Source organism: Pleurodeles waltl, chromosome 1_1, assembly GCF_031143425.1.
Source record: "Pleurodeles waltl isolate 20211129_DDA chromosome 1_1, aPleWal1.hap1.20221129, whole genome shotgun sequence".
In the NCBI taxonomy this organism is placed as follows: domain Eukaryota; kingdom Metazoa; phylum Chordata; class Amphibia; order Caudata; family Salamandridae; genus Pleurodeles; species Pleurodeles waltl.
The window spans coordinates 6,029,467-6,246,280 of record NC_090436.1 but is presented as its reverse complement, the minus strand read 5'-3'; the positions used below and the strand labels follow the sequence as shown (position 1 = coordinate 6,246,280).

The 216,814-nt window shown below is 49.1% G+C and overlaps 2 protein-coding genes across 8 annotated transcripts; one reads left to right on the top strand and one right to left on the bottom strand.

The window, feature by feature from the left end:
- Nucleotides 1-683: 683 nt before the first annotated feature.
- Nucleotides 684-87,018, bottom strand: WDR54 (WD repeat domain 54). 5 transcript variants are annotated; one of them, XM_069204701.1, is made up of 11 exons: nt 86,928-87,018; nt 84,232-84,326; nt 81,503-81,739; nt 62,503-62,565; nt 56,048-56,114; nt 55,016-55,072; nt 45,541-45,668; nt 43,415-43,515; nt 36,527-36,689; nt 7,333-7,407; nt 684-5,767 (listed from the first exon to the last, which is right to left on the bottom strand). In XM_069204701.1, the coding sequence occupies exons 2-11, from the start codon at nt 84,319-84,321 to the stop codon at nt 5,636-5,638; spliced, it is 1,113 nt and encodes a 370-aa protein (XP_069060802.1). In that variant the 5' UTR covers nt 84,322-84,326; nt 86,928-87,018; the 3' UTR covers nt 684-5,635. The 5 variants fall into 5 exon arrangements, with proteins under 5 accessions (XP_069060802.1, XP_069060625.1, XP_069060716.1 ...); XM_069204524.1 differs by having other exon boundaries at nt 84,232-84,500; nt 86,928-87,001; XM_069204615.1 differs by lacking the exon at nt 55,016-55,072 and having other exon boundaries at nt 84,232-84,500; nt 86,928-87,001.
- A 539-nt stretch (nt 87,019-87,557) lies between these two features.
- On the top strand, nt 87,558-189,557 carry C1_1H2orf81 (chromosome 1_1 C2orf81 homolog). 3 transcript variants are annotated; one of them, XM_069204301.1, is made up of 5 exons: nt 87,558-87,637; nt 113,284-113,410; nt 147,707-147,937; nt 174,215-174,433; nt 187,791-189,557. In XM_069204301.1, exons 2-5 carry the CDS (start codon nt 113,390-113,392, stop codon nt 188,898-188,900), a joined length of 1,581 nt encoding a protein of 526 aa, XP_069060402.1. In that variant the 5' UTR covers nt 87,558-87,637; nt 113,284-113,389; the 3' UTR covers nt 188,901-189,557. The 3 variants fall into 3 exon arrangements, with proteins under 3 accessions (XP_069060402.1, XP_069060325.1, XP_069060496.1); XM_069204224.1 differs by having other exon boundaries at nt 187,788-189,557; XM_069204395.1 differs by lacking the exons at nt 87,558-87,637; nt 113,284-113,410 and adding an exon at nt 104,624-104,759 and having other exon boundaries at nt 187,788-189,557.
- Nucleotides 189,558-216,814: the final 27,257 nt, after the last annotated feature.

The window sequence follows — 216,814 nt, the reverse complement described above, 5'->3', positions numbered from 1 at the left end:
CCTGGCAGTCACCTCTTCAATATACTGACAAGCATCACTGCCAGGTGGCTCAGGCACCACTGCTTGGAGCTCATCTGTAGGGTGTGGAATCTGCAGGAAGAGGTATCCATCAGAAGGTAAAATTACTTGCACAAATTCAGCAACTATATTTCTGGTGGATATGTCCGTCTTCCTCACCACCCTCCCTCCTGCACTTTGGAGATGGTGGCGTTCATGATAAGGTTCCTAAGTATTCAATTTACTACCTTGTCCAGTAGCATGGGCTGTCTTTAAGCTCTTTCAGCCTCCTCTCTGCCCGCCTCGGTTGGTAGTGGAATGCCATCAGTATGCTGGTATCATCACTTCCTGAATGGGCAGAGCTACAAGTGGAATCACTCGGCACCAAATGGCAGCGCAGGAGAGATACTGCTGGAGGAAAGAGCATGTGGACTTAGTCTATTCCCAAAAGTAAGCTTTTCTTGTATTAAAAAGTGTTTTCATTGTGTATGCTGAGAACCAATTAATTGAGTTTGTTTCCTGAACTTTTGCATAATAGGAGAAGTACTCGATAGCCTATAGTGGCGCGTTTCACCAGCTTTTAATGCCCTGGCGAATACATCAGATGTTGATAGCAACGCTGAATGCAGAAACATGAAAACCTCACTTTTTAACGTTTTCGACAGGGTGTAAATAAAATGCTGTAGAACCCACTCATAATTTTAATGGAAGTCTGATGGTTCACATACAATATGTTTTGCAATTCGCAACACACTAGGCCACAGGATGTACTAGAAAATATACTGCAACATTAGCACTTAGGTTGGGACCAATAAGAATAGTCAGCAAATAACTTAACCTAGATATTCCCAGACTGGAGACAAAACACTGCCAGAAGGTAAAGGCCAGAAGACAAGGCTTCTCTGTTCATTCTCCCAGGATCCAGCACAGCCTCCCCACCGACATCAGCACCAGCTCTCCTACACTTCAGAAAAAAAAGCTGCAGACACTCATCTGACCCGGCATGTACCCTTAACTTTCCCCCAAGGTCCCCCTAATCCTAGAACTATTGGGACTGCATTCCTAACTGTAGCTTTTCTGGAGATGGTGTGGGTTAAAGCTCTGGTCAAAACTCCCTCGACAAGGCTTCTAACCAATGGGCCACTACACCCTCTCGTAGGTTCGCCCGAGTGCCATCAGAAACTTTTGACAGCAATTGTAGAGATACAGCCCCCACCTCCACTTCTGACCATATACTAAGGCACCTCTGGAGTGAACTAGTGCACTAGGTTGCCGCTGTCCCCAACCCAGAGCCCAGTGTACTGTGAATTACAGTGCACTGACTGTGCCCCACACTGGCCATTAGTAACCAGATACTAAGCCATCTCCTGGACACCAAACAAACTTTTCTGAAGAAAGCTATCAGGAATAGCAACCCCTGCCTCTGTCTGAGTCTTGTACCCTCTCGATGACGCCTTTGGAGAGCAACAGGCTTATCTCCTGTAGCAGAATTCTCTTCTGAGTTTCTTTCTACCAACTCATCCTCTTCCTGAAGGACAAAGCTACCGCCGCCAGGACCTACTGCATGACCATGGAAGCAGATTGGATATGAATCAACTGCCTGCAGCTCAGCTCTGATAAGACGGAAGTACTGGTCTTCGGCAACAAGACCTCTCCATGGACTCCACCTGCTGGCCGTCGGAGCTAGGACCCCCATCCACACACAGACCATGCAGAAAATCCAGGGATCATCCAAGATGACAAACTTAGCATGACGGTTCAAGTTAACGCGGTGTGTGCCTCCTGCTTCCACATCCTACACATGCTGCGAAAAATCTTTCAAAGGTTGCTTCAGAGCAACATACAGACAGTCACCCAAGAACTCATCACCAGCGGGCTGGACTACGGCAACACTCTCCACACCGGAATCTCCAAACAACTCCCACACAGACTCCAGACCATCCAGAACACCGCCGCAAGACTCATACTCGACATCCCATGCTGCACCCACATCAATCAACACCCATTGAGAAGCACAGCCAAATCAAACTTCTCACACACACATACAAAGCCCTGCACAACACAGGACCTGAATACCTGAACAGCCACATACACATTCACCAACCTACCAGACACCTACACTCTGCCTCACTCTCACTCGCACACATTTCCTACATCCCAAAATCAAAACTGGAGGTCGCTCATTCTCTTACATCGCACCCAAGAGGTGGAAGGACCACCCTCTGCACGTCAGAGCCCCCGCCTCACTTCTTGAGATCCGCAAGAAGCTGAAGACTGGGCTTCGTACAAGCACCTTGGGGACCACAAAACTACACACCAGCCCAAGCACCTGGACACCTTCTCTGGTGATTAGTGTGCTATACAAAGCAATATAACATAATATAATCAATAAATGAATCGAGGATTTATAAAACACAGCAAATCATCCGTGAGGGTTTCAAGGGCTGGAGTTGCTTCTTGCTTCGTGGCGGTCTGTTCACTCGAACAGCCAGATCTTGAGTCCTTATCTGAACTACTCGAGTGATGGTGTGCTCCTGAGGTGCAAGAGAAGGTCGTTCCATGCTTTGGCTGCCAGGTGCAAAAAACAGAGCGTCCTCCATTGTTGCTTCAGCGGATCCGGGGGGTATCTGCGAGGAAGAGGGAATCCTATTGTAGGTGTCTGGTTGTTTGGCGGAATGTCAAGCGCTTGTTGATGTAAGCTGATCCTGTGCTGTGTAGGGCACTGTACGCGTGGGTCAACATCGTGAAGTGGCATCTCTTTTGCATTGGGAGCCAGTGTAGCTTCTTGAGGTGGGGTGCAGTGTGAGTTCATCTAGGGAGGTCGAGGATGATGGTCTGGCCTCTGGATTCAAGCCAGCCTGGCTGATGAGGGGTGATACTCTGAAACCGGTCCCAGGATGCTTGTTTCCGGTCCGGGGAGGACCTGGCCTAGCAGTTCAGGCTGGACTGTTCCCATGAGGAACAGGGTCAAGACTGATTTGCATATGTCTGGGTCCAAACTGGGGTGGCATGGTGAGCAAAAGAACGATGAATTAAACCCAGATCTGTGACTGGGGGTGAGTGTTTGCATTGTCAGCACTCCGTCCATCATCCTTTTGTGTTGCTAAAGTTGCTCCAAGTGGGAGGGGTATGCCTAGACATGGGTCCCTTGCTCACTGTGCCACTGGAATCAAGCTAGCCTGGCTGAAGAAGGGTGATACCCTGAAACCGGTCCCAGGATGCTTGTTTCCGGTCCGGGGAGGACCTCGCCTAGCAGTTCAGGCTGGACTGTTCCCATGGGAAGCAGGGTCAAGACTGATTTGCATATGGCTGGGTCCAAACTGGGGTGGCGTGGTGAGCAACATCCTTTTGTGTTACACTGATCAGGCATAGCCCGGAGTGTCGAGTCCAGGTCAGAAGAATTGTGTTAAGTTGTAATCATTACATTAATAGCGTGCCCAATTTAGGTGCTTACACTTGTGAGTGTTTTGTAGGACACATCTTGAATATTGTGTCCAGTTTTGGACACTGCATCTGAAGTACTGATGTGAATTATGGACATTATCACTGAGCATTTTAAGGAGTTCTGGAGGTCACACCTGGACTCTTATGGCCACGTGTAGAACTCGCACCTGAAGTTTAAGACCCAGTTCTAACAATGGCATCTGAAATATCATGTTGTTATTGTGTGTGGGTATCGTGGGCGTTCTGGATGCCACATCTGGAATATTGCGCACAGTCCTGAGGATTACAAAAAGACCAGGATCAAATGGGGCTCTTCTATGATGTAGACCCTCCGTACACACATGTAGAAAGACAAATTCATGCAGACCAGATACATCTTAAAGCTTGTGCGGTGAGAGAAAACATCCTGTCAGAGGTACCTCGGGCCATCAGTCGTTCGCGGATCAGTAAGACGAGAAGCCACAGGCAAGTGATGCTCTTATGGAAGGTGAAATGAGTCCCATGGGTTGTTTACAAGCATTGTCGCCGGCAAGGGAGTTTTAGATCAGCTGAAGGCATGCAATGTCTCCAGAGTGGGTCACTATTTGCTGTCATGCCTTTCACTGAGGGGAAGATAGCCCACAATTACAATCAGCTCTATTCCAGGCACCTAAAGAGACAGGATCCTGCAACTGCATTGCTTCAGAGGGCACCGTGTAGCCTGGCTTTAGTTGAGTAAGATCAGTGGCCTTGTGGACCTCAAAATACTTCCAGTACGCTCACCCAAGCTTTCCCATAGTACAACCACCTGGTGTGGGGTTTGAGACACTGCTAAAGGGAGAAAGGATTATAACAACAAGTACTAAACACCTTGAAGTCCACTGCCTGACACAACAGTGTGGTCTGCACCACATCAAGGAAGTAACCATGAGTTGGGTTTTTAGACATCACTTTGAATGGAAGCTCTTCCCCATCAGCACAGTCAGTAGCAGATGGTGCTACTACTCATTGCTACCTCATTTGATCAACGTCAGTAGGATGCGTGCATGCACCAGGACTGCAACCTGCAGATTACACGCTGCTCCATTGCTGATGCAGTGGAATCTGCGAAGGACAAGTTCTAAGTTAGGCTTGGCACCATGGCAAGTTCCTGATCTCTGCTGCCACAATCCTTTCTAATGGGAGCAAAGACGTACAGCTCGGAGGCAAGAGAGGGAGAAGTGAAGAAGTCGTCTGAGGGGTTCACCAATGTGGAAGTACGAGTGGAGATAGACTTGAGCTACTTCGGCTCCACCAACAAATTCCATATGTTTTGCTAGACCAATGGATCACTGCGAGATGTACATCGCTACTGAAGCCCAGTGAGTACAGATGCAAGTAGACTCACTGTCTGAGGCAATGCCATGACAAGCTGGCATTAGAGTGGCATTGGGGGCTGCTGGCAGAGAGGGAGCTGTCCCCGTTACCTATTCCCATTTCAAGAATACGACTGCTTGTATGACAAAGCAAAGTTTTCACAGATTCTAAACCACAATCAAAAGTCACCAACTGGATAAAAAATTCTAAAATAAAGTTATGCAGAATCGGTGTGTAAGAGTGAGTTACCTAGAAACAAATACATCAGCTCACAACAGACAATGAGGAAGAGAAACCGTATGTGGTGTGGTGTATATGATAAATATCACTCGAGCAAAGCAACAGATAAACAGAGACAGAAGAACATGGCAAACACTACACAAGCCACACCAACATGGCTCTGAAGTGCAGAATCACAATCTGAGCATTCAACAGCCGGGCAGCAACTGATGCCCATCCTGGCTCCAAGCTGCTCAGGGTACTCAAGTGGCTGCAAGGAACGATGGATTTGGCAACCTCACTGAGCATCGGGGGGGAACAAGTGGACCATGCAGTTGGTGTGGGAGCGTCCAGCCTTCACGAGTTACTGCACTTTGCTGCGGCCCATGTTTTGAGGGCGAGGACGTGTTTTCACCTGGCCTTGCAGGCTTCATCACTCAGCGTACACATTCCTTAGTGTTCTAAGATGCTTCAGACCCTGTTGTGTGCTACAGACTTGCTCCCTTGTTGAAGTCGACCAGCAGCATTGACCTCAGTCCAATGGAGATGCACATTCTCACAGCCCCTTTTACCTCCTGAAGATGAACTCAGTTGGGCATGAAAGTCAGTTGTACTTTGGAGAAAGTCTTCTGGAAGGCACCTAAACCTGGATATATCGAATGATTTCACTGAGGTCATATCCGGTCACAGCAAAGGCATTTCCTTCCGGGTCACAGAAGCGGGAGCCGCTGATCTGAGCATCGGTTACGCACTCCGAATGGCAGTGTTCAATCTACAAAAAGAGAGAGGTCTTACATGCAGGAATGCCTTTGGTATGAGCATTTATGTGAAGCTACAGAATCAACAAAGTGCCCAAAGAATGCGTCTTCTACAAACACTTCACCTTGGAACTTAAGAGCTAATCCCAGCGATAAAAGAGCAAGTCCCCATCTCTATATGCATTACACAGATTCAGCAGTTGGGGTCTTAAAAACATATCCGACAATAACGAATATATACTGATCTGCACCTAGGATGTCTTAGCTGACAGCAACATTCCCTGCACTGGGACACTGACTGCACCAGAGACCTGCTTCCGCACAATTACTGATGCCAGTACGTCTCAACGTGATTGTCTGCACGGACCCACTCAACAAAACAGCCCCATTACACGTTTTCCACTGGGCTGACCGGCGGAAACCAAGGTTTCCGCCTGTCAGCCTAGTAGAAAAGGTTTCCGCCAGTCAGCCCAGTAGAAAACGTGCGCCGTTATTGGACTTGGCTCCACATAGAGCTGAGTCCAATGCCGTTGAACAGGGAGCCTCCCTAGGACCCTAAGCATGCATACTGTCTGCACAGCAGAGAGTGCACATTCCGATGGTGATGGGCAGTACAGGGGTCCCCCTGTGGCCCCCTGTACTTGTTCTCCACCAGCCTTTTCATGGCGGTTGAACCGCCGTGGAAAGGCTGGCGGACAACATGGTTGTAATCAGCACAGCAGCGCTGATTACAACCACGACCGCTGTGGTCCTGCCGGGATCAAAGATCCGGGCAGAAACGGCGGTCTTTTGGCGGTCTGACCGCCAGGGACGTAATGTGGTGGCCGGTCCGCCACAGCTTCGGCGGTCTGACCTCCACTGCGAGTCTGGCGGTCTTGTGACCACCAGACTTACAATAAAGCCCTAAGTTTAACACGTTTCCCCTTTGCACGTGTGCTGTACAGTGCAGCACACGTGCAACCTCAAAAAAGGAAGAAGAAAGAAAAGGATTTCTCCTTGACAGTGCCTATTTGAAATGGATGTGATTTTTTTACACAAACCCCTGTCTGCTTTTTTGTTGTTGTTAGTAAATAGGGTTTTGCATCAAAACCCTTGGGAGGTTGCATGGGAACGGCCAGGCACCGCGCACGGAACGCTCGCTCTGCCGGGCATTATTTTCAAGTCATTTTCCAGCTCAAAACAAGTTTTGCGCTGAAAGGTGAACTGGCAAAAAAAAGACACTGCATCAACCTGTGTCACTTTTGTGATGCAAACGGCACAAAACCTTAGTAAATATACCACACAGTACTCATCCTGACCAGAAAGCTACCCAAGGGCCCAATTAATAAAGTTCCTTTCTACGCTGTTTAGATGGTACTTTCAGAAAGGTCAAGTAAACAGGGAAGGTTTTCATTTAGGTGGAGAAAATGCCTAATGAACCGATGGAGAATGTTCACGGATCGAATGATATCAGGCAGTTGAGAAGTTCTGCGGATCTCCTACGTCCCGCCCGGGTGAAGAACTGGAGAATGAGCAACAAGTGACATTTTGATCAGCTCCTTCTCTGCCCCGCCTATACCCAGGTGAAGACTGAAAGTACCTCAATGGTGTTCGACTCTGGGGTCCGGCTGAGCTTCCAGATCTGGACGAATGAGTCCTCGGCGCCAGACAGCAACTGCACCAAGAAAAAAAACATAAAATGTCACATCTTGAGTGGCGAGAGAGAAAAGATGCAACGTTAGATTTGCCATCTCAGACTGTTTCGCGCTCTCAAGATACAATCCGCAATGTTAGTACCATCCTCGAAGGTGCCGGTCTCATGACTGATTCCGTGCTGTTACTGACAATCCCTGAAGCTGTCACTCTCTCACAGCACACTCCACACTCTAATTTGTTTGTCTCTTTCGTGGCTGACTCCACACTGTTATTACAACTAGGGGTGGGCAGAACTTGCGGAGTTTCACTCTGCGGAATTCCATGGAGTTACATGAAAACTTTGCAAAATTCCGTGGAGTTTTACGAACGACATGAAATCGGCACATTGACCTGCTCAAACTGATATTTACCACCAGGAGCTTATTCCGCATTTAAAATTCAGCACAAACGGCACCATCGGGTGTGCCAGAGGGGGCGGCTGCTCAAGATGATTTTCTTGCCGCTCCAGTAGATTTTCTACTTGAACTGCAGCTTTTTCACCACAATGGTTACAACCGCCCGTGACAGTTCGTGATGAGAAAATCTAGCCCAGTGCCCCCCAAAGCACAAGTCGCACTAAGGAATGCCAATTCTCGCTCACCAACAGCATGCAAGAAAAAACTGCGCCACCTGGCAATTGGTGGAATTTGGCAGAACTCTGCATTAAACGTGGCCAAAATTCCGTAACTCTGCTGGTGGATCGGAATTTATTGCCCACTCTTAATTATAACCTCTAAATACGCCTGTTTCTTGCCGAACTCCCTACAGGCGCTGCCATGTCTGGAATGATAGGCTCCATGCTGTTCCTTCCATCTGCGAAGGTGTTTATCGTTACCGACGGACCCCATAATGTTACTGCCCTCTGTGAAGGTATCTCTCTCTCTACTGACAGACCCCATAATGTTACTGCACTCTGTGAAGGTATCTCTATCTCTACTGATGGACCCCATAATGTTACTGCCCTCTGTGAAGGTAGCTCTATCTCTACTGATGGACCCCATAATGTTACTGCCCTCTGTGAAGGTATCTCTCTCTCTACTGACAGACCCCATAATGTTACTGCACTCTGTGAAGGTATCTCTATCTCTACTGATGGACCCCAAAATGTTACTGCCCTCTGTGAAGGTATCTCAACCGACGGATCCCATAATGATACTGTCCTCTGTGAAGGTATCTCTATCTCTACTGATGGACCCCATAATGTTACTGCCCTCTGTGAAGGTATCTCTATCTCTACTGACGGACCCCATAATGTTACTGTCCCCTGTGAAGGTATCTCTACTGATGGACCCCATAATGTTACTGCCCTCTGTGAAAGTATCTCTACTGACGGACCCCATAATGTTACTGCCCTCTGTGAAAGTATCTCTACTGACGGACCCCATAATGATACTGTCCTCTGTGAAGGTATCTCAACCGACAGATCCCATAATGATACTGTCCTCTGTGAAGGTATCTCTATCTCTACTGATGGACCCCATAATGTTACTGCCCTCTGTGAAGGTATCTCTATCTCTACTGACGGACCCCATAATGTTACTGTCCTCTGTGAAGGTATCTCTACTGATGGACCCCATAATGTTACTGCCCTCTGTGAAAGTATCTCTACTGACGGACCCCATAATGTTACTGCCCTCTGTGAAGGTATCTCTACTGACGGACCCCATAATGATACTGTCCTCTGTGAAGGTATCTCTACTGATGGACCCCATAATGTTACTGCCCTCTGTGAAGGTATCTCTACTGATGGACCCCATAATGTTACTGCCCTCTGTGAAGGTATCTCTACTGACAGACCCCATAATGTTACTGCCCTCTGTGAAGGTATCTCTACTGACAGACCCCAAAATGTTACTGCCCTCTGTGAAGGTATCTCTACTGACAGACCCCATAATGTTACTGCCCTCTGTGAAGGTATCTCTACTGATGGACCCCATAATGTTACTGTCCTCTGTGAAGGTATCTCTACTGATGGACCCCATAATGTTACTGCCCTCTGTTAAGGTATCTCTACTGACAGACCCCATAATGTTACTGCCCTCTGTGAAGGTATCTCTATCTCTACTGACGGACCCCATAATGTTACTGCACTCTGTGAAGGTATCTCTACTGATGGACCCCATAATGTTACTGTCCTCTGTGAAGGTATCTCTACTGACGGACCCCATAATGTTACTGCCCTCTGTGAAAGTATCTCTACTGACGGACCCCATAATGTTACTGTCCTCTGTGAAGGTATCTCTACTGACGGACCCCATAATGTTACTGCCCTCTGTGAAGGCATCTCTCTCTCTACTGACGGACCCCATAATGTTACTGCCCTCTGTGAAGGTATCTCTCTCTCTACTGACAGACCCCATAATGTTACTGCACTCTGTGAAGGTATCTCTATCTCTACTGATGGACCCCATAATGTTACTGCCCTCTGTGAAGGTATCTCTATCTCTACTGACGGACCCCATAATGTTACTGTCCTCTGTGAAGGTATCTCTACTGATGGACCCCATAATGTTACTGCCCTCTGTGAAAGTATCTCTACTGACAGACCCCATAATGTTACTGCCCTCTGTGAAAGTATCTCTACTGACGGACCCCATAATGTTACTGCCCTCTGTGAAGGTGTTTATCGTTACTGACGGACCCCATAATGTTACTGTCCTCTGTGAAGGTATCTCTATCTCTACTGATGGACCCCATAATGATACTGTCCTCTGTGAAGGTATCTCTACTGACGGACCCCATAATGTTACTGCCCTCTGTGAAGGTATCTCTATCTCTACTGACGGACCTCATAATGTTACTGCCCTCTGTGAAGGTATCTCTATCTCTACTGACGGACCTCATAATGTTACTGCCCTCTGTGAAGGTATCTCTATCTCTACTGATGGACCCCATAATGTTACTGCCCTCTGTGAAGGTATCTCTATCTCTACTGATGGACCCCATAATGTTACTGCCCTCTGTGAAGGTATCTCTACTGATGGACCCCATAATGTTACTGTCCTCTGTGAAGGTATCTCTACTGATGGACCCCATAATGTTACTGCCCTCTGTGAAGGTATCTCTACTGATGGACCCCATAATGTTACTGCCCTCTGTGAAGGTATCTCTATCTCTACTCACGGACCCCATAATCTTACTGCCCTCTGTGAAGGTATCTCTATCTCTACTGATGGACCCCATAATGTTACTGCCCTCTGTGAAGGTATCTCTATCTCTACTGATGGACCCCATAATGATACTGTCCTCTGTGAAGGTATCTCTACTGATGGACCCCATAATGTTACTGCCCTCTGTGAAGGTATCTCTATCTCTACTGACGGACCCCATAATGTTACTGCCCTCTGTGAAGGTATCTCTATCTCTACTGACGGACCCCATAATGTTACTGTCCTCTGTGAAGGTATCTCTACTGATGGACCCCATAATGTTACTGCCCTCTGTGAAAGTATCTCTACTGACGGACCCCATAATGTTACTGCCCTCTGTGAAGGTATCTCTACTGACGGACCCCATAATGATACTGTCCTCTGTGAAGGTATCTCTACTGATGGACCCCATAATGTTACTGCCCTCTGTGAAGGTATCTCTACTGATGGACCCCATAATGTTACTGCCCTCTGTGAAGGTATCTCTACTGACAGACCCCATAATGTTACTGCCCTCTGTGAAGGTATCTCTACTGACAGACCCCATAATGTTACTGCCCTCTGTGAAGGTATCTCTACTGACGGACCCCATAATGTTACTGCCCTCTGTGAAGGTATCTCTACTGATGGACCCCATAATGTTACTGTCCTCTGTGAAGGTATCTCTACTGATGGACCCCATAATGTTACTGCCCTCTGTGAAGGTATCTCTATCTCTACTGACGGACCCCATAATGTTACTGCCCTCTGTGAAGGTATCTCTACTGATGGACCCCATAATGTTACTGTCCTCTGTGAAGGTATCTCTACTGACGGACCCCATAATGTTACTGCCCTCTGTGAAAGTATCTCTACTGACGGACCCCATAATGTTACTGTCCTCTGTGAAGGTATCTCTACTGACGGACCCCATAATGTTACTGCCCTCTGTGAAGGTATCTCTATCTCTACTGACGGACCTCATAATGTTACTGCCCTCTGTGAAGGTATCTCTATCTCTACTGATGGACCCCATAATGTTACTGTCCTCTGTGAAGGTATCTCTACTCACGGACCCCATAATGTTACTGCCCTCTGTGAAGGTATCTCTACTGATGGACCCCATAATGTTACTGTCCTCTGTGAAGGTATCTCTACTCACGGACCCCATAATCTTACTGTCCTCTGTGAAGGTATCTCTACTGATGGACCCCATAATGTTACTGTCCTCTGTGAAGGTATCTCTACTGATGGACCCCATAATGATACTGTCCTCTGTGAAGGTATCTCTACTGATGGACCCCATAATGTTACTGCCCTCTGTGAAGGTATCTCTACTGATGGACCCCATAATCTTACTGTCCTCTGTGAAGGTATCTCTACTGATGGACCCCATAATGATACTGTCCTCTGTGAAGGTATCTCTACTGATGGACCCCATAATGTTACTGCCCTCTGTGAAGGTATCTCTACTGATGGACCCCATAATGATACTGTCCTCTGTGAAGGTATCTCTACTGATGGACCCCATAATGTTACTGTCCTCTGTGAAGGTATCTCTACTCACGGACCCCATAATCTTACTGTCCTCTGTGAAGGTATCTCTATTGACAGACCCCATAATGTTACTGCCCTCTGTGAAGGTATCTCTACTGATGGACCCCATAATGATACTGTCCTCTGTGAAGGTATCTCTACTGATGGACCCCATAATGTTACTGTCCTCTGTGAAGGTATCTCTACTCACGGACCCCATAATCTTACTGCCCTCTGTAAAGGTATCTCTACTGACAGACCCCATAATGTTACTGCCCTCTGTGAAGGTATGTCTACTGACAGACCCCATAATGTTACTGCCCTCTGTGAAGGTATCTCTATCTCTACTGACGGACCTCATAATGTTACTGCCCTCTGTGAAGGTATCTCTATCTCTACTGATGGACCCCATAATGTTACTACCCTCTGTGAAGGTATCTCTCTCTCTACTGACAGACCCCATAATGTTACTGCCCTCTGTGAAGGTATCTCTATCTCTACTGACAGACCCCATAATGTTACTGCCCTCTGTGAAGGTATCTCTACTGATGGACCCCATAATGTTACTGCCCTCTGTGAAAGTATCTCTACTGACGGACCCCATAATGTTACTGCCCTCTGTGAAGGTATCTCTATCTCTACTGATGGACCCCATAATGTTACTGCCCTCTGTGAAGGTATCTCTCTCTCTACTGACAGACCCCATAATGTTACTGCCCTCTGTGAAGGTATCTCTATCTCTACTGACAGACCCCATAATGTTACTGCCCTCTGTGAAGGTATCTCTACTGATGGACCCCATAATGTTACTGTCCTCTGTGAAGGTATCTCTACTGATGGACCCCATAATGTTACTGCCCTCTGTGAAGGTATCTCTACTGACAGACCCCATAATGTTACTGCCCTCTGTGAAGGTATCTCTACTGACAGACCCCATAATGTTACTGCCCTCTGTGAAGGTATCTCTACTGATGGACCCCATAATGTTACTGCCCTCTGTGAAGGTATCTCTACTGACGGACCCCATAATGTTACTGCCCTCTGTGAAGGTATCTCTATCTCTACTGATGGACCCCATAATGTTACTGCCCTCTGTGAAGGTATCTCTCTCTCTACTGACAGACCCCATAATGTTACTGCACTCTGTGAAGGTATCTCTATCTCTACTGATGGACCCCATAATGTTACTGCTCTCTGTGAAGGTATCTCTATCTCTACTGACGGACCCCATAATGTTACTGTCCTCTGTGAAGGTATCTCTACTGATGGACCCCATAATGTTACTGCCCTCTGTGAAAGTATCTTTACTGACGGACCCCATAATGTTACTGCCCTCTGTGAAAGTATCTCTACTGACGGACCCCATAATGTTACTGTCCTCTGTGAAGGTATCTCTACTGACGGACCCCATAATGTTACTGTCCTCTGTGAAGGTATCTCTACTGACGGACCCCATAATGTTACTGTCCTCTGTGAAGGTATCTCTACTGATGTACCCCATAATGTTACTGCCCTCTGTGAAAGTATCTCTACTGACGGACCCCATAATGTTACTGCCCTCTGTGAAGGTATCTCTATCTCTACTGACGGACCCCATAATGTTACTGTCCTCTGTGAAGGTATCTCTCTCTCTACTGACAGACCCCATAATGTTACTGTCCTCTGTGGAGGTATCTCTACTGACGGACCCCATAAAGTTACTGTCCTCTGTGAAGGTATCTCAATCTCTACTGACGGACCTCATAATGTTACTGCCCCTGCTCCTGTCCCATCCCATGGCCCCTGCACCTGTCCCATCCCACCCATCACACCAGGTCACTGTAAGTCACCCCTATGGTAGGCCGTCCTAGCCCCAGAGGGCAGGGTGCAGGTACCTGTGTGTAAGGGCACCCCTGCATGAGCAGATGTACCCCCACAAACTCCAGCTCCATTTTCATGGGCTTCGTGAGTGCACGATCGCTTTGTCCAGCTACATAATTGTAACTCCAAACCTAGGCATATTTGATATCAAATATGTCAGAATCAGACCCCAATACTGTTGCCAATAGTGGAAATATGATTCCATGCACTCTAGGGGCTCCTTAGAGGACCCCTATTATTGCCATTCCAGCCTTCTGAGGTTTTCCAGGCATCCCAAGCTGCTACCACTCCTCAGAAAGGTTTATGCCCTCCTGCTGCTTGAACAGCTCAAGCCCAGGAAGGCAGAACACATGATTTCCTTTGGAGAGGGGTGTTACACCCTCCCCCTTTGGAAATAGGTGTTACATGGCTTGGGAGGGGTAGCCCCCCAAGCCACTGGTATGCTTTGAAAGACATATTTGGTGCCCTCCTTGCATAAACCAGTCCCTGCTCTGGCGCGAAATTGGACAAAGTAAACGAGAGTGACAACTTCCCTGTTCATCACCACCCCAGGGAGGTGCCCAGAGCTACTCCAGAGGGTCCCTTGATTCTGCCATCTTGAAACCAAGGTGGGCAGAGGCCTCTGGGAGCATCCAAGTGGCCAGGTCAGGCAGGTGACGTCGGAGCCCCCTCCTGATAGGTGGTCACCTGGCTAGGTGACCAATCCCCCTTCCAGGGCTATTTAGGGTCTCCCTCTTGGTGGGTCCTCAGATTCGACAGGCAAGACTCCAGCAGGACTCCTCTGCACCGTTTACCTTCTGGCCACTGGAACTGCAAATGGACTCCACAGGAACCTACAATCTGCAGCAACAGCAACGGCTTCGCCCTGCGACATTGCTTCTCTGGCTCCTTGCAGCAACTGCAATATTTTCCCGGCTGTGCATCCTCTGAGGGCAGGAAGACTTCAGCCTGCACAAGAAGCAAGAAGGAATCTCCCTTGGAGTGAAGAAGTCACTCCCCTGCATCCTCAGACACCAACTGCAACGACGACTGGCTGCCTGGATCTCCTTTCATCCCTAACTGCGTGGATCCTGCATCACAGGTGGTGGTCCGGAGTAGTCCTCTTGGCCCTCTCTGCCCTCAGTCCACTTTGGGATATGGTGGCTCCCCTTGCAGGACAGTACCCCGCTGTCCAACTGTGGCGGAGGTAAGCCCTTGCCTTCCCACGCAGGACAGTAACCCCGTGCACTGCGTTTCTTGCAGCTACCAAGGCTTGTTGGCATCTCCTCCAAGGGATCTTCAGGCTCTGTGTAGCCCTAGCCCCCTGCACTCTTCCCTGCAACGCACAGCCCTCTGTGTGCTTCTCCTGCGATTTGGGACCCCTTCTCAGGTGTGCTGCGTGGGCCTCTCAGCGACTCCTGGGCTCCTTTCCTGCATGTCTTCTGTGGGGGCTGCCAGTCCTTCTTTGGACTCTCTGCAATGCTGAGGGTTTGCCTGGGACTCCCCCCGTGGGTTGAGTCCCCCTTGGACCTTGCTGGTCCCCGGCAGCTCCACTTTTCCTCCAACACGTGACATTTGCCTTTGCCAAGGCTTGTTGGTGGTTTTTCCACACCACTGACTGACTGCAATCCTTCATCAAGCGTGGGACGTCGACTGCATCACCCAGGAACTCTTCATCTGCTCCAGTGCTGCATTGCTGACCGTCTTTGTCTCCCCGTCGACCAACTCCTGCATCCACAGACTGGTGGGTAGTGGCTCCTGCCACGACCGGGAACTCCAAAGTTAACTGGACATGGCCCCCTTCTTTTCCAGGTCTTCCTCTTCCAGGATCCACCTTTGGTTTCTTGCAGTCCTGTCTGGGTCTTGCAATATCCTTCTTTGAAGTCCTGTGGGTTGGTGTGGGTAGAACCAGTAACTTGCCTCTTTCCTCCTGGTCGCTGGGGGGCACTCCAGTACTTCCCTTTGGGGTTTCCTTTGGGACCCAACCTTCACATTCCACTTTCTTAGTATATTGTTTGGTCTCCCCCGGGGCCTTCAGTATTGTGTACTGCTTTTCACTGTTTTCTATTGATTTTGATGGCAATGTCCTGACTGTTACTGTACATATATAGTGTGTTTACTTACCTCCTATTGGAGAATTGTTTATCTAGTATTTTAGTATTTGTGCCACTTAAACAAAGTATCTTTATTTTCATAACACTGAGTGTAAGGAAATGGCTCCCTGTTGCAGTTACCCCCCACTTTTTGCTTGATACTGATGCTGACTTGACTGAGAAGGGTGCTGGGACCCTGCTAACCAGGCCCCAGCACAAGTGTTCTTTCACCTAAAATGTACCATTGTTTCCCCAATTGGCACACAGATAAGTCCCTTGTAAAAGGTACCAGTGGTACCAAGGGCCCTGTGACCAGGGAAGGTCCCTAAGGGCTGCAGCATATGTTGTGCCACCCTAAGGCACCCCTCCCCTAACACATGCACACTGCCATTGCAAATTGTGTGTGCTGGTGGGGAGAAAAAGGCAAAGTCGACATGGCATCCCCCTCAGGATGCCATGCACACAAAATGCTGCCTGTGGCATAGGTAAGTCACCCCTCTAGCAGGCCTTACAGCCCTAAGGCAGGGTGCACTATACCACAGGTGAGGGCATAGCTGCATGAGCAATATGCCCCTACAGTGTCTAAGTCTATTATTAGACATTGTAAGTAGTGTGGCCATATTAAGTATATGATCTGGGAGTTTGTCAAAAACGAACTCCACAGCTCCATAATGGCTACACTGAATACTGGGAAGTTTGGTATCAAACTTCTCAGAATAATAAACCCACACTGATGCCAGTGTTGGATTTATTTAAAAATGCACACAGAGGGCATCTTAGAGATGCCCCCTGTATTTTACCCAATCCTTCAGTGCAGGACTGACTGGTCTGTGCCAGCCTGCTGCTGAGAGACGAGTTTCTGCCCCCCTGGGGTGAGAGCCTTTGTGCTCTCTGAGGACAGAAACAAAGCCTGCTCTGGGTGGAGCTGCTTAACACCTCCCCCCTGCAGGAACTGTAACACCTATGAGTGAGCCTCAAAGGCTCAGGCTTCGTGTTACAATGCCCCAGGGCACTCCAGCTAGTGGAGATGCCCGCCCCCTAAACACAGCCCCCACTTTTGGCGGCAAGTCCAGGGGAGATAATGAGAAAAACAAGGAGGAGTCACCCACCAGTCAGGACAGCCCCTAAGGTGCCCTGAGCTGAGGTGACCCCTGCCTTTAGAAATCCTCCATCTTGGTTTTGGAGGATTCCCCCAATAGGAATAGGGATGTGCCCCCCTGCCCTCAGGGAGGAGGCACAAAGAGGGTGTAGCCACCCTCAAGGACAGTAGCCATTGGCTACTGCCCTCCCAGACCTAAATACACCCCTAAATTCAGTATTTAGGGGCTCCCCAGATCCCAGGAAATCAGATTCCTGCAACCTTAGCAAGAAGAAGGACTGCTGACCTGAAGCCCTGCAGAGAAGACGGAGACAACAACTGCTTTGGCCCCAGCCCCACCGGCCTGTCTCCCTACTTCGAAGAAAACTGCAACAGCGCTGCATCCAACAGGGACCTCTGAAGCCTCAGAGGACTGCCCTGCACCCAAGGACCAAGAAACTCCCGTGAACAGCGGCTCTGTTAAAAAACCTGCAACTTCTTTGCAACAAAGAAGCAACTTTAAAGACTTCACGTTTCCCGCCGGAAGCGTGAGACTTTCCACTCTGCACCCGATGCCCCTGGCTCGACCTGCAGAAAACCAACACCTCAGGGAGGACTCCCCGGCAACTGCGAGCCCGTGAGTAACCAGAGACGACCCCCCTGAGCCCCCACAGCAACGCCTGCAGAGAGAATCCAGAGGCTCCCTCTGACCGCGACTGCCTGTAACAAGGGACCCGACGGCTGGAACCAACACTGCACCGCAGCCCCGAGGACCTGAAGGAACCGAACTCCAGTGCAGGAGCGACCCCCAGGCGACCCTCTGCCTAGCCCAGGTGGTGGCTACCCCGAGGAGCCTCCCCCTTTGCCTGCCTGCCTGCATCGTTGAAGTGACCCCCGTGTCCCTCCATTACTTTCTATCTAAAACCCGACGCCTGTTTGCACACTGCACCTGGCCGCCCCTGTGCCGCTGAGGGTGTTCTTTCTGTGCCTTCTTGTGTCCCCCCGGTGCCCTACAAAACCCCCCTGGTCTGCCCCCCGAGGACGCGGGTACCTACCTGCTGGCAGACTGGAACCGGGGCACCCCTGTTCTCCATTGAAGCCTATGTGTTTTGGGCACCTCTTTTACCTCTGCACCAGACCGGCCCTGAGCTGCTGGTGTGGTAACTTTGGGGTTGCCTTGAACCCCCAACAGTGGGCTACCTTGGCCCCAACTTTGAGACTTGTAAGTGTTTTACTTACCTGCAAACCTAACCTTTACTTACCTCCCCCAGGAACTGTTGATTTTTGCACTGTGTCCACTTTGAAAATAGCTTATTGCCATTTTTACAAAGACTGTATATGATATTGTTGTGGTCCTCTGAACCCTTTCTGGATTGGGAGTATGGTGGCATCTCCTTGGCTTGTGGTCCTCTGAACCCTTTCTGGATTGGGAGTATGGTGGTGTCTCCTCAGCTTGTGGTCCTCTGAACCCTTTCTGGATTGGGAGTATGGTTGTGTCTTCAAGTCCTGTTTCTATCTCACTGCAGAATAGTTTCTGGACCTGAGAGAGGGAAGCCTCTCCTAAGTCTGGCTCATTGATGCGGCTGAACCTCCCTCCCTGGGGAGGGAATGTGAGGTGCCAGTCACATTACTCTGCTGTACCCCCTCTGGATCATACAAAGGGGGGGGGGGTTCTAGGCCTGCTCCTATCTTCCTCCACTGACATGTTGTGATCTTGGGGAGCTCGTCACCTCCTAAGGTGCAGCACCCAGGGAGCGTGGCGTCTCCTCAGCTTGTGGTCCTCTGAACCCTTTCTGGATTGGGAGTATGGTGGCGTCTCCTCGGCTTGTGGTCCTCCGTACCCTTTCTGGATTGGGAGTATGGTGGTGTCTCCTCTGCTTGTGGTCCTCTGCACCCTTTCTGGATTGGGAGTATGGTGGTGTCTCCTCGGCTTGCGGTCCTCTGAACCCTTTCTGGATTAGGAGTATGGTGGCATCTCCTCTGCTTGCGGTCCTCTGAACCCTTTCTGGATTGGGAGTATGGTGGTTTCTCCTCGCCTTGCGGTCCTCTGAACCCTTTCTGAATTGGGAGTATGGTGCTGTCTCCTCGGCTTGTGGTCCTCTGAACCCTTTCTGGATTGGGAGTATGGTGGCGTCTCCTCGGCTTGTGGTCCTCTGAACCCTTTCTGGATTGGGAGTATGGTGGTGTCTCCTCGGCTTGTGGTCCTCTGAGCCCTTTCTGGATTGGGAGTATGGTGGTGTCTCCTCGGCTTGCGGTCCCCTGCACCCTTTCTGGATTGGGAGTATGGTGGCATTTCCTCGGCTTGTGTCCTCCGCACCCTTTATGGATTGGGAGCATGGTGGTGTCTCCTCGGCTTGGGGTCCTCTGCACCCTTTCTGGATTGGAAGTATGGTGGCTTCTCCTTGGCTTGCGGTTCTCTGAACCCTTTCTGGATTGGGAGTATGGTGGCTTCTCCTCGGCTTGTGGTCCCCTGAACCCTTTCTGGATTGGGAGTATGGTGGCGTCTCCTCGGCTTGTGGTCCTCTGCACCCTTTCTGGATTGGGAGTATGGTGGGGTCTCCTCGGTTTGTGGTCCTCTGAACCCTTTCTGGATTGGGAGTATGGTGGTGTCTCCTCGGCTTGTGGTCCTCTGAGCCCTTTCTGGATTGGGAGTATGGTGGTGTCTCGTCGGCTTGCGGTCCCCTGCACCCTTTCTGGATTGGGAGTATGGTGGCGTCTCCTCGGCTTGTGTCCTCCGCACCCTTTCTGGATTGGGAGTATGGTGGTGTCTCCTCGGTTTGTGGTCCTCTGAACCCTTTCTGGATTGGGAGTATGGTGGTGTCTTCAAGTCCTGTTTCTATCTCACTGCAGAATTGTCAACATCAGGACAGTGCGCGCTCTACAGGCGACAAAAAATGCAAAAACCCAGTCTTTATGCAAGAGCATAATTCATGCATTGTGTTTACATGTAGTATGTTAACCTTTTGCATTGCAGAGTTTAACCTTGAAAAATACTATTAATGATGTTTGCAATAACTGTTCATTTGCAATGTATTGCTGCAGGCTTACTGAGTGTGTCAGGGTGTGGTCCCTTTCTAGGACCTTCTAGAAGCTTTCCCTGCAGCATGACTGGGTGTGGTTTGTGGGCTGGGCCAGACTCTATATAAGGGAGCCAGCCCAGCTCCACGTGCTCACTATTCAGAGGTCCCGATGCCGAGCAGCAGCAACTTCCTGAGCTCCTGTTCCGGAGGCCTACCTTGATATTCCAGGCCTGCCCCACATTATCTTGGTGATCCTTGAGCAGGGCGGTAAGGCGGAGGTCGGGCTGGCCCCTGACCCCCGTTCTCAAAGACATTTGAGTTTTGGGCCCAGTTGTGAAACTCTCTGTGTGCGTGAGTGTGATTTCATGGCATTTGCATATTCTTGTTCAAATCGGCAGAGTGTGCGATTCATTTCTAACATGTAAACCTTGGCATTCAGATCAGCAACAGTGTGTGCGATCACTTCATGGCATTTGCATATTCTCGTTCAAATCGGCAGAGTGCGCGATTCATTTCTAACATGTAAACCTTGGCATTCAGGTCGGCAACAGTGTGTGCGATCATTTCATGGCATTTGCATATTCTTGTTCGAATCGGCAGAATGTGCGATTCATTTCTAACACGTAAACCTTGGCATTCAGATCGGCAACAGTGTGCGCGATCATTTCATGGTATTTGCATATTCTTGTTCGAATTGGCAGAGTGCGCAATTCATTTCTAACATGTAAAACTTGGCATTCAGATCAGCAACAGTGTGTGTGCGATCATTTCATAGCATTTGCATATTCTTGTTCAAATCGGCAGAGTGCGCGATTCAATCCTGGCATAAAATGCTTGGCTTTTAGATCGGTTATAGTCATTTCTTAGGTTATCCATGATTACAGTATAAAAACTCTTAGAACCATAGTCTATTGAAAGTCAATGTGATTATATCTTGACATTGTGTTGTTAAACCTCTTGCTTCCTACAGGTCTCCTTCCCAGCTGTTTGTTCCCTACCTAATCCCCTTTTCCCCCACTTGGACTCTCTCAGGCTCTGTGGTATATCTATCAGAGCTTTGGAGCTGTCTAGTGGTGGACAGGTTGGGAACATGCACAGGCCCCTAGGATCTGGTCTCCCTGACAGAATAGTGAGCCCACAAATTTAATATCCTCCTGGTTGCGTGTTTTCTCAGCATGGCCACATTGGACGAGTTAGTCAAAGTTATCACGCATCTCCAAGCAGAGGTAGTGTAATCTAGGGATATAGCAGCCAGCTTAGCTGAGAGAGTGAGTCCGTTGCAGGAAAGGGTAGAAAAGAAGGAACAAAGTCCTTTGGGTGTGTCTTGGCCTGGTCCTCCTTCTCAAGCTTCAGGACGTAATCCTCCTACGAACATTTCCCTCAATGTTCCCTCAGCTATCCCCCTGGCTCCTCCAGAATGGTTTTCAGGTGATCCCCTGAAAGCGCAATCTTTCTTGTTTCAAGTGGAATTACATTTTACCTGCCGAGCAAACACTTTCCCTGATGCCCAATCCAGGGTGGCCTTCTTGTTATCTTACCTGACTGGGGACGCAGCCACCTGGGCAATCCCTCTTGTGCGTAAAGACAGTCCCCTGCTTTACAATTGGTGAAATTTTGTCCATGAGTTTGAACGAGTGTTTGATTGAAGAACAGTGTGTAGGAAGGTAGCCTCTTTCTAGCCTTGTTACCCCCACTTTTGGCCTGTTTGTGAGTATATGTCAGGGTGTTTTCACTGTCTCACTGGGATCCTGCTAGCCAGGGCCCAGTGCTCATAGTGAAGACCCTATGTTGTCAGTGTGTTTGTTATGTGTCACTGGGATCCTGCTAGCCAGGACCCCAGTGCTCATATGTTTGTGGCCTGTATGTGTTTCCTCTGTGGTGACTAACTGTCTCACTGAGGCTCTGCTAACCAGAACTTAAGTGGTTATGCTCTCTCTGCTTTCCAAATTTGTCCCTAACAGGCTAGTGACTAAACTTACCAATTCACATTGGCATATTGGTACACCCATAAAATTACCTTGTATATGGTACTGAGGTACCCAGGGTATTGGGGTTCCAGGAGATCCCTATGGGCTGCAGCATTTCTTTTGCCACCCATAGGGAGCTCTGACAATTCTTACACAGGCCTGCCACTGCATCCTGAGTGAAATAACGTCCACGTTATTTCACAGCCATTTACCACTGCACATAAGTAACTTATAAGCCACCTATATGGCTAACCTTCACCTGGTGAAGATTGGGTGCAAAGTTACTTAGTGTGTGGGCACCCTGGCACTAGCCAAGGTGCCCCCACATCGTTCAGGGCAGATCCCCCGGACTTTGTGAGTGCGGGACACCATTACACGCGTGCACTATACATAGGTCACTACCTATGTATAGCGTCACAATGGTAACTCCGAACATGGCCATGTAACATGTCTAAGATCATGGAATTGTCACTCCAATACCATTCTGGTATTGGGGGGACAATTCCATGATCCCCCGGGTCTCTAGCACAGAACCCGGGTACTGCCAAACTGCCTTTCTGGGGTCTCCACTGCACGTGCTGCTGCTGCCAACCCCTCAGACAGGTTTCTGCCCTCCTGGGGTCCAGGCAGCCCTGGCACAGGAAGGCAGAACAAAGGATTTCCTCTGAGAGAGGGTGTTACACCCTCTCCCTTTGGAAATAGGTGTGAAGGGCTGGGGAGGAGTAGCCTCCCCCAGCCTCTGGAAATGCTTTGATGGGCACAGATGGTGCCCATCTCTGCATAAGCCAGTCTACACCGGTTCAGGGATCCCCCAGCCCTGCTCTGGCGCGAAACTGGACAAAGGAAAGGGGAGTGACCACTCCCCTGACCTGTACCTTCCCTGGGAGGTGCCCAGAGCTCCTCCAGTGTGTCCCAGACCTCTGCCATCTTGGAAACAGAGGTGCTGCTGGCACACTGGACTGCTCTGAGTGGCCAGTGCCAGCAGGTGACGTCAGAGGCTCCTTCTGATAGGTTCTTACCTCTCTTGGTAGCCAATCATCATCATCACTTTATTCAGTACAGAAAGACCATAAAAGACATCCAATAAATAAAACATACAGGTTTCTTAGTCATAAAATTACTAAAAACGTTATTAATACATATTTCGAATTCCATAAGCAGCATATATAAAATTTAACACGGCCTGAATTATATCCGCATTTCCCAGGTTATGTAAGTATAAATAAGCAAGCTGGCTAGTTCTAATACTTTTAGATAAAAATAACGGATGTAAAAACCTTTTTCTCGGAACGCCATAAAAGGTGCAAAAGAGCATAATGTGCAATGTACTCTGGGGTGTCTTTCCATCACAGCAACAAGGAGGAAGATTCTTAAACCAAGTTCCATGTACTGGAAATGCTACCAAATAATGTAATGTATTTAAACGTAGCCTCGTGAGTAAGAACCTTTGTCACTCGAGGCTAGTGATAGTCAAATATAGCTGTGGTTGCAGTTGTTGTATCTCGTTCCTCACCAGTGTTCTATTTGTGCCCGGGGTTGGCTCCATGTCCTGGCTTTTCTGCCAATACATATCTTTCACCTTTTTAACATCCTGTTTTGTTAAAGTATCCGGTTTAAGGAAAAATTCTGATAATCCTAAAGATAGTAGGGACAAGTGTACATATCTAAGCCAAGGTATATCCAGAGATCGTGATAAAAGGAGGCAGTCCTGTATCACCTTTCTGCATAGGGACGCTTCTGGCTTAGTCCAAATTTTTAACCATAATAATACATGTTGAAGCTTTATATAACTAGATATGTATCTCAAACCTACTTCTTCATGACAGAACATTACTGATGTAGATTGGGGGACTGCTAGTAGCCTTCTTAAAAACGTATTTTCTACAATCTGGAGGCCTGAACATTCTGCATATCCCCAAACCGCGGCTCCAAATGTCGCGATAGAAAGACATTTGGTGGAAAAAACAGTCATCATTTCTTTAACAGGTTTATGTCGCAGTCTTTTCGCGAACCTGAAAACTGCTTCTATGGCTTTTTGAAATTGTATTGAGGGTACATTTACTCAAAATTTCCAATTAAAATCTACATCAATGGGGACTCCAAGATACGTAAAATGTGGGACCTTGAGTATCTCATGCCCATCTAAAGCAATTTTTTTTGTTTTTGCTAGTTTGGGCCCGGTCTTCATCACAAATGACTTAGTTCTATTAATTTTGAGTCCAAGGTTCCCCATAAAAGTGTTAAAAGCATTCAATAAAATCTGGAGGCCATTAGCTGTCCTTGAAATGAGTACAGCGTTGTCCGCATACAATAATACAGGAATTGGGGAATTGTTAATGACTGGAGAATCCTTCCCCGATTCACAGAGGAATTTCTCTAACCCATTTATATATAAAAGAAAAAGAAAAGGGGCCAGCACGCAGCCCTGTCTGACCCCCTTTAATGAGGGAAACTTCTCTGTTAGACCACCCTCCCGGGAGTAGCGGACACGAACCTCTGTACAGGCGTGGAGTTTACTGAGTAAAGTGATTATGTCTTTGTCCACACCCATATTCAACATGACCATCCACAGTTTCTCTCTGTTAACTGTGTCAAAAGCGCAGGACAGATCCATAAATGGTAAGTGTATGCACCCCCTTTTAACTTTGGTATATTTTTGTACTATAAGGGTCAAATTAAGAGTTTGTTCTACTGTGCCCACACCGGGCCGAAAGCCAAATTGAACTTCTGAAAGGGAATGAGATTCAGTCGCCCAGTTTTCCAACTAATTTAGGATCACTCGGCCTAAGATTTTAACCGAGCTATCCAATAAAGAGATTGGACGATAGCATAAAGGATAGCATAAAGGATCTGCCCTGTCCCCCTTCTTAAAAATCGGAACAATGATTGCCTCTTTCCAAGTATCTACTAAAGGGCCTGTCACAGCAGATCTCAAGACATTGGTGAGCAGTGGCCCCCAGAAATCTGGAAGCGCTTTATATAAATCAGCAGGAATTTTGTCTGGGCCAGGAGCTTTCTCAGAGAGGCAATCTTGAATAGCTTGTTTTACATCATCTACGCTTATGGTATTACTGAAAGCCACACTTGACTGATCATTTCCTCTTAACTTCAAACAATTTGTCTTTTCTGATTGAACATTAGTCTCTATTGCAAAAGTTTTTGTAAAATAGTCCACCCAAGTTTGGGCTGGAATAACAGTATCCATGGACATCTCATGTTTGTCATTCAACAATGGAGAGTTAACCACACGCCAGAACGCAGTTGTATTTGGTTTGGTTTTGCTTGCTTCCATCAATTCCTCTCAGGCAGACTCACTTAATTCGGTTTTCCTCTTGGCAAGTGCTTCCTTATAATTTTTCCTAGCAACTTTAACTGCTTGTCGGTCTTGGGGAGATGCGCTGGTTATTTTCTTTAAGTTACTTAAGGATATGGTACATGCGTGGTTAAACCATCTCGGGCCATGTGCTTTCTTAGTGCCAGAGGGCTGTAATTTCTCAGCCATATACTTTGTCAAAGAGGAAAATGCACACACAATTTCATGGGGGGCCCTGTCTTCACCCAAGGATATCATAACATCTGACCGTTTATTCAACATTAAATCTTTAAAGAAGCTATTGCTATCTATTTTTCCCCATTTGATTGTAAGTCCTTTTTGGGCTGAAAACTTCATGTCGGGGTGTCGCTTCTCTCTTCTCGAGTCACTCTTCAAGTCCAAATTTATTTTCACTCTTCAAGTCCAAATTTATTTCGATGGATAAAGGGTTGTGGTCGCTAATACAGGTCGGAGTCACCCTAAACTGCCCGACAAGAGAGGATAGTTCTCTAGAGTAGATAGTATAGTCGATAGTAGTATGAGTATCTCCTCTTATAAACGTTAGTACCCCTCTAATAACTGTTATGGGGAAAAGTAGAGAATTAGCTGTTATCAGAGAATTGAGAGCATTCCCATATAGAGAGTGTTTGAAATGCTGAATGGGGTTATCATTTTCATCCAAAAGTCCACAACAATCCTAATACTCTGGCTCACACAAATGAGCATTAAAGTCGCCAACCCAAATTATTCTTAGGTCCTTTTTACTAATGTTTGTTGCCTTATATATTGACATCTCCAAGCTACCAACCACACTGGTGTCTGAGTTATCAAAGGTGTTATTATAATAGTTAATTAGTAGTATATCAAATGGCTCTGCTAATTTAAAAAATAAAGCCAAAAAGAAAGGGGATGTGCCCACAACATGTGCATCCATCCCCCCAGCCTTTACTGATAGAAAAGTAACCAGACCACCCTTAGCCCTACCTGCAGAGGTCTTAATTGCAGGGATGCTATGTGTGGCGTAGCCATTAATATGCAGGGGTTCTACAAGCCAAGTCTCCTGGCAGCAAATAAAAACATTTTCCGTCACTAATTCTAACCAGTCGGGGTTTTCAATTTTTGATTTTAAGCCTGCCACGTTGGTAGCCAATCCTCCTTCCTTGGTAGCCAAACCTCCTTTTCTGGCTATTTAGGGTCTCTGCTTTGGGGAATTCTTCAGATAACGAATGCAAGAGCTCACCAGAGTTCCTCTGCATCTCCCTCTTCACCTTCTACCAAAGGATCGACCGCTGACTGCTCCAGGACGCCTGCAAAACCGCAACAAAATAACAAGATGACTACTAGCAACATTGTAGCGCCTAATCCTGCCGGCTTTCTCGACTGTTTCCAGGTGGTGCATGCTCTGTGGGTAGCCTGCCTTCACCCTGCACCAGAAGCTCCGAAGAAATCTCCCGTGGGTCGACTGAATCTTCCCCCTGCTAACGCAGGCACCAAAAGACTGCAACACTGGCCCTCTGGGTCCCCTCTCATCCTGACGAGCGTGGTCCCTGGAACACAGCAACTCTGTCCAAGTGACTCCCACAGTCCAGTGACTCTTCAGTTCAAGTTTAGTGGAGGTAAGTCCTTGCCTCCCCACGCTAGACTGCAAAGCTGTGTACCGCGTGATTTGCAGCTGCTCCGGCTCCTGTGCACTCTTCCAGGATTTCCTTTGTGCACAGCCTAGCCTGGGTCCCCAGCACTCCGTCCTGCAGTGCACAACCTTCTGAGTTGTCCTCCGGCGTCGCGGGACCCCCCTTTTGTAACTTTGCGTGGACTCCGGTTCACTTTTCTTCCAAGTGCCTGTTGGGGAACTTCTGTGGGTGCTGCCTGCTTCTGTGAGGGCTCTCTGAGTTGCTGAGCGCCCCCTCTGTCTCCCCCTCCAAAAGGCGACATCCTGGTCCTTCCTGGTCCTCAGCAGCACCCAAAAACCTCTACCGCGACCCTTGCAGCTAGCAAGGCTTGTTTGCGGTCTTTCTGCGTGGGAACACCTCTGCAAGCTTCATCGCGACGTGGGACATCCGTCTTCCAAAGGAAGAGTTCCTAGTCCTCTTCTTTCTTGCAGAACTCCAAGCTTCTTCCAACCGGTGGCAGCTTCCTTGCACCTTCAGCTGGGGTTTCCTGGGCTCCTGCCCCCCCTGGACACTGTCGCGACTATTGGACTTGGTCCCCTTGTCTTACAGATACTCAGGTCCGGAAATCTGTTGTCAGTGCACTGCTGGTGTTTGTTCTTCCTGCAGAATCCCCCTATCACGACTTCTGTGCTCTTTGGGGGTAGTAGGTGCACTTTACACCTACCTTTCAGGGTCTTGGGGTGGGGTATTTTTCTAACCCTCACTGTTTTCTTACAGTCCCAGCGACCCTCTACAAGCTCACATAGGTCTGGGGTCCAATCGTGATTTGCATTCCACTTTTGGAGTATATGGTTTGTGTTGTCCCTATACCTATGCCTGCCTATTGCAACCTATTGTAATTCTACACTGTTTGCATTACTTTTCTTGCTCTTACTTACCTAATTTTGGTTTGTGTACATATAACTTGTGTATAGTACTTACCTTCTTACTGAGGGTACTCACTGAGATACTTTTGACATATTGTCATAAAAACAAAGCACCTTTATTTTTAGTAACTCTGTGTATTGTGTTTTCTTATGATATTGTGCATATGACACCAGTGGTATAGTAGGAGCTTTGCATGTCTCCTAGTTCAGCCTAAGCTGCTTTGCCATAGCTACCTTCTATCAGTCTAAGCTGCTAGAAACACCTCTTCTACACTAATAAAGGATAACTGGACCTGGCACAAGGTGTAAGTACCTCTGGTACCCACTACAAGCCAGGCCAGCCTCCTACACAGTGACACTGTCGGCAGATAATGAACTATTAGACTTGCAACAAGGTAACCAAGATCTAGATTCCTACTCAGCTAGTTTTAATCGGCTGGTAGCAGAGACATCCTGGCCTGAAGAAAAGCAAGCAGCTCTGTTTTACAAAGGACTCAAGGACGAGCTAAAAGACATTCATGCCCAGATAGATCCTCAGCCTACAGATTGTCAAGATCTAATAAACCTTGTTTTGAGATTAGATCGTCTTGCAGAACGATGGGGAACACGCAAAAAGACTAAGAAATATTCCTGGCGTGTTCACGATCATAGAGAATCAAGAACTCAGAAAGAGAGAACCCCGGAACCCATGGAAATCGGAACTATCAGGAGACCTTTGACTAAAGACGAAAAGGACCTACGTAGAAAGATGGGACAATGTCTTTATTGCGGGCGCAAGGGTCACTTCGCCAAAGATTATCCAATCAAACCAAAGAGCAAACGAGGTCCTGTCCAGAAAATTGCAGCCAATGTACAAGTCGAGCTGGAAAAACTAGATCACCCAATATGTAAAGAAGGGTTGCTCTTGGGTGTCACCGTGGACCCTTCACAGTCTAGGCATCTCAAGCTGGGCATTAAAGTTAAAGTAAAGAAAAAAAACTATTTCAAGAACGCCCTCGTAGATTCTGGGGCTACTGGGAACTTTGTTGATGCCCAATTGGTTCGCGCATGGGGGATCCCATGCACCAAGAAGAAGACTCCAGAGATAATACAAGCAGTAGACGGAAAACTCTTGACTGGAGGCCCAGTAACTCTTCAGACTGTCCCCTTGTCGGTGAACTGTGATGAGGGAGATCAAAGAACCAAACATGAAGAGAAGCTCATCCTTAATCACAATCCTGAGATTAACTGGGCAGGACGGAAAGTCGTGTTCTCTTCCACCTTATGTAATGAGAAATGTCTCCAGACGTCTCAAGTCGCCAAACATTGCAACTCTCACATAGCCACTGAGGCGGAGAAAGAAGTAAAGTCGCCCTGGCAGTATTCATCCTATGAAGATATGTTCGATGAAAGAGAAGCAAAAACCTTGCCTCCTCATAGACCTTATGACTGTCAAATTGATCTAACTCCTGGCGCGATACTCCCTAGTTGTCATGTGTACTCCTTGTTAGAACATGAAAATCAACACTTACGAAAGTACCTAGATACATTTTTAGAGAATGGCTTCATCCGCCCTTCTAAGTCTCCTGCAGCCTCTCCTTTGTTTTTTGTCCCCAAGGCTAATGGGGATCTTCGAACATGTATTGACTATAGGGGTTTGAACAAGATCACAGTCAAGAACAAATACCCCTTGCCTCTGATTCCTGTCTTGTTGGATCAAGTGGAAAAAAGCAAAAATCTACACTAAGCTCGATTTACGAGGTGCTTACCATTTAGTCAGAATGAGAGAAGGTGACGAATGGAAAACTGCGTTCAAGACAAGATATGGTCTCTCTGAATACACCGTCATGTCCTTTGGACTGTGCAATGCTCCAGCAGCATTTCAATTTTTCCTGAATGAAATCCTTACAGAGTATCTAGACATATTTAAAATAGTCTATACTGATGATATTTTAATCTACTCTGACAATGAAGCCGAACATGTACAACATGTCAAGAAGATTCTCACAGCTCTTCGAAAGCATCATCTATATTACAAACTAACCAAGTGTGAATTTCATGTTAACACAGTTGAGTTTTTAGGGGTTATCCTTACCCCTCAAGGTATGGTCATAGGAGAAAAGAAAGTACAAGCAGTATCCGATTGGCCCACTCCAAAGACTGTTCGAGATGTATAGTGCTTCCTGGGTTTTGCAAACTTTTATCGCAGGTTTATAAACCATTTCTCTCAGACAGTGGCGCCAATCACCAAGTTTTTGAGAAAGAAAGAAAAATTTGTGTTGTCTCCAGAAGCTGACAGAGCCTTTTCAACTTTGAAAGAAGCTTTTTCCACTGCCCCAGACTCGACTCACCCTGATGTGGATCGTCCATTCATAGTTGAAGCAGATGCCTCAGATGTGGCAATTGGTGCAGTCTTGTCACAATGAAGTAAAGACACTTGTCAACTTCATCCTGTAGCTTACATGTCTCGAAAACCGAAAGAAGCCGAACGGAACTATGGCATTGCTGAGAAAGAGCTTCTGGCAATCCGTGATGCCTTTAAAGAGTGGAGTCATCATTTGTTAGGTGCAAAGTACACTATCACAGTATATACCGATCATCGCAATCTCCAGTTCATGAGTTCAGCTAGACTTTTGACTCCTCGGCAATTAAGCTGGGTGCTGTTTTTTGCCGAGTTCGATTCTGTGGTAACTTTTCATCCTGTTAAAGATAATTGCAAAGCAGACGCCTTGTCCCGCCAAGAGTCTACCACGTTACCCACAATCCAGCCTGCCAGAGCTATCATTGCTCCAGATAAGGTCCTCTGCATCATCAGGTCCGAAGTCTTCTTTGAAGACATTCATAATTCCTTCACCATTGAAAAATGGCAGGCATGGGCTCAAGCAGATCCCAAAACATCAATCAAGCAAGGACTACCTTTCCATGACGCACGTTTGTTCGTGCCCACTACCAAGCTTCGCAAGTTAGTATTTCATTGGTTGCATGTTATACCTACAGCAGGTCACCCAGGCACTCCTAAAACTCTTGAATTAATCCAACGCTACTTTTGGTGGCCTACTCTGACAAAAGACGTCAAAACAATGGTCACTAACTGCGAAGTCTGTGCTCGCATCAAGACAAGTCATTCAAAACTGAAAGGTTTGTTGCATCCGCTCCCAACTCCACTTCGACCTTGGGAACACATCTCGTTAGACTTCATTACAGATCTACCAGTTGTTCAACAGCACTCAGTAATCCTTGTGGTGGTATATAGTCTCACGAAATATGGACATTTCATTGCCTGCAAGAAATTGCCCACCTCCAGTGAACTGGCAACCATCCTTCTGAATAGAGTGGTCTGTTATCACGGGCTGACGAGAGTGATTCTCTCCAATCGAGGATCGCAATTTGCCTTCAACTTCTGGAAAACGTGGTGCAAAACGCTTCAAGTTACATCCACACTATCTACTAGCCATCATCCTCAAACAGATGGCCACACTGAGAGACTGAATCAAACATTGAAACAATACCTGCGTGCTTACGCTGAGAAAGCAGTTCATTCCTGGACATCAATGCTCTGGTTAGCTGAAGTAGCCTACAATAACTCGTTTCACACCTCCACTGGTGTCACCCCCTTTTTTGGCTTGTTTGGCTACCATCCTGATAGCCACGATCCTGATAGGCTAATCACGATTCCTCAAGAAAGTTCTCTTACACCAGCTGTGTCGGAAACTATTCAACAACTCCATCAAACCCAGAAACTGATTCAACATCTAGAAAAAGCTAAACAAAAATACAAAAAGCACTACGACAAGAAACATTGTGAAGGACCTCAGTATCAAACAGGTGATAAAGTGTGGCTTTCTATAAGACATATTGACTTCAAGAAAAAGCACATGTTTAATCCCAAATTCATAGGTCCTTACACTGTCCTCCAGGAAATTAATCCAGTGACCTATAAACTGCATTTGCCCCGGTCACTACGTATTCATCCGGTGTTCCATACTTCCCTCCTGAAAAAAAGCAGTCCAGAAGGTACGCTCCCAACCAGCTCCAGTTCTAGTACAGGGGGAATTGGAACAGGTGTTGGATTCTAAACTTAGAGGTTGTAACCTGCGGTATCTGATCTCTTGGAAAGGTTACGGTCCTGAAAGCAACTCATGGGTCTCCGCATCTGACATTCATGCTCCACGACTAGTGAGACGTTTTCATTAACCCAGGCAAACCAGGTCCTAGAGCGTGTTTGGGAGAGGGGAGTACTGTCAACATCAGGACAGTGTGCGCTCTACGGGTGACAAAAATGCAAAAACCCAGTCTTTATGCAAGAGCATAATTCATGCATTGTGTTTATATGCAGTATGTTAACCTTTTGCATTGCAGAGTTTAACCTTGAAAAGCACTATTAATGATGTTTGCAATAACTGTTCATTTGCTAGGTATTACTGCAGGCTTACTGAGTGTGTTAGGGTGTGGTCCCTTTCTAGGACCTTCTAGAAGCTTTCCCTGCAGCATGACTGGGTGTGGTTTGTGGACTGGGCTTGACTCTATATAAGGGAGCCAGTCCAGCTCCACGTGCTCACTATTCAGAGGTCCCGGGGCAGAGCAGCAGCAATTTCCTGAGCTCATGTTCCGGAGGCCTACCTTGATATTCAAGGCCTGCCCTCATTATATTGGTGATCCTTGAGCAGGGTGGTAAGGCGGAGGTCAGGCTGGGCCCCCGACCCCCGTTCTCAAAGACATTCAAGTTCTGGGCCTAGTTGTGAAACTCTCTGTGTGCGCGAGTGTGATTTCATGGCATTTGTATATTCTTATTCGAATCGGCAGAGTGCACGATTCATTTCTAACATGTAAACCTTGGCGTTCAGATCAGCAACAGTGTGCGCGATCACTTCATGGCATTTGCATATTCTTGTTTGAATCGGCAGAGTGCACGATTCATTTCTAACATGTAAACCTTGGCGTTCAGATCGGCAACAGTGTGCGCGATCATTTCATGGCATTTGCATATTCTTGTTCGAATCGGCAGAGTGCGCGATTCATTTCTAACATGTAAACCTTGGCATTCAGATCGGCAACAGTGTGCGCAATCATATCATTGCATTTGCATATTCTTGTTCGAATCGGCAGAGTGCGCGATTCATTTCTAACATGTAAACCTTGGCATTCAGATCAGCAACAGTGTGCGCGATCATTTCATGGCATTTGCATATTCTTGTTCGAATCAGCAGAGCGCGCCATTCATTTCTAACATGTAAAACTTGGCATTCAGATCAGCAACAGTATGCGCGATCATTTCTTGGCATTTGCATATTCTTGTTCGAATCGTCAGAGTGCGCGATTCAACCCTGGCATAAAACTCTTGGCTTTTAGATCGGCAGTGTGCGCGATCATTTCATGATATTGAAAACTTTGGTGTGCTGTGTTTGTTGAGGTGCACACATTTATCCGGAGCTTTTGGATTTCTTTGTAACGCTTAATTCAAAGTGCAACATTCTTTGTGCATATTAAGTTCCTAATACAGTTCCTGTTATTTCCAGGGAATGTTCAGATAGCCTTTGTCCTCATGTAAAAATGCAATGTTTATTCTGAAACATTATTGATGAAGGTTCTTGTATTCTAGACAGTATGTGATATTTCCTAAAAAGCTCATATGAAACATTGTATTAACCCATTCTTGATTTTTCCAGGTACCTAGATTTCTTGAGGTCTAGTTATAGTCATTTCTTAGGTTATCCATGATTACAGTATAAGAACTCTTAGAACCATAGTCTATGGAAAGTCAATGTGATTATATCTTGACATTGTGTTGTTTAACCTCTTGCTTCCTACAGGTCTCCTTCCCAGCTGTTCCTAATCCCCTTTTCCCCAACTTGGACTCTCTCAGGCTCTGTGGTATATCTATCGGAGCTTTGGAGCTGTCTAGTCGTGGACATGTTGGGAACGTGCGCAGGCCCCGAGGATCTGGTCTCCTTGACAAGAATAGTTTCTGGATTGGGAGTATGGTTGTGTCTTCAAGTCCTATCTGCAGAATAGTTTCGGGACCTGAGAGAGGGAAGCCTCTCCCAAGTCGGTCTCATTCATGCGGCTGAACCTCCCTCCCTGGGGAGGGAATGTGAGGTGCCGGTCACATTACTCTGCTGTACCCCCTCTGGATCATGGTGTCTTTTGCCTTGTTGTGTCTCTGCTTTCATGCTTCTGTGATTCCCTTTGCTTCCTGGCAGGTGGGGGGTTATCTTTCAAGTGTGCCTACAGTTTCCATCTAGCGCGCAGCTCAGTGCGTGGTAAATGAATGAGTGCGTTGCTTAGGAGTGTGGTGCCTGTGGTGGGCATACAAGGCACTGAAGGGATCACCGCCTCATCACAACCTCATAAACAAGAACTGGCAAAGCCAGGTCTCATCTTCTTGCAGAGATTCAACAGTATCAGCGAAAGGAAAAAAAGAATCCGCATCTAGAAAAATATCATAACAAAACCTGACGCATGATGATTCTTGGTCACGCATGCACAGTTACGTGTCATGATGCTATGGCGGTACCAATGATGATTTCTGCAGATGCATGTGTCAGCATGTGTCGTGACTTTGAGGCCATTTTTTTGTCTTTTAATTTACCATTCCAACATGGCGGCGGCAGCACTTGTTAGAGTAATAAAGTAGAAAATGTAATCAATAAAAGGTGTGTGAAAGTGCATGAAGCAAACTGAAGCTGTCAGACCCTCCTAAAAAGTATATGCAACATTTTTAAATAAAAACTAGAATCAGGAGGCAGAGGGGCTGGGGAGATTGGGGTAGGGAGTGAACACCAATGGTGGTGAGCAGAGGGCGGTGGGCGGGGTGGGAAGGAGCGTCCGACACCTTAGAACATTCTGAACTGCTTAGTGTGAACATGGTTTGTTTGGAATCTGCAATGTATTGATCCAAGCACAACTGGAAGTGAACTCTACAGGGCCAACTCTCTGAAATTCACTTAGGTTTTGAATATTGCGCTTTGAGGGGCCTTGTAAGGAAATTGTGCACTGGTGCAAAACCAGGAGTACATCCGGCTCCCTCCTGCATAACAGCGCATAGAAGCTACAATTGTAATTCAGTCCACGTTATGGAAAGATTCCTGCAGCAGGCAAAAGAGCCGAAACGGACTGTAAAATCATGGAAGAAAAAAACAATGTTGTTCCTGCTGATGAAGCATTTTACGTGGTATAGAGTTTTAAGAAGTGAATCCTGACGCGTGAATAGTCGACGTTTAACAACAGAGCCATCGCTCTAGGCGCTATGACACAGTAAGATATCGACGCTGTTTCCATCACACTGGTAAGTCACCTTTGATAGAAGAGGTATCTTTCCCATGTCTTGTCCTGTAACACTGCCAAGGTAATGCCAGTAGTGTCGGTTCACTTCTTTGCCCGGACACAAGACTTTGGATAAAATCATGCTTCATTCATTACTACTGTACAAAAAGTAGCAGAATTCGCAAAGTATATTTGCTCCACCTTCTGCAGCAGTTGAAAATGGCAGATTATACTGCAGGGCTGTGCACTCACACCCCTGAGAGGATGACTTCACTGTAATAGAACATTACAAGTCAGGTGGGAGACCTGTGCAGCATAAACTCTGCTCAGCCTTGGTTTGTATGAAGCAAACACACATGGTACCATCACTGCACAGCTGCACAGAGGGTCTCCCCTGCCGCAGGCACACACACATTACATTGTGAGACTCCTGCTCTAAGCTTTCAGGTGATGCATGGAATCATGTAAAGTGAACAGCCATGTTCTTCATTTATGGTGACAGAATGACAAGAAAGGAAACCCAGAATCTTCGCACATTTAAGGATATCGGGGCAACTTAGAAATTCCGTGGACCCCCCCCCATGTACCTGTGTCACAGCTGGTGCAAACCGGCATCACTATGACACACTGCCCTGGCTTTAAAGAACAGACACACAAATCGCATTGTGTGTGTTCCCTCTCACAAGACTGCTAGTGCTGCCTGGGGCCAAGGACACAGCCATGAACTCTCTGTATAGCCACCTGTGGGCTGGCCCTGGCAGTCAATCCAGGGGCAGGTTCCAGGGACCCTTCACAGGCCCCCAAGAGTTGCACAATTTAAGAGCAGGTGGAGTTGGGGATAGCAGGGTTGCAGGTCCCTGGCTTGCTGGTCTGTGTGTATCTTATAAGAGGGCAGGATACAATACTTGGTAACTCCTGCAAAAACAGGTTTGGGCAGAATCAAAGGAGGGCTGAAAGAGCAACAGAGAGAGAGAAGAGTTAGGGGCAATGAAAGCAGCAGCACACAGTAGGATGGGGGAATTAAAAAAACACACGCAGTCCTCAGCAGTGCTAAAGCAAAGAAAAACGGAGCACCTGACCATAAGCAGCGGACAGACACAATTGTACAATCAACAGGATGGTAAAGAAGCCGTGCTCCAGAGGAGGGACAATCACAAGATGGGGAATGAAAGACATCAAATAAGAAGCAAACTAATGAGATTGACAAGAAGGCCAACCAATAATAGGCGGTGGGCTGCCCAAAGCCCACTGTATTATAAACATCAGGTCTTCGACATCAAACAGCTAAAAGCCGTCTGTAGGCAGACCTTGAAAGAAACCGCAGCAGAGGAGATCATCACGTCATACCTTTCCAGAATCTGGTGCGATATCCAAAGCATAAATCCACCGTGCGTGGGCATTGACTTCTGCGTGCACCGTGCCCGTGGCAGCATCGTACACGCGGATCTGTCCACTGCCATAGGCCGCAGCGATAACCCCGTTCCACATCTTCACTGATGCGCAGGTGCCCCTAAAACAGAAAAAAACATGAGTGTGGTGGCCTCCAATACCTCTGTAAAGGATCTACTCCCAGGAAACATGCCAAACCCTCTGACCTCCAGATCACCTTGGCGAAGACATGCCCACCTCCTTCTATGGCCTTCACAAAGCTGAAAGGCGCCCAATCAGCAGCTGGACAACAATCAAAATATCCAACAGGGATAAATATATGACCAAATATCTAAGTGAAAATCTCAATTTTTCACTGAAACGTAATTTCTTTATTACAGTTAAATCAATTCAGTCATAGTGCCAACAAATTACCTATTCACCTAAAAAACTAATACACAAATTATATAACAAAAAAATTAATCTAATAAAAGGAAGTCACTGCTCGCCCGGGCAACTCCTTGACCTGCCCTTTTCTTTTACACTAACCGTCAGCATCCAAGAAATCCCTTCTACGCATGGCTCTTACCTTGGGATGAGCAGTTCTTGGCAGACAAGCAACATCAATGAGCTCTTTTGTAGAAGAAGAGTAAAGCATCCCCTTTGAACTGTGGGATGCTGTTCTTCTGGGTACCACGTGGTATCCTGCTTGTTCTGATCTCGCTGCTCAACTGATGGATGCTCACAGTGGCTGTAGTCTACAGTGAGCCATGCCTAGTCCTTCTGCCCCTGGTGTGCTGAGGTTCTGTGAAGCAGTTGGGACTGGTACCAATGGGCCATATCTGGCCCAGTGCCATACTGGTAGCAGTTACAGCCTGGCATCACCCATGGATTCTTACATCAGCAAGCCAGGATTGGCCAATTCCACACTGGTAGGGACACTTATGTCTCCATGCACTATCAGGGGTGTCATCTTGTAACCAGCTGCATGAACGTCCCACTTCAGCACATCAGAAGCAGCCATCTTGGCACTTTCTGTAGACAAATGCTAACTGACCTGTCCATGTACACCGCTGCACGGGGACATCTTAGACTGGTCACAGCATCTGACGGAGCCATTACACAAGAAATAGCTACGAATGGACACGTGCAGTAGTCACCACTTACATACCTAACTTGTAAGTGCCTCCTGAGGTATGTTCAGCCCTGCATGTCATTTTATCAAGTACTGTCAAGACTGAACTCACTCATCCACTGCTCCTGTCAGTACTTGATAGGAGATGACGTACAGGGCACAGAGTGATTCACTGTTCGACATTGAAGGCACTTCATGCACCCCCCTTCATTTATCTTACAAATTTATATGTTACATTGTTAAAAGAATGGAGCCTAGAAAGGGGTACAGCAGCCCTTAGCACCTGCAGCATGCTAGCACACGGGTACGTCATTTCACTTTATTGTGGGATGAGTCGGCCAGTATGTGGAATCTGACGCATCCCAGACAGTCCTTATCTGCACCCACAACCGCACTTCTGGACTCAGATTGCTGGGTAAGGGTTCCAGGCGTTCCCAGATACCACTAGCAGGAAACGTAACATTCAAAAGATAATTCACTCTCTACTAATATAACTTAGGCCCAGAAAAAGTAACATGCTAAGACATCTACCAAGTGAGGATGTTAGATGAGTTGTCTCTGCCCCCATATCACCCAAAAAAGAACGCAATATTCAAAAGACTCAACATTACTTTTCAGAGAGAAGAGTCGCAAGGACAGCCCAGGGACACTGATGTGGCAGCTGTAAGATCATTAGCTTTGGCTTACGACTGCCACAAATCCAAGATCAAAATGACCAGAGACTAATTAAACGAAAACACTCAAGCTCTGTTGTCCAAAGCAGACCATATGTTACAGTGCGTAGTTAGGACAACTTGTGGCATTGAGCATGCGATCCTCAATATGAGGGAAAATGCCAGCATCAATAAAAGAAGTGGGATTGGGCAAGTGAGAGGTTTGGTGAGATGTGTAAGGGGGAGATGCATAGTTGATAAGTCATGCCGGGGGGGAAACCTCAGAGAATTGAAGAGGATACTGTCCCACCGGGAGTCACGTTTTCCATAAGTGCAACAAAAAGGACTCTTTGTAAAGGCAATGATGGTAGAAAGAGCAGTGGGCTGAGGTTATAAGGAAGGGTGTTGTGTGGGTGGAGAAGGTCCGGGGGTAGAAAAAGACCAAATTAATAGAAGAGGGAAATAGTAACAATGCACCTCAGTGTTGAGTGAATGAGGCGTGAGTTCAGGTGAGGCCGGCTCAGGTTCTACATAAATAAATTTACTGCTGAGGATGAGTTAATAAAGTTTGCTGGTTTAACACTTACAAAGAGTTCAACGAGGAAAGCGTAAGGTGAAGATGTTCATATTGGCCTTGTACGGGAATAAGTAGATTGAGGTGGTGGGGAGTTTAGTGCCGAGCTTGAGTACGATAGCAACAAGTGTATACAATACGATACACAATACAGAGGCATTTGTAGAGTACGCGGTTCCTCTCAAGGGAGCACCCAGGCACCAACAGCAGAATAAGCATTAAACGGCGTATTCCAAAGCTTAGCCGTCAAGAAGGTGAAAGACCTCCCACCGAGTCTGGCCCTAGGGACCCTCAGAATATGGAGGAGCCTTGGGGAGTCAGACCTGAGGGATCTACTCTGTTGGTTAGACTTAAGTCTGTTTCTCAGGTACAGACGTCCCTTGTTCTCCAAGGCTCTTTTAGAGAAAATTTGTGCCTTGCATGCGATGCGACTGCTCAGAGAGCCAGTGAAATGGACGAGGGTGTGCGGACACCAATTGCCGAATTGGGATCTTGAGGATAAGGCGAGCTGTGGCATTCTGTATAATCTGCAGCCGACGCAGAAGGTAAGCCCAGGTAAAGACTGTTGGCGTACTCCAATTTAGTGGTGAGAAGTGCATGGACAACAGTCTTAAGAGAAGTCAGGGGCACCAAGTGCAGCATCCTTCTCAGAGATTTCACAGTAGCAAAAAATCTGTCAAAACATCTTTGATCGCCGGTTCCAACGATAGGGCTGACTCGAATTTTACGCCCAAATTACTAACGCAGAATGTTTGGAGTGAGGGTGAGGGATTGTAGCTGTGCTGAGTCGGGGGGTGGACTGTTTATTGGAGCGTGGAGAAAAAACTCAGAATCTTATCAGATCTTAACCGCTGTGACCACATTTTAAGAACTAAGGAAGTGAGGAAGGCGAGTGAGATAGAAAGAGAGATTTCCAGAGGGTTTCAATGAGGGTTTATGGAAATTAAAAGGTTTTGTCACCAAATCATCTTAAAGAAAGATGTACATCATGGAGTAATCAGGGACTGTTGTGTATCTCTGGGGTTCGGACAAAGCCAAGGCATCTCCGTGGTAGGAAGTCGGAGCACATGGACTCATCTGTAACCCCCCGAGAGTACCTTGAATACTTCCAGCACAAGATATGTTTAGAGAATTGGAAAAATGATGAAAAGTAATACCCAACAACTTTAAAGTTATGAAAAATTTAAAAAGCTCAAACATTTCTAGCGGTGCACCCAGTTTCTTGAAGTGTAAAAATTCATGCAGAAACATGGTTCTGTCTCAAAGAGCATTACTGCTCTTCGAGACTGGAACTTATCCAAGGATGATGGTGGAAGAAACGATACATGCTCACGACGGATGCTTGAGCCTTGTTATAGATTTGATGCAGGAGAGAGATGAAAAAGAGGACATCTTTGTCCTTGCGTCCAAGACTGAGAGAGGCTGAGGTCACTTATTCAGCTTTCCGGTGAGCTGACCATTATTTTAGATCTTTTAAGTGGGGCAGCGAGATCACCCGGGGAACGGACCACGGGTCACTGACAGATCTGTTCAACACTCAGGGCAGAAGATGTGCTACTCTGAGGAGAAACACATGGCATTGCAGATTGCAAGATTTGGATTAGAAGATGGAATGTGTTCCGGGCATGAGAAATGTACCCGCTGGCTTTTCATCTGCCTCGGCAGAAGAACGTGAGCCAGGCAGAAGATGCTGATGGGCATTCCCGAAGGGACTGTTAGCAGACAGGAGTTGTTAGCAGTGCACTGTGATTAGGGATTGTGTGTAATGGATTACCCCGTAGTGGTCACAAGGGAATGAGGGAAATTGAAAGGCAAATATGAGATGATTTCTAGTGGCCTGGAAGGCAAGAGAGACTAGTGCGCTAAAGTGTAGATTGCGTAGATAGTGACAAGTCACAACTACCAGTTCAGAGCTCAGTTAAACCTACAGAGATTCCTTATTGGTCATGGAGTAAGCTGGCTCTGGACGTGGCATGTCTTTTTGGGGTATTGGGCGCAGCCCCAAGTATATCGTTGTCCTGGTGGGCTACCATTTAATAAAGCCCGACGATCTGTGGAAAGTGTAAGTATCAGAGAAGTTACAGAAATGTTATGGGAGTTGGAATCCCTAAAGAGCTTGTAACAGATGATGGGAGTCAGATGGTGTCTGAAGAAAAAAACAATTTTTAAAATGGATCGGTGTGAAGAATAGTGAAAAACCGCTTTACTCCCTGGACGCAGTGGATTGTTTGAATCTTTCAATTCGGTATTGAAAGATAATATGTGGTGAGCCTTAGTATACGGTATGTGCTAGAAGGAAACTGAGAGACAAGCTATAGGTGGCGCAGCACACATCAGCACTGGTTCGACCCCATTTATACTCTGGAGAGACGGAGTGCTATGCGGGACAAGCAGCGGATGGATCCTGAAAAGAAAAGCTGGGGAAACGTGCGTAGTAGAATGGGACAGGAAATAGTGGAGGCAAAGGAGGGAGGCGTCATGGTGGAAAGATACAGGGCGGTCTTTAAAAAGCATAGAGTAGGGTCTGTGCACCTGGAAAGCTTGATGAGGTGGAGAATATCAAGGCTGTATTCAGTTGATGGAACAGAATCAGTCACTGTGGTGCTAAGGCAAATTCGCTAAGATGTTTGAGCAAGGATACGATGAGCGAAGGAGAAGTAAATAAATTGATGCGGGTTTCTCGTCCCGTGACGGATGGCTCTAAGTCGCTGTCCCCGGAGGGTTTGGTTTCCGAGTATCAGTATCCTTTGGCTCTTGCATCAGTTGTTGAGTGTCTCTGGTGCTGGAGAGCGGCTTCTCTCACTGCTCATGGCTCCTCTGGAATCATGGGCTGCACAGAATGTTACCGGAGGAGGTTCTGATGCTGGCAGTTGCTGCCTGGCTGAGGAAGCCTCTTGACCTGCTCCTGACTCTGCCATTACATTGTTTATACCCAAGAAGGTGGCTGTGCGCATCTTCTCACTGCTCGGTGCAGACGACGAGGCGGCGGAGCCCAGGACTACCTCTTCGCTAACCTCCCAGGTAACAATCACTTGAATCGCTTGTGCTGTGGAGTGGGTGTGCAGGTTTTGCTACAGCTGGTTTTATTGTCACTTTGGGGCTGCAGTGCTCCTAAAACCTTCTTTTTCAGACACATCACTGTAGTAAACAGCCAGGAAACTGGAAGGAATCTTCCTAATGTGACTGAGGTACATCAGAGAGGCCTTGGATGGCTCAGCAACAAGACTAGGCTGCTTTGCTACCAAGGAGGTTTCCTCTGTGCCTCACCTGTCCTCAGCAGGTGCACGGCGCCTTCCTGGCTGGGGTGGAACCAGGCCACGGGGTGAAGGAGAGTCACCCGCCCTTTATTCGCAAACACTAGCGGGTAAGGAGGCGGCTCAGGGTCATTACTGTTACTCTGAGCAAAACTGGAGGTTGGAATGTACTCACCTCCTTGTTTGTATATATTGTCCTGCAGAATTTAAATACTGAATCCTCGGTCCCCAGCTCCTCACTCCCACACTACACAGGTGTGGACCTTCAGTCTCTCTTGTGAAGATGATTTGTGCAAACTTACAGCAGAGATCTCAAATTACTGATCCTTTCGGACATGGGACCCCTGACTTGTGCTTTGTACTTTATCCAGACTGAAGGTCAGATTCTCACTTTGTTAATTTAACTACATGGCTCGTTCAGTCCTGCTGGGGGTCTTGGTTCTTCCTGGACTGTATTTCCATTAAATTAATTCTTATGGTCTCAGCTACCCCACGTTCCGCAAGAAACCAGTGAATGTACAATTCACAAGTAAAGCAGTGATCAGCTTACAGTAATTACTGGAGTATATTGCTTTCTTGCTGCACATAGGAGTAACAAGTGTGTGCGCGAGAGAGAGAAACAGAGAAGAAGAGACACAGAGAGAGGGAGAAAGAGAGACAGAGACACAGGGAAAGAGCGAGAGAGGGCGAGAGGGACTGAGAGAGAAGACCAGTACTACCCTCCCCCTGTCTACAAGGGGCTTTACCAATTCACAGACCACCTACAGTCTGGAGAGAGACAGATCAGGGCTCCTTCGCTTGCCCACAATCGCTCTTGTCATCACTAACTGTTCTTTCAACTTATAAAAGCCTCAATATTGTGTCACTACTGTGTCATTCTTCCATGTCATCTCATACTCCAGGGTGTTGTTAAGATTCTGTAATTGCCCAAGGTACAACCAAGCTTTTGAGTCTCCCAAAGAACGGCAACTCACGGATGCTTTAGCTCGAGAAACTCAAGTAAAAGACCTTTGACAGACTGATGCAGAGATGCCCCAGTGTACCTGTTACATCTGCAGAGAGCCCTGCCCTGCTCTCCCAGCAGAAGACACAGCTGCAAAGAGCCATTCACCAGCACAGAGATGAGTAAAAAAGAAATGACAAAAACTGTGCAAGCTTGGGGCTGAGCTTTGCTTGATGAGAAACACAAAACACAGACTAGAAGGAGAGGCACTGAGGAAAGGACACAGGCATGTGTACAATGAGCCTCACCCGTACGCAGATATCTTGTTCAACAGCTTGAAATCTTCTCCCGACTTCCAGACACAGAGGACCCCCGAGTCGTCAGCAGTGACCAGGTCAGCATCGCAATCCTGGAAGAATGAGCGCAATGGGTTAGTTCCAGATGCCAGGGGAATACATCCTCAGCGCTGTGTTGTAGCAACTCAAAACAAACAATGACGTTTGGGGCTTCTTGGATGTCAGCTACCTAGAATCCAACACAAAGCATCTTCCAATCTTCTATCTATGAAGAGCTCCACCACCGTACATTCTGTAAAAAGAAAGCTACTGAGCAGAGAACAGCAAACCACCAAGGAGGCTTCTTGGCACTGGACGGAAGCCAGGCAAACACGTTGGTATTCTGAAGAACCACTATCTCAGGGAGAAGGAAAGATGTCTCTTAAGGCACAACTACAAGATGTATACTTACTTAAGGCCCCAATATACAGACAATGAATTTCAGACAATATGCAGCCATGAAGAAGACATGTGCACCAGAAAAACTCTTTCACTTAAATTATTTCACCCTGCCAGCCTTGAAGGAGTGTAAGCCAGAATCTTCTTAGACAGAAAACATGGGTGTTGCTGGGGAGGGTCACCTTCTCCCACAAATAGTCAGATTTAAAGTCTATCAGTGTTACGCCCCCTCATATTCTGAAGTCTTGAAATGTGTTCAGCTAACCAATTTAGAGATACCAATCCTATATTGCATTCAAATAAATACGAAACATTTTCAAAAAGTATATTTATTTAAGCTAATGATACATTGATTCAATCTGTGCTGTGTAATTGGTGGGTCAGAGGGGCAGGTTCCTTCTATTTAACAATGGGTCATGAATAGGGACTGGTGCACACAAGAATCGACATACACAGCGATGGGGTGCCTGCAGAGTTTCACTAAAAAGTGGGGTCCATGGAGGGACTTTCGGGGTGATATGTGAATGGTCCAATCTGTGACAAGGAGAAGGATTCACATACCTTGCGAGCTCTATCCAGGTACTAAGGGATGTGAGATGAGAAAAACAAGTGGGAAAAGCCAATGAATGTAATATTAAACAGAGTTCAATGAACATGTGTTTAAAGTTCTCCATAAGGTTACAAGCGCCAATGTTCGCATGTGTTTCATGGTTTACCTGAGGCGCTGCCTATTCGAGGTGAGAAGTGCATCATTACAATACACGTCATTTATGGACCCTATATCCATCTGTGCACGGGGTCGGGTATTTTCACAGTAAATGTAAGAGTCACCATCGAAGCCCCTAGATATCGGCGTCCGGCCATTTTCCAAGACCCCACACAAATTGAGAATAACCAATAATCCCCAATATTGAGTTCAACAAGCTCATACATAGTTATGTGGCATGAGAATCCAATCCCTTGCTAACAGGGTTAATTACATTGGAAGTACTTTTGGAGTGGCTTTCCTGAAGAAGGCATAGATTGGCCGAAATGCGCAAAGAAATCATATTTGAAGCCACAATTTATAAAAAGATGATTATAAGCCACAGTTTTGAGTAATTGGGATTGAAGATACAGTTTTGAAAAACACGATATAAGCTACAACATCAAGAGAAGTAACGTAACAACATAAATAGAAAATGGTAGTATGAACTAAAGAACTGATATAAAGTACTTCAATTCTCATATGTAAATGTATGAAATATGTTTAGATAGCATTGTGAATATAGATTTTTGATGTTTTATTATATATGACTACGGTTGAGTTTGAGTGACTGAGGTATGTATGATTTGGAGGGAATGAGTGTGAATGAATGTGATGGGGGATATATTTGTTTTATTGACTCAATGTGCACATAGTCATTTTCTACATGGAAAGAAAATACAAGAATGACTGATGTAATGATATAATGAACTATAGAGAATAAAGGATGTTATGAATGATTGTCTGAGCCATGGTTAATAAGAGCATTGTGCAGGACATAATAAGTTAGGTTGCCCATTTTTTTTTTTCCTTTAAATTGTTCTTTAATTTGTACCTGGGAACTGTTGCCTTTTGTTTGAAAATGGAAAAAATATTGCAAAAAGTGGTCTGGAATGTAGGGTTCTAGGAATTGTTTGGTCCCTCCCCAAATCAATAAAGAGATGCTTTGACCTACCTTCACCTCGCAGACCTCCGAGGCAATGTCTGTGATGGGGTCACGGTGCTCCGCCAGCACCTCAGCCAGAGTGATGTTGGTCCCCTTGTTTGGGATGTCGAACACCAGCACCAGGCCCGAAGAGGTCCCTGCAAACCAGTGAAATGTAGATATTCAGCACCAGCTTCAACATCCATCGAAAGGCTTTACGAGTAATAATCTTCACGGGTCCAGGATGCAGATATCCATGTTCTTGCGGCCTTTTGTCTCTGGTAGATGGCAGGGCCTCCCTTAGAGTCACTACTGTGTAGATCCACAGTCTAATTTCTACATTAACTCATTTGTAATCCTAATTCCTTTCTAATTGAACATTTTTAGAAGGTACAACATTGGCTCAATGGATTTCTCAAAGATTCCAAAACCTGTTGTTATTTTCAATATGTATGAAGGGAACCCAGATTAATTAGTAACTCTTTGAATATTTAATAATCACCTAATGTCAATAGTTAGTGGTCATGAAAGATAATTCTGAAAATCATCGGACAATATTAATTGGTGTTAAATAGAATACAGGGTCCGGTGGGTAAGCCTCCGCCCCACATATTACTAGAGACTGTGAGCGTAAGATGCCTCATCCTGGCCCATATTGAGCTAAATCCTTATATCATGGAGTCCCTCTTGGACATGCTTCTAGTAAGAACAGTGTTACGGAAACTCTTCAGAGGAAAAACTGAAAGCTGGAAGCTTGATGGCCACAATAGCAGAGGAAAGTTCTGTATATTCAAACAACCTGAAGAGACCAAACTGAAGTCTCAACCCTGCAGGCTTTCTTGGAAACACAAATATCAAAACTTCTTGGAGTTTGCCTCAAAATCAGATTTTGAGATTGAATATTCTCAAAAATTTTAAAATCCAAAAATTCCAGGAGCAACAATCTTCAGATGCAAGATGTACCAACATACTGATCAAATGCTAGCACGTATAAGGCAATTCAAGAACGTCACACGGAACTGTTCCCAGTTCAGCATTATTCAGGAATACACCCAAAAAAACAAGTCACAGTCATTCACCGCAAGGTGCTGCTTGGACTCTGCAGCAAAATAAAAGACAGAACTATCACTTCCACCTATGTGAGCCCCACAAGTGCTAAGGGATCCATCTAGGGTAAGCCCCACATATTCCATGAATCAACTGATCTTGGAACAATAATTTCAATATGTCAGAGACTCGATGGACATGTGACTCCGCGGACCCACCTAGGTAAGGAGACATGTCTCCATGATAATACTCATGCTGTCCAGTGTTCCCTGGAGCCGACATATATAAACAAAACAACTCTTTCACACACTACTATAGTTCTATGCAAATAATTCAATATTTTTATGTTAACCGCTCTCTTCCTGGATCACGTTCTCCTGGAGAGCTTATAATCCAAGCACTAGATTCATTAGTTGGATAAGCACATGAGCGTAAAGATGGAACATTCAATAGAAAAGTCTGGTTACCAGGTACAGAGTTATACACACAGAGTTTACGTAAAAACAAAAGTACATCTGCAACACCCAATGGCTTCTGAGGTGGCGCATGTGAATTACCGCGCTACATACTAAGACCAGGTGCTTACAGGGTAAGTAACATATTCCGTTCGTAGCATGTGTGGCTGTAGATACACATGCTCTGCAGACTGTAAAACAATGTTTGCTTAAGCTGTGGTTAGCCAGAGGATGTCAGCGAAGACTGGAACAGAGTTCTTAGTACAGCTTGGCCAACTCTTGCGTGTTGATGTGCAAAGACAGCCACACAGTAGTGCTGGGTAAATGTATGGAGTGGACCATGTAGCAGCTTTACAAATGTCAGTTATGGGTATGTTTCCAAGGAGCCTTTTTTGCGGGTGGAAGAAGGCCTGGGAGGGGCAGGCAAATCTCTTTTAGGTTCAATGAAGCAGGTTTGGATACATTTGGCAATCCATCTGGCTATTCCTGCATTTGATAGAGAATCCCTTGTCCGACCCGAAACCCGGCCCCAGCCCCACTTACCCGGTCCTTCTTCTCCCTGCTCCTGATCCGTGCCCACCCATCCGCACAGCTAGACCGCTGCCTCAACCACGCACATGCATGGTCCAGGCAAGTGTTGTTCCGCTTGCGGACAAAAGGCACACGTGGCTGAGCCCACGTAGTTTAGGCTGTGTCCCGTAGCAGTTAAGTATAGTGTATGGAGTGTAGGCAAGACCCGATTTCCGCAAGTGAGGAAGGTAGCAGACAATATCCTGAATTGGAGGTTGAAGAGGAGTCCATGTGCTCAGGAATGCAGCAAACCTTTCCCACTTTACAGTGCAGCAGGCACGAGTAGTAAGCCTGTGGACCTCTCTGAGGAGAGACATACACTCTAGAGCAGAGGTCTTCAAACTGGGGGGGCCTAGGGGGGCCTGAGGGGATCCCAAGGGGGCACCAGACTCTGGCCAAAGTAAATATTATACAGATAACAGGCCTTTGTTTTAAGCAGAGGCATGTTATTGCAGTTTTAAAAAGGTAACAGTACTTAACTGCAATGTTTAAATAGGTTTAGACATATTTAAACATTGCCATGTTTCTAAAATAATTGTGAAAAATTCTGAGGGGGGCCCAATGATTTTTATTTTTCAACTGGGGGGGCGCGGCATTAAAAAGTTTGGAGACCTCTGCTCTAGAGGGAGGTTAAGATAGCCGAGCTCTAGGAACTCAGGAGCCAGGGCACTAGATTGAGTTGCCTGCGGTTGGTTTGCTTGATCGTGCCCTGACTCTGCATGAGAAGGTTTAGCCTGTTGGGGAGTTTCTCGTTGAGAATCACTGCATCTCTAGAAGGGTCCAGAACCATGGTTTTCTGGCCCATGTGGGAGCCACTAGGACAAGGGGGAATCCGGTTTGCCAAAGCTACCTGACCAAGTACGGAAGGAGTGGGAAAAGAGGAAAAGCATAGGCAAAGATCCTTTACCAAGTCATCGATACAGCATTGCCTGTGAACTGCGAGTGAGGGAACCTGACGGTGAAGCTTTGGCTCTCTGGGCAGTAGAGATGGGCCTTGGGAACCCCCCAGAGTAGGATTTGTGGGTGGAGTTCCCACTCGTGGACTTGTTGCCACATCCTGCTGAGCAGGTCTGCAAAATCGTTGTCTACTCCTGGAAGGTACTCTACCAGAAGGCAAATCAGATGCTGAAGAACCAAATGCTACGCCCTAGAGCTGACAGCTGCAGAGTGTGCTGTCTTGCTTTTGGAGAGAATACATGCTGTCCGTCTTTATCAAAACTACTTTGTGCTGAACCTGGCGAAAGAAAGCCTTGAGCACTAACTGACTGTCCAGAAGCTGGAGGTAAACGATGTGAAGGGCCCCTTGCTGTGGCGACCGTATGCCCCGAATGGTCAGTTGCTGAAGATGTCCCCCAAGTTGGAGAGAAAGGCGTCCCTGGGAACGGTCACCTGCGGAACAGGGCCGGCCCTGCAACAGATTGTTGTTGTTTCACCACTGCAGAGGGTGATACGTACCAGCCCATTTCAACACTAGACCCTCCCACCGACCCCCCGCATGACCACTGTGCTGCGAGGCACTGCTGCAGCAGACGCTGGGGAAGTCCGGCCTGGGGGAGCTATGGCTGTGCAAGAGGCCATCAGTCCGAGGCAGCACATACCTGTTCGGACCATTAACTTAAAGAGGCAGAATCTGATGAAATGTTTGCAGTGTGCCTTACTGGGGTAAACCTTGCCGGTGAGCGTACTGAGTGCAGCCCCAGAAATGACTGAATCTGAAGGAGCTGATTCTGAGACTTGATGTCACGTATAGTGAAGCACAAATTGTGGAGGAGGGGTATACTGGCATGGGTGTACGCGAGACACTGCTGCCTGCTTGCACTCTTGATCAGCCAATCATCCAAGGAGAATACATGAATGCTGCACCTTCGGAAGTGGGCAGCTACTATGGCGAGGCATTTTGTAATTACTCTGGGGGCAGCAGTGACCCCGAATGGCAGTACTTTGAACTAAGTGTTGACCACTGACCACAAAGCGTAGGTAGCGGAGATGAGCAGAGTGGAGAGGTATGTAGGAGTAGGCGTCCTTCAGATCGAGTGCGGACATGAAGGCGCCTTGCTGCAGGAGTAGATTACATCCTGTGGAGGGACCATGTGGAAGTGTTGTGAGAGGATGTATTTGTTGAGGGGCCTGAGGTCGAGAATAGGCCTTGGAGAACCCCCCTTTTTGGGGATCAGAAAGTACAGGGAGTACACCCTCCTTGCGCAGTGCTGCAGTAGGACTGGTTCTATTGCCCCTTTGAGAATGGGCTCCTTGATCTCTTCCTGAAGAAGGTGCTGGTGTTTGTTCAGATGAGAGGGTCTGTCCGTGGGATGGAATATTTGGTGGGGCTGCAGTAAGATCCAGGCAGTAGCATGTTTTATGATTGAAAGGAGGTGACATCCTCTCATCACATGACAAACGCCTGTAGTCTTCCCCGGCAGTGTAGTGGGATTTTGGAGGTGGGCGGAACGGTCACTCCTTTGAGGAGGAGGCTTCTTTGGCTCAGCCTCCTTTGTCCCTCCCCCGTAACTCCCTCTTGAATACCCCAGTGTTGACTGTTTGTGTTGTGGTTGTTGCTGCCACTTGTAGGAGACAGGAAAGCTTGGAAAAGTGGGTTTACTGCCCCTTCGTTCTGTGACCTGCGAAAGGACCCTAGAGGAGTGGAAGTCTGAAGGGCGTACATTGCCTTGGCTGTATCCTGGTCTTTCTTGAGCTTTTCAATCATTTGCTTTACTTGTGGCCAGTCGAACGTCAGGTTCAGCAGATGCTGTTGTACTTATGGCTTAAAGCAAGAGAGACGGGGCCTGGCATGACCACGGACCAGGAGGTCGGCCTTAACTCCCCTGGCCACAATGTCGGCTGCATAGAGAGAACAGCGGATGACGCCATTTGAGATGGTCTTCCTCTCTGTAACCAGCTCTGGCCCACGCTGCCTAAACTCCTCGGGGACGTGTTTGCGCAGTCCCTTCATCTCGTCCCAATGTGCATCGAGAGAATAGGCCAACTGAGATGGGTTTGCACTGTTTGTTCGCCCTAGTCCTGATGATCTGAGACTTGGCTCATTGAATGGCTTATGTACGATCTCAAGCACCACTTTCAGCATCAGGAGGAACTAGAGGGCGACATGGGGCTTTGAAAGTGTTTCGACCAGGAATTCATTGTCTTCCTGGATGATGTGCATATCTACTTTATGAAAAGCCACTGCCCTGTATATAACCTTGTGGTAGGAGGTAGTCTCCTTATCGGGGGACGGAGGTTGCATGGGGGGGGGGGGGGATTTTGTCAGGTACAAATCAGGGTCTTTATCACCTGTGACTCTACATCATAGTCGTCCCATAGGTCGTCTCTGGATTCAGGATCATAGGGACACTGAATGGCATAAATGGATACATCGGGCACCCCTCTCAGTAGAAAGTGTGTGGTGACCCCTCCTATGAAGCAGAAGTGCCATGTATGAGGGCAGTGACGGAGGTGGTGGGAAGGGAGGAGCCCCAGCTGGGGGGGGCCTAGTGCCCCGTCCCTATGTCTGATATGCTTTGGAGGAGGTGGGTCGTCCAGGGCAATTTGTTCCTCAAAGGATAACTTTCTCTTTCTTGGCAGAGTCTCCTGAGGCTTTGATGGTAGCTTAGAGGAGATTTTCACAGTTTGTGGGAGGATGAAAAGCTGCTTTTGATAAGTGTCCCATTTCTCCTGCAAGTCCTAGAAAATATGCTGCTCCGGAGTTGCCAGAGACAGTCATCGATGCCATTTTTGGCTTTGATGCTGACTTCGACGTTGAGTCCTTCTGTGCCAATGTGGACTTTGATGCTGATGTGGGCTTTGATGCCGGTTCAGAGGTCGGTTTCTGGGCTGGAGTCAGTTTCGCCATCCCTTTGATGCCAGAGTCCACAGGCCTGTGAGTTCCACAGAAGGCCGTGGCTTATGTGGGGCCGTTGTGGCTGGAGAAGGGAGTGGTGCTGGCTTCGTAGTCTTTTGTCAGTCACACCCATGGCTTGAAGGTGGTGGTGGACTACCAAACTGTTGATAAGCCACTGGGCCCGATGTCCGACCTCCAATGGGTTGGGGCGGTGCTCTGCCTGTCCATGGGGTCACACGCTTGGGTTGTGGCTGGACCGCGACCATACACACGATGGAAGTCTTCAGGAGATGTTGAACCTCAGAGCCCCAAAGCTGCTCTCCTTCAGATTCGAAGGAGGAGCTTGCCTTCCAAATGGACAACACCAGCTGGGCCTCGGAAGGGCTACACCCTTCCTCTGCCTCAACCTCTTGCTCCCCAAAGAAGTCAAGGTGTCATCTATATGTCGTCTCCATTCCCCGATGGACACAGCTCCACTTATTGGAAGGTCTTCTTTGACCGAAAGGTGAGACAGACTTGGCACCTGGTGTTGTCGTGCTTGATGAGAGGCAGAGATTGCAAACTTGATGGTGGTGAGTCCAGGGGAACTCGGCGTGGCACTGGGGGAAATATTGGAAGGGCTTTCCTCCATCACGGACTTGCTAATCTTATTGAGGGGGCACTAGAGACAAAGGGAGAGAGGCCCCTGGGGGGGGGCCTAGAGGAAGACATTGATGTTAGTGCAGTTGTCGAAGTTCCTTGAACTACGATGAAACAGGATAAGTGAAGATTGTTCCGTAACAATAGGAGTCAAAAAGACCCAGTTGTAGGTGCTTTTGGTCGCCAAATAAGAAACCAATAAATACACGTCCGAACCCAATAGCAGAAAAACACAGTCTTGGAGCCAATGCCTATGCACGTTACCAACCAGAGTCACAGGCGTCACCTGTGACTCGGAAGACTGCTTAGAAGAAAAACAAGCGTCAAACGTCCAAGCCCAGCACTAGATGGCAGAAGCATGCAGAGCACAGGTATCTACAGACACACAGGCTAAGAACAGTCACTTTCTTTGCTGGTACAGAAATAGTTAGAAAGTGCTTTTCTTTTAATATTACTGGATCATAAGACTCCCAAATTCAAACCTATACAGCTAAGGGGAGAGGAAAGGGCAGGAGTTATTCTTCTGGGCCATCACCGACCTCTCAGTTCCTCTGGAGAAAGTCTGTGGCCGGTGGGATTCAGGAGTTTCTGGTTTGTTTATGTACTTGCCTTAGGGTTAGTTACCCTTACTGTCTTCATTCAGACGTATAGCACTCACCAGACCTCTTACATACCACTGTAGCACAACCCAGTCCTTGGGCTTGCAAAGACTCTTACTGAGAGTCCGGCAGAGCAGTAGCCCCACTTGGGATACTGCTGTGTCGGAACTAGACATGCATGGTATCAACCCACCTGGTCTGTCAGGTGCTGGAACAATGGACACAGTTTTACAGACCGGTAATTCTATCTGGTAAAATCAGCAAGAGACCTTCGCTGTATTGCAGTCAAACCTCTGTTCCAGACCCTGCCCCAGCATCTTTGGGCAAGGTGAGAGCATGTATTGTTCCCCCACGACCGGGACACCTTTTTTCCCTTCCCTCCCCTAATCCACCACCCAGCACCTGCCCCCAAACCACATTTACCAACTCCCCTGAGTAGGTGTTCATTCTTCAGAACAGCGTAAAACGTGGCCACAAGGCACTCCTGCGGGGCCAACCGTCCAGATATCACTATAAATGTAATCCCTTCATGACCATGTGAGCAGCATCTCTCAAAAACAGCTGAACAGATTTAAACCAAATAATGAAAAACACGTTTTCTAAGTAAAGTTCTACCTTTCTGCCAAAGTTGGTGTAATTCAATTCAGACATTATTTTTCTATCACTTCCCAAAAATGTCTTTCGGAATTAACTTGAAAAAACTAAATTTTGGGACCCCTCTTTGTATGGTCCCCAGTTTGATGGATCACCCAGAAACTTTCCTGGAAGGCACTGAGATGGATCAACTTTTGTTTCCGAAAGTTTCATGAAACAAAATGTAAAAAAAACTTTTCCTATGGAAACTCTGCCTGAACCCAAACTACAGTGGCAGCCACCACTGTGGCATATATATCTATTCCCCAGCAGCAGCCACGGCACTGAATGCAGAAAAGGCATTAGATAAAGTCTCATCTTTTTCTTTTTGCTCAACAATACAAAAGTGTGATCTTGGCCAATATTATATACAAGTGGTAATGGGCTTTAACAAACAACCCATAGCCAGGATCAGAGCACATTGAATTCTATCTGACAGTTTCTCAATCAGCAAAGGCAGAGGACAAGGCTGTCCCCTCTCCCTCGAACTACTCTGCAAAGCCAATACATTTCAAAACATCACAGGCATATCCTTCCACTCTGGTGCACCTACAACAACAGAATTGCAGACAATGTTCTGGTTTTTACCAGTGAAGGTCAAAATGCCATTCTAGCTCTAGTGCAGGTCATTAACCAGTACTCTGCAACCTCTGGTTACACGCTACACTCTCAATAAGGATAAAGCAGAGGTCTTACCTCTAAATAGACTGTACCACTCGGACAAGATTTCAGGGACGGGTCACCATTAGCAAGCCTCATAACTAAAATACCTTGGTAACTGGTTCATATCCAGCTTAAAAAGACAGAATATTCTAATAAAAAGGTTACTCTATGGAATATACCCAACCGGATAGATGCCGGGTCCTTGAATGTTATATCATGCTAGGGAAAAGGTGAAGCAGTAAACATGAGGATGACCTCTATGGTGAATCCACTATCAAGCATGTTTTTAAAATCATTTCAAAATTCCTTTGGCTTGGCAAAAAATACAGAGTGTCGCTGAAAAACATCACTGGAGAAACACCGGGGAGGTTTTCACTACCAAAGATGCCTTTTCATCTGCCAAGGATCTCACTGGTTCCCTGACATACACCCCAAACCTCCAAACTAGGTAATGATTGAAACAGATTACATTTCCCCACGCTGTACCCTCTTGATACTCACTATGCATCGCTCCTAAGACGAACACTCTAGGCAATTACAGAGAACAAAGTCAAGCTCTCTTGTCACTAGATTAAAACAAATTGAGAGCACACTGATTAAAAGAGGGGTGTGGAATTTATTAAATTACCTACTTGTCCATGGGACAGGTTTCCTCTTAAATCTACTTGTCCTGTAAAAAAAATCTACTTGTCCCTTTGGTGCCAGGTAGTGCGGTGACAAATTATGGGAGCCATCTCATTATGTAAGAGCTCTGATAATAGCCTCTCTGAGAATGAACCTCATGTCTCTTTGGCACCATGAAAACTGAACTTTGGGTGTAAGCCATTCCTCTAGAAGGCCTGGGCTTTAAAAACATATCCAAAATACAGAACGACAACCTTCTATGAGTTTCACTGAAGTGCACGCACAATAAAAGCTCCTGAACTTTGATTTCTATGATTCCTAGAACAACAAAAAAACAATTTCCATACCCAGTTGAAATATATAAATCATCTCAATGGAGACCAAACACATGCTACTCCCTTCCTTACAATGCACAAAAGAAACAAATGTCGAGGACTCACCAACAGAGATGTAGCGTCCCATTGCGGCAGCAATGCCTCGTGCAAACACTGCCTGAGCTGAAAGAGAAGAGACGTGTGGCTGGAGGAACAGTGATGTGCAGAGAGCACCACGAGCCTCTTACAGACCTTACACAGCCACATAGCCAGGTATGGGCTCACAGAGTCTGGCATGGTATACATCACATCACACTAACCAAGAACATTCTCTGTCGTACAACACCAAACAAAATCCTACCCACCAGACACCACCTGCCATCTACAGAGCAGATAAGTACCTTTGCACAGCACGCACCCCCAGCAGACACCACCCAAAAGACCACCTAACCCACCATCCCCCCTTCCACATTCATAGCCAACAGGACTGTGGAGTTGAGCACAGGGTGTGAACTGCTCACTGAGGTTCAGATAACTAGAAAGCTCTCTCTGCTTTCAATCCATACTTTCTGTGGTCACTGAATTTGGGGCAATCTGCTCCAACTACAATGTATTTAAATAAACTCACACTGGGGTGGTAACAAGGAGATAAGGCGCTCACCTGCTGAAATTAATTAATATATATAATCACTAACATCTCCAATGTGCAGACGGTGCACATATAAGGTACCCTCCCTATTGTACCTTAAATAAAACAATCAGGCGGGACTTAATTGTGGACATTTTGATGAGGACTTTTCATATTCTATAGGAGGTTGCAAAACTCCTATAATGCAAGGTGTTGATGGCAATTATTAGAGACTGGAAGGGTGTTGAGGCTTGAGTGAAGGTTTTTCACAAGAGTCGGGGCCTCTCTGATAGAGGATCGTATATTTCTTATGTAGTCCTCAGGCCCCTGCGTGCACGGTCATCTTTAAGTGCCTTGTCCGGGCTTCACCCTCTCTCAGACTGGTCTCAGGAGCACAAACTCACCACATTCAACACCAATGGATACAGGACGCCTCATACCTCACTCATAAATCCACCATCCAATACTTTAGTTTCTTTCCAGGAAGTTACCCCTTTCTGTTAGCAAGAATGTAGTCAATTTACGCCTACCTGGCGGTGCCTCCAGTGCGTCCAGTGCGTGCCAGTAGACCATGATGGAACCGTCGGACTCGTACATCTAAAGGAAGAAAAACGTAAATGCTTTTCAGGTGAGAACCGTCCTAAGAAGCAGTGGAACCTGCAGGATGGAAGAAATGAAAAGGAAGAGCAGGCAGTCGCATTCTGCAGAGCTCATAGAAGCCATGCACGCAAACATTATTTCATTCAGTAACAGGCGTACCTCCCTGCTACTTAAACACAATACCGGGCAGCGTACTCCGTCCACAGCCTCAAGATACATATCCAGGGAAAATCAAGTGTGTGGATATGAGTCGACTTGAAAGCAAACTGAGGGCACAGGCCGGTCCTGAAACTCAAACACCTGGAACTTATCTAGGGGAAATCAAGCGTATGGATATGTGTTGACTGTTGAACGATTACTGAGGGCAGAGGCCGGTCCTCAAACTCAAACACCGGAACATTATCTAGGGAAAGCCAAGCGTAAGTATGTATATCAGTCGACTGTTGAAAGATCACAGAGGGCACAGGCCAGTCCTCAAACGTAAACACCTAAAACTTGTCCAGGGAAAGCTAAGCATATGTATATCAGTCAACTGTTGAAAGATCACAGAGGGCAGAGGCCAGTCCTCAAACGTAAACACCTAAAACATATCCAGGGAAAGTCAAGCGTAAGTATGTATATGAGTCAACTATTGAAACAAAACACAGGGCACAGGCCGGTCCTCAAACTCAAACAACTGAAACTTATCTAGGGAAAGACAACCGTATGGATAGGAGTCAACTGTTGAAAGATTACAGAGCGCAGAGGCCGGTCCTCAAACTCAAATGCCTGGAACTTGTACAGTGTTTTGTAAATGTTGGGAAGTGTAATCCATTAGAGGGGTACACTGCAGGAGCAAAGCGCATGGGCAATCTGTGTGGAAAGAAAGATTAGAACGCAAAACCCGGCCTATGTTTTTCCCGATCTAAGTTTATTAAAGTGGAGGTGGGCGCCAAGACATGAAGTAACATGCAAAGATGGGCAGAGGCAGGCGGGTGCCAAATACTGTAAGTGCTGCACTCATGAAGAAGAACTGTCTAGAGGCCGGGGTCCCAAAGCGAGGGGACACGAGCAGAAGTGTGACTGAGGCTGCTGCTAGTTTACATGCACTAACAGCAGGTTGAGACGCTGATGGAAATCAGAAGCTATTTTTTTTTGTGTGAGTGTCTTACAGATAAATATGTGGCCAGGGTTGTTTCAAGGGAGCTTTGGTCTTGGATGTTTATTTACGCAGGTATCTTCTGGTAGCCTGCAGACAGTGGCTAAGCATATGACCCTTAAATGTATAAGGCGAGGAGGAGAGAGAGGCAGAGTAACGGATGGATACCCAGACATGAGACGAGGTGGAGAGAGGCACAGTAACGGATGGATACCCAGACATGAGACGAGGTGGAGAGAGGCACAGTAACGGATGGATACCCAGACATGAGACGAGGTGGAGAGAGAGGCACGGTTACGGATGGATACCCAGACATGAGATGAGGTGGAGAGAGAGAGGCACAGTAATGGATGGATACCCAGACATGAGACGAGGTGGAGAGAGGCACAGTAACGGATGGATACCCAGACATGAGACGAGGTGGAGAGAGAGGCACAGTAACGGATGGATACCCAGACATGAGACGAGGTGGAGAGAGGCACAGTAACGGATGGATACCCAGACATGAGACGAGGTGGAGAGAGGCACAGTAATGGATGGATACCCAGACATGAGACGAGGTGCAGAGAGAGGCACAGTAACGGATGGATACCCAGACATGAGACGAGGTGGAGAGAGGCACAGTAACGGATGGATACCCAGACATGAGACGAGGTGGAGAGAGAGGCACAGTAACGGATGGATACCCAGACATGAGGGGAGGTGGAGAGAGAGGCACAGTAACAGATGGATACCCAGACATGAGACGAGGATGAGAGAGGGGCACAGTAATGGATGGATACCCAGACATGAGACGAGGTGCAGAGAGAGGCACAGTAACGGATGGATACTCAGACATGAGATGAGGTGGAGAGAGAGGCACAGTAACGGATGGATACCCAGACATGAGGGGAGGTGGAGAGAGAGGCACAGTAACAGATGGATACCCAGACATGAGACGAGGATGAGAGAGACACCCAGACATGAGACGAGATGGAGGGAGAGGCACAGTAACGGATGGATACCCAGACATTAGACGAGGTGGAGAGAGAGTCACAGTAATGGATGGATACCCAGACATGAGACGAGGTGGAGAGAGGCACAGTAACGGATGGATATCCAGACATGAGACGAGGTGGAGAGAGAGGCACGGTTACGGATGGATACCCAGACATGAGATGAGGTGGAGAGAGAGAGGCACAGTAATGGATGGATACCCAGACATGAGACGAGGTGCAGAGAGAGGCACAGTAACGGATGGATACCCAGACATGAGACGAGGTGGAGAGAGAGGCACGGTTACGGATGGATACCCAGACATGAGATGAGGTGGAGAGAGAGAGGCACAGTAATGGATGGATACCCAGACATGAGACGAGGTGCAGAGAGAGGCACAGTAACGGATGGATACCCAGACATGAGACGAGGTGGAGAGAGGCACAGTAACGGATGGATACCCAGACATGAGACGAGGTGGAGAGAGGCACAGTAACGGATGGATACCCAGACATGAGACGAGGTGGAGAGAGAGGCACAGTAACGGATGGATACCCAGACATGAGACGAGGTGCAGAGAAAGAGAGGCACAGTAGCGGATGGATACCCAGACATGAGACGAGGTGCAGAGAAAGAGAGGCACAGTAGCGGATGGATACCCAGACATGAGACGAGGTGCAGAGAAAGAGAGGCACAGTAGCGGATGGATACCCAGACATGAGACGAGGTGCAGAGAAAGAGAGGCACAGTAGCGGATGGATACCCAGACATGAGACGAGGTGGAGAGAGAGGCACAGTTACGGATGGATACCCAGACATGAGACGAGGTGGAGAGAGGCACAGTAACGGATGGATACCCAGACATGAGACGAGGTGCAGAGAAAGAGAGGCACAGTAATGGATGGATACCCAGACATGAGACGAGGTGGAGAGAGAGGCACAGTAACGGATGGATACCCAGACATGAGACGAGGATGAGAGAGGGGCACAGTTACGGATGGATACCCAGACATGAGACGAGGTGGAGAGAGGCACAGTAACGGATGGATACCCAGACATGAGACGAGGTGCAGAGAAAGAGAGGCACAGTAATGGATGGATACCCAGACATGAGACGAGGTGGAGAGAGAGGCACAGTAACAGATGGATACCCAGACATGAGATGAGGTGGAGACAGAGGCACAGTAACGGATGGATACCCAGACCTGAGGGGAGGAGGAGAGAGAGGCACAGTAGCGGATGGATACCCAGACATTAGACGAGATGGAGAGAGGGGCACAGTTACGGATGGATACTCACACATGAGATGAGAAGTAGAGAGAGAGGCACAGTTACGGATGGATACCCAGACATGAAACGAGGTGGAGAGAGGCACAGTAACGGATGGATACCCAGACATGAGATGAGGTGGAGACAGAGGCACAGTAACGGATGGATACCCAGACATGAGGGGAGGAGGAGAGAGAGACACAGTAGCGGATGGATACCCAGACATGAGACAAGGTGGAGAGAGAGGAACAGTAATGGATGGATACCCAGACATGAAGCGAGGTGGAGATAAAGAGGCACAGTAACAGATGGACACCCAGACATGAAGTGGGGTGGAGATAAAGAGGCACAGTAACGGATGGATACCCAGACATGAGACGAGATGGAGGGAGAGGCACAGTAACGGATGGATACCCAGACATTAGACGAGGTGGAGAGAGAGTCACAGTAATGGATGGATACCCAGACATCAGATGAGGTGGAGAGAGAGGCAGAGTAATGGATGGATACCCAGACATGAGACGAGGTGGAGAGAGAGGCACAGTAACAGATGGATACCCAGACATGAGATGAGGTGGATGCAAAGAGACACAGTAACAGATGGATACCCAGACATGAAGCGAGGTGCAGAGAGAGGTACAGCAAGAGATGGATACCCAGACATGAAGTGAGGTGGAGAGAGAGAGGCACAGTAACGGATGGATACCCAGACATGAGACGAGGTGCAGCGAGAGGCACAGTAAAGGATGGATACTCAGACATGAGATGAGATGGAGAGAGAGGCACAGTAACGGATGGATACCCAGACAAGAGTCGAGGAGGAGAGAGAGGCACAGTAACGGATGGATTCTCACATGAGATGAGGTGGAGAGAGAGGCACAGTAAATGAGGGATACCCAGATATGAGATGAGGTGGAGAGAGGCACATTAACGGATGGATACCCAGACATGAGATGAGGTGGAGAGAGAGAGGCACAGTAACAGATGGATACCAGACATGAAGCGAGGTGGAGAGAGAGAGAGGCACAGTAACTGATGGATACCCAGACATGGGATGAGGTGGAGAGAGGCACAGTAACGGATGGATACCCAGACATGAGATGAGGTGGAGAGAGAGAGGCACAGTAACGGATGGATACCCAGACAAGAGACGAGGTGGAGCGAGAGGCACAGTAACGGATGGATATCCAGACATGAAGCGAGGTGGAGAAAGAGAGGCACAGTAACGGATGGATACCCAGACATGAAGCGAGGTGGAGAAAGAGAGGCACAGTAACGGATGGATACCCAGACATGAGACGAGGTGGAGAAAGAGAGGCACAGTAACGGATGGATACCCAGACATGAGACGAGGTGGAGTAAGAGAGGCACAGTAACGGATGGATACCCAGACATGAGAAGAGGTGGCGAGAGGGGTACAGTAACAGATGGATACCCAGACATGAGATAAGGGTGAGAGAGAGGCACAGTAATGGATGAATACCCAGACATGAAGCGAGGTGGAGAAAGAGAGGCACAGTAACGGATGGATACCCAGACATGAGGCGAGGTGGAGAGAGAGGCACAGTAACAGATGGATACCCAGACATGAGATGAGGTGGAGAGAGAGGCACAGTAACGGATGGATACCCAGACATGAGATGAGGTGGAGAAAGAGAGGCACAGTAACGGATGGATACCCAGACATGAGGCGAGGTGGAGAGAGAGGCACAGTAACAGATGGATACCCAGACATGAGATGAGGTGGAGAGAGAGGCACAGTAACGGATGGATACCCAGACATGAGACGAGGTGGAGAGAGGCACAGTAACGGATGGATACCCAGACATGAGACGAGGTGGAGAGAGGCACAGTAACGGATGGATACCCAGACATGAGACGAGGTGGAGAGAGAGGCACGGTTACGGATGGATACCCAGACATGAGACGAGGTGGAGAGAGGCACAGTAACAGATGGATACCCAGACATGAGACAAGGTGGAGAGAGAGGCACAGTAGTGGATGGATACCCAGACATGAGACGAGGAGAAGAGAGAGGCAGAGTAACGGATGGATACCCAGACATGAGACGAGGTGGAGAGAGAGGCACAGTAGCGGTTGGATACCCAGACATGAGACAAGGTAGAGAGAGAAGCACAGTAACGGATGGATACCCAGACATGAGACGAGGTGGAGAGAGAGGCACAGTAAAGGATGGATACTCAGACATAAAGTGAGGTGGAGAAAGGGGCTCTGTATCTGGCTGAGGCTGAGAGACGGAGTGCAGTGGAGGAATTCCCAGTAGCTAGTGTTTGCCCTGAGAAGACGTAGAGGAGGCAGGTGCACGGTATCTGTTGGGTGCCAAGAGATGAAACAGGGCAGAGAGAAATACACAGAAACTAGTGAACACTTAGGCATGAAGTGGAGAGGTGCACAGTATCTGGTGGGTGCAAAGACATGAAATTGGCAACACTGAGAATGAATCTAAATAGCAGATTTCCATATATGCTGTAGGGCAGAGATGGACACTTCCTGGTTGGTAACCAGCATGGAGGGAGGATGGCCGGGGAAAGTGGCAAGGGCAGAAACACGCACAGTAGCAGTTGGGTGCCAAGGTATGAAATTACCGAGCTGAGAAGTGGGAAGCAAGGTTACAAAGAGGCCCAGGAGGCTGATTTCAAGGTTCTTTTTGCCATGAGATGTATAAAGAACAGAACAAAAGTCAACTTAGTGCAAGAGTAAATAGTGAATGCATTGAACACATCTACTGGGTTGAGCAGCAACTGCAAAACACTTAGAAAACATGCAACTGAGAAACATTCCACACACTCCCAAGCACCCCACCCAGTTCTTATTCCTAACTCACACTTGTCAATTGGTCTGTTATGCTAACACCAAATAGTGGCACATGAGAAGTGCAGCAAATCCAGCAGGGTTTGTCATTCATCCACTCTCATCCCAGCAAGTCTTCCTTTAACCCATTCTTCTACTGAAGAGGGGGGGTGCACACGCAGCACTTCCTACCTGAATGCCCTTCTGGGAGGTGAGGACCAGCAGGACTCGATACGGCAGGACACACCAGGATGCCTGTAAGGTAAGTGAGGTGATCAGAAACACCGGAGAGTTGACATCCATTCAGCATCACGAGACAAAGACAGACTGGGTGCAAGGCATAGAGGGGCAAACTTGAGGAGGTCTCACTCTGCCATGATATTTAATTGAGGAATAATTATTTAAATCCTCTACAGTCCATCCAGGAGTGACAGTATTAAGAATGCCCTCACCTCGCATTCAAAGAAATCATAAACAGAAATGAAATGAGGAACCAGTCTTGATTGCATGAAGATGGAACTGGCCAGCTCCATCTTCAGCCACCCTTTTCATTTTCAGACTTGTGACTTCTCTATCTCGTGACATGACCTCACTAGGGACATCTATTCATATACCCCTCGATCTCATGACATAACCTCACTAGGGACATCTATTCATATACCCCTCGATATCGATGACATGACCTCACTAGGGACATCTATTCATACACCCCTCGATCTCATGACATGACCTCACTAGGGACATCTATTTACACACCCCTCTATCTCATGACATGCCCTCACTAGGGACATCTAGTCACACACCTTCCATCTCATGACATGACCTCACTAGGGACATCTATTCATACACCCCTCGATCTCATGACATGACCTCACTAGGCACATCTATTCAGACACCCCTCGAATTCATGACATGACCTCACTAGGGACATCTATTCATGTACCCCTCGATCTCATGACATGACCTCACTAGGGATATCTATTCATGTACCACTCGATCTCATGACATGACCTCACTAGGAACATCTATTCATATACCCCTCGATCTCAGACATGATCTCACTAGGGACATCTATTCATACACCCCTCGATCTCATGACATGACCTCACTAGGGACATCTATTCATATACCCCTTGATCTCATGACATGATCTCACTAGGGACATCTATTCATATACCCCTCGATCTCATGACATGATCTCACTAGGGACATCTATTCATATACCCCTCGATCTCATGACATGACCTCACTAGGGACATCTATTCATATACCCCTCGATCTCATGACATGATCTCACTAGGGACATCTATTCATACACCCCTCGATCTCATGACATGACCTCACTAGGGACATCTATTCACACACCCCTCGATCTCATGACATGACCTCACTAGGGACATCTATTCACACACCCCTCCGTCTCATTACATGACCTCATTAGGGACATCTATTCATACACCCCTCGAATTCATGACATGACCCCACTAGGGACATCTATTCATGTACCCCTCGATCTCATGACATGACCTCACTAGGGACATCTATTCATATACCCCTCGATCTCATGACATGATCTCACTAGGGACATCTATTCATACACCCCTCGATCTCATGACATGACCTCACTAGGGACATCTATTCATACAACCCTCGATCTCATGGCATGACCTCACTAGGGACATTTATTCACACACCCCAGGATCTCATGACATGACCTCACTAGGGAAATTTTTTCATACAACCCTCGATCTCATGACATGACCTCACTAGACACATCTATTCTCACACACCCCAGGATCTCATGACATGACCTCACTAGGGACATTTTTTCATACAACCCTCGATCTCATGACATGACCTCACTAGACACATCTATTCTCACACCCCTCGATCTCATGACATGACCTCACTATGGACATCTATTCACACACCCCTCAATCTCATGACATGACCTCACTAGGGACATCTATTCACACACCCCTCCATCTAATGACATGACCTCACTATGGACATCTATTAACACACCCCTCCGTCTTATGACATGACATCACTAGAGACATCTATTCACACTCCCCTCGATCTCATGACATGACCTCACTAGGGACATCTATTCACACACCCCTTGACCACATGACATGACCTCACTAGGTACACCTATTCACACACCCCTCTGTCTCATGACATGACCTCACTAGGGACATCTATTCACACACCCCTTGATCTCATGACATGATCTCACTATGGACATCTATTCACACACCCCTCAATCTCATGACATGACCTCACTAGGGACATTTATTCACACACCCCACGATCTCATGACATGACCTCACTAGGGACATCTATTCACACACCCCTTGACCACATGACATGACCTCACTAGGGACACCTATTTACACACCCCTCTGTCTCATGACATGACCTCACTAGGGACATCTATTCATATACCCCTCGATCTCATGACATGACCTCACTAGGGACATCTATTCATACACCCCTCGATCTCATGACATGACCTCACTAGGGACATCTATTTACACACCCCTCGATCTCATGACATGACCTCACTAGGGACATCTATTCATACACCTTCCATCTCATGACATGACCTCACTAGGGACATCTATTCACACACCCCTCCGTCTCATGACATGACCTCACTAGGGACATCTATTCACACACCCCTCCGTCTCATGACATGACTCCACTAGGGACATCTATTCACATACCCCTCCATCTCATGACCTTACTAGGGACATCTATTCATATACCCCTCGATCTCATGACATGACCTCACTAGAGACATCTATTCAGATACCACTCGATCTCATGACATGACCTCACTAGGGACATCTAGTCACACACCCCTCCATCTCATGACATGACCTCCCTGAGGATAAGTATTCACACACCCCTCCATCTCATGAAATCACCTCACTAGGGACATCTATTCATACACCCCTCGTTCTCATGACATGACCTCACTAGGGACATCTATTCACACACCCCTCGATCTCATGACAAGACCTCACTAGGGATATCGATTCACGCACCCCTCGATCTCATGACATGACCTCACTAGGGACATCTATTCACACACCCCTCGATCTCATGACATGACCTCACTAGGGACATCTATTCACACACCCCTCCATCTAATGACATGACCTCACTATGGACATCTATTAACACACCCCTCCGTCTTATGACATGACATCACTAGAGACATCTATCCACACTCCCCTCGATCTCATGACATGACCTCACTAGGGACATCTATTCATACACCCCTGGATCTCATGAAATGACCTCACTAGGGACATCTATTCTCACTCGCCTCGATCTCATGACATGACCTCACTAGGGACATCTATTCACACACCCCTCCGCCTCATGGCATGACCTCACTAGGGACATCAATTCACACTCCCCTCCATCTCATGACATGACCTCACTAAGGACATCCATTCATACCGCTCGATCTCATGACATGACCTCACTATGGACATCTATTCACACACTCCTCATTCTCATGACATGACCTCACTAAGGACATCTATTCACACATCCCTCGATCTCATGACATGACCTCACTAGGGACATCTATTCACACATCCCTCGATCTCATGAGATGACCTCACTAGGGACATCTATTCATACAACCCTCGATCTCATGACATGACCTCACTAGGGACATCTATTCACACACTCCCCCATCTAATGACATGACCTCACTATGGACATCTATTAACACACCCCTCCGTCTTATGACATGACATCAGTAGAGACATCTATCCACACTCCCCTCGATCTCATGACATGACCTCACTAGGGACATCTATTCATACACCCCTGGATCTCATGACATGACCTCACTAGGGACATCTATTCTCACTCGCCTCGATCTCATGACATGACCTCACTAGGGACATCTATTCACACAACCCTCCATCTCATGCCATGACCTCACTATGGACATCTATTCACACACCCCTCCCTCCGCCTCATGGTATGACCTCACTAGGGACATCAATTCACACTCCCCTCCATCTCATGACATGACCTCACTAAGGACATCTATTCATACCGCTCGATCTCATGACATGACCTTACTAGGGACATCTATTCATACCACTCGATCTCATGACATGACCTCACTAGGGACATCTATTCGCACACCCCTCCATCTCATTACATGACCTCACTAGGGACATCTATTTGCACACCCCTCTGTCTCATGACATGACCTCACTAGGGACATCTATTCATTTACCCCTCGATCTCATGACATGACCTCACTAGGGACATCTATTCATATACCCCTCGATCTCATGACATGAACTCACTAGGGACATCTATTCACACACCCCTCGATCTCATGACATGACCTCACTAGGGACATCTATTTACACACCCCTCGATCTCATGGCATGACCTCACTAGGGACATCTAGTCACACACCTTCCATCTCATGACATGACCTCACTAGGGACATCTAGTCACACACCCCTCCATCTCATGACATGACATCACTAGGTACATCTATTCATACACCCCTCGATCTCATGACATGACCTCACTAGGCACATCTATTCATACACCCCTCGAATTCATGACATGACCTCACTAGGGACATCTATTCATGTACCCCTCGATCTCATGACATGACCTCACTAGGGACATCTATTCATATACCCCTCGATCTCATGACATGACCTCACTAGGGACATCTATTCATACACCCCTCGATCTCATAAAATAACCTCACTAGGGACATCTATTCATACACCCCTCGATCTCATGACATGACCTCACTAGGGACATCTATTCACACACCCCTCCGTCTCATTACATGACCTCACTAGGGACATCTATTTGCACACCCCTCTGTCTCATGACATGACCTCACTAGGGACATCTAGTGATATACCCCTCGATCTCATGACATGACCTCACTAGGGACATCTATTCATATACCCCTCGATCTCATGACATGAACTCACTAGGGACATCTATTCACACACCCCTCGATCTCATGACATGACCTCACTAGGGACATCTATTCACACACCCCTTGATCTCATGACATGACCTCACTAGGGACATCTATTCACACACCCCTCCGTCTCATGACATGACCTCACTAGGTACATCTATTCATACACCCCTCCATCTCATGCCATGACCTCACTATGGACATCTATTCACACACCCCTCCGCCTCATGGCATGACCTCACTAGGGACATCTATTCACACACCCCTCCATCTCATGCTAGGACCTCACTAGGCACATCTATTCATACACCCCTCGAATTCATGACATGACCTCACTAGGGACATCTATTCATGTACCCCTCGATCTCATGACATGACCTCACTAGGGACATCTATTCATGTACCCCTCGATCTCATGACATGACCTCACTAGGGACATCTATTCATATAGCCCTCGATCTCATGACATGACATCACTAGGGACATCTATTCATACACCCCTCGATCTCATAACATGACCTCACTAGGGACATCTATTCATAAACCCCTCGATCTCATGACATGACCTCACTAGGGACATCTATTTACACACCCCTCAATCTCATGACATGACCTCACTATGGACATCTATTCACACACCCCTCCACCTCATGACATGACCTCACTAGGGACATCTATTCACACACCCCTCCGTCTCATTACATGACTTCATTAGGGACATCTATTCATATACCCCTCCGTCTCATGACATGACCTCACTAGGGACATCTATTCATATACCCCTCCGTCTCATGACATGACCTCACTATGGACATCTATTCACACACCCCTCAATCTCATGACATGACCTCACTAGGGACATCTATTCACACACCCCTCCATCTAATGACATGACCTCACTATGGACATCTATTAACACACCCCTCCGTCTTATGACATGACATCACTAGAGACATCTATTCACACTCCCCTCGATCTCATGACATGACCTCACTAGGGACATCTATTCATACAACCCTCGATCTCATGACATGACTTCACTAGGGACATCTATTCATACACCCCTCGATCTCATGACATGACCTCACTAGGGGCATCTATTTACACACCCCTCAATCTCATGACATGACCTCACTTGGGACATTTATTCACACACCCCACGATCTCATGACATGACCTCACTAGGGACATCTATTCACACACCCCTTGACCACATGACATGACCTCACTAGGGACACCTATTCACACATCCCTCTGTCTCATGACATGACCTCACTAGGGACATCTATTCACACACCCCTCAATCTCATGACATGATCTCACTATGGACATCTATTCACCCCCCCCCTCAATCTCATGACATGACCTCACTAGGGACATCTATTCATACACCCCTCGATCTCATGACATGGCCTCACTAGGGACATCTATTTACACACCCCTCGATCTCATGACATGACCTCACTAGGGACACCTATTCACACACCTTCCATCTCATGACATGACCTCACTAGGGACATCTATTCACACACCCCTCCGTCTCATGACATGACCTCACTAGGGACATCTATTTACACCCCCCTCTGTCTCATTACACAACCTCACTAGGCACATCTATTCATACACCCCTCGAATTCATGACATGACCTCACTAGGGACATCTATTCATGTACCCCTCGATCTCATGACATGACCTCACTAGGGACATCTATTCATATACCCCTCGATCTCATGACATGATCTCACTAGGGACATCTATTCATACACCCCTCGATCTCATGACATGACCTCACTAGGGACATCTATTCATACAACCCTCGATCTCATGGCATGACCTCACTAGGGACATTTATTCACACACCCCAGGATCTCATGACATGACCTCACTAGGGAAATTTTTTCATACAACCCTCGATCTCATGACATGACCTCACTAGACACATCTATTCTCACACACCCCAGGATCTCATGACATGACCTCACTAGGGACATTTTTTCATACAACCCTCGATCTCATGACATGACCTCACTAGACACATCTATTCTCACACCCCTCGATCTCATGACATGACCTCACTATGGACATCTATTCACACACCCCTCAATCTCATGACATGACCTCACTAGGGACATCTATTCACACACCCCTCCATCTAATGACATGACCTCACTATGGACATCTATTAACACACCCCTCCGTCTTATGACATGACATCACTAGAGACATCTATTCACACTCCCCTCGATCTCATGACATGACCTCACTAGGGACATCTATTCACACACCCCTTGACCACATGACATGACCTCACTAGGTACACCTATTCACACACCCCTCTGTCTCATGACATGACCTCACTAGGGACATCTATTCACACACCCCTTGATCTCATGACATGATCTCACTATGGACATCTATTCACACACCCCTCAATCTCATGACATGACCTCACTAGGGACATTTATTCACACACCCCACGATCTCATGACATGACCTCACTAGGGACATCTATTCACACACCCCTTGACCACATGACATGACCTCACTAGGGACACCTATTTACACACCCCTCTGTCTCATGACATGACCTCACTAGGGACATCTATTCATATACCCCTCGATCTCATGACATGACCTCACTAGGGACATCTATTCATACACCCCTCGATCTCATGACATGACCTCACTAGGGACATCTATTTACACACCCCTCGATCTCATGACATGACCTCACTAGGGACATCTATTCATACACCTTCCATCTCATGACATGACCTCACTAGGGACATCTATTCACACACCCCTCCGTCTCATGACATGACCTCACTAGGGACATCTATTCACACACCCCTCCGTCTCATGACATGACTCCACTAGGGACATCTATTCACATACCCCTCCATCTCATGACCTTACTAGGGACATCTATTCATATACCCCTCGATCTCATGACATGACCTCACTAGAGACATCTATTCAGATACCACTCGATCTCATGACATGACCTCACTAGGGACATCTAGTCACACACCCCTCCATCTCATGACATGACCTCCCTGAGGATAAGTATTCACACACCCCTCCATCTCATGAAATCACCTCACTAGGGACATCTATTCATACACCCCTCGTTCTCATGACATGACCTCACTAGGGACATCTATTCACACACCCCTCGATCTCATGACAAGACCTCACTAGGGATATCGATTCACGCACCCCTCGATCTCATGACATGACCTCACTAGGGACATCTATTCACACACCCCTCGATCTCATGACATGACCTCACTAGGGACATCTATTCACACACCCCTCCATCTAATGACATGACCTCACTATGGACATCTATTAACACACCCCTCCGTCTTATGACATGACATCACTAGAGACATCTATCCACACTCCCCTCGATCTCATGACATGACCTCACTAGGGACATCTATTCATACACCCCTGGATCTCATGAAATGACCTCACTAGGGACATCTATTCTCACTCGCCTCGATCTCATGACATGACCTCACTAGGGACATCTATTCACACACCCCTCCGCCTCATGGCATGACCTCACTAGGGACATCAATTCACACTCCCCTCCATCTCATGACATGACCTCACTAAGGACATCCATTCATACCGCTCGATCTCATGACATGACCTCACTATGGACATCTATTCACACACTCCTCATTCTCATGACATGACCTCACTAAGGACATCTATTCACACATCCCTCGATCTCATGACATGACCTCACTAGGGACATCTATTCACACATCCCTCGATCTCATGAGATGACCTCACTAGGGACATCTATTCAAACAACCCTCGATCTCATGACATGACCTCACTAGGGACATCTATTCACACACTCCCCCATCTAATGACATGACCTCACTATGGACATCTATTAACACACCCCTCCGTCTTATGACATGACATCAGTAGAGACATCTATCCACACTCCCCTCGATCTCATGACATGACCTCACTAGGGACATCTATTCATACACCCCTGGATCTCATGACATGACCTCACTAGGGACATCTATTCTCACTCGCCTCGATCTCATGACATGACCTCACTAGGGACATCTATTCACACAACCCTCCATCTCATGCCATGACCTCACTATGGACATCTATTCACACACCCCTCCCTCCGCCTCATGGTATGACCTCACTAGGGACATCAATTCACACTCCCCTCCATCTCATGACATGACCTCACTAAGGACATCTATTCATACCGCTCGATCTCATGACATGACCTTACTAGGGACATCTATTCATACCACTCGATCTCATGACATGACCTCACTAGGGACATCTATTCGCACACCCCTCCATCTCATTACATGACCTCACTAGGGACATCTATTTGCACACCCCTCTGTCTCATGACATGACCTCACTAGGGACATCTATTCATTTACCCCTCGATCTCATGACATGACCTCACTAGGGACATCTATTCATATACCCCTCGATCTCATGACATGAACTCACTAGGGACATCTATTCACACACCCCTCGATCTCATGACATGACCTCACTAGGGACATCTATTTACACACCCCTCGATCTCATGGCATGACCTCACTAGGGACATCTAGTCACACACCTTCCATCTCATGACATGACCTCACTAGGGACATCTAGTCACACACCCCTCCATCTCATGACATGACATCACTAGGTACATCTATTCATACACCCCTCGATCTCATGACATGACCTCACTAGGCACATCTATTCATACACCCCTCGAATTCATGACATGACCTCACTAGGGACATCTATTCATGTACCCCTCGATCTCATGACATGACCTCACTAGGGACATCTATTCATATACCCCTCGATCTCATGACATGACCTCACTAGGGACATCTATTCATACATCCCTCGATCTCATAAAATAACCTCACTAGGGACATCTATTCATACACCCCTCGATCTCATGACATGACCTCACTAGGGACATCTATTCACACACCCCTCCGTCTCATTACATGACCTCACTAGGGACATCTATTTGCACACCCCTCTGTCTCATGACATGACCTCACTAGGGACATCTAGTGATATACCCCTCGATCTCATGACATGACCTCACTAGGGACATCTATTCATATACCCCTCGATCTCATGACATGAACTCACTAGGGACATCTATTCACACACCCCTCGATCTCATGACATGACCTCACTAGGGACATCTATTCACACACCCCTTGATCTCATGACATGACCTCACTAGGGACATCTATTCACACACCCCTCCGTCTCATGACATGACCTCACTAGGTACATCTATTCATACACCCCTCCATCTCATGCCATGACCTCACTATGGACATCTATTCACACACCCCTCCGCCTCATGGCATGACCTCACTAGGGACATCTATTCACACACCCCTCCATCTCATGCTAGGACCTCACTAGGCACATCTATTCATACACCCCTCGAATTCATGACATGACCTCACTAGGGACATCTATTCATGTACCCCTCGATCTCATGACATGACCTCACTAGGGACATCTATTCATGTACCCCTCGATCTCATGACATGACCTCACTAGGGACATCTATTCATATAGCCCTCGATCTCATGACATGACATCACTAGGGACATCTATTCATACACCCCTCGATCTCATAACATGACCTCACTAGGGACATCTATTCATAAACCCCTCGATCTCATGACATGACCTCACTAGGGACATCTATTTACACACCCCTCAATCTCATGACATGACCTCACTATGGACATCTATTCACACACCCCTCCACCTCATGACATGACCTCACTAGGGACATCTATTCACACACCCCTCCGTCTCATTACATGACTTCATTAGGGACATCTATTCATATACCCCTCCGTCTCATGACATGACCTCACTAGGGACATCTATTCATATACCCCTCCGTCTCATGACATGACCTCACTATGGACATCTATTCACACACCCCTCAATCTCATGACATGACCTCACTAGGGACATCTATTCACACACCCCTCCATCTAATGACATGACCTCACTATGGACATCTATTAACACACCCCTCCGTCTTATGACATGACATCACTAGAGACATCTATTCACACTCCCCTCGATCTCATGACATGACCTCACTAGGGACATCTATTCATACAACCCTCGATCTCATGACATGACTTCACTAGGGACATCTATTCATACACCCCTCGATCTCATGACATGACCTCACTAGGGGCATCTATTTACACACCCCTCAATCTCATGACATGACCTCACTTGGGACATTTATTCACACACCCCACGATCTCATGACATGACCTCACTAGGGACATCTATTCACACACCCCTTGACCACATGACATGACCTCACTAGGGACACCTATTCACACATCCCTCTGTCTCATGACATGACCTCACTAGGGACATCTATTCACACACCCCTCAATCTCATGACATGATCTCACTATGGACATCTATTCACCCCCCCCCTCAATCTCATGACATGACCTCACTAGGGACATCTATTCATACACCCCTCGATCTCATGACATGGCCTCACTAGGGACATCTATTTACACACCCCTCGATCTCATGACATGACCTCACTAGGGACACCTATTCACACACCTTCCATCTCATGACATGACCTCACTAGGGACATCTATTCACACACCCCTCCGTCTCATGACATGACCTCACTAGGGACATCTATTTACACCCCCCTCTGTCTCATTACACAACCTCACTAGGCACATCTATTCATACACCCCTCGAATTCATGACATGACCTCACTAGGGACATCTATTCATGTACCCCTCGATCTCATGACATGACCTCACAAGGGACATCTATTCATGTACCCCTCGATCTCATGACATGACCTCACTAGGGACATCTATTCATATACCCCTCGATCTCATGACATGACCTCACTAGGGACATCTATTCATACACCCCTCGATCTCATAAAATGACCTCACTAGGGACATCTATTCATACACCCCTCGATCTCATGACATGACCTCACTAGGGACATCTATTTACACACCCCTCAATCTCATGACATGACCTCACTAGGGACATCTATTCACACACCCCTCCGTCTCATTACATGACCTCACTAGGGACATCTATTTGCACACCCCTCTGTCTCATGACATGACCTCACTAGGGACATCTATTCATTTACCCCTCCATCTCATGACATTACGTCACTAGGGACATCTAGTGATATACCCCTCGATCTCATGACATGACCTCACTAGGGACATCTATTCATATACCCCTCGATCTCATGACATGAACTCACTAGGAACATCTATTCACACACCCCTCGATCTCATGACATGACCTCACTAGGGACATCTATTCACACACCCCTCGATCTCATGACATGACCTCACTAGGGACATCTATTTACACACCCCTCGATCTCATGACATGACTTCACTATGGACATCTATTCACACACCCCTCCACCTCATGACATGACCTCACTAGGGACATCTATTCACACACCCCTCCATCTCATGCTAGGACCTCACTAGGCACATCTATTCATACACCCCTCGAATTCATGACATGACCTCACTAGGGACATCTATTCATGTACCCCTCGATCTCATGACATGACCTCACTAGGGACATCTATTCATGTACCCCTCGATCTCATGACATGACCTCACTAGGGACATCTATTCATATAGCCCTCGATCTCATGACATGACATCACTAGGGACATCTATTCATACACCCCTCGATCTCATAACATGACCTCACTAGGGACATCTATTCATAAACCCCTCGATCTCATGACATGACCTCACTAGGGACATCTATTTACACACCCCTCAATCTCATGACATGACCTCACTATGGACATCTATTCACACACCCCTCCACCTCATGACATGACCTCACTAGGGACATCTATTCACACACCCCTCCGTCTCATTACATGACTTCATTAGGGACATCTATTCATATACCCCTCCGTCTCATGACATGACCTCACTAGGGACATCTATTCATATACCCCTCCGTCTCATGACATGACCTCACTATGGACATCTATTCACACACCCCTCAATCTCATGACATGACCTCACTAGGGACATCTATTCACACACCCCTCCATCTAATGACATGACCTCACTATGGACATCTATTAACACACCCCTCCGTCTTATGACATGACATCACTAGAGACATCTATTCACACTCCCCTCGATCTCATGACATGACCTCACTAGGGACATCTATTCATACAACCCTCGATCTCATGACATGACTTCACTAGGGACATCTATTCATACACCCCTCGATCTCATGACATGACCTCACTAGGGGCATCTATTTACACACCCCTCAATCTCATGACATGACCTCACTTGGGACATTTATTCACACACCCCACGATCTCATGACATGACCTCACTAGGGACATCTATTCACACACCCCTTGACCACATGACATGACCTCACTAGGGACACCTATTCACACATCCCTCTGTCTCATGACATGACCTCACTAGGGACATCTATTCACACACCCCTCAATCTCATGACATGATCTCACTATGGACATCTATTCACCCCCCCCCTCAATCTCATGACATGACCTCACTAGGGACATCTATTCATACACCCCTCGATCTCATGACATGGCCTCACTAGGGACATCTATTTACACACCCCTCGATCTCATGACATGACCTCACTAGGGACACCTATTCACACACCTTCCATCTCATGACATGACCTCACTAGGGACATCTATTCACACACCCCTCCGTCTCATGACATGACCTCACTAGGGACATCTATTTACACCCCCCTCTGTCTCATTACACAACCTCACTAGGCACATCTATTCATACACCCCTCGAATTCATGACATGACCTCACTAGGGACATCTATTCATGTACCCCTCGATCTCATGACATGACCTCACAAGGGACATCTATTCATGTACCCCTCGATCTCATGACATGACCTCACTAGGGACATCTATTCATATACCCCTCGATCTCATGACATGACCTCACTAGGGACATCTATTCATACACCCCTCGATCTCATAAAATGACCTCACTAGGGACATCTATTCATACACCCCTCGATCTCATGACATGACCTCACTAGGGACATCTATTTACACACCCCTCAATCTCATGACATGACCTCACTAGGGACATCTATTCACACACCCCTCCGTCTCATTACATGACCTCACTAGGGACATCTATTTGCACACCCCTCTGTCTCATGACATGACCTCACTAGGGACATCTATTCATTTACCCCTCCATCTCATGACATTACGTCACTAGGGACATCTAGTGATATACCCCTCGATCTCATGACATGACCTCACTAGGGACATCTATTCATATACCCCTCGATCTCATGACATGAACTCACTAGGAACATCTATTCACACACCCCTCGATCTCATGACATGACCTCACTAGGGACATCTATTCACACACCCCTCGATCTCATGACATGACCTCACTAGGGACATCTATTTACACACCCCTCGATCTCATGACATGACTTCACTATGGACATCTATTCACACACCCCTCCACCTCATGACATGACCTCACTAGGGACATCTATTCACACACCCCTCCGTCTCATTACATGACCTCATTAGGGACATCTATTCATATACCCCTCCGTCTCATGACATGACCTCACTAGGGACATCTATTCACACACCTCTCAATCTCATGACATGATCTCACTAGGGACATTTATTCACACACCCCAGGATCTCATGACATGACCTCACTAGGGACATTTATTCATACAACCCTCGATCTCATGACATGACCTCACTAGAGACATCTATTCACACACCCCTCGATCTCATGACATGACCTCACTATGGACATCTATTCACACACCCCTCAATCTCATGACATGACCTCACGAGGGACATCTATTCACACACCCCTCTATCTAATGACATGACCTCACTATGGACATCTATTAACACACCCCTCCGTCTTATGACATGACATCACTAGAGACATCTATTCACACTCCCCTCGATCTCATGACATGACCTCACTAGGGACATCTATTCATACAACCCTCGATCTCATGACATGACTTCACTAGGGACATCTATTCATACACCCCTCGATCTCATGACATGACCTCACTAGGGGCATCTATTTACACACCCCTCAATCTCATGACATGACCTCACTAGGGACATTTATTCACACACCCCACGATCTCATGACATGACCTCACTAGGGACATCTATTCACACACCCCTTCACCACATGACATGACCTCACTAGGGACACCTATTCACACACCCCTCTGTCTCATGACATGACCTCACTAGGGACATCTATTCACACACCCCTCAATCTCATGACATGATCTCACTATGGACATCTATTCACACACCCCTCAATCTCATGACATGACCTCACTAGGGACATCTATTCATACACCCCTCGATCTCATGACATGACCTCACTAGGGACATCTATTTACACACCCCTCGATCTCATGACATGACCTCACTAGGGACATCTATTCACACACCTTCCATCTCATGACATGACTTCACTAGGGACATCTATTCACACACCCCTCCGTCTCATGACATGACCTCACTAGGGACATCTATTTACACCCCCCTCTGTCTCATTACACAACCTCACTAGGGACATCTATTCATATACCCCTCGATCTCATGACATGACCTCACTAGGGACATCTATTCACACACCCCTCCGTCTCATGACATGACTTCACTAGGGACATCTATTCACATACCCCTCCATCTCATGACATGACCTTACTAGGGACATCTATTTATATACCCCTCGATCTCATGACATGACCTCACTAGGGACATCAATTCATTTACCCCTCCATCTAATGACATGACCTCACTATGGGCATCTAGTGATATACCCCTCGATCTCATGACATGACCTCACTAGGGACATCTATTCATATACCCCTCGATCTCATGACATGAACTCACTAGGGACATCTATTCACATACCCCTCCATCTCATGACATGACCTCACTAGGGACATCTATTCACACACCCGTCCATCTCATGACATGACCTCACTAGGGACATCTATTCACACACCCGTCCATCTCATGACATGACCTCACTAGGGACATCTATTCACACACCCCTCCATCTCATGACATGACCTCACTAGGGACATCTATTCACACACCCGTCGATCTCATGACATGACCTCACTAGGGACATCTATTCACACACCCGTCGATCTCATGACATGACCTCACTAGGGACATCTATTCACACACCCGTCGATCTCATGACATGACCTCACTAGGGACATCTATTCAAACACCCTTCCATCTCATGACATGACCTCACTAGGGACATCTATTCACACACCCGTCGATCTCATGACATGACCTCACTAGGGACATCTATTCACACACCCCTCCATCTCATGACATGACCTCACTAGGGACATCTATTCACACACCCGTCGATCTCATGACATGACCTCACTAGGGACATCTATTCACACACCCCTCCATCTCATGACATGACCTCACTAGGGACATCTATTCACACACCCGTCGATCTCATGACATGACCTCACTAGGGACATCTATTTACACACCCCTCAATCTCATGACATGACCTCACTAGGGACATCTATTCACACACCCCTCCGTCTCATTACATGACCTCACTAGGGACATCTATTCATACACCCCTCGATCTCATGACATGACCTCACTAGGGACATCTATTTACACACCCCTCAATCTCATGACATGACCTCACTAGGGACATCTATTCACACACCCCTCCGTCTCGTTACATGACCTCACTAGGGACATCTATTTGCACACCCCTCTGTCTCATGACATGACCTCACTAGGGACATCTATTCATTTACCCCTCCATCTCATGACATGACGTCACTAGGGACATCTAGTGATATACCCCTCGATCTCATGACATGACCTCACTAGGGACATCTATTCATATACCCCTCGATCTCATGACATGAACTCACTAGGAACATCTATTCACACACCCCTCGATCTCATGACATGACCTCACTAGGGACATCTATTCACACACCCCTCGATCTCATGACATGACCTCACTAGGGACATCTATTCACACACCCGTCGATCTCATGACATGACCTCACTAGGGACATCTATTCACACACCCCTCCATCTCATGACATGACCTCACTAGGGACATCTATTCACACACCCGTCGATCTCATGACATGACCTCACTAGGGACATCTATTCACACACCCCTCCATCTCATGACATGACCTCACTAGGGACATCTATTCACACACCCGTCGATCTCATGACATGACCTCACTAGGGACATCTATTCACACACCCGTCCATCTCATGACATGACCTCACTAGGGACATCTATTCACACACCCCTCCATCTCATGACATGACCTCACTAGGGACATCTATTCACACACCCGTCGATCTCATGACATGACCTCACTAGGGACATCTATTCACACACCCCTCCATCTCATGACATGACCTCACTAGGGACATCTATTCACACACCCGTCCATCTCATGACATGACCTCACTAGGGACATCTATTCACACACCCCTCCATCTCACGACATGACCTCACTATGGACATCTATTCACACACCCGTCCATCTCATGACATGACCTCACTAGGGACATCTATTCACACACCCCTCCATCTCATGACATGACCTCACTAGGGACATCTATTCACACACCCTGGGCATAGCTGCTGTCAGCAGCAGAGCGCTTTACAGACAGCATATTCCTTGTGGGAGCAGGAGGTGCTCTATGCAGTAGAGGCTGAAATGCAGGATCTGGTTAAGAACGTATCAAAACTGCAGGATGTGCTAGGGAGGAGGCGGGGATACGTAACCAGCAGAGTACTAAACAGTGCACAGTACAGTGGGTCTTATACATTAAATTCTCTGTATTTTCAATTTAAGGCACAGGGATGTGAAGTAATTAGATGCTGGAGCACATTTTGTTTGTTCAAGTGCTGAGGAGTGGGTTTGACCCTTTGCATCCAGGTTAGCAAATTAGGTGCTCAACCACTTGGTTGAAAGCAGGGAACCCCTGCAAGAGGGACAGAGGAGGTACCCGAAGGCCTGAGGTTGCCTGTCCTGCAGGTAATGAAGAGGCAACACCATCAACAACCGCAGACCTCTCTTCTAAGCAGCTGGATCCTCCAGGGGCCTCCAATGCTCTGACTCCATGATATTCCCAGACTATGGGGCATCGCTTGAGATTGGAGCCACCACAATGCAGCTGCCTGCTTAGATCACAGTTTTGTGCGTCTTTCACGTTTATAATGGAAACTGCATCATTTCTTATAGACAGTTGCATTCGAGGGTCTCCCCGCTTGTGTTACACCTTCAGTATTTTCACTAACCATGCTCATATTGCTCACTTAACATCTGAATTATTTCACTGGCTCTTTTCTTTAGTGGTGCTGCAAGTGGCGAACGTTGAACAGAACTTGGACCATAACCCAGAGATGCATGGGACCCAAAGCAAGCTGTTCAGTGTCTCATGCCTCGTTGGCTGCAGCACCGACTGCACCCATATCCTACAGAGTTCCATGCAAGCCAGAGTTAGCGATCCTAACCTAGTTATCTGATTATCTGCTGGGACAAGCCCGCCTTTGTGCCGCAAACTTCTACTTGTGTTGTACTGATTTGCAATGTCCTTGTCAAGTCTCAGCATCCAGTGGTATTGGTAGAACATCCTACGATTTCAGGAAGAAAACCAAATGCAATGGAGAATCTAGTTGTGGAATTCCGTCCATGGTATTTTCTGTATGATTCATGAGCCACGGGATTCTCCTCTCAATTGAGCACTTTGTGAATACTCAGAGGTCCCAGGAGCTTTTAGATAAACCTGTGCTTCACGAAACATCCATTACCACCCAACTCCAAACCAGGCCCCTAGAGTTACTCTTCTGCCCTGCCTAGTGGCTGCACCTGGGACACCCCTCTTCAGGGTTCCCTGGCCGTGCAGTATATGGTGCACCAGTGGCCTGGCTCCAATGCTGCCCTGGCTGAGCTTCCACTAACCTGAAACGCAGACGGTCCCAGCTTCCTTCCCACCTCCAATGGCCAATGCCTCACCTGGGTGATCATGGACGAGCTGACCACCACGCTACCCTCCTTGGACTGCAGCTGCCGGTGCGAGAAGTTGAGACCGTCACCAGATGCGCTCACCATATTGACCGTGTTTCCGTGGACGACGGTGAAGTAAGTGAGGTTCTTGTCCAGGATGGGCAGCACACTCAGGTTGTTGTACAGCGCTGAGGCGCTGCTCTTGATCTGAATACTCTTATCTTTACGATACATCTTGGGATCAACCTGAAAAAGAAACATAAGACATTAAGTTCTACCAAGAGCTCCAGAAACCAGGAATGAATGATTCTCTCAAACAATTTGAAGGATGCAACAACAAAATAAGTAATACGGACATTTGTGAAACAGAACTAACCTCGGGATTATGGTTCAGAATAAGTGTCTGCAGAGACAAAACTATCCCTACACAAATGTACCAGCCACACAGATCACAGCACAATGATGCGAAGAAGGCCTCATCACTTCCCTAGTGTACCAATTACATAGATCATAGTGTCCAACCCTCTGCAGCTGTGAAGGAACCATCCCAGTACAAATGTACCAGCCACACAGATCATAGCTAACAACCCCATGGTGTAGAGGAGCCCTCATCACTTGTGCCAATTACATAGTTCATGGTGCCCAACCCTCTGCAGCTGTGAAGGACGATCCCAGTACAAATGTTCCAGCCACGCAGATCATAGCTAACAACCCCATGGTGCAGAGAGGACCTCATCTCTTGTGCCTCTTACACAGATCAAGATGCCACACCCTCTGTTGCAGTGAAGGACCCACCCAAGCATTAATGTACTAACCACAAAGATCAGGGGTCTTAAAACTGGGGGGCTCTCAAGGGATCCAAGGATGGGCTCCAGGCTCTGGCCAAAAGAAGCATTATGTTGATAACAGGGCTTGGTTTAAGCTGGAAAATGAGCAGCAGTAAACAGCTTTGTAATGGGCCATCACTAAAATGCTTTGTCATTTATATCCAAGCTTGAAGTACGTGTCATAAGGGGAAGCGACTCCAAATACTATTGAAAACCCCCACCCCCAAAAATCACACTAAGGACACTTTTACACGTTAGTCTTATAGTATGACAAGGGCTAAACTCCATTGCAGATAAAGGTCTGCACCCCCCCCCCGACACTTCGACTGATTGATTGAGCACTCTTCTCTTATGTTATCTTTCAGGAAAGCATTAAAAACTTGGCTTTTCTGTAATTAGTCATTATCTGAGCCTATTTAGTAAAGTTAGCGCCAAGACACCTCCGGGTAATTGTGCTCTTTAAAAGTCACTTTAACAAAACATAATATTATTACAAGACAAAGTGCTAATGTAAGTGTTGGACTTGGCATCCTTGGCGTGGTCTCCCTAACTTTTTGCCTCTGTTTCCCAGGTTGTTTCTGTGTGCTGGACTGTTTTTGTTACTCTAGGCACTTTACCACTGCTATCCAGTGCTAAAGTGCAAGTGCTACTATGTACAATTGTATGTGTAATTGACTTTCCATGATTGGCATATTTGATTTACTGGTAAGTCCCTGGTAAAGTGCACCAGAGGTGCCCAGGGCCTGTAAATCCAATGCTACTAGTGGGCCTGCAGCACTGGTTGCGCCACCCACATGAGTTGCCCTGTAAACATAGCTCAGACCTGCCACTGCAGTGTCTGTGTGTGTAGTTTTAAACTGCCAATTTGACTTGGCAAGTGTACCCACTTGCCAGGCCTAAACCTTCCTTTTTCTTACATGTAAGGCACCCCTAAGGTAGCCCCTAGGTAGCCCCATGGGCAGGATGTCTAAAGTAGGACATATACTAATGTGTTTTATATTCACTGTGCAAGGCCTATCTCTCTCATAGGTTAACATGGGGATTGCTGTCAAATAATTTTAAAGTGCAAATTCCCTTTAGGAGCAGATAGAAATGTGGAGTTTAAGGTCTCTGAACTCACAATTTAAAAATACATATTTTAGTAAAGTTTGTTTTTAGATTGTGTGTTTGAAAATGCCACTTTTAGAAAGTAAGCATTTTCTTGCTTAAACCATTCTGTGACTCTTTCTGTTAGTGGATTCCCTGTCTAGATCAGTTTGGCAGTTGGGCTGTTTGCACCTCTACTCTAGACTGTGAGACAAAGGGAGCTGGAGTGTAGCCTGCATGTCCTGGTGAGCCATCTATGTTGAGGGGAGGAATGGCCACTTACACCTGAAAGGGCTGTGCCTGCCCTCACACAATGCAGTCTCCAGCCCCCTGGTGTGTGTTTGGGGCCTGGCCAGGCAGGATCTTACAAACAAGAAAGACATTTCTTTGAAGTTTGCCTACTTCAAAGGCAGAAAGGGGTATAAGTAGTGGACCCAAAACCCCTGAAGATGAGATCACTTCTGGAATCAAGAAGAACCTCTGCCAAGGAGAAGAGCTGAAGAGAAGTGCTGCCCTGCCTGTGACTGTGCTTTGTTGGGCTATCCTGCAGTTGCTACTTCTGCCTGTGAAAGGGGATAAAGACTGGACTTTGTTGTGCATTGCTGCCTGAGAAGAATCTCCAAGGGCTTGATCTGAGCTTGCCTACTGATGTTGAAGTCTCAGGGCCATCAAAGACTTCCCATGCCAGCACATGGACTCTCTGCTGAGACTCCTGCCCTGCCAGGTGGTGCCCTATCCATACCCTGGGCCCTTGAAAGATGAAGCTGGCAGACAAGAACTGAAAATCCACGCACAGAACACCGTGCGGGGGAATTGTCAACGCACCTTCCGCAATGCGGCTGATAAACGATGTGCCGTCGGCTTCGCGTCTGAAATCGATGTTCCATCTGCATTGTTGCTGGGAGCTCGGTGCATCGCAGCTGTAGAAACGACACGCAACACCTGCTTACAGAGGCTGATAGCACAAACCCCACACAGCGCAGTTTTCTGATACCGTGCAACCAGATTTTCCATGCATCATCGCTGGGTGCCCAAGTCAACCCAACTCTGCGCGGAACTGAGGTGCCCCATCCGGAAATCGACGAGTCGCTCTCCTGCGAGGGACAAAAACGACGCATCGCTGACTAGACCGGAGAAGGATACGACGCACGGCCTCAATTGTGAGTAAGGAATCACAGCTTCGCTACCCTTTTCCGACGCATGATCGCCGGTGTGGCTTTATTTTTTATGCTAACCAGGTACTTTGTGTAACAACAGCATTCTCACTGTTTTCTAAGGATTAAGACTCTTATTCTTTTGAAAATTCATATTTGACTTGTGCATGTTGGGGTTTTGTTGTTTTGGTCTTGTTTGATTTAGATAAATATTGGCTATTTTTCTAAACTGGTGTGGTGTCCATTTTGTAGTGTTCCACTATATTATTGTGTGTGTTGGTACAAATAATTTACACATTGCTTCTGAAGTTAAGCCTGCCTGCTCGTGCCAAGCTACCAAGGGGGTGAGCAGGGGTTAACTGAGTGTGATTCCCCTTTACCCTGATTAGAGTGAGGGTCCTTGCTTGGACACGGGGTAACCTGACTGCCAACCAAAGACCCCATTTCTAACAGTTAGTGAATGTCACCTCATTTGAATGTATATATTTTTACCTTGATAATCAGATGCAGCACATAATGATTGTGCTATCTTACAGAGTAGCCACCACCTTGATAAAAATAAGTAATGCAAGAGACTAATATTTGAATTGCTAGCCCTTTAAAATACCAGGTTCAGGTTTTCAAAGTAGAAAGGGAGTGCTTCAGTGCCAAAACATTGTTTTGCCTGTCGTACCAAACATGATTGCACCATTCCTGGGGACGCAAATTGATCTGTATAGCTCTGATTAATGGGCAACTGGGCTGTGGTCATACAGAATGTTCTTTGGAATCAGAAAACCACATTATTTTAGAAAGTAGGGGGTCGGTCGCAGCTTCTTTAATGATACTTATCAGTGTATTCAGTAATCCTAACTGTCTGGCATCATTACAGACGCATAAAGTGCGTCCTCGCCCTCTCAGCTTGTTACCACAGTCTGTAGATAGAGTTTCCACATTGAATCCATTGAGATGGAGTTATTAGAGGATAGGTACAGTTGGTGCAGGTGCCTACCATCCTATAGCGGTAGGAGTGCCACTAAAATCCCCCCCTTTCATTTTATATTTAGCATACACTTGTAAGGCTAAGTAGGTTCCTACACAAATATAGTTCAATAACTTAAAAGGCTTTTGTACATCGTTGTGGCACACAGAGGTTCGGTGTTTCAATTTCACGTGGAATAAATATCCAAATGCGACCATTAATAAGAACTCATTTGGCAGACCTCAACTTGTTTTAGGGGGAACCATAACTTTTTAAGTAGTTTTCTCCCACGCGGGGTACATTTTCTCCAGGGGGATGTCAGCCCCATGTTAAGTGGTACCTTTTACTACTTGCCCAGTGTTGTTAGAAATGGGCAACACTCTGTAAAATAACCATTAATGTACCATGTTTTGACCGATTTATAGTAGCGACACATATGTCATTTGTCACTCCATGTAAACATGCCTTTGATGATGCTCATCACGCACTTCGGCCACCCATGTCCCAACAGCACCAGGACATTTTAGAAAAATATGCAACCCCCAGACTCCCAAACTCTGACAGTGCTGTGGGTCAGCCTTGCAATGCACCTTGATATGTGTGAGTGAAGCTTGAACTTCTGGTGCCAGGTCTCTATGTGAGTGAAGCTTGCGCTTCTGGTGCCAGTCATGTGTGTGAGGGAAGCTTGCGCTTCTGGTGCCAGTCCTCTGTGAGTGAAGCTTGCACATCTCGTGCCAGTCTTCTGTGTGAGTGAAGCTTGCACTTCTGGTGCCAGTCCTTGGTGTGAGAGAGGCTTGCAATTCTGGTACAAGTCCTTTGTGCGAGTGAAACTTGAGCTTCTGGTGCCAGTCGTCTCTGTGAATTAGGCTTGCCCTTCTGGTGCCAGTCCTGTATCTGAGGGAAGCTTGCACCTCTGGTGCAAGTCCTCTGTGTGAGTGAAGCTTGCACATCTGCTGCTAGACCCCTGTGTGAGTGAAACTTGCACTTCTGGTGCCAGTCCTGTATGTGAGGGAAGCTTTCACTTCTGGTGCCGCCCCTCTGTTTGAGTGAAACTTGCACTTTTCGTGCTATTCCTCTATGTAAGGGAAGCTTGCGCTTCTCGTGGCAGTCGTCAATGTGAGGCAGGCTTGCGCTTTGGTGCTAGTCCTCTATGTGAGTGATGCTTCCGTTTCTGATGCCAGTTCTCTGTGTGAATGAAGTTCACCCCCGGCCTGTGCCTCTGTCTGCACCCCCGGGCTGTGCCTCTGTGCACCCCCGGCCTGTGCCTCCCTCTGCACCCCCGGCCTGTGCCTCCGTCTGCACCCCCGGCCTGTGCCTCCGTCTGCGCCCCCGGGAGGTGCCCCCTCCACCCCTCATGTGCCCGGTGACGGTGCGCACCCCCCCCTCCGCCCTCCGCCCTCCGGTACCGGCGCTCTGTCTCCTCCTCTCCTTCTCCTCCGTCGGTTCCGTGCTCTGCAGACTCGGAGGGGGCGGGAGGGGCGGGTGCACGTCATAGACAGAGAGGACGGACGCGGCAGAAGGGGCGGACCGCGGCGGCCATCTTGGAGTGAAGGGGCGGAGGGCGGAGGGCGGAGGGCGGAGGGCGCGGGCGGAGCTAGAACTGATAACGGCGACCGAGAGCGAGAAACTTCCATCGCTTTGTACTAAGAGAACATTTTGTGCCGCGCAGCATCTGCTGACTGACTGGATGGGTGGACATTTATAACTATGTAGAGAAAGATTAAACTCTGGAAGGTAGTTTCCAGCAAGGACTGTGATGCCCAGTATTGCTGTTTTATCGATGCATTTCCCGGTGTGTGACGTGTTTTCCCGCGCTCCCCCTACACTCGGCCTTGAGAGCTCCGCTCCAAGATGGCGGCGCCCTCGCGCGGGCCCTCGGGGGAGGCGCGGATCGTTAGTCCTCTCTCTCTGTCCGCGACGCTCCTCTGGCCGCTCCCTCGGCTACCTCCGCAGCCATAGGAACGGGTCGGGGGACGTCACCGGCGTGGCGCGGTTGCTAGGGAACCTTAGAACGCACAGGGAGGGGGCGGGGCCCGGAGGGGAGGGGCGGGACAGGGCAGAGCCGGACAGCAGCGGGAAGGGAACCGGCGGCGCCCCAGAGCCCCCCCGAACACCGGTGAGACCCCGGGAGGGGCGGGGCTGAGGGGCAGGAGAGGGGAAGAGGGGGGGAGAGGAGGCCTGGGGCAGGTGCAGGAGGCAGGAGGCCTGGGGCAGGTGCAGGAGGCCTGGGGCAGGTGCAGGGGGCAGGGGGCAGGTACAGGGGGCAGGTACAGGGGACAGGTGCAGGAGGCAGGGGACAGGTGCAGGGGGCAGGTGCAGGAGGCAGGGGGCAGGTGCAGGAGGCAGGGGGCAGGTACAGGGGGCAGGTACAGGGGACAGGTGCAGGAGGCCTGGGACAGGTGCAGGAGGCAGGGGACAGGTGCAGGGGGCAGGTACAGGGGACAGGTGCAGGAGGCCTGGGGCAGGTGCAGGAGGCAGGTGCAGGAGGCCTGGGGCAGGTGCAGGAGGCAGGTGCAGGGGGCAGGGGACAGGTGCAGGACGCCTGGGGCAGGTGCAGGGGGAAGGTGCAGGAGGCCTGGGGCAGGTGCAGGGGGCAGGTACAGGAGGCCTGGGACAGGTGCAGGAGGCAGGGGACAGGTGCAGGGGGCAGGTACAGGGGACAGGTGCAGGAGGCCTGGGGCAGGTGCAGGAGGCAGGTGCAGGAGGCCTGGGGCAGGTGCAGGAGGCAGGTGCAGGAGGCCTGTGGCAGGTGCAGGAGGCCTGGTGCAGGTGCAGGAGGCAGGGGGCAGGTACAGGAGGCCTGGGACAGGTGCAGGAGGCAGGGGACAGGTGCAGGGGGCAGGTACAGGGGACAGGTGCAGGAAGCCTGGGGCAGGTGCAGGAGGCAGGTGCAGGAGGCCTGGGGCAGGTGCAGGAGGCCTGGTGCAGGTGCAGGAGGCAGGGGACAGGTACAGGAGGCAGGGGACAGGTGCAGGGGGCAGGTACAGGGGACAGGTGCAGGAGGCAGGAAGCAGGTATATGAGGCCTGGGACAGGTACAGGAGGCCTGGGACAGGTACAGGAGACAGGGGACAGGTGCAGGAGGCAGGAAGCAGGTACGTGAGAGCAGGTCTGTGGAGAAGTGTGGCTCAATGGTTAGAGCGGCAGACCCTGAAGCAGAGATCTGGCTCAAGACCAGGGTTCAAGTCCTGCTTCGGCAGGTCTTGGGCTCAATTCCCCTTGACCAGATAATTCTCGCCTCGGTGCCTAATCTAATTCATGGGTCCCACTCTGCAACTCTGGGCAATAGCTTGCTTAATCTCCACAACGGCCCCAACAGCGCTTGGATGCCTGGCTTCACCCTGGGGGTGCTCAGGAGTGGGCGCCTCACAGGGAAAAAGCCAGGAGGGGTTCCATAGCGGTATGAGTACAGCGCCTTGAGACCCTAACGGGTGAGTAGTGCGCTATACAAGTGCTAATTTACATTTTTTTTTTTTTTTGAGACATGGGGCAGGTGCAGGAGGCAGGGGACAGGTGCAGGAGGCAGGGGACAGGTGCAGGAGGCCTGGGGCAGGTGCAGGAGGCCTGGGACAGGTACAGGAGACAGGGGGCAGGTGCAGGAGGCAGGAAGCAGGTACGTGAGACATGGGGCAGGTGCAGGAGGCAGGGGACAGGTGCAGGAGGCCTGGGGCAGGTGCAGGAGGCAGAGGGCAGGGGACAGGTGCAGGAGGCAGGGGGCAGGTGCAGGGGGCAGGTGCAGGAGGCAGGTGCAGGAGGCAGGGGGCAGGTGCAGGAGGCAGGGGGCAGGTGCAGGAGGCAGGGGGCAGGTACAGGAGGCCTGGGACAGGTACAGGAGGCAGGGGGCAGGTGCACGAGGCAGGTGCAGGAGGCAGGGGGCAGGTACAGGAGGCCTGGGACAGGTACAGGAGGCCTGGGACAGGTACAGGAGGCATGGGGCAGGTACAGGAGGCATGGGGCAGGTGCAGGAGGCAGGAAGCAGGTACGTAAGACAAGGGGCAGGTACAGGAGGCCTGGGACAAGTACAGGAGGCCTGGGACAGGTGCAGGAGGCAGGGGACAGGTGCAGGAGGCAGGGGACAGGTGCAGGGGGCAGGTACAGGAGACAGGGGACAGGTGCAGGAGGCAGGAAGCAGGTACATGAGGCCTGGGACAGGTACATGAGGCCTGGGACAAGTACAGGAGGCCTGGGACAAGTACAGGAGGCCTGGGACAGGTACAGGGGGCAGGAGGCATGGGGCAGGTGCAGGAGGCAGGGGGCAGGTGCAGGAGGCAGGGGGCAGGTGCAGGGGGCAGGTGCAGGGGGCAGGTGCAGGGGGCAAGTGCAGGAGGCAGGGGGCAGGTACAGGAGGCCTGGGACAGGTACAGGAGGCCTGGGACAGGTACAGGAGGCCTGGGACAGCTACAGGAGGCATGGGGCACGTGCAGGAGGCAGGAAGCAGGTACGTGAGACATGGGGCAGGTGCAGGAGGCAGGAAGCAGGTACGTGAGACATGGGGCAGGTGCAGGAGGCAGGAAGCAGGTACATGAGGCCTGGGACAGGTACATGAGGCTTGGGACAGGTACATGAGGCTTGGGACAGGTACATGAGGCTTGGGACAGGTACAGGAGGCCTGGGATAGGTACAGGAGACGGGGCAGGTACAGGAGGCATGGGGCAGGTGCAGGAGGCCTGGGACAGGTACAGGAGGCCTGGGGCAGGTGCAGGGGGCAGGAGGCAGGGGACAGGTGCAGGAGGCAGGGGGCAGGTGCAGGAGGCCTGGGGGCCTGGGACAGGTGCAGGAGGCCTGGGACAGGTACAGGAGACAGGGGGCAGGTACAGGAGGCATGGGGCAGGTGCAGGAGGCAGGAAGCAGGTACGTGAGACATGGGGCAGGTGCAGGAGGCCTGGGACATGAGCATAATGTGTGGGACCAGAGTAAGACCATATAACAGAGAAGTGAGGACAAGGGCAGGAAGAGATGACAAGGGGTATGGGGCAGGTGCAGGGGCATAAGGGAGGGATACTAAAGGTCTACCATGGAGGCAGAGGGTATTGGGTAGATATATCAAAGGACGGGACATGCCAAAGGTTATGGGGTGTCGGCCATGACAAAAACAGAGATGCTAAATCATTGGGTAAGAGCAGGGCGCCTGCGGCTGAGGTAGAACCAACGCAGTGACAGAGGGCGTAAGAATGTCTCTAAAACAGGGTGGCCCTATGAGCCCCAGATCAGGCGGGTAAAAATGGGGTTCTTAGACCAGAGGTCTCCAAACTGTGGCCTGTGGGCCGCATTCGGCCTGCTACAAGAGTTTATCTGGACATCTGTTGTTATCTGCAATTAAGTAATTGGTTAGTTTATCAGAGCATTTGCTAATGTTTGTATATCGTTTTCCAGTATTAGCACAGCATTGTTTCTTTCTACTTGCCACATTTCTCTTTTGTTCTGAATCATATCATGTTAATTACAAAAAGATCCAAGTAAACATTGTACATACATTTAAATTATATTCATTAATTTATCAGTCTGATATTTTCGGCCCAAGAATATTTGTAAAATATACGATGTGTCCCTCTTACTGAAAAGTTTGGAGACCCCTGGCTTAGAGCATGGATAGAAATGAGGGCTTCAAGGAGGGAAAGATCTAGTGGCCAAAGTAGCTGTAAAACAGGTAGAGCTGGGCATATAGAGGGGGCATTGGGCCGGCAGGCAGGCATACTGGGACTAAGGCCCTCAGTATGATCATGGCGGTTCGGCCTGCCATGCCGGCAGTGGCGGGCCGAACTGCCATATAATGCACATGGTGACGAGCGGCAGCTGTCACCCACCGCCAGGCTCTCGCCGTCAGGCAGGCTGGTGGCGGGTTGAAGCACCATCCGCCAGGGTAGCTGCGCTACCTTGCGGATAATGCTTCATTTCCCACCAGCCTTTTCCTGGCAGGATATCCTGCCAGGCAAAGGCTGGCGGAGGGGATGCCCCGGGGAACCCCTGGGGGCCCCTGCACTGCCCATGCACTTTGCATGGGCAGTGCAGGAGCCCCGTCGTGGGTCACTGATCTGCGCGACGGGTGCAACTGCACCTGCAGCACAGAGGCATTGACGGCGGCTCCGTCAATGTCCCGGCCGAGCCTATCTGTGGGCCGGCGGGCAGAAACAATGTTTCCGCCCGCCGGCTCTCAGAAATGTTCATTATCTGGCCGGCAGGGTTCGGGGGTCGCTGGCGATCAGTGTTTTGACCGCCAGCATGAACACGGCGGTTGTTTCCACCGTGTTCATAGTGACCACCTAAGTGACCATGGCAGAAACAGAGGGGCCAATGGGGCACAAGAACAGGCGGAGTTTGAGCAGGAGTATCGGACTTTGGGTAGGGGCCACAACCCCCATTACTAAAGGTCCGAGACAGAAACAAGAAGCTCAGGGCAGAAACAGAGAAGCTGAAGGTCACCAGGGCAGAAGGGGCCGGGGTAGAACTAGGTGACAAAGCACAGAAACAGGATTTGGGCTGGGGTAGAAACACAGAGCTATAGGAATGGCACAGAAGAGCGGTAGGCATGGACAGAAACAGGGAAAGGTTTGAGGAAGGAGAGACGAGGATGCATAGAGTGACAGGCGAGAGGGCTGAGAGGGGAACCGAAGCTCCAGAGTAGAAGCAAGGTGGGATTAAAAAGACACAGAGATGGGGCTCTGACCTAAGTGCTGTCCGAGGCTAGGACGGAGAGATGAGGGACAGGCACAGGCTGGAGTAGAGCTGTACAGAGTGGGGGAGACACAGACGCTGGGGTGGAAGGGAAGGAAGGTGGAGGTTTTATAGAGATGGAGGGGCTGGGAGAGAGGGGGGGGGGGGAGTGAAGGAGATGAGCCCGTAGTGGGGAAAGAAGGACGGTCAGGGGGGGGAGAGAGAGAGAGAGAGATAGATAGATATGAACTAGAGGCAGAGAACATGCAGAGGATTGAATATATAGTGGGAAAAAGAGAGACAGACAGACAGACAGGCAGAGACAGAGGGTGGACTATTGACACAGGACAGGCAAAGCTTGAAATATTTCTACATAGACAGGTGACAGACAGAGGCTGGGAGAGGGATGAATGTTGGGCCTGAGAGACCGCACAGGCAGAGGTTGGACTATTTCTATAGAGAGAGCGAGATGGACCGAAGCTGGGAGAGGGAAGAGGTTTGTACAGAGACAGAAGGGGTGAGTGTGTGTGAGAGAGAGAGAGAGATTGATAGATGAGGATGTACTAGAGACGGAAGGGAAGGCAAACACTGGAATTGATAGAGGGGAGAGGTTTGTACAGAGATAGAAGGGGTGAGTGAGGGAGAGAGAGAAGAGAAGGGAGAGAGGAGAGAGAGAGAGAGATTGATGAGCATGTACTAGAGACGGAAGGGAAGGCAAATACTGGAATTGAGAGAGGGGAGAGATAGGCTGAGTAAAGAGAGAGAGGATGTTGGAGGAAGAATCCCTGCAGTGTTTAGGTTTACTTTTCATTAATACGTAGTTGATGCTGTTTTTGCCTTATACTGTGGATAACCTTGCTGCATAATGTAGATGATCTTGGCTCATAGTCCTAGAAGCCCAGGGACACTGCAGAGTGGTTTCGGTGGCATTATGATCACAAACCCCATATTTCACAGGAAAAAAATGAAATCCTTTGCATAGATTATGGTTTCCTGTGAAATATGGGTTTTAGTACAACTGCATTTTTGTGGAATAAAAGCACAGAGAGGGTGAGAGAATGAGGCTGGGGGAGAGAGAACGACAGGCAAAGCTTTGAAGAGACTGAAACAGAGACTGGGAGAGAGGAAGAAAGACCGACATGTTGAAGTATTTATTTATTGTTGTGATTTTATATACCGTGGGCGTGGCCGAAGAAACGAGGGGCGGCCATGAATTGTTTGTGGCATCATTTAGCCAGGTTTCGGTGAGAAACGTGATGTCCAGGGTGAAACTCGTGATGGCTTCTGCAATGTAAAAGCAGTGTCCAGCTGGTAAGCTGCAGTTATGAAGCATACATCTGGTGCATTTAGGAATGGGGTGCAACAGGCACTTAGATGATGTTTGTGTAATTTTGGGTGGTTGTGTGAGGTGGGTCGGGGATCTGTGGTCCATGGTGATACTGGAATAGGGTTGGTAGCTTCGAGCTTGGTTGCGTGGCTGCTTGTCAATGGATTTCAGATTTTCTTAGCCTACAGTGAGAGTGCATAGGTCTTACTCATCGATGGAGGCACATGGCTGGCTTGGTCCAGGGGAGCAGTTGTCCCTGGGAATGCTGAGCCTCTGGGGGCTGTTATCAGAAAAGGTGTTGATGCTGATGTGGGCACCATTTGTGGTTTGCAGGCGAGTTGCTGAGCAGAGAGAAAGGTCGTGATAAGTTGTTGGTTCTTCGTCAGATGGGATAAAGTGGACAGGAGTTTCAAGATGGGGTTTATTTGGAACTGGAGAGAAGGTGGCGGGGGCATTTATGCTGAACTTTCAAGTCAGGTCTTAAGTTATGCTTGTGATTTAGATCTTCTGGTGGTTGAGAAAATGAGTAGAGAAAAAGGTAAGAGTCCAGCATGGGAGGGAGAGAAGGGGAGGGGGTGATATATATTGGGAATGGGTAGCTGCCAATATGTGGAGGGTAGGTGAGCTGGAGGGAGTTCTGGGGTAGGGAGGCTGGCTAGTTAATCCCGGGTAGTTGGGGGAGGGATGTCATAGTGGTGGTGAAGGGTGGCTGGATAATATCAGGATGTTAGGGAAGAGATGTGGGAATGTTGGGAAAGAAGGCTGGGGGGTTGAGCGGTGGGAGGAGATGAGACCAGCAGCGGTAAATGGGGATACCCCAGCTGGTGGGATGTGAGGTAAGAGGAAGGTAGAGGGGGTGGGAATGAGATAAGGGTGGGCAAGGCAAATGTTGAGGTGAAGATAAGACGATGATGGTATTTTGATGGGGCAGCGAGGGTTGGGGTAGATGAGCTCTGAAGGATGGGGATGTTGTTAGTGACAGTGAGGGAAGGACTCACAGGTGAAGTGATTTGCTTGCTGGACTGCCTAAGTAGAGACTGAAGGGGCTGTGAGCAGAGTATATGGTTTATTGTCCAGAGGCGGATAGTCATGAGTCAGAGGAAAGAGTTCTAGAGTAGGTAATGGAGAGAAAGAGTTGGTCGACCATAGCCAAGGTCATCTAGTTTGCTTGGTCCGTGATTTCCCCATTTTTAAAGATGAAATTGCAAGGTTACCATGTAAGTGGTGAGGTGATACACAATTAAGTTTATGTCCAAAGGGATTGTTAGTCAATCAAGGGACATGCAGATTCTTCTGTAAAGAGCTGGACCACAGGTCAGTGTTGTGTGTGAAGTGGAGGAGCTGAATTCTGAGGGATCCTTTCTGAATGCAATGGTATTGGTCTGCAAATAGGATTTCTGGAATTTTTCTCAGGACCTCATGTTTTTCATTTAGTATTTCGAAAGATTTGGAGGATAGGTGACCTTCAATGTATTGACTCCAGATTTGGAGAAGCATTTCACAAGTGATGTGAGATGGTGAAGGTCATCGTGATAGTTGAAGGGGGGAGTTTTCATACTAAGAGCCACCGAGGGGGGCAGGTAGAGGAGGGGATCAGTAGCAAATGGTGATGCCAAGAATTATTGACTGGGGATGAATGTTTGCATTGTTCAGCATTCCGTCCATCATCTGTTCTTTTTGCATTTGCTGCCCCAAGTGGGAAGGGTATGCCCAGACGTGGGTCCCTTGCTCCCCACGCCACTGGATTCAAGCTAGCCGGCTGATGATGGGTGATACCCTGAAACCGGTCCTAGGATGCTTGTTTCCGGTCCAAGGAGGACCTGACCTGGCAGTTCGGGCTGGACTGTTCCCATGGGGAGCAGGGTCAAGACTGAGGTGCATATGGCTCGGTCCAAACTGGGGTGGCGTGGTGAGCAAAAAAACAATGGATTAAACCCAGATCTTTGTGACTGGGGGTGAATCTTTGATTTGTTCTGCATTCTGTCCATCATCTGTATTTTTTGCATTTGTCGCCCGAAGCGGGAAGGGTATGCCCAGATGTGGGTTCCATGCTCACTGCGCCACTGGATTCAAGCTAGCCTGGCTGATGAAGGGTGATACCCTGAAACCGGTCCTAGGATGCTTGGTTCCGATCCAGGGAGGACCTGGCTTGGCAGTTCCGGCTGGACTGTTCCCATGAGGAACAGGGTCAAGACTGATTGGCATATGGCTCGGTACAAACTGGGGTGGCGTGGTGAGCAAAAAAACGATGGATTAAACCCAGATCTTTGTGACTGGGGGTGAATGTTTGCGTTGTTCAGCATTCCGTCCATCATCTGTTCTTTTAAGAATTATTACACTGCATCTGAATATTGTCCCAATGACATGCACAGGTCCAGATGGAGGAAAATTTCAAATAAGCCTTGTAGATATGATCATGCAGAAAAATGATCAAGGGCCTTTTATTTCTCTGCAATGTAAGCGTTCTCACCGGAAGGCAACCGTTGCTTTAGACCATAACACTGTAGATGGCACTGCCACCAATAAAGGTGACCACCACTATTTATGATTGTAGACCCCCTTCGATGCGCATGGCCGGATTCCAGGTTCTTGAGCTCCAGCAGGATTGTTTGTGTCTTGGAAAAAGGAATCGGAATCCTCCAGGATCAGCCGTCGGGTCACCCTCTGCCTCACTTGCTGCCCAGATCCTTACTTAGGGGCCCTCCTCTTAACGCCAGGCCCCTCAGTCTGTCAGTGGAAGGTTGTCTCACTTTCTTCGCATCTTCAGGGACCACCATGTAGGAAGGACCTGGGGAGGTATGAAGGCTGTGTGTCTCCAAAGTCGCACAAAAGTCAGCCTGGGCTGCTCAAGTCTGAGGAGGGTCAGTGGTACCCCTTTATTCCAAGTGTCCCGGAAACTCCACAGCACATGCTTTTACTTCCAAGTCTAGAAGGAAAATCTAGGGGCACCGGATGCAGAAAAGAGCTGATGCTCTGCAGAAGGATGGCAGGTCCCAGAAGGTGTAACAACGCCAGAGATGGATGTTTGTCCCAGTCCCGGATACCGGCAGTCTAAGGTACCAAACAACCCCAGCTGTTTGTCCTTCACACTTTTGGGTCTCCGTTGACGTAGCAACAAATTTCAGTTTGCTGATGTGTGACATTTCCACATGTGTAAGATTACAAGCCTTATGAGTAACACTTTATTGTGAGTGAAATAAGACAATTGCATCAGTGTCAAGAGATCATTTTTTAGAAATGACGCCCTTTTCTCGTATGTGACGGTCCTTCATGCGTGCACTGACCCGGAAGCATCAGCCTGTCTTTATTCAGCAGGAGTAAGTGAGATGGTTTGCCCAGATCACAGAATGTTGAGCTGAGGCCGGGATTCAAGCCCTCTTCTATGGTTCTAGAGTAGCCACTTCTCGTCCCACCTCCTCCTTCTGATCCCTGTGCAGGTCCCCAAGAAGGCCCCTCTTTCACTGCAGGGTAGACACCCAGCTTTTGGCATAGATTTAGAAGCTGTGTTTTGGGCTGGATGCCCACCTCTGTGTGATGCCATGCTTTGAGCAGGGGGTGCTTTTGGACATTAATTAGGTGGGTATGTGTTTCAGACTTCAAATCTCTGCAGTTCGCTTGGTTTGTAAATGAGTTTCTGTGCTCGTAGGATAGTTCCATGTCGTAATAAATTGCGAATCTTGTATCTCCAGTGGTTCACCAGCGCCACCCAGTACTTGGAGCGCAGCTTTACGTGTCCCAGCAAAGTGAGAAACGGAAGTACACGGTTTTATCACACTTCAGGGCATGGTTCAGTTCTTTTGCGTGAGAATCTCGGGCATTGCAGTAATGTGGGAAAATGACTGAAAATTAGTTATTTTAACGCAAGATGCGTGGCACTTGGCAGGGCTGCCTTGAAAGGGGTGCGGTGTGGGCGGGATGCAGGCTCAGTATGACGCGTTGGAAAATGAGTTCAGCAGCACTGGAGTATGGAGGCTGAGTGCGGCCCTGGAAGTGACAGACAACGAACAAAGCCAGACAGACTTCCTCCAGTTGCACGGTGGGCTTTCTTCCTCCCTGAAGAACTGGACAGTGCCCCACCTGCTGCCGCTCGGACTGACCTGAAACAGTGTACACACTCCATCACCGAGCTGGTGCACATTGCCCAGAGCCCCTTGGTTGTCCCATGGCATGGGCAGCCCTTCTCCAGATGCACAGAGGCCCTTGGTGGCTCAGTGGCACGGGCAGCCACTCTCCAGACGCACAGAGACCCTTGGTGGCCCTTTCGCACGAGCAGCCCCTCTCCAGACGCACAGAGACCCTTGGTGGCCCCATGGCATGAGCAGCCCCTCTCCAGACGCACAGAGTTCCTTGGTGGCACCATGGCACGGGCAGCCCCTCTCCAGACAAACAGAGACCCTTGGTGGCCCCATGGCACGGGCTGCCCCTCTCCAGACGCACAGAGTTCCTTGGTGGCACAATAGCATGGGAAGTCCCTCTCCAGATGCACAGAGCTCCTTGGTGGCACCATGGCACGGGCAGCCCCTCTCCAGACAAACAGAGACCCTTGGTGGCCCCATGGCACGGGCTGCCCCTCTCCAGACACACAGAGGCCCTTGGTGGCCCCTTGGCACGAGCAGACCCTCTCCAGACGCACAGAGTTCCTTGGTGGCAGGATGGCACGGGAAGCCCCTCTCCAGACGCACAGAGCTCCTTGGTGGCACCATGGCACGGGCTGCCCCTCTCCAGACGAATAGAGGCCCTTGGTGGCACCATGGCACGGGCAGCTCCTCTCCAGACGAACAGAGACCCTTGGTGGCCCCATGGCACGAGTAGCCCCTTTCCAGACGGCCAGAGTTCCTTGGTGGCACGATGGCATGGGCAGCCTCTCCAGATGCACAGAGCTCCTTGGTGGCACCATGGCATGGGCAGCCCCTCTCCAGACGAATAGAGGCCCTTGGTGGCACCATGGCATGGGCAGCCCCTCTCCAGACGAACAGAGACCCTTGGTGGCACCATGGCACGGGCAGCCCCTCTCCAGACGAACAGACACACTTGGTGGCCCCATGGCACGAGCAGCCCCTCTCCAGACGCACAGAGTTCCTTGGTGGAATGATGGCATGGGCAGCCCCTCTCCAGATGCACAGAGCTCCTTGGTGGCACCCTGGCACGGGCAGCCCGTCTCCAGACGAGCAGAGAACCTTGGTGGCCCCATGGCACGGGCTGCCCCTCTCCAGACACACAGAGGCCCTTGGTGGCCCCTTGGCACGGGCTGCCCCTCTCCAGACGAACAGAGACCTTTGGTGGCCCCATGGCACGGGCAGCCCCTCTCCAGACACACAGAGGCCCTTGGTGGCTCCATGGCACGGGCAGCCCCTCTCCAGACGCACAGAGACCCTTGGTGGCCCCATGGCATGAGCAGCCCCTCTCCAGATGCACAGAGCTCCTTGGTGGCACCATGGCACGGGCAGCCCCTCTCCAGATGAATAGAGGCCCTTGGTGGCACAGTGGCATGGGCAGCCCATCTCCAGACGAACAGAGACCCTTGGTGGCCCCATGGCACGAGCAGCCCCTCTCCAGACTCACAGAGCTCCTTGGTGGCACGATGGCATGGGCAGCCCCTCTCCAGACACACAGAGCTCCTTGGTGGCTCCATGGCATGAGCAGCCCCTCTCCAGATGCACAGAGCTCCTTGGTGGCACAATGGCATGGGCAACCCCTCTCCAGATGCAGGAAGCCCCTGAATGAAGAGAGTCGAAGGGGGAGCATTGCTTGGAGAAAGAGAGAGACCCAGGTTGTACTGGAGACAGGCACCGGCTGGTGAGCAACACACAGATCCCGTTGGTGTCACCATGACACGAGCAGCCCTTCTCCCTTCTCATCCTCAACATCCCCCGCCACAGCCACAGCACAGCCCACCTGCGAGAACTACACTGGCTTCCCGTCAGCAAAAGGATCACATTCAAACTCCTAACCCACGACCACGAAGCGCTCCACACCGCCGGACCAGCATACCTCAATGATCGTCTCACCTTCTACACCCCGAACCGTCAGCTCTGCTCCGCCGACCTCGCCCTCTCCACCACCCCACGCATCCACAGGACAACAACCAGTGGCAGATCTTTCTCCTACCTCACTGACAAGACCTGGAACACCCTCCCCATTCACCTACGGCAGACCAAGGACCTACTGACCTTCAGCAGACTCCTCAAGACCTGGCTGTTCGAGCAGTAGCAGTTCCCCCCCTCCCCCTTCCAAGCGCCTTCAGACCCTCACGGGTGAGAAGCTCTACAAATGCAATGATTGATTGATCCAGATGCAGGGAGCCCCCGAAGGAACAGACATAAAGGGGGCGACATGTTTGGTGAAATAGAGAGACCAAGCTTGTACTAGAGACAGGACAGGCACTGGTTGGAGCAACGCAGAGAGCCCCCTGGTGGCACCATGGCACAAGCAGTCCCTCTACAGATGCAGGGACCATAGTCCCTTGGTGGCACCATGGCACCAAGGGAGGCCCTAAATGAAGAGAGAGAAAGGGGGAGAGATGCTTGGAGAAAGAAAGAGTGAGAGAGAGACTCAGGCTCTACAAGACACAAGACAAGCACCAGCTGGAGCAACGTACAGACAGAGGCCCTTGGTGGCACCACAGCCCCTTGGTGGCACCATGGCACAAGCAGACCCACGCCAGATGCAGGGACCATAGCCCCTTGGTGGCACCATGGCACAAGCAGACCCACGCCAGATGCAGGGACCATAGCGCCTTGGTGGCACCATGGCACAAGCAGACCCACGCCAGATGCAGGGACCATAGCCCCTTGGTGGCACCATGGCACATGCAGCCCCTCTCCAGATGCAGGGTCCATAGCCCCTTGGTGGCACCATTACACAAGCAGTCCCTCTCCAGATACAGGGAGCATAGTCTTGTGGTGGCACCATGGCACACGCAGCCCCTCTCCAGATGCAGGGACCACAGCCGCTTGGTGGTACCATGGCACACGCAGCCCCTCTCCAGAAGCAGGGACCATAGCCCCTTGGTGGCACCATTACACAAGCAGTCCCTCTCCAGATGCAGGGCGCATGGTCTCATGGTGACACCAGGCACCAAGGAAGCCCCTCAATGAACGGAGATAAAGGGTCTGAGATGCTTGGAGAAAGAGAGACCGCCGGCCGCATGGGCAGTGCAGGGGCCCGGTGCAGAGCCCCGTCACGCAGGTAAAATTGGGCAGTGATCTGCGCGATGGGTGCAACTGTACCTGCCGCACAGAGGCATGGACGGCAGCTCCATGTGGAGCTGCCGTCAATGTCCCGGCCGGGCCTTTCTGTGAGCTGGCCCACAGAGAGGTTCGTAATGTGGCCGGTGGGGTTCCGGGTTCGCTGGCAGTCAGTGTTTTGACCGCCAGCATGAACACAGCAGTTGTTTCTGCCGTGTTCATAATGACCACCTGACTCTGGGATGGAGCCACAGGAAGGCTGAGATAGACAGGAGAGAGGGGCTGAGATAGACAGGAGAGAGGGGCTGAGATAGACAGGAGAGAGGGGCTGAGATAGACAGGAGAGAGGGGTTAGGGCCGAGAGAGAGTCAGTGACTGACAGAGGTGACTGAGAGACAGGCAGATGCTGGCTTGAGATCAGGACAGAGGCCACCTTAAGGCTGCAGAGACATTGCTCAGCTTGGAGGGAGACGCTCAGCGAGTCAGAGACTGAGGCAGAGAGATGCTGTGTTAGACCCACATGAGGGACCGAAGACTTCAAAACATGAATGATAGATTCGGACAGACTGACAGACATGTGTAGATGGGATGTACACAGTGGGAGATGCAATGGGAAGGAGATGGGAACAAGGGAGTGCAACAGGGTCCAAGGAGATAGGCTTGGGAGATGGGCAGATCTAAGGTGTGGGTGGATGGATCGATGAATGGATGGATGGACGGACAAATGGATGGATGCTTTAGTTACAAAGAGAGGTAGGGAGAGTGTGGATGCCATCAGAGCAGGCTGCAATTGAGCTAGTGGGTGGATGGATACTTTCAGACCAGGTACAGAGTGAGGTGGGGGGCGATGGATGGATGCATGGGTGGATGGTTCGGTAGGTGGATGGATGGATGGATACTTTCAGACCAGGTACAGAGTGAGTTGGGGGGGCAGTGGGTGGTTGGGTGGGTGGTTGGGTGGATGGATGCATGGATACTTTCAGACCAGGTACAGAGTGAGGTGGGGGGGCGGTGGGTGGATGGGTGACTGGTTGGGTGGGTGGATGGATGCATGGATACTTTCAGACCAGGTACAGAGTGAGGTGGGGGGCGGTGGGTGGATGGATGGATACTTTCAGACCAGGTACAAAGTGAGGTGGGGCGGTGGGTGGATTTTGGGTGGGTGGGTGAATGGATGCATGGATACTTTCAGACCAGCTACAGAGTGAGGTGGGGGGGCGGTGGGTGGTTGGGTGGGTGGATGGATGCATGGATACTTTCAGACCAGGTACAGAGTGAGGTGGGGGGGGCGGTGGGTGGATGGGTGACTGGTTGAGGTGGGGGCGGTGGGTGGATGGATGGGTGCATGGGTGGATGGTTCGGTGGGTGGATGGATGGATGGATACTTTAGACCAGGTACAGAGTGAGGTGGGGCGGTGGATGGGTGGGTGGGTGGATGGATGCATGGATACTTTCAGACCAGGTACAGAGTGAGTTGGGGGGGCGGTGGGTGGTTGGGTGGGTGGATGGATGCATGGATACTTTCAGACCAGGTACAGAGTGAGGTGGGGGATGGTGGGTAGATGGATGGATGGATGGATACTTTCAGACCAGGTACAAAGTGAGGTGGGGGTGGTGGGCGGGTGGATGGATTTTCGGTAGATGGACGGATACTTTCAGACCAAGTACAGAGTGAGGTGGGGGTGGGTGGATGAATGGATTCTTTCAGACCAGGCACAGAGTGCGGTAGAGGGTGGTGGATGAATGGATGATAGATAGGTAGATAGATGGATACCTTTCAGACTAGATACAGAGTGAGGTGGGGGGCGGTGGATGGATTGGTGGGTGGTTGGTTCGGTGGATGGATGGATGGATACCTTTCAGACCAGGTACACAGTGAGGTGGGGGGGCGGTGGGTGGATGGGTGGGTGGTTGGGTGGGTGGATGGATGCATGGATACTTTCAGACCAGCTACAGAGTGAGGTGGTGGGTGATGGGTGGGTGGGTGGATGGATGGATGGATGGATACTTTCAGACCAGGCACAGAGTGAGGTAGGGGGTGGCAGATTCCATCAGACCTTGTGGGCAGAAAGTTGGGGGTTGGGAGTATTCCATCAGAGCTGTATGCTCTGCCCTCAGGGTCAGGGGGCAGCACATGGTGATGAATTGTTTTCTTTACATCTTTCTTCGCGTACATCTCTTCTCCAGCGATGAGTAGGTCCCCAGTGTTTAGCCGAGCACCAAGGAATCATGGCCTCAAGGTGAGTTGACATCTAGTAGTAGAGAGAAGTAGAGGGCGAGGTTGTGTCCAAGAAAGGCCCTTGTGTCATGGCTGGCACCAGTTTCCATTAATGCTTCAAATTACCCCATGTTAGTGCTGCAGCCAGTCGGTGTCTGGTAATAACTGAGTAGACCAGGTGCCAGGGCACTCAGTGGGCCACATATCATAGCTGGCACCTTGCAGTGTCCAGTAACCTCTCAATGGACCACATGTCATGGCTGGCACCTTGCAGTGTCCAGTAACCTCTCAATGGACCACATGTCATGGCTGGCACCAGCCAGTGTCCAGTAACACCTTACTAGACCATGTGTCATGGCTGGCAGCAGTCAGTGCCCAGTAACACCTTACTAGACCATGTGTCATGGCTGGCAGCAGTCAGTGCCCAGTAACACCTCAGTGGATCACATGTCATGGCTGGCATCATTCAGTGTCCAGTAAACTCTCAGTGGACCATGTGTCATGGCTGGCACCTGGCAGTGCCCAGTAACCTCTCAGTGGACCATGTGTCATGGCTGGCACCAGACAGTGAACTGTAACACCTCAGCGGATCATGTGTCATGGCTGGCACCTGGCAGTGCCCAGTAACCTCTCAGTGAACCATGTGTCATGGCTGGCACCAGACAGTGAACAGTAACCTCTCAGTGAACCATGTGTCATGGCTGGCACCAGTTAGTGTCCAGTAACACCTCAGTGGACCATGTGTCATGGCTGGCACCAGTCAGTGCCCAGAAACCTCTCAGTGGACCATGTGTCCTGGCTGGCACCACAGTCAGTGTCCAGTAACACCTCACTAGACCATGTGTCATGGCTGGCACCATTCAGTGCCCAGAAACCTCTCAGTGGACCATGTGTCCTGGCTGGCACCACAGTCAGTGCCCAGTATCCTCTCAGTGGACCATCTGTCATGGCTGGCACCAGTCAGTGCCCAGTAACCTCTCAGTGGATCATGTGTCATGGCTGGCACCAGACAGTAACACCTCAGTGGCTGTACCTATGACCATCACAAGGTATCTCACTCATGCACATCTCCACCTGCCTTGTTCATCCAACTGAAGTCTCTGCTGGAAGACAGTGTGGGTTGGGGTAGTGAACGTCAGGATGCTCTCGTTTATTCTATACATTTCTTACCATTAGGAGGGGATTTTCAGTGTCACTCTTTTAGAAGAAGTCTCCTGGGCCATGGCACTTAGGAAGGTCTGTGCCAAGACAAGGCTGCCCACTGTTGCTAAGACCCGGGTAGTGTCCTGCAAATGTGGAAACCCGTGCTATTGTTTCCCACGTGACAAAGGTCTGGGAAAAATATATATGTGAATCTCTGTGAAACCTAGAATACTTCTATCAATCCAAAGGCCTGGTACACAGAGAAAACAACCATTGCCAAAACCAATTGTTCAAGATTTTTTACAATGAAAAGCTTGTTTATGTTGTGCTGTTTGGGGTTCAGTGAGAGGAGGGGTGGCAGTGGGGCAGAGATCTGGAAGCTTGGGGGACAATGTGTTCTCAGGTATGGGATGTTGGTGATTCACAGATGAGACGACCTTAAAACTGACCGCCCCCAGCCCCCGCTGGACATCGTGGTACGGTGTGCCAGAGTTTGCGCTCCGAAAACAAAAAACTGCACCCGAAAGGCCGAATGTTCCCGTCACAGAACCCCACGGCCCAGGTATAGAGGCAGCGGCATCTGCATCATGAACAAGAGGGAGCTGGAAGGGGCAGCAGTACAAGTCTCTTCCCAGTGAGTGAAGTAACCTGCCGCCGGGGCCTCCTGCAGTCTCAGTCTACAGACCCAGTTCATCATCAGTGGTTTGGAAACAGTAAGAAGATGCTCCTTGTAAATCAGATTTGGGGGGTAACTGAGATGTTTAAAGGAGTTCTGTTCTATGAGCAGAAGAAAAGGGCACTTGAGTAACGTTCTGCGCATTTGTTTTCACTTGTTTGTTGCATTTAGTGGAGCAGGGATCCGCGCCTTGAGACCCTAGCGGGTGAGTAGCGCGCTTTACAAATGATTGATTGATCGTGGGACTGTTGGGCGACAGCACTGACTGTCCTTGCAACACTCAGTGGAGGGAACATCAGTACACTGTGTGTGTTTCAGCAGCTTTCCGCAGCTTCTGGGTGTGTCTCTCCTGCAAGGCCTCTCCGAGACACCAATGACCCTTCCATTCACCCCATTGCTATTCAGCCTGCCTCTGGGAAGAGGACTGATTATATGCCCTCAGTCTTAGGAAGGAATGAGGGAAAGAACAATAACACACACCAAAGAAGGGCCACCGTAGAGCGCAAGCAGCAGGGTAGGGCGGCCTGTGTCACCGGGGAGAGGGGGGTGGGCTCAGTAGGTGGCATCAGTGGTCCTTGTGGACAAGCTGTGGTCCTCATCAGAATCTCTGCTGCCTTCAGGTAACAAGTCTCGGGGGCAGGGAAGGGCAGCCTGTGTCACCAGAGAGAGGGGGGTGGGCTCAGTAGGTGGCATCAGTGGTCCTTGTGGACAAGCTGTGGTCCTCATCAGCATCTCTGCTGCCTTAAGGTAACAAGTCTCAGAGGGGGCAGGGAAGGGCGGCCTGTGTCACTGGGGAGAGGGGGGTGGGCTCAGTAGGTGGCATCAGTGGTCCTTGTGGACAAGCTGTGGTCCTCATCAGCATCTCTGCTGCCTTAAGGTAACAAGTCTCAGAGGGGGCAGGGAAGGGCGGCCTGTGTCACTGGGGAGAGGGGGGTGGGCTCAGTAGGTGGCATCAGTGGTCCTTGTGGACAAGCTGTGGTCCTCATCAGCATCTCTGCTGCCTTTAGGTAACAAGTCTCAGAGGGGGAAGGGAAGGGCGGCCTGTGTCACCGGAGAGATGGGGGTGGGCTCGGTGGGTGGCATCAGTGGTCCTTGTGGACAAGCTGTGGTCCTCATCAGCATCTCTGCTGCCTTCAGGTTACAAGTCTCAGAGGGGGCAGGGAAGGGCGGCCTGTCTCACCGGAGGGAGGGAGGGAGGTGGGCTCAGTTGGTGCCATCAGTGGTACTTGTGGACAAGCTGTGGTCCTCAACAGCCTCTCTGCTGCCTTCAGGTAACAAGTCTCGGGGGCAGGGAAGGGCGGCCTGTGTCACCGGAGGGAGGGAGGGAGGTGGGCTCAGTGGGTGGCATCAGTGGTCCTTGTGGACAAGCTGTGGTCCTCATCAGCCTCTCTGCTGCCTTCAGGTAACAAGTCTCAGAGGGGGCAGGGAAGGGCGGCCTGTCTCACCGGAGGGAGGGAGGGAGGTGGGCTCAGTGGGTGGCATCAGTGGTCCTTGTGGACAAGCTGTGGTCCTCATCAGCATCTCTGCTGCCTTTAGGTAACAAGTCTCAGGGGGGCAGGGAAGGGCGACCTGTGTCACCGGGGAGAGGGGGGTGGGCTCAGTGGGTGGCATCAGTGGTCCTTATGGACAAGCTGTGGTCCTCAACAGCATCTCTGCTGCCTTCAGGTAACAAGTCTCGGGGGGCAGGGAAGGGCGGCCTGTCTCACCGGAGGGAGGGAAGGAGGTGGGCTCAGTGGGTGGCATCAGTGGTCCTTGTGGACAAGCTGTGGTACTCATCAGAATCTCTGCTGCCTTTAGGTAACAAGTCTCAGAGGGGGCAGGGAAGGGCGACCTGTGTCACCGGGGAGAGGGTGGTGTGCTCAGTAGGTGGCATCAGTGGTCCTTGTGGACAAGCTGTGGTCCTCATCAGAATCTCTGCTGCCTTCAGGTTACAAGTCTCAGAGGGGGCAGGGAAGGTTGGCCTGTGTCACCGGAGAGAGGGGGGTGGGCTCAGTAGGTGGCATCAGTGGTCCTTGTGGACAAGCTGTGGTCCTCATCAGCATCTCTGCTGCCCTCAGATAACAAGTCTCAGAGGGGGCAGGGAAGGGCGACCTGTCTCACCGGAGGGAGGGAGGGAGGTGGGCTCAGTGGGTGGCATCAGTGGTCCTTGTGGACAAGCTGTGGTCCTCATCAGCATCTCTGCTGCCTTTAGGTAACAAGTCTCAGGGGGGGCAGGGAAGGGCGACCTGTGTCACCGGGGAGAGGGGGGTGGGCTCAGTGGGTGGCATCAGTGGTCCTTGTGGACAAGCTGTGGTCCTCATCAGCATCTTTGCTGCCCTCAGGTAACAAGTCTCGGGGGGCAGGGATGGGCGGCCTGTCTCACCGAAGGGAGAGAGGGAGGTGGGCTCAGTAGGTGGCATCAGTGGTCCTTGTGGACAAGCTGTGGTCCTCATCAGCATCTCTGCTGCCCTCAGGTAACAAGTCTCAGGGGGGGCAGGGAAGGGCGGCCTGTCTCACCGGAGGGAGGGAGGTGGGCTCAGTGGGTGGCATCAGTGGTCCTTGTGGACAAGCTGTGGTCCTCATCAGAATCTCTGCTGCCTTCAGGTTACAAGTCCCTGGGGGGGCAGGGAAGGTTGGCCTGTGTCACCGGAGAGAGGGGGGTGGGCTCAGTAGGTGGCATCAGTGGTCCTTGTGGACAAGCTGTGGTCCTCATCAGCATCTCTGCTGCCTTTAGGTAACAAGTCTCAGAGGGGGCAGGGAAGGGCGACCTGTGTCACCGGGGGGAGGGGGGTGGGCTTGGTGGGTGGCATCAGTGGTCCTTGTGGACAAGCTGTGGTCCTCATCAGCATCTCTGCTGCCCTCAGGTAACAAGTCTCAGGGGGGGCAGGGAAGGGCGGCCTGTCTCACCGGAGGGAAGGAGGTGGGCTCAGTGGGTGGCATCAGTGGTCCTTGTGGACAAGCTGTGGTCCTCATCAGCATCTCTGCTGCCCTCAGGTAACAAGTCTCAGGGGGGGCAGGGATGGGCGGCCTGTCTCACCGAAGGGAGGGAGGGAGGTGGGCTCAGTGGGTGGCATCAGTGGTCCTTGTGGACAAGCTGTGGTCCTCATCAGAATCTCTGCTGCCTTCAGGTTACAAGTCCCAGAGGGGGCAGGGAAGGGCGGCCTGTGTCACCGGAGAGAGGGGGGTGGGCTCGGTGGGTGGCATCAGTGGTCCTTCTGGACAAGCTGTGGTCCTCAACAGCATCTCTGCTGCCTTTAGGTAACAAGTCTCAGAGGGGGCAGGGAAGGGCGACCTGTGTCACCGGGGAGAGGGGGGTGGGCTCGGTGGGTGGCATCAGTGGTCCTTGTGGACAAGCTGTGGTCCTCATCAGCATCTCTGCTGCCTTCAGGTAACAAGTCTCAGAGGGGGCAGGGAAGGGCGGCCTGTGTCACCAGGGAGAGGGGGGTGGGCTCAGTGGGTGGCATCAGTGGTCCTTATGGACAAGCTGTGGTCCTCATCAGCATCTCTGCTGCCCTCAGGTAACAAGTCTCAGGGGGGGCAGGGAAGGGCGGCCTGTGTCACCGGAGAGAGGGGGGTGGGCTCAGTAGGTGGCATCAGTGGTCCTTGTGGACAAGCTGTGGTCCTCATCAGCATCTCTGCTGCCTTTAGGTAACAAGTCTCAGGGGGGGCAGGGAAGGGCGGCCTGTCTCACCGGAGGGAGGTGGGCTCAGTGGGTGGCATCAGTGGTACTTGTGGAAAAGCTGTGGTCCTCATCAGCATCTCTGCTGCCTTTAGGTAACAAGTCTCAGGGGGGGCAGGGAAGGGCGGCCTGTGTCACCAGGGAGAGGGGGGTGGGCTCAGTGGGTGGCATCAGTGGTCCTTATGGACAAGCTGTAGTCCTCAACAGCATCTCTGCTGCCTTCAGGTAACAAGTCTCGGGGGCAGGGAAGGGCGGCCTGTCTCACCGGAGGGAGGGAGGGAGGTGGGCTCAGTGGGTGGCATCAGTGGTCCTTGTGGACAAGCTGTGGTCCTCATCAGCATCTCTGCTGCCCTCAGGTAACAAGTCTCAGGGGGGGGCAGGGATGGGCGGCCTGTCTCACCGAAGGGAGAGAGGGGGGTGGGCTCAGTAGGTGGCATCAGTGGTCCTTGTGGACAAGCTGTGGTCCTCATCAGCATCTCTGCTGCCCTCAGGTAACAAGTCTCAGGGGGGGCAGGGAAGGGCGGCCTGTCTCACCGGAGGGAGGGGAGTGGGTTTGTAGGAAAGTACCATCTTGCCTGGCATGTTACCCCCATTTTTCACTGTATATATGTTGTTTTAGTTGTATGTGTCACTGGGACCCTGCCAGCCAGGGCCCCAGTGCTCATAAGTGTGCCCTGTATGTGTTCCCTGTGTGATGCCTAACTGTCTCACCGAGGCTCTGCTAATCAGAACCTCAGTGGTTATGCTCTCTCATTTCTTTCAAATTGTCACTAACAGGCTAGTGACAAATTTTACCAATTTACATTGGCTTACTGGAACACCCTTATAATTCCCTAGTATATGGTACTGAGGTACCCAGGGTATTGGGGTTCCAGGAGATCCCTATGGGCTGCAGCATTTCTTTTGCCACCCATAGGGAGCTCTGACAATTCTTACACAGGCCTGCCACTGCAGCCTGAGTGAAATAACGTCCACGTTATTTCACAGCCATTTTACACTGCACTTAAGTAACTTATAAGTCACCTATATGTCTAACCTTTACCTGGTAAAGGTTGGGTGCTAAGTTACTTAGTGTGTGGGCACCCTGGCACTAGCCAAGGTGCCCCCACATTGTTCAGGGCCAATTCCCCGGACTTTGTGAGTGCGGGGACACCATTACAAGCGTGCACTACATATAGGTCACTACCTATGTGTAGCTTCACAATGGTAACTCCGAATATGGCCATGTAACATGTCTAAGATCATGGAATTGCCCCCTCTATGCCATCCTGGCATTGTTGGTGCAATCCCATGATCCCACGGGTCTCTAGCACAGACCCTGGCACTGCCAAACTGCCTTTCCCGGGGTTTCACTGCAGCTGCTGCTGCTGCCAACACCTCAGACAGGCTTCTGCCCTCCTGGGGTCCAGCCAGGCCTGGTCCAGGATGGCAGAACAAAGGACTTCCTCTGAGAGAGGGTGTTACACCCTCTCCCTGTGGAAAATGGTGTGAAGGCAGGGGAGGAGTAGCCTCCCCCAGCCTCTGGAAATGCTTTCATGGGCACACATGGTGCCCATTTCTGCATAAGCCGGTCTACACCGGTTCAGGGACCCCTCAGCCGTGCTCTGGCGCGAAACTGGACAAAGGGAAGGGGAGTGACTACTCCACTGACCTGCACCTCCCCTGGGAGGTGCCCAGAGCTCCTCCAGTGTGCTCCAGACCTCTGCCATCTTGGAAACAGAGGTGCTGCTGGCACACTGGACTGCTCTGAGTGGCCAGGGCCAGCAGGTGACGTCAGAGACTCCTTCTGATAGGCTCCTTCAGGTGTTGCTAGCCTATCTTCTCTCCTAAGTAGCCAAACCCTCTTTTCTGGCTATTTAAGGTCTCTGCTTTGGGGATTTCCTTAGATAACGAATGCAAGAGCTCATCCGAGTTCCTCTGCATCTCTCTCTTCACCTTCTGCCAAGGAATCGACTGCTGACCGCGCTGGAAGCCTGCAAAACTGCAACAAAGTAGCGAAGACGACTACTGCAACTCTGTAATGCTGATCCTGCCTCCTTCTCGACTGTTTTCCTGGTGGTGCATGCTGTGGGGGTAGTCTTCCTCCTCTCTGCACTAGAAGCTCCGAAGAAATCTCCTGTGGGTCGACGGAATCGTCCCCCTGCAACCGCAGGCACCAAAGAACTGCATCACCGGTACCCTGGGTCTCCTCTAAGCACGACGAGCGAGGTCCCTTGAATCCAGCAACTCTGTCCAAGTGACTCCCACAGTCCAGTGACTCTTCAGTCCAAGTTTGGTGGAGGTAAGTCCTTGCCTCCCCACGCCAGACTGCATTGCTGGGAACCGTGACTTTTGCAGCTACTCCGGCCTCCGTGCACTTCCGGCGGAAATCCTTTGTGCACAGTCCAGCCTGGGTCCACGGCACTCTAACCTGCATTGCACGACCTCCTAAGTTGTCCTCCGGCGACGTGGGACTCCTTTGTGCGACTTCGGGTGAGCACCGTTTCACTCCACTTCGTAGTGCCTGTTCCGGCACTTCTGCAGGTGCTGCCTGCTTCTGAGAGGGCTCCTTGTCTTGCTCGACGCCCCCTCTGTCCCCAGACGCAATTGGCGACATCTTGGTCCCTCCTGGGCCACAGCAGCATCCAAAAACCCTAACCGCACGACTTGCAGCTAGCAAGGCTTGTTTGCGGTCTTTCTTCAGGAAAACACTTCTGCACGACTCTCCACGGCGTGAGGGATCCGTCCTCCAAAGGGGAAGTTCCTAGCCCTTGTCGTTCCTGCAGAATCTTCAGCTTCTACTGTCCAGTAGCAGCTTCTTTGCACCCACAGCTGGCATTTCCTGGGCATCTGCCCATCTCCGACTTGCTTGTGACTTTTGGACTTGGTCCCCTTGTTCCACAGGTACCCTCGTTTGGAAATCCATTGTTGTTGCATTGCTGATTTGTGTCTTTCCTGCAGAATTCCCCTATCACGACTTCTATGTCCTTTGGGGAACTTTAGTGCACTTTGCACTCACTTTTCAGGGTCTTGGGGTGGGCTATTTTTCTAACCCTAACTGTTTTCTTACAGTCCCAGTGACCCTCTACAAGGTCACACAGGTTTGGGATCCATTCGTGGTTCGCATTCCACTTTTGGAGTATATGGTTTGTGTTGCCCCTATCCCTATGTGTCCCCATTGCATCCTATTGTAACTATACATTGTTTGCACTGTTTTCTAATACTATTACTGCATATTTTGGTATTGTGTACATATATCTTGTGTATATTTGCTATCCTCATACTGAGGGTACTCACCGAGATCCTTTTGGCATATTGTCATAAAAATAAAGTACCTTTATTTTTAGTATATCTGTGTATTGTGTTTTCTTATGATATTGTGCATATGACACTAGTGGTACTGTAGGAGCTTCACTCGTCTCCTAGTTCAGCCTAAGCTGCTCTGCTAAGCTACCATTATCTATCAGCCTAAGCTGCTAGACACCCTATACACTAATAAGGGATAACTGGGCCTGGTGCAAGGTGCAAGTACCCCTAGGTACTCACTACAAGCCAGTCCAGCCTCCTACATTGGTTGTGCAGTTGTGGGATAAGTGCTCTGTAACTACTTACCACTTTTGTCATTGCCCTTTTCATAAGGGAAAAATATACAAAACAAGTTCAGTGTATGTACACCTAACCAAAAAGTTTTGCATTTCTTTTCTCACTTCTTTTCTAAAGTGCTGAAAAGTACTTCTAAACTTTCTAAAAAGTCTTAAAAAGTTTAAAAAGTTTTTTCTGTCTTTCTAAAAGTTCGGACAAACTTTTTGTTCCTTTTTCTATCACTTTAACTCTTTCTAAAATGTCTGGCACAGGCCAAACTGTTGATCTGTCCAAACTTGCTTATGATCACCTTAGCTGGAAAGGAGCAAGGAGTCTCTGCATAGAAAGAGGTTTAAGTGTAGGTAAGAATCCCCCCAGAGAACTGTTAAAGGTTAACATGCTTATAAAACAGGATAAGGCCAGAGGTGCCCCTTCTGTTGAAAAAGAACAATCTGATCCAGGGACTCCCCTAGAAAAAGATTCAGGAAAGAAACTTCCTGGCCTGCCCATTACAAGACAGCCTAGCATAGTTGGTACTGAGGTAGAGTCACACCATACTGATAGTGTTGTCTCACATCATAGTAAGAGTATTCCTTCTCATCACAGTAGAAGTGATGTTTCTGTTAACCAAGCTGTTAGGATGCCCTCTGTAAGGGATGGTTCTCCTTCTGTACATTCTCACCATACTTCTGTTTCAAGGAATGTCCCACCCACCCACCCTGATGACAGATTGTTAGAAAGGGAGCTCAATAGATTGAGAGTGGAGCAAACCAGACTGAAGCTCAAGAAGCAACAGCTGGATTTGGATAGACAGTCCTTAGAAGTGGAAAGGGAAAGACAGAAGCTGGGTTCAGAAACCCATGGTGGCAGCAGCAGTATTCCCAATAGTCATCCTGCAAAAGAGCATGATTCTAGGAATCTGCACAAGATAGTTCCCCCTTATAAGGAGGGGGATGACATTAACAAGTGGTTTGCTGCACTTGAGAGGGCCTGTGTTGTACAGGATGTCCCTCAAAGGCAGTGTGCTGCTATCCTATGGCTATCATTTAGTGGAAAGGGTAGGGATAGGCTCCTTACTGTGAAAGAAAGTGATGTCAATAATTTCAAAGTTCTTAAGAATGCACTCCTGGATGGTTATGGCTTAACCACTGAACAGTACAGGATGAAGTTCAGAGAGACCAAAAAGGAGTCTTCACAAGACTGGGTTGATTTCATTGACCATTCAGTGAAGGCCTTGGAGGGGTGGTTACATGGCAGTAAAGTTACTGATTATGACAGCCTGTATAACTTGATCCTGAGAGAGCATATTCTTAATAATTGTGTGTCTGATTTGTTTCACCAGTACCTGGTGGACTCTGATCTGACCTCTCCCCAAGAATTGGGAAAGAAGGCAGACAAATGGGTCAGAACAATGGTGAACAGAAAAGTTCATACAGGGGGTGACAAAGATGGCAACAAGAAGAAGGATGGTAAGTCTTCTGACAAGGGTGGGGACAAATCTAAAAATGAGTCTTCATCAGGCCCACAAAAACACTCTGGTGGGGGTGGTGGGCCCAAATCCTCTTCTAATCAAAACAAAGAAAAGAAACCATGGTGCTATTTATGTAAAATAAAAGGCCATTGGACAACAGATCCCAGTTGTCCAAAGAAAAGCACCAAGCCTCCTACCACTACAACCCCTACTGCTACACCTAGTGTCCCTACTAATAGCAGTGGTGGTGGGAGCAAACCTACTAATAGCCAATCCAAGGGAGTAGCTGGGCTCACTTTTGGTAATTTAGTTGGGGTTGGTCTGATTAGGGAGACCACAGAGGCTGTGTTAGTCTCTGAGGGGGCTATTGATTTAGCCACCTTGGTTGCTTGTCCCCTTAACATGGATAAGTACAAGCAACTACCCCTAATAAATGGTGTTGAGGTTCAGGCCTACAGGGACACTGGTGCCAGTGTTACTATGGTAATAGAGAAACTGGTCCACCCTGAACAACACCTACTTGGTCACCAGTACCAAGTAACCGATGCTCACAACAACACACTTAGCCACCCCATGGCAGTTGTAAATCTCAACTGGGGGGGGGGGGGGTTACTGGTCCAAAGAAAGTTGTGGTTGCCTCAGATTTACCTGTAGACTGTCTACTAGGGAATGATTTAGAGACATCAGCTTGGTCAGATGTGGAGTTGGAGGCCCATGCAGCAATGCTGGGCATCCCAGGGCATATTTTTGCTTTAACCAGGGCTCAGGCCAAAAAGCAAAAAGGACAGGGTGACTTGGATCCTGGAACAATGGACCAAGTGCCACCTAAAGCTAGGGCTAGTAGAAGTAAAGCACTACCTACTATCCCTCCCTCTACAGTGGATTCTACTTCTGAGGAAGAAGAATTTCCACCCTGTGCAGAACCTACACCAGAGGAGCTGGAAGCAGACACTGCTGAGCTTTTGGGTGAAGGGGGGCCTGCCAGGGAGGAGCTGAGTGTGGCACAGCAAACCTGTCCCACACTAGAGGGTCTAAGACAGCAAGCTGTCAAACAAGCAAAGGGGGATGTCAGTGACTCACACAGAGTTTACTGGGAGGACAACCTCTTGTACACTGAAGCAAGGGATCCTAAACCTGGAACTGCCAGGAGGTTAGTGATTCCTCAGGAGTACAGAAAGTTCCTCCTAACTCTAGCCCACGACATTCCCTTAGCTGGACATTTGGGGCAAATGAAAACTTGGGACAGGCTTGTTCCCCTGTTTCATTGGCCTAGAATGTCAGAGGACACAAAGGAATTTTGTAAGTCCTGTGAAACCTGTCAAGCCAGTTGCAAGACAGGTGGCACTCCAAAGGCACCCCTTATTCCACTGCCTGTGGTTGGGGTTCCCTTTGAAAGGGTAGGGGTTGACATAGTTGGCCCCCTTGACCCTCCTACTACTTCAGGCAATAGGTTTATCTTGGTGGTAGTGGACCATGCCACAAGATATCCTGAAGCAATTCCTCTAAGGACCACTACAGCACCTGCAGTGGCAAAGGCCCTCCTGGGAATATTTTCCAGTGTGGGCTTCCCAAAGGAGGTAGTATCAGACAGGGGAAGCAATTTCATGTCTGCTTACTTAAAGGCCATGTGGAAGGAGTGTGGTGTGACATACAAGTTCACTACACCCTATCATCCACAAACAAATGGACTGGTAGAGAGATTTAACAAAACTCTCAAAGGCATGATTATGGGACTCCCTGAAAAACTCCGCAGGAGATGGGATATCCTTTTACCATGCCTCCTTTTTGCTTACAGGGAGGTACCCCAGAAAGGAGTGGGCTTCAGCCCCTTTGGACTCCTCTTTGGACACCCAGTAAGAGGTCCTCTAACACTTGTTAAGGAGGGTTGGGAACAACCTTTAAAAGCTCCAAAGCAAGATATAGTGGACTATGTACTTGGCCTCAGATCAAGGATGGCTGAGTACATGAAAAAGGCCAGTAAAAACCTTCAGGCCAGCCAAGAGCTCCAAAAGCAATGGCATGACCAGAAGGCTGTTTTGGTTCAGTACCAACCAGGGCAGAAAGTGTGGGTCTTGGAGCCTGTGGCCCCAAGAGCACTCCAAGATAAATGGAGTGGACCCCACACAATTGTTGAGAAAAAGGGTGAAGTCACCTACTTAGTTGACTTAGGCACTGCCAGGAGTCCCCTTAGGGTGCTCCATGTCAATCGCCTGAAACCCTACTATGACAGGGCTGATCTCACCCTGCTCATGGCAACTGATGAGGGACAGGAAGAAGAGAGTGACCCTCTCCCTGATCTCTTCTCTTCCACAGAACAAGATGCTCTAGTGGAAGGTGTAGTTTTGGCTGATTGTCTCACTGCTGAGCAGAGAGACCATTGCATAAATCTCCTGGGTCAGTTTTCTGAACTCTTCTCTACTGTGCCAGGTACCACTTCTTGGTGTGAGCACACTATAGATACTGGAGACAGCTTGCCTGTCAAAAGTAAAATCTGTAGGCAGCCTGACCATGTCAGAGACTGCATAAAGCAAGAGGTGCAGAAAATGTTAGAACTGGGAGTGGTTGAGCACTCTGAAAGTCCATGGGCTTCTCCTGTGGTACTTGTACCAAAACCTCATTCCAAGGATGGAAAGAAAGAAATGCGGTTTTGTGTAGATTACAGAGGTCTCAACCAGGTAACCAAAACTGATGCTCACCCTATACCCAGGGCAGATGAGCTCATAGATACACTGGCATCTGCCAAGTATCTAAGCACTTTTGACTTGACTGCAGGGTATTGGCAGATCAAATTATCAGAAGATGCAAAAGCAAAAACTGCATTTTCAACCATTGGAGGCCATTACCAATTTACAGTAATGCCTTTTGGATTGAAAAATGCACCTGCCACTTTTCAGAGGTTGGTGAATACAGTCCTGCAAGGGCTGGAAGCTTTTAGTGCAGCATATTTGGACGATATAGCTGTCTTTAGCTCCAGTTGGGATGATCACCTGGTTCACCTATGGAAAGTTTTGGAGGCCCTGCAAAAGGCAGGCCTCACTATCAAGGCTTCAAAGTGCCAGATAGGGCAGGGGAAGGTGGTTTATCTGGGACACCTGGTTGGTGGAGACCAGATTGCACCACTTCAGGGGAAAATCCAAACTATTATAGATTGGGTTCCCCCTACCACTCAGACCCAGGTGAGAGCCTTTTTAGGCCTCACTGGGTATTACAGGAGGTTCATTAAGAACTATGGCTCCATTGCAGCCCCTCTTAATGACCTCCCATCCAAGAAAATGCCTAAGAAGGTATTGTGGACAGCTAGCTGTCAGAAAGCTTTTGAGGAGCTGAAGCAGGCCATGTGCTCTGCACCTGTCCTGAAAAGCCCTTGTTACTCTAAAAAATTCTATGTCCAAACTGATGCATCTGAATTAGGAGTAGGGGTAGTCCTATCACAACTTAATTCTGAGGGCCAGGATCAACCTGTTGCTTTTATTAGTAGGAGGTTGACCCCTAGAGAAAAGCGTTGGTCTGCCATTGAGAGGGATGCCTTTGCTGTGGTCTGGGCACTGAAGAAGTTGAGGCCATACCTGTTTGGCACTCACTTGATTGTTCAGACAGACCACAAACCTCTACTTTGGCTAAAACAAATGAAAGGTGAAAATCCTAAATTATTGAGGTGGTCCATATCCCTACAGGGAATGGACTATACAGTGGAACATAGACCTGGGAGTACCCACTCCAATGCAGATGGACTCTCCAGATATTTCCACTTAGACAATGAAGACTCATCAGGTCATGGCTAGTCTTATTGTCCTTCGTTTGGGGGGGGGGGAGGTTGTGTAGGAAAGTACCATCTTGCCTGGCATGTTACCCCCATTTTTCACTGTATATATGTTGTTTTAGTTGTATGTGTCACTGGGACCCTGCCAGCCAGGGCCCCAGTGCTCATAAGTGTGCCTGAATGTGTTACCTGTGTTATGACTAACTGTCTCACTGAGACTCTGCTAATCAGAACCTCAGTGGTTATGCTCTCTCATTTCTTTCAAATTGTCACTAACAGGCTAGTGACCAATTTTACCAATTTACATTGGCTTACTGGAACACCCTTATAATTCCCTAGTAGATGGTACTGAGGTACCCAGGGTATTGGGGTTCCAGGAGATCCCTATGGGCTGCAGCATTTCTTTTGCCACCCATAGGGAGCTCTGACAATTCTTACACAGGCCTACCACTGCAGCCTGAGTGAAATAACATCCACGTTATTTCACAGCCATTTTACACTGCACTTAAGTAACTTATAAGTCACCTATATGTCTAACCTTTACCTGGTAAAGGTTGGGTGCTAAGTTACTTAGGGCCTGATTCTAACTTTGGAGGACGGTGTTAAACCGTCCCAAAAGTGGCGGATATACCACCTACCGTATTACGAGTTCCATAGGATATAATGGACTCGTAATACGGTAGGTGGTATATCCGCCACTTTTGGGACGGTTTAACACCGTCCTCCAAAGTTAGAATCAGGCCCTTAGTGTGTGGGCACCCTGGCACTAGCCAAGGTGCCCCCACATTGTTCAGGGCCAATTCCCCGGACTTTGTGAGTGCGGGGACACCATTACACGCGTGCACTACATATAGGTCACTACCTATGTGTAGCTTCACAATGGTAACTCCGAATATGGCCATGTAACATGTCTAAGATCATGGAATTGCCCCCTCTATGCCATCCTGGCATTGTTGGTGCAACCCCATGATCCCACGGGTCTCTAGCACAGACCCTGGCACTGCCAAACTGCCTTTCCCGGGGTTTCACTGCAGCTGCTGCTGCTGCCAACCCCTCAGACAGGCTTCTGCCCTCCTGGGGTCCAGCCAGGCCTGGCCGAGGATGGCAGAACAAAGGACTTCCTCTGAGAGAGGGTGTTACACCCTCTCCCTGTGGAAAATGGTGTGAAGGCAGGGGAGGAGTAGCCTCCCCCAGCCTCTGGAAATGCTTTCATGGGCACACATGGTGCCCATTTCTGCATAAGCCAGTCTACACCGGTTCAGGGACCCCTCAGCCCTGCTCTGGCACGAAAATGGACAAAGGGAAGGGGAGTGACCACTCCCCTGACCTGCACCTCCCCTGGGAGGTGCCCAGAGCTCCTCCAGTGTGCTCCAGACCTCTGCCATCTTGGAAACAGAGGTGCTGCTGGCACACTGGACTGCTCTGAGTGGCCAGGGCCAGCAGGTGACGTCAGAGACTCCTTCTGATAGGCTCCTTCAGGTGTTGCTAGCCTATCTTCTCTCCTAAGTAGCCAAACCCTCTTTTCTGGCTATTTAGGGTCTCTGCTTTGGGGATTTCCTTAGATAACGAATGCAAGAGCTCATCCGAGTTCCTCTGCATCTCTCTCTTCACCTTCTGCCAAGGAATCGACTGCTGACCGCGCTGGAAGCCTGCAAAACTGCAACAAAGTAGCGAAGACGACTACTGCAACTCTGTAACGCTGATCCTGCCGCCTTCTCAACTGTTTTCCTGGTGGTGCATGCTGTGGGGGTAGTCTGCCTCCTCTCTGCACTAGAAGCTCCGAAGAAATCTCCCGTGGGTCGACGGAATCGTCCCCCTGCAACCGCAGGCACCAAAGAACTGCATCACCGGTACCCTGGGTCTCCTCTCAGCACGACGAGCGAGGTTCCTTGAATCCAGCAACTCTGTCCAAGTGACTCCCACAGTCCAGTGACTCTTCAGTCCAAGTTTGGTGGAGGTAAGTCCTTGCCTCCCCACGCCAGACTGCATTGCTGGGAACCGCGACTTTTGCAGCTACTCCGGCCTCCGTGCACTTCCGGCGGAAATCCTTTGTGCACAGTCCAGCCTGGGTCCACAGCACTCTAACCTGCATTGCACGACCTCCTAAGTTGTCCTCCGGCGACGTGGGACTCCTTTGTGCGACTTCGGGTGAGCACCGTTTCACTCCACTTCGTAGTGCCTGTTCCGGCACTTCTGCGGGTGCTGCCTGCTTCTGAGAGGGCTCCTTGTCTTGCTCGACGCCCCCTCTGTCCCCAGACGCAATTGGCGACATCTTGGTCCCTCCTGGGCCACAGCAGCATCCAAAAACCCTAACCGCACGACTTGCAGCTAGCAAGGCTTGTTTGCGGTCTTTCTTCAGGAAAACACTTCTGCACGACTCTCCACGGCGTGAGGGATCCGTCCTCCAAAGGGGAAGTTCCTAGCCCTTGTCGTTCCTGCAGAATCTTCAGCTTCTACTGTCCAGTAGCAGCTTCTTTGCACCCACAGCTGGCCATCTCCGACTTGCTTGTGACTTTTGGACTTGGTCCCCTTGTTCCACAGGTACCCTCGTTTGGAAATCCATTGTTGTTGCATTGCTGATTTGTGTCTTTCCTGCAGAATTCCCCTATCACGACTTCTATGTCCTTTGGGGAACTTTAGTGCACTTTGCACTCACTTTTCAGGGTCTTGGGGTGGGCTATTTTTCTAACCCTATCTGTTTTCTTACAGTCCCAGCGACCCTCTACAAGGTCACATAGGTTTGGGGTCCATTCGTGGTTCGCATTCCACTTTTGGAGTATATGGTTTGTGTTGCCCCTATCCCTATGTGTCCCCATTGCATCCTATTGTAACTATACATTGTTTGCACTGATTTCTAATACTATTACTGCATATTTTGGTATTGTGTACATATATCTTGTGTATATTTGCTATCCTCATACTGAGGGTACTCACTGAGATACTTTTGGCATATTGTCATAAAAATAAAGTACCTTTATTTTTAGTATATCTATGTATTGTGTTTTCTTATGATATTGTGCATATGACACTAGTGGTACTGTAGGAGCTTCACTCGTCTCGTAGTTGAGCCTAAGCTGCTCTGCTAAGCTACCATTATCTATCAGCCTAAGCTGCTAGACACCCTATACACTAATAAGGGATAACTGGGCCTGGTGCAAGGTGCAAATAGCCCTAGGTACTCACTACAAGCCAGTCCAGCCTCCTACAGGGTTCAGTTGGTGGCATCAGTGGTCCTTGTGGACAAGCTGTGGTCCTCATCAGAATCTCTGCCGCCTTTAGGTAACAAGTCTCAGAGGGGGAAGGGAAGGGCGGCCTGTGTCACCGGAGAGAGGGGGGTGGGCTCAGTGGGTGGCATCAGTGGTCCTTGTGGACAAGCTGTGGTCCTCATCAGCATCTCTGCTGCCTTTAGATAACAAGTCTCAGGGGGGGCAGGGAAGGGCGGCCTGTGTCACCGGGGAGAGGGGGGTGGGCTCAGTAGGTGGCATCAGTGGTCCGTGTGGACAAGCTGTGGTCCTCAACAGCATCTCTGCTGCCTTCAGGTAACAAGTCTCGGGGGCAGGGAAGGGCAGCCTGTGTCACCGGAGAGAGGGGGGTGGGCTCAGTAGGTGGCATCAGTGGTCCTTGTGGACAAGCTGTGGTCCTCATCAGCAGCTCTGCTGCCTACAGGTAACAAGTCTCAGAGGGGGCAGGGAAGGGCGGCCTGTCTCACCGGAGGGAGGTGGGCTCAGTGGGTGGCATCAGTGGTCCTTATGGACAAGCTGTGGTCCTCAACAGCATCTCTGCTGCCTTCAGGTAACAAGTCTCAGGGGTTGGCAGTGAAGGGTACAGCGGGAGGGTGAGAGGAGGGTGTCACATGGGAGGGACAGCGAGAGGTAATGTGTGGCACAGAGGCAGATGGGCAGAGACATGTTGAAGGAGATGGCAAGGAATGAGAATAAAGGGAAGATATTCAGATAGCCAGGCAGGAGGAAGAGATGGGCAGAATGTAAGAGCAGTTGAAGAGAAGGGACGGCCAAAGGGCTGCCCAGGAGTCCCAGATTGGGGGCAGGGAGATGGGGGACAGTCAGAGATAGGGGACAGGGAGAGAAGGGGGACAGTCAGAGATGGGTGACAGGAAGATGGGGTACAGTCCGAGATGGGAGACGGGGACAGTCCGAGATGGGGGACGGGGAGATGGGGGACAGTCCGAGATGGGGGACAGGGAGATGAGGTACAGTCCGAGATGGGGTACAGTCCGAGATGGGGGACAGTCCGAGATGGGGGGGACAGGGAGATAGGGGGGCAGGGAGATGGGGGACAGTCAGAGATGGGGGGCAGTCAGAGATGGGGGGCAGTAAGAGATGGGGGGCAGGGAGATGGAAAGGCGGGGTGCAGAGGCCTACAGGTGTGAGTATCATTTGTTTTTGGCAGAGATGAACCTTAGGGGTGTGGAGGTGAGCTGGATTCCTTGTAACATTGAGTAGCTGGAAAGAGAGGGGATTCAGTGGTTCATGAAGATTGATTGGAGGGGTCAAGGGTCAGCTGATGGACCAGTCTTACGATGAGTATGGGGAGTTTGTACTGGGTATGATGTATTATGAGATAGAGTTTTCCACCCATGCTGTGCCCTGGCCGGGCTGTGCGCACCCTGCGACGCAAGCCTCAGGTGACATCCACCCTGCGGAGAGATGGATACGGGTAGGACAACCACCCTCGGAATAGGTGAAGAACACAGTAGGTCCTGCCCTACCCATCGGCGAAGCTGGAAACTGGAGTCTTGAGAGTTCTGAGGGACTCATGATACCGCAAAGTCCTGGGAGATGCGTCTCTACTTGGTGAGGTGGACTGTACAGCGAGGAGGTCTGCTGGAGACCTCAGGGAGTTTGTGACTCCTTGGACCTGGGGGTGGTAGGATGCATAGCCTTGAACTGCGCCCTCTTCTTCCTCAGCAGTGAGTACATCCTCAGGGCAGCCATTGTGTGGATGTGTCCCTGGAGGACGTTTCTGGAGGAGCCTGCCAGCTTGGTGTGGGCTCTGAAGTATGGGGAGAGGTTTGCTCATAATTCTAACATAGATAGCATTTGAGTTTTGGGAGCAGGGCTTACTTCCACAAAGAAGAGCCCTGCAGCAGACAGAGATGAGAGAATGCATCCCTGGGGAGTCTTACTAGATGAGTTAGTATGCCTTCGAAGAGGAACACCAAGTTGCAAACTCTCGCTGGGTTGACAAGTTGAAAGGCAGATGTAGGGTAGAAAGGGGCTCACAGTCAGCATTTCAGACTTTCATCCTGTAAGGCCGAGCCAGTTCTGATGCATCCATGGCTGGATGGCTCGGGCTGGCTGCCGCTTAGTGACTGTCCACAGACCCCTGGTAAAGCGCGTCTTCTGCAGACTTGTGACTGTTGATGGTGCAGAGTGATGGCCTAGGCCAGAAAATCCACGAATATGTCCTAGAGTACTTGAGGGAGAACTAAGGTTTAAGGGTGCTACACGTGTTAAAGGCGGTTTAGAGTGTAATGTACCCAATTAACCTGATGTGTGTGGTTATCCTTGAAGAGGTTTCCGGCTTATGACCATGGCGTCTATTGGAAGAGGTTTCCAGCTTATGACCGTCCCCTCTATAGGAGGAGGTTTCCAGCTTATGACCGTCCCCTCTATTCCTTTTTTCTCTACCGAGGAGCCCGACAGCCCTCCGTAGGAGGCTCTTGGGCGGAGTAGGATACGGGCTGACATGCGACCAGTGTCTCAAACAGCTAGGAGATCAGCCCTGGTGCAGTAGGTGGTGAGGCCATTGGGCTCCAGTCATTTGAACAGCTGTGAGTTCACTCAGTTTGATTCATTGACTCAGGTTCACAAGTGCACTGTTCATCCTGTGTCCTCTGGTAGCATTCAAATAGCACTTAGAAGACTTGAGTTAGAATTGGCGCTAAAGAAGGTTATAGAAGAGAGCATTGCAAAGAAAGAAACTCAAGCAAGAACTGCTACACCTTGAGAGGAAGAGATAAATCCAAGAGCAGGAGACAAGACAGGAGGAGAGGGACAGAGAGGAAAAGCTGAGGCAAAAGCAGAAAGACAGCGACTTGTAAGAGACAAGCTTCCCAAAGCCGCCAAACTTAAGAAGCGAGAGGTAGAAAGAACCAGGGCAATCTCTGTTGAAGATCCAAGCTCTGCACTTGAGAAGATTAACCCCCCTTTCCCAATCCTAGGAATCTAGCTTCCAGTTACACGCTAGCAGATGACGTAATGACATGGATGGATGGTTTTGAATTGTATGTGTCATGAACAACTTAAGGGAGGTGGTAAAAATGCAACTCTGATATTTACATTAGCACTAGCTTGTAATAAAGCTGTGATGGAATTGAATGACAGAAACAGAACCGACTATGAATGGATGAAGGATGCTCCACGTGAAATATTTGTACTAATGCCAGCTTATTGCAGTAGTTTAAGAGTGTTGGAAGGTGACAAGTGTGAACTGGGAGACGTTTATGCAATAATAAGAGCCTGAGGGTGTGTACAGGAAGGAAGGTATCAACCTTTGATGTCTTTATTTATCTGCTATTAGCTGAACAACCTCTGGGTGTTCACCCAGTGGAGCTGCGTTGGCATCTGGCTGGTTTACAGATCACTGGTTTCAAGGAACTAGCAGCTCATGCGGTCACGTGAGTAATAATCCAGATAGGCCAGAAGGAGGGGGATACTCAGGTGGCAAGTACCCCACAGCAGGTGCAACTTTCTAAGAGTAACCACAGTTGTTACCAGGTGACTCCGCAAGGGGAAAGGCTTAAATTGAATGGATGTTTTTCAGATGGCCCCATGGCTAGGAATAGTGTGTCTAGCCGAGAGGCGCATCATCACTAAATCGAGGAATGGGTGTTACAGCTGTGGGGCACTAGGAATGAACAGTAACTGTGCAAGCATGGCCCCAACACTGCATGTCTCTAGACTACGTTTGGTCTGGGTGAGAGATGAGTACCTACTCAGACGTGTGGCTGCTGCCTGTAGACCGCAGAGAGGGCATAAGGGATATCAAACCTTAAGTCCCTCCCAAGACTCAGGACTCTCTGAAACCTAGATGGGTTTATGGTACCAGGATGGCTGGCATGCAAGACACCGGTGCAAGCACAGAATACTTGCCCCAGGTTATTGTTGGCTTCTTCTTTTATCGCGTCTTGGTACCCGGTCACCAATGCAGAGCTGGCGATCGATGGCGAGGCCTGACTGCTCAGTATGGACTGACTGCTGGGGAATGGCCCAGGGGAGTCAGCAGAGCAGTCTGAGTGAAGAGAGACAGGGTTTCTGGGGGACGTCTAGTGGCATGCAACAGTCTGGGAAGGTGATCTCTTTGGAGGAGGAGAAGAAGTTGACAACAGCTGAACCTGGTGGCCTACCAGAATTCCCGGAGGTGCTTGAAGCTGGAGGCCTTGGTTAGCTGGAGTTTGACAAAGCTTAGTCAAAATGTCACCCTCTGAAGGGGCTCTACCAGAATGCCTGAGCACAAACCCAAAGACAGGAAGTCAGAAGTTGTCCTCTGTGTAGTGAGCTCTCACATCCAAAACCTGGAGCCAGGAGAAGGCTGCTAGTTCCCTTTGATGCACCAGAACATCCTTAGTAAGAGAGCCATGAGGTTCTTTTATCTGGACGAGTTGTGGTTAAAAATACTAAGCCAAGGTTTTTTTCCTCTAATTTCTGTTGGACTGGCATGAATCTTGCCATGCATGTCTTACTTGTCAGTGGAGTGGTAAGTTTGAAGGTCACACAAGCGCACTACCAGTACCATTAGCAGTGGTCGTTCCTTCTGAGACTGATTGATAAAGTCACTCCCCTAAATCCCCTTGACATCTGGAAATAAATATATCATGGTGGACATAGAAGTGCAACATTATATCTAGCAGCAGATCCGTTGCGGAGCACACCTGCCCCTGCGCCAGCCACATCTCTGATTGGCACCTTTTTAAGGTTTAGATTCCCCAAAGAGGCTTCAGACCGTGGAACAAAACTTCACTTGAACTTAACTGAAGGCTATGTGGGCTGAGGTTTGTGTAGGCCACACTTTATCCACGTTATACCACCCACAAGCCAATGAACTAATTGAAAGCTACAATGACACTCTCCAGAACATGAGGGGTCCTTTGGAGCAACCATTGTGGAGAAAGAGGGACATCCTCTTGCCTTGCTTACTTTTCACATATTTGTGCCTTTTTTTCAACTTTTGTATGGGGAACATTCTCATAACCACCTCAATTTGTGGAAGGACAGTGGAGAAGGAAACCCAAAGACCTCCATAACTGACATGCTACATTACACACTTGGCTTTTGCGCAAGATGGCACAGCGAATACACAGGGTGGAAAGGAATGTTCGGGCAAAACAGGAGCTGCTGAAGAAACTGTATGACTGGAAAAAGAAACTGATTGTGTACGAGGTACACCAGTTGGACCCTTATTTATTTTTTAGGTGGTTTAGAAAGAGCTTATTGTCATCTTATGATAGAGTTGTAGTCCTGACTTACACATCAAGGACAAAAATGTGGGTGTAGGAGATGAGATCATAAGAGCTCATTCGGGTGTGATGGGCATCATTCCAACACTCTTTGATCACATCTCCTAAGGAGACAGGGATTCTTTCTTAAAAAGTTTAATTTTTAGAAGTTGTAGGAGTTGTTTGTAGTTACGTTACATTTAGCTCTCAGTTTGAAGACCAGTGCTTGCCACCGGTTTGAACCTGTGACTTCAAACGGTTACGCCCTGGTTTTTGACAGTTAGAGGAGAATATGTGATGATACTGTTAGGTTCCCAGTGGGGGTGTGGTGATGGTCCAGCTTTTGCAAGAAGGCCTTGTCAATGATACAGAGTGTCTTCTAGCACCCGCCCTGAGACAGAAAGCACTTTTATGTGTTTGTGTATAGGCACATCTTAGCGGCTGGTTTAGAGTCTTTCAGGTCTCATGGTCGAGCACTTTCACAGGCCTGTATGAATCACATGACAACATCCTATCCATGTCAAACCAAGTCATTTTGCAAGTTCAGATTAGTGAGATGTTTGCATGAGAGAGAGGAATTTACAAAGTAAGGAAAGTTGCATATTGTCCCTCCCTTCACTAAGGTGTTGAATTAAGCAGTGAAAGACAGGTTTGAGTCAAACATGAGACAGGTTTCTTGCTCACTGAGTGGTTAGAGGTGCAGACCATAGACTAGAAAGCCACTCAGAAAAATAAGTGGTGTCTTGTCTTCTTAGGATTAGTTTTAGACTGTTTCAGCTCCGTCTAAGCTCAAAACATATACCATCCAGGCACTATGTGATGTTGTAAGGGCCCTCCAAATTGTCTGAACTGTTCCCCTGGAAGGCGTAGATCTTTGTGCCATCAGCATACTTCTGGAAGTGAATGTAGCCCAGATAAGGGCAGCATTTGAACAGAAGTGGAAAAGATGATGGAGCCCCGTGTGTCACTGCACTGACACCTACAGGTGTGGACTCTGCAGAAACATGAACACTTGCCGAGTATGACTATAAAATATTGAACCAGTTCATTGTACCTATCGCGCAGTCTGAACAGCCATAGGTTACGACAGCCTGTGGCGTAGGGTGCGGTACATCAAGGAGGCTCAATGCTACACGATGGCCTTCATCACGCGTGGCAATGAACTCCTGCCTTCTGAGGGTGGACTTGAGAGCGGAGGTCATTCCACTGCTGGGTTTGTTTGGTGTCATCTTGTCTCTATTTCCAGACTCTTGCAGGTGTCCAGTAAGTATAGTGGTATGGTTGAAGGTTGTCCTGCACCTGTGAGTCTGCAGTGACTTTCTTTAGGGGTGGAAATATTCCATGGTGGGTATAAGTGAGGAGATTATCAGAGCGTTCATGTCAGATTACGAGGTCCGACAGACATGTTTCATGCAGGACGCAGGATAAGATACCTATCACAGATTACATGCTTTGATCTTAAAGACTAATTTGGTTATTTCCTCTCCAGTGAGTGGGTTTAAAGTAAGAAAAGACAAGTGTCGTGAAATAGGCTGGAGGGCTGGGTAGAGAAGGGACTGAGGTTTGTTTAGGATGAGACCTATATATTTTTATTTTTATTCAAATAACTGTAGTGGGTCTTCACAGTGTTGTGGTGTTGAGCATGAGTTGTTTTGTAAGGCTTCTCAGTTTTCAGTTCATTGTAGATTTTGAAAATTTCCCTGGGTTGGTTGTAAGCCTCATTAATGCAGTTGGCAGGTAATTTTGTTTCTCTCCAAATGGATTTCTGATCACTTTCTACATGCCTTGTATGACAATTTGTAAGCTTTGGACTGGGGTTACATTATTGTTGACCAGGGGAGCAGATATATTTTTTTAGAACAGATTGTTCACAGTGAACCGTTTGTTGGGTCCTTATTTAGGTTTCCTAATGTTTTCAAGTGCCAGCTTCAGGACAGGGGTGATGTTGTGACACACTATCCCTATTCGTGATTTTCGATCATTGTGTTGTGATGAAAGGAGATCTGCCACTTTATAGTGTTCACTGAACTCTGCTTTTTTTAGATCTTTGAGAAATTAAGTGGTGATCAGTCCTTGTTGGATCATGTCATCATGCTGCCCACATGTCCAGAGGAGAAGCTTGCTGAACTGTTCACTGTTGTGGGAGGTGCCATGGACCTGGGTAAAGGTCATGAGTCCCACGGAGTATATCCAGTGTCCGGGCTTGAGATGGGCAAGATGGTAGCGATCTTAGTAGTGAAACGGACAAGGAGGAAAGGGAGCCCTCCCCCACTTTCTTTGTGGTTATCCCAAGCATGAATGGATTGCTCGAGTTAATCCCCTTCCAGATATGACACCTTCTCAGCAAGGTAAGCGCAGGGCTCCGCTGAGACATTTCTCAGACTTCTTGTTGGTGACCAAAGATGCAGTGCGAACACTTACCATCAACAGCTTGAGTCACATCTACTGGATGTGAGAAAAGGCGCACAGCTGCATCAAGGCTAAAATAGCCATGATGCTGGATCATATCATCATTCATAAACCTGTAGTCGATGGGCAAGTTCAGAGTTTTATTGGCACCTAAGCAAGATAGCTGGACCTGAGGTTTTGCATGGACTACCGTGGTCTCAATGAGCAAACCGAGACCCGCGTCAAAGGAGCCTATGAGCAACCCAGGTGCTGCAAGTAATTCACATTTGATTTGACCAGTGGCTACAGGAAGTTTGTGCTTTAAACTTGGAACAAAGGAAAAAAAAGAGTTTTGAAACGTCATTGGACTTTACCAGGTCTGGGTTGTGTTGTCTGGGCTGAACGGCTCCCTGCGACCTTCAAATACCTAAGAATGTCAGCCTCTCTGGGCTGAAGGATTTCGGTGTCACCTGTTTAGTGGTCATCACTAGCTGGCAGTAAACCACCTGAGCAGGGTTTGTCAGACACTACTGGGTGCAAAGCTCGTCATCAAGGGTCAGATGGGCCATATCTAGGTGGTTTATCTTGTGAAGGTGCACTGGGAGGTTGGCTGGGCCTAGACCCACAAAAGGGTCTATCAAGGACTTGTGGAGTATTACTGGAATTTTGTGTAGAATGTAGGATTGTATTTGTTCCATTGACAGTCTTGACTTCCAAGAAGTTGACCAAATACTTAATTTTGACTGTGAAATTGCAAGACACCTTTGACAGGCACCCAAGAACTGTACTTGAGGAGCCTTCAGGCCCGAGAACTGTACTTGAGGAGCCTTCAGGCCCGAGAACTGTACTTCCTGAGCCTTCAGGCCTGAGAACTGTACTTCAGGAGCCTTCAGGCCCGAGAACTGTACTTCCTGAGCCTTCGGGCCCAAGAACTGTACTTCAGGAGCCTTCAGGCCCGAGAACTGTACTTCCTGAGCCTTCGGGCCCGAGAACTGTACTTCAGGAGCCTTCAGGCCCGAGAACTGTACTTCAGGAGCCTTCGGGCCCGAGAACTGTACTTCAGGAGCCTTCGGGCCAGAGAACTGTACTTCAGGAGCCTTCAGACCCGAGAACTGTACTTCAGGAGCCTTCGGGCCTAAGAACTGTACTTCAGGAGCCTTCAGGCCCGAGAACTGTACTTCAGGAGCCTTCAGGCCCGAGAACTGTACTTCAGGAGCCTTCAGGCCCGAGAACTGTACTTCAGGAGCCTTCAGGCCCGAGAACTGTACTTTAGGAGCCTTCAGGCCCGAGAACTGTACTTCAGGAGGCTTCAGGCCCGAGAACTGTACTTCAGGAGCTTTCAGGCACCGAGAACTGTACTTCAGGAGCCTTCAGGCACAGAGAACTGTACTTCAGGAGCCTTCAGGCACCGAGAACTGTACTTCAGGAGCCTTCAGGCACCGAGAACTGTACTTCAGGAGCCTTCAGGCCCGAGAACTGTACTTCAGGAGCTTTCAGGCACCGAGAACTGTACTTCAGGAGCCTTCAGGCCCGAGAACTGGACTTCAGGAGCCTTCAGGCCCGAGAACTGTACTTCAGGAGCCTTCAGGCCCGAGAACTGTACTTCAGGAGCCTTCAGGCCCGAGAACTGTACTTCAGGAGCCTTCAGGCCCGAGAACTGTACTTCCGGAGCCTTCAGGCCCGAGAACTGTACTTCCGGAGCCTTCAGGCCCGAGAACTGTACTTCCGGAGCCTTCAGGCCCGAGAACTGTACTTCAGGAGCCTTCAGGCCCGAGAACTGTACTTCAGGAGCCTTCAGGCACCGAGAACTGTACTTCAGGAGCCTTCAGGCACCGAGAACTGTACTTCAGGAGCCTTCAGGCACCGAGAACTGTACTTCAGGAGCCTTCAGGCACCGAGAACTGTACTTCAGGAGCCTTCAGGCACCGAGAACTGTACTTCAGGAGCCTTCAGGCACAGAGAACTGTACTTCAGGAGCCTTCAGGCCCAAGAACTGTACTTCCCGAGCCTTCAGGCCCGAGATCTGTACTTCAGGAGCCTTCAGGCCCGAGAACTGTACTTCAGGAGGCTTCAGGCCCGAGAACTGTACTTCAGGAGCCTTCAGGCACCGAGAACTGTACTTCAGGAGCCTTCAGGCACCGAGAACTGTACTTCAGGAGCCTTAAGGCACCGAGAACTGTACTTCAGGAGCCTTCAGGCACCAAGAACTGTACTTCAGGAGCCTTCAGGCCCGAGAACTGTACTTCAGGAGCCTTCAGGCATGAGAACTGTACTTCAGGAGCCTTCAGGCATGAGAACTGTACTTCAGGAGCCCGGCTACTGTAGGCAGTATCAAAGCCGATGGCTGTTTATAACAAGGGTGCCATTTTAGCACAATGGAACAGCATCTTAGAGTGTCTTTCTTGAATCGGCTACTAACAGAACAGAAATGGGTGACGGCTGAGGAAGAGGATTACAACATAAACCATCCAGGGAAGAGGTTGCGTTGTGTTCCTCTGTGCTTGTGTCAACCTTCACTGTCCAAGACGACCATAAGCCCTTGTCCATGGAAAGATGCTGAAGTAACTTCAGTGGTCTATTTCCTTGTGAGGCTAGGACCTTAGAGTAGAAACACAGGGCTGGATTACCCAATGGGAATGCTTATGGACCACTTCAAAAGTTTACATCATCAGAAAACAGGAGCAGTGTCTGGAAATGCTGTAGGGTAACTAAAGGTTGACATACATTAAAAATGAATTAATAAAGTATGATTTGGGAAGGATCATGTGAATGCTCCCAAGTGCCTTGGGCCGCGCCTATGTGAGAACTGTTCTTGATTTTCCCATCCTGAGCATGACACGCTTTCTTGTGCAGAAGGGCAATCTCACGAGTCACCTGACACGTGCTGTATATGATGTTGACGCTGCTTACCCGCAGAGTTCTGAACTCACTCAAAGTGGAACAGCTTTTAACATGGTGACTCAAGTCCTCCGGACTGAGAGTGAGTGGTGTAGGAGGCTGGACTGGCTTGTAGTGAGTACCAAGGGGTACTTGCACCTTGCACCAGGCCCAGTTATCCCTTATTAGTGTATAGGGTGTCTAGCAGATAGGCTGATAGATAATGGTAGCTTAGCAGAGCAGCTTAGGCTGAACTAGGAGACGAGTGAAGCTCCTACAGTACCACTTAGTGTCATATGCACAATATCATAAGAAAACACAATACACAGTTATACTAAAAATAAAGGTACTTTATTTTTATGACAATATGCCAAAGTATCTCAGAGTGTACCCTCAGTGAGAGGATAGGAAATATACACAAGATATATATACACAATACCAAAAATATGCAGTATAGTCTTAGAAAACAGTGCAAACAATGTATAGTTACAATAGGATGCAATGGGGACACATAGGGATAGGGGCAACACAAACCATATACTCCAAAAGTGGAATGTGAACCACGAATGGACCCCAAACCTATGTGACCTTGTAGAGGGTCGCTGGGACTATTAGAAAACAGATAGGGTTCGAAAAATAGCCCACCCCAAGACCCTGAAAAGTGAGTGCAAAGTGCACTAAAGTTCCCCAAAGGACAAAGAAGTCGTGATAGGGGAATAAGGCAGGAAAGACACAAACCAACAATGCAACAACGATGGATTTCCAGTCGAGGGTACCTGTGGAACAAAGGGACCAAGTCCAAAAGTCACAAGCAAGTCGGAGATGGGCAGATGCCCAGGAAATGCCAGCTGCGGGTGCAAAGAAGCTTCTACTGGACAGAAGAAGCTGAGGTTTCTGCAGGAACGAAAAGGGCTAGAGACTTCCCCTTTGGTGGACGGATCCCTCTCGCCGTGGAGAGTCGTGCAGAAGTGTTTTCCCGCCGAAAGAACGCCAACAAGCCTTGCTAGCTGCAAATCGTGCGGTTAGCGTTTTTGGACGCTGCTGTGGCCCAGGAAGGACCAGGATGTTGCAAATTGCGCCAGGAGGTAGAGGGGACGTCAAGCAAGACAAGGAGCCCTCTCAGCAGCAGGTACCACCCAGAGAAGTGCCAGAAACAGGCACTACGAGGATGCGTGAAACGGTGCTCACCCGAAGTCGCACAAAGAAGTCCCACGTCGCCGGAGAACAACTTAGGAGGTCATGCAATGCAGGTTAGAGTGCCGTGGACCCAGGCTGGACTGTGCACAAAGGATTTCCGCCGGAAGTGCACGGAGGCCGGAGTAGCTGCAAAAGTCTCGGTTCCCAGCAATGCAGTCTGGCGTGGGGAGGCAAGGACTTACCTCCACCAAACTTGGACTGAAGAGTCACTGGACAGTGGGGGTCACTTGGACAGAGTTGCTGGATTCGAGGGACCTCGCTCGTCGTGCTGAGAGGAGACGCAAGGGACCAGTAATGCAGCTTTTTGGTGCCTGCGGTTGCAGGGGGAAGATTCCGTCGACCCACGGGAGATTTCTTCGGAGCTTCTAGTGCAGAGAGGAGGCAGACTACCCCCACAGCATGCACCACCAGGAAAACAGTCGAGAAGGTGGCAGGATCAGCGTTACAGAGTTGCAGTAGTCGTCTTTGCTACTATGTTGCAGTTTTGCAGGCTTCCAGCGCGGTCAGCAGTCGATTCCTTGGCAGAAGGTGAAGAGAGAGATGCAGAGGAACTCGGATGAGCTCTTGCATTCGTTATCTAAAGTTTCCCCAGAGACAGAGACCCTAAATAGCCAGAAAAGAGGGTTTGGCTACCTAGGAGAGAGGATAGGCTAGCAACACCTGAAGGAGCCTATCAGAAGGAGTCTCTGACGTCACCTGGTGGCACTGGCCACTCAGAGCAGTCCAGTGTGCCAGCAGCACCTCTGTTTCCAAGATGGCAGAGGTCTGGAGCACACTGAAGGAGCTCTGGACACCTCCCAGGGGAGGTGCAGGTCAGGGGAGTGGTCACTCCCCTTTCCTTTGTCCAGTTTTGCACCAGAGCAGGGCTAAGGGGTCCCTGAACCGGTGTAGACTGGCTTATGCAGAAATGGGCACCAAAAGTGCCCATGAAAGCATTTCCAGAGGCTGGGGGAGGCTACTCCTCCCCTGCCTTCACACCATTTTCCAAGGGGAGAGGGTGTAACACCCTCTCTCAGAGGAAGTCCTTTGTTCTGCCATCCTGGGACAAGCCTGGCTTGACCCCAGGGGGGCAGAAACCTGTCTGAGGGGTTGGTAGCAGCAGCAGCTGCAGTGAAACCCCAGGAAAGGCAGTTTGGCAGAACCAGGGTCTGTGCTACAGACCACTGGGATCATGGGATTGTGCCAACTATGCCAGGATGGTATAGAGGGGGCAATTCCATGATCATAGACGTGTTACATGGCCATATTCGGAGTTACCATTGTGAAGCTATATATAGGTAGTGACCTATATGTAGTGCACGCGTGTAATGGTGTCCCCGCACTCACAAAGTCAGGGAAATTGGCCCTGAACAATGTGGGGGCACCTTGGCTAGTGCCAGGGTGCCCTCACACTAAGTAACTTTGCACCTAACCTTTACCAGGTAAAGGTTAGACATATAGGTGACTTATAAGTTACTTAAGTGCAGTGTAAAATGGCTGTGAAATAACGTGGACGTTATTTCACTCAGGCTGCAGTGGCAGGCCTGTGTAAGAATTGTCAGAGCTCCCTATGGGTGGCAAAAGAAATGCTGCAGCCCATATGGATCTCCTGGAACCCCAATACCCTGGGTACCTTAGTACCATATACTAGGGATTTATAAGGGTGTTCCAGTAAGCCAATGTAAATTGGTAAAATTGGTCACTAGACTGTTAGTGACAATTTGAAAGAAATGAGAGAGCATAACCACTGAGGTTCTGGTTAGCAGAGCCTCAGTGAGACAGTTAGGCACTACACAGGGAACACACACATATAGGCCACAAACTTATGAGCACTGGGGTCCTGACTAGCAGGGTCCCAGTGACACATAACAAACATACTGAAAACATAGGGTTTTCACTATGAGCACTGGGCCCTGGCTAGCATGATCCCAGTGAGACAGTGAAAACACCCTGACATACACTCACAAACAGGCCAAAAGTGGGGGTAACAAGGCTAGAAAGATGCTACTTTCTCACACAACCCCCCCCCCCCAAACGAAGGACAATAAGGCTAACCTTGGCCAGTTGAGACTTTATTGTCTAAGTGGTGATAAGTAGAGAGTAGCTCTGCAATAGACTGGTTACTCCCTTTATCATCCACTATATGGTTACTTCCCTGTGGGGATGTAAACCACCCTGTTTGAAGTTTTTTTAGCTAAGCAACAATGTGAAGATGTATTTTCAGAGTTTATATCAGTAAGTTTTAGTTTAGAGCAGTGGGAATTGTCCACTGAACCTATTTGTAGTGATGGAAATGCCAGACAGGGATGCTGTCTCAGAAAAGCCATAGCTGGGCAAAAACTTTGTCCATATGGCTGGAAGAGAGAACAGGGATGCTGTTTCTCTTGAGTTGGAGCAGGGCAGGGATGCTGTCCTATGAGCTCCACACTAGGGCAGGGATGCTGTCCTAAGTGTTGTGAGGCAGTGCAGGGTTTCTGCACTAACGTTTCTCTGGGAGGGTTGGAGGGATGCTCCATGTTAACTAAAATGGTGCTGTTTTTCTCACCAATATTAGTTAACCCACAGAGAGGTACTTCTACCTCAGGAAGTTCAGCTTTGCCAGCTGATGATTCCCTTGGAACAGGTGCCACCCCAGGAGAGGTTTCTCCCACCACAGGAATGGTATCCTGAATGGTAGGGTGGTTAGGGGATACTGTGATACCCTTTTTTACCTGTTGATGGAGAGGGATCCTGAGTTTTCAGGCCTTCTCTCATTTGCTTTTTCATTTTAGAAGAAATGAGAGGGAACAATTCCTCAGGGATGCCCAACATGGCTGCATGGGCATAAAACTCTACATCAGCCCAACCTGAGGGCATAAAACTCTACATCAGCCCAACCTGAGGCCTCTAGGTCATTACCTAAGAGACAGTCTACAGGTAAGCTAGGTGATACCGCCACCTGCTTAGGGCCAGTAACTCCACCCCAACTAAACTGAATTATAGCTAAGGGAAGAAACTTAGTGGAGTTATGGACATCAATAATCTTGTACTGTTGTCCAATGATGTGTTGTTCAGGAGCCACTAGGTTTTCAGTCACCAGAGTGATACTGGCACCTGTGTCCCTGTAGGCCAAGGCCTCAACACCATTTATTGAAACTGTCTGCCTGTACTTATCCATGGTAAGGGGACAAGCAGCCAGTGTGGCAAGGCCAATGCCACTAGGTGTGACAGAAACTGTCTTGGGACTGACTACCCCAGTTTCTACTATGGACCCATAAGTGAACCCAACTACACCCTTAACTTGACTGTTGCCAGCAGTCCCACCACTAGTACCACTACTGCTAGGGGCACTAGAGCTTGATGTATTAGTGGTGGTAGGCTCAGGGGGTTTACCTGGACAGGACTTATCCCCTGGCCTATGGCCTCTGTTTTTACACACAAAGCACCAAGGCTTTTTAAATAGTGTAGGTTGAGAAGAAGAGGAAGAATTTGTTTTATCCCCACCCCCTGAAGAGTGTTTAAGATTTGAAGTGGGATCTTTGGTTTTACCCTTATCCCCATGCTTATCTTGAGATTTTTCACCATCTTTCTTCTTATTGTTCCCTTTGTCACCCCCTGTATGAACTTTTCTGTTCACCCTTGTTCTGACCCATTTGTCTGCCTTCTTTCCCAATTCTTGGGGAGAGGTCAGATCAGAGTCCACCAAGTACTGGTGCAACAAATCAGACACACAATTATTAAGAATATGCTCTCTCAGGATCAAGTTATACAGGCTGTCATAATCAGTAACTTTACTGCCATGTAACCACCCCTCCAAGGCCTTCACTGAATGGTCAATGAAATCAACCCAGTCTTGTGAAGACTCCTTTTTGGTCTCTCTGAACTTTATCCTGTACTGTTCAGTGGTTAAGCCATAACCATCCAGGAGTGCATTCTTAAGAACTGTAAAATTATTGGCATCACTTTCTTTCACAGTAAGGAGCCTATCCCTACCTTTTCCACTAAATGATAGCCATAGGATAGCAGGCCACTGCCTTTGAGGGACATCCTGTACAACACAGGCCCTCTCAAGTGCAGCAAACCACTTGTTAATGTCATCCCCCTCCTTACAAGGGGGAACTATCTTATGCAGATTCCTGGAATCATGCTCTTTTGCAGGATGACTATGGGGAATACTGCTGCTGCCACCATGGGTTTCTAAACCCAACTTCTGTCTTTCCTTCTCTAATTCTAAAGACTGTCTATCCAAATCCAGCTGTTGCTTTTTAAGCTTCAGTCTGGTTTGTTCCACCCTCAACTTATTGAGTTCCCTTTTTAACAATCTGTCATCAGGGTTGGTGGGAGGGACATTTCTAGATACAGAGGTATGATGGGAATGAACAGAAGGAGACTTGTCCCTTACAGAGGGCACCCTAACAGCTTGGCTGACAGTGTAATGTGAGAGCACATCATCTGTATGATGTGACTCCACCTCAGTACCAACTATGCTAGACTGTCTAGTAATGGGCAGGCTAAGAAGTTTCTTTCCTGAATCTTTTCCTGGGGGAGTCCCTGGATCAGATTGGGAACCATTAGCTACTTTTTCTACAGATGGGGCACTTTTAGCCTTATCTTGTTCTCTAAGCATGTTAAGTAACAATTCCAAGGAAGGATTCTTCCCCACACTCAAACCTCTCTCTACACAGAGACTCCTTGCTCCTTTCCAGCTAAGGTGGTCATATGCAAGTTTGGACAGATCAACATTTTGGCCTGTGCCAGACATTTTTTAGAGAGAGTTAAAGTGATAGAAAAAGAGAAAAAAGTTTTCAGAATTTTTAGAAAGACAGAAAAAAACTTTTTAAACTTTTTAGAACTTTTTAGAAAGTTTAGAAGTACTTTTCAGCACTTAGAAAAGAGTGAAAAGAGGAAATGCAAAACTTTTTGGTTATGTGTATATACACTGAACTTGTTTTGTATATTTTTCTCTTATGAAAAGTAGAATGACAAGAGTGGTAAGTAGTCTCAAAGCACTTATCCCACCGCTGCACAACCAATGTAGGAGGCTGGACTGGCTTGTAGTGAGTACCAAGGGGTACTTGCACCTTGCACCAGGCCCAGTTATCCCTTATTAGTGTATAGGGTGTCTAGCAGCATAGGCTGATAGATAATGGTAGCTTAGCAGAGCAGCTTAGGCTGAACTAGGAGACGAGTGAAGCTCCTACAGTACCACTTAGTGTCATATGCACAATATCATAAGAAAACACAATACACAGTTATACTAAAAATAAAGGTACTTTATTTTTATGACAATATGCCAAAGTATCTCAGAGTGTACCCTCAGTGAGAGGATAGGAAATATACACAAGATATATATACACAATACCAAAAATATGCAGTATAGTCTTAGAAAACAGTGCAAACAATGTATAGTTACAATAGGATGCAATGGGGACACATAGGGATAGGGGCAACACAAACCATATACTCCAAAAGTGGAATGCGAACCACGAATGGACCCCAAACCTATGTGACCTTGTAGAGGGTCGCTGGGACTATTAGAAAATAGTCAGGGTTAGAAAAATAGCCCACCCCAAGACCCTGAAAAGTGAGTGCAAAGTGCACTAAAGTTCCCCAAAGGACATAGAAGTCGTGATAGGGGAATTCTGCAGGGAAGACACAAACCAACAATGCAACAACAATGGATTTCCAGTCGTGGGTACCTGTGGAACAAGGGGGCCAAGTCCAAAAGTCACAAGCAAGTCGGAGATGGGCAGATGCCCAGGAAATGCCAGCTGTGGGTGCAAAGAAGCTGCTACTGGACAGTAGAAGCTTAGGTTTCTGCAGGAACGACAAGGGCTAGAGACATCCCCTTTGGAGGACGGATCCCTCACGCCGTGGAGAGTCGTGCAGAAGTGTTTTCCCGCCGAAAGACCGCCAACAAGCTTGCTAGCTGCAAATCGTGCGGTTAGTGTTTTTGGATGCTGCTGTGGCCCAGGAGGGACCAGGATGTCGCCAATTGCATCAGGGGACAGAGGGGGCGTCGAGCAAGACAAGGAGCCCTCTCAGCAGCAGGCAGCACCCACAGAAGTGCCAGAAACAGGCACTACGAGGATGCGTGAAACGGTGCTCACTCGAAGTCGCACAAAGGAGTCCCACGTCGCCGGAGGACAACTTAGGAGGTCGTGCAATGCAGGTTAGAGTGCCGTGGACCCAGGCTGGACTGTGCGGTTCCCAGCAATGCAGTCTGGCGTGGGGAGGCAAGGACTTACCTCCACCAAACTTGGACTGAAGAGTCACTGGACTGTGGGAGTCACTTGGACAGAGTTGCTGGATTCAAGGGACCTCGCTCGTCGTGCTGAGAGGAGACCCAAGGTACCGGTGATGCAGTTCTTTGGAGCCTGCGGTTGCAGGGGGACGATTCCGTCGACCCACGGGAGATTTCTTCGGAGCTTCTAGTGCAGAGAGGAGGCAGACTACCCCCACAGCATGCACCACCAGGAAAACAGTTGAGAAGGCGGCAGGATCAGCGTTACAGAGTTGCAGTAGTCGTCTTCGCTACTATCTTGCAGTTTTGCAGGCTTCCAGCGCGGTCAGCAGTCGATTCCTTGGCAGAAGGTGAAGAGAGAGATGCAGAGGAACTCGGATGAGCTCTTGCATTCGTTATCTAAGGAATCCCAAGAGACAGAGACCCTAAATAGCCAGAAAAGGAGGTTTGGCTACCTAGGAGAGAGGATAGGCTAGCAACACCTGAAGGAGCCTATCAGAAGGAGTCTCTGACGTCACCTGATGGCACTGGCCACTCAGAGCAGTCCAGTGTGCCAGCAGCACCTCTGTTTCCAAGATGGCAGAGGTCTGGAGCACACTGGAGGAGCTCTGGGCACCTCCCAGGGGAGGTACAGGTCAGGGGAGTGGTCACTCCCCTTCCCTTTGTCCAGTTTCGCGCCAGAGCAGGGCTAAGGGGTCCCTGAGCCGGTGTAGACTGGCTTATGCAGAAATGGGCACCATGTGTGCCCATGAAAGCATTTCCAGAGGCTGGGGGAGGCTACTCCTCCCCTGCCTTCACACCATTTTCCAAAGGGAGAGGGTGTAACACCCTCTCTCAGAGGAAGTCCTTTGTTCTGCCATCCTGGGCCAGGCCTGGCTGGACCCCAGGAGGGCAGATGCCTGTCTGAGGGGTTGGCAGCAGCAGCAGCTGCAGTGAAACCCCGGGAAAGGCAGTTTGGCAGTACCAGGGTATGTGCCACAGACCACTGGGATCATGGGATTGTGCCAACTATGCCAGGATGGTATAGAGGGGGCAATTCCATGATCATAGACATATTACATGGCCATATTCGGAGTTACCATTGTGAAGCTACATATAGGTAGTGACCTATATGCAGTGCACGCGTGTAATGGTGTCCCCGCACTCACAAAGTCCAGGGAATTGGCCCTGAACAATGTGTGGGCACCTTGGCTAGTGCCAGGGTGCCCACACACTAAGTAACTTAGCACCCAACCTTTACCAGGTAAAGGTTAGACATATAGGTGACTTATAAGTTACTTAAGTGCAGTGTAAAATGGCTGTGAAAAAACGTGGACGTTATTTCACTCAGGCTGCAGTGGCAGGCCTGTGTAAGAATTGTCAGAGCTCCCTATGGGTGGCAAAAGAAATGCTGCAGCCCATAGGGATCTCCTGGAACCCCAATACCCTGGGTACCTCAGTACCATACACTAGGGAATTATAAGGGTGTTCCAGTAAGCCAATGTAAATTGGTAAAATTGGTCACTAGCCTGTTAGTGACAATTTGAAAGTAATGAGAGAGCATAACCACTGAGGTTCTGGTTAGCAGAGCCTCTGTGAGACAGTTAGTCATAACACAGGTAACACATTCAGGCACACTTATGAGCACTGGGGCCCTGACTAGCAGGGTCCCAGTGACACATACAACTAAAACAACATATATACAGTGAAAAATGGGGGTAACATGCCAGGCAAGATGGTACTTTCCTACACCCGTACACGGTGTCTGTCCTAAGCTTCCTCTCTTGTGCTGTGTATTACCCATACACGGTGTCTGTCCTAAACTTCCGCCCTTGTACTGTGTGTTACCCGTACATGGTGTCTGTCCTAAGCTTCCACCCTTGTACTGTGTAGTACCCATACACGGTGTCTGTCCTAAGCTTCAGTGCTTGTACTGTGTATTACCCACACACGGTGTATGTCCTAAGCTTCAGCTGTTGTACTGTGTATTACCCATACACGGTGTCTGTCCTAAGCTTCAGCCCTTGCACTGTGTATTACCCGTACACGGTGTCTGTCCTAAGCTTCTGCCCATGTACTGTGTATAACCCGTACACGGTGTCTGTCCTAAGCTTCAGCGCTTGTACTGTGTATTACCCATACACAGTGTCTATCCTAAGCTTCAGCGCTTGTACTGTGTATTACCCATACACGGTGTCTGTCCTAAGCTTCAGCACTTGTACTGTGTATTACCCATACACGGTGTCTGTCCTAAGCTTCAGCGCTTGTACTGTGTATTACCCGTACACGGTGTCTGTCCTAAGCTTCCGCCCTTGTACTGTGTGTTACCCGTACATGGTGTCTGTCCTAAGCTTCCACCCTTGTACTGTGTATTACCCATACACGGTGTCTGTCCTAAGCTTCAGTGCTTGTACTGTGTATTACCCACACACGGTGTCTGTCCTAATCTTCAGCTCTTGTACTGTGTATTACCCGTACACAGTGTCTGTCCTAAGCTTCAGCCCTTGCACTGTGTATTACCTGTACACGGTGTCTGTCCTAAGCTTCTGCGCATGTACTGTGTATTACCCATACACGGTGTCTGTCCTAAGCTTCAGCGCTTGTACTGTGTATTACCCATACACGGTGTCTATCCTAAGCTCCAGCGCTTGTACTGTGTATTACCCATACACGGTGTCTGTCCTAAGCTTCAGCACTTGTACTGTGTATTACCCATACACGGTGTCTGTCCTAACCTTCAGCTCTTGTTCTGTGTATTACCCATACCCGGTGTCTGTCCTAAGCTTCAGCACTTGTACTGTGTATTACCCATACACGGTGTCTGTCCTAATCTTGAGCCCTTGTACTGTGTATTACCCATACACGGTGTCTGTCCTAAGCTTCAGTGCTTGTTCTGTGTATTACCCATACATGGTGTCTGTCTTAAGCTTCCGCCCTTATTCTGTGTATTACCTATGCATCAGGCCTGTCAGAGGCCTTGGCTCTTGTACCATCATTACCCACACACTGTGTCTGTCCAGGGCCTCTATGAGACCAGATGACCCTTTTGTTCCTCTGTGATGTCTGCAGTACAAACAAGGGCTGAGCCTCAGAGGACCAGGGATGTTAGGAGCACTGCACACCGAAGGGTATGTAAGGAGTTACTCCATGCCTGGCTATACCAAGGTCCACTGAGCGTTAACCCACTCCAGATAACATATGGAGCCTGAGAAGATAGAAGACTTGGAAAGCAGCGGGGCAGGTGAAATGGTGAGTTCTGCCAGCATCCTCCTTGTACTGCGCATCCCCATGGTGCCCTTAGAGTGATTCTGGTGTGTGGCATACCGTTCCACCTCTGTCTAACTTAACACAACTGGGAGAGAATGATGTGCGTACCAGCATCTGTCTAATCCATCACAACAAGGAGAGAATACTGTGCATACCAGCATCTGTCTAATCCAACACAACTGGGAGAGAATACTGTGTGTACCAGCATCTGTCTAACCCAACACAACTGGGAGAGAATGCTGTGCATACCAGCATCTGTCTAATCCAACGCAACTGGGAGAGCATGATGTGCATACCAGCATCTGTCAAATCCAACGCAACTGGGAGAGAATGCTGTGTGTACCAGCAGCTGTCTTTTCCAATGCAACTGGGAGAGAAGGCTGTGTGTACGAGCATCTGTCCAATCCAACACAACTGGGAGAGAATACTGTGTGTACCAGTAGCTGTCTAATTCAACACTACTGGGAGAGAATCTTGTGTGTACCAGCAGCTATCTAATCCAACAGTACTGGGAGAGAATGATGTGTGTACCAGCAGCTGTCTAATCCAATGCAACATGGAAAGAATGCTGTGTGTACCAGCATCTGTCTAATCCAACGCAACTGGGAGAGAATACTGTGCATACCAGCATCTGTCTAATCCAACACAACTGGGAGAAAATGCTGTGAGTACCAGCATCTGTCTAATTTAATGCAACACAACTGGGAGAAAATGCTGTGAGTACCAGCATCTGTCTAAGCCAACGCAACTGGTAGAGAACGATGTGTATACCAGCAGCTGTCTAATCAAACACGACCGGGAGAGAATGATGTGTTTACCAGCATCTGTCTAAGCCAACGCAACCAGGAGAGAATGATGTGTGTACCAGCATCTGTCTAATCCAACGCAACTGGGAGATAATGCTGTGTGTACCAGCATCTGTCTAATCTAACACAACTGGAAGAAAATGCTATGAGCACCAGATTCTGTCTAATCCAACACAAGTGGGAGAGAATGATGTGCGCCCCAGCATCTGTCAAATCCAACCCAACTGGGAGAGAATGCTGTAAGTACCAGCATCTGTCTAAGCCAACACAACTTGGAGAGAATGCTGTGAGTACCAGCATCTGTCCAGTCCAACACTACTGGGAGAGAATACTTTGTGTACCAGCATCTGTCTAATCCAACACAACTGGGAGAGAATGCTGTGTGTACAAGGGTGCCTTACAGGGCCCTATTGTCGCGGTGCTCCTTGTGAATTGCTTCTGTGATAATAAACTCCATAAGGTGCCGTATCCAAGAGGGGCCTCACTCACAGATCTAACCTCAGCCCTGTGGCACAGTGGTAATGGACTCCACTTGAGGGGCCTCGCTCACAGGACTCACCTCAGTGCTGCAGCACAGTCTTAATGGACTCCAGAAGAGGGAGTTGACTCACAGGACTCACCTTAGTCCTGTGCAACCGTGATAATGAGCTCCACAACATACCCAATCCAAGAGGGACCTCCCTCACAGAATTCACATCAGTCCTGCGGCACAGTCTTAATGGACTGCACAAGAGGGACCTCACTCACAGGACACACCTCAGTCCTGCGGCACAGTGGTAATGAACTCCACATGATACCTTCATCCAAGAGGGACCTCACTCATAGAACTCACCTCAGTCCTGAAGATACCCCCATCCTAGAGGGACCTTGTTCACAGGACTCACCTCACTCCTGCGGCACAGTGGTAATGGACATTACGTGATACCTTCATGTAAGAGGGACTTCACTCACAGAACTCACCTCAGTCCTGAAGATACCCCCATCCTAGGGGAACCTCATTCACAGGACTCACCTCAGTCCTGCAGCACAGTGGTAATGGACTGCACAAGAGGGGCCTCACTCACAGAGCTAACTCAGTCCTGTGGCAGAGTCTTAATAAACTGCACAAGCTACCCCCATCCATGAGGGACCTCTCACAGGACTAACCTCAGTCCTAATGGACTCCACAAGAGGGACCTCACTCAAAGGACTAACCTCAGGCACTTCGGCTCGGGCCTTTAACGCTGGAGCGGACTTTTAATGGCCGATATAGCCTGCTACGGCGGGCTACAAGGCTATACTAGAACATTCCCCCAGCTCTACTCAACTACCTTTTTTAATGTTAAGCTGAGCCAGGAAGCCACAGGAGCTGAGAAGCATCCCCCGCCCTCCCTCCAAGGCTCCAGTGACTCTGAGCTAGGGACGGGGAAGGCTCTACCGTGCCATGCACCACAGTCTCGGCCTTTCGCTTGCCCACTCCATATATTTGGAGAGGCAGGGAAAAGAGAAAGGAAGAGGCTCTGGATAGAACTGAAATGTTGAGAGCAGGGGGCCCATATCAGTTTATACAGTCTGCTGCTCTCAATTGTCTTCAGTGGAGCTCTCAACATTCGAATGTTCTCAGCTCTTATTACCCGCTGCAGCGGCCAGTGATGGCTCTCAGTTGAATCATAATGAGTGGGAAGGTGTGCAGGCTTTGTGAGGTGTTTTACTTGTCAGCAAACATTTCATCTCCTAATAAACAGTGCAGCAGTTTGAGGTGGCGAAATGCCCGTGGGCAGAGTGGGAAGGGGAGCAGAGGTACGCAGGGGCAACACCGTAAAAAAAGAAACCAAAACCAGCAATTCATCATCATCATCAAACAAACCTTTATTCGACTATTAGCCATAAAAGGATAATACAGTCAAGAAATCATAAAATATCAAATTATACAAATATTAAAATCAGTTATATAAATAACAAGTAATACTCCTAAAATCAGTAAGCAGTAATCAATTGTAATCATTTCTTATACTAGAAAAGTTAAAATTTCTAAAATTGAATCCAAACCCAACGGAATGCCACTATACTATTAGCTTCCAAATAGAAAGCCATTTGACCATTTGATAAAATCAATTACATGGTGCAGAATAATGCTGCTAAAATTTGAAATAACTGTATTCTTCCATTATATTTAAAAAGTTCTAAAATTACATCTTAAGCAAATTAACTACCCGGGATCTATTAGCTTACAGGATGGGAAGCCCACTAGCCATTTATAACACCAATAAGTTTGTCTATGGGTGTTTTATAAATCTAAATTTACTAAAACCTCAGGCCCTCCCTGTCCCTAATGTATGAGGTTGCTAGGAGAAAGCGGCGTATTCCAAAGACAATAAAAGGAATCGTGCTAGACTTTAACAGTCTGGCTGCTTCATTGTAATTTCTAATTCCTAGATTCCTACAAATAGGTCGGATCCATTTTCTCCTTGGCTTGTCATAGGCTTTACAAATTAATAGAACATGTTCCACCGTTTCAATAGTCTCCATATTACATAATCCACACTTTGAATCATGAATATTCTCGCTCTGGGGGCCCCATTTGATGGTGAACGCCTTGATCTGAAGGATTCCATATCGAAATTTCATGAATAGTGCTTTAGCTCGCCTAGGCTGAATTATATCTAGCCATTCCTCAAATCTTGGAGTTGGTTTGATATCCAAAAATTTCGAGGTCAGTCTACCCAAATTCGTACTATGGAAAAGACTAATCGAAAGATAATCCCAGTAAACTTGCTTTAACCGAGTCTTGGATTTTATGGTAAGGGTATGGGCTTCGTCCCAAAAGGATTTAAGCCCTAGGTTATGAAACCAGGACCTTATATGGTGAAGCCAAGGAAGGGAAACTGATTTATCAAGGTAGATTATCTCAATTAGTGCTTGCCTGTAATGGGTCAGTTCTGGAGCTGACCAGAGTCTACACCAGTAAAGCAATGGCCTCAAAACTGCCAAGTTTCCTATTTGCTTCAAATTTAGGTCATAAGAAAGGGGGACCAATGGAGTAGATGGTGGCAGTCCCAATACCCCCTGATGAAACTGTTTTCTTGGGATGCTAGTGAGGTTAGATTTGCAATTCCCCAGAGTTCGGCGCCATATAAAGCAGCAATTACTACAGGGCAAATACCAGCACTGAGAGTATGTCCGTGTTCGATATCTGCGGTGAAGTGTCTGCAGATCGAGTAAGAAGAATGGTAACCTGTCATGATTACCCTTAGGACCTTTGTATCAGCTGACACCCCTGTCTTCCGTGGTCTGTAATCAACCCTGCCCAGTAATATCTAAAAATGTTAACCTCCATGCCAACCCACATTGCCGTCCTGACCCCCACTCTCCTTTCCATGAATGTTCTAAGTGCCACTGGTGCACATCTTAGTGCTTCTACCGTGGCCAAACAAAAACCGACATCCCTGGTTGGTTGTTGCACGGGTGGAGCAGTCCCATATGGAAAGTTTAGAAGTTGTATGCAAGAGCACAAAGATTTGCTGTGATCCTGCTGCAGGATACATGACTTGCAGCCAGACATGCTGGAGTCACAAAAGAATCAGTTTTCATAGCTTGCTAAATTTTTATTTTATTAATTTGTAAAGTTTTATATAGCGGGAACATAACCCTTGAGGGTATCAGAGTGCTTTACAAATGTTCAGCAGACAGGTAGAATAACCAACATCATCAAGGGTGGAACAAGGTGTGACAGAATCCACAAAGAGACTATTTCAGGGTCCAAAACAAACAAAAAAATCGACAACATGAGCCTTCTTGCTGACCCAGTTGGTCTCTCGTATTGTCTATTAACTTTGAACAAATCATATATGTGATCAAATTACTTTTAGGCGAGTAGCCTTTGAGTCTGGATTTAATGAGATATACTGCGCCTCAGATGTTTGTGCCAATCAAAGACAAGTTCTTGCAGTCCTTTTTGCCCCTGGCACTGCCGCAACAGCCCTTAAATTCTTCCCCTCATAGGCCCTCGATTAGAGGTCTGCGGGTATGTGATGTGTGAATACCTGAAGGCCAGAATTCACTATTCCAGTCTGTATCCCCTTACCAAAACACAGATTCTGAGTTTCCTTCCCAGAATGGGAATAACCGCATGGTCCCTGGTCCCATATTGTGCATTTTTCCCATATGCAAGGATAAAAACACTAACATTTACCATCTGGCCTCAGCAGGTGAATCCTTAAGCAGTCAGGCTGTGGGATACTGGTGTGGAGATCAGGGGTCAGGACTTACTGCTCTGCCTTGCTGAAGGATTACCCACATTCCCCATGCTGATGGAAAGTGAGGTCACGTGTTGTGACCCATAAGTGCCAGGTGCAGACTCAATAATTCCAGCCCTCAAAGCACTCAGAGTTGCAAGGGGATGTACTTTCACCCGAAGGTATTGCTGTGGTCAAATGCCCCAACTCATAATAAGAGACTGAGGGCCTGATGGAGATCTTGGCGGAGGGGAATACTCCGTCAGAAACGTGACGCTTATCCCGCCCACCATATTACAATCTCATTTTATCCTGTTTTGGTCCCTCTTGTGGTACAAGGTATTGTTACTTCTCTTGTTGCTGCTGTGGTGACATCAGTGGTTGAAGCTGTTGTCCCTGCTGTGCTTGCAGTTGTTGTTCCCCTGTTGTCCCTGCCACAGCATTAGCTGTGGCTGCTTCTTTAATTCCTGCTGTGGTGACATCAGTGGTTGATGCTGTTGTCCCTTCTGTGCTGGCCGATGTTGCTCCTTTTGGTTGTCTGTGCCGTGGCGATGACTGTGGTTGTGTCTGTGGTCACTGCAGCTGTAGCGACAGCTGCTGCTAGTAATGCTTCTCTGCTATGGTGCCAGGTGTGACAGTTGTACATCAGTATAACAGGTACCGCCAATGCATTTCTTATGGGAAGAACTGGGGGATGATGGTAGAAAGGAACTGCTTTTTTAAGCACCAATCAACAATGCAAAAACACAATTTAAAACGATTAACTACTTCAGTCAGCACTGAAACACTCTCTGTTATTTTCTTATTTGACATCAGATGAGCCCTGGACGGTATCTTAAGCAGCCTCTTGCCAGGTCAAAAAAAGAAATGTGGGGTAGATGTGTGGTATCACCCCCTCTCATCCAATTGCATAAACACAAGAAGGAATTTGCCCAACCAGCCCCTCAGCGCCCTACAAATAATCACAAATTCACGTGGAAGAATGCCATTATAAACCCCAACAATGTTGTTTTACACAAAATATAAATATGAAACCTATTCCTTTCCCATTTATTTAAGCTGAGCAATGTGTATTTCAAAGGATGGAGATGGTAATTAATTATAAATTTAATTAAAAATAGACTCATCTGTTTTGCATGTCTTCAGGCAATGTCGCGACTTGCGCTTTCGAAGTCTCGGCTGGATAAGTCTCGGGCAGTGCCCGTTCTGATGCATGCCCCACCGGTCTCCGTGGATATTGTGCCTGGTCGCCTCACAGAGTCCGACTGGTCCTCCCTGGTCGAACGGGAGGATGGGAACGAAAATGTCGGTGACATCATCGCTGATCTGCTGAACCGAGTCATGGATGAGTGCTTCGCAGTGTATCTGGCAAGACAGGTACGTATGGAATGGGCACCTACACTCTTAGCCCAACACCACACTTATGAGGTGTGACATTCATGATAGAGAGAGGTGGTTACAGAGTGGGCCAACAAATGTTGTCCATGTGTCTTAGTGTATTGGAGGAATAGCCATATCTTCTAAATTGTTTACTGAAACAGTCAAGGTAGAAAAATTCAACAGTCTTTACTAAAGTGCTCTGTTCAAGTCAATATTGCGTTCTAGTTGAGCTCACCTGTTTAGGATCAGATATTCCTGCTATTGTAGACTCTTGTTGATGTTACATTCTCGCCAGATCTCCTTTTACATTCCCGAGTATTTCCCACAGACCTCCCATCAAAAAAAGTTAATTTCCTTTTTCAAAAACCCTCTTATGCTCATCTTGTTACTACCTAAATCTTTAAAGGCTTTGGGATAGAAAATGTTAAAATCAGTTAGATCATCCAGTCTTCTTTCGTATTGGGTGTATCCATTTCCTCAATTGACTTCAGTAAATCCTTCTGGGGTCTGAATCCCTATAAAGTGCCCCATGCACTCTCCTGCAATTTGTTCAAAATTTGCTAACATAGTAGCCATTTCTAAGATGTTTGGCACAGGAAATTTGTCGACGACCACACACTTACTATTTAGAGCTCTGAGGGAAACACATAAGCAGATGTCACAAGAGGGTTTGTACGCCATGACCACAGGAGGCAGCCATTCCTTTTCCTCAACAGGGTCAATATTCCACAGTCTTGCAGCTTCATCAGTTCATCCAACACGGCCTCTCTGATAGAAAATGGACCACTCTTCACTGTGCTTACCAATGGACTAGATCCCCTTTTAGGTTTTTTCTCATGCATTGCCTTCCGACCTCCAAATAATAAGTGCATGACTGTTGACAGGTTTCCTCTATCCTCACATACACCCCAATGTCTTACAGAAAACACCTGGAAATTCACTCATGGATTTACATGGTCGTCCACACTATTCATTTGATTTTGGAGTAATTGATTTTAAACAATTTAATTCACCTTTACTCGTGGATTGGCATTAAGGTCTATTTAAGTGTAAAACAGTTTCCAGCATTTTCAGGTGAGGCCAACTCAGCACCGAGTCCCATTTGAACAAAGCATACACCATTCCCTTGCCACTGTGTCCTCTGATTCTAATTCAGATTTGAAATGCGACTTTACCTTTGTGTGTACTGCCAGAACCCCAAGACATACATCAGGTTCTCAAGTGGCAGTGGATCTTTAAATCTATTCTGTAAACCTCATCAGAGATCCAAGTTAGCCACGACTCCACCTCCTGGTTGCCTATTTTCACCACATCTTTGGGGTTCCACATGCTACTTTTAGTATGCGCCTGTAAAAATGCTTCTTTGCAGATTTGATAAGCTCGCACATTATACCTCTTTTTATTACTAGGTTTACAAAAACCCTCAGCGTATGACAATGTTTACTATGGGCAAAATAACCTAAAGTTCCACACCTATAACAAGGGCCTCTATGGCGTTGCATCTCTTATTCTCCCAGCTCTTTTCTTCTCTTAACAGCCACCAACAGACTACTCACATTATGGTCAATATCAATCTTTAAGTTTGCTGTAGGAGTCCCAGAATATTCTATTCTCTTGGCAATAGCTGTAACCTCTCCAGCAGTCGAGGTATTATGTTATGTCGCTTTGCAGAGCCCTCTAATCACCTGTCAAGCACAGAGCAGGTATGTAGACATGTGGTCCCCACCAAATTAATTGAATATCAAGCTCTTCAGCTTCTTGCAAAACTCAAGCAGCGAGGAGGAGGTTCTGATGTGCTGTGGGAGGCCGTTCCACATTTTGGGTGCGATGTATAAGAACAAGCGACCTCCTGCTCTGCTTTTATGAATGCAAGGGGGTGAACAATTGAGACTGAGCTTAGGTGTCTGGATGGATTGTGAAAGTGCATGAGGTTGTTGAGGAATGCAGGGCCAATGTTGTGTAGGGCTTTGTAGGTGTGCGTGAAGAGTTTGAACTGGCTGCATCTGTGAATTTGAGCCAGTGAAGCTCCCTAAGGTGAGGCAAGATGTGGGTGCAGCGGGGAAGGTTGAATATGAGTCTAGTAGCGGCGTTATGAATGGTCTGAAGTCTGTTCAGGAGCTGCTTGTGATGAGTGCTTGCATGACAATTGGTGGCTGCAATGCGTGCAGTTTCTGTACTGTGGTTCTTTATGAAACCTGATTCTGTGTTAGCCAGAAAGTGGCTTGTGAGTTATTTGTTGATGGTCTTTTTGAGCACTGTTGCTGGGGAGGGCAGAAGGGAGATAGGAGGGAAGTCCGCCAACTGGCTTAGGTCAGCTGATAGTTTCTTGAGGAGGACGTTGACCGCTGCGTGCTTCCAAGCTTCCACGAAGGTGGCGGAGGTGATGGAGTTATTTAGAATGTGGGCGAGTGCTGTGCTCATTGGTGATACACTAATGTTATGGATGGTTTGGGTGCATGGGTCCGTAGGGGCCCAGAGTGGATGGTCTGCATGACTTGGCTGTTTCTTCACCGGTGAGGATCTTCCATGCAGTCAGGTGGTTGTCTTTGTTGATGATGGGCAGGTTGGCAATGGGCTTGCTGAAGTCTGGTTGGTGTGCAAATTTGCTGTAGATGTTCATGATTTTGCTATTGAAAACATTGGAAAGGACTTCACATAGTTCTTGAGAGAGGGTGATGCTGTTGATAGAGGCTGTCGGTGTGGTGAACTCTTTGATGATCAAGAAGATTTCTTTGCTGCTGTTGGAGCTCCCTTTGTGTTCAGCTTGCGCTCTCTTCTTGGAGTCTCTTAGTTGCTTGTGGTATCATCTGAGCGATATTTGAAGGTTGTTCTGTCGGAGGCTTCGTGTCTGGTTCTTCACTTTCTCTCTAGCTGTTTTTAGTGTCTCTGGGTGTCTCGAAGGTCCTCTGTGTACTAGCTGGCTTGCTTGAGCTTGATTGGTGCGAGAGAGTCTGCACAGTTCTTGATCCAGTTATTGGAGTTGTCACTATCCTCAATGATGTTGTCTGTAGGGTTGGTTTGGCCTGTGCGGAGGGCATTGAGCCAGTCTAATTCTGAGGTTTTGCTCCATCTTCGGCTGGGTAGGCTGGCGTTAGTGGGTGAGTTGGCTTACAGTGTGTTCACTTGGAAGTGGATTATGGAGTGGTTGATCCATGTGAAAGGTGAGGTTGAGTTTAACTTGATGCATCAAAGGTGTTGAAGATGGGGTCCAGTGTGTGTCCAGCGATCTGTGTAGGTTCTGTGATGAGCTGGGTCTGTCCAATGTTGTTAAGGCTTTTGAGGGGTGCTATGGAGCAGGTGGTCACTTCTGTTTTCTAGGTGGATGTTGAGGTCTCCAAAGAGTGCGAAGGCTTTGGAGCCAATGGCGTGAAGGTGATGAAGTCCGTTATGAGATTGGTGATGGCAGCTCATGGTCCTAGTGGTTGATAGTTGCAGGTTTAACTTAGGGTGACGTTTTTGGAAATTTGCAGCTTGAAGTGTGAATGGTCCATAAACGGAGCTGGGTTCTCTGTGGTCGTTGAACATTTGATGGTGTCTTTGTAGATGATTAAAAGTCCCCCTCCTTGCTTCTGAAGGCCGTCCTATTGTGCAATCCAGTAGCCGATGAAGGGTTTCCATGATGAAGAGGAGGACTGGGGATTTGCTGCTCAGCAAGTCCCAGATTTCAGTTGCTTGTTTGCTCAGTGAGTGGGTATTGAGTAGCATAAATGTGAGTGAGTTTTGTTTTTATAATTCTTTTTATTGCAAGAAAAACAACAGAAACACATTCACGTTGCAGCCTTCAAAATTATATTGGTCAAACCACAGTTAATCGTCACTGTTTCCCTTAATCCCAACCCCATGCCCCAATCTCTATTCTTTTGCCCGGGACCCATAGCTTCTCAAAATCAATCTCTCATGTCCTGTGTTAATCTTCCGGCCCTTCAGCTGCCGGCAAGGCACACAGTTCACCCCTGTGTGTGTTCCATTTCCCCCAGATTTTAATAAAACATTTTGGACACCCCCTGCTCTGATAAATCGCTTTCTCTGCCAGGATGCACCAATCTAGGTCACATTTCCATTCCTCTAACTCCAGTGCATTAGTGGCTTTCCAAGCATGGGCTATATTGCATTTTGCCACTATCAATCCCGAAGTCATCGATATCTGATCCATGTGGGTGAGTTCGGTTGCTGCCCAGATATTTAGTACACACCACTTGGGTTCAGGCTCTGCAATGTTACCACATACAGCATTTAAACAGGACACTACTGAGTTCCAATATTTCTGTATGCTTGGGCACCCCCATAGCATGTGATAGAATGACCTGATTTAGCCACAATTTCGGGGACACAAAGTTGAGGTTATTCTTCCCATTTTGGCAAGGGTGGTACAAGCATAATAACTCCAATGGAGAGTTTTTAGTTGCACTAATCGAAACCTTGCTCGCATGGCTACCTCCCTAGGGGATGCTACGGCCTCACACCACTCGTCCTCCTCTAATTCCCCTATCTCATGTGAGCAGTTTGCCCTCAGGCTCCCACATACATCTGGTAGATTATAGCTAATTTTACAATATGCGAGAGACGTTGCCGTTTTAGGCATGTGTTTGGAGAATACTCGGTCTTCAAGCGGGGATGGCTCAGGAGGGTCTTCCCCTCTAGCTAGCACTTTATAGAGTGCATGCCGGATTTGAAGGTAGCGGTACGCCTCAGTAGGGGCTCACTGAAACCCCGTCAGGAGATCCGCAAAGGGAAGAACGGCACCCTGTGCCCACAGTTCCCCGACTTTTGTGAGGCCGATGAGGTCCCATTTATTGAATCCTGGCTCTGTCGCTAGTGTGCCCAATGCCACTGTCTCCTATGGGGGGTGCTTTGTGTGATATTATTTTTCCACCCCAGCACATGTAGTGTCTCATGCCAGAGTGCCTGGGTAACCTCCGTAGGATTAGGGAAGGTCTGTGGTCTTTTCCCTCCATACAGTGCCCGCATGACCTCTCTACATTGCATGGCATCACGGTCCATTTGATAGACAGGTTCTGTTCCCGGCACGAAAGTCCAATGATAGATAGCCATTAGCTGGGCTGCTTTGTAACAGCTACACGTGCAGGGCGCCCATCCCATAAAAGAGTATGTGTCTCCTGGTCAATATCTTGGAAATACTAGACATGTATTGGATACAGGGTGTTATGAGGTATATAAAGGAAACAAGGCAATGCCATCATTTTAAACAATGCCACCCTACCCAAGAGCGACAATGGAAGGGATCTCCATCGCTCAACCTCTCTCTGAAGGCAACGCAGTGGAGGTTCCAAGCTGTGAGTATAAAAAACATTGGGGTCTCCGGTGACATAGATACCCAAGTATCAGACCCCGTCTGTAGTGATATGGGCACAGAAGCCCACAGGAAGACATGGGGCTGGGCCATATAGCAGGTAAATCAAAGATTTGTCACAGTTAATAGTGTAACCAGAGTAATGGCAGAAGAGTGTGAGGATATGCATCACTCTGTCAAGAGAGGATGTTGGTCCGAGATGTAGAGCAGGATATCATCGGCGTAAAGGGATATCCTGTCTTCTCATTCCTCTAACCATCGTAAACCTCTGATCAGGGGATCCCCACGTATCCACACCGCCAGTGGATCTAATGCCATAGCGAAGATTAAAGGGGACAGCGAGCATCCTTGACGATGTTGGAAAATGGAAGATGTACCTCTCTTAACAATCACCTGAGCCAAAGGTTCTGTATATTGGAAGAGCACCCTGGATATGAATCGTGGCCCGAACCCAAACTTCTTCAAGACCTCAAAGAGATAGCCCCACTCTGTGATATCAAAGGCCATCCGTGCATCTAACGAAAACACCAGCACGGCCTCCCTTATTCTTGCTATTCGACCCAGGACACCATGCAGGCGTCTGAGGTGCAGGACAGTACTTCATCCCGGCGTAAAGCCAGACTGATCTGGGTGTATCAAGGAGGAGATCACCCGCACCAGTCGAGAAGCCAAAAGTTTGGCTAGAATCTTTACCTCAGCGTTGAAGAGCGAGATGGGCACATCTCTCAGAAGGCTTGCCTTCCTTGGGTATGACCACTATGCTGGCGAGCTTCTGGTCCTCAGGCAGGAAGCCCCTGTCTCGACACCCCAGAAACATGGCCAGCAGGTGAGGGGCGATCGTGGACACTGTAAGTTTGTAGAGTTCCATGGGAAGCCTTTACCAAAGGGCAAGTCTTGTATTGCTTGTATGATCTCGTCTTGTGTTATCCCTTGATCTAAGAGGTCTTTGTCTTGTTGGTTGAAGCTCAGGAGGTTGATATCAGATAGTAATTCCCAGTTGTCAGTATCTGAGGCTTACGGGATCCGGGAATACAGGGCAGTGTAGTAGTCTGCAAAGGCCGTTGCTATCTGCTGTCTGTTGTACACACAAACTCCTCTATTGGTCTCTATCTCGGGCACCCATCTATTGTCTCTTTTTTTCCCCTCCAACCAGGCCAGCAACTTACCTGCCCTGTCACCCACTTCGTATAGTTGATGCTGTTTAGCAACATAGGATATTCAAGCTGCCTCTGTCACAGTGTCTCTATATCTATATCTATATTTTGTTTGAGGCCTAGCTGATGTGGTCTAGTCACCTGGTCCGAACCCACCAGTCTAGCTTCCAGTTCTTCGATCTCTCGCTCCAGGGCCTCTGCATGCCCTCTTGTAGCTTTCTTGTGGCCCGCTATCGCTGTCACCCCTTGTCCCTTTATTACCACTTTCTAGACTTCCCATAGTGTCTGTGGGGATTCGACCAGCCCACCTTTTCAGTAAAATAGTATTACATTGCTGTAGTCAGGTTAGTGCCAATCTGAGATATCTGGATATACCAGGGATTTATCACTAACCGCCGCTGTGCAAGTGAGGTCTGATTGCCATATGTCGCCAAAACAGGCGAGGGGCCTGATATCCCCCAGGCAAGGTGTTAGATTTCCTTGAAGTGATATATTTGATGTGGGAGAGTGAGGATGTAGTCAATTCACGAGAGGCTGCCACCATGAGCCCTCGAGAGAAATGTGTATTGTCGCTATAATGGATTACAGGCGCCACGCATCAACAAATCCCATTGCTATCAGAAAGTCTGCAAGTGAGTGGCGAGGTTGGACCACCTGTCTAGGTGGCTATCGGTCTTTCAGCTCGCAATGTGTCTCCTCCTATTAGGAGTTCTCTGTCTGGTAGCAAAGCTCCGAGTTCAGCATAGGCATCAGCGTGTAGTCGTGGCTGAATAGACACCAAAACTATATTTAGTGTGGTCTCATCCCATGTCCATGAGTCCGTGAGTGCTCCGTACCCTCCATATCTATTCATCCATGCGTGTTTGGTCATAAAGGGCCAGGATGTGCGTAAAAGAATACCAATTCCTCAAGGGGCTGATGTGTATCCCTCATGGGCCATCATTTTATACCCCCAGAGGTCCAGGGCACGGTACGTGTTTCCACGTAAGTGTGTCTCTTGAAGGAGAACAATATCTGGGGCATGCCTTTTTAATTTATCCCCCTGTCTGTTGACATTCCATGATAGCAATTTAATATCGAGGGGAGTACGTGCCTTTAAGCCAGGGAGAAGGGAGCAAGGACCTAAATGTCCATGTGTGTTGGCAGGGTGGAGCCACTTGTCTTTTATAGCGGTGTGACGGGGAGGTCTAGGTCGTGGTCGTAGTAGTGTAAGTATTATGCAGATCAAACATAATAACATTTCAATCAACCAACTTACAACATATTCAAACCGTTTCCCCCTCTCTGCCTCCCTGCATGGTGGATCTAAAACTACCCACCTCTCCAACACTGCAGAGCGCCTGTTGCCCCAGCCCAACATATCAAACTAGGGCGGCTGTTGCCAAGAATCATATGTCCCCTATGCTTCATCCTTATAGCAAAAGATTAAACCACATTTCTACCAGGCCATACAGTATGGCAACACTGTGATGTCTAGCGTTTACTTCCAATTGTTCATGGGGCCCAAGTTCCACCTTACCTGCCATCCTTATGCAGTGTAGAAAGCAAAGAAAGTGGTTTATAGAGTACATGGTTTATTAAAGAAAGTTGTTCAATTTTGGATTTTTAAGGAGGACTTTAGGTCACTGTCAATTCCGGTGTAGTACTCCGAGACTCTTGTGGGTCATCACCAGTCTTATCCGATGTCTTGTCAATCCGTTGGCATCATCGTCCTGCTCTTGACTTCCCCACCGCGCGCCAGCCCTCCAGCCAGTTTTAGGCATCCGTCGGCGTCTCGAAGTACCATGTTTTCCCTTCGGTGACTATTCGCAGTCTGGCTGGAAAGATCATTGAGTATTTAATTTCACATTCTTGTAGAGCTCTTTTTACTTCCAAAAAATTACGCCTCTGATGCTGCACCTGCATCGTAAAGTCCGGAAAGAAGGTTATCTTCGCGTTGTCATAGTGGACTGGTGGGGCAGCTCGTGCCATTTGCAAGATCACATCTTGAAAATTAAAACTTCTGGCTATGATTGGACGAGGAGCCACACCTCTCCGTGTGCACTCTCCACAAAGAAGAACTTGGAGAGACATCTAGGTTGTAATTCCTTGAGGATGATATCTTCAACAAACACGTCGACCCTCAGATCTCTCAGGCACCCCCACTATCCGAATATTATTCCATCTAGATCGACCAAAATAGTCCTCTAATTTGGTCTGCAGATTAGTAGTGAGCGTTTGTAGCTTGCTGAATTGGGTCTTTAAAGTGTTGGTGTCTGCCTGAAGGGAGATGTTAGACTCCTCGACTCCTTTCACTCGTGTGCCCATATTCTGATGTCACTGAGTCGACTCTATACTCCAGGGAGGCACGGACTCTGTGGATGTCCTCCATAACATCATGGAGTGAGAGAGGCCCCATCTCGGCCACAGCCCACGCCGGTGCCACCATGCCCAGGTCTCGGGGTCCCTCTGCCTCGGCAGTCACCTTTGCCTGTTGGTTTTTCCCACCATGCAGTCCCCAACTCTAGCTATGCATTGACCTGTGGGCCCCGGGCATCGGTCTGGGCGAGATAGGATCACCACCCCCCCTCAAGGTAGCTCCGTATCGCTGAGGTCCCCTACCCTCTGCACAATAGTCAATGATTCAGGAGGTGGGGGTGCGAGTCTCTGTTCCATCGTCAGCCAGGGGGTGGTAGTTATTAGATTTGTTCTCTCGGCAGCCACTGCAATTCATGGTATATCAATTTTACCTTCCGCCCGCCTGAACCAGGTCTGGCACTCCAGGAAGGCCCAGGAGCCCCGTTATCAACCATCTTTGAAGTTTTGTTGACCTCTCAGCCAAGCATGGATCATCCGGTTCCTCTTGTGTGTTGCCTACTGGGCGTCATCTCAGGCCAGAGGGGCAAGGGGGAGAGACCCAGGGCCCCAAAGGTTGTAATCTTCAGGTCTTGTCACCGGCCTCTGCGGCCCTCAGTATTTACAGCGGCCTCCACTTCTTTGGGCCTGGGACGAGCATTGCATGCCCCACTCCAGCCCTGTCCGACCAGACTGCCGACCCGCTGCGCCCTCCACGCCCCTGGCCCCCATGATAGAGGCCCTCCGAGTCTAGGGTCTTTAAGCGGGTAGGACGGGAGGGCTCAGGACAGCCGAATCGTCGATCGTGAGCCTTGTTTCTGGTTCACTCAGTCCCCAGCCATGGCAGCACCAGCAGTCACTCACTTTTCTCTGAGGCTTTAATTCTTGATTGTCGCCGGTCCTTCGCTCCCTCATGGTCAGGCCATCCCAGTGGGGCCTGCTCCCTCCCGTCCGCCGCCGGTACTGCCATTGAGGCGGGATCTCCACCCTATCCCGGGCCGCTCCCCTCAGTCAAATCTCCCCTCGCCACGAAGAGCTGCAACGACAACGGCCCTGAGGCCCCCTTGAAGTTCACTGTACCGCCACTCTGTGAATCAGCGCGCGGTCTCGGGTCTCCTCACCACCAGGCCGCATTACAGCACGTTGCTTATCGCACTCCCCCAGACTCGACAGATGGCTCAATGGGATTTCTGCTTGTTTCTGTGTGCCATCTTGTTTCATGGCGTTAATTTGTTGGATGGTTGGCCGGATGTTTAGGGATTGAACTGATTAGGGGAACAGAGCCTCACTAGCATGCAGCCATCTTAGATGGCCGTTAGCCACGCCCCCGCATGTAAGTCTTGGGGTGCTGGTTTGCTGTTGAGTGTGGTGCTGAGTGGAAGGGTTGTTGGTGTGGCTGATGTGGGGGGTGTGGGTAGGTTACTGCAGGTGAAACAGCAGTGAGTGTGGGTGAAGTCTCCTATTGTAGTGTGTGGCACAGCGCAGCAGTAGCGGGGGGAGGTGTCCTGGGTCGAGCGAACAAACAAGTGCCGCGGGGAATCACCGGGGAGCGGCTGAACTGGGGTTTGTGGCACTGGGAATGGTCCAGGCAGGGATGGGCGCAGACGGGCTTGCCTTTGGCGCTCCAGCAGCTGACCTGCCATTAAGTAGGTCACGAGAGAGAAGAAGCAGATAAGGGTGTGGGGGCATCCGAGAGTGCCCAAAAGCATTAGCGCAAAAATGGCCTGAAAAAAGAAAGACTAAAAATGGCGGAAAAAGGAGTGACAGAGCAAAACTGCTAAGAAGAAAAAGCTAACAAGCAGAGGAGAGAAAACTGCATCAGAGGAATGGGGTAGACAGAGAAAGAGAGAGAGGTGCAAATGTGTGAAAGAGAGTGAGAGGGATGAGGTGGGAGCCTTGAGGCAACGAGCCAGGTTCGAAAGGTCCTTGGACAGGTTGGAGGACCAGTCAAAGGTAAGTGCTTCCTTCAGCCACAGTTCTTCTTGAATCGTATCCAGGTTACGCTTCAACATAAACTGGGTAAAAGCAGCTACAGGTCAGCACCAAAACTACAAGGTCACAAAAATCTGAATAGTCAGACTACCTCATACAGGCGCTTCTACTCAGTTCTGCTCATTGAGAACAAGCCATTGGTTCAGGAACAGGAGGAAGCAGACGTGGGGATCAGAACTGATGCAGTGAAACTGCCTACTTCAGATATGGTCCATAGATGAGATATCTTGTACTTCAAGTCAGTAAGAGAATTGTTAGTATAGAGAAGACAGAACAATGTCACTTTGTCCAACTGAGACAATAAATCTGATCATCAAACAGGCAGCAACTGAAGACCTCACCCCAACTGAGACGAGGAACGACTGGGTTCACGAAAGGGCTGCTCACCGCCCTGTACAACTTGTTATTGGAGGGGATAGAGTGGGGTTTCTTGAAACTCAGTCTCTTTGTGAAATCATTAAACCGGATCCCTCACCGGTCACACGGACCTTTGATTGTCAATGTGAAGTGTCCGAAAGGAACTAACATCAGAAATACATTGTCAGTACAGTGAAAGTAACATGGCACCACAAAAAAGACAGAGGATGGTGTCCAACCTTAAGGGTGTTATTAACAAATTTAGTTCAGGTTTGTAGGAAGCCGGCTCTTTATATGGTATATCAAAACAAGATATATCGAGCACAGAGTCCTGGGGTTTCCTTACTATTGGACAGGGACTTGCTCTGGTAATCCCAGGGTGCTCTTTTGGGGGTAGTGTGGTCGAGCAGCCTCAGGCTTATCAGAAAGGAGTGTGAAACATCTGCAATACACACCCAGTCACTAAATGAGACACACACTCAAGAACGAGATCCACACCAATTTACAAAAATAACAAGTATTATTATTTATGTTTTGGCACCAGAATCAATACAATCAAGTATGTTTTTGTAAAGAGAATTTTTGCCAGCTTTGAAAAGTCAACACTTGCATTTGTCAGAACTGGCAATGTAATCATATGACAAGAACAACAAGTACTGCATTCTGGTATGATACAGCAACTTTCTGATGGATACAACTACCTGTGGATTCCTCACCTAATGAATTCTCCCCATGCGTAGCATTCGACGGAAACTTCTTTCTAGCTCTGCACGTCGGCGAGGACGTCACAATTGCCCGACTCCACATGGCTCCGCCTGACGTCATCGTGGCAATAAGAGGCCCTAGCCGGCGTGCTGACGTCAGTTCCCTTTTTTCCGTGCCTTCGATAACGGTTACTTTTCTGGCTGCCTGTATCATGCGCTCTTCGGAAGGGATGTTTTGTGTTTTTTCTCGATGTCGGCTCCACAGAAATCGGGTTTTAAGCCCTGCAGAGAGTGCGGAGGTCGGATGTCGGTGACTGATCTTCACAGCGACTGCCTTTGGTGCCTCAGTTCGGATCATGACGTCCAGCAATGCGGGTCATGTCAGAAGATGAATCCAAAGGCATTGAAGGAGCGTGAGGCTAAGCTATTTTTAGCCAAGTTGAAGAAGGAGAGGAAGCGGCACCATGGATCGTTTTCAGGGAAGTCGACTCATAAGAAGCGGCGTCACCGTGACTCTCGGCGTCGGTCCAGGAGTCTGTCGGAGTCGAGGTCTCCGTCGACTCGGCGTCGTAAGTCTTGGGAAGTGAGTCCGACGGTGTCCCCACAGCCAGTGAGTCCGCAGACGTCCCCGGCACCATCAGTCTTCGAGGCTGTGGAGCCTCAAAGTCATCAGGCTTCTCCGGCGCATCCAGGCGCGCAAGAGTCCAGCCCGGCGCCGGCTCCTCAGGGCTTTCCTTCGTTCCCGGCTCCGGGGACGGATCTGGCGGCATTTCTCAATGCCATGTTTACCATATTCCAAAATATGGCTCCGGGAGGTGGTGCACCGGCCTGCCCCACCGGTCCCCTGGCATTCAGTCTCAGCGTTCCGGCTCCATACAGGCTGACGCCGTTTATGCCGTTCTGTCCGGCTGGAGACTCTAACCAGGCGCCTTTGCGCCGCCGACGTCGAGGGAGAGGACTTCGACGGCGTTGTCGGAGGAGATGGAGCCTCGAGGTCAGATGCAGTGGCTTTGTCCATGGTGCCAGTGGATCATCTGCGGCGTCGGGAGGATCCGGAGATCCTGTCATGACGCCTTCTCTGCGCCATTCACCGACGTGGTTCCACTCCATGTCGACGCCGAGGCTGGAGGCCAAGTTGAGATCCAGGTGGAAGGTCCTCAGGTTGCTGGAGAAAATGGAATACTGGCAACAATTCCTAGAAGAGGGGGAGATTGCTGATCCCCAGAGTGAGTTCCCAGGACTGGATACAGCGAGTGGGCTTGATACTTCCCCAGAATGGGATCTGGCCTCCCCAGGGGAATATACGGAGGAGGCAGCCACCTTCCACTCAGTCATTAGAAAGGCTGCAACTTTTTTGGAACTTCACTTACCCACAGCTCAGATTAAAACCAACCTGTTGACGGAAGTTCTGCACCATGCTACAGCCATGGCGGATCCTCTTTTGCCATTTAATGAGGCTCTTATGGAACCAATAGAAGAGGTGTGGAAGAAGCCTGTCATCTCTTCAGCTGTCAGTAGGTCAGTGGCCAGGAGTTTTTGTCGAAACATCCTTCGTCAGAGAGTCTGGTAGTGCAGGCATCCTGTTCTTCAAGGTCTGCCAATGGTTCTTTTCCGGGAGTTCCATCGGACCGAGAATCCAAGCGCATGGAACAATCAGCCAAGAAAGAGTTTTCGTCGTGTAGCATGGTGCTAAAATCTGCCAGTGCTACCTGTATTCTTGGCAGGTACATACATGCTATAATGGACGCGGCAAAGACAATTCTACCAGACATGCCCCAGGACTTGCATGGCCTACTCTCGGATGCCCAGGCGGTGGCTACGCAAGTCATTCAGTCAGGGCTGGATACCACGGACTCTGTTCCAAGAGCCATGGAAACTTCTGTTGCCACCAGGCATAACGCCCACTTCTGGATTTTCTTCAGATGTTCAGGCCACATTGTTGGATTTGTCTTTTGATGGGGCGAAACTGTTTGGATCTAAAGTGGACTCTGCGCTAGAGCGCTTTAAGGAATGTAGGGCCACTGCTAGGTCACTGGGTCTGCAGGCTGCTTCCACCCCGTTTTGATCATTTAGGCGGCTGCAAGTTTTTGGAAGAGGAGCTTCCTTTCGTGGGAGATCACAGCAGCCAGGACAGCAATCTTCGAGCCTCCCTTATCGATCGTTTAGGGGGCAGGGTAGGGTCCGCACTAGAGGGGCCACCCAGCAGCAGCACCCTTCCCCTTCCTCTTCTTCTTCCTCCGGAGGGTTGCCACAAGGAAAGCAGCCTTAGTCCTCTTGCCATCGTCTCCCATGTCTCTCCGGTAGGGGGAGGCTTTCTCATTTTCTTCCGATGTGGGAGTCCATAACATCAGATTCCTGGGTCATCAGTGTGGTGAGAAAAGGCTATGCTCTTCCCTTTCGGGAGATTCCCCCTCCCTTCCCTCCTGTCCTTCCTTTTGTTCAGAAGATCATCTCCTGTTGCTAGAACAGGAGGTTCTCTCCCTGTTGTTGAAGGGCGCAGTGGAGTTGGTTCCGGAGCAGGAGAGGTTTCTGGGGTGCTATTCCAGGTACTTTCTGATTCCCAAAAAGGATGGTCGTCTGAGACCTATCTTGGACCTGAGGATTTTGAATTGGTTCCTCAAACAGGAGAAATTCAAAATGCTGACTCTAGCACAGGTACTTGAACAAGGAGGATTGGATGGTGTTGGTCGACTTGCAGGATGCTTATTTTCACATTCCCATTCCCAAGTCGCACAGGAAGTATCTCCGGTTTGTGGTAGGATCACAGCACTTACCAGTTTGCGGTTCTTCCTTTTGGTCTTACTTCCGCACCGCGGGTCTTCACAAAGGTGATGGCGGTTGTTGCACCAGGAAAGGGATAGCAGTATTCCCTTACCTGGATGATTGGTTAATCAAACCCGAGTCTCCGGGGCTTGTGTTGCATCATCTGCAGCTGACAACCCAGTTGTTGTTCAGTCTGAGTTTTTCAATAAATGTGCCCAAATCTCACCTAGAGCCCTCTCAACGCCTTCTGTTCATAGGGGCAGTACTGGACACGACATTGAATCGGGCCTTTCCTCCGCCTCAGCGGATCCAGGACATTCAGGCGTTGAGTCCGATATTTCAAGAAGGAGCGGTGTTTCCAGTCCTCAAGGTCCTTCGTCTGCTCGGCCTGTTCGCTTCTTGCATTCTGTTGGTCACTCATGCACGCTGGCACATGAGGGCTCTTCAGTGGTGCCTCCGCAGGCAGTGGTTTCAGCACAGAGGAGATCTCGGGGAGTCTATAAGGATCTCCAGAGACACTGCAGCGGATCTCCGATGGTGGGCTGCGGACGGCAACCTTTCTCAAGGAAAGTCGTTTTTGCTGCCTACTCCGGTGACCACGGTGATAACGGATGCCACCACTTTGGGGTGGGGAGCTCATCTGGGGGATCTAGAGATCAAGGGCCGTTGGTCTCCAGTAGAGCAGATGTTTCATATCAATCTGCTGGAACAGCTGGCCATTCGTTTGGCCCTCAAGGCCTTCCTCCCTTCCCTTTGCGGTCAATCGGTTCAGATCCTAACGGACAACACGACCGCGATGTGGTATATCAACAAGCAGGGAGGTGTAGGGTCGTACCTTCTTTGCAGAGAGGCTCTGCGACTCTGGTCCTGGGTTCGGGACCATCGGCTTTGCGTAATAGCAAACCATCTGGCCGGGGTTCAAAACGTGCAGGCGGACAGTCTCAGTCGTTTCTTCTCAGACGACCACGAGTGGCGTCTGCATCCGGATCTGGTTCTTTACATATTTTGGATGTGGGTTTTTCCCCGAATAGACCTGTTTGCCACTCGGGAGAACACGCACTGTCCATCGTTCTGCAGCCTTCAGTATCCGATGCAAGGAGCGTTGGGGGACGCGTTTCAGATGTCCTGGTGCGACTAGTTGCTTTAAGCGTTCCCCCCATACCCTTGATTCCTCGGGTTTTGCGGAAGATTCGCCAAGAGCGGGCCCAAGTCATTCTAATAGCTCCGGATTGGCCACGAAGGGTGTGGTATGCAGACCTACTCCAACTCTCGCTGTGCCCTCCGCTCCGTCTCCCTCTCAGGGCAGATCTCCTCTCGCAGTCGCAGGGGCAGGTTTTACACCCCCACCTCCAGAGCCTGCATCTTCGTGCCTGGAGATTGAACGGGGCAACCTGAGTGCTTTTTCTCTCCCACCAGAGGTGGTTGACGTTCTTTTATCGGCCAGGCGACACTCCACCAAATCGGTCTATGCTAGTAGGTGGGCTAAATTTGTTCATTGGTGTGGAGAGCAGCAAATTAATCCCTTTGTCGTTAGCACAGCGTGGTTGTGCTGTGGCCACTGTTAAAGGCTATCTTTCGGCCCTTTCGGCCTTCTTATGTCTTCCTGATCAACCCTCTCTGTTCAAATCTCCTTTGGTTTTAAGATTTTTGAAGGGGCTTTCCTCCCACTCCTTTTATCATGACACAGTGGGACTTGAATCTGGTGTTAACTTTTTTGATGGGCTCTCCCTTTGAGCCTCTTCATTCTTTTTCCTTGAGGTATTTGTTTTTAAAAACTGTGTTTCTGACAGCCATTACTTCGGCTAGACGTGTAAGAGAGCTCCAGGCCCTTTCTGTTCATCCGCCATTTACAACTTTTCATAAAGACAAGGTGGTTTTGAGGACCAGGGCGGCTTTCCTCCCCAAGGTAGTGTCTCTGTTTCACTTGGGACAATCCATCACTCTCTCGACGTTCTACCCTCCTCCACATCCATCTAAGGAGGAGGAAAGACTCCATCGTCTGGACCCCAGGAGGGCTCTCAGCTTTTATATTGACAGGACGAGAGAGTTCCGCTTGGATGACCAACTCTTTATTGGATACGTGGGGAAGGGAAAGGCCTCCCACAAGCGAACGCTCTCCAGGTGGGTCATTCTTTGTATTAAAATATGTTACTCATTGGCGAAGAAGGATCCTCCTGAGGGGATCAGAGCCCATTCCTCCAGGGCCAAGTCGACCTCATCGGCTCTGGCCAGAGGTGTTCCGGTGGCGGACATATGTAAGGCCGCGACTTGGTCTTCCCTCCACACCTTTGTAAAGCATTATTTTCTGGATTCGGAGGTGCAGAGGGATGGCCATTTTGTGCGGTCTGTGCTGCAGGAGTTCCTGGTGTGACCAGACAGACACCCTCCTCCGAGGTGGTTGTACTGCCATTTGATAAGTTTTGTTTTGACCAATGACTTTGTGTTTCACCACTGCGCATATTAGTTGCTCAATGTTCACCAGTAGCACATGGTATGTTTTGTTCAGTTGAGCCGCCTATGGGCTTTGACATTGCATTAGTCATTACATTCTGTATTCTGCCTATTGGCTTTGACATGGCATTAGCCATTACTTTCTGTATTCAGTTTAGCCGCCTATGGGCTTTGACATTGCATTAGCCATTACATTCTGTATTCTGCCTATTGGCTTTGACATGCTGTATCCAGTCTAGCCGCCTATTGGCTTTGACATTGCATGCCTATTGACTTTGACATGATATTAGACATTGCATTTTGTATTCAGCTTGGCTGCCTGTTGGCTTTGACATGATATTATACATTGCATTTTGTATTCAGCTCAGCTGCCTATGGGCTTTGACATGATATAAGACATTGCATTTTGTATTCAGCTTAGATGCTTATTGGCTTTGACATGACACTAGACATTGCATTTGATATTTAGGTTAGCTGCCCATTGCCTTTAACGTGGAGTTAGACATTGCAGTTGAGAATCCAAGCTGTATTTTTCCAAGCTGTGTTTTTGCACCAGAGAACCAAGATGTTTTTCTCACAGTAGACTAGACATGATAAGAGAGAGTACATGGGTGTTGTTTTTCTCTCCGCTGGAGCTTGGGAACAGGAGTAGTCTTGGAGACCTGGCCAGTCTCCAAAAGGCTTGCTCAGTTTCCCAGGTCTGAGGGGAGGGGGCACACCTTTGTAACGAATGTAACAGGCTGCAGAGGGTCAGATTCGAATCTGCCGGACCTCGTGCTGGAGCTTGGCGCCAGCTGCCAGCAATCCCGTGTGGGTAGATGAATCTCTCTTTCTCGCAGCTGACAGGGGTCATCAGCTTGCAGACCTTAGAAAGATGAAGCTGTAGATAGTTCCCACACGGTGAAGTATTTGTTTTGCTTTGCATTCAATATCTTATAAATATAACCTGCTGTGTATATTGCAAACTGATATATTTTGTTTGATTAACGCGGACTTGAAAGCTACTAATTCGTCATACATAAAAATTGGGGTTGGGGAAGAATTAACAACAATAAAAGTCTTCTTTGACCTCAGAAGTGCATTTCTGTTGTGTTATGTTAGTGCTTAGAAACCAGATAAGAGGAAAGCACTACAGTGGTGCTGCTTTGGGACTCCTCACGGTCTTTCCCGCCTCCCCCTTGTCAGTCTGGTCATACCGGGATCGCCTTGGGTGTGCACTTCAGTGTCTTAGTTTCTATATTTCTATATTTGTGCATATATACATAGTTGCAATTCTGGTTATTTGCAAGTTTTCAAACTGTTCATGATGGTATGCAGCTTTTACGGAGGTCTGTAAAAGTTCTATATAAAGGTTTTTTATAAAGGTTTATTGTTAGGATCATGGAGTGTTTAGATTGTCGATCTTTTTCTATCCGTCTCAAAGGCACGTCAAAAATGGCGTAAACTGACGTCAGCACGCCGGCGAGGGCCTCTTATTGCCACAATGACGTCAGGCGGAGCCACGTGGAGTCGGGCAATTATGACGTCCTCGCTGACGTGCAGAGCTAGAGAGAAGTTTCCGTCGAATGCTACGCATGGGGAGAATTCATTAGGTGAGGAATCCACAGGTAGCAAGTGTATCCACCAGAAAAAGCGTTACCGAAGGTAAGTAACTTGCTCTACGAGGCCAATCTCTTGGACTTTAGGTAAGTTATGGGCATGGGTCAGGACCACACCAACAGGTCACACCATTCGGCACTGGGACGGCCGGGCACAGGGGTGTAGTACAGCATCGGATGCCCAAGGTTACGGAACGGAGATCGGTCTGATCGGGAAGATGCTGCAGGTGAGGACTGGGAGTCCAGTCTGGAGAAACCAACAAGTGGGTTCCAATCATGAGATGTCCATGGGCTATGGGGACACCTCGGGTCCTCTTCTCCATGGGCCAAGGTCTCCTAACATCAAGATGCCAGATTTCCAAAAATTGTGTCCACCTTTGGCAGCTCACCTCAGGGGTGGGTCTGACTTAAGGGGGTGGATACACCTCCCTTAATATGGGATTTCCAGCTGGTCCAGGTGCCAGATGGGCAGTGGGGCAGGGGTTGGCATCTCTCCTGTGAGTGAAGTCAGATCTGCATACCAAGAGCGGATGGGCCTCTTTGAAGCCCCCTGCTTTGAAATGCTGATTTGTAGGTCACCCTGTTTGGTGAGTTTTGTAAAACACCTCTCCCAGAGCAGGCTTTGTGATTGACCGCCCACAAGCACAGGCCCTCACCCTAGGAGGTCAACAACGTATCTGGTTGTGGCAGACTGGGTAAAACTGGCCAGTCCCCACAGGGACAGTTGGTAGGTTTTCAGGTGGCACCTCTAAGGTGCCCTCTGGGTGCATGTATTGGAATCAATACGAGATGTTTGATACCAAACGTCCCTATCTTTAGTGAAGCCATCATGTAGCTGAGGAACTCGTATTGACCCGTGTCCAGCACTTGGACTTAAAATGGCTGCTCTGTTCACTCTCCATGTCTAAGAATTGACAAAGACATTGCAGGGGCATATCTGCTCACGTGGATATGTCTTGACGTGATATAATGCATTCTACTTCGGGCTGTGCTGCCTGCTGTAGGGGTGACGTACATATACTGCAAGCAGTGTAAGGAGACATGGTGCACATGTGGTGTGCCATATTGTGTTTGTAGGAGGCTGGCTCAGTATATGGTGTACACCTATAGGTGAGGCACCCTGTACTGAGTCCAGGCATAGTGTTGGTGGCTCCAGATAACCAGAGCTCTCATACGGGTAGCTGTGAAGAGCAGTGAAGGCTTACCCAGGAGGGTGTAAAGTGGTTGCAAATATCACACAGGTCAGTTAGTGAAGTACACACAGGAGAGAACCACACCAGTGTTAGAAAAATATGCAATATTTATTATAACATAGCCTTGTAGACTGTAACAAAAGGAGCCATTGGCGGTGGGGTCAGGGCGTGGATAAGCGTATTCTACTGAGGGGTGGAGTACACTTCTACAACATACCCTTGTAGACTGGAACAAAAGGAGCCATCGGCGGTGGGGTCAGGGCGTGGACAAGCGTATCCTACTGTGGGGTGGAGTACACTTCTACAACATACCCTTGTGACTGGAACAAAATGTGCCATAGGTGGTGGGGTCAGGACGTGGACAAGCGTATCCTACTGAGGGGTGGAGAACACTTCTACAGCATACCCTTGCAGACTGCAACAAAAGGAGCCATCAGTGGTGGGGTCAGGGCGTGGGCAAGCGTATCCTACTTTGGATACCGTAGACTGGAACTGAAGGTACTATTGGTTGCGGGTCAGGGCGTGGATACGCGTATCCTACTGAGGGGTGGAGTACACTTCTACGACATACCCTTGTAGACTGCAACAAAAGGAGCCATCGGTGGTGGGGTCAGCACGTGCACAGGCGCATCCTATGTGTGGGGTGGAGTACCCTTCTACAACATACCCTTGTAGACTGGAACAAAAGTAGCCATCGGTGGTGGGGTCAGGGCATGCAGAAGCGTCTCCGACTGCGGGGTGGACTACACTTCGACAACATACTCTTGTAGACTGCAGCAAGAGAAGCCATCGGTGGTGGGGTCAGGGCGTGGACAGGCATATCCTACTGTGGGGTGGAGTACACTTCTACAACATACCCTTGTAGACTGGAATAAAAGGATCCATCAGTGGTGGGGTCAGGGCATGCAGAAGCATCTCCGACTGCGGGGTGGACTACACTTCTACAACATACCCTTGTAGACTGCAGCAAGAGAAGCCATCGGTGGTGGGGTCAGGGTATGGACAAGCGTGTCCTACTTTGGGGTGGAGTACACTTCTACAACATACCCTTGTAGACTGGAACAAAAGGAGCCATCGGTAGCGGGTTCAGGCCACGCACAACCGTATCCTACTTTGGAGACTTGTAGACTGGAACTGAAGGTACTATTGGTTGTGGGTCAGGGCGCGTGGATAAGCGTATCCTACTGAGGGGTGGAGTACACTTCTACAACATACCCTTGTAGACTGGAATAAAAGGATCCATCGGTGGTGGGGTCAGGGCATGTAGAAGCATCTCCGACTGCGGGTGGACTACACTTCTACAACATACCCTTGTAGACTGCAGCAAGAGAAGCCATCGGTGGTGGGGTCAGGGTGTGGACATCCGTATCCTACTGTGGGGTGGAGTACACTTCTACAACATACCCTTGTGGCTGGAACAAAAGGAGCCATCGGCGGCGGCGTCAGGGCGTGGACAAGCATATCCTACTGAGGGGTGGAATACACTTCTACAACATACCCTTGTAGACGGCAACAAAAGGAGCCATTGGCTGTGGGATCAGGGCGTGGACAGGCGTATCCTACTGTGGGGTGGAGTACACTTCTACAACTTACCCTTGTAGACTGGAACAAAATGAGGCATCGGCGGCGGGGTCAGGGTGTGGACAAGCATATCCTACGGTGGGGTGGAGTACACTTCTACAACATACCCTTGTGACTGGAACACAAGGAGACGTCGGTGCAGGGGTCAGGGCGTGGACACGCGTATCCTACTGTGGGGTGGAGTACACTTCTACAACATACCCTTGCAGACTGAAACCAGAGGAGCCATCGGTGGTGGGGTCAGGGCGTGGACAAGCTTATCCTACTGTGGGGTGGACTACACTTCTACAACATACCCTTGTAGACTGGAACAAAAGGAGCCATCGGTGGTGGGGTCAGAGTATGGACAAGCGTGTCCTACTTTGGGATGGAGTACACTTCTACAACATACCCTTGTAGACTGGAACAAAAGGAGCCATCGGTAGCGGGTTCAGGCCACGCACAACCGTATCCTACTTTGGAGACTTGTAGACTGGAACTGAAGGTACTATTGGTTGTGGGTCAGGGCGCGTGGATAAGCGTATCCTACTGAGGGGTGGAGTACACTTCTACAACATACCCTTGTAGACTGGAATAAAAGGATCCATCGGTGGTGGGGTCAGGGCATGTAGAAGCATCTCCGACTGCGGGTGGACTACACTTCTACAACATACCCTTGTAGACTGCAGCAAGAGAAGCCATCGGTGGTGGGGTCAGGGTGTGGACATCCGTATCCTACTGTGGGGTGGAGTACACTTCTACAACATACCCTTGTGGCTGGAACAAAAGGAGCCATCGGCGGCGGCGTCAGGGCGTGGACAAGCATATCCTACTGAGGGGTGGAATACACTTCTACAACATACCCTTGTAGACGGCAACAAAAGGAGCCATTGGCTGTGGGATCAGGGCGTGGACAGGCGTATCCTACTGTGGGGTGGAGTACACTTCTACAACTTACCCTTGTAGACTGGAACAAAATGAGGCATCGGCGGCGGGGTCAGGGTGTGGACAAGCATATCCTACGGTGGGGTGGAGTACACTTCTACAACATACTCTTGTAGACGGCAACAAAAGGAGCCATCGGCAGTGGGGTCAGGGCGTGGACAGGCGTATCCTACTGTGGGGTGGAGTACACTTCTACAACTTACCCTTGTAGACTGGAACAAAAGGAGCCATCGGTGGTGGGGTCAGAGTATGGGCAAGCGTGTCCTACTTTGGGATGGAGTACACTTCTACAACATACCCTTGTAGACTGGAACAAAAGGAAATATTAGTGGCGAGGCCAGGGCGTGGACAAGCGTATCCTACTGTGGGGTGGAGTACACTTCTACAACATACCCTTGCAGACTGCAACAAAAGGAGCCATCAGTGGTGGGGTCAGGGCGTGGGCAAGTGTATCCTACTTTGGAGACCGTAGACTGGAACTGAAGGTACTATTGGTCGCGGGTCAGGGCGTGGATAAGGGTATCCTACTGAGGGGTGGAGTACACTTCTACGACATACCCTTGCAGACTGCAACAAAAGGAGCCATTGGTGGTGGGGTCAGGGCGTGCACAGGCGCATCCTATGTGTGGGGTGGAGTACCCTTCTACAACATACCCTTGTAGACTGGAACAAAAGTAGCCATCAGTGGTGGGGTCAGGGCATGCAGAAGCGTCTCCGACTGCGGGGTGGACTACACTTCGACAACATACCCTTGTAGACTGCAGCAAGAGAAGCCATCGGTGGTGGGGTCAGGGCGTGGACAGGCGTATCCTACTGTGGGGTGTAGTACATTTCTACAACATACCCTTGTAGACTGGAATAAAAGGATCCATCAGTGGTGGGGTCAGGGCATGCAGAAGCATCTCCGACTGCGGGGTGGACTACACTTCTACAACATACCCTTGTAGACTGCAGCAAGAGAAGCCATCGGTGGTGGGGTCAGGGTATGGACAAGCGTGTCCTACTTTGGGGTGGAGTACACTTCTACAACATACCCTTGTAGACTGGAACAAAAGGAGCCATCGGTAGCGGGTTCAGGCCACGCACAAGCGTATCCTACTTTGGAGACTTGTAGACTGGAACTGAAGGTACTATTGGTTGTAGGTCAGGGCGCGTGGATAAGCGTATCCTACTGAGGGGTGCAGTACACTTCTACAACATACCCTTGTAGACTGGAATAAAAGGATCCATAGGTGGTGGGGTCAGGGCATGCAGAAGCGTCTCCGACTGCGGGGTGGACTACACTTCGACAACATACCCTTGTAGACTGCAGCAAGAGAAGCCATCAGTGGTGGGGTCAGGGCGTGGATAGGCGTATCCTACTGTGGGGTGGAGTACACTTCTACAACATACCCTTGTGGCTGGAACAAAAGGAGCCATCGGCGGCGGCGTCAGGGCGTGGACAAGCATATCCTACTGAGGGCTGGAGTACACTTCTACAACATAGCCTTGGAGACGGCAACAAAAGGAGCCATCGGCGGTGGGGTCAGGGCGTGGACAGGCGTATCCTACTGTGGGGTGGAGTACACTTCTACAACTTACCCTTGTAGACTGGAACAAAATGAGGCATCGGCGGCGGGGTCAGGGTGTGGACAAGCGTATCCTACGGTGGGGTGGAGTACACTTCTACAACATACCCTTGTGACTGGAACACAAGGAGACGTCGGTGCAGGGGTCAGGGCGTGGACACGCTTATCCTACTGTGGGGTGGAGTACACTTCTACAACATACCCTTGCAGACTGCAACAAGAGGAGCCATCGGTGGTGGGGTCATGGCGTGGACAAGCGTATCCTACTGTGGGGTGGACTACACTTCTACAACATACCCTTGTAGACTGTAACCAAAGGTACTATTGGTGGTGGATCAGGGCGTGGATAAGTATATCCTACTGAGGGGTGGAGTACACTTCTACAACATACCCTTGTAGACTGGAACAAAAGGAGCCATCGGTGGTGGGGTCAGGGTATGGACAAGCGTGTCCTACTTTGGGATGGAGTACACTTCTACAACATACCCTTGTAGACTGGAACAAAAGGAGCCATCGGTAGCGGGTTCAGGCCACGCACAAGCGTATCCTAGTTTGGAGACTTGTAGACTGGAACTGAAGGTACTATTGGTTGTGGGTCAGGGCGCGTGGATAAGCGTATCCTACTGAGGGGTGCAGTACACTTCTACAACATACCCTTGTAGACTGGAATAAAAGGATCCATCGGTGGTGGGGTCAGGGCATGCAGAAGCGTCTCCGACTGCGGGGTGGACTCCACTTCGACAACATACCCTTGTAGAATGCAGCAAGAGAAGCCATCGGTGGTGGGGTCAGGGCGTGGACAGGCGTATCCTACTGTGGGGTGGAGTACACTTCTACAACTTACCCTTGTAGACTGGAACAAAAGGAGGCATCTGCGGCGGGGTCAGGGTGTGGACAAGCGTATCCTACTGAGGGGTGGAGTACACTTCTACAACATACCCTTGTGACTGGAACACAAGGAGATGTCGGTGCAGGGGTCAGGGCGTGGACACGCGTATCCTACTGTGGGGTGGAGTACACTTCTACAACATACCCTTGTAGACTGCAACAAAAGGATCCATGGTGGTGGGGTCAGGGCGTGGACAAGCATATCCTACTTTGGAGACTTGTAGACTGGAACCAAAGGTACTATTGGTGGCGGGTCAGGGCGTGGACAAGCATATCCTACTGAGGGGTTGAGTACACTTCTACAACATACCCTTGTAGACTGTAACCGAAGGTACTATTGGTGGTGGGTCAGGGCGTGGACAAGCGTATCCTACTGAGGGGTGGAGTACACTTCTACAACATACCCTTGTAGACTGGAACAAAAGGAGACGACGGTGGTGGGGTCAGGGTGTGGCCAAGCGTATCCTACTGAGGGGTCGAGATACACTTCTACAACATACCCTTGTAGACTGAAACAAAAGGAGCCTTCGGCAGCGGGGTGAGGGCGTGGACAAGCATATCCTACTGTGGGGTGGAGTACACTTCTACCACACACCCTTGTAGACTGGAACCAAAGTTACTATTAGTGGCACGTCAGGGCATCGATAAGCGTATCCTACTGTGGGGAGGAGTACACTTCTACAACATACCCTTGCAGACTGCAACAAAAAGAGCCATCGGTGGTGGGGTCAGGGCGTGGATAAGCGTATCCTACTGTGGGGTGGAGTACACTTCTACAACATACCCTTATAGACTGGAACAAAAGGAGCCATTGGTGGCGGGTTCAGGGGATGCGCAAGCGTATCCTACTTTGGAGACTTGTAGACTGGAACCAAACGTTCTATTGGTGGTGGGTCTGGTTGTAGATACGCGTATCCTACTGAGGGGTGGAGTACACTTCTACAACATACCCTTGTAGACTGCAACAAAACCATCCATTGGTGCTGGGGTCAGGGCATGGACAAGCGTCTCCTACTGTGGGCTGGACTACACTTCTACAACATACCCTTGTAGACTGGAACAAAAGGAGGCATGGGGGGGGGGGTCAGGGCGTGGACAAGCGTATCCTACTGTGGGGTGGAGTACACTTCTACCACATACCCTTGTAGACTGTAACTGATGCTGCTATTTGTGGTGGGTCAGGGCGTGGGCAAGCGTATTCTACTGTGGGGTGGAGATACACTTCTACAACATACCCTTGTAGACTGGAACCGAAGGTACTATTGGTGGTGGGTTAGGGAGTCTGTAAGCGTATCCTACTGTGGTAAACCCACCTGTTTTTTTATTTAGTAAGGAGGAAGGACATCCACCAAGAGTGCAGAATTTACCAGAGTGCGTAACATGTAGCCGTTTAAGGAGTATGCTGCTTGGTGTTCCATTTGGTCAGTCACTCATCCTGTTGTTGCATGTTTTTCAGAGTATCCCGTTCACTATCAGCCAAGCCAAGGAGGCCATGATCAAAATTGCAGAATGGCGGTTCTTAGTTTGTGATGAAGGGGAACCTGGCATTACCTTGGACTGCACGTGTGACTGGAAGGAAGATGAGGAACCACTACCGTGTGTCACTGATTCTTGGGCACAAGGGTCCGTGCCTGTGATCCACACAGGCTTGACTCCAAGGCCAGACGACACTCAGGTAAAATGTCTTTTTATTGATTTTAAAAATGCAAATTCAATAATTTTACAGTATTCTAATTAATGATCATGTGTATATCATCAAAATATATATTTTAATTTTGGATTCTCTGCCGAATACTTTAATGAAAAGTGTACGGAGAATTGCAAAATCAAAGTTTGGTCATCCTGTTTTACTACATGAGCGGTATGATCTCTAGTTTTATCCTGCATTTCAAAAACACTATAGTTTCCCTCTACCTGTCCCTTTATTTTAAATCAAATAATTGTTTTGGGGCAGATTTATGTACATTACAATTGCAGCCTCACACGTATGGGTTACAAGATTGCACTTCTTCTGAAAATTTTCTTTGAACAGCATTGGATGGAAATTGGTATTATTGTAAACCCTTTACCCACTGAAAGCCAACGGAACTATTTCAGAGGTGGTTCAACGTGGCACATTTGCCTATGATTAGGTAGATTTTGACACCTTCATTGTGTAGTCTTTGGAGTTTGTCCCTTAGGGCCTGATTTAGAGGTTGGCAGATGGGGTTTGTCAGATATCCCGTCCACCCGTATTACAATTCCATTATATCCAATGGGAATCGTAATATTGCGGACGGGATATCCATCATGTTTGTGAGGGAGTAACCTGTCCGCCAATCTCTAAATTAGCCCTTAGATTCTCGGGCCAGCCTGTGTAGATCAGTCAATTCATCCCAAAAAGAATAGTTTTTTCACTTTAGTTTGATGAGCTGATGAGGATTTACGCAGCGCATGGAAATTCCAATATGACCAACTTGACCATGGCAGCTAATTGTGGAGTGAATGAGAGATTTGAGTCAAAGGTGATCTCTAGAAGTTTTGTTTTCTGAAGTAGGGGCTTGGAGGCAGTCCTCTGTTTGGGAGGCCAATGGAACAGTAGAAAGGAAGTGTTTGGCCTCCAAAGACAAGGATTTCTGTGTTGGCATTGTCTAAGGAATTTATAGCTGATCCAGTGTTGAACAAGGTCTCTGCCATTAGTGATGCTGTTATCGTCCTCAGAATTGTCCTCTAGGCGGATGTAGGTGAGTGTAGATGTGTGTCGTCAGCACACATCTGAACTATATCTCGTGTAGATGAAGTTGCAGAGATGGGGCCACATGTACCAGCTGAACTGGAGTGGTAAAAGGCAGTGCTGAGACAACACAGCATATCATCTAAAATGAAATTCAGCTCTGCAGGAGTGAGCGGCACCAAAACTCTCGCTCAGTCTGAACAGAAGAATATGGTGATCAGTGGTGTCCTAGGTGGCCAACAGGTCAAGGAGAGTCATGGCTTTGTGTTTACTTTCATGATCTCTAGAAGTTCTATTTCTGAACTAGGGGCTAGGAGGCAGTCCCAAGGTTAGGAGGCCAATGAAATAGTAGAGAGGAAATGTTTTGTCCTCAAAGGGGAAGGATATCCATGTTAGTGTCTTGAATGCTCTTCTCTGAGGTTGCCAGAGCTGATCCCGTTCCACCAGCAGATCAGGTCCTGGTTGAGGATCATGAATCTGCTGGCTCTGTTTCATGTAACCTGGCAGGTGGCTGGTCACAGCTCTCACCAGAGCTTTGCTAGAATCACATACTTTCAGTTGCAGGCGATGACTGGCCAGCACTTGAAGACGTGCCGTGGGTTGCATTCGAAGTCGACGGTCTCTTTATGTTTCAAAGGGTTTGGGGGCAAGGCCTTACATAAGTCAGCCAAGGAGTAATGCCGGGTTAATGGAATCGACCTCATGTTTCAGGCACAATGTTGGACAGCAATCAATGAACATTAATCAAATAAAGACTGCTAGCAAGCACACTAGGAGGGGGTCAGGTGACCCACACCAGCTCTGCGATGGACACCACAGAGACAGCCCTAACAACAGCCGAGTCTTACGCAGGCTACCCTCAAAGAGCAATGATTCCTCCTCCCTTTGGGATGCAACTGTAGGTGAACCAGTACCTACATCACCAGTGAGTATATTGTGCCTGGTCTGTGCATCTCCAGCTCAATGTATAGCTGTCTGTGGGCAGACTCATGAATGGACTCACAAACACACAGAACTATGGGGACGGTAATTTGCAGACATACGTCGTAAAAACTGCAGTATCTGGAAAAAGTACGAAGGAGGTGTAGCCCAGAGAAACACCGCGATTTACCTGATTAACTCTGATGATGAATTATCCATTTGTACATCCCAATGGATAACAATGAAGTAAACCTCTTGCTAGCCTGAACTCAAACCCCTTTGACCAACTCCTCAATGTGTGTCAAGAGAGGGGCCACAGGGGTAAAAAGAGGGGTCTAGCGCAGCAACATGATGGATGAGCCCACGTCCATGGTCTCCAAGAAGGTTGGTTGAGGGCCAAGGACCACAGTGTCTGTGCCTCTGTTGGGCTGAAGCCGACTGTCACACTTGTAGAATATTACATACTCCTGTGAACGCCTGCTGTTCACCATCCTTAGAAGAGCACTGTCAGAAATAAGGCCATCATTATTATAGTTTTGGGTATCTGAAAAATCTATATTCAACAGAGACTTCAGTCCCTAAAGTGTGTTTAAATGGATCTGGAATTAACCTGGATTAAAGCAGTTGATGAAATGGTTGAGAATTTTTAGCAAACCTGAAGGCACTCTTTAACCCAAGGAGACAGACAAGGGTCACCAGGGCAAAGAGTCAAATGAATTGTCTTAATCCCAGTCCATACATCTGAACCAGCAGCGTCCTGCACTATCTGAACCACACGTGGGAAGTACAACCCCAGCATCCAGTGTCTTCTACAATCCGCAGACCTCATACTCTAGGGTCTTCCACAATTCCAGCCTCCACGGTCTTCCACAAACCCAGCTTCCAGGGTCTTGCATATTCCTAGGCTCCAGTGTTTCCCCAATGCCACCCTCTTACACAACACCAGCCTCCAGTGTCTCCCACAACCCAGCCTCTAGTGTCTCCCACAACCCTAGCCTGCAGGGGCCTCCACAGCCCCAGCCTCCAGGGTCTTCTGCATTCCCAGTCTCCACAGTCTTTCAGTCCCACAGCCCCCAGTGCTTTGCACAATACGAGCCTCCAGTGTCTCCCACAGCCTCAGCCTCCAGAGTCTTCCGTATTTCTGGCCTCCACAGTCTTCCAGTCCCACAGCCCCCAGTGCTTTGCACAATACCAGCCTACAGGGTCTTCCACAATCAGAGCCACCAGTGTCTTCCACAAACCCAGCCTCCAGGGTTTATACAGCCCCAGCCTCCACATGCCTAAACACTGTGGTCGCCCACTGATACAAACTAAAAAGGCGGTGCACCACTTAAAAAACAAATGTTTGAATGCAGTAACAAAGAGAGTCCAATTCTCCTGTAGTAGCGATGAAGCAAATCTTCGATTTATTTCTTTCCAATTCCAAAACCTTGTATTCGTACAGTGAACTTATTACGGCGTAAGATACATAGAAATGACAGCCAAAGCGTTTCGCCCATCAACATAGGGCTTCTTCAGGGCTAAGTGGTATCCAGTCGGTAATGATTAATAATGTTCAATGACATAGTCATTTGTCATATGCCGAAAAAGAAACTGGCATAATAGCTTGAGCAGGTTCCATGGCCGTTAACGCGGTCGAACAACGGTTCTTGCCATAGCGGGGCCGGCAATTACAAGCCGGTTCCGATGTGTAACAGCGTAAACTCAAAGTGCTTTCCTGCTAACACACATGTGTGTGTCCACGTGTGTGCTAAGCATGTGGTGACCCAGCACATTGCTTCATCGTGTTTGGTTTAACAAATGTTGATCCCTCCAGACTCCCAGTGGAGTTGATTTGCTGAGCTGATGGGGGTCGAGTGGGTTTGAAATAGCCCTGTTTGAAGGCTGGTACCAGCCCCCAGGCCCTGGAAGGAGAGAGTGATGTTAACAAGAAAGCTAAAAAAATAAAGCATTTTAGACCTTTGCTGTGGCTGTTCGTGTGTTTGTGGGATCAGACGAGGTGATGGATAAATTAGCTGCAGCATGAACACTGTTTCCCGAGGGAGCTGGGAGGAGATCCTGTCTCATGACTCTGCAGACAACCACCTTTCTGCCATATATAACTCCGGTTATTGTACAGAAGTGAGCAAACTCCTCTGTGTGTCCTTTGGGTGAACTGGGCCTGTTTGCAAGTTGCAGACATGGACTGGAAATTGAATAATGTTTGCATGTACTAATGAGGCATGAGCTGTTTCTCTTACAACGTGTACAGTCTCCCCACAAGGGACACATGCACTAAACCCACAGGACTATCTCTATGGCAATCCAAGAATAGTTATGCAGCTGGCTCTGGGTGGAGCATTCACACCACCTGTAACAGAGATGCCACAACAAAACCAAGCTAATCACTGGAGGGCATAGTGTGCCCTTGGCTGGCACTGCTCCTCTGCTGCTCTGTGGGGTACCCTCCTTGGCATCATCTCCTGGTAACACATCAGTAAACAAGCCTTAACCAGGTTGACTCGGTTGATTCCTCAGCAACATTCCACCCGGTCCCCTGACCTGGCAGATGGCACTCTGACCGTTGTAGAACCACACTGCACCCATTCTACTGGTCTGACTGGACACACTGTGGCCAGGGTGACCACCGAGCGGTGAATGTAAACAGGCGTTGGTAGGAGGCACTCTGACCGGTGTAGAACTACACTACACCCATTCTACTGGTCTGACTGGACACACTGTGGCCAGCGTGACCACTGAGCGGTGAATGTAAACAGGCGTTGGTAGGAGGCACTCTGACCGGTGTAGAACTACACTACACCCTTTCTACTGGTCTGACTGGACACACTGTGGCCGGGGTGACCACTGAGCGGTGAATGTAAACAGGCGTTGGTAGGAGGCACTCTGACCGGTGTAGAACCACACTACACCCATTCTACTGGTCTGACTGGACACACTGTGGCCAGGGTGACCACCGAGCGGTGAATGTAAACAGGCGTTGGTAGGAGGCACTCTGACCGGTGTAGAACCACACTACACCCATTCTACTGGTCTGACTGGACACACTGTGGCCGGGGTGACCACCGAGCGGTGAATGTAAACAGGCGTTGGTAGGAGGCACTCTGACCGGTGTAAAACTACACTACACCCATCCTACTGGTCTGACTGGACACACTGTGGCCAGGGTGACCACCGAGCGGTGATGACCACCGAGCGGTGAATGTAAACAGGCATTGGTAGGGAGCACTCTGACCGGTGTAGAACTACATTACACCCATTCTACTGGTCTGACTGGACACACTGTGGCCGGGGTGACCACCGAGCAGTGAATGTAAACAGGCATTGGTAGGGAGCACTCTGACCGGTGTAGAACTACATTACACCCATTCTACTGGTCTGACTGTACACACTGTGGCCAGGGTGACCACCGAGCGGTGAATGTAAACAGGCGTTGGTAGGGAGCACTCTGACCGGTGTAGAACTACATTACACCCATTCTACTGGTCTGACTGGACACACTGTGGCCGGGGTGACCACCGAGCGGTGAATGTAAACAGGCGTTGGTAGGAGGCACTCTGACCGGTGTAAAACTACACTACACCCATTCTACTGGTCTGACTGGACACACTGTGGCCGGGGTGACCACCGAGCAGTGAAGGTAAACAGGCATTGGTAGGGAGCACTCTGACCGGTGTAGAACTACACTACACCCATTCTACTGGTCTGACTGGACACACTGTGGCCAGCGTGACCACCGAGCGGTGAATGTAAACAGGCATTGGTAGGGAGCACTCTGACCGGTGTAGAACTACATTACACCCATTCTACTGGTCTGACTGGACACACTGTGGCCAGGGTGACCACCGAGCGGTGAATGTAAACAGGCGTTGGTATCAGGCACTCTGACTAGTGTAAAACTACACTACACCCATTCTACTGGTCTGACTGGACACACTGTGGCCAGGGTGACCACCGAGCGGTGAATGTAAACAGGCGTTGGTAGGGGGCACTCTGACTAGTGTAAAACTACACTACACCCATTCTACTGGTCTGACTGGACACACTGTGGCCAGGGTGACCACCGAGCGGTGAATGTAAACAGGCGTTGGTAGGAGGCACTCTGACCGGTGTAGAACCACACTACACCCATTCTACTAGTCTGACTGGACACACTGTGGCCAGGGTGACCACCGAGCGGTGAATGTAAACAGGCGTTGGTAGGAGGCACTCTGACTAGTGTAAAACTACACTACACCCATCCTACTGGTCTGACTGGGCACACTGTGGCCAGGGTGACCACCGAGCGGTGAATGTAAACAGGCGTTGGTAGGAGGCACTCTGACCGGTGTAAAAGTACACCCATTCTATTGGTCTGACTGGACACACTGTGGCCAGGGTGACCACCGAGCGGTGAATGTAAACAGGCGTTGGTAGGAGGCACTCTGACCGGTGTAAAACTACACTACACCCATCCTACTGGTCTGACTGGACACACTGTGGCCAGGGTGACCACCGAGCAGTGAAGGTAAACAGGCGTTGGTAGGAGGCACTCTGACCGGTGTAAAACTACACTACACCCATTCTACTGGTCTGACTGGACACACTGTGGCCAGCGTGACCACCGAGCGGTGAATGTAAACAGGCGTTGGTAGGGAGCACTCTGACCGGTGTAGAACCACAGTACACCCATTCTACTGGTCTGACTGGACATACTGTGGCCAGGGTGACCACCGAGCGGTGAATTTAAACAGGCGTTGGTAGAGGGCACTCTGACCGGTGTAAAACTACCCCCATTCTACTGGTCTGACTGGACACACTGTGGCCGGGGTGACCACTGAGCGGTGAATGTAAACAGGCATTGGTAGGAGGCACTCTGACCAGTGTAAAACTACACTACACCCATTCTAGAGGTTTGACCGTACACACTGCAGCCGGAGTGACCACCGAGCGGTGAATGGCAGAAAGCCGGGGTGGGGTGGGGGGGGGGGGGGGTGGCACTCTATCCAGTGTAAAACGACACCAGCACTCATTCTAGAGGTCTGACCATACACACTGCCGCCGGAGTGACCACCGAGCTGTGAATGGAAGCAGCTTTTAACTAGGGACAACCTGTCATCTCTTAGTCAGAGGCCCTGAACAGGCACCAATTCCTACCTTCTCGCTGAGATATCAACCCAGGAACCCCCAGGCCTCAGCCACAGTTTCAGTTTTCTTGCGCCTTCCACACAGGTTTTGGTCTTTGTGCCTCAGCTTCTTTTTCTTTAGTTTACCTCATTTCTTTGTCCAATCAAATTTATACGCTTAAGCATCTTGGTTCTGAATGACGGTACAGGGGCATTTGGGGTCTGTGTAGTGGTCCCCTAAAAATCCATGTAGTAGCCCCCTAGAATTTCCAGTAGATTGAGCCTTAAAGGTTTCAAGACTGGCTTCTCGTGGCACTCCTGGCCACACCTCCACCGAGCCTATAACTCAAGTTCAAAGGTCAATGGGGAGATCTCTTTTTCCAGTGATGATTTAGCATGGACCCTGGAGGAGGATGTGGTTTCATTTTTCATTCCAACATCAGAACCTTTCCAAAAAAGTAACCAAACAGTGGATTAAATGCGGCCACAGATCCTCACCGTTTTCCAGAAGTCAGACAGGCTGGAGTCCAATTACTTTTTGCCGCCACTTGAGCCAACATCAGGGCTGTGCAGCAATCCTCGGGTAGCAGGGCCCCCCGAAGGTAACATGGATCTGGGGGTCAATGCAGGCAGCTTTGTGTAACCTGAGGCTCATGGCTCCAACCTCGTGGGGCTGGGTGGCTGAGTGTCCTTAGAGACTTGGGAGGAACAGCAGCTTACCTCACGTGTCCCTGGTAGGGGAGACCCTTCCTGTGTTTACGAGTACAGATCCTTCCTGTGTTCACAAGTATCCCTGGTGGGGGGAGACCCTTACTGTGTTCACAAGTATGAGGAGGGGACCCTACCTTTCTTCACAAGTATCCCTGGTACGAGGAGACCCTTTCTGTGTTCACAAGTATGAGGAGGGGACCCTTTCTTTCTTCACAAGTATCCCTGGTAGGAGGAGACCCTTTCTTGATTCACAAGTATGTCTGATGGGAAGAGACCCTTTCTGTGTTCACAAGTATACCTGGTAGGAAGAGACCCTTTCTGGGTTCACAAGTATCTCTGATAGGAGGAGACCCTTTCTGTGTTCACAAGTATCCCTGGTAGGGGAGACCCTTTCTGGGTTCACAAGTATCCCTGGTAGGGGAGACCCTTTCTGTGTTCACAAGTATCTCTGGTAGGGGAGACCCTTTCGTTGTTCACAAGTATCTCTGGTAGGGGGAGACCCTTTCTGTGTTCACAAGTATAGATCCTTTCTGTGTTCACAAGTATTCCTGGTAGGGGGAGACCCTTTCTATGTCCACAAGTATCCCTCGTAGGGGAGACCCTTTCTATGTTCACAAGTATCCCTGGTAGGGTCGAGGAGACCCTTTCTGTATTCACAAGTATCCCTGGTAGGAGGAGACCCTTTCAGTGTTCACAAGTACCCCTGGTAGGAGGAGACCCTTTCTGTGTTCACAAGTATCTGTGGTAGGAAGAGACCCTGTCTTTCTGTGTTCAGAAGTATCCCTGGTAGTGGTAGACCTTTTCTGTGTTCACAAGTATCCCTGGTAGGGGAGACCCTTTCTGGGTTCACAAGTATCTGTGGTAGGAAGAGACCCTTTCTTTCTGTGTTCACAAGTATCCCTGGTAGGGGAGACCCTTTCTGTGTTCACAAGTATCCCTGGTACGAGGAGACCCTTTCTGTGTTCACAAGTATCCCTGGTAGGAGTAGACCCTTCCTGTGTTCACAAGTATCTCTATAGGAGGAGTCCATTTCTGTGTTCACAAGTATCCCTGGAAGGGGAGACCCTTTCTGTGTTCACAAGTATCCCTGGTAGGAGGAGACCCTTTCCGTGTTCACAAGTATCCCTGGTAGGGGAGACTCTTTCTGTGTTCACAAGTATCCCTGGTAGGAGGTGACCCTTTCTGGGTTCACAAGTATCCCTGGTACGTGGAGACCCTTTCTGTGTTCACAAGTATCCCTGGTAGGAGTAGACCCTTTCTGTGTTCACAAGTATCTCTATAGGAGTAGACCCTTTCTGTGTTCACAAGTATCCGTGATAGGGGAGACCCTTTCTGTGTTCACAAGTATCTCTGACAGGAGGAGACCCTTTCAGTGTTCACAAGTATCCCTGGTAGGAGGAGATCGTTTCTGTGTTAACAAGTATGAGGAGGGGACCCTTTCTTTGTTCACAAGTATGTCTGATGGGAAGAGACCCTTTCTGTGTTCACAAGTATCCCTTGTAGGAGGAGACCCTTTCTGGTTTCACAAGTATCTCTGATAGAAGGAGACCCTTTCTGTGTTCACAAGTATCCCTGGTAGGGGAGACCCTTTCTGTGTTGACAAGTATTCCTGGTAGGGGGAGACCCTTTCTGTGTCCACAAGTATCCCTGGTAAGGGAGACCCTTTCTATGTTCACAAGTATCCCTGGTAGGGGAGACCCTTTCGGTGTTCACAAGTATCTCTGGTAGGGGGAGACCCTTTCTGTGTTCACAAGTATAGCTCCTTTCTGTGTTCACAAGTATTCCTGGTAGGGGGAGACCCTTTCTATGTCCACAAGTATCCCTGGTAGGGGGAGACCCTTTCTGTGTTCACAAGTATTCCTGGTAGGGTCGAGGAGACCCTTTCTGTATTCACAAGTATCCCTGGTAGGAGGAGACCCTTTCAGTGTTCACAAGTATCCCTGGTAGGGGGAGACCCTTCCTGTTTTCACAAGTATCTGCGGTAGGAAGAGACCCTTTCTTTCTGTGTTCACAAGTATCCCTGGTAGTAGGAGACCTTTTCTGTGTTCTCAAGTATCCCTGGTAGGGGGAGACCCTTTCTGGGTTCACAAGTATCTGTGGTAGGAAGAGACCCTTTCTTTCTGTGTTCATAAGTATCCCTGGTAGGTGAGACCCTTTCTGTGTTCACAAGTATCCCTGGTACGAGGAGACCCTTTCTGTGTTCACAAGTATCCCTGGTAGGAGTAGACCCTTTCTGTGTTCACAAGTATCTCTATAGGAGGAGGCCCTTTCTGTGTTCACAAGTATCCCTGGTAGGGGAGACCCTTTCTGTGTTCACAAGTATCCCTGGTAGGAGGAGACCCTTTCCGTGTTCACAAGTATCCCTGGTAGGGGAGACTCTTTCTGTGTTCACAAGTTTCCCTGGTAGGAGGTGACCATTTCTGGGTTCACAAGTATCCCTGGTAGGGGAGACCCTTTCTGTGGTAACAAGTATCCCTAGTAGGAGGAGACCCTTTCCGTGTTCACAAGTATCCCTGGTAGGAGGAGACCCGTTCTGGGTTCACAAGTATCCCTGGTACGTGGAGACCCTTTCTGTGTTCACAAGTACCCCTGGTAGGAGTAGACCCTTTCTGTGTTCACAAGTACCCCTGGTAGGAGTAGACCCTTCCTGTTTTCACAAGTATCTCTATAGGAGACCCTTTCTGTGTTCACAAGTATCCCTGGTAGGGGAGACCCTCTCTGTGTTCACAAGTATCCCTGGTAGGGGAGACCCTTTCTGTGTTCACAAGAATCCCTGGTGGGGGGAGACCCTTTCTGTGTTCACAAGTATCCCTGTTGGGGGGAGACCCTTTCTGGGTTCACAATTATCCCTGGTAGGGGGAGACCCTTTCTGTGTTCACAAGTATCCCTGGTACGGGAGATCCTTTCTGTGTTCACAAGTATCCCTGGTAGGAGGAGACCCTTTCTGTGTTCACAAGTATCCTTTGTAGGGGAGACCTTTTCTGTGTTCACATCCCTGGTAGGGGAGACCCTTTCTGTGTTCACAAGAATCCCTGGTGGGGGGAGATCCTTTCTGTGTTCACAAGAATCCCTGGTGGGGGGAGACCCTTTCTGTGTTCACAAGTATCCCTGTTGGGGGGAGACCCTTTCTGTGTTCACAAGTATCCCTGTTGGGGGGAGACCCTTTCTGGGTTCACAAGTATCCCTGGTAGGGGGAGACCCTTCCTGTGTTCACAAGTATCCCTGGTAGGGGCAACCCTTTCTGTGTTTACAAGTATCCCTGGTAGGAGGAGACCCTTTCTGGGTTCACAAGTATCCCTGTTGGGTGGAGACCCTTTCTGGGTTCACAAGTATCCATTTGCTGGCTTTATTTGTTTTATCTGTCCGGCTTGAGTTCTTACCTTCTGTTGCCCAAACCTTATTTACAGTATCCTTCTGCATGCTTCCTTTCTGTAAACAGGCCTGTAAACCGTGTTCTTATCTCGTCACATTTGCTGTGCATTGAAAGCCCGAGGTGAAATGTCAGACGTGGTCTTCCGAGGGCGCTTGTTTACTTTTCTTTCTCTGGCTTCGAAGTGAGATGATTTATGTTACAATCTTGCTGGATACTGGGGGGCAGGAAAGAGTTGTTTAGCACACAACTACATTTAAATGAACTGTGTAAGTATTTCATATATCAGAGTTTGTAACACAAGTGAAGCACATTTTTTGTTGTTTCTAAAGTGTGTTGGAAACAAATACCTTAATATGATGAAAACAAATCATTACACTAGGTGATGCAATTTCCACACATTTTCGTCAGTGCACTATATAGTTAGTGAAACTGTATGTCTGTGCAAATGTAATGGCCATTTCAATTGGAAATGTGTGGTCTGTGATGGCAGTGTGCTACCACACCATGAATTCTCCACTCTACACCACTCCACTCTATTCTGCACCACTCCACCCCACTGCACTTTAGTGTGCACCACTCCACTCCACTCTGCACATGCCACTCAACGCCAGTGCACTCTACTCTGCACCCCTCCACTTTATATTACTACACACCACTGCACTCTGTACCACTCCACTCTATGCCACTCCACTCTACGCCACTTCACTCTACGCCACTTCACACTACAACTCTCTACTGTACCCTGTACCACTCTACTCTCTGTCAATGTACTCTCTGCCACTCTACTCTGCACCACTGCACTCTACACAACTCCACTCTATGCCACTCCAATCTAAGCCATTGTACTCTACGCCACTCTGCAACACTCCACTCTGCCACACCACTCTACGCCACACCACGCCACTGCACTCTACACCACTTCACACTACAACTCTCTACTCTACCCTGTACCACTCTACTCTATGCCACTCCACTCTACGCCACTTCACACTACAACTCTCTACTCTACACCACTCTACTCTATGCCAATGTACTCTCTGCCGCTCTACTCTACACCACTGCACTCTGTACCACTCTACACCACTCCAGTCTATGCCATACGACGCCACTGCACTCCACACCACTTTACTCTACGCCATTATACTCTATGCCACTCTACACAACTGCACTCTACCCTGCACCACTCCACTCTACTCTGAAACAATCGACTCCACTCTGCACTACTCTGCTCCACTCTATGCCACTGTACTCTTAAGCACTGCACTCTACGCCAATGCACTCTACTCAACTGCACTCTATGAGCCAGATATACAAAGCCATTTAGCATTTCTTAATGGTGCAAATCGCTATTTCGGGCCGTTTTAAATGCTAAATGGGCTTTTCAGATATACAAACCCCCTTAGGGAATCACAAATTGTGATTTCTCCCCAGGACAGTTTGCAAGCTGCAGTCCTCTAAATAGGAACTCGCAAGTAGGGATTACCTAATTGTGATTCCTATTGAGACGTACAAAGCATTTCATAAATGCGAATTGGGCATTTAGGAAATTCAATTCTATTGACTTCAAGTTGATGGTAATTATGTACAATTAAAAAAAACTAAAAAAACATCCAAAGATGCTTTTTTAAAAGTGCAGTAGAGCACACATATGCCCTTAGGGCATATGTGTGCTCTCCATGTGCCCCTTTATTTGTAGGGTGCATCACAAGGGGCCATTTGCCCAAAGCCATCCTAGGTTTTGCAATTCCAAAGTAGCGGTTTCTTAATGGAGTCACTATTTAGGAAATGCAAAATTGCATCTATGTACATCTGGCCCTGTGTCACCCCAGGGTCTGTCCCTAGCGAGGATTAACCTCCTCTCTCCTTCACTGCTAGTGTTTCCAATGATCGAATTTCTTTTATGTACAGGTTGATGTTTTGGTCTAATCACTTTGGTCTAATCACTAACATGCTAGGTTGCCTTTCCCTGGAACTTTGCATCAGATTTAGCAGCAGAGAGGTATGACCATTGCACAACCTGAATTTAAAATGCTACTTTGCAATCTTTGGTGCAAGGCTTTTCTGCCTCAGGCCTACTAACACTGAGGTTCGGATAGTGGCGCGTGACAAGGACACCATACTGTATGTTTTTCTGAATTTGCCTCTCAAAATATGACTCCAGTGACCGCTCTTCGTTTTGAGTTTTAACATGTTGTCTTTTCTGTTCAAGCAGGTGCTGCTCCCTGAGCCAGGCCCAGAAGAGAGTGCCACTAGTGTGCTTCGATCAGATGAAGAACTCGCACCAGAACCAGAAGGTCCTTCGCTGGTGCCGGAGTCCGAGCCAGGGACTGTATCTGCAGAAAGCCTGCCACAGCCAGGGCCCCCTGAAGCGAAAGGGTCAAAACCTCTCTGTAAGATACGAAAACCAGTTCTTCAGCCTGCTCCGCCTCCCAAGCAAGAAAAGCCCAAGAGAGAATTCCGTCCTTACCGTGGTCCCCTTCGCTCGGCCGGCCTGAAGAACATCACCAAATCCCTGGAGGACACGGAGAAGGAGATGCTGCTCCAGCAGCTGTCGCAGTCCTTGCTGAAGGAGGAGGCAGAAGATGGCTTCAACAACATCCATCTGCTTCCAACATCCTTCCACAACATCCTGAGGATCCAGCTGAACAGGCCCACTCAGAGCAAAGAAGTGGTCTATGATGAATTCGGCAGGCTCATCTCTGTGCCCAAGCTGGACCCCGCACGCTTACCTAAGCACTCAGTCAAGCCACAAGTTGAAGTCGTAGACCCACACTTGGAGACGGAGCGGCACGTTAAAGAAATGTCCAAATCCGGGGGCACGGCCACTGTTCAGCCAAGCAAGAGGAACAAGGCCTCCAACGCAAGCAAAGTATCTCCGTACAAGAGGCGCGGACTGCCACAGAGTGGCAGCTTTGACATCAGTACCTCTCCCGATGCCTCACCAAGACTCGCACTCACCAGTAAGGTCTTCAACCCATTGGATCAGAGCATCCAAGCCAAGGCGAAACATCAGCCATCTTCGCTTAGCCCCCTGGACATCAGCGGGCCAATCTCAATCAAAGCTGGTGTCCTACTGGAGTCCATGAAACTGGCTCCTGGCGTGATAGTCAGAGGCAGCGATGGCACAGACCGCAACTCCTGGCGTGCCACAAACCAGCAGGAGTGTGACGAATGGGAGTCAGAGGCCATGTTAAGACCCATGCGCACCACCCTGCCTTGCCCAAGCATTACAGTGGACCAGCTCCTCAAAAATCACATGCCTCAAGTGCGCCCCGTGGCCTCCTACCCAGCCTTTCTACCTCCCCTTAGAGGGCCTTCATAAGCACGTCCCCAGCCTGTGTGTCCTCTCTTAGGAGGCTTTCATAGGCACTTCCCCACCCTTTGTGCCCTTTCTTAGGGGGTCACTGATAGGCACGTCCCCAGCCTTTGTACCATCTCTTAAGGGGCCATCATAGGCACTTCCCTAGCCTTTGTACACTCTCTTAGGATGGCACTGATAGGCACTTCCCCAGCCTTTGTACCCTCTCTTAGGGGGGCACTGATAGGCACTTCCCCAGCCTTTTTACCATCTCTTAGGGGGCCATCATAGGCACTTCCCCAGCCTTTGTACCCTCTCTTAGGGGGGCACTGATGAACACTTCCCCAGCCTTTGTACCCTCTCTTAGGGGGCCGTCATAGGCCTCTGTCCCTCTTCCATTGGTAGTTCAGTAAGCGACAATCTAAAGTGGTGTCTAGCAGAATGAGCCTGTCTTGCTAGTAGCCATCAGAGACCTGATTTTAATTAAATATGTTGGTAGAGTTGCATGAATCACAGCTCTGGGTGCCTTGTAGAAAATGCCAAATACTTATGCAGCATTCATACATAAATAGTTTGGCTTCTCCTGATACGACAAGTCAAGCAGGTTTCTTAACTTCTGCAGCAAGATAACAAACGTCACGTGTATACCTGTAAATCAATAAATAGAGTATATTTATGAAACGGGTGTGATCTGCATTCCTGCTGCACAGGCTTGTCCCGCTCTCGTAGGTGACTGTTTACTCGGGGCTTCTTCACTCTACTTTACACAGCTTCTGTCCTTTACTCCTAAAGTTCTGTCCTGTGGTTCTATTTCTCCAGTACTGGATCTTTCATAGATTCACATGCTTGAATCATACCATGTCATCGAAGGGATATACTTGGCATTTAATGTAAGAAAAAGTTCACTTTAAAAACTTTTCCTTATCATTTAAAAAGAACCGAAGTTCAGCCAATCAGGCGACAACACCCTCTAGAACAGGTGTCTTCAACCTGAGGGGTGGGGCCTCCTAGGGAGGCCTCAAATGATCCTAGGGGGGACGCCAGGCTCTGGCCAAAAGAAGCATTATGCTGATAACAGGGCTTTGTTTTAATCTGAAGAAACTGAGCAGCGGTAAACCACTCTGTAATGGGCCATCACTGACATGTATTGTCATTTATATCCAAGCTGGGAGTATGTGTCAAAAGGGAAGGAACCCCAAATACTCTTCAAATCCCCACCCCTACTTCTAATGACAACACTGTGAATACTTTTACACGTTAGTAACGCCTGCCTGACCCAAACAGTATGTTTGGCATCATGTATTTGATTGCATTTTTAAAACGGTAACAGAACTTAAATGCAATGTTCAAATACGCCTAGACGTATTTAAACATTGCCAATTTAATAGAATTATTGTGAAAAATTTGGAGGGGGGGCCCCCAATGATTTTTTTCTGACTGGGGTGGAGGGGGTGCAGCATTAAAAAGTTTGAAGACCACTGCTCTAGAATATTCACCACAGATGCACATCGTGTGATGGGAGTCTCCCTCATCTTTTCTCGGTTTACTGCAGTTTTCTGTAATTTGGAGAATAATTCACTTCAGGACAAGACTAGTACCACAGAGAAAGGACTATTCAGGTCATGTGGGTCATGTAGAAAGAAGAGTCCACACAAGGAATGCATCTGCTGCCTACATCCCGAGCACAAGGCTAACGACTGTAAATATATTGCACTTTTTCTAAAAAAAAAAAAATTCAAAGGACAGAGAGGAAAGATTTTTCATTTGGCTTCAAAATTTCAAATCCAAGTAAAACCTTCTATCTGAGGAGGACAGTGATCATTCCTCGAAGACTGAAACGTCCCGCAAGAGGGATAGGTCTCGGGAGAGAGTGCATCCAGGGTCACCTAAAAAGATACCGAAGAATACTCACCTTGGGTCAGAGGAGAGTCCACATCCATCAAGAAAGTAAAACATCTCCTCAGAAAAGGTTCAATCTGAAGCTACCACTCCCTTAGTAGTAGGAGAGTACTTTATTCTGTTCAATTAAAAACCATAAAAGACATCAAATATATAAAAGCATACACATTTCCCAATCATATAATAAATAACAACATTAATAAGAGTTTTGTATACCAAAAGCAGCATATATATAAATTAACACAGCCTGTATTGTCTCTTCATCTCCCACATTGTATGGATAAGAGAAAGCAAGGTAATTAGACCTAATGCCCTTGGATAAAAAGATATGACATAAAATCTTCTTCTGGGTGCAGTATAGAGGGTACAAAGGAGAACAAAGTGCAGAGTGTTTTGAGGTGTTTCGCCATCACAGCAGCACGGCGCAAATTTCCTAAACCAGTAGGGAATGCTACTAAATAGTGTATTATATTCAGACATAGCCTGGTAAGTAAAAACCTATGCCGCTCGGAACTAATAGTGCCCAGGTATAACATAGGGTGTAGTTGCTGTAGCGGGTCCTCCCCTGATCGGACTGTGGCCATATTTAGTTTTGGGTCATGAATTAAATGCCAGTATGTCTCCTTAATCCTTTTAATATCTCGTCTCACCAGAAGATCCGGGGTGAGGAAGAACTCCCCTATCCCAAGGCAGAAAAAAAGTAGAATGAACATATCTGAGCCAGGGTATGTCCATCGATCGTGATAATGGGAGACAATCCTGGATCACTGATCTACACAAGTGGGCGTCAGGATTTGACCAAACTTTTAGCCATAACAATGCGGGTTGAAGCTTTATATAATCAGATACACTCCTCAAGCCCACGTCTTCATGACAAAACATTGCTGGGGTTGATTGTGGAGCTGCTAGTAACCTCCTTAAAAACGTGTTTTCAATTACCTGGAGACTTAAGTAATCAGCGTGGCCCAAACTCCTGCTCCAAATGTCGCAATTGAAAGGCATTTACTTTTAAAAACAGTCAACATCTCTCTAACAGGCTTGTGCCCCAGTTTTTAGAAAATCTAAAGAGCATCTATGGCTCTTTGAAATTGTGTTACATGAACATTTACTAAAAATATCCAGTTAAAATCTACATCAATGGGAACCCACAAATAAGTAAAATTTGGAACCTTACGTATTTCTGTGCCTTCCAAAATAAATGTTTTACTTTTTGCTAATTTAGGGCCACTCTTCATCACAAATGACTTTGTTCTGTTGATTTTAAGACCAAGGTTTTCCATAAATGTGTTAAAAGCATGTAATAAAATTTGAAGGCCATTTGCTGTCCTTGAGATAAGAACAGAACAGCATCATCCGCGTAAAGGAGAACTGGAATTGGAGAGTTATTAATAAGTGGCAGATCCTTCCCCATTGCACATAAAAACTTTTCCAGCCCATTTATATAGCGAAGGAAAAGAAAGGGGGCCAACATGCAACCCTATCTAACCCCTTTTTACTACTTCCTTACTAAAGGAGGTGCATTGGAATAAATTATCCCGATCTTTAGCACCTCCGATGAAACCTCTAAAAACAGTTTCCAGGTCACGACTGGAATTCTAGTTGGAGACAACCTCCTCATTGACGACAACATCAATGATCATCACTACTACAACAAAGTTGAGTTTCACATCTGCTGCATCCTCTATGATTATCTCATCGTAGCCGTTGGCTTAGACGACGATAATAATGTCAAAAACCCTCTTGTCTATGAACGACCAAGAAGACAACGAAAAATATGTAGATGGCTACAACACCATCAACAAAACACTGATGAGAGCCCCGCCGATGGTGACAACTGCACCAATGGAAACCTGGTCAACGACAGTAACAATAACATCGTCATCCACAAAAACACCTTTAATGTCACTGTCAATAATTTCCATAAAAGGACATCACCTGTGGAGACATTATTGCCTGTGCACACATCACCAAGTAAGATTTTGCCTTTTCCACCTGCACATCTGCTTGATGGTGATGACTCTGAAGATGAAGGTCCTTTTGGGGCGGCACATAGACCCTCAGAAATACTTGTAAAGTGTCAAGAGGATGATGAAGACGAGGACCAGTGTTATGGGGACAAAGGCAAACAAACACAAATGATGGACGGAATGCAGAACCAATCAAACATTCACCCCCAGTCACAGATCTGGGTTGAATCCATCACTTCCTTTGCTCACCATGCCACCCCAGTTTGGACCAGCCATATCCAAATCAGTCTTGACCCTATTCCCCATGGGAACAGTCCAGCCCGAACTACCAGGCCCCGTTCTCCCTAGCCCCGAAACAAGCATCCTGGGACTGGTTTTAGGGTATCACCGTTCATCAGCGAGGCTAACTTGAATCCAGTGGCATAGTGAGCCCGGGACCCATGTCTGGGCATACCTAGCGCCCTTAGGGCAACAAAATTAAACAAACACAAATGATGGATGGAATGCAGAACCAATCAAACATTCATTGCCAGCCCAGTTTGGACCCAGCCATATGCAAATCAGTCTTGACCCTGTTCCCCATTGGAACAGTCCAGCCCGAACTTCTTCTCCACCTGTGGCCACAGATGAAAGGGGTCTCGTCCGTGCCCCAGAGCCGTGGGCCTAATGGAGTCATTGATATGTAACTTGATTTGCTTGCCCTTTAACTTCCCCAGGCCATTGAACAGTTGTGGGAATTCCGCAAGCAGGACTTCTGCAGGCGACTCATGTATTTGTTTCGGAAAAAAATCTAGCTCCAGATCTTCAGCCGAGCAGTGTACTTTTCCTTCTTCTGTGATGTGGATTTTGCTCTAGTTGAGCGTTTGTCACACTTGATGTCTACCTCTATAGTTCCTCGGAGGGGTAGCAGTTCCACCCTTCCATAAGTTTAGATTTTTTCCAGCTGGGTGATAGCGACTAGCGCTGCATCAACTTTTCAAACTGCTCCGAGTCCATTACATTCTCGGATGCTCCCGTGTCAATGAGGGCAGTCACAAGAGTGCCCCTAATCTCTGCTGTGCACATAGGTGGCAGCCGTCTCTTATGTCCTGATTGCGTCGCGACGTAGATCAGAAAGCTGTCATCATCCTCATCATCATGGTGGATCCGCTGCTAGCAGGTGTTTTAAGTTTGTGGTGTCTTCGTGTGTTAGTTGACGTAGGGCTGCAGCTGCTGTTTTGGGATATTTAGCATTTGAAACAGCACTTTTTCTTTTTTTATACCAATCCTACATCAGTTCACACACTGACCGGCTATTATTCATCATCAAAAGATCTCCGACAAAGAGCCCCTGTGTGGGGCCCGTCAGGCATTGCAGTGCCGGCCTGACGAGGAGCAGAGCCCAATGATGAAGCATGTCACCAAACGGTGAGCGAGGGCTCATGTTCCAAGAAATTTTTATTCTCAGGAACTCTTGAATCATAGGAACTTGTTTCTTTAGTGGAACTGTATATACTTTCTTGTTTCATATGTTAGATGGGAGTATTATATACAGGACCAGGACTTTGTTTCCGAACCTCCCTTACCTTTTTTTTAGCCCCTCTTTTTCTTGGTGTTTGAATATTTAGCATTTGACCTCTATGTCCCGCTTTGGCACACCTTTGTGAAGTGATTGGCTTTCCCACAGTTCGAGCAGGTCTTTCCCCTAGCTGGGCACACTCCAGGGATCTTGTGTTCCAGACCACAGTTGCCACAGTTTCCGCTCTGCGTTCTGGGGTTCCCCACCAGCTGTGTCGGCCATTGGCACGTCTGCACCACATCAGCTCATCCTTCCTTCATGCCAAGTGCCTTTTGAGACCCAGGAGTGGTCGCTGATTTGCTCATGGCCGCTTCCACATCCTCCGCGCGACTATTCAACAGTTTGTATGAATGAGCCAGGACCAGGATCTTATCCAGCAAGATGCCTGGTTGTCTAAGGATGAGCTGTCGTAGCATTGTCGATCTGCAGCCTTAAATAATTTGTGCTCGTATCTCCTTATTCTGGTTGATACCTTTACATGTGCTGGCTAGCTTTCTCAGTCGGGCATAAAACATATCTACTGATTTGGTGTCTGTTTTGTCACGTAGGCTCTCCTTATTCTAATGAGACTACTGGATTTTGAGCAGCAAGATCATCTATGGCGTGGGAGACTGAGTCTGACCCACGGCGGGTGACACCTGTCGCTCTAAATCCGGGTTTTGCTCCGGCTAACTAGCAGTGCCTCGTCTCTCCTGAAAGGTAGAGATGATTAGGCAGCCGAGCCCATGACATATCATACTTCTCAGGGAAGTCGTGGTCACTCAGTTCGCATCCGGTTCTCTCATCCACAATTCGGTCTCATATATAAATGACAATAAAAGCAGTATGAGTTTTAAAGACTGGTTTTATAAAATGACTGCATTTTAGATAGCAAAGCGTGAACTGCAATAAACAGAACAACACAACATGACAATATTAAAATGGTGACGATGAGAGTGAAGCATAAGAATAACGCTAACATATTGCCACTAGAATCGATGGACTATTTTCTATCTGAGTCTTAATTTGAGCACAGCATGTTAAGCTCTAATTCTGCCATTCAGGTTCCCCCGGGAGGACATCGACCCTCATACCTCAGCAAAGGCCTGTAGTCTGCATTAGCATCTGCAGCAAAGCATTCAGCAATCAGCATACAGTCGTGGTTCCCTGGCTGGAATCTCCCTCTTAACGTGTAATGGGACTAGGAAGTGTTTTTGTAATAACACAGCTAATGTTCTAAGAAAATGTCCCTACGTAAGGATGTGTATTTTCTACGAATGTTGGAGACTAAACATCTACCACGTTCACCGGCAATGTACCAAACTGTAGCCTTGACTGAAGCACAAAGTGATCAAGAATGTCTTGTTTGAGAACACAGTGCTGGGCTAAGCAAAACAGTTAGAAGAAATTAAAACAAGACCGTAAAACTGGTTATTGTAAAAATAACAATGCAAAGCCGAATAAAATATATCTAGGTCAAAGTGCACAGCGGCCTAGTGTATTAAACTAACGTGCATGGAGCTATGTGCGTAGGGGGCTGGAGTGGGGCGGGCTTGATTTTGTTGTTGTTCGCTCATAGTAGCTAGGTGCTCGCCTACATCCTTCACAATTCCACTAGAGTTTCTATAGATGTGCGGCTCCCCTTGTGTGGCCAATGCCTTGTTCCGGTCAAGGCCCTTCTAGCAATCAGTGGCATGGGTGGTCAAACATTCTGCAAACATTGTGCGCGAGTGACCTGGCTCCCTGCAGCATGCTGCGTGTCTCTTCCTCTCCTTTATGTATTATAAATCTTTTTTTCCAGCAGGAGTTCAAGTATTTACTCCTTCACTCACCCGGCCTCTGCCATAAAATGTATCCACTTATCACTCCGAGGGCTCGGTGCAGTCCAAGGAGATAAACAAAGAGGCATATGGTTGCTTGGGGCCATTGCCGACAAATCTAGCCACAATGGTCAGCTGAGGCTGTTGTAGTCTGAGGTCTGGCATCGCTGTCAGTGTCACAGCACTAAAGAACCGTAACAGCAACCACGACAAGCTGATGCACAAATCCCAGCCCTGACACCTACAAAGTGTCACCAAATAATCCATAAGGACATAGAAACCCAAGACGGAGCAGAAGATCGCCCAGAGGTTGGAAAATCTAGGTGCTCATTATAAACCAGATTCAGTGGTGCTTCAACTCAACAGAAAGAACCATAATCCAGGGCCCAAAAAGCCACCTACCAAGAAGGTTCTGTCAAGAAAAACTGATCACTATGAATCCACCATCAACAACCACTGGGAAACCAATAGGTCTCACCTTTTATTGGAATTCCCAGACCTTTTTGGCTTTGCCAGCAATTTTTGCCAATGATCTTCCGCATCATCAACACAAAAAAACAAAAGAGCCAGCCTACGATATGCAATGTGCTGTCTCAAAGCCCGTCCACAGAAGGTCTTTGACAACAGACAGTTAAAAGTTGTCTGTAGGTGGGGCCTAAAAATGGCTACACTGTCTTACTGCTCAAGATGAGGCCGCCTGCCCAATTTCTTCACCTACACTTGCACACCAACCTAAACATGCACCGGTGAGCAGAGAAACACAACACACGCCTGATGGACAGATACAAGCAAGCTAACCTCTGCGGGGTGCATGTTCAGTTTGTGAGCCCCCAATGTTTACTACATGGCCTGGAAAGTTCTTGCGGGTCCTACCCCTCAGATCCATGAGGGCTCCCATCCCACTCTCCCACCGCAGCTAGATATATGTACACCCAGGGGCCACAAGGGCTCCTGCTGCACCCTCACACTGAAGCTACATAGATGTACAACCAGGGGCCACAAGAGCCCCCACCTGCTCTCACACTGCAGCTAGACTAATGTACATCCAAGATCCACGAGAGCTCTTGCTGCACCCTCGCTCTGCAGCTAGACAGATGTACACCCAGGACCCATGAGGCTGCCGTTCACCCTCACACTGCAGCTAGAGAGATGTACACCCAAGATCCACGAGGGCTCCCGCCCCACCCTCACACTGCAGCTAGAGAGATGTACACCCAGGACCCATGAGGGCTACTGCCGCACCCTCACATTGCAGCTTGACAGATGTACACCCAGGATCCATGAGGGCTCCCACTCTCACACTGCAGCTAGACAGTTGTACACCCAGGATCCATGAGGGCTCCCACTCACCCTCACACTGCAGCTAGATAGATGTACACCCAGCATCCATGAGGGCTCCCCCCACACGCACACTACAGGTACACAGTAGTACACCAAGGATCCATGAAGGCCCAAGAACCATGAGGCTCCCGCCCCACCAACACACTCCAGCTACACAGTAGTACACCAAGGATCCATGAAGGCCCCCCGGCGCAACCTCATACTGAATCTAGAGAGATGTACACCATGGATCCACGAGGGCTCCTGCCACACGTCACACTGCAGCTACACAGATGAACACTCAGGATCCACGAGGTCTCCCACCCAGCTCTCATACTACAACTAGATAGATGTACATCCAGGGGCCACGAGGGCTCCCACCTCACTCTCACACAGCAGCTAGACAGATGTACACCCATGATCCACAAGGGCTTCCGCTCACCCTCACACTGCAGCTAGACAGATGTACACCCAGGGGCCACGAGGCCTCCCTCCTCACTCTCACACAGCAGCTAGACAGATGTACACCCATGATCCACAAGGGCTCCCGCTTACCCTCACACTGCAGCTAGACAGATGTACACCCAGGGGCCACGAGGGCTCCTTCCTCACTCTCACACAGCAGCTAGACAGATGTACACTCATGATCCACAAGGGCTCCCGCTCACCCTCACACTGCAGCTAGTCAGATGTACACCCAGGGGCCATGAGGGCTCCCTCCTCACTCTCACACAGCAGCTAGACAGATGTACACCCATGATCCACAAGGGCTCCCGCTTACCCTCACACTGCAGCTAGACAGATGTACACCCAGGGGCCACGAGGGCTCCCTCCCCACTCTCACACAGCAGCTAGACAGATGGACACCCAGGATCCATGAGGGCTCCCACTCTCACACTGCAGCCAGACAGTTGCACACCCAGGATCCATGAGGGCTCCCACTCACCCTCACACTTCAGCTAGATAGATGTACACCCAGGATCCACAAGGGCTCCTGCTCCACCCTCACACTGCAGCTAGACGGATGTACACCCAGCATCCATGAGGGCTCCCCCCACCCGCCATCTACAGGTAGGTGTATGTACTCCCAAGAACCATGAGGCTCCCGCCCCACCAACACACTCCAGCTACGCAGTAGTACACCAAGGATCCATGAAGGCCCCCGGCGCAACCTCATATTGCATCTAGAGAGATGTACACCATGGATCCACGAGGGCTCCCACCTCACTCTCACACAGCAGCTAGACAGATGTACACCCATGATCCACAAGGGCTCCCGCTCACCCTCACACTGCAGCTAGACAGATGTACACCCAGGGGCCACGAGGGTCTCTCCTCACTCTCACACAGCAGCTAGACAGATGTACACCCATGATCCACAAGGGCTCCCGCTTACCGTCACACTGCAGCTAGACAGATGTACACCCAGGGGCCACAAGGGCTCCCTCCTCACTCTCACACAGCAGCTAGACAGATGTACACCCATGATCCACAAGGACTCCCGCTCACCCTCACACTGCAGCTAGACAGATGTACACCCAGGGGCCATGAGGGCTCCCTCCTCACTCTCACACAGCAGCTAGACAGTTGTACACCCATGATCCACAAGGGCTCCCGCTCACCCTCACACTGCAGCTAGACAGATGTACACCCAGGGGCCACGAGGGCTCCCTCCTCACTCTCACACAGCAGCTAGACAGATGTACACCCATGATCCACAAGGGCTTCCGCTCACCCTCACACTGCAGCTAGACAGATGTACACCCAGGGGCCACGAGGCCTCCCTCCTCACTCTCACACAGCAGCTAGACAGATGTACACTCATGATCCACAAGGGCTCCCGCTCACCCTCACACTGCAGCTAGTCAGATGTACACCCAGGGGCCATGAGGGCTCCCTCCTCACTCTCACACAGCAGCTAGACAGATGTACACCCATGATCCACAAGGGCTCCCGCTTACCCTCACACTGCAGCTAGACAGATGTACACCCAGGGGCCATGAGGGCTCCCTCCCCACTCTCACACAGCAGCTAGACAGATGGACACCCAGGATCCATGAGGGCTCCCACTCTCACACTGCAGCCAGACAGTTGCACACCCAGGATCCATGAGGGCTCCCACTCACCCTCACACTTCAGCTAGATAGATGTACACCCAGGATCCACAAGGGCTCCTGCTCCACCCTCACACTGCAGCTAGACGGATGTACACCCAGCATCCATGAGGGCTCCCCCCACCCGCCATCTACAGGTAGGTGTATGTACTCCCAAGAACCATGAGGCTCCCGCCCCACCAACACACTCCAGCTACGCAGTAGTACACCAAGGATCCATGAAGGCCCCCGGCGCAACCTCATATTGCATCTAGAGAGATGTACACCATGGATCCACGAGGGCTCCTGCCACACGTCACACTGCAGCTACACAGATGAACACTCAGGATCCACGAGGTCTCCCACCCAGCTCTCATACTACAACTAGATAGATGTACACCCAGGGGCCACGAGGGCTCCCACCTCACTCTCACACAGCAGCTAGACAGATGTACACCCATGATCCACAAGGGCTCCCGCTCACCCTCACACTGCAGCTAGACAGATGTACACCCAGGGGCCACGAGGGTCTCTCCTCACTCTCACACAGCAGCTAGACAGATGTACACCCATGATCCACAAGGGCTCCCGCTTACCGTCACACTGCAGCTAGACAGATGTACACCCAGGGGCCACAAGGGCTCCCTCCTCACTCTCACACAGCAGCTAGACAGATGTACACCCATGATCCACAAGGACTCCCGCTCACCCTCACACTGCAGCTAGACAGATGTACACCCAGGGGCCATGAGGGCTCCCTCCTCACTCTCACACAGCAGCTAGACAGTTGTACACCCATGATCCACAAGGGCTCCCGCTCACCCTCACACTGCAGCTAGACAGATGTACACCCAGGGGCCACGAGGGCTCCCTCCTCACTCTCACACAGCAGCTAGACAGACGTACACCCAGGTTCCACAAGGGCTCCCGCTCACCCTCACACCGCAGCTAGACAGATGTACACCCAGGATCCATGAGGGCTCCCACTCTCACACTGCAGCTAGACAGATGTACACCCAGGATCCATGAAGGCCCCAGCGCACCCTCATACTACAGCTAGAGAGATGTACACCCTGGATCCACGAGGGCTCCTGCCACACAGTCACACTGCAGCTACACAGATGTAAACTCAGGATACACAAGGGCTCCCACCCAGCTCTCATACTAGAACTAGATAGATGTACACCCAGGGGCCACGAGGGCTCCCACCCCACCCCACCCCACCCTCACACCGCAGCTAGACAGATGTACACCCAGGGGCCATGAGGGCTCCCACCTCGCTCTCACACTGCAGCTAGACAGATGTACACCCAGGATCCATGAGGGCTCCCGCTCACCCTCACACTGCAGCTAGACAGATATACTCCCAGGGGCCATGAGGGCTCCCGCCTCGCTCTCACATTGCAGCTAGATAGATGTGCACCCAGTAAGGCCTGAGTCTGTTTATAAGAGAGACATCGTTTATGGGTCCCATTTTTGGGCACACGACCAACCACTGAATGGACCCATCAGTAAGATGGGTGTTAAATCTGCGACTCGGGTACAAGGCGGTAAGAAGAGTAGCGGTTACACGCACGGAGCTCACTGCACATTTTATCTGTGTCTAAGCTCAAGCCACGTCAAACAGGTGCTTATGAACCACAAGCAGAGCGGTGGCAAAGAAGCCCACATCATGAAGCTGATCAGGACTGAACCTCTGTGACAGGCTGAGAGCATTCACTGCTAGATGATGGCTAAAGTGCCATGACCAAAAGCAATCAGTGTAAACTAGAAGTCTTCCTAATATTTGACTTTTTATTTATCTGAAATTCATCCAAGTTCAAGATAATCTTCCAAACACAGCCAACATGTGTTTAGTCTGGAAATTAGACTTTTTCAGGGCTGCCACATTTTTAGGGAACTGCGTAATTGAGTTACAAGAAGTATGGTTCGCATGTCAAGGGAAATTGTGTATCTCTTGTGTAACCACATTATTTAGGACCACCACAAGGTACTTTGGTGACCCCTGGTACTGCAAGGAAGACAGTGAGACTGATGAAAAAGGATACATGTCAGCAGAGGTGGAGGCCAGGGCCAGAGCTGTACTTGAGAAAGTGCAATGCAACCAGGAGACCTTGAGCAAAAGAGCCTGGCCTTCCGCCGGCTAGTACACATTACCCCTTCATCGGTCCTCGTCGTACCAGTCCTTACCTCTTGAAGCATCCCCATGTCTGAGTCACTCATCCCCACATAGAACTGTACAAAACCTACATAGAGAAGTCTTTCCTTCTTCCACTCTTAACTCCCTCCCTCAACATCCACCCAATTCTTGTCTCCAGCATTTGGTAGGTGTAGCAAGGTGGCACAATTATGTGGTGTGACTGGTGAGTCTTACCATGTAACACTAACACGATACCTAAAAGTGGACCTCGGATTCACACTAGTAAACCTTAGCTCCATCCGGGTACAGTGGCAAATAGCAGATAGGCTACTTAGAGGAGCATGTGTTAAGCATTTCACAGCACCAACATGGACAATAAGTAATTGACACAACACAAGAGAACTCCAACATCAGTTTATAAAAATAAAACTGATTTTTATATAATTTTAGGTACCAAAACAAATTCGGTACACAAAGGATAACCAGAGTTATCCATTTTTGAGCATTATATAAATCACTACTTTGCAGAGCTGTCAAACTCAATCAGTGCAGTCAATGGGAGAAAACACAGTACTCAATCGGTCACTTGTGGGGTGAGTTCAGTGGAACCCACCTGGGGTTAAGGTCTTGCAGGTCCATATTCCAAGCTTCAACAGCGAGTACAATTTTACGTGGCTCGAGGGACCGGGATGCAGAGAGGTGCTGGCTGTCATTGGTGCCGAGTGGGACTCACGGTCCTGAAGTTAGCACCTTAGCAAAAGGTGACTAGCAGGTTGAGTTCAGTGAAGCCCTATGATTCCTAAGCTTGGAGGTGGCCTCGGACCAGAAATCACCAGGCAGAAAAGCTTTGGGTGCAGAGTGCTCCTGGCTATCCATGGCGCTGAACGGGATACGTGGGTGCTGGCTTTACTAGGCGTGCCAATGCAGGCTGAAAGGCAATGCAAAGACTGGACAACGGCGCCACTGGGGTGGATGGTTGGGCCTGGAGCATTGAGTAAGGCAGGTAGTAGTCGGCCTGACCACCACCAAGCCATGGTGCCGGCAAGCACAGAGGTTTGAGAAATCTTCCAGAGGACCAGGGGAAGGAAGCAGAAAGTTGAGCCTCACTGAGGGTTGGAGTTGCAGTTCTCTGAAGGCTCCTCACCAGTTTCTTTCGGGCAGCCATGCTTCGAAGCCTGATGAACAATTCTTCAGTGGTCGTGGAAGTGTGGTCTGGGCCTGCCCTCGTCAGGAGACTAGTACCTGTAGCCCTAGGGAGTCCTGGTGAAGGGGTTCGGTTGCAGAGGAGTTCATCTTCCTTTTGGAACTGGTCTCAGGTCCGGGATGAGTCGAAATTCAGCAGTATGCAGAGTGGCTACCACAGGTGCAGATGTTTTGCTTCTCTTCATGGAGTTTTGCCTTGTCTTGGAATCGGGTCTCTTCTTGTTTCACAGCGGATCTGAGGTTCTGGTGTCAGGGGTACCCCTAAATCCTAGATTTAGGGAGTTTTCTAGTCCTGTCTAGGCCTGCGGCTAATCTGCCCCTCAGGTGACTACATCCGGTGGGTGTACGTCACTAAACAACCCAGACCCACTATTTCTAAGTCTTTCCAAGATGGCACGGGCCATTCTCCTCAGTACACTACAGCTGGCTCACCCTAGAGGTGTGGCCAGCCTTAGGTGGGTGCCCGCCTCCTGACTAGCTAATTTTGCCTCCAGCCCACTTTGGAAAGGTGTCTAGGGCAGGGGTATTAATTGAACCTGAGTGGAGGACAATTTTTTTTCTCCAGCAGCAGCCGTGCAGCCTTCGAAGCTCACTGCCGCTATGGGTCCATTCACTGGCCATCCTGGCAGGGCGGAGGTGTTACCTCCCCCCTGCACAGGTCTTTGTTCTGACCTCTGGGAGCGGCAACCACTCCCCAGCATGAGGTCAGATCTCTGTCTTGGTGACACTTGGGAAAGCCCGCCAGAGAATGGGAGAGCTGGTATCTCGGTGGGCATCCTCTAAGGACACCACCTTGGTACATGCTAGGTAATCCTGGGCAGGAGAATCGTGTCTGGGGTTAAAAAACACGGTGCTTGATCCCAAACATAATGGAATTCAGTCGGGCCATTATGAAGCTGGACATCTCGGGTTAGCCCGGTGCCAGCCCATGTTATCCTTATGGACCGCTGGTCACTTGCAGTAGTATTACGTTTTAAATACTACCACGAGTCTATATATGCTTGCACATATATGTCCACACTCATAACACAATGCACCCTGCCACCTGGGCTGTAGGAGGATTGCCTTAGGGGTGTCTGGCCTGTGCTATGGGCAGTGAAGGGACTCTGCCTGCACATGGTTTGGGCAGAGTCGAACTCAAGCAATAATAAGTTTGGAAAACTGCTGAAAACCTGTTGGGGGCATCCTCCGGGCAGCATTGCTAAGGTACCACTCTATCTTGTGGTTTCAACCATCTGGCATTCAGAACATCACTGAAGTTGTAGACGAAAAGGAGGGGGACATGCTGCCTATGCCTCCTGCAGAGGGTCTGGTGACCAGCTGGTTCCCCACATGTAACTGAGGACTGCAGATTATTTTCAAGGCTCACACTGGCTGAGGAGTTGGGAGTGGGCTGCTCTGTGGTGGAGGCCTGGTTAGAGTAAGTGGTTGAGTCCGTCACCCAAACTCTTCTGTGTTCTTGTGTCACAGGAGGTCTACCTGGAAGTCTGATGGCTTTAGGGTGGTGCTAGGAGGGCGATTTTGAAAACCTGGGCAAAGTGGAGACCAGACGATTGGCTGTAACCTGGAGGTTGAGAGGCGGGATAGTCTGTCTTCACTCGCAAATCAGTAATCTGGAATGTGGGCCTCCCCAGAAGAACTCTGAAGACTGGACATACTGGAGTCTACTGGCCGGCTTGACCAGACCCTGCTGCACCATTCCAGCTAATGTGACAGCTCAAGTGGACTTGGGTACTGATAACTGCCTTTTATTTCTGGAGTAGGATAGCCCCGTGGTGGTCACAGTTTAACAATGCACGCATACTACTGTAGGAAAGTACACTTTTTGGCATGGTTGCCCCCACATTTTGCCTGGTATTTGATGTGATTTCAACTGAAAGGGCTCTGGGTTCCTGCTAACCAGGTCCCCAGTGCCAGATCTCTTTACCAACATTGTACAGTTGTTTTCTCCAATTGGCACCACCTTTAGCACCCCATGTAAGTGCCTAGTAAATGGTACCCCTGGTACCTAGGGCTTGGGCTACAAGAGAAAGCCCCATAGGGGTGCCACACAAATTGTGCCATCCTCAGGGACCTCTCATTAACCGCACACAGTGCTGACATTGCAGGCTGTGTGTCTTGGTGCAGACAAAAGCGAAACCATGACCTGTCACTCATCGCCGTGTGCCAGCTCCCCCAACACTGCATGTGATAGTTGTAAGTCACCCCTCTAGCAGGCCTTGCAGCCCTAAGGCACGGTGCATTAAATCACATGAGATGTTATATCACATGTCATGTTATTCTATGTTGATTCTTAGAAATGGTAAGTGGACGGGGAAGCCATTTGAGATGCATGTGCTGGGCACTGGTCAATACAAGACCCCAGCTACATGATGGCTTCACTGCAACTAGGGATGTTTGGTATCAGTCATCTCATACGAATAAGCCCTCACTTATTCCAGTTATGGATTTATTAATACATGCATTCAGAGGGCACCCTAGCCGTGCCCCATGAAAACCTAACCGACTGTTCGAGTGTTGACTGACTGGTTGGAACCAGCACTGCCACCCTAGACAGATATCTGATGCCCTGAGGTGAGAACCAGTGCTCTTGGAGGCCCAGCACAAAGCCTCCTCTGGGCTGAGGTGTTATCACCTCTTCCAGGCAGGATGGACATTTCAGGGTGGGAAGCTTCAAAGGACAGGCTGCCTTTGCTATGCGGTCTCTCCAGATGCCAGAGAAGATCACCCCCTGCCCTGACCCCACTTCTTGGTAGCATGACAGGCGGGGAAATTAGTAAGATAAGGAGGTGTGCCCCAATCACGCCAGTCCCACCCTTAAGGTGAACCAGCTGATGTGGACACCACTTTTCAAATTCCTCCATCTTGTTTTGGACGGAATTAGTGTTCCAATGCAGGGTTCTGTGCACTTCCCAGCGGAAGTGGTCATGTAGAAGGTGTAGTCATCCTACAGGTAGCAACCCATTGGCCTCTACCTGGCACTCCCTCCAATGCCCCTAAATTCAATATTTAGGTGGTACCTCTGACCCCAATAACTCAGATTCAATGGACCAGGAGAAGGAGGACGAAGAAGAGTCACTACCTGGCGAGAACAGCAGAAGAGTTGTGGAATTCCTAGCACGAAACACTATCTCTTTCGACAATTGAGACAGAGTGACTTGTCCTGCAAAGCTGGAGAACTACGAAAGACTCAGGTAGTATGCCAGCACCTAAAAATTGCCACCAGTTTTCCCTGGAGTACAGGAGCTACTTCCCTGCAGTCCGCAGGCAACAAAAAGCAGTGCCAAGTCCACCGGCTTGCAGCTCCCTGGCCCCAACTGACACCACTGATGACCAGAAGGAGGTACCCACACTCTGGAGGACAAAGCCTGTCTACCCACTGAGTGTGACGACACCAGGACCCACTGGAGTCATGCAGCGCCAATCCCTGGGGTGCCGACGCCCTGCGCCAAACACCAACAGTGAGAGTCCAGTTGGGATTCTCACTGCATCAGTGCTGTTCAAAAGGAGAAACCACTGCGACGCTGCTGGCCTGCACCGTGACCTGCTGATGCCGCACAGTCGCATTGCCCCGCTTCGCACTGCAACCCTGGTCTCACCGACCCCGTCATCAGACGACTTCACTGAGCCGCTGCTCGCACTTCGACCTGTGGGCCCCGCACTCCAGCATCACCTGCTCACACCACAGCCTGAGTATCACCGACGACACCGCTCCTTCTGACACCGGTGCCGCTGCCTGCACTATGGCCTGTGGAAACCGCACGTGAGGTGCACGAAGCACCTTCCCGCACCGCAGCCCCGGTCCACTGACGCCAGCACCATCGACTCCAGTGTTGTCACCAGGCATCCCTGCCTGCACCGTGGCCTGTGAACACCGCTCCTCTCCAACTATCGCCCCATCTCCCTCCTCCCCTTCCCTGCCAAGGTCGCCGAGAAACTAGTCAACACCCGCCTATCTCACTACCTCGAAGAAAACAACACTCTTGACCCCTCACAATCTGGGTTCCGCAAGAACCACAGCACGGAAACCGCCCTCATCGCATGCACTGACGACATTAGGACCAAAGTCGACAAAGGCGAGACCGTCGCACTCATCCTTCTAGACCTCTCCGCAGCCTTTGACACGGTCTGCCACCACACACTCCGCACACGCCTCCACAACATAGGAATTTGCCACAAAGCCTTAGACTGGCTCACCTCCTTCCTCACTGACCGGACCCAGAGAGTCCGCCTCCCACCTTTCCACTCCACCACCACCAAGATCATCTGCGGAGTCCCCCAAGGGTCCGCTCTCAGCCCCACACTCTACAACATTTACATGATCCCCCAGCCAACATCCTCTGATCACAAGGGAATCACTATCCTCTCTTACGCAGATGACACCCAACTCCTCCTCTCCCTCACCCGCACCCCCACCACAGCCAAAACCAACCTACACACAGCTCTCCTCGACACCGCCAACTGGATGACAACTAACCACCTAAAGCTTAACTCCAACAAAACCGAGACCATCATCTTTGGGCCCAATAAAACCATATGGGACGACTCCTGGTGGCCCACTGCCCTAGGACCCGCACCCCCCCTGCAAACCACGCACGCAACCTCGGCATCATTCTGGACCCCTCCCTCTCCATGACACAGCAAATCAATGCTCTTACCTCCTCCTGCTTCCTCACACTCCGCACTCTAAAACAAATCCTTCAAATGGATTCCCCCAGAGACCAGGAAGACAGTCACCCATGCACTCATCAGCAGCAGACTAGACTACGGTAACGCCCTCTACGCTGGCACCACACTCAAACTCACACGCAAACTCCAGAGAATCCAGAACACAGCCGCGCGCCTCGTCCTTGGCCTCCCCACCACGAAAGAATCTCACCACACCTCAAAACCCTTCACTGGCTCCCCATAAACAAGAGAATCACATTCAAGATCCTCATCCACGCACACAAATCCCCCCACGACACCGGCCCGACATACCTCAACGAAAGAGTGAACTTTCACATTCCCACCCGCAACCTCCGATCAGCCAACCTCGCCATAGCCACAGCCCCCCGCATCCAACTCACCACCACAGGAGGCAGGTCCTTCTGCCTTGCCCCCAAAAACTGGAACTCCCTCCCCACCCACCTCCGCAAAACCAAAGACCTGCTCTTCAGAAAAAACCTCAAAATATGGCTGTTCGAATAGTGACCCTCATGCCCCCTCCCCCACCCCCACCAAGCGCCTTGAGACCCTCATGGGTGAGTAGAGTGCTATATAAAAAAAATTGATTGATTGATTGATCCACTGAGAAGTTACTGGACACTGACTGGTGCCAGCCATGACACATGGTCTAGTGAGGTGTTACTGTTCACTGTCTGGTGTCAGCCATGACACGTTATAGTGAGGTGTTACTGGGCACTGACTGGTGCCAGCCATGACATGTGATCCACTGAGGTGTTACTGGGCACTGACTGGTGTCAGCCATGACACATGGTCTAGTGAGGTGTTACTGGATACTGACTGGTGCCAGCCATGACACATGATCCACTGAGAGGTTACTGGACACTGACTGGTGCCAGCCATGACACATGGTCTAGTGAGGTGTTACTGTTCACTGTCTGGTGTCAGCCATGACACGTTATAGTGAGGTGTTACTGGGCACTGACTGGTGCCAGCCATGACATGTGATCCACTGAGGTGTTACTGGGCACTGACTGGTGTCAGCCATGACACATGGTCTAGTGAGGTGTTACTGGATACTGACTGGTGCCAGCCATGACACATGATCCACTGAGAGGTTACTGGACACTGACTGGTGCCAGCCATGACACATGGTCCACTGAGAAGGCACTGGACACTGCCAGATGCAAGCCATGACACATGGTCTAGTGAGGTGTTACTGGACACTAACTGGTGCCAGCCCTAACACATGGTCCACTGAGATGCTACTGGACACTGGCTGGTGCCAGCCATGACATGTGGTCCAATGAGAGGTTACTGGACACAGCAAGGTGCCAGCCATGATATGTGTCCCACTGAGTGCCCTGGCACCTGGTCTACTCAGTTATTACCATACACCGACTGGCTGCAGCACTAACATGGGGTCATTTGAAGCATTAATGGAAACTGGTGCTAGCCATGACACAAGGGCCTTTCTTGGACACAACCTCGCCCTCTACTTCTCTCTACTACTAGATGCCAACTCACCTGGAGGCCATGATTCCTTGGTGCTCGGCTAAACACGGGGGACCTACTCATCGCTGGAGAAGAGGTGTGCGCGGAGAAAAGATGTAAAGAAAACAATTCAGCACCATGTGCTGCCCCCTGACCCTGAGGGCAGAGCATACAATTCTGATGGAATACTCCCAACCCCCAACTTTCTGCCCACAAGGTCTAATGGCATCTACCACCCCGTATCCATCCATCCATCCATCCACCCACCGAACCATCCACCCATCCATCCATCCCCCCACCTCACTGTGTTCCTGGTCTGATAGTATCCATCCACCCATCCATCCACCCACTGAACCACCCACCCATCCACCCACCGCCCCCCACCTCACTCTGTACCTGGTCTGATAGTATCCATCCATCCATCCACCCACCGCCCCCCACCTCACTCTGTACCTGGTCTGAAAGTATCCATCCACCCACTAGCTCAATTGCAGCCTGCTCTGATGGCATCCACACTCTCCCTACCTCTCTTTGTAACTAAAGCATCCATCCATTTGTCCGTCCATCCATCCATCCATCGATCCATCCACCCACACCTTAGATCTGCACATCTCCCATCCCCATCTCCTTGGACCCTGTTGCACTCCCTTGTTCCCATCTCCTTCCCATTGCATCTCCTACTGTGTACTTCCCATCTTCACACGTCTGTCAGTCTGTCCGAATCTATCATTCATGTTTTGAAGTCTTCGGTCCCTCATGTGGGTCTAAAACAGCATCTCTCTGCCTCAGTCTCTGCCTCGCTGAGCATCTCCCTCCAAGCTGAGCAATGTCTCTGCAGCCTTAAGGTGGCCTCTGTCCTGATCTCAAGCCAGCATCTGCCTGTCTCTCAGTCACCTCTGTCAGTCACTGACTCTCTCGGTCCCAACCCCTCTCTCCTGTCTATCTCAGCCCCTCTCTCCTCTCTATCTCAGCCTTCCTGTGGCTCCACCCCAGTCAGTCTCTGTTTCTAGCTCTACCTCTGGGCTCCAGCCTTCCCCATTCCAGCCAGTCCCAAGATCTGCCTCTCTCTGGTCACACTTTATATGATAAGATGTCTCTTCCCCCCCTCTGTCCGTCCTCCGTCCCAGGCCCCCCCTCTCTGAATCACACTTTATTTCATATGATGTCTCTCCACCCCCCTCCCTCTGTCCATCCTCCGTCCTCGGCCCTCCCTCTGAATCACACTTTATATCATAAGATGTCTCTCCACCCCCCCCCGTCCATCCTCCGTCCCAGGCCCCCCCCTCTCTGCATCACACTTTATATCATAAGCCCCCACCAAGCGCCATGAGACCCTCACGGGTGAGTAGCGCTATATAAAATTTTTTTATTGATTGAGGGCCACGAAGCACTGTCCTGTCCCGCACCGCTGGCTTGGGCCTACTGACAACAGCACTTCCACAACGACGACGCCGCTGCCTGCACCGTGACCTGTGGACACCGCATGATGCACCGCCCCGCTTCACACCGCAGCCCTGGTCTCACCGACGCCGCTGGACGCCGTCACCGAGCCACTGCTTGCACTGTGACCCATGAGTATCGCACGTCGCATTGCACGTCGCATCGCCCCGCTTCGCACCGCAGCCCCTATGCGATCAACTCCGGCGCACCTGACTTCATCAGCCCAGAGTTTGATCCACAACATGTGTGACCTCAAGGGCCTGACGACTCCCGCACTGACTTCGGAACTGACTCCGCAACCGCAGCGACGCCGTTCTCCGGAGCTCACCGCAAGGATCACAACCCCCTACAAATCCAAGGTACTGTTTGCGGGTCTTCCTGACTCCGTTAATGGCCAGCGACGCCACAGCCGGCTGGAACTATTGGTTTTGTTGATCAAGACGCCATGATAGTCCCAGGTGGAGCTATCGACTTCAAGCAACTGTATTTTTAAGATAAATCTTATAAAATTCATATCTTTAGCACTGTATGTTGGATGTTTCTCGTTTTGGTCTTGTTTTACACAGATAAGTATTGGCTATTTTTCTAAAACTGGTGTGGTGTCCTTTTGTAGTGTTTTCACTTATTACTGTGTGTTATGTGTAAATGCTTTACACATTGCCTCTGAGATAAGCCTGACTGCTCGTGCCAAGCTACCATGGGAGGGAGCAGGGGTTATCTGAGCGGGTATCTCCCTTATCCTGACCTGAGTGAGGGTCCCTACTTGGACAGGGTGCAAACCGACTGCCAACTAGACCCCATTTCTAACAACTACCATTACCATTTACATACAAATTATGATATTGTGTGTTTTGTGCCATTTTCTTCAATTTTCCAGACATCTTGATAGTACTTTCCAAGGTGTGTTTGGGTTTTGTTTTACTCCCTGGATTCTTATTCCCTTTTACTGAATTGGTTTGAGAATTTTACGCATTGGTTTCCTGCTTTAAGGTTGGGTTTCTACAACTTGAATCCTTTAGTTGTCTGAGGGAAAAGCCTGATGCTTCGTGCCATCGCTACCAGGCGTAAGGCTCGGCTCTCTCACTAAATCAGTATTCAACTAACAGGACACTGAGGGCCACATTTACAAGCCCCTCTGTGCCGCCGGAACATTGAGTGATGGTCTGGCGGCATACACTGCAGGGCCATATTTGCAAGGCCACACAAAGCCACCCTGCGTGAATTTTTGTGGCCTTTGTAGAAATGGACTGAGGCAATGCAGTGCACGTCGCTGCGTTGACACCCTGTGACAGGGAGGCGTGCCATGGACGTTACAGTGGGTGTTTCCACGCAAAACCCATGGCATTTGACACATTCCCAGATTTACTAGATTTTGTAAAGCTGGGGAGGCGTAAGGGAGGTGCAACAAGGGGAAATCTCTATTTGTCATCATTTTTCCCTCTTTCCATGTGTGCTGCATTTGGAAGCACACAGAAAGAGAGAAATGCCTCTCATGATTGCCTCTTCCTGCACAAAAACAATCATGCCTACAACGCAGACGCTCTTGCACCAAAGTGCCAGGGTGCCCGCGCTCGTGCATGGCAGCTCATTGTGCTCCAGCAGAGGGGAAAGGACGGAGATGTCTCGTAGCTATAAGATACCGCGCATTCCTGGCCTTTTCGTTCGATGCAGCGCAGCAAGAAGGCTTGCGGCGCTCGCCTGCACCTAAAACCTGCAGCTACGCCCCTAAGCTGTTACTGTGGTGGAAGTCTCTTCTATAAAGTCTTAATCCAGTCACGAAGAGTGGGCATCATGCCAAGGATGCACACACGTGGCACTGAAATACCATCTTGTTGCCAAGAATTACCACCACTGTGTCAGCATCAGAATTGTTTTAGCAAGGATGGGCAATTGCTGCCATCCCTTGGGCGCCCAAAATTCCCAATATAGTAACAAGAACAGCATTTTAGCAAGGGGGTGTGGTGGTATTATGAATCCTCCCCGGATGCCCACAAGTTGCCACAAATAACCAGCACTGTGCCAGGACCAGCATTTATCATGGGTTACAATGGGCGTCAACACAAGTTTGCCCACAAGTTTCCAGAGTTAACCACTGTTGTGTGAGGGCCACCATTTTACCACCATGATAAGGGAGCTCAGCAAACCTCACTCATGCAAGCACACACAAACTCACACAAAACCCACAGCATCAGCTCTTCAGACAACCAACCCACCTGCTGCCGGTATGGACTGTGCTTCACATGGGCCGCGCCCGCTACTGACTGGGAGGACAGCGGGGCAGGAGTGTCTGGCATGGGGAGGTGGGACCGGAGCAGGGTAATGGAGCAAGCTGGAGTGCCCATGGGGGCCGGGGGACAATAGACAGGCAGGAGTGCCTGTGGTTGGGGAAGAGGGCCACCTACTGGGAATGCCTGGGCAAGGGGAGAGCTCTGCAGGTGGTGTGCTTTGGGGGAAGGGATGACTGGGGTGTGTTGGTCCGGTGAGAGGGCCATCAGGCAGTTGTGAGAAGCGGTTCTTCATAATTCCCGCTTGTGGTGAGGGAGGGCACCAGTAGAGTATTCCCATCTGGTGGAAGGATTCCTCTTGCCCTCCCATGTTGCATAAATGACTCTTTTTAAGCCTTTGATCTGCAGCAAGGAGGTCTCTTCCACATGGACAGTAACAAAGTGGTGTGTTTTCCCTTGAAGGCTTGAAAAGTTTTGTTTTGGGAAAAACAACCCCAATAGAATATTCTCAGGGCCCCGCCGGGTGCAGCCTGATTGGGGAGGGTAAACCTACCACTCTTATAGTATCAGATCTCCATGCTGACCTGACACAGTGAATCACAAGCTTTTTATCCTCCAGGTCAGTGAATCTTAAACTTTTGACTTCTGTGGACCCCCAGTCATTACTAGAACCCGAAGACCCCAGTGAAACATTGTTGGAGTCTGGGGACCCCCCACTGAGTCATTATTGGAAGGCGGGAACCCCAGCTAAGTATTTTCAATGATTTGAATTGTAAAACGATAGGCAAAAAAACAGAAACAAGAATTCATCAAACAAATACACAAATTATGATTTTTATTTTAAAAACTGTATTTTATGGTTTTTTAAATAATTAAAACAAAATAACCATGCAATGCCAAATTACAGTCACAAGCATGTTGGTACCCCAGATACATATGATAGGAGGTTACTATTTTCATTCTGTCTAGTGGTATCACTAGTTAAGTATATTGTACATACATGATCTGTACGTTGTTGTCAGAGGAACCAAGGCGACAAGCTTAACCTTCATAAAAGTATACATTTATATCACACTCAGCCAACAAAAAGTAAACAAGGGTACCCACCCAATCCTCCCTCAGACGAAGCTTCAGAGTCCTGATCAGCTTCCTCCGGGCCCATAGTAGTATCTCATCAGATGCTCTATCTTTCCAGTAGGTCTCCTCTCCAGTGATCCACCAAGGGCGCCGTAGTGCCCATCCAGCAGATTGCTACCTGGCGTTTCTCTAAAAGGAGGGCCTGCTGTAAGAGTTTGTTAGGAATCTCTATGAAGCCCCGTAGGGACCTGTGTTTGACCTCATGGTCACAGGTTCAAATCCTGGCGGGTCCACTCAGCCTTTCATCCAAGTTCTGAGGTTGATTAAATGAGTACCATTGAGTTGGGTAACAATAAAAATCTGTTATTCAGCGCCAAGAGGCCTATGGGTGAACGTGTGCTTTACAAATACACGTTATGTTATATGCCTCAAGGCCGCACCACCACGCCCAATAGGCCACCAGCAGTGTCCAGGGAACTTGAATCCTCACGGCAGTCCCAATACATGGCACAACTTGTTCCCAAAAGTCCCGAAAATTAATGCACTTCCAAGCCAAGTGTAAAAAGGTGGCCCGACTTTACCACAGCCTGTGCACCTGGTACCTCTGGCGTGGTCTATTTTGTTCAATTGCTAGGGGGTAATGTATGTTTGATGTGAAAAGTGAAAATGCAGAAACTTGAATCTCCGGTTGCAGGACACTGCTCGCACCAGAGAGGCCAAACTCTCCCAACCAGAATCTGAGATTGGCTCTCCCAGTCCCTCCGTGCTGCGTACTGTTTATGGTGCATGTCTCCCCTAAGGCTTTTATAGAAAAGTGTAATAAGGTGTCGCCCATCACCCCAACCAATCACACCATCCAGTGCCCCAGAGGCCCGGGCGCCCCCGGAAACCCACTTCAAATCTCCTTTGCAACACTCTCCAGCTCAGCATAGTGTAACAAATGGGCCGGCCCTACCCCAAATGTGTCCTGGGCCTCCTGAAAGGAGACAAAGGTCTCACCCGGATAAATATCTCCTGTAGTTCAACACCCTCCGGCCCTCCACTGCTCCATTGACATGCCATCCTCTATGCCTCAAAAGGGAGCTAGATCCCACAACTGTAGTTCCCTACTAAAGGGAGCTCTGCGCAGGATTTTCCAAACCACTTTCTCCCAAACCTGTGCCGTGCCATTGGGCACATATGGAACGGGGTGGTCTGATCTACCCCCTCAAATCAGCAGCCGGAGCAAGGTATATCCACCCATCAGAGTTCCCATCAGTCCTTTCTCCCAGTTGTCGGAGTCTGTCAACCACTTTGCTACAGATGCGCTGTAGAGTAGTATAACTAAATCTGGGACTGCCAATCCTCCTTCCTCCAAGTCCCTCTTGAGTACCGCCAATGCCCCTGCTGCACTTGCCTGCCCATAGGAGAGAGATCAGAAGGTCGTCCAATCTGTGGAAGGGCCTATACTCAATAGGAACAGGGAATTCTGGATCAGGTACAAGCAGCATGGCAAAAACACCATTTTTACAGATAGGGGAAGTCTGTTCCAGAACTTGATGGATTATTCGAGGCCTAACAAAACTCTATCAATGTTTTTGCTCCGGTGTTGAGCCTCGGTATCCGTGACCAAAATCGCCAGGTACCTGAACCCCTCCATCTCCCAGCGACGACCGACTGCTGGTAACTGATGCGGTTGTCATACAAACAGAGCTCCCAGAGGGAACAACAGTGGCTTGCAGCTGTTAACCCTCAGGCCAGAAACCTCGACAAAGGCCCTCATCACATTCAACAGGAGCAGAACCGTCTCTCCAGGGGAGTGCACATATATCAACGTGTCGTCAGCGTATAGTGAGTTCACATAAGTAGAGTCTCCCACCTAAAGCCCCAGGAGTTAATTTCTCTGCACAGCAGCAAGGCCCACGGCTCAATTGCGAGCGTGAAGAGCAAGGGTGAAAGGGGGCAACCTGTCGAGTGCCCCTTCCCACAGTCCGCGCTTCAGAACTCTCGCTTCCCACTCTGATGCGTATGCTAGGATCAGTGTATAGGAGTCGGATCCAAGCACATAAACTGGGACCGAATCCCATGCCACGCAATACGCCCATTCGGTATCCCTTCTCTTCCATATCAAATGCCTTTTCCAGGTCAAGGGAGACTAAAGCCAACTCCCCTTTGCTGTCCAAGGTACCATGTAGCATGGGAGTCAATCCACCGAGATGGAGAGTGGTTTTGCGGGCCGGCACAAACCTACATTGGTCCTCATGCACCAGGTCCCGAATCACTCTCTGTAAGCCTGGTTGCTATTATTTTAGAAAAGGACTTTAATATCAGTGTTGAATATAGTGAGGAGCCTGTCGGAGGAAAGGTCCTCCGGGTCTCACCCGGCTTCAGCATTAATCAAATTATCCCCTCTGACCTGGTTGGCGGAAGGATTCCTTTACCCTTCGCCTCTATAAAGACCTCTAGGAGCTTTTCCTTAAGACTAGCCGAGGAGGCCTGACAACACTCTGCCAGGAACCCGTCCCCACCCTGAGCTTTGGATGTATTAAGGGCCTTCATGGCCTCAGTCAATTCCTCCACAGAGCGGTTCATCTCCAGTTCCCACGCTAGGTCCGGGTGCAACTGGGGCAGCCCAATTCTAGTCAGATAACCATTGAGTTCTTCCTCTGAGCTTTGTAGGCCCACCCAATAAACCACCTTAAAATGATCCATCAGTGCGACCAAAATGCCCCTGCGCTGGGTCCCCATTCTGTCCCTAATGTTCAGAATGGGGAGGTATGTCGAACTCACGTCTGGGGATCCAGGCCAGAAGTCGTGCAGATTTGTCATCCTCTCTGTGCAATAATTGTCTGTAGGATTTGAGTGAGGTTTTATCTAATGTGTCTCAGAGTGACTAGAGCTCTCCGTGCATCCCTAGTGACTGAGCGCACACCTCTGAAGAGAACACCTCTCACTGCTGGAGTTCAGCTAACTTCCCCTCCTGCACCCTGAGTTCCTCTGTTAGTCGCCGTTGGTCCCTGCAGACCGTCCCTACACAGTCACCCCTGATTACTGCTTTAGGTACCTCCCATTCAATTGC

Excerpts from the sequence above, each read along its gene's own strand:
- WDR54 (XM_069204524.1), bottom strand. The coding sequence starts at position 84,420 with ATGGAAAATCTGGTTGCACGGTATCAGAAAACTGCGCTGTGTGGGGTT. Across the intron at positions 62,566-81,502 it reads GCTCGTCCATGATCACCCAG|GCATCCTGGTGTGTCCTGCC; the intron begins GTGAGGCATTGG and ends CTTACCTTACAG. Across the intron at positions 55,073-56,047 it reads CGCACTGGAGGCACCGCCAG|CTCAGGCAGTGTTTGCACGA; the intron begins GTAGGCGTAAAT and ends CTTCTCTTTCAG.
- C1_1H2orf81 (XM_069204224.1), top strand. The coding sequence starts at position 113,390 with ATGGCAACAAGAAGAAGGATG. Across the intron at positions 113,411-147,706 it reads TGGCAACAAGAAGAAGGATG|GCAATGTCGCGACTTGCGCT; the intron begins GTAAGTCTTCTG and ends GCATGTCTTCAG. Across the intron at positions 174,434-187,787 it reads CAAGGCCAGACGACACTCAG|CAGGTGCTGCTCCCTGAGCC; the intron begins GTAAAATGTCTT and ends TTTCTGTTCAAG.